Genomic DNA, 288,358 nt, shown 5'->3' with positions numbered 1-288,358 from the left:
CTACTGAAGACAACTTATAGCATTAATGGTGAACATTTAATATGCGTGAGCACATTTAACCACACATGAATATACGTTTCTAGTGGATTAGATTCACATAACATGCAACATTCAGTAAGGTCTATAAAATGTTCATGTTTAAATCAAATGTTGAAGTATTAATGCAATTGTAACCTTTTATCGTTTTAAATAAGATTACATTGTACATATGTGCTGATGGTTTCTATCCAGTTATCTAAACAGTTAATGTTGTTTAATGTATTAAGGCACACATTATGAAATTCGAATTCCATTTTTATAGTGAGTACATTATCTACTAAATGAGGATGGTTTAATTCATTAAGACTTCAATTAATAAATCAATCAATTGTGATAAACACCTAGCCCTACAGTGAATGAACTATTTAATTTAATTTCATAAGGCTTTATTCGGAACAAAAGACATGTCCATAAAAGCACACATATAATAAATGCAAAACATACAACATTTACAATACAATTACTTTTTCAGTTCAACGCTCGAGATTAAAAAAAAAAAAAAAAACATATTATACAGGCAGGGACTGAATAAATAGTTAAAAACTCCTGCTTTTCCTAAAACTAATTGCTTTAAGGAGGAAGGTAGCAGTATATAAACATACATCGGGATGGTGCAAATTAAAAAGCAATTTCATAGAATCATGAACTGTTCTAACACCAAACTTGATAAAAATAGGTTTTAAAAAAGTTTTACGAAAATTCCCATACAAATTGACACAGCAGAAGAAAGTGCATGGTGCTTTGTGCAGAAGTATTGTCACATGGACAAGGGCCAACAGGATGCAGGTTCAGCGAAGGGAAGGCAACTAGATTATGCACAGTCCCCATCCTCAACCTTGTTAAGACAAACTGATGGGAAACTCTTGTCACTAGAGTCAAATACGATTGGAAGCCCCCTATTACATTCAGACTGTTATAAAACACACAGGTGGATAACTTTTCATCATTACTTGCCCGCCTCTCTAATTTGTGATTAAAAAAGATTTTCTTCATTTCAGACTTAGAAAAGTCTGAAGCCCCATATCGATCCCCAATAATATTAAGGCCATAGATCTCCTGGAAACTGTTGATGATATATTTAATCCACGGGATCTTTAAATGGTAATCAACAGTGAGACAATCATTGATGATAGCTCTGGTTAAGGATGTCTCTTCATTCAGCCAAATTGACCGCCACAACATTAAAGGTCGCAGAAGAATCAAATCAGTTAAATGTTGAATTCCCAGTTCTCTATGGACTAGGTTGTTGGAGGTAGATTTTGGCAAGCACAAAAGTCTTTTAAGGAAAGCATTCTCCTCCACCTGAAGGCTTCCAACTGGGGCCAGACCCCAGACCCCTGCCCCATACAGGGCTACGGAGAGACATCTAGACTGGAAGATCTTGAGCATGTCTTTTATCCGTTTATTCCCTAGTTTGGTAGCAAAAGTAAACACCCCATTTGCACTTCTGATCATCTTAGTCCTGACATTCTTATGCTCATTGGCCCAGCAACAATTCTTAGAGAAGGTGATCCCTAGGTAGCAGAAATTATCGACTTTTTGGACCCTTTTGCCTTCAATGTAATAAAATTGGTGCTTACTCGCCCGTGGCCCACAGTCCATAACATAGGTTTTAGTTTTATTAATCACAAGTTTTCTACTCCTGATAAATTGTGAAAACCCATCCATCAGGCGTTGTAGTCCTATCGGGGTCCTGGACAGCAGCACGGCATCGTCCACGTAGAGCAGTACGGGGACATTGACATCACTTACTCTCGGTGCGTCTGCCACTACTGTCTGTAATATCGAGTCCACCTCATTAATAAAGAGAGTAAAAAGCAGGGGGGCTAAAACACACCCCTGCCTTATACCCCTACCGATCTTAAATTTGGTGGTGCACTCCCCACTAGAACCATATCGAATGCTAGTACGCAGTTTAACATAGAGTCGGGCCAGAAAGAAGACAATACCCTCGGGTGCCCCCATTTCAATCAGTTTGGCCCAGACGATTGCGTGGTCCACCATATCGAAGGCGCTGCTCAAATCTGCGAAGCAGAGGTAAATTGGGCCCTTCTTGGCCTGAGGGTATTTCCCAATCAAAAGTTCGAGATTTAAGCATTGCTCAACTGTCCCACGCCCTTTTCTAAATCCAAACTGGCAGTTGGCCAGGATCCCGTTAGTTTCTGCTTATTCTTCCAGTCTAACCATAAGTACCCGGCTCATAATTTTCACCGAGGAATCCAATAAAGAAATTGGACGATAGTTTTTCACATCCCCTCGGTCGCCTTTTTTAAAGATGGGAATAATAATTGATTCTTCCCAGGTTGGGGGTATCCCATGGCAAACTGCTGCGTTAAAAACTTTAACCAGCAGTGGGCCCCAGACCTCAGGGGCTGTCTTATACACATCGATGGGCACCCCATCCGGTCCTTGAGCTTTTCCTCCCTTACTTGCGCTGATACTATTCATAACCTCAGTAATGGTAATGTTCAGAGGGATGGTGGGCCAACCATCCATATTGTTACCCAAGGCTTTGTCAGAGTCAAAAATATTAGAAAAGTGGGAGATCCATGTTTCCATATTGACCATGGAGGTTAGTTCCGGTACCTTCTCATCTTTGAGGAACGGGCAATTGACAGTAGCCCAAAATAGGGTACAGTTTTTTGATTCTGCAGCCAGAGTCAATTTATCCCAGGCCTCAAGCCGTAATTCGGCCTTCCTTTGCTTTAGTATTATCTTATTGTTCTAAGCTGGGACACCTGACTACCAACTCTAGGTTTAGCTGCCAGAGCCTCTTTGAGCTCTTTAAGTGCAGTGGTACATGCACGATCAAACCATCCCCTGTGTTGGGTGGGCTTAGATCCTGCTGTTTTAGTAAATTTATTGTCAATAATGGCTTTGATTTTAGTAAAATATCCAATAAAATCAACAGTGACGTCAGCATGCTCAAGGATCGCAGTGATTTCTAATAAGCAGCTACTAATAATTAGATCAGACGTCAGTTCTGCTTTATCCCCTTTCCATCTTAACCTCGTACCGTTCGGTCTATGGGGTTCAATGTTAGCGATAATACCCGAATCCGGTACAGGTTTTCCTTTCCAGAGTGTGACTTCAAAGGAGATACAGTTATGATCGCTGAGCATAATATCCACAACCCTTGGGGCCAAACTCCAGGGGATAAGGTTAGAAGACATACATATAAAATCTATAACGGTATTTGCCCCTCTACCTGAAAAAGCCGGGATACTCTCCCATAAATCGTTCTTCTCATTCTCCAATATTTCCATATCATGTGCTGCTAACAGATTGTCCAGGGATTCCTCATACATGTTATGTGGAAAATGGAGATCAGCATCTCCTACGCGATTGGTAACCCCGCACGTACTTTGATGAGAGAGGGGGCAAACAACAGTGTTAAAATCTCCTGCCAAAATAAATTCAAAAATAACATTCGAACCATCTATAATATCAGCCAGTGCGCTCTCTAAGGAATTAACCACCAAGTGCCTGGTACTGTCGAATATATTATTATAAAAATTGATTAGGAGGATATTTCTTCCTTCATCTTGCGTCAACCATAAAATTTGAGAGTGAGCCCCCATTAAGACATGTTTTTTAACAATTATTGGAGTTTTCACAGAAATCAAGACCAAGAGCCCACCCTTGGATCTACCAGAGGTTGATGCTACAGCGGGCAATTGGTAGGAAGCAAACCCATTGTAGCCGGTAACATTTTTGCACCAAGTTTCCTGGAGACATATAATGTCGAATAAACCAACAAATTCTTTCCAGCCCAAACAGTCCTCTTTAGACAATAAGCCCGCAATGTTCCAACTGGCAATAAAACATCTTGGGTGTCCGTCGGTAACATCAGTAGTGATAGTGGGGCTAATACATTGAGAGTCCGGGATATCGTTGGAATTAGGATGAGTTATAATTAACCTATCAGCTACAAAGCGACCCTCGGTACACTCAATAGATTCACCCACCGCATTACATATCGTACGGCAATCATAATTCTCACTTATAATGTCAGGGAGTCCTGTGGCATTTCCATCTAGCTCTCCATCACAGAGAGCCTTTTTTATTTCATACATCAGGGAAACCTGATCAAAGTTCAGTCAATCGTTAGAATCTAAGCCACTCAGGGGTTGGTATTGATTGGATGTTGCCAGCTCAAAACCACTAGACATGCCAGCAACACAGCCTCCCCCCAAGGTCAAATTTGGGCTGGGCAAAAAGGTGTCTATAAAAATACCCCAGAGGTCTGAGTGAGATTCCCTGATCGTTCAGTGAACGGGAGGTAGCTCTAATCAAAGAGGTAGTGGCAAGATGTGGATTTTTTAAATTAACTATTACACAGTCGCCACTAATATCTTTACGTGATTTCCCTATCCATTTAGTTCTAGTGGTGGTTAGAATCTGATCAGACAGAGCTACTGGGAAACCACACTCTCTATTCAGCCAACCCACTGTTTTATTCTTCAGTGACTCATGTGATTCTGAGTCATCATATAGTCCTGTCTCCCTGACTGGTGGGACGTTAGTCAGAACTGCCGCATAAGGTGCACAGTCTGGGGGAAGATCAGGTTGCGAGTAATCGCCTAGTCTTTTCTTTGGGAGGCCCTGGATTATCCATAGGAGCTAAGGTGATGGAAGTCTTTGAGCACACAGGTGCTATGCTGGATACAGCTTCCATGACTGGGCGCGATCCATCCTCCAGTGTCCTTACGCTCTCCTTTATAGGACCCTTAGCCATTGAACTAACTTCAGGGCTTACATTAGACCCAGTTTGTAAACTCAAAAGGCCACCCAACCTTAATACTTCCCCCGAGATGGTATTAAGTTTCTCAATTAGGGGTTTAATAATTTTATCAATCTGGGGGGCGCTAGAGGGCGCACTGCGGGATGGCTGACTGCTAAGTCAGCTCCGCCGGACGGGTGCGTTTTCACGGACCCCTTGGCCCCAATTTCATCCTGTTCTCCGTAAAAAACAGCGGAATGGATGCTTAAGCGATCCGGCTCAGTAATGTATTGACGCCGGCCAGTAAATATGCAGCACGACGAAGAAATCGGCGAAAATCCTCCCGGCGCTGGTAGACTGATCAAGATGGCGGCGCGCGGTCGCGGCGATCACAGCTGAAACCGAGCGCTGTCGCCCTCGGAGGACCACAGGACTCTCCCCATCCCGGCGCACAGTCGGTGAGAAACGGGAGCAGGGGTAAATCAGTTGCGATATGAGTGTACACTGGACAGATCTTTTAGTATGCACTGTGCGTTCCACGGCACCCAAAATGGCGGCGGCGGTGACACGCAGGATTGGTGACTCTGCCCCAGGCACTGCCGGCCCCCCGTTCTACGGCGCCAGCAAGTGAACAGGTACCGGAAAGCTACACAGCGCGGCTAAGGGGGCGAGCAGAGGAGATAGGCGGCAGGGGGCTCGCCGGCAGAGGTGTGGTGGTGCGAGGCTTCCCAACGCTACAACGCGCCGCACCAGTAGGCGCGAACCAGAACCGCCGGCACTAACGGGACCGCCTCGCACGGTCGGGCTGCTGCATGAAGCGCACTGCAGTCCCCTAAACATATCCACCATCACGAGACACGCCTGCGTGTCACCGGACGCTGCCCTGGGCCAGTATGTGGCTAAGTGGCCATTCCAATGAATAGATCCCCAACGCAGGAGGTGGCCAGAGCGCAATTGCGACGCACACGGACAACGACCAAACCAGCAGCCCCAACGAGCCCGACAGTCGCTAGCCCAGCCGCACACGCGGGCGCCATGGGGAAGCCCGATAGACAACAAACGAAACTGCCTTTCGAGGCGAAGAAGCAAACGGCGAAAACGGGAGCTGCTCTGGACACTGACGGAGACCAGGCTCTGGGAGACGGCGCCGGCATGGAGGCAGTACTGAGGGCTATCCAGCAGAGCTTGCACGACATGAACAACAAAATGGACAGCGTTATGGCAAGGGTGGACTCGCTGTCGAACAAGCTGGAAAATCACGGCGAGCGGCTGGTGGAGGCGGAGCAGAGGATCTCCTCGGTGGAGGACCACTCCAGAGACATAGCGAAAACACACAGCGCCATTGAAAAGACCCTGGAAACCCTGAAGGCGAAGGTGGAGGACCAGGAAGCGAGGTCCCGCCGCAACAACGTACACATCTCGGGCCTGCCGGAATCCACCAACACAGGCAGGATGGAGACGTACGTGGAGATCATGCTGAAGGATATCTTCGGGGCTGAAAGCTTCTCTGACGTCTTCCTGGTCGAACGGGCTCATCGTTCCCTGGCCCCCACTCCAAAACCGGGGGCTACGCCTCGGATAATCATCGCTCGAGTGCTAAACTACAGGGACAGGGATGCCGTACTTCGAATGGCGAGGGAAAAAGGCGCCATCACCCACCAGGGCAACTCGCTGGAGTTCTACCCAGACCACACCATGGCGGTGCAGCAGGCAAGGAAGGAGTTTGCTCCAGTGAAGAAGAAACTACGGGAACTAGACATTGGTTACGCGATGCTGTACCCAGCAAAACTTAAAATCCTAACGGATGGCAAGCCGGTGGTTCTCACGACGGTCCAGGCCGCGCAGGATTACATCAAGACCCTCACCAAACGTCGGAAAAATCAGGAGACTGCGGCCAGAATGAGCGACAACGACTGAAGACAAAATAACTGCTCTGTGCGCGACATTGGAGTACTTTCTCGGAACTGGCAGCGGGCGACGGACACTTCTGACAAAGTGCACCTGCACGTCGAGATCTACAAGACTGATGTTGTCGCTGCTGATGAACTATGGAAGGGAGGCGCCATCGGCAGTATCGCAGTGAGTACACTTGGGGAGTGTTGATGCAGAACCCGGACACGTCCTCTGGGTCTCGCCAGATTAGAGGCATGCGGCCGGCTGGCTGTACTGACTGCTTTATCACCGTGCTACCCTGAGACACTAATCTTCGAGGGTCTGTGACACTGCCTGCATGGGTATTGAAACCTCGGAGGGACATGGAGGGAATGACGCTGATCATGCTATATTTGCGGGGGTTTGGAGGCGGGAGGAGGGGACTAGGGGGTGTTTATTGACGTTATCATTAACTAGAGATCGCACTCGTCCACATCCACTATGTGGGTGGAGATGTGTGCTTCGGGCGGCACCCCCAGGAGGGTGTTCCCCACAACATGTTTAATCACAGTTCTGAAGTTCGGGGGGGAATGGCTTTGGCAAAGTTTGGGCGCTAAAGTGGGAGGCGGAGGGTTGGGGAAGCTGGGTAGAGTTAATATGTTTGCACTGTGTCTGAGAAGCATTGCGACCTCTTTTATTGCCTGTATTATGTATGCTGTAAATGAGCTGTTCCACAGGTGGCCACATAGAACACACGACGCACAATTTCACCTGACTACGTACTAATGGCACGCTCTGACACACTCAATTTCATCACATGGAATGTCAGGGGGCTGGGGAATCCGAAAAAGAAACGGCAGATGTTTGCGTACTTTGACAGACTTCAGGTAGATGTGGCATTTCTACAAGAAACACACATGGCACCCAATTCCACATCCAGGCTGGGCTCAAAATGGGCGGAATCAGCCGCAGGCGCATATTACTCGACGTACTCCCGTGGCGTCAGTATCTTGATCAAGAAAGGTACACACTTCAAGATTAAAAACACGTACACTGACACAGGAGGGAGATATGTTATAGTGGCAGGCGAGACAAGACACCAGAAACTAGCCCTTGTGAATGTGTATGGTCCGAATGTGGATGATGCGGGTTTTTTTGAACGGTTGTGGCACACTATAGCGGATATACAAGCGGACAATGTCATCTGGGGAGGGGACTTTAACGTGACACTCAGGGACGGGCTCGACAGAGCGTCACACACACCTGAGCAACATACCAAGGCGAGGGAAATGCTGCTGGACGCAATGTCCAATCTACATGTAAGCGATCTGTGGCGGCTACTACACCCGGGGGAACAGGTTGCCACGCACATAAATGCTGCGAATAGAAGCTGGTCCAGGTTGGACTTTTGGCTAGCTACACAAGACGTCCTTGCATGGGTGGAGCAGATAACACATCTCCCGAGAACACTATCGGATCACGGCCCTGTACTTTTGAGGTTGCGGATCCCACACTATGTCCCGCCACCCTACACCTGGCGCTTTAACGCACAGGCCCTGCGTGATCCGCTGTATGTCGACACAGTCAAAAAAGCGATCACTGACTACTTTGAACTGAATGCCCCCACCACGGAGGACCCGTGCCTCCTATGGGAAGCATTTAAAGCAACAATACGGGGCGTGTGCATTACCACGTCCGCTGGTATATTAAAAGATATTCGTCACCAACTAAAAAGAAGGGAGGAGATGCTTCAAGACCTGGTGCAGAGATACACAAACACTGGAGACACGGCACTGCTCAGTGACATTCAGACACTACTATTAGAATATAACACATTTGCTGATGACGAACTTAAATATATCTTCAGGAGAACGACGGCTAGGAGATATGGGGAGGGAGGCAGACCGGGCAGGGCCCTAGCAGAAAAGATTTGTTCGGGGAGGGCGCCACAGCACATAGCGACTATACATACCAAACAGGGCACTCGTGCGCATGACATGCCGACCATTCTGGGTGAATTCAGAGACACCTACGGGGCACTGTATGGGGCCAGAGCTCAAATATCTCGGGAGGAAATTTTGGAATACATGGCTGACGTTGAAATCGCCTGGCTGGCTGACGGGCACAGGGAGTATTTGGCTAGGCCTCTCACGACACGAGAAATCATAGACACTATCAAACGACTCCCCAATGGCAAGGCGCCGGGCCCAGACGGCTTCGTCATAGAATTCTATAAAACATATGCAGACACGCTAGCACCCCATCTGGTGAATCTATACGAGGCCGCACACGAGGCCCAAACACTGCCACCGTCCATGAGAGAGGCGTTGATCGTCGCCCTACTGAAACCGGGCAAAGACGAAGAACACTGCGACTCTTACCGCCCCCTCTCCTTGATAAACATAGACACCAAGATACTGGCCAGCATCCTAGCAGACCGACTGAAGCCACTAATGCCGTTGTTAATAAGACCTGACCAGGCTGGTTTCATTCCGGACCGATCGACCACGCACAACACTCGCACCCTTTTCGCGCTGGCACACTACTTGGCCCCAGATATTAAAGCTGTCGCTGTCTTGTTGGATGCGGCTAAGGCATTCGATACAATTGACTGGCCGTTCCTTCACGCAGTCCTGATCCGGATGGGATTCCCCCCGCTATTCATCGGTTGGATTACGATGCTATACTCGGGCCTGTCGGCCCGCATACGGGTTAACAAGCATCTGTCGTCCCCTATACCCATCGAGCGAGGCACTAGACAAGGGTGTCCTTTATCACCAATGCTGTTCGCCCTTATACTGGAACCCTTGGCTTGTAAAATAAGACAACACCACCACTATTCAGCTATTCAGTTGCCTACGCGACCCATACACATAGCTTTATATGCAGATGACATGGTCCTGTACGTTAAAAACCCTGAGACGAATCTCAATCCACTTCTTAGGGAATACATTAAATTCGGCCAATACTCGGGACTTCACATCAATTGGGGCAAATCCCTCATACTCCCGCTGACGGACGGAACCCGGCCCTTTGTGCTGGACTACCCCCTGGAATGGCAGGAGGAACCGACGAAATATTTGGGCGTTTGGTTCCACAGAGACCCGGAGCTGGTCATTCGCACCAACTACGGGAGGACTGTCTCCACGCTAGAAGATAAGGTCAAAAGATGGATTGGGCTACCGCTCTCACTGGCAGATAGACTTGCCATTGTGAAAATGGTGCTCCTGCCCAAATTCTTATATCTCTTCAATAATATACCTATTAAGCCGCCGGCCGAGGTGTTCCGCAACATCAAATCCCTCATGCTCTCCTTGATATGGGCGGGGAAGCAGGCTAGATTGGACCTGCAAACTCTGACTCTCCCATTCGCTAAAGGGGGCTTCAAGGTGCCGGATATTTACCTGTACTACCAGTGCGCTCAGGCGCAATTCGCGCACTATTGGTTCCATGAGATTCCTTTTTTAACGCACGTAGCAGTAGAACATGGAGACGCTGATCCCATCCCACTAACAAGTATATTAACACACAAACGTCCCAGGTTACACGATCATGACATCAACCCAGTAAACACCACGATAGAGGCATGGCAGACACTGAGTAAGATGGCGCGCTGCACACCAATTTACGCACCGGCACTTCCGTTGGCACACCATCCGGCACTATCTGTCACACAAGAACAGGTGGGGATGGACCTCCTGAAACGCGCTGGCATAGACACCCTAGGTGATCTATATAAAGATGGGCTGTTTGTGCCACTGGACCAACTGACATACATTCAGAATCCAACTCTGTTATTTAGTTTCAACTATTACCGATTACAGAGGGCGGTGAGGGAGCATTATGTGACTTTCCCAGCGGAACCACAGGCACTCGCACCACTGACACTTGTGCTCAACACCCCCTCAGCGTCACACTTGGTGTCCCGACTATACCGCAGTGCGCAGGCTAGTAATGGGGGCAACACTACCAGAGCCAGGGAGAAATGGAATGCAGCACTGGGGGATGACATTACGGAAGAGGAATGGGAGGCCACCTGCATTCTAACGGGGATGCTGACACCAAACGGGAATCTTAGACTGATTCACTACAAATATTTGCACCACATGTACCACACGCCTGCTAGGCTTCACAAATATGGTCTGAGGGACAACTCTAACTGCACTAGGTGCGGACAGGAACATGCAGATTTTATTCACTTGGCGTGGCACTGCGATGCGGTGGCACACTACTGGGATCAGGTGGTGCAGACGCTCAACACTATACTGGGGGCACAATTGCCGTGTACAGCTAAGGTCTGTCTCCTGGGATTAGTGCCACAATTGAGGGCGAGACGGCGTAAACTTTGTGTGATTGCACTACTGATGGCGAAGAGGAGAATATCCATCCATTGGAACAGTAAGCGGAAACCTACAGTAAAAAATTGGTTGGAGGACTTGGCCTACTGTAGAGACACTTTAGTCACGTACGAGGAAGAGTTGCCTATGGGATCCCGCCCCAGAGACTTCTGGGAACCATTGCAACAGTACCTGGTGTCAGTGGCCACTGTCAATGACGAGTGCTGAGCGCTCAACTGCCACAAGATGTTTGCCACTCTGGGATACTATTGGCGGGGCGATGAGGGAGGGAGAATGTTGTGACACAGTGCTTTGAGTTTTGTAAGGGGTTCTTACTTTGTTGTTAGCATCATCCTCCCTAGTTTATGGAGGGTTTGGTTGAAAATACTGAAAATGTAAGACTGACCTGGCGTATATTCTATGCGGATGCATTGTTCATAAAGAACGAGACTACAATGATACCGAGTGAGCGCCGCCGGACCCATGGTTGTCGGCTGATGGGCTGTGTATGACTAAGTCTCTGATTCGATCATGCGTGCTATGCATAGCCAGCCTTCTCAGGTTGTAGGCGTAATTGATTGTATTATTATTGTGACAATGTGCAATAAATGTCTTACCCAAAAAAAAAAAAATAATAATAATAATTTTATCAATCTTTGCATCAATGATGCTAATCAAAAGCTCTAGCCGTTCAGGGTCTAATTGTACATTAGAATTATTAACTACAGCTACAGGATCACTTATAACTCTGTCCGGTGGAGGTTCCGATCTTTTTTTATCGGGTTCCCCCCTCCCCGTTTAGGAATATTTGCCCTGCTGATATTCTACCCAGATCTCAGTACCCTATGGGCTCTAGGAGCCGGGGAGTCAGATTCTATAACATCTGGTGGGGGCTCGGGCAAGACCAAATTTGGCTCTAATACAATCGGGATAGCCATAATTGGGGGTACATGGGGATTGGGGTCACAGCTAATATCAACTAAAGAAGTCGACAGGGATATAGGTGACTTGGGTGGACTCACTAGAGGCACAGAAGGGGTTCCACGACCCAATGAAAGCCTTTGTTCCTTATTAATTTTATCTACTACCTTGACAAGATAATTATCAAGAGTAGCGAGGGCTGGGCGAGTATTTGATTGGTGCTTTTAGACATGGTAAAATCCCAGTTACTCTCAGTTACACAGCTAAAAAATCCGAAAGCCTTAATGAACGTTCTACAATTAAAATATTAAACGAAGTGTACAAAGTACAACTGGGCAAGTGCATGAACAGTCTCGATAACCAAAGGCACAGACGTCTACCTTAAAAGTCCAGCGCTTGTCCCAAAACCAAGATCCGTGGCCCTGCCCTGTCTCAGCCTGCCTCTGACGGCCTCAGACGGCCCGCCCTCTGCCCGGGCTCAGCCCGGCGCCACCCGCGCGCGTCCCGTGGGCGGGAGGCGTTCGATGTACTTATGGTGCTTCCGGGCGCGTGGTCAAGCATCACGCCCTCACTAGGGCTTCTGGTAGTGGTGGTCCGCTGTCCAGGGCCGCTACGGGCGCTGGACGGTGAGCAGGTGGGCAGGAGCATTCGCCTGGAGCCGTTTCCCTCACTGCGGTGTCAGGCTCACACAAATGACCCCCAGGAGCGCTCGCCGCTCGATGTACTTATGGCGCCTCCGGGCGCGTGGTCAAACGTCACGCCCTCACTAGGGCTGCTGGTAGTGGTGGTCCGCTGTCCGGGGCCGCTACGGGCGCTGGACGGTGAGCAGGTGGGCAGGAGCAATCGCCTGTAGCCGTTTCCCTCACAAATGAACTATTTAATAATAAGGTCAAGTGCAATACTTACATTAATTTGTAAAACACCACAAGAAACGTGCTAAGTGCACGTTCATGTCATTTATCTGTTAAGTATCAGTGACGTATTAGTGACGTGTAAAAGGTGGGCAATATTGCACTGAACCAGGGGTATTGGTCTCTCCTGTGCTGCACTGGTGGAGGATTCTAGGGCCTGCTCCCTAGCGAGGAGCAATGTTCAGATCTAGGGAAGATCCCCTGTGGGACTTTGATTTACTGTGACAGTGATGGATCTCGAGGGTGGGAGTTCGGTGTACCACCTGTGCGCCACCACGCTGCGACCATGCAGTTCCATATCCACAGGAAAGAAGTGCTCCCCAGGCCAGTAGAGGAGACCACCCCTGTAAGTGAGGGTGACGTGGGCCCCTTTTGGGGTACACTGGCAGTACCACAGTACAAACTGCACTCCATACTTCTGGCCATCAGGGACAAGAACGAGACACTAAGGTATAAGATGGATACTGTGGTTTCAGATTTGGGCCTCTCCGCGCCAAGACCAACCTAAAGTGGATGAGTGGATAGCAACAACGGAGTTTATACTACAGGAGGTAGTCCTAGTGACTGGGAATTTAAAGTTCCAACTGCTGGGGTGCTGGACCCGGCCTGGGTCCTGGAGGCCTGAGCAAAGGACTCTGAGGTGCACGCGCGCAAGAATAATATCCAAGTGGTGGGACTTCCTGAGCGAGTAGAAGGGACGGACATGGTGGCATTCCTGGAGGACTGGATTAGACGAGTGGTGGCCCCAGAGGGCCTGTCCCCTTTCTATGCCCTGGAGTGGGCCCATAGAGGGCCGGCGTACCCACCGCCACCGTTTGGGGCACTCAAACCAACAGTTGCTCACCTCCTCCATTTTCAGGATCATGATCATATCCTGAAATAGGCCAGGGAGATTGGTCAGTTGAAAACAACAAAAATTATGATTTTCCCTGACTTTACCCTAGCAGCTCAGAGGCAGAGGGCCTCCTTTATGGAGGCCAAGCTTAAGCCTCCTGACTTAGACATTAGATATGCCATGTTGTACCCTGACAGACTTCGGATAACCACAGACTGAGGAGCTCAATTTTTCTAAACCCAGGGAGGTCTAGGATTGGCTTGAGTTGCAGCCGCCGGAGGGAGGAAAGTAACATCCCTGGATTCGCCCCCATGCCTAATGCCTACGAGGCAGCATACCTACGGCAGCTCAGGTGCACTGTGATTGCCAGGACACAGTGAAAGAGCTTGCCAAACCTATAATCCTAGAATCCGTGAGGCTGCCATCACCTTCGAGGAATGCTGTGGTGGACACAGACTCAGCACCAGATTCTGACTCCACCTTGGACACCGCCCATTGTGGGGACTTGCCACATTTCAACCCACAAACCACTGATAATCTTCACTGAAACTTTGGTCTGGTATTGCAGATGGGATGGGGAGAATTGGGGGGGTCACCTGTTCAGTGTAAATATGCAGCAGGTGCCTGAGGGGAACATGCATTGGGGGTGTAGTTCCTCTACTGGGTATTTGAACGGGTGGTGAGTTGCTCTGCTGGGACTCTCCCACTTGTTGGAGACCACATTTTATTCCTGTTACCCCATGCATGTGGAGTAGGTGGTTTACATGACCTACTAGTTTGCATTATTGCGTGTTGTGTATTGTGTTTCTGTTTGTATTGTGGGATATTGCCCTGCTGTTCTGGGACGGAGGAGTTGGGGTTTTTTGGGACCAACCTGTTATCTGCCTCCCTTTTACATCCTGCAGTGGGTACAACTTAGCGCTGTCATTTTTCTGCATGGAGTGTGTGGCTTTGCTGTTGGAGGACTGATGATGGGAGGTATTGCTGATAATTATAAAATAATCTCCTAGAATGTGCACAGTTTGACTAATATGACTAAGATCTACAAAGTACTGGCATATTTAAAGCGGTGTGGGGTCCATATAGAGTTATTGCAGGAAACTCACTTTAATGCACGGAAGGGGGTGGCCCTCTGCAAAAGATGGCAGTTCCATGGCATCTATACTATGTTTTTGGCCTTTGCTATGGGTACGCTCGTCTATGTGAAGCTGGGTGTTCCCTTTCAGGTCACTAATGAGAAGGCAGATTTGGAAGGGAAGCATTCTATTGTAACAAGCCAGTTGACAGGTCGAGATATTTCCATTGTCATTGTTTATGCGCCTAAAGTAGAGCAGGCCACATTCTTTGACGCTTTGTCCCATACGCTGGTGCCTCTGATGGCCCAGGCTCTTATTATAAGAGGCAAATTTAATTGTGTGGCTGATCAATCGCATTCCTCGCAACAGGATCCCCCGTGTCCGATGGGCCGGGAAATTCTCAACCTGGCAGCGCCACTGGGGACTGGTTGATGGGTGGCACCATCAGCGCAGAGATACCCCTTCTGGGGTGATTCCAGCGCTTTATAAATCCCATACATACATACATCACTACCCTAAGGAGCAAGATTACTCCTACCACTCCGCCATCCACGTGCTCCATGTTTGTCTAGATACTTTCCTGTGCTCGCCCGATATGCTGGGTGAGCTCTCATGCATGGAGTACTTGTCTGGAACCATCTCCGATCATAATCCTCTTCTTTTATCCCTGCAATGAGAAGGCACACGTGCTTGTATCGCAAGTTGGCAACTGATGGCGGACAGTTTAAAAGACCTGTTGTTGACATGCAGACCCCTCTCAGAGAGGCCTCCTTGTAACCCGCCATCTTCCTCCATGTCAACATTTGGAGTATTCCAACTACTTCTTCTACTGAAGAGCGATCTGCTGAAGCGGGACTCCGGCTTCCTTGACTATATCATCCAACCACTGGGAGCAACCAGTCCCCTTCCCTCCCCCCCTGTAGAATGGACATCCCAACTACCTCTGCCCCTCCCTTCCGCATAGTCCTCAGACCGCTGATTCCTTGGCCTTGCTAACCGGGGGAGGGATGGGTACAGCATTAGCAAAGTTGGTTCCCCTTGGATTCTATGTGTGACGTGCCTCTGCATTGCACCCCACCATCCCGCCCCTTCACACTGCATTGTATTGTTTGGTGCTCTCCTGCCTATGTACCACACTGTGCAATTGCTGTATGATTGTGTCTACAAGTCAGTGTTCTGGTAAACCACTCTGGAAGGGATCCAACATTATTTTGCCAAAAATGGGGGTCACGTGTCTCCGGCGCTCGGTGAATGGAAGGGATGCCTTTAAAGTCATCATCCGAGGCCCTTCTGACGGATTTTACTATGCATGAGCAATCGCTTCCGAGAGCTGTAGAGGCTGGCCTGAGCGACCGGACCTACAGCAGGCTTTGTTGGAGGTCAGATAGAGGGTAGCAGCACACGTGGAGTGTCTCCTCTGTTTTGACTACAGGGACTTTATGATTTGTGCACACACTGAGAGGAATAAGACTCGTTCATTATTGGCATAGCTGCCCCACCATGCCCTGTACAGGGGCTCTGTGGGAGATCAGCTCTATAGACAGGATGATATTAATCTGCCTTCGCCGATTACTATTCCAGGTTGTATGCCAGCGATGGTAGAGAAAGGGGACTCAGTATTCAGAGCTGTCTGGTGGCCCTCCCGGTGTGCCGTGTTACACCGAAGAAAGCAGAAGACCTGGCAAGGCAAATATTGGTGGAGGAAATTGGAGAGGAGATAAGGCGATTGGCTTGTGGAAAGGTACCAAGGACAGATGGGCTCCCAATGGAGTTATATATGGCTTACCTTGACCTACTTGGCCCCCACCTAGCTACCTCATTTCAGGAGGTACTGAAAGCTCAGGCTTAGTCCCCTCTTTGCGCAGGGCCCTCACTGTCCCTCTGCTTAAGCCTGGGAACACAGCCACTGATGTGACAGTGTATAGGCCGTTATCGATGTTGAATGTCAATTATAAGATCCTCAGTGTCATCCTTGCTCACTGATTGCTGCCTCATATGCCGGGACTGATCCATAATAATCAGTAGGGGTTTATCTCTGGCTTTAGTATGGCTGCCAACATCCGGAGTTTGCTGGCTATTTTGAGGAATGCCCCCCTACTCCCGAGTGGGCTGGCTGTATGCTCATTGACATCAAAAAGGCTTTTGATAGCCTGGAATGGGACTTTCTCAAGCTGTCATGAGCCGGCTGGGCTTGGGACGTCGGTTTGTGGTGTGGGTTAGCTTGCTCTATGCACCTTCTGTGGCACGGGTCCGCATGGGGAGGACTATCTTGGGCATTATAAGGTGGGGAGGCACACGAGGCAGGATTGCCAGCTGTCTCCACTGCTCTTCGCCATAGTGGTGAAGCCATTGACATGCAGAGCCCGCACTTGCTTACTTTATGCAGGTATTTCATCTTGTGCGGTTACTCATTATACTTCCCTGTACGCCGATGATATGGGTCTGTTTCCTGGGGACCTATGCACCGACCCTGAGAAAGCAGTACGACTCCTCATAGACTTCGGGGAGGTCTCCAGGCTGCGTGCAATTTGGCTCAAGACCAGCTTATCCCCGGCCCGGGCGGACCTGTGTAAGCCCCCAAATCTGTGTGGCATATACTGGGAGCAGTGAGTGATGCAATATCTAAGGGTCCACATGTATTGAACTGACCCTGAGCTCTTGGAGTGAACGACGGTGGCAGCGTTGGGGCTGGAGCAGGGTTCTGGGAGTTGCTTTCAATCTCAGTGGTTGGCCGGATAACGATAGCTAAAATGATCACCTTGGCCCCGCCGTCTGTACTCCTGGTGATTGTTCCCCGGGATGTATTTCGGGAATTGGGCACGATTCTGGTTGACCTCATTTGAACCAGGAGCCACCAACAGGTGGCATTGTCTAAGCTGCAAGGTGCCTCTGCAGATGGGGGATAGATGTCCCTGACTTCGAGTCTTAGTACCTGGCGGCCCAGGTGCAGTGGTGTATGGGTTGTTTTCTGGAGCTGGAGCACGAGGATGGTGCTGCGCTTCTTGGATGCACTTTACCAAGCCCTAATCTGGACTCTTGTTGCTTGACCATAAAAGGGCAACTAGTGCGGGCCAGCAGGACCTAGCTGTACTCTGGTACTGTTATTAAGAGTGAACCGCCAGACACAGACATGCGCTCCCTATTACCCGGCGCTGCCACTTCGGGCCCTGTTAACACGAGTCAAGGGGGGTCGAGTGAGGTTGCATCAGGACTGGGTGGCGGCAGGTTCAGACACAGTGAGTGAGCTTTATACAAATTTGGAGTTGCGCTCCTTTGAGAACCTATGGGAGGAGTTTAACCTCCTGTCATGGCAAATTCTACTGCAGGGGACTCTAACTGCGGCGGTGTGGAGACTCTGAGGGCAGCGGGATTTTGAACCCCGAAGCATCGCAGTTGTCAATTTATTTGTGATGCTGCCACCTAGTGTCCCGCGATACCCTCATCAAATGTATTCACTATTATATTCTACATCAAGCATATCTTACGCCCCAAAATCTTAACACTTACTTACCGCTTACTGTGCATGCGTGTCCTCTGTGTTACGGTGGTGGCCTACTCCACAGGTGGGGCTGTGTCCATCTGGACTCTTTTTGGTCCGAGGTGCTGCGCTTACTGGCTGAGGTCATGGAGCGCTCGCTGGACCTCTCCCCGGACTATGTTTGCTGGGGATCTTTCCCTGGCCAGCTAAATATAGAGTAACATCTAGGTTAATTGATTAGGCCCTAGGGCTGGCTAAGCGGCGGATACCAATTCAGTGGATGGACGCTGCTGGCCCTAGAGTTGAGCGCTGGAGAGCTGACCTGCTTAGATGGCCAGGTTGGGCGGGGGGCTCATTGCCATGGGAGCAGGTAAATGTGACTACAAGGGATTTGTTCAGGGATATTTAAACAATAGTTGATTAAAAAGATTTGGGTAAGTTCTATATAAGTAACTCACAATTATCTTATACAAAAAACAATTCAGTTAATTTACCAGAGAATCGATCATCAAGAAAACAATTAAATGAAGTAGAACATGGGTGTATATATTCAAAAAATGATTTAGTATTTATTCAAATTTGTTCAATTATGCAGGGTACATAAAAAACAAACAGCACAATGTAGCCGGAAGAGAGGATTACATGAAATTGACTGTCCTTCACAGTTACAATTGTCGGCACCTTTTCCCAAGATGTTTTTTAAGGCAATTTGAAGAGTTTACACAAGACAAACATTGCCTGAAGTACATTGAACTAAAGAATAGGTGCAATAGTCGATGTTTCGGTCTAATTTTGTCTCAGTCCGTTAGACCATCTTCAGGACGTTGAATATGTTGATTAAAAAGACCCTTCACATTAGGTAGAGATTCTATTTAATATTTTAGAACCATAGTTTGTTGGATGACAATAATTTGTTGATTACAGCAAGAAATGATCGTCGATATTTCACGCAGGGACCAAATTATTTATGGACTCCTGAGAGTAAAGTCAGAAAACAGATCTGTATTGCAGTGCTGAAAAGCCGGAACAGTTCACGCTCGCTTAGCAGTCAGCCGACTCCTGAAGATGGTCTAACGGACTGAGACAAAACTAGAGCGAAACGTCGACTATTACACCTATTCTTTAGTTCAATGTACTTACTACAGGCAATGTTTGGGTCCTTCCTCCGATTGCAACAATGAAAGATTCTTGTATATTCGCCTAATGTGCAGAGGCCTGAGCCTGATATCATGTTTGTCCTCTCTCAGAGGAAGGCCAAACATGGTATCAGCTCATCTGATTTGTGTCTGGTTTCTCAGAATTTGAAGGCCATGGTGATTTTCCCAAAATGTGTTACCCTAACACCATATTGGTGACACTGGGCAGTGATGCCTGAACTTACACCTGAAAAACAGCGTACGCCTGAGAACCAAATTGAATGCTCATAAATGTCCCCTTCCAAATACATTTGAAAATGCAGAAAGTTCACTATTCCGAAGAAATTTTACACTTTGTCTTTAGAAAATTCCACCTACTTTGAGCCTACACACCTGGATTGTCAATTTCTGTGTGCACAGTGACAATGCACCTGTTTTCTGAGTCAGGTCTTGAGGACTATGAGACATGTTGGTGCCGAACAGTGATATTAGTGCAACGCTGCCAGGCTGTCTGTCCAGTGCATTTTTAGGCCTAACTTGACAGCCCAGTGGTCTGCAAGATCTATTGTTACCGAGGGGCAGATTTACAATAACTGGCGCAGCTCCGCCACCCATGGTGCGCCACATTTACAATGCGGCGCACCATGGGGCAAAAACAGCACAGATGTGTGACGCATCTGTGCCGTAAAGGTGGCGCATTTCTGGAGTTGCGTCGCAAGCGCAGCGCAGCTCCAGCAATGCTCTGGGGGGCCCTATCTGTTCAATGCTGCGTCAAGCCTTACGCCTGCTTCAAGCAGGCGCAGGGTTTTGACGCAGCATTGGCCTAAAAGTGCCTGCGTGAAATCTTATAGATTTCACGCAGGCACTTTTGAGAGGCGCACCTGCCCCGGGACGCCCACTTTGCGCCGGAACGCCCACATGTGGCGCTGGGCTTTACAACGTGACGCATCTGTCTAGATGCGTCACGTTGTAAATGGGTCGCAGGGATGCGCCACGTTTACGCCGCCGTTGCGTGACACAACGGCGGCTTAAACGTGGCGCAAGTCCGACATAAATCTGCCCCCAAGTATTTAAATATCCGTTGAGTGGGGTTTGGCTCCACCCAGAGCAGTATCACTTTCTCACCTAATGCTACTGGCTAGTTGGAAGCGGATGGGGGATTATTTTACATCTGAAAAGTACACTCAATCATCACGCTGTTTGTCACTTTCAATTATGTGTCTCCTGTATGCATTCCACAGAGTGCGCGCTCTTTTTTGCAGTTTCCCCAGCATTGGGAGGCTTTAATGTGAAAAACAGCAATGCATGTAACCAGCACTTGTGAGCGCCTAGGTTTTCGTGCGTTTGCACAATAAGGCCAGCCTTATTGGCTTTCCCAGTACTTGTTTACTGCTGTGCACGGAATAGTGGCCTAACGGTCAGAGCAGCCAATTTTGGAACAGGGGAACCAGGTTGAGTCTCAGCGTTGGCTCAACATTCTGTGATTCTGAGCAAATCACGTAATCCCCCTTGCCTACCAAAAAATGAATGTATCCTTGTGTAACGTAACTGGTGCTCACGTAAAGCGCTCCCATACCTCCGGGTCGCGCTATATAAAACTGCAAAAAAAAATACAGTTTAACACCTCGGAGCACGCGAATTGCAAACGCGCATTACATAAGACACCGAAAAACCTGAAATTCCCCAAGCATTTAAAGTTCAAAAGTACAGCGCGAGAGGCTAAACACACAGCCCATAAATCTTCTTTACGGCGAGTGCTTCGGGTTTCACTCCCTGGCGGGGCTCTCGGTCCGAATACACAAGCAGCACGCGGCGGGGCTGCTGGGGGTTTACACAGAGGCGGGTCAGGTGGGGGGCTCCGTGGGACTCCGCTCCGGTTCCTTGCCGGGTCGCCGGAGCCCTGCTTCGGATCCCAACCCCGCCTGGAAAGGTCAGCAGAAAAATCTGTCTGCTTGCAGAACTGTGCCTCGCTCCAAACACTGGCGCGCGCTGCAGGGCACCGACAACACCCCCCTCCCCTCTGTCGGGGAAATGGAGCTGACCCCTAGCCTGGGTTGAGCATATATACAGCACACGCTGCAGCTTCCATTCCCAGCTGTGCGCGCCTGGTGGATTCCTTCCAGATGTGCACAGAGGGCGCAGTAGGACTGCGCTGCAGCTGGGATTGGTTGTACTGCTGGCTGTACCCACAAGTTAAGTTTTCGTATGTATTTTATAATAGGAGCATCGGCCTCATTTGCCCACACACAATAAATGAAGACACAAAATATTTTGATATAGAGAGAATGCGTATTCTACCGCTGTGAAATATGTTTGAAATGCGTAACATTTACCTAATATATGGTAAATGCAGATGGGGTGGAGGTACAGCCCTGCATTAGAAAGTACCTGTGTTCATCTGCCTCTAAGAGACCAAGTGATGGCGTCTCGGTGCCCTGCCAATGGTCTTATTGGCAATGGTCCCGAGGCCCTCTTTGGATTTCTTTCATATTGACTGAGAAGGATCTTCAGGCACTATAAACTCCTCTAACAAAATAGAAGGAGGCCCCCAACGGATAAGGATATAGGCAGGTGAGAGGGGGAGGAAGACCAAAGAGATTAGAACAAGAAAACCCTGCCGTGGAAATTAAAGTAAGGTCCTACACAGGGATCCTAAAATACCAATGGAGCCAACACTGCCCCTTAGAGCCACAATTCAGAACAATCCACCATAGATTTTTTTATACACATTTATTATTTATTTTATGATTTCGAAATCTCATATATTGATATTACAAAATACAAATAAATATAAGTTCATCATTCAAATATCGGTTAAAACATATATGGTAAAATGCCACATATACAGTCCCACATAACCCGAAAAACTCTCACACTCACACACACTTCAACATACTCAAAGACAATCATACAACCATTTTTTCACATATCAAACAAGCATACTCCCGCTAATACATAGCCACCATCACAAGAATTGATAGCGATGTAGTACAATTCATTAAACCAAGGTGTGCTGTGCAACAAACAACAAGGGAGATTGAAGATGCATTAAACAATCCTATTGCCCGCAGGAACCACGCCGACGCGCGTTTCGGTGTACAGACCCAACCAGGCCACACCTTCGTCAGGGCGACGATGCACCACGGGGGGGGGGGGGGGGCGGGACTGAGTATCTTTATCTGGTCAAGCTAGATTCAGGAAATACCATGGCCATCCTTTCCAGGTTTAGATTAGGGAGGCTCTCTTTAACAGGTGTTTTCTGCCCAGGACATTTCTCCTTGGCCGGGTGTTTCAAGGTGGCTTCTTGGGTGGAACACCACAATTAAGAGGCCCATAGGGTTCACAGGGGGGCTGGGTTCACACTTAGTAGGAACCGGTCTGTAACAAGGTAACGATCCGAGAACTTTTTTTTAAAAACCGGCAAGTCCCTCTTCAAATGCGTAGGGGGTCCACGGACGGGATTAATTCCATATAGTATGATGGTCGATAAAGTTTAGCCCGATGAATGATATGTCGTCTTCCGAGGTGGATGGACGCCACTATCCACGAGGATACGCCAGTGTAGGACCTTACTTTAATTTCCAGAGCAGGGTTTTCTTGTTCTAATCTCTTTACTATAGACTCCTCTATCCTGTTGAGACTCAAAACCAAGGGGCATATTATCAACAACTAGCAATATTTATCGCTAAATGACCTAAGCGATATTTTTTTATCGCAGCGCATTGCTGGATTTTATCGCAGAGATAACGTGCTATTAGCAACGTTTATCTCCAAAGCGATAAAATATCTGGCGATAGCGGCGAAATGCGTGAATATCGCTGGAAATCCAGCGATGTTCAGGCATTATCGCTAATAGGGTCTTAACCTGAATATCCACCTCCCATTGGATATACAGGTTAAGAAGTGGTCTGAGCAGGCGTTAGGTTTTGGCGATATTCGTGCTTAGCGTGAATTTTTTTACCGCTTCGCCTGCGTTGATAATAGGCAATAGCGATGTTAGCAACTGCTTTCAGTCGCTAACAGGTTGGGTACGCCCACTTTGCATGTCATTAGCGATATATATCGCTGACATGCAAAGCGGGCCCCAAACCGCTCGCTATCGCCTACAAGCTGTCGCTAACTGCTGTTAGCGACAGCTTGCTAATAGGGCAATAAAATTATCGCCGCTTTTTGGTCAAAAACGGCCGCAACAGCGGCAAAAATCTCATATCGATGCCTTGATAATACGCCCCAAATGCTTCATTTGAGCCGGTGGCCGCAGGAGGGGCCCACTGGCACTCATTTTTTAGCTCATCAGACATTCAATATCGAGCAAGAGAGAGAAAAAAAACACAAAAGAGGGAATGGGGAAGAATCCAAAGACGCAACAGTGAAACGGGAAGAAAGGAGGGGTAAAAAGGAACCTGCAAGAGTGAAATAAAGGGGCAGGGAGTGTGTGCTGGTGGATTAAAGAAACATAAAATGGAATCATGACAACGTAGATTTGGTGTAATTTCGACAACCGTCAGTACCAGTTTCTAAGAAAGACTTTGGGCACTAGCACTTATTTTTTACAAATTAAGCACCACTAAAACCCTTAGAAAGGCCGCTGCTCTGCCATAACTGATGACAAGTAAAGTTGGCGTAGTAATATGACCCCAGTGTAACTGGCAGAGGCCTCCTCTTGCGGGACACAACACATGTCTTAATGGATAGCTGTACCTCAATGCACTGTAATGTAATGTACTATTACTCATTCTAGTGGAACCAGAGGGTAATGTAATGTAATATTTCTCATTCTAGTGGAACCAGAGGGTAATGTAATGTAATATTTCTCATTCTAGTGGAACCAGAGGGTAATGTAATGTAATATTTCTCATTCTAGTGGAACCAGAGGGTAATGTAATGTAATATTTCTCATTCTAGTGGAACCAGAGGGTAATGTAATGTAATATTTCTCATTCTAGTGGAACCAGAGGGTAATGTAATGTAATATTTCTCATTCTAGTGGAACCAGAGGGTAATGTAATGTGCTATTACTCATTCTAGTGGAACCAGAGGGTAATGTAATGTAATATTTCTCATTCTAGTGGAACCAGAGGGTAATGTAATGTAATATTTCTCATTCTAGTGGAACCAGAGGGTAATGTAATGTACTATTACTCATTCTAGTGGAACCACAGGAATGGCTTGTGATGAAGTGTTTATGCCACTTTGTGGCAGCGATGCCTCATCTGGCGAAGTTGGTTTCACAAGTTGACTTCGCCTTTTCCCAACCTCCAGCTACCGGAGTCGAGCTATGATACACACAGTGCTCAAAATTTGAGTCGGTGGTTTCGGGTGCTCAGCACCGGCACTTGTGACCGCTGGCACATTGTGGCACTGTTTGTATAATTTAGAGAGGAGCAGAACAAAAATTGTTTATTAATCCAATATAAATTAAAAACAACTAATACCTGTGGCCCAAGCTACTCTTAAAGCTTCGAGTGCCTTGAACAGTCTGAATTGTCACACTTGTAGGAGTGTGATGGTTAGTAGTTGCTATAATTGGCAGCATGGCAAGGGCGATGGATGGTGCAAGCTGCAGTGAGCTCCTGACAAGAGCCCTGGCACTTATTTTTTTTATTTTTTTTACAAATTACGCACTGGACATGCTATGTACTGTTTCACTGCAAGCCTACTTATACACAACTGCACTTCTTGTGGCTGCACTGACAGTTTTACCCCCGGCATAGCTCATGATCCACCCACAATTCCACAAGATTTGTCATCAGATTCACACCTAGTGCAGCTCCAAGGTTTGTATTGGGTGCAAACAGTTCCCCATAGCCTCCTGAAGAATAGGATAAGGTTTTGTGGTCATACAGCAACTGCGCGGACGAACTCGCCCCTCTGAGGACCCCGCCCAGCAGACCCGGCAGCAAGAAAGCCCCATGGTTCACCGACGAACTCAAGAGCTCCAAGAAGAACTGCCGAGCCCTCGAGAAAGTCTGGAGAAGGGAACCAACACCGGACAACATGACCACCCTCAAGCTTGCCACCCGGAAGCACCACCAACTGATCCGCGCCACCAAGAAAACTGCATTCAAGGACCGGCTGGACAACAACGCACACAACTGCAAGGAACTCTTCAACATCGTGAAAGAGCTCTCCAACCCCAACGCCGGAAACAACAACATCACCCCATCGCAAGACCTCTGCAACTCCCTCGCCTCCTACTTCCACAACAAGATCGCGGACATACACAACAGCTTCAGCATTCAACCGACGCACGCCACGACCGCAGCAACACCGCCCACAACCACCCTCCGCGCCTGGACTCCGATCAGCACCGAAGACACCGTCCGCATGATGAACTCCATCCACTCCGGATCTCCGACCGACCCCTGCCCTCACCACGTCTTCAACAAGGCCGACGCTGTCATCGCACCCCACCTGCGGGACATCATCAACACCTCCTTCGACACCGCCACCTTCCCGGAGAGCTGGAAACACGCCGAACTCAGCGCTCTACTCAAGAAACCAACAGCCGACCCCACCGAACTCAAGAATTACCGCCCCATCTCGCTCCTCCCGTTTTCAGCCAAAGTCATCGAGAAGACCGTCAACAAACAGCTGGCCACCTTCCTCGAGACAAATGGATCCCTCGACCCCTCACAGTCTGGCTTCCGAGCCAACCACAGCACCGAGACCGCCCTCATCGCTGCCACCGATGACATCCGAGCCCTGATGGACAACGGAGAAACAGCGGCCCTCATCCTCCTAGACCTCTCCGCGGCATTCGACACTGTCTGCCACCGCACCCTAGTTCAGCGCCTCAGCAACGTCGGAATCCAGGAGAAGGCACTGGAATGGATCATCTCCTTCCTCGAGGGAAGAACACAGAGAGTCCGCCTACCACCGTACAAGTCAGAGGCCACCAAAGTCATCTGCGGCGTCCCTCAAGGATCCTCGCTGAGCCCCACCCTCTTCAACGTCTACATGAGCCCCCTCGCGGCCATCGCACGCCAACACAACCTCAACATCATCTCCTACGCCGACGACACCCAGCTGATCCTCTCCCTGACCAACGACCCCGCCGCCGCCAGAGCCAACCTTCACGAAGGGATGAAAGATGTAGCCGAGTGGATGACGACCAGCCGCCTGAAACTGAACTCAGACAAGACGGAGGTCCTCATCCTGGGCTCCTCGCCCTCCGCCTGGGACGACTCCTGGCGGCCCCCCGCCCTGGGCACCGCACCCAAACCGACGGACCACGCACGCAAACTGGGCTTCATCCTGGACTCCTCCCTCTCCATGACCAGACAAGTCAACGCCGTCTCCTCGTCGTGCTTCAACATCCTGCGCATGCTACGGAAGATCTTCCGGTGGATCCCCACCGAGACCAGGAAGACTGTCACCCAGGCCCTCGTCACCAGCCGACTGGACTACGGCAACGCCCTCTACGCCGGAACCACTGCCAAGCTCCAGAAGAGACTCCAGCGGATCCAGAACGCCTCAGCCAGACTCATCCTCGACATCCCACGAAACAACCACATCTCCGGACATCTGAGAGACCTGCATTGGCTCCCCATCAACAAAAGAATCACCTTCCGTCTCCTCACCCACGCACACAAAGCCCTACACGATCAAGGCCCGAGCTACCTCAACAACCGCATCAACTTCTACGCTCCCAAACGCCACCTCCGATCAGCCAGCCACGCCCTCGCCGCCGTCCCCCGCATCCGAAGAGCGACAACAGGAGGAAGGTTCTTCTCCTACCTGGCCGCCAAGACCTGGAACTCCCTCCCTCCCGACCTGCGCCTGACCCAAGACCACCTCTCCTTCAGGAAGAAGCTCAAGACCTGGCTGTTCGAGCAGTAACGGCACCCCCCCCCCCACCCCCCCCAAGCGCCTTGAGACCCTACGGGTAAGTAGTGCGCTCTATAAATGTCTTTGATTGATTGATTGATACTGCATTTGGACAGTCAACAAGTTATGCCAGAAGAGACAGAGAGGTGTCATCATTACCAGATCATTTTGGTTCCAACTGTCTTGGGATGAAGAAATCAGAGCCTTCGTATAGACGAGTATGTGAAGGACTCTCACACCTAGTATGACGTTTGGGCGTTATAATACTCCTAATATAAATAAATAAATGCAACACAAAAGATATTTAAAAAATTGATGGAGAAAAAAACATTAGACCCACTAACAAGACGGTTGACAGTTTCAGCATTGGAGGACCGCTTCCAATTTGCTACATGCCATTCCCTGCGTGGTTTGCAAGTTTAGAATTAACTGTTAAAAGCAGTCAAGGAACACTTTAAAATAGCAGAGCACAAGCAACCAGGGACCAGTTCAGCACTAGTTGGGAAAGGGACAGCAAGTTTCTAAAAACATTGCATCTTCTTCATCTCAGGGGTTAGACTGAACCAAAGGAAGGAATCAGATATTAGAGAGGCAGCCGCTACACTCAGGGGTAGAATGAGAAGCTTTCTAGGGATGGCAACATAATGCGGGAGAATCATGCCGAACTTACCAACTCGCTCAGAACCCCTGAGAGTACTAACAAAGACATCCACGCCGTGGTGGCCGGATGATCCTGAAGAGTGGACAATCTGAGCAATCAAAGAAACTATCCTGCAAGCAACACTGAGGCTACTTCGACCTCAGACAGGAATCAGAACTCTTTATTGATGTCAGCCCAAGGGGCTAGGAGCCATCCTAATGCAGGACCAAGGGAGTTGTGAATGGAAACCAATCGCATTTGTGAATAGTACTCCCTCTGGCACAGATCAAAGATGCTGACAAACTCAAAAGGAGTTGCAAGCCATTACATGGGACTACACCCATTTGTATCTGTATGAGCGCCATTTCACAATCAAAGATCACAAACCCCTTCTGACCTTGTTTGCTGGAACAACTCTGCACCCATCACCAAAGATTGAGAAATGGACTCTGCAGTTACTGAAATTCTAATTCTTGCTTCACTTTACTGACATGAATGCAACAACCCAACTAAGTATTTGAAGCAAAACCCCTGCCTTGGCACGTCTGGCCAACTTTATCACAGAAATGATGCAGATAAGTATGCTGACATGCTTGCTATGATAAAAGGAAACACAAGGAGACGATGGACGGAGCGCTGAAACTTTTCAGACAATCACCCCCAGTCACAGATCTGGGTTGAATCCATCATCCTTCTTTAGCTCACTCCACCACCTCAGTTCAGACCCAGCTATATGCAAATCAGTTTTGACCCTGTGCCTAATAGGAACAGTCCAGCCCAAACTGCCAAGCCATGTCTGCCATGGACCAGAAACAAGCATCCTGGGACCGTGTTCTGGGGAACAACCTTCATCAGCCAAGCTAGCTTCAATACAGTGGAAAAGTGAGCAAGGGACCCACGTCTGGGCATACGTTGTCAATTTAGGGCAAACAAAGAAAACACAAGGAGATGATGGACTAAAGCGCTGAAACTTTTCCAGCCCAGTCCAGCCCTGGCAGTTTGGGCTAGACTGTTGCCATTGGGTGCAGGGTCAAGACTGATTTGCATATGGTTGGGTCCAAACTGGAATGGCCTGGGGAGCAAAAAACGAAGGATTTATGCCCAGATCTCTGTACTTGGGTGAATGTATGACTTTGTTCTGCATTCTGTCCATCAATTGTTCTTTTTGCATTTGTCACCCCGAGTGGGATGGGTATGCCCAGACTTGGAACCCGTGCTCTCCATGCCACTGGAGTCAAGCTATCCTGGCTGATGAGGGGTGAAACCCTGAAACCGGTCCTAGGATGCTTGTTTCCAGTCCAGGAAGGACCTGGCCTGGCAGTTCGGGCTGGACTGTTCCCATTGGGTGCAGGGTCAGGACTGATCTTAATGTGGCTGGGTCCAAATTGGAATGGCATAGGAAGCAGAAAAACGATGGATTTAGGCCCAGATATCTGTACTGGGGTGAATGTATGACTTTGTTCTGCATTCTGTCCATCAATTGTTCTTTCTGCATTTGTCACCCCGAGTGGGATGGGTATGCCCAGACTTGGAACCCGTGCTCTCCATGCCACTGGAGTCAAGCTATCCTGGCTGATGAGGGGTGAAACCCTGCAACCGGTCCTAGGATGCTTCTTTCCAGTCCAGGGAGGACCTGGCCTGGCAGTTCCGGCTGGACTGTTCCCATTGGGTGCATGGTCAAGACTGATTTGCAAATGGCTTGGTCCAAACTGGAATGGCATGAGGGAGCAAAAAATAATGGATTTAGTCACAGATCTCTGTACTTGGTTGAATGTATGACATTGTTCTGCATTCTGTCCATCAATTGTTCTTTCTGCATTTGTCACCCCGAGTGGGACGGGTATGCTCAGACGTGAGTCCAGTGCTCTCCATGCCACTGGAGTCAAGCCATCCTGGCTGATGAGGGCAGAAAGCCCGAAACCGGTCCTAGGATGCTTGTTTCCAGTCCAGGGAGGACCTGGCCTGGCAGTTCCGGCTGGACTGGTCCCAGTGGGTCTAGGGTCAAGACTGATTTGCAAATGGCTGGGTCCAAACTGGAATGGCATGAGGGAGCCAAGACAAATGCCTACAGAAACCAAAAGAGAACACAGATACAAATACATCGAAAACAATTTCTCACAAAAGCGCACAACGAAGACAAAACAAGCCAGTTAAACATTAGGGTGTTGTAGAAAATCAGAAGTGAGCCCAGCAGCGTGGAAAGAGGCATTCTTTGCTCAGGCTTAAAGGAGAAAGTCTGGTTCCCAGTGATGGACACCTTGGTTGACTAAACAGTGAAAGAAGGTATATTGTGCAATGGAACAGGAGCCCCAGAATGACCCATTTGCATCATCACCAAAGAGGGAAGCACAGAACCCTAGCAAGTCATAAGTGTAGGTTTTGGATCAAACAAATCTTCCATCATGGAAATTTTACAGTCAGTAGCATTCAAACGCGTACACTCAAAGCTGAAAAAGATACTGGGGACCTTCGGGCTACCAAAAAACATCAAGACAGACAACGTCCCATCATTCCAAGGCATGGAATTCGATCAATATACCCATGCCCTTGGCATACACCACCACAAGCTAACCCCCCGATGTTCCAAGGCCAATTGGGAGGTGATGCGAACTTTGACTAGGATCATTAGAATATGAATAGAATGAAAAAAGAACACTGCATTAGTGATTCACCAATTTTTACAGATGTACCAGAATGCACCACATTGCACTAGGCTGCGCATGCCTGCATCCATGATGTTTGGGCAGTCACTGAAGAACACCAACACTAACAGCACATATGCGGACACCAGCACCACCGGACCATGACCTCAGTCAAGGTTGACGGAGAAGAAACAATGAAGCAGCCAGTTAAACAAGGACATCCTCACTGAGTGACATCCACACAGGAGATATGGTGCTGATTTAAAATCAACACTCTGAGGTGAAGTTCAGAATGCCTTCCAAGCATGGTCCATGGATTGTGGGATAAAGGGAGAGCATCATGATCCCAGCCTGGCGAAGGAGTGAACTGGTGACAGCAATGAGTTGTTCTTCAAGAGATGGCAACAGCCGGGTGACATGGGTGGCCAGAAGCATGCCAGCAGGCTCAAACCTGGGGCAGATGAGTGAGGAGACTTCCTTCCACCTCTAATTTTGAGGTGTGCTCCAGGTTTGGAGAAAGCATCTACAGAACAGATCTAATGGTCTTTAGTAGAATCAGCAAGGAATCAGCCAAGCACGCCCACAGGAACAGGCACCAGTCATCATCTCTGGTCAAATCTGCAGCTGCCTCAGAGACTGCGTGGTAACTGGAACTATGAACAAGGAATATTTGTTTCTATCAATGCTTGGTTCAGAACCCATGTTGGGGACGACTGTAGTGTGCTGCCTGGCACAAGCGTAAGTATGGGATCCACTCACCCTGTTGCTGAACATGGCGTTAGCTGACGAATACAAAGTCCCCTGAGTACACAGCTCCAACGGGCACTAGCAACCATCCACTTTATGGTTGTGCTATTCTTGGGTCCTGCATTACCCATGCTACAAGACTGAACTTAGCTCAAGTGTCTAGGACTTACCTAGGGGCCCAGGCCTTCCAGTTAGGAGCCAAGGCAAAGGCAGTTTTTAGAGCAAAGAAACAAAGGGGCATATTATCAAGAAAGGCAATAAAGGAGGAGCTACGCGGGCATCCAAGATGGTCGCGTGAGCAGAGAGCTCCCGAGACCCGCGCCGCCTTTATTGATTTATCCTTCTGCTATCCTGGTCACTTCGATGGGCTTTTGAAGTGCTACTCTTGCTGATGCTGCTGTACTTTTTGGGGCCGAGATCGGACTTCGGGAACCATATTTACGTCGTCTTAAGCTTTCTGGCCTAGCCCCGGACGGGACCGGGGTCTCCGCTGCTTTGATGGCCGAGCAGTAATGCAACAACAACGGCTGCCTGGCATCTGCTCAACCGATGGTGTGTCACTTTCACTTTCGGTTTCTCTTCCATCCTCGAACTAACTACCTATGACCTAATCTGCACTCCTGGCTTTGGTGGTCTAACCAGCTGCAAGCCTTCGCCACAGCGCCGGTTCAGTGGTCTGTGATTTTTGTGAAGCTGAGACTTTCGAAGTCCGGAAGGTCCCTGCCATTCTATCGCACCCGGGAGGACTCAACGGGGTGCTGATTTCAACATGGCGACAAAACCCGAGCTGGAGAAGCGCAGGAAAGTCACCAATCGTGGGGGATCGGTCCAGTCTAATGTGATCGATCGCTATACTCAGCCGAGAGGATCCCCCAGTGCTGCCAGCCGCAGTTTAGAGGACCCCAGGGCGGACATGACAGCCTCATCGGAGGTGTCACTTCAAGACTTGCTGGCCGCCATTGCAGGACTCAACGCTGATATGGGTCAGCAATACGAGGCCATCGTGTCCAAGATAGACACGGTGGCGATCGATGTTACCCTTATTCGAGCCGACTTAGCTAAGACTAATGAGAGGGTCAAGGCATTGGACCTTAAAGCTACCAGTCTGGTGACGGATATGGCGGAAGCGCAGTCTGAGATTGGGAATCTGCGGTCGTCGCAGGACCTGCTGACCAGACGTATGGAGGAGTACGATAACAGGGCCCGACGAAACAACATCCGCCTGGTCGGAGTGCCGGAAGACAGTGGCGCTGCCTCGATCGATTTGCTGGTCGAGGAATTAATTGTTGCTAAACTTGCTCCCGCAGGCCACAGTAAGTTTTTTGCGGTCGAGCGTGCATACCGTTTCCCAGGTGGACAGGTTAAGCCGGGGGGACCCCCGAGGCCTATTATTGCTAGGCTGTTTCACTTTCGGGACAGAGACGCCATTCTTCAGGCCTCTCGCAAGCACGGCCCGCTGAAGTTCGAGAACAGCTCCATCTCCATCTACCCTGACTTTACTCCTCAAGTACAGCGGCAACGATCCGGATTCCTGGGAGTGAAACACCGCCTGAGAGATTTGGGACTTAGATATGCGATGCTGTACCCCGCTCGCCTACGTATCGAATACAGAGAACGTGTTTTCTTCTTTGATCAACCGGACAGTGCCAGTGACTGGTTGGACTCCTTGCCAAAGGATGATGCCGAGAGCGGGGGCCCCGGAGCCGCGGACGGAGGCGCAACGGCGCAGGAAGGACTTTGGGTCCTGAGGTCCGATTTTGGACTGTAACTTTTACAGAGTAACTTATATTATATGCTTTCACCTTTAGGCCCGGGGTGGGGCGGGTTGGGTAGTTTCTCTCTTCCTCCTCAGGGGTTCTTTGTGTAGATTCAGATGGGGCGACAGGCACACTGCAGTTTGGGGTGGCTTCTTAGTCAGCAGGGGTGTAGGGTGGGGGGTGTTGTAACGGGTTCTTGGTTTGGGGGTGGGGAGTGGGGACTCGGTTATGTTGTGTGTTCTATGTTCTCTTTTTCACATGGTACTGTATCGCTTGTATGCATCCTTGCTCTGTGGTTCCGGGAGGGGGTGGTTTGGGGCTCTTTCTGGGATGGGGGGGGGGGTGACGTGAAATTTCTATCCTGGAACGTTAATGGTTTGGGAGACAGGATCAAACGTGGTATTGTGTTGCAATTTATAAGACGTCATTCCCCTGATGTTGTTTTACTCCAAGAAACCCATTTGATTGGCAATGCCTGTAAAGCTCTTGACCGCCGAGGTTATCGACTTGTTGCTCACGCTGGTTTTACATCCGGTTCCCGAGGGGTTGGTATAATGGTAAAATCCTCCTTAGCCCTTGAAATAGACGATGTCACCCTCGACGATTGGGGTCGCTATGTTGCTGTCTCGGGAAGATGGGAGGGGAAGCTGATTGTAATTGTTGCTGTTTATGTTCCCCCGGGTATGCAGGCTACCACTTATGCTGACCTTGGTAAGACTCTTCTAGGGCTTCCAGATGGACTCCTGATCATTGGTGGGGATTTCAATTCGGTAATGTCGGGCGAGTGTGACCGGCTGCCCCCTAGAGTTCTGCCATTGTCACAGATGTGGCTGACTTGACGGAAACCTTTGGGTTGGTAGATGTTTGGCGGCTGCTACACCCCTCACAAACTCAGTACACTTTTCACTCTGGTGCTCATGGCAGCCTCTCAAGGATTGATTATTTCTTTATGCTAACGGCTAACTTATCCTTGGTGCGTGAAATCTGTCATCTCCCCAGGGGTATTTCTGACCACTCTCCCTTGCTACTCGAGGTTTCGGTGGGGGGTCTTTCTGCAAGCAGAGTTCCCCCTGTTCTACCCTGGCACTTTAGGAACCCTCAGCTCCGCTCGGATTTGGTTAAGGCGATCGATTGTTACTTTGATGAGAATGTGGGTTTGGTTGCTTCCCCTACGGTTTTGTGGGAGGCCTTTAAAACTGTTATACGGGGTTCCGCGCTGTCCCTTATTGCAGCTGATAGGAAGGCTAGGAGGGAGGCTGTGTTGGCCCTCGAGACCGAAATAACTACGCTCGAGAGTGAGTTGGGTGGAGATGATACGCCTGCACTTTTACACTCCTTAGAACTGAAACAGACAGATTATAGAGCCCTTGTGACTGATGCTGCTAAGGCGATGCGTATGAATCAGCTGGGCCGTTTGTATGATGTGGGTGACAAGGCTAGCAAGCTCCTGGCGTGGCTGGACAAGGCTGAAAGAATGAACCGCGTGGTGCCCGTTATTACCCGTGAGACTGGTGAATGTGTGACTGATCCCGGGGAGATTGTTGAATGTTTCATGAATCATTTTCGAATGGTGTACAGTTCAGTGAGTGACCATGATGAGGCCGACTCCCGTTTACTTTTGCGCGGCATTGCACTACCCTGTGTCTCAGAGGAGGATAGATTGGCTCTGGAGGCTCCTATTACAGTGGATGAGATCGCTCTTGCCATTAGGTCCTTGCGATCGGGCAAAGCGATGGGACCTAATGGTTTGCCTATCGAGCTCTACAAACTCCGACCAGATAAAATGGCTGCCCATTTGCGCACTATGTTTCTGGATGCATTTGAGGCGGGCGTCCTTCTGTCTGAACAGCGCTTGGCTACCATAGTGGTCATTTATAAGGATGGCAAGTCTCGTGACCGTTGCACCTCTTATCGTCCCATCTCATTGCTCAATGCCGAGCCTAAAATTCTGGCCAAAGTCCTGGCAAATCGTCTGTTGTCTGTAATTTGCAACTTGATCCATCCGGATCAGTCCGGTTTCATCCCCCATCGAAACACAGCTCTTAATCTTCGTAGACTCCACAGCGTTCTCACGAGAGCTGGAACTCTTGCTGAGCCTGCAGTGGTGGCCTCCCTGAATGCTACAATGGCCTTCGACACCATAGAGTGGCCATATTTGTGGGCGGCCCTTTCCAAGTTCGGGTTTGGCCCTAGTTTCATTGCATGGGTGCGGCTCCTATATGAGCAACCGTTAGCCCGTTAGCCCAAGTCGTGGTGAACAGCAGAAGCTCTGATTCGTTTCCATTGGGACGTGGCACCCGTCAGGGGTGCCCGCTCTCACCACTTCTTTTTGCATTGGCATTGGAGCCTCTAGCAGCGTGGCTTCGATGGGAGCCCTCGATTAAAGGGATCCGCTGGGCACCGGATCTGGAGGATCGCGTCTCGCTTTACGCGGACGATATCCTTCTCTATTTCACCTCACCCCAGAAATCTTTATTTGATGTTCTCACCTCCTTTGGTAAGAACTCCGGGCTTGTTATCAATTGGACCAAGTCGTGTGTCTATGTTATAGCAGGGGTATTGCCTCCGTTGCCTACTAGGTTTCCTATCCAGGTGGCAGAGGATGGTTTTAAATATTTAGGGATTTTTATTTCCATGGACTCCTCTGTGCGATACGATCGTAATCTCTACGCTCCCCTTCGTCGCCTCAAGCAAGATGTGCGACGGTGGCGTGAATTGCCCTTGTCTCCATTGGGTCGAGCAGCACTTTTTAAAATGATGTCGCTTCCCAGGTTCCTATATGCCTTGCAGAACTTTTTCGACCCTGTCCCCGCTCGCTATTTCCGTGAGGTTGAAGGCCTACAGAGGCAATTGATCTGGGACGGACGAGCCCGTATCGCCCTGTCAAAACTTACGCTTCCCTGGTATGATGGCGGCATTGCTTTGCCAGACATCAAACGATATTACTGGGCCTCACAACTGAGTGCAATTAACCATGTGACGTACACCCCGGGACCCGCCCCGCCTACGCTCTGGATAAATTCCTGCTGCCAGGTGGCAACTTTAATAGGGCTTTATACTCGAAGTCACCACTCCGTCTCTTGACTGGTCCCACGAAATGTGCTGTGCGTGCCTGAAAGGATGCGAATGTGGCTACGGGTTGGGGCGGTAGATTGACGCGTATGACCCCGCTGTATGATTCTGAACGGTTGGGTAACCTGTGGCGGACGAAAGGGTTTGATAGATGGGATATGATCGGGATTAGCAAGGTGGAGGATCTTTGGGCCAGAGGCACAGTGAAATCCTTTGAGGCCCTAAAGGTAGAATATCAATTGGATGATAAGGAGTATTTTCGTTATCTTCAGGTGCGGCATGCCCTATTCTCTGCCTTTCCCCCCGGGACTGACATCCCCCAGTCTTCTCCGTTGGAAGATCGTATTCTTGACGGCCATGTCCCAGACAGTACGATTTCCTTATTATATAATAAACTTATTAACAACAGGGCTGACCTTCTGGAGAAGCTTCGGGCCTCCTGGGTGGCGGATGGGCTCGAACTGGATGACGAAGACTGGCAAACGGCTATTTCTTCCCCTAAGGAGGTGGCTATTCCGGCTCGGCTCCGTTTTGTGCAACTAAAGATCCTCCATCGCGTCTATGTGACTGGTATGCGTCTGGTACGAATGGGGCTCGCGGCGGATGGATTGTGTAGGCGTGGCTGTGGTATGAATGGTACTTTTCTGCATGTTTTGTGGGAATGCCCGGTTGTTTCTGCTTTCTGGTCTAGGATCCACGATGTGATGGGACGTGTTACTGGGGTCCCCCTTCTTCCCGAGGCGAGGCGCTGCCTGCTTAACGTGTGGGAGCCTACGGATTGTACGGCCGCTCAGACTTTCTGGATCACCCTGGGCAATATGGTTGCCAAAAGGGACATAGCGCAGCTTTGGGACTCCCACAGGCCTCCTGGACTCAGTGCCTGGAAAGATAACATGGATTGGTCGTCCTAAGAAGTGAAATAGAATCTGGGCGCAATGGAATGAATACCGGAGTGACATTTGTACCCCACCACTTGATTACGCCGACGCCATTCCCTCCTCCCCATAGTTGACGTTCCTTTCATTGGCTTCCATTCTTAACCCCTTTCATCGTTACCCTCCCTTAGTGGACTTGCCTCCATTCTTATATACTGTTTCCCGCCTTTCCTTCCCTCCTGTGAACTTGCCATTGCTTTACCATGTGTTTGTTTTTGTTGTTTGTTCAACTTCGACAAAATTACAAAATTAAACCTTCAGTATCCTCTAATTGTTGTTTTATGCAGTACACCATAATGAAGCATGATGCGGCCTTCTCCGCAGTATAATGTGTCGTACTCTTTGACCGATTGTCATAGCGGCCGGCCCAAAGGGGTTGTAGGCAGACGCTGTGTACTGTGCATTTGATAAATAAAGGTTTTCCAAAAAAAAAAAAAAGGCAATAAAATTATTGCCGCTTTAGCGGCAGGAAACTGCCACTAAAGTGGCGATAATGGCCTTGATAATATGTCCTTGTGAATTCCCATGGCAGCCCAGGTTCTGGTGTTAACCCCGGCTGCAATGGGAATTCACAAGGGCCATTATCGCCACTTTTGCTGCAGTTTCCTGCCGCTAATTGTATCGCCTTTCTTGATAATATGCCCCAAAATGTTTAGCATTCTGAAGTAAGGAAAAGGAGGCATGCAGCCCTATATAAATATCCCATAGAGGTTAATAAATAAGGCACTTGAGAGTTTACCCATCACAACTAAATGGAGAAAATGTAGTTTGTCTCTGCACTTTTATAAAGCCAAAAGATGAAGAAAACATGGTTTTATTGAATTGTTATTTTTATTGAACTATCATTTTAATAAAATATCTCTTTTACTGAATATATCTACCAAAGATATTTTAGCTTGTTAATGTAATTTTATAGGGAAACATTGTATGCACAGAAATATTTGACTAATATCTATACAAAAGCTACCTAATACATAATTGATTGTTACAACCTAGTAATGGCCATGCTCATGCCATTGTATAAGCGTCACTGGTATTGTGCACACTCGCTCACTGGTATGGTATTTGTCAGAACTCCTTTCAGAAGGCTGTGGGCACGCAGGGGTTACTGGGCCCAACCGTGGGAGTTGCAGCCTTTTACTCCTGATGTTCCGGGGCCCGACCGACTGTGGATCCTGAGCAACTGGGCCAAACACTCCTTCTGCACTTGAATCTCAGTGGTAGATGTGTAAGCATAATCTAAGGCTCCCTTGGGGAGGGGAGATGTGGATACAGACTAGTGAGCATGACTCATAACACAAAAAGTATGCAGCAGTAGCAATAAATCAGTGTCCATTCACATATTTATTTTTATAATGAACAGAAGTATTTTATTTCTAACTCCACTTTCTCTACTCATAGACAATAATGAATTTCCCCCCTTGAGGTCGGAGCTCTAGTGTGTTAATGGCAAATTCCTGCACCACCCACTCCTTGCAATGTGATTGGGGTTATTCCCCATTCACTAGTGGCCACATCCAGGGAATGCTCACTAGTAGGCCTTAATTCGAAAGTCAACTCCAACTTTTAGCAAATAGTCAAAAGTGTCTTGGCACCACAGCACTCTAAGCAGCGAGTCCTGTGGTGCCGGGTAGGCGTGTATTTAGTCTTACCCGATGTTGCCCTGTCAGCGGGCACTCTCCTAGCTCCAATCTTGTAAATCAGCTGCACATGGAAGATGTGGGAGCACTCAGCAAGTGCAGGCTCTGCTCTGAGCCTACACGGTCAGCACTGACAGTGATCAGAGGTGTTTCCGCACATCTCCTGCAAGGTAAGTTTCCGTGTTCCCCAGATAGGGCGTTGATTTCGATGATCCTATATCTCAATCCCAGTGATGAGGTGATGCATCCTCTGCAACCTCACTCAGGCCATGGTTCACCATGGTTAACAGTTTTCCCGATATGCAAGGCACAATTGTTTCTGGCAGTCCCTCCTGGTACATGGGGTTGCCGCACCACTGCCACCCAAGGCATCAGCCCTTATCGCACAGCACTGTCTACCACAGCGGCCCCTCCTGGCACACGGGTCACATCAACTGTTCAGGACAGGCTTTTCCCTTACCGCCTGGCCCTCATACCGCAGCTATCTTCATGGCGGCCCTCGCTCCCTCTAGCTCTTTCATCTTCCTCACTAGGCACATTGGTATTGGTAAACAGGCAGGTGCTAGTGCTCCAGAGCAGGTGATCTTGGTTTCTCTGGTTGATGTCCCCTTTCCTAGCAGGGAGACGAGCAGGCCTTCGCCTTCAGTCCTGGAAACAGGAAGAAGTCTTGCAGAGCTTCTTCTCCTCATACAGCCCACATTTATTCTTGGCAGATGACAAATGTTTGGGGTCTCAACCTCCCCTTCCTATAGTCCATTTCCAGACACCAAATGGGTCCTTGAGGTTCTATGTTGGGGCTCTACTTCTTTTGAAGTATGCACTTCTCCTCTACCTCTTGAAACGCTATCTGTCACAGCAGGAGAGACTCCAACGCTGATAGTCCCACAGCACAGGCCATGGGAGTGACCCGAGTTCACACCCGGATGTCAGCCACAGTGATATGTGCATCAAAAGCTTAATCCGGGGCTCCCAGATCCACTTTTTATGATTCCCTTATCAGTTCCATCTCCTTCTTGAGATGTGTCCCGGCCCCTTCCTTGTGATCTCTCACTTAGTCAAACAGCACCCTTTGAAGTGCACAGGGGGGAGTGTATCTCTCTCTCCCTTCTACTGTGTGTCCCACACAGCTCACAGGGATGCAGCAATACAAAAATCTGTCTGGGGGAAGCCTCTACATCCCGTGTCTTCACTAAGCAGGCATGGGCTTCCCAAAATAGGACCTTGAGTACTCCATGTAACTTATCCACACGTGTACCCAGTTTATGTAGACAGCACACACACTGTCCAGCACTGTTACCTTCATGCATTGTGCCACCCCAGGCACACATACATACAGTACACAAATTCACTCTGTGTGCACTGCTCAGTACTGTAGCCTTTCTGCATTTCTGCCAGTGTGCCACTTGCAGGCACACATACAGCCAATGCACACATTCATCATGCACATGCTGCACAACACTACACCCTACATGAATTGTACTCCTCACATATACACATAAACCCAGTGCATACACTCACCATGCACGCACTGCATAGCACTACATTTATCATGTACTGTACTCCTCGCAGTTACATATACACACAGTACATGCACTCACCCTGCCCGCACTGCACAGCACTGCTCTAACCCAAAGCACACATACAACCAGTGCCTGCACTGCGGCGCACTTCACATCTAACCGATATAGGCCAAGGGTTGAGTTAAGCACACATCAGCGGAACTTTAAAAAGGTGAGAGAACCCGTAGGTCTCACTCCAGTGACACAGGTTGTCAAGCATTTGCAATGCAATAGGTCTCGCATTCACGCAAGTTTGAGCTATTGGCATTGTAAATGACAATGCCTTTTATTTATCTTTTGGGTTTTAACCCGTTGCATGCTCATGACGGCTCCACGCCATCATGATTCACGGGCGGCATGTGCTCATGACGGCTCCACACCGTCATGCCCCTGCTGCTCCGCCCACGCTGGACTAATTCCCCGCCTGTCCGGACAATACTAACAGCCTAAACTCTCGCAAATGCGAGACCTATTGCATTGCAATAAAGCGCCCTCTCTGCAGCTTGTTAGACTGTAAATATCAAAGGAAGAGACTGGCCTGCGACATCTTCAAAGTAGTGATAAATAGTGCAGTAAAGAAGATGTGTAAGTGTTATAAATTACACAGACACAAAGTGTGAAGTGAGAGTTACATATGTTCCGAGCTATAAACACTAATAAAGTGCTCCGACACTTTTCGCTCAGTGATTAATCTGTTGCGGCTCAGGAAGAAGAGCATGAAGGTGGGAGGTATGCAGTGTGGCATTGCGTAATGTCATTGCTATCTTTGGCCTAATAAAAATCATTCCAGCTGTAGTAGGGTCCTGGCTTCACCTCCTGGTGCAGGGCGGGCTGTGTTTTATGATAGACATGGAGAGAGTGAGGGATGGTCTCGGCTGCAGCTCCGGCCTTGTACAGTGCCCCTGCTATGACTAGTGAGCGACAGGCACTGAGTTGGTGGTATTGGTGGTGATGGTATTGGTGGTGGTATTGGTACTGGTGGTGGTGGTATTGGTGGTGGTATTGGTATTGGTGGTGGTATTAGTAGTGGTGGTGGTATTAGTAGTGGTGGGATTGGTGGTGGGGTATTGGTAGTGGTATTGGCGGTGGTGGTATTGGTATTGGTGGTGGTGGTGGTGGTATTGGTAATGGTGGTGATATTGTTACTGGTACTGGTGTGGTGGTATTTGTATTGGTGGTGGTATTGGTGTTGTTTGTATTGGTGGTGGTATAGGTGCTGGTGGTATTGGTGGTGGTACTGGTGGTGGTATTGGTGATGTTGGTATTGGTGGTGGTGATATTGGTGGCAGTGATATTGGTGGTGGTATTGATGGTGGTTGTATTGGTGGTGGTAGAGGAGGTGGTATTGATGGTGGTATTGGTGGTGGTATTTGTGGTAGTGGTGGTGGTGGTAGTATTGGTGGTGGTACTGGTGGTGGTATTGGAGGTGGTGGTGGTAGTATTGGTGGTGGTGGTATTGGTGGAAGTGGTAGTGTTGGTGGTGGTGGTATTGGTGGTGGTGTTGTTAATAAAACAGGCTTTGGAAAACAACCAGTCAGGTGGGGTTAGTGCAGATGTTATGTTATATTATGTTAAGTTGTTTTGGTATAGCGCATGACTACCCCAGCAACGGGGCATCCCAGCGCTCACGGAGGGGCCCGCAGAATGACATAGCGGACACACAAGAGGAATGTGATGAATTTGGGGTGTGCGCAGCTGGGGCCAGCTAAACAGAGGAGAGCAACCAGGTTTTGATAAGTTTGCGGAAGACCTGATGGTTTGAGGTGGACCGTGCCTGAAGTGGAGTGGAATTCCAGAGTAAAGGAGCTCTATGCTTAAATGAGCGCCCTCCCGCTCTGCTCCTGCGTACCCTCGTGGTGCAGACAAGATAGAGATCTGCAGAGCGGATGGCATGCATCGGGGTGTAGAAAGTGCAGAGTCCTTGCAGTATTTGGGGGCCAAATCTGTAGAGAATCTTATGAGCTAAGCATAAGGTTTTGAATTGGATTCTCTGTTTTACAGGCAACCAATGCAACCGCACTAGAGCCTTTGAGATGGAACAATGCTTCGGTAAGGCAAGCAAGGTATGAGCAGCAGCATTCTGTGCCCTTTGGAGCCTGTTAATGACCGTCACGTTGGAACCTAGCATGAGGACATTGCAATAGTCCAAATGTTAAATCGACCATAGATTGTACTATTATTTGCCGGGTGGGGGGCTCAAAGAATCCTAGGATGGGCTTAAGGGAGCGAAGACAGCCGTAGCAGGTGCCTGCCACTCTCTTTGCATGGGAGTCGAGGGCTAGAGCGTTATCCAGTAGAACCCCCAGATTTTTGACTTCTTGTTTCGGAGTCGGTGATAGACCGAAAGAGGGAGGCCACCAGTGCTCATCCCATTCCTGGCCAATTATGAGCACCTCGGTTTTAGATGCATTGAGTTGCAGGCAGTTCTCAGACAGCCAATTGGCGACGGCCATTAGATCTTCACCAAATTTAGCTCGGTTAGACTCAGCATTGTTGGAAAAAGTAAAAATCAGCTGTGTGTCGTCAGCATATGATGTTAAATTAATTTCACGATCTCTGGCTAACATAGCAAGAGGGTGGACATACACATTAAACAGCGTGGGGCTGAGAGCTGACCCCTGAGGAACCCCACAGCTGAGGGGGTGCATGCTGGTCGAGTATGGAGGGGCGTGCACCTGGAAGGAGTGGTCCGATAGAAATGACGCAAACCAGTCCAGGGCGTTGCCCCCGACCCCGATCTCCCCAAGACGCCTGAGTAGGGTCCTGTGGGAGACCGTGTCGAAGGCCGCACTTAGATCCAGCAGAATAAGGGCAGAGGTGTAACCCAGATCTTGTGCCACCCACAGCTGCTCAGTATCTGCCAGGAGGGCCGACTCCGTACTATGATTGGTTCTGAAGCCATTTTGGGACTTGATCAGAATATCATTGGTCTACAGGTACCTGGTCAGGACGGCATTTACATGAGATTCCGTCACCTTAGCTAAATAAGGCAAAAGGGAAATTGGCCTGTAACTGTCCGGCCGTAGGGGATCCAAGGTGGATTTTTTTAGTAAGGGAACCACCTTGGCATGTTTCCAGCAACTGGGGACCGAAGCTGATTGGAGAGATCGATTAATCCGCTGCCATCCCTCCAGCAAAATGGAGTCATGATACAAATACAGATGGCATGTAACATAGAGGTGCTGTTGTCAGCTTCAGCCCATTAGATACAGGATTATGTGCTACCTGGAATTCTCAAGACTTAATTCGCTAATCATTCCTAAATGCATTTACTTGGGTGGGGGGGGGGGGGGTGAAACAGAGACAATATAATGCCGGGTTAAAGTGACTGAAAGCAGGCGCCTGTGTTCCGGGGCGGCCATGCTGCTTAAAAAAACACAAGCTGTTTTAGAGAAACTCAATAAAGTAAACAGTGCTTACAGACTAAATAACAGGTCCAGTGTAACAACCGAAGTAAATGGGCCAGTCTTCATGGGAGGGTGCAGACAAGACCATACTAAGGAGGGGCTAACAAGCCTATTAACGAATCCGTAGGCACCATTTACGAAAGAAAATGACACAAGCCAATGAAAAATATGGGAGGAGAGTGGGCGCAACTTCTCTCCCATACTCTACTACAGCATGCGTGCTGCTGCTAGGCTCGACCTAAAAAGGAGCTGATCACTCCTACTGATCCCTACATGGTGTGCTGCTACCACCGCAGCTGTACTGCTTAACTCCTGGTAAAGGCAGGAGCCTTACACCGCTATGAGGGTAGCTCTTTGGGCCCGCGCCTGGTCCATCAAGACCTCAATTTTTAAGACAGGCCTAGGTCATGGCACGGACACATGGTCTGTGTTTGCCTGACACCTAAAACCAGCATTAGGCATCCAGACAACAGCACAGTTGGGCCCTCAGGGAAGGGGTGCACTTCCATCACCATGTAGAGGACAATTCCTTCCCAGCAGCGTGGTATCAGAGCATTATTGGTAAATCTGCTGTGTTGGCGGAACCAGTTTTGGGTCCAATTCCCACGGATGTGGCGAAAAGGACGTGAGGCATCCATCAGAGGCTGGCACCTTACTGGTTGAGATTGACCGCTCCTAGGTAAGCGTGTAAGCTTTAGTGAGTTGTTGGTAAACGTTCTTGGCCTAGTGCATTAACGCACGTTGGAAGGCATGCCTATTGCCCAGTACATATCTGGATACGTGGGTGCCAGCGGCTGCCAGCGAGTACTGTTGGGTGACATAGCTGCCAGCTCATTTTATACTCGGCTTATGTTAAAGACATGTTCTGAGGTTTGCCTTAACATATTGTGTTATCCAATATGTGCGGTGTGTCGTGATACACGACTAAATGGCATAGCGGCTCTATGATGTGAGTATAGTGCACGGTAAACCTGCAATACAGGACAAATATATATCAAAAGGCTATCAAGGTTTAAACAAATTTTTATCACAACTGGCTAGGTAAATTGTGTTTCCTTTAATGCTTTTTCTCTCCCCAGTTGTGAATTTGAGAAATGAACCAGAAAGCCATCACAAACAACTGGGCGAATCGGAATATGTGCCGCACTCACCTTGTTGTAAAAATGGCGGCTTTCCTATGGGGGTGGAGTTGGAGGTGGTGGTATTTTGGGCTGCCCGTCAGCCATGTGCAGGTGTGACAGTGACTAATTGACAAAACGAGTGACCCCTTCCCAAAGGTGACCTCTAAATAAAACATGCACGTTGGAACGGAGATGCACTTTAACTGGTGACAACATGAAACACTTTTGTCTGTAAGAAGCAGTGACCTGGCACGCCACACTGGTAGCATGTTTTAACCCCTGGAAGTGTTTTTTCTTTGTTTAGTCTTCCTGTCTCTCAGCTCCCATCTGTCTCAACAAGGACTGATTTATGTATTTAAAATAACTGGAGAATTCGTTAATGGAGTGAAAAGGCTGCTGATAAGAGCTCACTCACATAGCTGTCAAAAGGACCCCTAACATGAGGGCGGCTTTCAGCCTGTTTTGATTTGTCGACCGACAGCCTTCATTGTTGTGATTTCGACATTAATATTTCCAGTTGCGATAGCAGAACTAAAATGTCCTGCATGTTAGGTGCTGCTGCTGGCTATAAATACCTGGGCCTCTTGAAAGTTATACTTGTGACATGGGGCAAATGGACAGGTATACGGATGCCAGCCCAGTCAGTTGAAATTACAGGCCCAAGTCACAAAATAAAAATAAAAACATGCATTTATTCCGTTAGGTTTACTTCGACGTTTAACGTTTTTTATATTAATCCGCTAAATAGTACAAGAAAAGACACAAAGACAATTGCAGTTTTCCTGAAGTAGATGTTAATTCTTTTGTGAACTCACTTACTTAAATGCAAACGTGCTCTGCATCTTAAATGTAGAACCTCGACATGCCGCCATCAATACTTTGCATTGTGCATCACCACATTATACCTTTTTTAAAATTGTTTTCCCTCTACCAGACAAATATTTTTTCCCTTGCAGAAATCTAACTCTTATCAGTAACTTAGGAAATGTATAAAGTACTGTGCGTCACCAAGGCCACTTCTTAATTCGGTACAGAAAGATACAAAGTCGATGAGAAAAACTGAAAATTTGATACATAGGGCCAGATTCGCAAAGGTAAGCTTATACTTTTGTGTGGGTTTAATCCTTTTTAGAATTCCCAAACTACGATTTAATAGTAACTTTACGACTGCAAAGACTCCGCAGCGGTGGCAGAAAACTCCGCACATAAACAGATAGGCCTGTCCTATGTGTTCATGTGTGGAGTTCTCCACCCCGACTATTGAGTCTCTGCAGTCATAAAGTTACCATTAAATCGTAGTTTATGAATTCCAAAAAGGAGTAAACCTACACAAAAGTGTAAGTTTACCTTTGTGAATCAGGCCCATAAAGTGCACACCAATGCATAGAAAGAACCTAGATACTTGCTACAGGACCACCTTTCCTTCAGAAAGCAGCTAAAAACCTGGCTATTCGATAAGTAATGCACACACCCTCCCCCAAGCGCCTTGAGACCCTCTGGGTGAGTAGTGCGCTATACAAATTCCTGAACTTGAACTTGCTGTTTCCAGTGCTTAATTTGAGACAGTGTTTTCCGGTGCTCGGCATCGGCACTTAATTGTCAACTTCCATTTATGACAATCTGCCACAAGGTGGTGCTGTTTGTCTAATTTAGAGACAAGCACACCACTAGTTGGAATAGTCTGTATTGTTACACTTTTACAACTGTGATGGTTATGCAGTTGGCTTTGTTCTGTTTTTTAGCATCACTGGCAGGGTCAATGGATGGTGCAAGCGAGATTGGTTCCCTGACGAGGGCCCTGGAACTTATCATTTTTCAAATCAATCACTGGCTGGTTCCCATTAAATGTCGGCCTTAAATGAATGCTTTTTAAAAAGTTCCCAAAAAGTTTTTAGGAGTTACCTGAATTGAAAGGGAGGCGAACTTTGCTAACTTGGGATTCTCCTCCATATTTTAGTTTCTTATATGTGCCTTGTGTAACCAGGTTAACTAACAAGATACACTGATTTCTTTTTTGGGGAGTAGTAGCAGTTCCAGGAGGTGGGCAGAACCTGTGCACCAGTGTGCTTTGCGCATAATTTCCAGAATTCTGAATGTGTTCCTGAATTATAGAGGAAGCCAATGGGGAGCTTTCATAGCAGATTTGATGAGTTCACGTTTCTGTAAATACAGGAGCACTCTATCTTCCTCCTTTTGCACTCTTTTCAGTCTGGTGATTGCATTTATTTTTGGGGTGAAGTTGAGTTCAAAATTGTAAATTATTCTCGGACTTGAGATCTATTGGGGATAGTTGTCAAAAGGACCCAGGTTAGAAGGTCAGATGAAAAATAAGTGACCCTAACCCAACCCTTCTTGCAATTATCAGTTCAAACTGTGTTTTTTCAAAGATAAATTCTCAAAGGTGAAGGCATTCTGCAATGCTAATCCATTCCTCTATGCTGTTCCCAAGATTGATGTGCATCTCTGCATTATTCTTGTCCATCTAGAATTTGATAAGATGATAATCAAACACTTGAGCCTAGAGAAACTTGTAGATATTGAAGTTAGTAGAACACGAGTAATTTCTGCAGGACGCAGCACTTCACTTTACAGGTGAATGAAACAGAGAGGCGTTTGCTGACTCTATTAGTAAAGAATCATGGAATTCCATTCCTAGACTGTCCCCAACACCCTCACTCATCCCTTGAGCCTGGTCAGCAGGATGGTGCGGTCAACCATATTGTGGGCATTTAAGAAGTTAAGGAGGACATGCCCTCACCTCCTTCTTGAGTGATTAAAGCTCCCAGACAAAACAATCTAAAATAAACACAAGGGACACCCTCTACAACCTCATCAATACTCTCAATGTAGTACAGCATATCTGTCACACAGCCAATACACTCCCAGAGGCCACATCCTTGACCCTGTTGTCTCAATATCACCAACAATGCAAGACAAACTAGCCATATACCTGGACTGGACAGACCGCTTTGTCATCCCTGTATGCATGCTTAGCGTCCCACCAATAGACCAAAGTCAACACACGAGAAGATCAAACCTTTAGATCCTTCAAACACTTCTCCATAGGCAACCTAATTTTGAACTCTTACTGTCCTATCAACTCCACGTCCGAAGCCAACATCCTTCTAAACAACTTCATCAATCTTTTGGAGAGCTATGTGAACATCCACGCCCCAATTAATACCTGCAGGTGCAAGCCAAACTGTAAGAACTGGGGTCACCAGTTCCCCGGGGGGTAGCCTGGCACGAGCAGGTAGGCACCCGAAAGCTCTGGTGTTAAGTGACTACACAGCACACGCATCCACTGAGACCTTAAGTGCACGCAAGGACTTAGACCACACCAGTTACGTTTGATACAAATTACTAAGCTTTTATATACGATTAGAATCAGGGCAATCAAAAATTCACAGTAGCAATAACTTAGTAGTTTCCTAAAAAATCACATGTATTTCATCACTTGGCAATAAATACTTAAATGAATAAATATTAAATATTAGATCACCATAGGCCTGACAACCACCTTGCTCCAAGTCAGCAGCTGCAGGAAAAATCATTAACAGTATATCCAATCAACAATTCATCAGGTCAGCAGTTCCTTATGCATGAATAAACATTTCACCAGGCTCAACTGTAGGTTTTCATTAGCCACAACACTAGACTGGAGTAACTCCTTAAGCCCGGATAAACCATGCATCAGGCTAAAATGAGCATTTCATTAATCTAGACTGAGCCATACCTAAGGCCAAAATGAGCATTCCATTATGGCAAAGTTAAGCCAGGCCTCAGGCAACAAGAAGTATAGAATCAGGGCCTGGCGTTGAAATGAGCATTCAGGGGTTAACTCTACTAACAGGGTATTCACTGAATCCTCTTCGAGGGTTCCTCAGTCAACACAGTGCTCCTCTCAGTTTTAGAAGCCCTGCGGCACAACGGGGGCCAACGGGGCCCAACAACAGTCTCCCACGGAGAGGAAGATCTCAGGGCCTCCCTCGGGGATTTACCTTTCTCTTTGGCCCTTTCGGGGCCCTTGCGGAGGTTACAGCCTGCCAGTCGAAGGAGGGGGGGGGGGCTCATGCTGACTCCGGAGCCCCCTCGTTGGTTTCAGGCCCTCCCTGGCCTGCTCTGGCAGGTGGGGGCTCCCGGACTCCTATTGAGCCCCGGCGCAGGTTTCTCCTCGGGTCCTGAGCCTCTGTGACCCAGCAGCACATGGGGGACCAATGAGGTGAGAGGGCGCTCCCGGAGCTGCCTATGGCAGCGCGGCCTGCATGGGCGCGACGTCGGTGGCCTATTAGAGCGCGGCGGGGGCGCAGTCTCTTCCGACGACCCCGTCACGTGATGCCGGGAGGTTGGCCTCTTTGGGCCTAGCGCGGCCCTCTTCGTACTTCGGCGGCCCTCTCTTCACACCGGGAGCCGCTGCACTATGTCTCGAAGCGGGGGGTGGGGGTCCTGAGGCAAGCGCCAGGCCGCGTCGGCGTCCGAAGGCAGAGGCGGGGGCCGCAATGCCGGGGACAGCAGCCGCGCTTCATAGGGCAATGACGTCAGCGTTCAAGGCGCTCAGGCCCGTGTCAGATGTCAGAGGCCCCACGCTTGAGGAGAGAGCACACCGCTTGCAAGGTACAATGCTTCATAGGGCAATGACAGTCTCGGGCGCCACAGCGTTTCAGGTGCAGGGGGGGAAAGCAATTCAGTGACACAGTGGCATGTGGCATTCCAGCGTCTGGGGAAACATAGCGCTTGCAAGGGCGCCGCTGCTCGGGGAAGGCCAGCGGTTCTCTAGTGGCACCCAGGGGAGCTCTTGAGGAGCAATTAGACCGGTCTGAGCCACTGCTCTAGAGAAGAGCGCTTCGCAGGCAGTTAAACAAGGCAGTTCAATCAGGACAGCGCAGGGGAGAGACACAGTCCAGGTCGGGCAGATGACAGGAGTTGGTTACCTGGTGGTTCCCCAGAAGTCCAGGTTAGTACAGGTAGGCAGGTTCTTTCGGCACCTGGTGGTTCCTGCGCCCTTGATAGGTTACAGATGCTTGGTTTCTGAAGGTGGGGGCGGGGTGAGTTGAAGGCTTGTCAGCAGGTCACTGCAGATGGTCCCTGGGTTCCTCTCTGAAGGACTGGGTTATTTAAGACCCAGCGGTGCCAGGGGACAACACCTGAAACCTTCGTGGGTTACCTGTTCTGGCGTACAAATGACAGAGACACGGGACACTTCCTTCGGCGTCAAAGATTCGAGGTTTATTTACTGCAGGGAACACAGAAGTCACGAGAAGTACAACGGGTGTAGGTTCTGAGAGACTGCTTCAATTTGCTACTGTGGATCGCTCCTTTTTATACACGTTTCTCTCATAGGTTAACATGGTACACAAAGGTTTAAGACTTGGTTCCCATAATTATCCCCGAGAGGGGTCGCTTTGATGCATTCAAGGTCCGGAACATAAGTACAGAAACATTTGGCGGTTCCCAACTGTAAAAACCCATCTTCCCACCATTAGTACATTCCAATCGGCAGTAAACAGATCGAAGAAGGAACAAGAACAGGTGTAGAGGAAGGCAGATACAGTGGGGAGATCGGAAAGGGTGTAAAAGGGGTGGTATCGGGAAACACGAGCTACAGGCATCAAAGGGACGTGCCTAATGAGATGCACGGCTGAGACAATAGTCCGGCACGGCAAGATGAGCCTCGAGCGGGGCCATCTGCCTTACAGTATCATCCCCTCATCATAAAGACACTTTCAAAGGAAACGTGTCTTCCAAAAGAGTCTTGGGAATCCCAGGGTCGCGAAGCGGACAACGTCCGTTCGCTGGCTACTTGAGGGCAAGAAACAAAATGGATGCCATATCTAAGATGGAACCCGTGGGTACAGATATATAACCCACGAAACAGACGAACGGTTTAGGTTAGCACAGCGAAACTGCGCACACCCACTAAACTCGTCATTTGCGGTTCGTAGATACCAGACTCGACCATATTCGTGCGAGTCGAAAACACCACTTACGATCGTCACGGAACCTCAGACGCTCCTTTTGCCCTCATGTAGGCAAGCACTAGTCAGAGTCATACTCGATATTCATCAGACCATCTAGATGTTGCTGTAACATAGCTCTGTCCAACCGAGCTCCTTTGGTAACAGGCGGCTGTCTTATACACGTCGTAGCACAGAGGCCACATAAGGCAGGACCACACTGCACACAAAGGCAACACGTGAACAGGAACACTACAACAACCCCGATGATCATCAGAATCTTCCAACCCCAAGTCGACATCAGGCCCCAAAACCACCCAAGCAGCGTCCAATCCCCTACGTCCACGTGTATGGACTCAGAGATCTTATGCAACCTTGAGATGGCTTGATAGACAGTCGGAGCATTATCTGGAATGAAAATGCAGCAGCTCGAATGGCCACCTCACATACCCCACCTCGATCTGCTAAGACCACGTCTAAAACCATACGGTTTTGTAACGTCATAAGCCTTTCCGCCTGAAGTTCTGTGGTGATATTACCAAGGGCACTGGCAGTGATATTAGCTGTTGATTCCACCACTCGAGTCAACTGTCTCAGGTTCCTACTATTAACCATAGGTCCCCAAAACGGGAGGAAACCCTTGAAAAAGTCTCCTGCCTCTTGACCGGCAGTGTCTTCTTCGCTAATCACGCCTCTCACAACTCTCGTCTTGTGATAGTCTGCATCTACAGTGAACGTCGGAGGCAACAGATTTGCGATAAAACATGAGCCCACAAAGTCGGAGGGCAACCATGTATACGCACGATCATAGCAGACAAAGTATGTACCCTTGGCAGCCAGGAACACAGGGGACGAGACCATCGGCAGGATATAATTCTCGGAGCAAGCACTCTCCCCAAGACGAGCTTTCGATCTTCGGCCACGACCCATTAGACAGAAATTACTAATGTGGGGTACGACCCATATCGGAGGCGAGCTTTTAAGCTGCTTTTCACTCGTGAGCGCACTATACTTCACCTTACTCAGGGCCCTATAGGCTTGTACCTCTTCCTCTGGGATTAGCGACGGCTCATAGATCTCCTTATCCAAATCTTCTATCGCTATAGACAAAGGCTTATGATACGAGCCAGGACCAGAGTAGGGAGAACGTGGCTCTCGACTGGGGTAAGAATCTAGTGCACTTCGAAACATTGTTTGGAATGCTCGAGCTGAACCCTGGGAGCTATAAGGTAGGACCAGATATGGAATTCCCTTATCTGTGGTATGTGGCATTAACCCACACACCCAACAATTTGTGGTATTTACCACTAACTGATGCTGATGAAGGAGCTGAATAAAGGAATTATTTCTGAACTCCACACGTCTAGCCTGCTCGTGTTCGGGTAAGATGTGGAAAGAATGAGGGGACACAGTGGAGGTAGGTTTAGGTTCAGAAGTAGGAGTAGGTGTGGCAGAAGGTAAGAAGTACGACATCATATAATACACCCCACCCACCAATAGCAAAGAAACAGTCAGAAACAGTAAAAACACTTGAAACATAAAACATTTGGTACGAGTAATTTGTTGCAGTTTGAATCTTTGCGCCTGAGCTTCTTCCAAGTCCATCAGCTTCGAAAACGCCATCCCCTACAACCGTCTGCAACGTTTCTTGATGCACTTCGTTCTGTGTAGCAATAGTCAATCCCTAGGAGTTCCCAGGAATCGACGGCCTTTAACCTAGTGTCAAGACCTACTAACCAGAAGGAAGTACACGCGCGGCCCTACGGTACACCTGGATGAAAGGTATCTTATTCACAATGTATGTACAGAAAATTTCTTAGCTGTGGAAGTAAAAGCAAATAGATGGAACGAAACTCAATTTTTACAAAAATAATCACAATAATACGGGTGTTCAGACTGATCGTGGCAAAATGGGAAAATGCAGTTGTCAAGGGACAGAACGGGAAGTTTATTTGTCTCTGGTATTGGATCGTAAAAAGTATCGAGTTTTCCCAGGACGCGTCTGTTCGTCAAACAATGGATCCGATGAGGGAACAGAGTTCTGCCGATCAGTTGATTGTTCTGATCTTGAGTTTTGTGATGGCAAATGTTCAACAATGTCTTTCTGCTGCACTGAGGATTCTCCGACAGGCTGTGTGTCGCTAAAGGGTACAAAAGTCTGTGGTCCTTCGGTTTCAGATGAAGCAATGCCCTTCCTCACCCACGAGTCTGCCGGTAAAGGTATAGGAACCTTCTTAGTATGGGTGGCATGCACCCAATTTTTTCGCCCTTCCAAACGGACGGCAGTTCTCGTGGCAAGGAGGACCTGGTAGGGTCCAGTAAAGCGGGGTTCCAAGTTCTTTTTTCGGGCAAAGTTGCGGGTGACCACCCAGTCCCCGGGTTGGAGCTGGTGGCCTGGACCCTCTGTCTGCGTCGGCAGTGCTTCGTAAACCTGTTGGTGAATTAACCTCAGTTTAGCAGTCAGATCATAAAGATAATCAATCAACATTGGGTACTCAAGATCAGAAAATACACCCGGTCTAGGGACCCCCCAAACATTCGCAGGACGGCCGAACACTATTTCATAGGGACTGAGCCCTACTCGGGAGTGTACTGTCGTCCTTGTTGACAACAAGGCAAGGGGCAAAGCGTCAGGCCACGAAAGACCAGTCGTAGCCTGAATCTTAGCCAGTTTGAGTTTAAGGGTGCCATTATACCCTTCAACCAAACCTGCTGACTGGGGATGATTGGCGCTATGGAATTTTTGATTAATTCCAAGGCCCTTACATACACTCTTCATCACGCTTCCTACAAACTCACTTCCGTTATCAGACCATACAATTCGAGGCATTCCATACAGAGGAAAGTATTCCTTCAGCAGGATTTTTGCAGTAGACAGGGCCGTATTGTCTTTAAGAGGGTAGGCTTCAATCCATCGGGAGAATGCGCAAACCACAACTAGAACGTATTTCAGATTATTGCATCTCTCCATATGGATAAAGTCTAGCTGAATTACTTCAAAGGGATATGAAGGGGGAGCAAAATGGCCAGGAGGTGTAGGGGTCCCCTTTCCAGGATTGTATAACATGCATATCATGCAGTTCTTCACCAATCTCTCAGCACATTTCGTAATACCGTCATTCTTCCACACAGGAGACAACAACTTACAAATACCTTTCGCACTAATATGTGCTAACCCTCGTGCCATTGCCACAACAGCCAGCACATACGCATCCGGCAACATCCACCTCTTGTGTTCCGACAAATCGACCCAGCAACCATTCGCATCCAACTTTCCCGTACTCTCTTTCCACTTCGTCTTTTCAGTCTCGGTGGCCTCATTCTGAATTGTTTTCACGCTCTCGATAGTGTCCTCACACATGCTAGTCTCTGTAGGCCACCTAACCGAACTCGTCACATACATTCTAGTGCTAAGGTTCCGGGCAGTCTCCTTAGCATTCTCGTCCGCAAATGCATTGCCACGACCAACATCATCCGTCACCTTACGGTGCGCCCTACATTTAACAATCGCTACCTGCTTAGGCAACGTAAGTGCATCCAAAAGATCATTCACAAGTTGTCCATGCTGAATCTTCGTACCATGCGACGTCAGAAAACCTCTCTCTCTCCACAATCGTCCAAAGCTATGAGCGACGCCAAAGGCATATTGGCTGTCGGTAAACACATTCACTCGTTTCCCTTTCGCCAACACACACGCTCTAGTTAGAGCGATCAGCTCTGCAGCTTGGGCAGAGTTCTGATTCAATCTTGCAGTTTCCACAACAGTATTCAACGTTACAACAGCATACGCAGTAGTCACATCACCATTCGGCAATTTAAAACATGAACCATCCACATACAAAGTCCCATCGGGATCTTCCAAAGGAGTGTTTTTAAGGTCCACTCGACCTTTTGTTTCCTCTTCTGTCCTTAAGTAACAGTCATGGGCTGCTACTTCATCTGACTCTGCACTAATTGGCAACAAAGTCGCCGGGTTCAGCACATTGCAACGTTTTATCTGAATGTGACTTGCCAAAAGCGTCAACTCGTACCCTGACAACCTCGCACTCGTCAAGTGCTGAGTTTTCGTACGATTCAAAAGAGTGTCAACTGCATGCGGAACCATCACCGTAAGCATATTATCCATGACCAATCCTGCTGATTGTCAGATGGAGACCGCGGCTGCCGCCGTTGCTCTCAAACAACTCGGCAATGCTCTAGCTACCGGGTCCAAGGTCGAGGAAAAATATGCGCATGGACGCTGCTTATCACCGAAAGGTTGCGTTAAAACACTCAACGCACAACCTTCCCTCTCGTGAACGTATAGTGTAAACGGCTTACTATAGTCAGGAGTACCTAACACAGGAGCCGAACACAATGCGTCACGCAATTCAGAAAAACTTTTCTGACATTCATCCGTCCATGGTAAAGGAGTTGAAACATCCTTGCACGTAAGAGCCACCAATGGTTTCGCTAACAATGAAAAATTTGGAATCCACTGTCTGCAGTATGACGTGATACCTAGAAAGGCACGCACATCTCTTTGGGTAGTTGGCACGGATATGCGCGCAATGGCCGCAATTCTTTCTGGGGCCAACCTTCTTCCCTCCTTTGACAATAAGTGACCTAGATAGGTTACTTCTTGACAACAATATTGAAGTTTAGAAGGAGACACCTTGTGATGTAAGTCACAGAGATGCTGCAACAACGAGACAGTGGCAAGTTTGCAAATGTCCTGAGTATCTGCAGCCACCAATAAGTCGTCAACATATTGGATCAAGGCCGCACCAGCCGGCAACACAAACGCATCCAGTTGACCCTTCAAGGCTTGACTGTAAATAGATGGACTTTCACAGTAGCCCTGAGGAGCGCGTTTAAACCGGAAGCTGCGACCACCAAGAGAGAAACCGAAAAGGTCTCTGCTTTCCTCGGCAATCGGAATGCTAAAGAAAGCATTCTTCAGATCGATCACCGAGAACCATGATGCAGAAGCTGGAATCAGAGTCAGGAGCGCCGTGATGTCAGGCACAACAGGGAACTGAGGAATCACAATTTTATTTACCTCCCGTAGATCGATAACAAAACGATAAACAGGTGGTTGAGAAGGATCGGTACGTTTCAGAATAGGCAGTACAGGGCTATTGCACACGTTTCCCCGAGTCTCCTCAATGACATCTTTCTCGATCAAATCATAGATGATCGCCAACAATGCTCGTTCACCATCAAGGGAGATAAGATACTGGGGAATACGTGGCAATCGCACATTAGATTTCAAATGGACAACATAAGGGGAGATGTCGAGTAGGCCCACGTCATTGGGACCTGTTGCCCACAAAGATGCAGGAAGAGAACTCAATTCCGGTGGAAGCTTATCGAGAGACAAGTACATAGGAGAGACAACTCTCTCGCCCAACGTAAGCTTAACTCCCGCAGGAGAACAATACAAAGTCGCATACAGACGTTTTAGCAAATCCAGGCCCAAAAGATTTTCACCACACCCAGTAGTCAAAATCAGCGGAGCTTCAAGCTCACGTGGCCCAATTGTGAGTGGCAATGGGCACGAGACCGGATTGCTAACAGGGGCGCCAGAGAATCCAACGGAAACATTTGTTAAGCCAGACAAAGGTGCGCCAGGGAGTTTTGAATGCATGATGGAACTTTTCGCTGCACCAGTGTCCAACAGAAAAGGCTCAACGACGCCCGAGGTGGCAACTGCGACGTAAGGCCCTCTCTGATCAATCGGAACTGATACCACTCCCTCTCCTTGTCTACGGCTATCCTAGTAATTACCGTCGTCAGTTCCCTGATCAACGTAATAATCATCTACATTGTACTGCGCAGATCGTTTCGATGATCCACGTTGATCAAAACAATTGTTGGAATTTGACGAATTGTCTGAACGATCATTGGGAGCACCTCGACCCCTACCACGTGATGTCTGCTGAGCACCACCACGACCTCCTCTAGATGTGTTACCACTATTACGCTCATTTAGAACTGGACAATCAAATTTTAAGTGACCCTCCTGTCTACAATAGGCACATTAGTTGTACCCTAACGATGATCTCTGCGAAGAGGAGTCATTTCGCGATTGAGACCTATTAGATTGCGGCTGCGATCGATTACGTTGTTGCGAATCATTCTGATTCGAGCGCGGAGGATACGCTTGCTGCAACAACACTTTAGTTTTAAGTTCTTTCGTCTTTCTATCAGCACGATCGTTCTCTTCTTTCTCCCTATTCTCATAATATTGAGCCGTAGCCAATATTTGAGCAGACGTAGAAACAGCCCACGCACTCTCAGAATTTTTTAATTTATTGCTCAAGTCGGGCAATAAGTTTGAAACAAATTTATCCACAAACAACCGCTGACCACCCTCAGTACTCATATCCTGACCACTATGGTCAATGAATGCCTCCTCAAATCTCGTAAAGAAATCGGAGACACTCTCATCTTTCTTCTGTCTACAAGCTGACAACTTGTCCCAGTTCACCCTCATAGCTGGCATAAGCGTTTTCATTAGGGTAATGATTCTCTGAGGGAGAGCAGTAATGAGCTGTTCAGGCTTAGCCCCACCAGTTTGTAGTGCGTCTGCCGCAACAAGAGCAGCCCAATCTTCACCTAATTCGTTTGCATGATTTTCCTGACGAATCTTAGCCCATACCGGTTGCGGTACAACATTGCCAAACAACATATCGATATCGGCCAGATTCATTATCGTAGCATCTACGAGCTGCGACAATTCCTTGTAATACCCTGCGGGATTTTTGCGAGGGTCAGGCAAAGATTGCTTCACCTGTAAAACTTCTGATCGTTTCCATGGGAGATGTATCCATACTCTCTGGAAATGTGCCAATACCGGAGGTTGAGCCTGAGGATTAGCTGGCATCCATACTGGAGGAACTTCACGCATGGGAAACTGACCAGACGCATCTAACTGTCTCTCAACATCCTCAACAAACAATGCTTGAGGTATCGGAGAAGGACGGAGAGATAACAATTGCTCGACAGCACGTCGAACATTAGTATCCACTATCATTCCGCTCGAGAACTGAAGCTGTAGATTAGTCAGAGCGGCCAATACATCTTCCGATGCATCAGCCGATATTTGGTCACGCAGAACTTTACACATTTCTTCGAAGACATATCTTTGTGTCGGTATATTGAATTGACAAAACGTCTCAAGCACAGTACGTGGAGGATTTCTAAAAGGGTGCGTCATCCACCCCATCGCCATATTATACAATGCAGCACGTTCCCTATTACCGGGAAGTTGGCTACGTCTTTGGGGACCGTCCGAACCAGCGGACTCAAGAATAGGTCCAAGAGAATTAAAGAAGCTAGCAGCAACAGAAGGAGTACGGCGTCGAGTAGTTGGAGAAGTATATGATAGAGTAGAAACAAGAGAAGGAGTAGGAACAGAAGAAGCAGTAGGAGTAAGTAGAACCGGAGCAGTAGCGGGAGCAGGAGTATGTGGAAGCACAAGCGAAGGAGCAGTAGGAACAGCAACAGGCAAGGGAGCAGGAACAGCCGGAAGAACAGGTAGAGGAGCAGGTACAGGAGCAGGGACAGGGGGAACCACAGGAGCTGCGGTACCCTGTGCGTACGGAGGTGGTGACTTCATAAGATAGGACATTAAGGGATCCTCAACTAATTCCTCCTTCTTATCCGACTCTGTTGGCAAAGCGGGATAACATTTATCTATAGACATACGCTGGAGCCTGTCAAAAACTTCCTTTTCCTTTTCCTCCTTATCACGCTGAAACTGCTCTGCTTTCTTTACAATAGTAGCAACACCATCTCTCTGATTACGTTTAGTCTGTCTGATCTCTTTCTGTCGGGCTTCTTTACGCCACAACCGAAAGGCATCAAACATGGCCGGCCTTGACTTTTTCTTAAACAATTTTGCCTCGAGGTTATCTAGAATGGGGGTCTCGAAACTACCGTGAGGTGGCCAACTAAGGACACCGTCTTTTTTAGTATAACGAATCCAATATTCATTAAAGGTAATCGGACCTAACCCGTGCTTACTGTAAAGCTCATAAGTTGGAGTTCCAACCGGAGGTATCGGACACGAGTCCTCCAGTCGGGAATCCGCACCACAACGTCTGAAACAACTAAACAAAGTACTACGACCAGGCATCTTGCACACTAGCCGAGTTTCACAAACTTCAAGGGTTACGGGATTTACCAAGTCCCAGCAAAGTGCGAAAACCCTCGGTTTTTGGTGACTGCAGACGTCAAATAACACAACAAAGAACCAAGTACTAAGAACCACAAATGCAATGGAACGATGCAACAACTAAGCAACCACAACCAAGGACTCTGGGAGCGACCCACTAATACTTAACTCAAAGATCGATGGCGTCACCAGGAACGCCCGTCAATCGTCTCGCTGTACCAAGGTCTACGCCAGGCGCCAAAACAGGTCTGCAGTCAGGGCAGCAGTCCGTCGCAGCCGTCAGGAGGCGGGAATCTTCGAGGGAAAAGTCGTCGGGCCACTTATTTCGACAACAGGATCGATGAAGCGGGGTGCACCTTCCCTCGGAGATTTCACACGAAGTTCCTCACGATCGTCGGGCTTGGACCGGTACCACTGATGCAGCCCCACGTTGGGCGCCAACTGAAGGACTGGGTTATTTAAGACCCAGCGGTGCCAGGGGACAACACCTGAAACCTTCGTGGGTTACCTGTTCCGGCGTACAAATGACAGAGACACGGGACACTTCCTTCGGCGTCAAAGATTCGAGGTTTATTTACTGCAGGGAACACAGAAGTCACGAGAAGTACAACGGGTGTAGGTTCTGAGAGACTGCTTCAATTTGCTACTGTGGATCGCTCCTTTTTATACACGTTTCTCTCATAGGTTAACATGGTACACAAAGGTTTACAACTTGGTTCCCATAATTATCCCCGAGAGGGGTCGCTTTGATGCATTCAAGGTCCGGAACATAAGTACAGAAACATTTGGCGGTTCCCAACTGTAAAAACCCATCTTCCCACCATTAGTACATTCCAATCGGCAGTAAACAGATCGAAGAAGGAACAAGAACAGGTGTAGAGGAAGGCAGATACAGTGGGGAGATCGGAAAGGGTGTAAAAGGGGTAGTATCGGGAAACACGAGCTACAGGCATCAAAGGGACGTGCCTAATGAGATGCACGGCTGAGACAATAGTCCGGCACGGCAAGATGAGCCTCGAGCGGGGCCATCTGCCTTACACTATCATCCCCCTCATCATAAAGACACTTTCAAAGGAAACGTGTCTTCCGCAAGAGTCTTGGGAATCCCAGGGTCGCGAAGCGGACAACGTCCGTTCGCTGGCTACTTGAGGGCAAGAAACAAAATGGATGCCATATCTAAGATGGAACCCGTGGGTACAGATATATAACCCACGAAACAGACGAACGGTTTAGGTTAGCACAGCGAAACTGCGCACACCCACTAAACTCGTCATTTGCGGTTCGTAGATACCAGACTCGACCATATTCGTGCGAGTCGAAAACACCACTTACGATCGTCACGGAACCTCATCTCCCGCCGGGCAAGATCAGTGGGCTAGTTCAGGGTTCCTCACTCTACTTGGAAGGAAGCACCTAAGCCCTGTCACTCCCAGTGGCATAGGTCCCTGACTAGGCCCTATTGCCTAAATCTCTTGCGTGGGTCCCCAAGGTCAGTGATGCCCCAACTGACTGGAAAGTTTCCCTCCCTTTCCTTATATAGTGACAGTTGGCAGTTGGCAGTGGCAGTTGGTGTCACCTCCCCTGTTCTAGAAGGTACCAGGAGCTTCCCTAATTCTAGCTATAGGAAGGCTGGCTGGCTGGCATCGCAACATTGTTTAAGGGTTCCAGCCAGCTCCTAGCTACTAGAGTGCATCCACAAAGACAGCGCTGCAGTAGCAGGGGTCTGTGGCAGCCATGTTAGGGGAAGAGAGCACCTGCACCTTAACATTGGGAAACAATGGGAAGGTGCCCAAAAACCTAAGGCCAACAAAAAGAAGGTGGTAAATATGAGGCAAGGGCGAAAAAAATAGGGAAAGACCACCCTAGGGCTGACAGGTCTAACACAAACCCTTCAGCATCTCGCATTTGAATGACCTTGCTGAAAATAAATGATACATCCACAGACAGGAAAGACAATAGAAGAAAAGCAGAGCTCTTGAGTACCTCTTGATATTGAAGTTGATTTGCTAAACCCGCACGGAGCTTATCAAATCAGCCAAAGCAAAGTATTACAACAACACCATGAATGAAGTCACCAACAGAAGCAGAATGTCATTCAAGACAATCATGCACTGCATTACCCCCAATTCAGACCCACCTATTCCTTGCTCCATGGAAAAGTGCAATGTCATCAACCTCTTCTTCTGAAGACCTTCCCAGAAGGTCTGAAGACAAGCTCCCACTCCTCAAGAAACTCCCCCTAATGATCTCACCAACTAGTGGCCCATCACTCATCTATAATTCATAAGCAAGTTCCTTAATTGAAAAGGTTGTCTATATTCAACTCCGACACCACATCAATGCTACCCATCTCCTACACAACTACCAATTTGGTTTAAGATCATGCTGCAGTATGGAAAGTGCTACCTTAGGCATAATAGACAAGGCACTCTTGACCACAGATGAAGATGACCCCTTCTGATATTGCTGGACCTCTCAGCTGTATTCTACACAGTCAACCATCCCTACCTCATACGCATCCTGGAGTCTCGATTGGGATTCACTGGTAAAACCTTTCACTGGTTCTCCTGTACCATGTCCAATCAACACTAGTTTGTTCACTTGGGCACAACAAGTCACAAGAGATCCCTGTCATCTGTGGAGTTCTCCGGGTCTCCATACTGTCTCCTATCATCTTCAGTCTATACAGTCTATACAGGGATACAGTTAACATCAAGATTCAACAATATAGCAATGATACACAACCCCACTTTAAACTCAGATATTCCAAAGCCTCAAACACTGCTAGCACATGATCCAGTCCTGTCCCTGCTTGAAGCGCAACCCAACCAAAACAGAACTTCTGGTATTTATCCAAAAAAATAAACAAAATATAGTACAAACCTGGCTCAATGAAATGAACTTTGACAAGTTTGATCCACAACTTTCACTGAATGCCAAGTCACTTTGATGGACCCTGGACACCACCTCACCCTCAATGTACACATTGTCAAAAAACAAAATTGGCCTGCTACTAGCTCTCTTCTCTAAAGAAAGTCAACCCATTTCTTCCAGAAAGCGACTTCAGAACTGCTGTTCAAACCCTTGTACTCTCTACCACCTAGATGGTGGTAATACTCTTCTCCATGTCCTCCAAGAGACTACACTGGCACCCGTTAGGAGCATTCTACGTACTGCAGCATGTCTTAAAACCAGGGGCAATGTTTACAAAATTATCACAGCCAGCATCCTTACCTTGCCGGGAGGTTCACCAACTCTTTTGGATTTCAGCACACTTGCAGACAGGACACCATTGACTGCAGACTAAGAAGTGTGAAGAAAAAAAAACAAGACACAGGCCTTTTCCTTCAAAGCTACCAAGATCGACTAAAACAGCAGCCCCACATTCATCAGGAATGCCCCAACGCTGCTGTAATCTGCCAACCCCAGACAGCACACAGCAAAGGGGCATTACTTCTCTTTCAGCTTTCCCAGCTCTTTTCCTTGGCAGAGGTTTCTTTTGAGCCCATAATTATTTAAAAGTTCTGGGGTCTGGGCAACATAATTTATATTCCATTTCTCTTTGTTCTCGTGTGGCAGTGAGGCTCTGTGCTCAGTCAAAACCAGTTCTGTCCTCTCTGGTCCAGCTTGCGGGCAGGAGGTGGAGACATTATTGTGTAAGGCAGACCAGGTAGGTTCATTCAGGTGAAAGGAAATCTCCTCCCCCTACTCTAAATGCAGCCCAGGTCTAGTCAGCCCAGCACTGACTCATCCACGAGAGAACCAGGACACACCTCAACCCCTCAAGACCTGGCCTTTCGAGCAGTAGTAGCATTCCCCACCCCAACGCCTTGAGACCCTCACAGGTGAGTAGGGCACTTTACAAATGATATGATTGATAGTTTGCCCCCCACCCCCCAGTGTCAGTCTACCGTGAATGTACATCTCCAGCCCGTTACTCCAAAGCCAGTCAATCCACAAACCAGCAGAGACACACAGGATGGCTAAGCAAGAAAATCCACACTTTCTAAAAGTAGTATTTCCAAACACACAATATAAAAATCGTCTTTGCTAAAAGATTCATTATTATATTCTGAGCTCAGGCATACTAAACTCCATCTTTCTACCTTGTCCCTATAGGAAGTTATACTTATGAGACGTTATAAATAAACTCCCATTCCATCCTATGGGGCAGATAGCCTTTCAATAGCGAAATACGATACACTGCATTTCACTACCAGGACATGTCACACACATCAGTACATGTCCTACCTTTCACATACACTGCACCTTGCCCACAGGGGTTATACTTATGAGACTTAGGGGTGACTTAAATGTCATAAAAGGGAAGATTAGGCCTGGCAGGTGGGCCCACTTGCCAGGTCGACATTATTATTATTAGCGGATTTGTACAGCGCATAGCTGCCCCAGCGACGGGGCGTCCCAGTGCTACCCAAAACACCAGTAAGTAGTGGCAGCCCAGGAAAAAGAAAAAAAGTTACGCCGGGAAGAGTCAGGTCTTTCCAAAAAGCTAGGTGAACTTGGAGACCTTTAATAGCAATCGCAAGGGAGTTCCAAGGTTTGGCGCTAAAACTTTAAAAGAACGACCACCAGCTCTGGCTCTTAAAACTCTGTGGGTACATGCCAACCCTTGGTCAGCAGACCGCAGGAGACGGCTCGAAACGTAAGGTGTTAGCAGGTCTGCTAGAACCGGAGGAGCTTGTTGAGTCAAGATTTTGTGAGCAACGCGTAGTGTCTTGAACTGGATTCTTTTTTTCTACCGGTAGCCTGTGTAGCTTAGGTAAAAGCTTAGACACTGAACATGATTTCAGAAGCGCCAGTAGAGTGTATACTGCTGAGTTTTGTATTCCCTGAAGGAGCTGAATACAGGATTTGTTGGCACCCAAAATAACATGGCAGTAGAGACCGCACAAACACTGCAGTGGCAGGTCTGAGACCTCTTTGAGAGGCTGCTTGTGTGGTCAGTGCTCAGTGGCAGCATGTGCTCCAAAACTGAGGAGCATCGCCCCACGGCCTGAAAGCAGCAAAGGAAAGGAAAAAATAAAATGATAATAACAGAATGGTATTATCATTTTATTTTGTCCTCCCACTGTGGCAGTGCGTGAGGGGGCGGGGCGGAGCTGCAGGGGAGGAGTGGTAGAACACTCAGGTGCACAATGACTGTTTGGTCGGCCCTCTATGGCCGCCCAAAACAGTCATGCGCACACAAACTTTTCTCCATGTGGGCTGCATTGCAACCTGCATGGAGAACATGCACTCCCCACCTGCCCCTGACTGGGCGCTGTGTCACAGGCTCAGACCAATCACAAAGCTGCATTGCATCCTTGTGATTTGTTTAGGGGTGGGAGCCTGGCTGTCTGCTTCCTGTTCCAATTTGGAGTAGGACACAGGGGAGCAGGAGAGAAGAAGCAGGACCTGGGGGCGGCAAGGTAAGTGCTATTATATATATTTTTTTAATGCAGCCTGTGCCCTTACACCCCCCTGCCACCTGCAAGCTGTAACGGACGCCCCTGCCAGTGCTGCAGGCCCACTAGCAGCATTTGACTTACAGGACCTCTGCAACCACAGTGCACTGTAGTACGGACTTAGTAGTAAGTGAAACAACCCAATCATGGAAACAACAATCCATATGCACAATTTACAGAGGGAGTACTTGCACTTTGGCACCGATTAGCAGTGGCAAAGTGCCCAAAGCATCTTAGCCAGCAAAAACGAACTCCAGCACACAGCAAAAATACAGGAGGAAGAGGCAAAAGGACTGAAGAAAACCACGCCAAGGATGCCAGGTCTAACACCGGTCCATTTCCTTGGGCCTAATAGTGATGCCTGCTACGGCCTGAGAATGAATGAATTCTCTAACGCAAGAACAGCATGGTGTCTTGGTTCTTTCTTAATGGAAGGTTACAATGAGTGTATTGAATACTGAATGTATGTGCTGGTTTTGCTTGTGAAGGGTGGGGGTGGGCAATGATGCTGGTCTTAATCCGATCCCCGACCTATGGCTGCAAGGCCCATGGGAGAGAGGCCAGGCCTATCAGTATTTTACCATCATGGTTATTATTTTCACTGCAAAAAATAGGGACATGGACTAGCAGATATAACAGGCATTGGCAAAGCCAATAGGTCTGCATTGGCCTCCAGCCTTTTGACTTTGACCATTCTTGCTTTGTTCTGCCATGGTTTTTGCAAAACAATATTGTTTGGGAAGCTGCCATGCCCTCGTCAATCTAAAAACATTGAGTAAAGGAAAAAAATATTTGTTTGGTCCAAAAATGCTCACATAACTATAGTGGTCCCTAGCACTAAAGGGAACTACTTTTGTGTGTGGATGTGGTCCTTGTGAAAGGGATGGTTGCATCAAACAGGGGCAGCCCTCTTACCCAAACCTGGGGTAAATGGCAACTATAATACTAACAAATGTTCAAGCACATAATTATACAAAACATAAAATAGCGAATATAAAGGATGATCCAATTAAAAAAATAAACTATACTAAAACAAAAATGAAAAAAATCACAAAAAACAAATCATAGAAAATTGAAAAAAGAAATTGCTGATACCAGTACAAAATCAAACACTATATATAACTTTTCGTAAGAGCATAATGTAAAAGGAGGAAAAGACAATACACTCTTTAAATAATAGTGCTCACAAAGTTACACAAAAAACAATGTCAAAAAACAATTAACAGTGTAAAGGAAAGAACAGTGATAAGAAAAAACACAAAACCAGGAGAGGCAATGAATGCCTCCTCTTGAATATGTGCCAAAGCTAGGCGTTCGTTTACAATGTTAAATGTTTTTTGTGTAACTTTGTGAGCACCATTATTTGAAAAGTGCATTTTATTTAGTCCTTTTATATTATGCTCTTAGTAAAAGTCATATATTGTTGCCTTGTGAAAGGGAAGCATGTTGTAAGTCACAGTGATGTCAGACAATGGTTGAAGTGGGCTGTGGGTGGAAGAAAAACGTGAATGACACAACCGACTTATGGAAGAAGTCTGGTTGAAACCCCCTAAAAGTAACTAAGTTATACACATCATTTTCATAACAACAAAAGGTCAAACTAATTCCCGACCTAAAAAAGCAAATCATTCTGGTGTTGGCTGTCCGCCTTTTGCCTTCACTAATACGTTTTTTCAATGTTTTTGTAAATCTTTATGGAAATAGTTAGAGAAGGTTGAAAGGATAGATAATAGAGAGGCTTGTAAAATGGATAGAGAGGCTCACAAAGACAGACAGAGAGGGATAAATAGATAGATAGGGAGACAGACTTATAGATACACAGGCAAACAGGTAGTGGGGTAGTTAGGAACACAGAGAGCCAGACAGACATATAGAATTAGTAATATAATAGTTAAATATACACATTAGCCCCACATACAAGAGCAATGAAAGCAAACTAGGAAGACATACTAGCAGGACATACAGACTACATTGATTTACAAGTATAGCTTAGGTCACCATTAACATACCTACAGGAGTGCAGTTATAAATGCATTTAATGTGCTGCATTCTAAAAAGAATAGCTTCAAATGGACACAATCTGATATACACTGAAATAGAAGAAATCAGATAAAAAAAGGCAGCTTCAAAAAATGTTTACAATATCATCAGCAGGTGACTGATAACGCTGGAATGTCTCCAGTGCTGTGATGTGAAGAACTGGTAGAAACCACCATGCTATCACACTGCGCTCTAAACTCAAAGACAGAACTAGAGTAAACATTAAGTACAAACAAAAATATTGCACTGAAGGGAACTACCTTTCACGTAGATGTGCTCCTTGTGAAAGCGCAAAATGCTGTCACTCAAAGCGAAGTCAGCAACTGGCTGCAGGAGGCCGACCCAGTGCCCCTTGCTGTAGTGGGTATAATCATAATGTGAACGACACAGCAGATGAAGAGAGCTGGCAGAAAGCCCCTCAAGGAAGATGTTGATTTTACAAAAAAATTATGGATAATAATATATATAATTTTTGTAAAATGAACAAGTCTTGGTTAACGCCAGGAGTAGTAATGCAAAAACTGTGATAAAAAATGTTTTTCTTTCCCAAATCTACCTGTTCTTGACAGCTGGGAAGATGGTGGTCTTGGCATAGAAAGCCTTTTGTTAATGCCATTTTTAGGGGAAAAAAAACATCCTTTGTTGCACAGCACTTGTTTTCCATTTTTTCAACAAATACCAACATGTTATATTTAGGTTATTTTCTCCGTTTCCTGCAGGGAAATACACAAAAGGCTGGGTAAAATAGGATGACAATTTGGCCTGGATAACTTTAGTGGGAAAAATGGATGGGTGAGGGTCAACTTTAGCAGTCAAGTGGAGAAGTGTGGCTCAATGATTAGAGCGGTAGACCCTGATGCAAAGGTCTAGCCCGGGACCAGGGTTCAATTCCCTGCCTCGGCGGGTCTTGGGCTCAAAAATTCCACAGACCTGATAATTCTCGTCTCGGTGCCTATTCCAATCATGGAGTCCCACTCTGCAACTCTGGGCAATAGCTTGCTTAATCTCCACAACAGCCCCCACAACGCTAAGGATGCCTGGCCTCCAACTTGGAGGTGCCCAGGAGTGGACGCCTCACAGGGAAAGCCAGGATGGGTTCCACAGTGTTATTTGTACAAGTGCCTTGAGACCCTTGTGGGCGAGTAGTGCGCTATACAAGTATCAATTTACATTTTTTTTTACAAGTGGTTAAAGCTTTGCACATACTCATGTCCAACAATTCTCAACCACAATCAAGACTAACCGCTGCTGTTGTCAAATACCCTGTTCACTGTGTGACCCTGGCCTCCAGTTTATCTGTGCTGCCCGCGAGTCGCGAACTGCTGTGAATGTGTGAAACCCTATGAATGTGTAGACCATACACATGCACTTCTTTATGGTCGAATCAAGATGTCCCACTCTGCTATTACCGCCTTGGGTGAATTTCTGAGGCGCCATTGAACACTCCTAGGGTTTTGACAAGCAGAATGTGCATTCTGGGACATGTAGTTTAGATTACTACCCCCCCAACCACCCCCCAAAAAAGGTGCATACAAATTTCAGCAAGAAAACACAACTAGGCAACAAAAAGAAGGGCCTGTGTCCTACTGTCAGACATGTATGGGCACTTGAAAAAACAAGGGGAAGTTTGCTTATTTTCGAACTAGAAATGAAGCACAGACGCTGATTCCTTCAGAATAAGAGGGTAGAAGACTCAATAAACTTCTTGCTGCAAACGACTTCTGTCTTTTTTGAGCTCACACCCAGGGTTTTGCTGAAACACGTCCCATCTGCGGATCTTAAGTGCCCTCTTCATCCACTCGAGAAGGCTTTTGTGCGGCTGTCATGGATCAAGAGCCGCAGAGAGCCTCTCAGGCTGTGAGAGACGAGGTGTTTTAGGATGCATTTCTGTCACCAGAGGGCCTTCCTGGCGGCCTTTCGGTAAACAAGATCACGCGCCCACTAGAGCACGCGCACGTCTAGCCGGAAGGGCTTGCTTCTGATTGGCTGGAGATAGATTAGCAGCATTTACAAGTCTCTTAGGCTGCTTAATATAGTAGGTGAGAGACATTTTCAATTGAATGTAGTATTTTGTTCTCCAAGCACAAACCTTGTGTATATAGAATTTATTTTAAAAAATACAAACCTACAATTGATATAAAAGTTACTCAATTTCTCTTAATCTAAATCATACAGTGCACACACGAGCAGCACATTTTGCTCGAAATCTTGCTTATAATGTTAATAATTTGTAAAGAGAAATGCGCTAACATCGCGTCACAGGAACACATTGCATCCAGTGGTGGCTGTTGGTATTAAAAAACGGTAGGGTGCTACATATATTTACATTACATATATTACAAAATTACATCGAAGGACATTACTATAAACAATTAGAAAAAAGAAAAAGAAAGTTTCACTTACCTTATCCTGCAACACAAACTCGATGCTCTTCAGTACCGGGCTCCAGACTCTTCCAAGCACGTGGTCATGTCACAAAACCAACTACCTTATCCAATCCAGATGCTGCTCTCAAGCAGCATGAGTGAAGCATCTGGATTGGCTCGATCAGGCTGCCTCAGTGCTCCAAAAGGCATTGGAGTCCTCTATCTGCTCTCAAACTCAGTTGCTGGGTTGGAAAGTTTGAATTGTGCATGTCCGTTTGGCCGTAGCAAGGTAGCCGGCCAAACCGCCATGCGCAATTCATACTGAAGGGGCCACTTGTCCCTGCTGCCAATCAGCAGCAGCAATGACGCACTGCCCCACCCTCTCCGTTTGGAAGAAAGCTGGAAAAAAATGGTAATAAAATCCTTTGGATCTGCACAACAGTGGGGGGCGGGGGGCGCTCCTCCGCTCATACGGAGAAATCACTGCTGATTGTATCCATCCCTGGTGGTGTTTCATTTAATTAGTCGGTGACTTCTGGGAGTTGTAGTCTTGAATATGTTCAATTGAAATAACCTCTGAATCTAATAATCCCTGAAAGCAGTGCTTTAAATGGACAGGTACTGTCTGGGACTATGCACCTGCACTTCTTTAATTTGAAAGGAAGATAACCTGCACTTCTCAGCACTTTTGCAATACATTTAATTGAGAGAATTACCCACACTCCTTACTTCTAAGAGATACTGTTGATAATGACCACAGTTACCCACTTTGGAACTGAGGAACCAGGATCGAGTCAGGGCGTTGTCTCAACATTCTATCATTTAGGGCAAATCACTTAGGGACATATTTATAAAAATAGTGGCGTAGGGCAGTGCAGGAAGTCACCTTGCTGCGCTGCCCTACATCACTGGGAAAGGGCAGGAAAGCTCCATATTCAAGCAATACAAGGCATTTCTGTCCTTTTCCCTTGCACTGACCCTGTTTCAGCAGCCCAGCCCCAACGGAGACAACCTTGCACTGCTATTCAAGGGTGCCTTTGTTGTAGGCAGGATGGGTTTTCTGCAGGAAGTGGCACCTTCCTGCACAAAAGCAATCCATAGTGGCGTTTTCCTCTTTCTATGTGGATGCAAATTGCAGAGCACAGTGAAAACGGAAAAAGAGGAGAAATAAACAATTTCTCCTCATTACACCTCACCTAGGGAGGCGTATCTTTTAAATGCATCCAAAGGTTTACCAGGTTTGGGAAATCAGGGAATGCATAAAAACCATGGGATTTGCGTGGGAACACCCACCGCAATGCCCTTGAAATACCTCCCTTGCGCAGAGTAAGGCAATGCAGCCATTTTGACTGCGTTGCCTTACTCCAGATATATGAAGCCATTCAGAGTCACACAATGTGGCTTTGTGCGGCTTCATAAATCTAACGTAGTCAAGTTGTATTTGTATAGTATGGCTCATCATCCCGGGGGGTATCCAGGCACTTTGCTGCAGGTCTTGAGTCCTTTCTTGAAGTTGTTCAGTGAGGGCTATGAGCGGTGGTGGAGGGGGAGGGGGGCGAGAGACAGAGCGTCCTCCGTTGCGGCTGCAGCAGATCCATGGTATCTCAGTGAGGGAGAGGTGTGCAGAGCTGAGGTTTCTGGTTGGTTGATGGAAGGTCAGGCAGTGGTTCATAGAGTGTGGTCCTTGGTTGTGGAGGGATTTCTAGGAGTGGTTCAAAAGCTTGAACTGGCATCTCTTCTGGACAGGGAGCCAGTGGAGGTCTTTAAGGTGCTGGGAGATGTGTCTCCTCTTGGGCAGGTTGAGGATCAGTCTGGCTGCTGCGTTCTGGAATGTCTGGAGTTTTTGCATGAGTTCGTAGGTGCTGACCGTATGGAGTGCTTTGCTGTAGTCGAGCCAGCTGGTGATAAGGGCCTGCGCCATGGTTTTTCCGGTGCTGATGTGGAGTCATCTGAAGATTTTGCAGAGCATGCGGATTATATGGAAGAAGGCTGAGGCGATGGCGCTGACCTGACGTTCCATGGAGAGTTCACTAGTGGTAGTTCCTCTGCTAAAATGGAGGAGCGTTGCCCCACTGCTCACGGAGCAGTGTAAATGAAAAAATAAAATGAGAATAACCTCAGTTATTCTCATTTTATTTTTCGTATGGTCAGGCTAGGGCAGGGCTTGGCTCCCCTGACGTCGGGGAGGAGAAGTGGTTGTGCGCTCTGTAAAGTGCGCATTAATTTTTTTCCAGCTCTCTCGGGCTGTCCAAACAGTCATGTGAACTTCTCATGTTCTCCATGCAGGCAGCGTTACAGCCTGCATGGAGAACATGCCCAGGCCCCCATTCTCTGGCTGAACCCCGAACCACAGCGCTCAGACCAATCACAACACTGCATTGCAATATTGGTATTGGCTCTGGAGAGCTTGGGTGCTTTCCTGTCCCCGGAAGACTCACTCGACGTGGGAGAGAAGCGATGATGGAGAGGCACGGTAAGATCCGGAAAGTGATTATTTTATTTGATTCAGCCCCCTGTCCTGCCACCCTCGTACTTTACCGGCCACCACTGGAGTTCATTGTCCTGTATGATGCGGACCGAAGTTGCGGATGTGGTCTTTCATATCTGGGTCCAGGTTTAGCCTGCCACCAGGAGTAGTTCCAAAGGTAGGTGTGTCTGACAAAGATAAGGACTTCCGTTTTGTCAGTATTGAGTTTAAGGCAGTTGTCTCACATTCGTGTTGCAACGTTCTTCAAGCAGTTCTGGAAGTTTGTCTTCGTCAGGGTGGGGTTCGCGGAGAAATAGACAGTGTGCTGAGTACTGTCAGCATAGGTGAGGATGTTAATGTTGTGTGATCTGAAAATGTCTGCGAGTGGTGTCATGTAGATGTTGAAGAGGGTAGGGCTAAGGAACGAGCCTTGGCATACTCTGCAGATGGTGTGCTTAGGTTGCAAGATAAAGGGAAGGAGGCAGACTCTCAGAGTGCACCCGTGAGGAAGGATGCCATCCGTTTGGGTGCGTCATCTGTGATTCCAATCTGGGAAAGTTGATCATTGAGTGTGTGGTGGGAGACGGTGTTGAAAGCTGTGGAGAGGTCCAGGAGGATGGCTGATTCTCCTCTGTCAAGCAGGGTTTGGATGTTGTTTGTTGCTGAGATCAGGGCTGTCTCGGTGGTGTGGTTGGCTCTGAAACCTGATTGGGATGGATCCAGCAGTTTCTTTCTTTCTTTCCGGATGATAAGTGAGCTCAAGGTTAATGGTCTTCTCCAGGACTTTGATGGGGAATGTGTTCCTCTAGTTATGGTTATGGGGTCAAAGATGCAGTGTCGTCTAGTATGTAAAAGTCGTACATGGTGCAAACGTCAGCCTGTGATGTCCATCGCAAACATGAACTCCCAGGCCACCATGTCACATGCTTTCTCAAGATCCAACACCAGACACGCTGAATAGGGCCATTGGAGCAGTGCCAGCTCCATCACTCTGTGGAGCATTCTTATATTCAGGATGGTCGATCTGCTGAGGATGAATCCATTTCGGTCTTTATGGACCAGTGAGGCGAGGCATTCGTGGAGGTGGCCTGCAATGATCTTACTGAGTATTTTATATTCAGTTCCGAGAATGGATAGCGGATGGTAGGACGACATTTCAAGAGTTTTTTAGGGCTCGGCCTCCGTCACCACGAAGTGGGGCGGAGCTTCGAGCTCTATTGTTATAAAAAAAAAAAAAGGTTTCTTTAGGGCTCTGGCCAGAAACATTCCAAACATTCCTTAGTGCGCGTGTCTGTTTTATGGCATCTGCATAGTGATTTGTCTTCGCTGTGCTGTCTTTGTAGTAGCCTTGACGCAATAGGCTTTATGTGATTTGCGTCCGCCATTGTGGGCATTTTCTCTGCGGTTTCGCGCACAGGCGTCCATAAATAAAAATTAGGAGCTGTCAGGGTGCCTCGTTAAGTGAATGCAGACGGCCATGGCGCGTTCACCATTCAGCAGCGCTCCGTGCGCTGGCTCGCTCTGCACTGCAGCCTCAGCCTCACCTCTGCTCTGCTGCCAGACACTCAGTGCTGCTAGCTCAGTGGGTTAGGCGCTGGTAGCAGAGGTCTATCACTTAACTTTCCATTCTTCTTTTGAGTTTGAATTGGAATACGGCAATACAATTTGTGTGTTTGCATGTTTCTGCTTTAAAAATTGTACTAATAATTACGTTTTGTCACCTGTAAAATCAATATAGAATATTAGTAAACTTTTTGGTTTTTCCAGGCTATGCCTCCAGGCTCATCAGCACAAGGCTGCATTCATACATCCTTTCCATTGCTTGTTACCTCATTAAGAATGCGGAAGTCGTCTGCTGTGAGTGTGTTTACGTCTGTCTTTGTTGCTCGTGGGACATGAGGTGTGCAGAGTGGCGGTGACTGCAGAGTGGCGGTGACTGCAGAGTGGCGGTGACTGCAGAGTGGCGGTGACTGCAGACTGGCGGTGATTGCAGAGTGGTGGTGAGTGCAGAGTGGCGGTGACTGCAGAGTGGCGGTGACTGCAGAGTGGCGGTGAGTGCACAGTGGTGGTGAGTGCAGAGTGGCGGTGAGTGCAGAGTGGCGGTGAGTGCAGAGTGGCGGTGAGTGCAGAGTGGCGGTGACTGCAGAGTGGCGGTAAGTGCAGAGTGGCGGTGACTGCAGAGTGGCGGTGAGTGCAGAGTGGCGGTGTGTGCAGAGTGGCGGTGTGTGCAGAGTGGCGGTGACTGCAGAGTGGCGGTGACTGCAGAGTGGCAGTGTGTGCAGAGTGGCGGAGTGTGCAGAGTGGCGGTGAGTGCAGAGTGGCGGTGAGTGCAGAGTGGCGGTGAGTGCAGAGTGGCGGTGACTGCAGAGTGGCGGTGATTGCAGAGTGGTGGTGAGTGCAGAGTGGCGGTGACTGCAGAGTGGCGGTGACTGCAGAGCGGCGGTGAGTGCACAGTGGTGGTGAGTGCAGAGTGGCGGTGAGTGCAGAGTGGCGGTGAGTGCAGAGTGGCGGTGACTGCAGAGTGGCGGTGACTGCAGAGTGGCGGTAAGTGCAGAGTGGCGGTGACTGCAGAGTGGCGGTGAGTGCAGAGTGGCGGTGTGTGCAAAGTGGCGGTGTGTGCAGAGTGGCGGTGTGTGCAGAGTGGCGGTGAGTGCAGAGTGGCGGTGACTGCAGAGTGGCGGTGACTGCAGAGTGGCAGTGTGTGCAGAGTGGCGGAGTGTGCAGAGTGGCGGTGAGTGCAGAGTGGCGGTGAGTGCAGAGTGGCGGTGACTGCAGAGTGGCGGTGAGTGCAGAGTGGCGGTGAGTGCAGAGTGGCGGTGAGTGCAGAGTGGCGGTGACTGCAGAGTGGCGGTGTGTGCAGAGTGGCAGTGAGTGCAGAGTGGCGGTGAGTGCAGAGTGGCGGTGAGTACAGATTGGCGGTGAGTGCAGATTGGCGGTGAGTGCAGATTGGCGGTGAGTGCAGAGTGGCGGTGAGTGCAGAGTGGCGGTGTGTGCAGAGTGGCGGTGAGTGCAGAGTGGCGGTGTGTGCAAAGTGGCGGGGTGTGCAGAGTGGCGGTGTGTGCAGAGTGGCGGTGAGCGCAGAGTGGTGGTGAGTGCAAAGTGGCGGTGTGTGCAGAGTGGCGGTGAGTGCAGAGTGGCGGTGTGTGCAGAGTGGCGGTGAGTGCAGAGTGGTGGTGAGTGGAGATTGGCGGTGAGTGGAGAGTGGCGGTGAGTGCAGAGTGGCGGTGAGTGCAGAGTGGCGGTATGTGCAAAGTGGCGGTGTGTGCAGAGTGGCGGTGTGTGCAGAGTGGCGGTGAGCGCAGAGTGGCGGTGAGCGCAAAGTGGCGGTGTGTGCAGAGTGGCGGTGAGTGCAGAGTGGCGGTGTGTGCAGAGTGGCGGTGTGTGTCAGGATTTACGATCATCAGCGCGCCTGCCTAGCGTTTTAGACTACATCTCCCAGAATTCCCGGTGTTAGAGGGGAATAAAAGAGGGGGCGTGGCATAGAGACGTTGCACGTAATTTGTTATTATTGCCAGAGTGTTCCTGGAAGAAGGCTGTGTCGCGGTATTCCGAAGCGACTTCTGAGGACCTTGGTAACTTAGAAATAGGAAGATTCCCTCAACTGTGTGAACGCTGTTCATACAGCGACGTCAGGTATCTAAGGGCGGACTGTGCCAAAAACAGTTACTCTCCTTGCCGGTGTCTTGTGTTTTCCGGAGCTGGAAGACGGAGGGGACACTATTGGAAATCTCAGCGGGCTCGCTGTGTTTGTGCTCGATCTCTTCATTACTAGAGCGGCGTGCCTAGGTAAGAAGATAACCGTGTTGTGGTGATCCGGGGTTACAGGAAGGAGTTATCAACTGTTTCCCCTAGAGCGGAGGATAGTGGGGTAGCGCCCTACATTCTACCGTTTCTTAGCGTACTTGGAACTTTGTCGGATAGTAAACGGAGGTGGAGTGAACTTCCTGTTTGACTGTCTCGCGGATGATGGTAGTAGGAAGCTACATCATACCGTGTGCTGGATTTGGCAGCTTGTATTGAATACTTTACTTTGGAGCACGTTTTTTGGGAACTAAACACTTATGATTTGCGATTGAATCTAATTCTGAAGGAGTGAAAAAATACTAATTGGGAATATTTCACGATATCACCTATCTAACAAACCAGGAGGGTAGGTGTGTGCTGTGGTGTGATCTCCATCATGCTTAGTATGAATATTGTTGGCCAGAACATTAACCTGTGTCTTTGTTTCATGTAGGGGCTGTGTTACACGAGATAGTGCGAGGTGCTACTCACAGAGTGGAGTTGTGGGATTCTGTTATTCAGGTGAATATAGGATCAAGGGCGGGTAGCGAGAATGAAATGAGAGTAGGATTAAGATTGGTGTATTAACCTGTGGCTTTTTCTCATTTCAGCTATCCCTTCCCCCGCTGACCCCTTCCTTCCCTTCCTGGTTCCTGTTTTGTTCTTTTATAATCCCTCGCTTGATCACTCGAACACCCTGTATATAAAAAGGGGTGTTGGTGAGGTCAGGAGGTGGACCCATATTGCCACAATCGTTTCCTGCGGAGTCCGGCCCTGACAGAATTACGTGCCCACGAATTATACTCCGCAGGGTTCGATTGTGGTAGATATGGCCACCTTAGATGATGTACTGCGTGCGTTAGTATTGGTGCAACAGGAATTGGTAGCATCTAAGGCTGAGGCAGTAGCATTGAAGGATAGGGTGGAACAACTATCTAAAAATCCTTTTTCTTCTGGTCCAGCTCAAGTCCAGGTTACGGTTCCTCCTCCTATTCCTTTGGCCAACCCAGAGCGTTTTTCAGGGGATCCTCGCAAGATTCAGGTGTTCCTCACCCAGGTGCTGCTTCATTTCTCCTGCAAACCAGCAGCTTTTCCCAATAACCATTCCAGGGTGGCGTTTGCCATTTCTTATTTTGTGGGGGAGGCAGCAAATTGGGCCGTTCCTCTGGTTAGAAATGACGATGCTATACTCTCGGATTGGAATGAGTTCAGGAAGGCGTTTGAGAAAGTGTTTGATAGAAGGGCTAATACCTTAAGTGCTGATAAAGAATTGATGGAGTTGAAACAGGGAAGAGGCGAGTTGATCACGTATTTGACCTCCTTTAATCGCCTAGTGGCAGAATCTGAGTGGCCTGAAGGGAAGAGAATGTCTCTTTTCTATCAAGGTCTCAGGGATGAGATTAAGGATGTAATAGCTCAAATAGATCCCCAGCCCACAACTTGTATTGACATGATCAACTTGGCTCTGAGACTGGACAGCAGAATGTCAGAAAGAGGTGGGGATAGGAAAAGATGGGAAAAAGGGAGTTACCGGTATGATAGATTCCCGCGCAAAACAGTGAGTGTAGCAGAACCAGGAGCCGAACCCATGGAAATAGGAGCGATAAGAGCACCCCTGTCTAGAGAAGAAAGAGAGAGTAGAAGGGTCCAAGGGTTGTGTATGTACTGTGGCCGGAAAGGTCATTATGTCCGGGAGTGCCCAGTAAAAAACAAGGGAGCTAACAGTTGGGATAAAAACAAGAAGGCTGTGGCATCTTCCACAGTAAAGGCAGTGGAGGGTAGGGAAATCCCGCAGATGGGGGAGGACGGAAACCTTCAGTGGAAGCTGACATCTTTATCTACGAATGTAATAACAGAGACTGAAGCCCATTTGGTACTAACTATGCTGGTCGAGAGTGATAACAGGACCCATAAGGTTTTAGTGATGTTAGACTCTGGAGCCACCGGCAATTTTATAGATAATGGTCTGGTCTCTCGGTTGGAGCTATCAAGAGTCCCAAGGGATAGCCCAGAGGAGGTGTTGGCGGTTGATGGGCAACCGATTAAATCAGGTCTCATTACTGAAAAAACAGCTGAAATGTTGGTGTCTATAGAGGTGGAGGAAGGGAGGCACTCAGAAATGTTGGAATTGAACATCATAGAAGCCCCACAGTACGAAATTATCTTGGGCATGCCCTGGTTGACATACCATAATCCCAGGATAGACTGGAAATCCAGAACCATTCATTTTCTGCCGGAGTTTTGTCAAGAGCATTTGATAGCTAGTGAAGTCTCTCATGTAGCAGTGTTGGCCAGTCCGTTTCTTGTAGCTACTGCTGCTGAAAAGGACGTGAAACTTCCGGTGGAATATACAGCCTACGAGGACGTTTTCAGTGAAAGTCAAGCTGAGGTGTTACCCCCACATAGGGAATACGACTGTCGCATTGACCTAATAGACGGGGCTACTATACCGTCCTGCCGAGTCTATGCACTGTCGGTTCCGGAGACTAACCATTTGAAAGAGTACCTGGACCATTATGTGCAATTGGGTTTCATTAGACCATCTAGATCTCCTGCAGCCTCCCCCCTTTTTTTTATAGCGAAGGCCAATGGGGATCTCAGGGCATGTGTGGACTACCGCGTCCTGAATAAAAACACAATACGCAACCGATACCCTCTCCCCCTCATTACTGTATTGATCGACCAAGTGAGGGAAGCAAGTATTTATACCCGATTGGACTTGCGGGGTGCTTACCACTTGGTCAGAGTGCGTGAGGGGGATGAGTGGAAAACGGCCTTCAAGACGCGGTATGGGTTGTATGAGTATTTGGTCATGCCGTTTGGTTTATGCAATGCCCCCGCGGCTTTCCAATTTTTTATTAATGATGTGCTGAAAGAGTATATTGATTTGTTCGTGGTGGTATACATTGATGACATCCTGGTGTACTCCATGGAAACATCCAGTCATTCTGAACATGTGTGTTTGGTGTTGGAAAAGTTAAGAGAACACTGTCTATATGTTAAACTAAGCAAATGCGAGTTTAGCGTGTACAATGTGGAGTTCTTAGGGGTGATGCTTAGCCCTAGAGGGCTGCAGATGTCAGAGCGTAAGGTACAAGCAGTCCAGGATTGGCCTATTCCTAAGAATGTCAGGGAAGTCCAGAGTTTCTTGGGCTTCGCCAACTACTATCGTAGATTCATTGTACAGTTCTCGCAGGTGGCGGTTCCCATTACCAGACTACTAAGAAAAGGGGTTACCTTTTCCTGGACAAGTGAGGCGGGGGAGGCTTTTGAGAAATTAAAAACTGCATTCATTACTGCACCAGTCTTAGCCCATCCGGATTTGGAACATCCATTCGTGGTAGAAGCGGATGCTTCTGATGAGGCCATCGGTGCGGTGTTGTCCCAGAGAGACAAACAAACGGGACAGTTGCACCCGGTGGCGTACCTGTCCAAGAAGTTGAGTTCGGCTGAACTCAACTATACAATAGCCGAAAAAGAACTTCTGTCTATTAAAAGGGCATTTCAGGAGTGGAGACAGTATTTGTGGGGAGCCCGTCATGTCATCACGGTATACTCCGATCATAGGAACCTACAATATATGTCCTCCGCGAGACATCTGACGCAGAGACAAATGCGTTGGATGCTCTTCTTCGCGGAATACAATTTTGTGGTGACCTTCAGGCCGGGTTCTGAAAACCGCAAAGCTGATGCTTTATCAAGACAGACCTTACCAGTGGTGGCTAAGGAAGAGGAAAGACAGGCAATAATCCCAGCAGAGAAGGTGGTGTGTGTGGTGAGAGCTGAGACCTTTTTGGAGGAGATAAAAACACATAAACATCCGGGGGGATGGCCAGCATGGGCAGATGGTAATCCAGCACGGAAGGTGAAACAGGGATTACCGTTTCAACATGATCGCTTGTATGTACCTGAAATCCTTTTGCAGAAAAAGGCATTTCGATGGTGTCATGAAGTGCCTATGGCTGGACATCCGGGCATACGGAAAACGATTGTCACCGTCCAACGACATTTCTGGTGGGACTCCCTGGTTAAAGACGTTACCTTGTGGGTAGTGCAGTGTGATGTATGTGCCCGAGCCAAAGGGGTTACTACAGGGAAGGCGGGTAAACTGATCCCTATGCCCACTCCTAGACGCCCTTGGCTGAACATCAGCTTAGATTATGTGACGGGTCTGCCTATGGATCAAGGATGTAATGCCATTCTGGTGGTAGTGGACAGCCTTACCAAGATGGGACATTTCATCCCTTGTAAGAACTTGCCTACAGCTGGTCAAACGGTGCAATTGTTGGCCAGTCATGTAATCAGATTGCATGGCCTACCTAAGGTGATAGTCAGCGACAGAGGGCCTCAGTTTATAGCACGCTTCTGGCGCATGTGGTGTCATGCGTTAAACATTGATGTGTCTCTTTCTACCAGCTTTCATCCCCAAACTGATGGGCAAACGGAGAGGCTCAATCAAACTTTAAAAAAATATCTGAGATGCTATTCTAAGGAAGCCCATGAATCCTGGGTAGACCTGCTGTGGATGGCTGAGCTGGCGTATAATAATGCATGGCATAGCTCGACGGGTATGTCTCCCTTTAGAGCTAATTATGGGTTTGATGCACACACTCTGCCTGTGGACATTCCAGACGAGGTTCAAAATCAGCCTGCTGTGAGAGAGCAGGTGAGACTATTGAGGAGGGTGCATAAGGGGGTGCAAGCTCATTTGATCAAGGCTAAAGAAACCTATAAGAAATGGGAGGACAAACACAGGGTGGAAGGTCATCAGTATGCTGTGGGCGATAGAGTCTGGCTGTCAACAAAAAACATTCGATTTAAGTTACGTAGTGTTTTCCACCCCCGCTACATTGGCCCCTATCAAATTGTAAAACGAATCAACCCTGTGGCTTATAAGCTCAAGTTGCCCGGTTCGCTGCGGATACACCCCGTGTTCCATGTTCAATTGTTGAAACCAGCTTTGGCATCTAAAAGGGCGGTTCCTCCGCCTGTGATGAGCAAGGGGAGTGTGGAGTATGAGGTCAGGAGTATCAGAGATTCGAAGATACGCCGAGGAGTTCTGTGGTACCTGGTTTCCTGGAAGGGGTACACTGCAGAGGATGACTCCTGGGAGCCCTGGTCGAATGTTCACGCCCCCAGGGCGGTGAGATCATTTCATCAGCGTTGTCCGGATAAGCCTGGGCCTAGGAGGCGCTAGGGACGGGGACATACTGTCAGGATTTACGATCATCAGCGCGCCTGCCTAGCGTTTTAGACTACATCTCCCAGAATTCCCGGTGTTAGAGGGGAATAAAAGAGGGGGCGTGGCATAGAGACGTTGCACGTAATTTGTTATTATTGCCAGAGTGTTCCTGGAAGAAGGCTGTGTCGCGGTATTCCGAAGCGACTTCTGAGGACCTTGGTAACTTAGAAATAGGAAGATTCCCTCAACTGTGTGAACGCTGTTCATACAGCGACGTCAGGTATCTAAGGGCGGACTGTGCCAAAAACAGTTACTCTCCTTGCCGGTGTCTTGTGTTTTCCGGAGCTGGAAGACGGAGGGGACACTATTGGAAATCTCAGCGGGCTCGCTGTGTTTGTGCTCGATCTCTTCATTACTAGAGCGGCGTGCCTAGGTAAGAAGATAACCGTGTTGTGGTGATCCGGGGTTACAGGAAGGAGTTATCAACTGTTTCCCCTAGAGCGGAGGATAGTGGGGTAGCGCCCTACATTCTACCGTTTCTTAGCGTACTTGGAACTTTGTCGGATAGTAAACGGAGGTGGAGTGAACTTCCTGTTTGACTGTCTCGCGGATGATGGTAGTAGGAAGCTACATCATACCGTGTGCTGGATTTGGCAGCTTGTATTGAATACTTTACTTTGGAGCACGTTTTTTGGGAACTAAACACTTATGATTTGCGATTGAATCTAATTCTGAAGGAGTGAAAAAATACTAATTGGGAATATTTCACGATATCACCTATCTAACAAACCAGGAGGGTAGGTGTGTGCTGTGGTGTGATCTCCATCATGCTTAGTATGAATATTGTTGGCCAGAACATTAACCTGTGTCTTTGTTTCATGTAGGGGCTGTGTTACACGAGATAGTGCGAGGTGCTACTCACAGAGTGGAGTTGTGGGATTCTGTTATTCAGGTGAATATAGGATCAAGGGCGGGTAGCGAGAATGAAATGAGAGTAGGATTAAGATTGGTGTATTAACCTGTGGCTTTTTCTCATTTCAGCTATCCCTTCCCCCGCTGACCCCTTCCTTCCCTTCCTGGTTCCTGTTTTGTTCTTTTATAATCCCTCGCTTGATCACTCGAACACCCTGTATATAAAAAGGGGTGTTGGTGAGGTCAGGAGGTGGACCCATATTGCCACAATCGTTTCCTGCGGAGTCCGGCCCTGACAGTGTGTGCAGAGTGGCGGTGTGTGCAGAGTGGCGGTGAGTGCAGAGTGGCGGTGAGTGCAGAGTGGCGGTGAGTGGCGGTGACTGCAGAGTGGCGGTGACGGCAGAGTGGCAGTGACTGCAGAGTGGCGGTGACTGCAGAGTGGCGGTGAGTGCAGAGTGGCAGTGAGTGCAGAGTGACTGCAGAGTGCAGAGTGACTGCAGAGTGGCGGTGACTGCAGAGTGGCGGTGAGTGCAGAGTGGCGGTGAGTGCAGAGTGGCAGTGTGTGCAGAGTGGCGGTGAGTGCAGAGTGACGGTGAGTGCAGAGTAACGGTGAGTGCAGAGTGGCGGTGACTGCAGAGTGGCGGTGACTGCAGAGTGGCGGTGACTGCAGAGTGGCGGTGAGTGCAGAGTGGCGGTGTGTGCAGAGTGGCGGTGTGTGCAGAATGGCGGTGACTGCAGAGTGGCGGTGAGTGCAGAGTGGCAGTGACTGCAGAGTGGCGGTGACTGCAGAGTGGCGGTGACTGCAGAGTAGCGGTGACTGCAGAGTGGCGGTGTGTGCAGAGTGGCAGTGAGTGCAGAGTGGCGGTGAGTGCAGAGTGGCGGTGAGTGCAGAGTGGCGGTGACTGCAGAGTGGCGGTGAGTGCAGAGTGGCGGTGAGTGCAGAGTGGCGGTGAGTGCAGAGTGGCGGTGTGTGCAGAGTGGCGGTGAGTGCAGAGTGGCGGTGAGTGCAGAGTGGCGGTGAGTGCAGAGTGGCGGTGTGTGCAGAGTGGCGGTGTGTGCAGAGTGGCGGTGAGTGCAGAGTGGCGGTGAGTGCAGAGTGGCGGTGTGTGCAGAGTGGCGGTGAGTGCAGAGTGGCGGTGTGTGCAGAGTGGCGGTGTGTGCAGAGTGGCGGTGAGTGCAGAGTGGCAGTGAGTGCAGAGTGGCGGTGAGTGCAGAGTGGCGGTGAGTGCAGAGTGGTGGTGTGTGCAGAGTGGCGGTGAGTGGAGAGTGGCGGTGAGTGGAGAGTGGCGGTGAGTGGAGAGTGGTGGTTAGTGGAGAGTGGCGGTGAGTGGAGAGTGGCGTTGAGTGCAGAGTGGCGGTGAGTGCAGAGTGGCGGTGAGTGCAGAGTGGCGGTGTGTGCAGAGTGGTGGTGTGTGCAGAGTGCCGGTGTGTGCAGAGTGCCGGTGTGTGCAGAGTGGCAGTGTGTGCAGAGTGGCGGTGAGTGCAGAGTGGCGGTGAGTGCAGAGTGGCGGTGAGTGCAGAGTGGCGGTGTGTGCAGAGTGGCGGTGTGTGCAGATGGGCGGTGAGTGCAGAGTGGCGGTGTGTGCAGAGTGGCGGTGTGTGCAGAGTGGCGGTGTGTGCAGAGTGGCGGTGACTGCAGAGTGGCGGTGACTGCAGTGTGGCGGTGAGTGCAGAGTGACTGCAGAGTGCAGAGTGACTGCAGAGTGGCAGTGACTGCAGAGTGGCGGTGACTGCTGAGTGGCGGTGAGTGCAGAGTGGCGGTGAGTGCAGAGTGGTGGTGTGTGCAGAGTGGCGGTGAGTGGAGAGTGGCGGTGAGTGGAGAGTGGCGGTGAGTGGAGAGTGGTGGTTAGTGGAGAGTGGCGGTGAGTGGAGAGTGGCGTTGAGTGCAGAGTGGCGGTGAGTGGAGAGTGGCGGTGAGTGCAGAGTGGCGGTGTGTGCAGAGTGGTGGTGTGTGCAGAGTGCCGGTGTGTGCAGAGTGCCGGTGTGTGCAGAGTGGCGGTGAGTGCAGAGTGGCGGTGAGTGCAGAGTGGCGGTGAGTGCAGAGTGGCGGTGTGTGCAGAGTGGCGGTGTGTGCAGAGTGGCGGTGAGTGCAGAGTGGCGGTGTGTGCAGAGTGCCGGTGTGTGCAGAGTGCCGGTGTGTGCAGAGTGGCGGTGTGTGCAGAGTGGCGGTGACTGCAGAGTGGCGGTGACTGCAGAGTGGTGGTGAGTGCAGAGTGACTGCAGAGTGCAGAGTGACTGCAGAGTGGCAGTGACTGCAGAGTGGCAGTGACTGCAGAGTGGCGGTGACTGCTGAGTGGCGGTGAGTGCAGAGTGGCGGTGAGTGCAGAGTGGCAGTGAGTGCAGAGTGGCGGTGAGTGCAGAGTGGCGGTGAGTGGAGAGTGGTGGTTAGTGGAGAGTGGCGGTGAGTGGAGAGTGGCGTTGAGTGCAGAGTGGCGGTGAGTGCAGAGTGGCGGTGTGTGCAGAGTGACGGTTAGTGCAGAGTGATGGTGAGTGCAAAGTGACGGTGAGGGCAGAGTGGCGGTGTGTGCAGAGTGGCGGTGAGTGCAGAGTGGCGGTGTGTGCAGAGTGGCGGTGACTGCAGAGTGGCGGTGACTGCAGAGTGGCGGTGACTGCAGAGTGGCGGTGACTGCAGAGTGGCGGTGACTGCAGAGTGGCGGTGACTGCAGAGTGGCGGTGACTGCGGAGTGGCAGTGACTGCAGAGTGGCAGTGTGTGCAGAGTGGCAGTGTGTGCAGAGTGGTAGTGAGTGCAGAGTGGTGGTGAGTGCAGAGTGGCGGTGAGTGCAGATTGGCGGTGAGTGCGAATTGGCGGTGAGTGCAGATTGGCGGTGAGTGCAGAGTGGCGGTGAGTGCAGAGTGGCGGTGACTGCAGAGTGGCGGTGAGTGCAGAGTGGCGGTGAGTGCAGAGTGGTGGTGAGTGGAGATTGGCGGTGAGTGGAGAGTGGCGGTGAGTGCAGAGTGGCGGTGAGTGCAGAGTGGCGGTGTGCGCAGAGTGGCGGTGTGTGCAGAGTGGCGGTGTGTGCAGAGTGGCGGTGAGTGCAGAGTGGCGGTGAGTGCAAAGTGGCAGTGTGTGCAGAGTGGCGGTGAGTGCAGTGTGGCGGTGTGTGCAGAGTGGCGGTGTGTGCAGAGTGGCGGTGTGTGCAGAGTGGCGGTGAGTGCAGATTGGCGGTGAGTGCAGAGTGGCGGTAAGTGCAGAGTGGCGGTGAGTGGCGGTGACTGCAGAGTGGCGGTGACTGCAGAGTGGCGGTGACTGCAGAGTGGCGGTGACTGCAGAGTGGCGGTGAGTGCAGAGTGGCAGTGAGTGCAGATGACTGCAGAGTGCAGAGTGACTGCAGAGTGGCGGTGACTGCAGAGTGGCGGTGAGTGCAGAGTGGCGATGAGTGCAGAGTGGCAGTGTGTGCAGAGTGGCGGTGAGTGCAGAGTGACGGTGAGTGCAGAGTGACGGTGAGTGCAGAGTGGCGGTGACTGCAGAGTGGCAGTGACTGCAGAGTGGCGGTGACTGCAGAGTGGCGGTGAGTGCAGAGTGGCGGTGTGTGCAGAGTGGCGGTGTGTGCAGAATGGCAGTGACTGCAGAGTGGCGGTGAGTGCAGAGTGGCGGTGACTGCAGAGTGGCGGTGACTGCAGAGTGGCGGTGACTGCAGAGTAGCGGTGACTGCAGAGTGGCGGTGTGTGCAGAGTGGCAGTGAGTGCTGAGTGGCGGTGAGTGCAGAGTGGCGGTGAGTGCAGAGTGGCGGTGACTGCAGAGTGGCGGTGAGTGCAGAGTGGCGGTGAGTGCAGAGTGGCGGTGAGTGTGGAGTGGCGGTGTGTGCAGAGTGGCGGTGAGTGCAGAGTGGCGGTGAGTGCAGAGTGGCGGTGAGTGCAGAGTGGCGGTGTGTGCAGAGTGGCGGTGTGTGCAGAGTGGCGGTGTGTGCAGAGTGGCGGTGAGTGCAGAGTGGCGGTGAGTGCAGAGTGGCGGTGTGTGTAGAGTGGCGGTGAGTGCAGAGTGGCGGTGTGTGCAGAGTGGCGGTGTGTGCAGAGTGGCGGTGAGTGCAGAGTGGCGGTGAGTGGAGAGTGGCGGTGAGTGGAGAGTGGCGGTGAGTGGAGAGTGGTGGTTAGTGGAGAGTGGCGGTGAGTGGAGAGTGGCATTGAGTGCAGAGTGGCGGTGAGTGCAGAGTGGCGATGAGTGCAGAGTGGCGGTGTGTGCAGAGTGGTGGTGTGTGCAGAGTGCCGGTGTGTGCAGAGTGCCGGTGTGTGCAGAGTGCCGGTGAGTGCAGAGTGGCGGAGAGTGCAGAGTGGCGGTGTGTGCAGAGTAGAGTGCCGGTGTGTGCAGAGTGCCGGTGAGTGCAGAGTGGCGGTGAGTGCAGAGTGGCGGTGTGTGCAGAGTGGCGGTGTGTGCAGAGTAGCGGTGACTGCAGAGTGGCGGTGAGTGCAGAGTGACCGCAGAGTGCAGAGTGACTGCAGAGTGGCGGTGACTGCAGAGTGGCGGTGACTGCTGAGTGGCGGTGAGTGCAGAGTGGCGGTGAGTGCAGAGTCGCGGTGAGTGCAGAGTGGCGGTGAGTGCAGAGTGGCGGTGTGTGCAGAGTGGCGGTGAGTACAGAGTGACGGTTAGTGCAGAGTAATGGTGAGTGCAGAGTGACGGTGAGGGCAGAGTGGCGGTGTGTGCAGAGTGGCGGTGAGTGCAGAGTGGCGGTGTGTGCAGAGTGGCAGTGACTGTAGAGTGGCGGTGAGTGCAGAGTGGCGGTGACTGCAGAGTGGAGGTGAGTGCAGAGTGGCGGTGACTGCAGAGTGGCGGTGACTGCAGAGTGGCGGTGACTGCGGAGTGGCAGCGACTGCAGAGTGGCGGTGTGTGCAGAGTGGCAGCGTGTGCAGAGTGGTGGTGAATGCAGAGTGGCGGTGAGTGCAGAGTGGCGGTGAGTGCAGATTGGCGGTGAGTGCGAATTGGCGGTGAGTGCAGATTGGCGGTGAGTTCAGAGTGGTAGTGAGTGCAGAGTGGCGGTGAGTGCAGAGTGGCGGTGAGTGCAGAGTGATGGTGAGTGCAGAGTGGCGTTGACTGCAGAGTGGCGGTGAGTGCAGAGTGGCGGTGAGTGCAGAGTGGCGGTGTGTGCAGAGTGGTGGTGTGTGCAGAGTGGCGGTGTGTGCAGAGTGGCGGTGAGTGCAGAGTGGTGGTGAGTGCAGAGTGGCAGTGTGTGCAGAGTGGCGGTGTGTGCAGAGTGGCAGTGAGTGCTGAGTGGCGGTGAGTGCAGAGTGGCGGTGAGTGCAGAGTGGCGGTGACTGCAGAGTGGCGGTGAGTGCAGAGTGGCGGTGAGTGCAGAGTGGCGATGTGTGCAGAGTGGCGGTGAGTGCAGAGTGGCGGTGAGTGCAGAGTGGCGGTGAGTGCAGAGTGGCGGTGTGTGCAGAGTGGCGGTGTGTGCAGAGTGGCGGTGAGTGCAGAGTGGCGGTGAGTGCAGAGTGGCGGTGTGTGTAGAGTGGCGGTGAGTGCAGAGTGGCGGTGTGTGCAGAGTGGCAGTGTGTGCAGAGTGGCGGTGAGTGCAGAGTGGCGGTGAGTGGAGAGTGGCGGTGAGTGGAGAGTGGCGGTGAGTGGAGAGTGGTGGTTAGTGGAGAGTGGCGGTGAGTGGAGAGTGGCATTGAGTGCAGAGTGGCGGTGAGTGCAGAGTGGCGGTGAGTGCAGAGTGGCGGTGTGTGCAGAGTGGTGGTGTGTGCAGAGTGGTGGTGTGTGCAGAGTGCCGGTGTGTGCAGAGTGCCCGTGAGTGCAGAGTGGCGGTGAGTGCAGAGTGGCGGTGTGTGCAGAGTAGAGTGCCGGTGTGTGCAGAGTGCCGGTGAGTGCAGAGTGGCGGTGAGTGCAGAGTGGCGGTGTGTGCAGAGTGGCGGTGTGTGCAGAGTAGCGGTGACTGCAGAGTGGCGGTGAGTGCAGAGTGACCGCAGAGTGCAGAGTGACTGCAGAGTGGCGGTGACTGCAGAGTGGCGGTGACTGCTGAGTGGCGGTGAGTGCAGAGTGGCGGTGAGTGCAGAGTGGCAGTGAGTGCAGAGTGGCGGTGTGTGCAGAGTGGCGGTGAGTACAGAGTGACGGTTAGTGCAGAGTAATGGTGAGTGCAGAGTGACGGTGAGGGCAGAGTGGCGGTGTGTGCAGAGTGGCGGTGAGTGCAGAGTGGCGGTGTGTGCAGAGTGGCAGTGACTGCAGAGTGGCGGTGAGTGCAGAGTGGCGGTGACTGCAGAGTGGAGGTGAGTGCAGAGTGGCGGTGACTGCAGAGTGGCGGTGACTGCAGAGTGGCGGTGACTGCAGAGTGGCGGTGACTGCGGAGTGGCAGCGACTGCAGAGTGGCGGTGTGTGCAGAGTGGCAGCGTGTGCAGAGTGGTGGTGAGTGCAGAGTGGCGGTGAGTGCAGAGTGGCGGTGAGTGCAGATTGGCGGTGAGTGCAAATTGGCGGTGAGTGCAGATTGGCGGTGAGTTCAGAGTGGTGGTGAGTGCAGAGTGGCGGTGAGTGCAGAGTGGCGGTGAGTGCAGAGTGGTGGTGAGTGCAGAGTGGCGTTGACTGCAGAGTGGCGGTGAGTGCAGAGTGGCAGTGAGTGCAGAGTGGCGGTGTGTGCAGAGTGGTGGTGTGTGCAGAGTGGCGGTGTGTGCAGAGTGGCGGTGAGTGCAGAGTGGTGGTGAGTGCAGAGTGGCAGTGTGTGCAGAGTGGCGGTGAGTGCAGAGTGGTGGTGAGTGCAGAGTGGCGGTGAGTGCAGAGTGGTGGTGAGTGCAGAGTGGCAGTGTGTGCAGAGTGGCGGTGAGTGCAGAGTGGCAGTGACTGCAGAGTGGCAGTGACTGCAGAGTGGCGGTGAGTGCAAAGTGGCGGTGAGTGCAGAGTGACTGCAGAGTGCAGAGTGACTGCAGAGTGGTGGTGACTGCAGAGTGGCGGTGAGTGCAGAGTGGCGGTGAGTGCAGAGTGGCGGTGAGTGCAGAGTGGCGGTGTGTGCAGAGTGGCGGTGAGTGCAGAGTGATGAGTGCAGAGTGACGGTGAGTTCAGAGTGGCTGTGACTGCAGAGTGGCGGTGACTGCAGAGTGGCGGTGACTGCAGAGTGGCGGTGTGTATAGAGTGGCGGTGTGTGCAGAGTGGCGGTGACTGCAGAGTGGCGGTGACTGCAGAGTGGCGGTGACTGCAGAGTGGCGGTGAGTGCAGAGTGGCGGTGAGTGCAGAGTGGCGGTGTGTGCAGAGTGGTGGTGTGTGCAAAGTGCCGGTGTGTGCAGAGTGCCGGTGTTTGCAGAGTGGCGGTGAGTGCAGAGTGGCGGTGAGTGCAGAGTGGCGGTGAGTGCAGAGTGGCGGTGTGTGCAGAGTGGCGGTGAGTGCAGAGTGGCGGTGTGTGCAGAGTGGCGGTGTGTGCAGAGTGGCGGTGTGTGCAGAGTGGCGGTGTGTGCAGAGTGGCGGTGACTGCAGAGTGGCGGTGACTGCAGAGTGGTGGTGAGTGCAGAGTGACTGCAGAGTGCAGAGTGACTGCAGAGTGGCAGTGACTGCAGAGTGGCGGGGACTGCTGAGTGGCGGTGAGTGCAGAGTGGCGGTGAGTGCAGAGTGGCAGTGAGTGCAGAGTGGCGGTGAGTGCAGATTGGCAGTGAGTGCAAATTGGCGGTGAGTGCAGATTGGCGGTGATTGCAGAGTGGCGGTGAGTGCAGAGTGGCGGTGACTGCAGAGTGGCGGTGAGTGCAGAGTGGCGGTGAGTGCAGAGTGGCGGTGAGTGCAGAGTGGTGGTGAGTGCAGAGTGGCGGTGACTGCAGAGTGGCGGTGAGTGCAGAGTGGCGGTGTGTGCAGAGTGGTGGTGTGTGCAGAGTGGCGGTGTGTGCAGAGTGGCGGTGAGTGCAGAGTGGCGGTGAGTGCAGAGTGGGGGTGTGTGCAGAGTGGCGGTGAGTGCAGAGTGGCGGTGTGTGCAGAGTGGCGGTGAGTGCAGAGTGGCGGTGTGTGCAGAGTGGCAGTGTGTGCAGAGTGGCGGTGACTGCAGAGTGGCGGTGACTGCAGAGTGGCGGTGAATGCAAAGTGGCGTTGAGTGCAGAGTGACTGCAGAGTGCAGAGTGACTGCAGAGTGGTGGTGACTGCAGAGTGGCGGTGAATGCAGAGTGGCGGTGAGTGCAGAGTGGTGGTGAGTGCAGAGTGGCAGTGAGTGCAGATTGGTTGTGTGTGCAGAGTGGCGGTGAGTGCAGAGTGACGAGTGCAGAGTGACGGTGAGTTCAGAGTGGCTGTGACTGCAGAGTGGCGGTGACTGCAGAGAGCCGGTGACTGCAGAGTGGTGGTGTGTGCAGAGTGGCGGTGTGTGCAGAGTGGCGGTGACTGCAGAGTGGCGGTGACTGCAGAGTGGCGGTGACTGCAGAGTGTCGGTGAGTGCAGAGTGGCGGTGAGTGCAGAGTGGCGGTGACTGCAGAGTGGCGGTGAGTGCAGAGTGGCGGTGAGTGCAGAGTGGCGGTGACTGCAGAGTGGCGGTGACTGCAGAGTGGCAGTGTGTGCAGAGTGGCGGTGAGTGCAGAGTGGCGGTGAGTGCAGATTGGCGGTGAGTGCAGAGTGGCGGTGAGTGCAGAGTGTGAGTGAGTGCAGAGTGGCGGTGACTGCAGAGTGGCGGTGAGTGCAGAGTGGTGGTGAGTGCAGAGTGGCGGTGAGTGCAGATTGGCGGTGAGTGCAGAGTGGCGGTGACTGCAGAGTGGCGGTGACTGCAGAGTGGCGGTGAGTGCAGAGTGACTGCAGAGTGCAGAGTGACTGCAGAGTGGCGGTGACTGCAGAGTGGCGGTGAGTGCAGAGTGCCGGTGAGTGCAGAGTGGTGGTGAGTGCAGAGTGGCGGTGTGTGCAGAGTGGCGGTGAGTGCAGAGTGGCGGTGACTGCAGAGTGGCGGTGTGTGCAGAGTGGCGGTGAGTGCAGAGTGGCGGTGAGTGCAGATTGGCGGTGAGTGCAGAGTGGCGGTGAGTACAGAGTGGCGGTGAGTGCAGAGTGGCGGTGACTGCAGAGTGGCGGTGAGTGCAGAGTGGCGGTGAGTGCAGAGTGGTGGTGAGTGCAGATTGGCGGTGAGTGCAGAGTGGCGGTGAGTGCAGAGTGGCGGTGTGTGCAGAGTGGCGGTGAGTGGAGAGTGGCGGTGAGTGGAGAGTGGCGGTGAGTGGAGAGTGGCGGTGAGTGCAGAGTTGCGGTGAGTGCAGAGTGGCGGTGTGTGCAAATTGGCGGTGAGTGGAGAGTGGCGGTGAGTGGAGAGTGGCGGTGAGTGCAGAGTGGCGGTGAGTGCAGAGTGGCGGTGAGTGCAGAGTGGCGGTGTGTGCAGAGTGGCGGTGTGTGCAGAGTGGCGGTGAGTGCAGATTGGCGGTGAGTGCAGAGTGGCGGTGAGTACAGAGTGGCGGTGAGTGCAGAGTGGTGGTGACTGCAGAGTGGCGGTGAGTGCAGAGTGGCGGTGAGTGCAGAGTGGTGGTGAGTGCAGATTGGCGGTGAGTGCAGAGTGGCGGTTAGTGCAGAGTGGCGGTGTGTGCAGAGTGGCGGTGAGTGGAGAGTGGCGGTGAGTGGAGAGTGGCGGTGAGTGGAGAGTGGCGGTGAGTGCAGAGTGGCGGTGAGTGCAGAGTGGCGGTGTGTGCAGAGTGGCGGTGTGTGCAGAATGGCGGTGAGTGCACAGTGGCGGTGACTGCAGAGTGGCAGTGAGTGCAGAGTGGCGGTGTGTGCAGAGTGGCAGTGTGTGCAGAGTGGCGGTGAGTGCAGAGTGGCGGTGAGTGGAGAGTGGCGGTGTGTGCAGAGTGGCGGTGTGTGCAGAGTGGCAGTGTGTGCAGAGTGGCGGTGACTGCAGAGTGGCGGTGACTGCAGAGTGGCGGTGACTGCAGAGTGGCGGTGACTGCAGAGTGACTGCAGAGTGCAGAGTGACTGCAGAGTGGCGGTGACTGCAGAGTGGCGGTGACTGCAGAGTGGCGGTGAGTGCAGAGTGGCGGTGACTGCAGAGTGGCGGTGACTGCAGAGTGGCGGTGAGTGCAGAGTGGCGGTGAGTGCAGAGTGGCGGTGTGTGCAGAGTGGCGGTGAGTGCAGAGTGGCGGTGAGTGCAGAGTGGCGGTGTGTGCAGAGTGGCGGTGAGTGCAGAGTGGCGCTGAGTGCAGAGTGGCGGTGAGTGCAGAGTGGCGGTGAGTGCAGAGTGGCGGTGAGTGCAGAGTGGCGGTGAGTGGAGAGTGGCGGTGAGTGCAGAGTGGCGGTGAGTGCAGAGTGGCGGTGAGTGCAGAGTGGCGGTGAGTGCAGAGTGGCGGTGTGTGCAGAGTGGCAGTGAGTGCCGAGTGGCGGTGAATGCAGAGTGGCGGTGTGAGCAGAGTGGCGGTGAGTGCAGAGTGGCGGTGTGTGCAGAGTGGCGGTGAGTGCAGAGTGGCGGTGTGTGCAGAGTGGCGGTGTGTGCAGATTGGCGGTGAGTGCAGAGTGGCGGAGAGTGCAGAGTGGCGGTTTGTACAGAGTGGCGGTGTTTGCAGAGTGGTGGTGAGTGCCGAGTGGCGGTGAGTGCTGAGTGGCGGTGAGTGCAGGTGCAGAATAAACAGTGTGTGACTATGCAGGGTGACATTGGGAGTGTGCGGGTGAGCAGTGTGTGAATGTGTAGGGGCAGTGTGTGATTGTGCAGAAAACACCACACACACATACACCACACACACATAGCACACACACACACCATAGACCCATACACCACACACACACCACACACACATAAGGCACACAGAAACCACACACCTCAGTCTCTCAACACCACACACTCGTCACCACTCAACACAACACACTCTCCACCACACTCACTCCCCAGGCTCACCCCCACAGACTCACCGCCACAGACTCACCGCCACCAAACTCACCAGTACACAGAATATAACACACAGAACAACACACCCCCAGCCGTCAATGAATGCTTTCACCATGCACAAACACCAACAACCATCAGCCATCTGTGCACGCTTTTACCAAGCACACACCCACCAGCCGTCAGTGCACCCTTCCACCAGGCACACATACCTCTAGCCGGCAGTGCACTTTTCCACCAAGCAATCGCAGTATGGTACACTTTACTTTTAAACATATTCATATGAAATGAAATGAAATGAAATGAAAGCGGGATTTATATAGCGCATGGCTGCCCGAGAGCGTCCCAGCGCTGAGATTGCATATACAACTGAGGGGAAGGGGGGGGGGCAAAAGGACCACAGAAAGGAAGGGGGAACATTATTGTGGGAAGAGATGCGTTTTGAGTAGTTTCCTAAATTTCATGTAGTTGGGTTCGGCTCGAAGATGGATTGGTAGGGCGTTCCATAGAGTGGCAGCTGTGACCGAGAAACGGCGTCCTCCAGTGCGGGCTTTTTTTACTCTGTGGACTGTGGCCAGGTTCTTATGAGAGGAGCGGAGGGACCTGTTGGATTTGTAAGGGTAAAGCATGGTCTTCAGCATAGGTGGGCCTAGATTTTGCAAGGCTCTGTGGGTGGTACATAGAGCCTTGAATATGACTCTTTCTCGAATCGGCAGCCAATGAAGTGCCTTTAGTGCTGGTCTTGCCGATGATCTCCGGGGTGTTCCTGTCAGCATCCGAGCAGCGGCATTCTGTGTTCTTTGGAGAACATTAACGGTAGCTTCTGGAGCCGCCAGGAAGAGGGCATTGCCATAGTCTAACCTAGACAGTATCAAGCCCTGAATAAGCAGTTTTTGTGAGAGTGCAGGGAGTAGTGGGAGAATCTTCCTGGCTGAGCGGAGTAGGCCAACACAGGTTCCGGCAGTTTTTTTAGCCTGTGTTTTCATGGATAGATCATGTTCTAGCCAGAAGCCTAAACTTTTGAGTTCCGTCTTGGGCTGAGGGAGGGGACCTAGGCAAGAGGGCCACATGGCGGAAGGAAGAGGCGACATTTGATGTCCCAGCAGCATAAGCTCTGTTTTAGAGCCATTAAGTTTAAGCCTTGAGGTAGACATCCAATCATAGATTCCCTCAAGACAATCATGAAGGTTTTTTATCTTTTCACCTTCAAGGGAAAAGGACACAACCATTTGGGTGTCGTCAGCATATGTGACGGCTTTTATCCCAAAGGGGATGACCACATCCTCCAGGGGGGCCATGTAGGTGTTGAATAGTGTGGGGCTCAATGAAGAGCCCTGTGGAACCCCACACTGGAGGTGGAACGGGTCTGATCGTATGTTCCCTTCACAGACCTGGAAGGTTCTGTCCTTCAGGAAAGATGAAAGCCAACTGAGTGCCTTGTCCCTCACTCCCAGGTATAAAACACAGCATGCCACCATTGGTAAAATTACAATCCAACCCACATAATTCTACTACACACCACATGCACACACTCCATAACACATGGCGAAAAGACATTGGCATTTACAATGCCATTAGCTCAAACTCAAATAAATCAGAGCCCGATTGCATTTCTAATGCTTGTTTTATCTGGTTTGAATACAAAAAAAACCAATCAGGTACTCTCTGAATGTCGGGGGCAGTGGCCCTCAGCCAGAGTGCTTTGTTGAAGATCGAGCAGCTTGGGAGTCAGGAGGACTGAAGAACTCAGCTGGAAGTCCGTCCAAGCCCAGAGTCTTACTTGTGGCGGACCCCCGAATTCCCGCCCACCACTGCATTGATCGAGTGCCCGTGCCGTGGAGTAAAACCTCTATGGGCCTAGTCAACGCTGTTTCCCAGTTCTCTTTCAAGTTGCGGGACAGCTCCTCTCTAGTCATATTGCGGAATGCAGCATCTTCTAACTGGGCCTCAACGCTGTTTCCCAGTTCTCTTTCAGGTAGCGGGACAGCTCCTCTCTAGTCATATTGCGGAGTGCAGCATCTTCTAACTGGGCCGTCAGTCCGAATGAGTCACTTGGGAATGCATGGTCAGATGGCATAGAATCCAGTCAAGACACACATGTATCTCATGTGGGGGTAAGTAGTAAGAGTAATCTTGTGTGTCAGGGTATATGGCTCGCCAACTATCTAACAGAGACCAGTGTGTGAGCCATTGAGTGAGGCCGTTTTCAGCTGCTATCACTAGAGAGGTGGGGGGAAGGAGTGGTCCAGGTCGGGCTGAGAATGCTATTAAAATCCCCTCCAAAGATCCATGGGATGTGAGCCCAACGAGTGAGTATAACAGAGAGGTGGGCTAGGAACGGCTGTTGCGCTGTGGTTGGTACATGCATGCTGCCTAACAGCAGGGGCCGGCTGTCAACTTGCATCTCTACTAGGACCTAATGCCCTTCAGGGTCTATTATGGTTTTAAGGCAGCAAAAGGGGATGGCAGGGCGGTCCCGTATTAGGGCTCCATGCTCAATCCCTGAATAAGTCCTCGCCAGCGCTTCTGTAACCAGGCATCCTGCCCACCAGCTATGTGAGTTTCTTGGAGGAATGCGATCTGTACATTGCGCCGCCTAATGTATTGCTATATAGTGTTGCGCTTGCGGGCTGCCCCCATGCCAAGGACATTCCATGGGGTTATCTGCAGTCTATCCATGACTATGTGCATTTAGAAAATGAAGCAGGGGAGGAGAGAGAAGCCAGGTGGTATATTAGGCCAAGGATCAGTGCGTATCACACTGCATGATCTGTCAAACTGATGTAACAGAACCCTCAAACACCCTTCCAGGGCATCCGAAGAGACGGTGAGTGCCCAAACACAGAACAAACAGGCCCAATGACGGGGCACTCCGGGATATGAGGCTTCACTAGAGGCTCCAACCAGGGAGAAAGTCTGGGGGGAGACAGGTGAATCCAGAGCTAGTGTCGGAAAGCTACCTGGCCATAATGCATGGGTAGCCCTTGGGTACAGTCATTGTGGCTCTGTGAAGCACAGGAGCAAAGTTTGGTGACAGTAGAACACCAGGGGCGGGACCACAGGAACCTTCTATCTCAGTTGTGGATACGATCACGTGCAAGTGGTCCGTAATCCTTCAAACCAGTGGGTCTGTGATATGCAGGTTGACGATGGTCAAGACTACTGAGGGGGCACTGCTTGAGGAGACATTGGAGCCTCACTCTGTAAGGGAGACCTTAGTATACTGCGGTGGGGGGAGTGTCGCTCGATTCCAGAATGGTGGCTGTTGATAGTAGCTGAATCTGTTCCACCTATGCCTGGGCTGGTGAGGGAGCACCCCCCACTCGGACTCCACCTACCCTCAGATCTCTACGTTTGTTTCGGCAGCCAAGGGGAGCTGGTACAGGGTTCGAAGTCGGGTTGGCTGGTCACGAAGACTCATAGCGGCACTGCTCCACCCAATCCCAAGTGTCTGCGGGCTCCGTAAAGAAATAACTAGTCTGGCTAGTCAGTACATTTAGTTTAGTGGGGGACAGCAGTGAGTTCCACTTGTTGCAGTCTCTTCTTGACACCCAGAAAGGATGCTCTGCAGCACTGCACCGCCAAAGTGTAATCAGGAAAGAGGGAGATCCTTGCATTGTCACGCATTAGTGGTACTGCGGTGCATGCCGTCCGGAGTATAGCTTTCTTGTCTCTGCGGTTCATGAGTCCAGGAGGCGACCCGGGAGGCAGTCAGCGGGCAGGTACTTGGTAGGCATGCTCCACGATGTAGTGAGTCAACAGCTTTTTGGGTGCAACCGTTTGTGCCAACCATGCCTCAAAGACGGGCACTGGATCCGGGCCCTCTGCCCCCTCAGGGAATCCAACGATTTGGAGATTGTTTCGGCAGGAGCATCCCTCAGCATCCTCCACCCTAGTCTCCAGCTCCTGAACCTTTGCAGCGAGGGACTGAACCTGAGCCTCAATATCCAACATGGTATGTCATATTTCATGTAATGTGCATTTTTAATGTGACACTGCCTGAAAGTTGCCTATGATCCTCGCGAAGCAGTCTCACCTCCAGTGCCACCACGTCCACCCGGTTCCGCAGATCCTACTGGATGTTGGCTATGGCCTCAATGATCCTGTCCAGTTCTGCGTCCACTGGGGAGGTGGGCGGGCCCACCCCCGATGGCTACTGCTCAATGCGGTCATCCATCGTAGGCTCTTGACGTCCCAGTAAGTGTGCTCTCCCTCCACCCCATCTACTGCAGGAGATGGACTGTCAAGCATGGTGCGTATGTCCCGTCAGTGAAGTGGAGGACCTCCAGGGGAATAGGACAGGAGGTGAGATGCTGCTGGGAACCGGGTTGTCCGTTGCCAAGGACCTGCCTGACCCCTAGCCCACATCTTGGAGCCACATGCCAAGGCGGCATGAGCAGTCTCAGCGCCCCCCATGTCCGGCAGTCTCTCAGGTCACAAATGGGCAGTTTAAGCAAGAGACGAATGGAGAGGGCCTTCCATGTAGTCTGAAAGGTGATTGTTAATAAAGAAGCTTGGGTTTCTTGACTACATAAGTAGGATTGGATTCATAGAGAGGGCAGGCTCAAGAACTCGCCTATGGCTGCATGGGCTCTGAAGGGGAAGAAGTTCCATATGTGTTTCACATCAACATGTTATGTTGCTGGTTGCCATGGATTGTCAGATGTTAGCACCCTTACTGGTATATTCGCGTAAGCACTTCCACTCATGGTGGCCCGGAGGGGTCTCTAGCGGGCTCCGTGTAGCTAAGACCGCGAGTGGCAGTCGCAGAGGCTCCAGAATGCTGCGTAATGTGTTTGATGATAAAAGATGACGTCTTCATGTCACACTCCATGAATTAAGAATAGTGGTGGACCTCAGCCCTTTAAATTTCCCTTTCAAATATGGTGGTCAGTCAATCTGAAGTTTACAGTAGTATCCCAAGCCAAGATGTTTCAGGGTGTCTTTCCGTAATATCTGGTCCTCCTTCAAGTATATCTCAGGCATTGCTTGGAAAGGCAAGATGCAACCCTACGCTTTTGTTTCCTGACTTTCCATTCGGCTCTTCACCCATCATTCTTCATTTTTGTCCCCTAACTTTGTTTCCTCATTCAGATTGGCTGTTTCTAACTTTACTTTCCTTAGCTCCACTTTGGAGCTGCTCAGCTCTTTCCTTCTTTCTGGCATCAGGAGGAGTTTGGTGCTCTGCTGTTATCACCACTGCCACTTTCATTCAAGGATCACAAAGCTAGCCAAAGGAGGTTTCTTTTCCCCTCAGCCTCCTTGCTGTGACTCCCTAAAGTAGATATCTGTAACCTATACGTATAATATTGTGCTCAGAGTGACACTGAGGCTACTGGGATAAGTAGTTCTTTCCTTGCTTTCTAAAGTTTATCAGCCCAAATTAACTGGGGATTTTTAAAGAAAATAATAAACCAGTATTGCCCCCCTGAACGCCATAACACCTTTTATTTATCCTCCCGCGGTTATGAGCCTGAGTCGTAGGGGGTAATTTCCCAGTAGGTAAGTGCAATAAGTCTATTAACACCCCTCAGTCTCCACTGAAATTAGGGAACACTGTGGTAATAGGGGGCGTCTCGCACCCAAATCATTGGGCAAAAAAAATTGCCACTTTTCTTCTTTGGCTCAGCCTCTTTGAAGTAGCAGGCTCCCACACTTCTGTGATGGCTTCTGACCTCTGCTTTTGGTGAGCCAGGAAAAGTAGAACTACATAAACAAACTGAGTTTTTTCCTACTTTGATGAGAGGCGGTCTAAAATTCCACAACCTCAACTCAGGTATATTGGGGTCTCCAATGTGGCTCGGTTTTAATACCAGATGTTCAGTATATTCAGATAAAATACACTTACATAAACAGAATGTGTATCTGTAAAGTGCATGTTCACTCAGAAGGGCATCTTGGTGCTGAATAACAGGCATTTATTGTTACCCAACTCAATGGTACTCATTTTATCAATCTCAGAAGGGTGAAAGGCTCAGCAGACCCACCAGGATCTGAACCTGTGACCATGAGGTCAAATACAGTCCTCTACAGTGGGCACATTAGTCCACTAAGCCACCAGACCCACCCCCATGCAATGAATCTAAATTGAGCTAATTCATATTGCTCCTGGTACACATTCAAATCTGCACTAACACCAAACCCTCTTGATGTCAGTCATTTTTAAATTTGATGCAGATTAGACCGATTGGGCAATTCTTCAGTTTCACCAGCAGGCTTACGATTCCTTGATTTGATCTCATTTCAGGGCATCCCTTGTACAACCTTTGATTCCTGGGCAAATACTAGGATCAGGGTTAAGGCCGATCACTTCTAAGTTACTTATTTCAGCTTAATATACCGACCATTAAAGGCCTGCTTCAGCGTTCAAGGCCCAAGCCAAAGATCTTTAACAAGGGAGTGGGGCTTTAATGCCTGAATAGCCCAGCTATGGAGGGCTATAAGGCTATTAGAACATTTCTCCGCTAGAGGGCATTATGTTCTCACAAATAAAACAAAGGCCCCAGTGAGCCTTAGGGGATTTATATTACCTCAGGCTTCATGAGACTTTTGTTCACAGCAACAGGTGTGAACAGAAAACACTGGAATGTGGGAGCTCTGGGTATTTACCAGCCATTAGAAGCCTGGGGCACTCCATTGTTTTCAATAGCGCTCTCAACCTTCCAATGTTTTACTGTGGGCCTATGTTTCTTTAGAATGGGCCTAGGAGAGGATGAGCTTGGATCAATTTAACAGCAAGCACCTTCCATCTGTATCATTGACACACTAGTTTGTGTTATTTTGCACATCTGCCTTAGCATGGTTCCCAGACTAACTGCACTGGTTGCAACGAAGGACCCAATTCCGATTTTGTTAGGAAACCCCCGCGGCCGATTCGGTCCCATGGGGCTCTCCCACCAACTCGTGCTCCTGGGCTCCGACCGCCCTAGTACAATGAAATTATACGCTGAAGGTCTTGGGTCGCTCGGTGCCCATTGAAGTCAATAGGTGCATGTTCAACGTTGCGTACATAGGCTTCCATTGAGAAAATAGGACATTGTGGAAAAGGGCGCCCCCTGTCGTGGGGATGTGTTGGTGAACCCGCACCATACATGCATGTGTAGGGGGGACCATTGGGTCCCCCCTGTGACTGAGTCATAGGGTCACAGGGGAAATAGGGCCCGCTACAGCGACCAAAGTCTGATTGCCGGAGCTTTTTCGAGTCGGAGGTTTCGAGTCGATCCGGCTGCTCGACGCGCGCATCGTACTTGGTCACTCGGAAATCGGACCTAATGCGCTGCACGAGTCGGCAATGTTGTAGTCATCCTGAGGGCTTCGCTGATGGGTACGAGTCGCTTGGAGCGGGAGTTGCTGTTCACATCGTACTCGCTTGCTCGTACAGCGGGACGAGTCGGTCGGAAATCGCACCCGCGACTCAGACTCGCTCATGACGGATGCCTGAGAATGATCGGAATCAGGCCCTAAGTATTTCTATCTGAGAGGGCTTCAGATTGGCACTGATTTGTTTTTCATTGCACAGTGACCTGGAGCCCTTTTAGTCTCTGCTAAGAATTCATCAGGTTTTCTAGCTCCACCCCAGCCTGTGACCAGAAGGAAAGGGGCCGGATGGTTAGAAAGTCCACCTCTGACTCCACAATGCCCATTATGTTTACAGTCTGGGGTGGATCTAGGGATCTTCCTCGGACAGTGATTAGATAAGAACAGGTCGGGCCAAAGGTAGTGCAATTAGCATGGCCTCTCCCACTTCCTTAGGCATGGATGGAGAGACAGGTTCACAAAGGGGTTTAAAATTTACAACCCTGATTTAGCTCCTCCTAAGGGCTGATTGGAGGGCTGTACATGGGTGAGGCCCTACCTGATCTCCAGCCAAACACAGAGATGACTGTGTGAGGCAACTGGGGGAGGCGTGGGGGGCGTCAACAGCCATGTTCCTCAGTGGCTTATAAAGACGTCTTGTATTAGCTACTGCTTTATGCATCTCAGTTCCAACAATTCTGGATGTTACTGTCATTGACTCTCTTCTTCAGCATGTTTTCATGTTAATTGCATCATGTCCCTTTTCTTGCTTTTTCTGTTTAAAAAGGTCCTAATTCTGTATGTCTGTCAACCTTACCCAGGGCAACTCCTGCCAATGGTGCTGGAACAATATTCATAGTGGAGGCGCTGCCATCAATGTTCCATCACTGAACTCATAGGGAGTGTGAAAACTCCAAGCGTCAGACAAAGAACAAGTGTTGCAAATGAGATAAACCCATTCCGCAGGAGAGTGGTGAGGTGCAGGATGTCGCTGCTGCTGCATTTAGGTGCATGCGTCATAAATAATTACTAAAGAATGATGTGGTAACACACTGTTATTTACATTTTTAGGACCCGTCGGCCTCTGGGCTCTGGATCACTCTACTTGGATCACTCTACTGACTGTCCCCCAACATTCCTTCTCTCCTTTTGGAGCTACATGAGAATTTGTTAAGGGAAGTGTAAGCTCCTGTTAGTTTAGAAGGTGTTTCTACTATCCAAGTATCAAGTTTACAACCTCTATGTCCTCTCAGGTATGTATTAACACACATCCATAATTAATGTCAGTGATTAAAAACTAGAATTTAAACTAGGATTTAATCTGTAAGGATGCTTAGGGGGTTATGCTCACTCTTGTCGCCCTCACAGCTGGAATCATTCACCCCTTCAAGGGTGCCAACATGACTGAACTCAAGAAGACCTTCTAGACTGAACTTCCACCAACCCTCCAGACACCTGCGCTCCTCTTCACTTGCCCTCGCACACACCCCTCCATCCGTTGCAGCTACATCGGTGGCCGCTCCTTCTCCTACATCGCTGCCAAGACCTGGAATGACCTTCCCCACCAGCTCCATACAGCCCCCTCGCTGGCAGACTTCAGAAAGCGACTAAAGACCTGGCTCTCCGATGGAGACACAGCGCCCAGATGTCCCTAGGGGTGACAGTGTTGCGCTTTGCAAATGCTGTCTGATTGAGTGAATGATTGATGAAAGGCCAATCAATGGATGCTACGGAGACTGTAGCTACCGCCGAATAGCAGTGCCTCAGATTCTGAGACAAATGTCTTTCTTCAAGCACAGAAACCCATCAATATCTGTCTCAGGTGCCTTTGTCGTCTATGTCCATTTCAAGGTGAATCTAATGGACTTTAACGCTTTGCAGGTATCCGCGGCCCCCCTGGAGTGCCACAAGGGGTGGGGTCCTGCAGAAAAAGGTCCTCAGAAAGTTTACAAAATGTCTGACCATAGACACCGGCCATTCTCAACTGGGGGAACGGGAATTCACCCTGGGCTGAGGAATTGCTCCTGTTGACTGGACAGACACAGAGCCCCCCTCTTCTGGTCTATCATCTATACCTCCTAGTTTGCAGCAGTGAATTGGGCAGTTGTGGGCTGGTAGTGCACAGCCTTTCCCAGGTTTTCAAACTTGACAGCAGCAGAATTGGCATGATTTCAATTCCTCGTTTTTTTCACGAACTTTGATGGTGGATTTGTATAATTCCCACTGACATTTATTTGACGGGTGCTGTATTTGTTTATGCAAAATCGCTGTCACTGACTTACCTTCATCTGCGATAACCTGACACTTTACTCACCTTAAATGGATCAGCACTTGCTGAGGAGGGCGTGCCCTGATCTCTGCCATGGGCCAAGATTGTGGAAAGAGGGTCCTCGAGGCGTTTATGGACTGCCAACACCCTGTATCAATCCGCCCCTCTCTCGGCCCATCACTCAGCGGGGGAATTGATTCACACTGCTGTCCCTGCCATGTTGGCGTGTATTGAGCTGCCCTGTGTGATTGATGGCTTTCCTCCTCCACAGCCTCTGCCTTTGCTGTTGACTAACCGCGGTCTGAAGAAATGCGTGTGCTCCTCACGTGCACGGCCATGTGTGCATCATGCCCTATAAATCACTGCGCTCTGCAGACAGCTGGAGTTACAGCCGCTCTTTGCACACCGTATAATTTATAGCACTCAATTTGTCAGCGTTCAGCCCCAGCTCAGGTTTCTGCCAAGAGATATTGTTAGCTTCTTCCTGCATTGTTAGTGCTTGTTTAGTCACTCCTTGCTCGAGTGTGTCAGTATCTGACAGCAGAGGCCAAGGGCTGCAAGCGAGAACAGCGTGTACCTGGCGGAGGTGGGACACCTTGGGGCTTCTGTCCTGACTTCTGTCTGATGAAAACACTCGTCACGGATGCAACCCAGGGTGAGCGCTAAGCAGGGCCAAGGGTGGCCCTGGGGCAGCGTCATCTCACCTTAGAACCCACTGCCAGGGCTTTGTGGCACTCCCGTGTCAGCCTCTGCCCTCAAGCTCTCATAACCTGTTTTGCGTAATTTTATCCTAACTTATGACCCGGATGTAGAATTTGGATACTCTCCTGATGTATCACTATCATGATCCTTCCCAGATGCACCTCATTCACCAACACCTGGATACTTAATTATTCATCTGAAGGCATCCCTTGAGCCTCCAGGCTATGACCTTGGTTGACATCCTCAGCATTGGTGCTTGCAACAATACAGCTCCTTTAAGGCAGCTGAAGAGGACCTCTCTGGTAGCATATGTAGAGCCTCTATATAATCGTCCACTTATTGCCAACAGCAGAGCAACACAAAGGTATTCAGAAAAAAAGCCATAAGGGGGACAATCCAGACACACATATTTTGCTTTGACTTGTGGAAGGCAATCCCAAGAAATTGGGATGTCAACACAGTATCATACGGCAAACACCCCCCCAAGACTTGACGTTCATCTCCATTGGGATAAGAGATAATATTTCACAGTGATATAGAGGCATCAATAAATGATATAACAGAGAGTTTGTAACCAACAATTACAAAAATATATACGATTTAATTTATATCTGATACATAATGGGTAACCATGCGGGTAACCATGTAATATGGTCAAACATAGCTATTGACAGGCTCTGGTAACATAAACCACAAGGCTGAAGGCCGAATAGTTAGGTATAGCATTAGTCAAGCGGACTTTTTTCCACGCTCGTGCTCACCAACGGCACGTTGGCATGCATGAACGAGGAAAATCCACCTCCCTGTGAGATTTCTCAACGCGGGCGGTCATATTGCTCAACTCAGGTGGTCGCGGATGATCGGAACCCCTCGCGTTGAGAAACCTTCCATTCACGTTGAGAAAGCTGCTGCTCGAGTAGAAAATCTACTCTAGCGGCAGAAAAGAAGCAGCGCCCTCCTGCACTGCCCACGGTGCAGTTCGTGTGGATTTTACAGCATGGGACAAACACCCAGCACTGAAAATCAACACGAACGGTGTGAACAAACATACTCCACAGCTTGCGGTACTCGGCGTAGCGCAGTGGAGTTTTTGGTCACTTCGCTGAGTTCCATGAACTCTGCCCAGGCCTACTTCTGCCCCCTTCCCGCCCTGACTGATGGATGTCCCGAAGAGGACGAACACTCGCCGGTCTACTTCTGCCACTGTTGTTGGTTGTTGATTTAGTGTTTTAGGTTTCCTTAGCTCTTGCATTGATTGCTTTTTATCCTCACTGCCAACATATTCTCGCATTACTTCACGCTTGCGATTCGCAGGCTGCACTTTTAACACACATGGTTGGGAATTTTCCAGAGTGGCCTGATGTGGAGAGGCTTGGCCTCGAATGTTGGCCTATTATATGTATGTTCCTTTGCACTGATGGCTGTACTGGGTTGTATTGCATTGTCTTATGTGATGCTAACATGTGAGCCTCTCTGTTGTATCATATACTGTGCGATTACGGAATATAAACAAGTTTAAAAAAACTAAAAAACCCTCTTTATCCATTGGTCTATTGGTCTGTTGTTGTGTAATTCCCATTTTCTTCCACCCAGTACAGCAGACAGCTTGGGGCATTGGGTGAGTCCACATTAGCCACTGACAAGCTTTATTGTGAGTGATGCCATTCTCCTCATGCCCAGTGTGGATATCTGCAGATAAAGTAGTCCTTTTCAGTGCCATGGGTTATTTTTCCAATGTGTTTTTTTAGTTGTATTCTTGTTTTTGCATTATTTTAAAAAGATTCATTATATGAGGGCCTTGCCACAGCCCAGACACTCTTACAAGACCCTCACCGTTGCATGCGGCGTGCCTCACTCCACACACACAATGTTTGCAGAGTTGCCACCTTTGAGAAGGGTTTCACAGTCATTTCAAGATGGCTGCAAGTCTGTGCACACGGGCCAGCTTCTTAAGTATTTTTGTTAAACTCTTTACAAAAATACCTCTAAGATGACAGCCAGTGCATGCACATGCACGCGCACAGGCGGCCATCTTGGAAGTATTAATGTAAAACTGCAATACAAAAAGAATTGCAGAATCTCAGCCCATGCAAGCACCTCCACACACACACCTCTGCTTGCATGGGTGACTACAAGTAAATGGTTTTGTAATAAAGTTTTACAAAAAACTGCATAGAAAAAAAGTACTGGCAAAGTTAACACGCCGGCAGGTAAGGCCAGAACTAAACGATTTGCCAATGCTTGTTTTTATATGGCAACACAACCCTGACATGGTAATATAGGGTCATATTACAATTGTCCACCATAATGTATTTTTTATACATGTTTATTTTGGGATAGTTATCTTGAAAAATATACATTTGCAACAGGTGAGAGTAGACTATTCTGTAAAAAGAGAAGAACACTACATAATTATGTAATTTTTAGTTGGTATTAAGTTAAAAAAGTAGAATGTTAGAGAATGAATCTCCTCTTGTGTTGTTCAAGACACATTCTTTCTCTGGGAGTTAGATATTGTTGAGGTTCCTCTACACCAGGTACAGCCTCTAGTGGGCACTGATTGGAATTAGAATGTTTAGGTTTTATTTACCTTTCACAAATAGATTTTGATGAAAAAAAGGTCCGTGCCATTCGTATTAGGAGAAGCGGGGGTGTTTACCCAATAGGCATTGATTTACTGCACTTGACAATTTTCTGCATACAGTTCATAATGTTCTTAGCTCAGATGTATAAAAATGGTTCTGTTGCATCTTGTGCAGCAAAATGCAGCGTTGTTGCCTCTTTTTACAGCATAAATTTGATGTGCAATAATTTGGCCTTCCAGTATCACATAATCCTAGAGCCCTGTCAATGGTAAGGCTCTGCTGAGTAGTTTAAGGGCTGATGAAACTCATATTTGACAGTAACCCATGAAATATTTTCCATATTTCATAGGTCTCTGTGAAATATGGATGTATATTCTCCTACATTCTGTGCACTTAGGGTGTGGAACCCGTTTGACTAATAAAAGACATGAGCTTACCTCATGGCATGTCCTCTTGGGGAGTTTGAGCACTTACTATTAAGAACACGTTCAGAAATCCTTCTACCACTAAATAGTCCTTTCAGACATTGTTTATATGGCAACCATCATCCCCTCTACTCTCCCTTCCCACTCTGCATCGGCTGTTCCAAAAACACGAGCCCATTTGAAATGCAAAATAAATCAAATTATAATAAAAAGTGTTTAGCCCAATGTCGATTCTTACATTTGTCTCAACCTTGGAGTAATCTCGCAGGAGCACAATGTCTGGGGCTATATACAACAGATGTGGTCAACGTATAGGTTCCTGACTGGTGTGACATACCTGTTCATATTTGGTCTTGTTAAGCTTGATCTGGATTATCAAGGAAAAAGGGACAAAAGAATGGTCAGTCCAGGTTAGTGGATGGGGGCTTTTTATTGTTAGAAATCAGATGTTAGAAAAATACGGTCTAACTGATGTTCCTGTGTATGGGTAGAGCACTGCCTTTTTATACGACATTTAGCCACTGCTTTTTAACACCAAGGGGCTAATTAGGATGTCGGTCAGAAAGCTTTCAACCGCGGAAGGGCTGCATAATCCTGTGAGGAAGGCGTTTCCGCCTTTGGGATTATGATGACACTTTACAAGAGCAAATCCATGTCAACCTTTCCAACATGGATTTGCTGTCTGAAAGTGCCTTTGGCAGGGCTCTCTTCCCCCTGGCACTCCGGCTGTGGGATTGGGGGGCCTATGGTGCCCCCTGTAAATCCCTGCACCGTGTGGCAGACTCCGTAACGGTGCAGAGATTTACACAGGCTCCCATTTTTCTAGGGAAGCTTGTGCTACAGCTGCAGCACAAGCTCCCATAGAGAAATGGGAGTATGCTACAGCACCATGTTCGGTCGCATTGTAATTGAGGTGACCAACTGGAGGTCGGTCAGTCCAGAGACCGCAACGGTGTCGCTCGGATATGAGTCCACTTGACATTGTAATCATGCCCCAAATGTAGTCCAGCCATCTCATCCACTAGTCTTTCCCCTTCCTTACGATCAGAGACGCCTATATCCAAATTGCAATCTCCAAGTACTACAAACTTAGAATATTGCATATAATGCGGTGCTACTATCTTAGCTAGGAAGTCTCCAAAGGAGGGAGAGTGCTTAGAATTTCGCTAAATCAAGGCCTTCGAAAAAAACATTGTTAGAACATAAACCCCTCAGCCTGTCCCAATAGAGCCAATTTTTGCAAGAGCTGTGAAAGAAAGTGTGATAAATCACCACTACTCCAACACCCATTCTCAATTCTTGATCGATGTGCAGAATCGAGTGTCCACCTGGAATGGCTACCACCAAATTAGGACATGAGCTTTCCTTCAGCCAGGTTTCTGTTAAAACTTCAGATCCCAAGAGTTCTTGCTTAAGAGTGACGAGATTTGATATTGACAAGACAGGCTCTTAGCGCCTTATAATCCCTAGACTTGGTCACTTTATCTAGTATAGACAAGTGAGCCTTATCATCTTTGCTAGTAGGATGAGGTAGATAGTCATATCCTGGTTGGAGTGTAAATTGGCAAAGTAGGGCAGCTTAAAGAGGTTAACCTTGTTCGCTAAATCAAAGGGAGAGTTATAAGAAGAACTCCACTGTCAAGTCATTAGCTCCTCTTTTGATGGAAAAGTTTAATCTTTCCATTTTGGGAGAGAGTGGCTGGGGCTGGACACAGACTGGAACATACAAGCTTGACTTTGGCGCACCTTAGGCATGCCTACAATGTGTCCGCTGCATGTCTGTATTGCTGCAGGCATTAAACGGACCTAGGAGTTTTCAAGTCCTGCCCAGAGAGCCTTTACACTAGACTGCTCACTCCCAAAAACGGTGACTGGCGTGGAACAATCTAAGCAAGTAAAACTGGCTATAATTCACTGATGTGGTATTATGTCCCCATAGAGCCCAAAAGAATGAATCAAAAAAGCAGTACTTCAATTATAAGCAGCCTTCCAACCAAATTCCCCCAACATTAAAAAAAATTCAAATTCAAATCCACACCAAAGTATGACTTAGATGCATATCCGGGCCACTACAGGCATTAAATGGGCCAGGGATTTGTCAAGTCCCACCCAAAGAGCCTGCACGCTAAATTGCTCAGCAGCAAAAATGGCGCCTGCTATGGAACCTTCTAAGTGAATAGAAATGTCTGAATTCCCTGATGCAGAATTATGCCACACAGTGCCTAACAAATTAACCACAAAAGCAGTTATTGTTGCAGTTGGCACTCTAAGTGTGCAGCGTACGCCCTGACGTGGATCCCATGCTCATTGTGCTACTTGAATCAAGCTATACCTAGCTTACGAGACCTTATCAGTACAAAACCAGTCCTAGGTTGCTTGTATTCCGCTTCAAGGAGAACCTGGCTTAGCAGTTCAGGCTGGCCTGGTGTCTGGCACTAGTCACTTTACAAAATGGAATACTCAATTTTAGAGTGTTAGCATGGCTACTATCTGTGTGAAGCAGACAGTTGCCCACCCTTTACTTACGGTATAGAGAGTTTGGATTGTGCCATCCTGGAAATTGATTCTAATATCCAAATATTTAATGGATTGTTTGCTTTTGGTGCTGGTGAAGTGAAGGTTAAGGGTGTTACTATTCAGTAAGTGGATGAACTCCAAAGCTGTTGTTTCGTGGCCTTTCCAAATAATGAAAAGGTTGTTGATAAACCTTAACCACAGAATGATGTGTTCCTGATAATCGGAGACTTTAGATGACCACACCACCAGCTCCTCACAGAAGCCAATCAGTAGATTGGCATAGCCGGGGTAAATGAGGTGCCCATAATAGTTCTTTGGGTTTGACTGTACATCTTATTGTGAAAAAAATAAAAAAATATTGTTTTAAAAGAAAAATCTGATTATGTGCAAAGGCATATCCGTGTTTGTGACAAATGTTGCAAACTGAAATTCCATTGTTATGTTTAATGCTAGTGTATACTGCAGTAACATTGAGGGTTATACAAAGGAAATCTTTTTTGCAAGGTAGCCCATCTAGTTTGGTGAGCGAGTCTCCACTGTACCTAACGTACAGTGGGAGGCTTCCATAAATTGTCTTAAATGATGATCTATGTATCTTAATGCATTTGTTAATACACTGTCTCTTGGCAAGACAATGGGTGTCCCTGGTGGATTAGTGGGACGTTGTAATGGCTGCCCTTTTCTGGCTCCTTTAAGAGGGAGAATGATGGAGAGTGACTCCAGCCTATCACCCCCATAGCATAGGGATTAGGACTATAGACAGGATCCCTGCCGGTTGATGGGAAAATCCGAGTTCCGCGTTCCGCGTGGACTACGTCATCTAATTTCTGGATAACACTCGCAAAGAGAGTGACAAACTCTCCACATTTCTGTCTTACTCCGATGAGGTCTGTGACTGACATTTTGGCGACCTGCTTGGTTGCCGTCCCTGCATCTACCGAGACTTTACGACATATTTTTAATATCTCGAATGCCCGACCAAATGTTATTCTGGGCGATTTTGCGGCCCACGAATTTTGTCCCTTATGTACTGCTCTTCCAGACCTCGATATCCCTATTCATTCCCGGATTACTACTTTTAATATTACCCCTGGAGATCTGTGTTTTATGATGACATGTGATCCTAAAGCTATCACCGAATGTATTAGGCTGAAGATACAAGCTGCAACTTCTTTTTCAGCTCATCAACGATTGCTGTGTTTGAAGAGACTTCCGAATTCGTGTCTCTCTGTTAAGAATAATATGACATGTAAACGTTTATTAGTTGCCCCTAGTTATTATCGTTCCATGTTATTGCCATCTGGCTGGCTCTTTTCTTGCGGGAATTCATCCTGGCCTTATATTCCTGCAAATATTTCTGGTGGTCCATGTGCCATCACTAGATTGAGTTTATTAATGTTTTCCTCACATCCTAATTCACATTCCCGTATGGTACGTGATTCAATGTCATTGCATGAGGACTGTGATTCCTCTGTCCATCTTTACTCTAAATCGGAATATCTTGGTTTAGCTTTTTCTATTATTGGAGTCCCTGAGTTGGCCGTTTACAATGCCAAAACAATCGGCAAGATGGCCTGCTGGATGGTTAAGTCCATCAATAAAACCTCTACTGTTTTATCTGATCTGTTATTAGATGCCCAAGGCGAACGTAGAGCTATTTTACAGAATCGCGCTGCTATTGATTATCTTTTGTTAAAACATGGACATGAATGTTCTGATTTTGAAGGCCTATGCTGTTTTAATTTGTCCGACCATTCTAAATCAATCCAAGCCCATATTGACAAACTCCACGACTTGACTGCTGAAATTAGACAGCACATAGATCAGGGTTTCTTTGACTGGCTCTTTAATTGGTTACCTGACTTGCACTCTTTACGACAGATTTTAGGGGGGGTTATCGTTGCCATTTGTGTTTTAATAGCTATTTGTTGCTTTATTCAGTGCATTCCTTCCCTGCTCCAATTTTGTAGACTTAGCAAGAGACATAGGTCAGTTAATTTTGTTTCCTACTATTCTTCTACTGATGTGAGTTCTATTTAGTTTATGGTTAATAGACTGGAGTCAAGGGGTGTAATGTAATGGCTGCCCTTTTCTGGCTCCTTTAAGAGGGAGAATGATGGAGAGTGACTCCAGCCTATCACCCCCATAGCATAGGGATTAGGACTATAGACAGGATCCCTGCCTTTTATATAGTAGAGTATTTTCGTGTCCCTTTCCTTAGAGTAGGGCTTATGAATTTAAGTTAGGGGATAGATACATAAGTATTAATCATGATTTGTCCATTTGCTAACGTGTTAGGATATTTTACGCATATTGTGGGCCCTGTAGGCCTTAAACGAGACAGACTCCATCTTGCTCTCTGCTTGGTAGCTCGAGAGGCCTTCTAGGTCAAGTGTAATGTTTTAGTTTCAAGCTGTTGTTCGCTTGGAGAGAACCGGCTCGGGCTGGCCCTTATCGAAGGAATGTATTTTTCTCCACTCCGAAGACACAACTTCAGGCCGGCCGGCTGGGAACGTGTCCTTGGTACGGGGAGGTACAAGAATTTGGTGGGCGGCAGGTTGCTGGCCGTAGCTTTCCATGAAGGAACAGGCTTTGATATTAGCGAAGGTGTTAGTTAGTCGTCAGTCAGTTCGTAGGCGGCATCTAGCCGTTAGCATCTCTGCCATTAATTATTCCATGGCGGACAGTCGCCATCTTTGAAGTCCGAGAAAGATTTAAGACCGAAACTCTCTGAGAAAGACTGAAGGAGAATTAGCGCGGAAACAGAGAGAGAGAGAGACGGTAGTTAATAACCAGCAAGGTTCCGGTGGCCTGGAGGGAAGCAGACGAGGTTGAGCCTAGCGGTGCAGACGTGTACTTGTGACGGCTGGGGTGTGACTGCGAGGCGAGCCAGGACACAGAGACGAGAAGGGAACCTAGATGATTGCCGAGTCCCGACTTCACGTTAATCACCATAAGCGCGCATTCTAACCCTTACCTTTTTCTTTTCTTTGCATAATTCGTGTTGCATAGTATTGTGTTATACATATATTGATGATAATAAATACCATAGTTTCTAGTGAACTAATATGTGCCGTTTATTCTTGTTCAATCTTGGTAAACAGTATTTCTAGGTGATTTCCATTTATATGAATGGACGAGTAATCCCAATCAGGTAAGAGGTGATGATATAACTAGGGAGTAACGTGGACCTTCGATGCCAAGGATAGTAGGCACATTGAACTATTTGGAAACCGTACCAAATTCTATTATTATAGTTTTATCCCAAGTAGACAAAGGAGACATTGTTCCGATAAGTGCTCATAGGAATGTGGTCGTCGTTGATATGCGGCGTTAGTGAGAACGTTGGGTTGGATTACCAGCGTGGATACCCACAGGATTGTGGCTTGTGTAAGTGAGAGCGTCAGGGGGGATGACTGGCGTGTAGGTTTGCCGGATTGTAAACCGTTTGGAAAGGAGAGCATTGGGTTCTGCAGGCCCATGTGTAGACGCACCGGATTGTGTGTCATATCTGCCCTGGGGTAGATCAGTCTGGGTCAGAGTGGCCGCGAGACTAACCGATGTGAATAAGATATAGTAGAAAATCTATGCATGTGTATTGCTATTTCCCCATCCTTAGGTACGACCTATATGTATATATATATATATATATATCGATATCCATTGTGAATACGTTCCAAGGAGGGAGGTGAGTACGTTTTGGCTGGGTTATAGGGGCCCCTAGGGGCTGATCCCATCTAAGCGGAAAATCCGGCCATTACATCTGGCGTCACGAACTGTTTACGAAGCCTGTGTGCGCTGTATTGTTTTGTCCTTGTTGGTTTGCGCTCGGCTCGTATTTATAATATTTTGTGTATAATTGTGTATATAATTTTTGCGTGTCAATATGTTTGCGAAAAAATCACCGTCGGTTTTCAAGTTACTGATTCAGATTCCCGGCTGGGAGTGTACGCCTTATGAGGCTTTGGCTCGTGAATGGGCTGATTCTACTGGTTTGAGTGAAAATTGGTCTTCTTGTTTGGAGCAGGCGGAGCCTGCCGATGTGGTATCGTGCTTACAGAAAGCGCCAGTAGTGAAGGGTGATGAGCTTCCTATTTTAGGACGCAGAGGTTGGATTGTTCTTAATGCATACAGGATACTTCATGAGAGATTTGTTCTGCTACAAAGACAGTTTAAGGACATGGAAGGACAGTGTGTTGAGTTGCAAAATGCGCATACTCTTTTGCGTTGTCAAAATAAATTGCTTGCCGACAAACTTGAAACATATCAGACCATAGCCGAAAGAGCTGCGGCCCGCATTGCACGATATAAGTACAAACATCGTCGTGGTCGGGTATCGACACGGAAAGTGCGTCTGGTTGTAGCAAAAGCCGGAATGGATTGGAACCCTGATGAGTGGGATGGTAATATCTGGGATTCAAATGCTTCGGACTCCTCGGCTGAGGAGGGTGGTAAGCGCGAATCTTCTCGCTCCGGACGTGATTGTAAATCTGCTTCTTCTGACGATACGGTTCCTCACAGCGACCGTGCTCGTTCTTCCCATTTGGATGACGTATCTTGCCCCGATTGCTCTTCTAAATCTAAGATGCGGGCTTCCTCGGAAGCTCTTCCTGAGGTTTCTGCTCACCCTGTGTTTCGACGCAAATTACAACAAGCCCCTGGTAATCCAGCTGGTATTGCTTTGGATTGTATTGAAGACTTTACTCAACAGGAGGTTAGTGACATTTTACAACGATTTCGACAACGGCCTGGTGAGGCCTTGCTTACCTGGATGGTGCGCCTTTATGAACTCGGCGCTGCCGGTATTATGCTTGATGCTGTTGATTGCTTGCGGTTTTGCTCTTTGAGTTCTGATTCCACTATTCAAGATCATTTTCGGAACTATAATGGTGCTGGTCAAATTACCTTGCTCCAGCTTGCGTCTGACGGCTGTAACCACAAATATCCTACTGAATCTGATTGGCCTATTGATGACAAGCCATGGTACACTTTGCGCGATGCGTCGCAACGTTTGAAGGAGGAAGTCATGAAAACTGCTATTTTTCTTAGTACTTCTGACAGATTGCTGGATGGGCTTTTAACATCTTCTGTGCGTAATCGCATTATCCGTTCTTCGCCTGTTGCTTACAAGCAGGTTATGATGACTTTGTTGATTAATCAAACTGGCAATCCTTTGTCTGCTGTGCTTGAGTCCGTTCGTCAGCTTGGTGAGCTGGGTGAGTGGTTTAAACCTGAAAGACAATCTCGACCTGAGGGTCGTACTGGTGGGGACTACAAGTTCTCTAGACGTGACATGTTTCTTGCTCTTATTGCTGATGGTGTCAAGAGGGAGGACATTGACGGAGAGCCTAATAATCGCTTATGGGATATGTTTCGTAAGCGTGGTTTGGATCGGAAAGAGGGTGCCCGTCGTGTGCGAAAGAATGAGTATGATCGTGGTTCTGATGACAGTGGTGATGAGAGACGACGTGTGAATTCTGATCGCCGTGATGATCGGCGTTATGCACGTGACGTATCCCCTCATCGTAATGTCGAGAGGGGGAGAGAGGGTGAACATGAAAGAGGGAGAGATGATCGTGGTTCCAACCGACATAGAGATGAGAGGAGTTGTTCCCCTGAAATGAAAAGACGGGAGGATCGTAACAGACTTTCTGACCGTCATTCACAATTTTTTGAAAATGACAATAATCCGTTTCGTACTGGAGACGGATATGAACAAGACATTCTGATACCGAAGAAAACTGAGAGCATTTACCCTGATTTGTCTTGGTTGACAGAACGCAGGAAAAATGACTAGGAAATAGGTCAAGCTCCGGTACACAAGTGGGCTCACAGAGACAACAGACCCTATGTAGATATTGAGATTTTTTGGAAACATCATAATATCCAAAGGGCCCGAGCATTAGTTGATACTGAGGCGGAGGCCACTTTAATTCATGGTAAATCAAAGAAATTTAAAGGACAGTTTTTCACAATTACTGGTTTAGGTGGAAAAGAAACCCCCGCAGTACAAACTGCACTTGAAATTAAAATTGGTAGGATTCCTCGTAGAGAATACTCTGTGTTGGTTGTACCACTTTTGGAATATATAATTGGAATTGACATTTTAAAAGGAATGACTTTGCATTTGGATGATGGTTGTTATCAATTTGGAACTAGACAGTACATTTCGACCAGACCCGTACGGGTTGGCCGTTTGCGAATGCCCCCTATTAAAATTCCTTTAGCCACGAAAGTGGTTTCTCAGAAGCAATATCGTATCCCAGGTGGTCATGAAGAAATTACTGCTACAATTCAGGATTTGGTTGACGCGGGAGTTATAACTCCGGTCACGTCTGCTTGGAATAACCCTGTCTGGCCCGTGCGCAAAAGTGATAATTCTTGGCGCATGACTGTTGATTATCGAGAATTGAATAAACACACACCTAAATTGACTGTTGCAGTACCAGACATTGTCACTTTGATTCAGAGAATTCAAAAGCATCCAGGTACATGGTATGCTTCTATTGATATTGCTAATGCTTTCTTTTCAATTCCGATTGCCCCCGAGTGTCAGGAACAATTCAGTTTTACGTGGAATGGACGTCAAATGACGTTCCGGAGTCTTCCTCAAGGCTATGTGCACAGTCCTACGATCTGTCACCGGCTGGTGGCAGAGCATTTGTCTGAAGTGCCCACGAATCCGCAAGTTCAGCTGTGTCATTATATTGACGACATTTTGATTCAAGGTGAATCGCAAGACCAGGTACAGTCCCATTTAGATCAGATCCTTGACTGTTTGCGAGCAAAAGGTTGGGAAATTAATCCTGATAAATTACAAGGTCCATCCCAAAATGTGAAATTTTTAGGAATTAATTGGCATGAAGGTCACAGAGAGGTGATCCCACAGGTAAAGCGAAAAATCCTTGATTTTGCAGTCCCAAGGAACAGGAAAGAGGCTCAATGTTTCATTGGTTTGTTTGGCTTTTGGCGTCAGCATATTCCCCATCTAAGTCAGATTTTGGCTCCATTATATCGAGTCACTCGTAAGAAGAATGCGTTTGAATGGGGTGAGTCTCAACAGAATGCTTTTAATTTGGCAAAAGAAGCTATTCAATATGCTTTGGATTTGTGGCCGGTGGGTGAAGGTGATGTGGACTTGAATGTGTCCGTGGAAGGTCTGTATGCCAATTGGAGTCTGTGGCAAAAGCAGGGCAGACTAAAAGTGCCATTAGGTTTTTGGGCTAAAAAGTTACCTGAGGCTGGTGAGCGTTACTCACCCTTTGAGAAACAATTACTTGCTTGTTATTGGGCTCTGGTGGATACAGAGCAATTGACCCTAGGCCATGCTGTGATTTTGAGGCCTGAAATTCCCATTATGCAGTGGGTTTTGAGTTCACCGAAATCTCATCGAATTGGACATGCTCAAGAGGCGAGCGTGATTAAATGGAAATGGTACATTCAGGACAGGGCACGTGTGGGTCCGAAAGGTGTGGCGGTTTTACATGAGCGAGTGGCGCAGGCGCCCTCCAATGAGACTGAGAGCGATTGTCCCGTACCTGTAGTGCAGGAGTCTCCCGTTAAGTGGGGTAAATCATTTGATGATCTGTCCGCGGAGGATAGAAAACATGTGTGGTTTACGGATGGTTCAGCGAAGTTCATCGGTGAGAAAAGACATTGGAAAGCTGTTTCCTATAATCCAATCACGCAGAAATTATTGAGTACAACTGGTGATGGTAAGAGTAGTCAATATGCTGAACTCTATGCAGTTTACCAAGTTTTGAAACAAGAGTTGCCTGGCACATGTCATATTTTCACTGATTCCTGGTCCACTGCGAATGGGCTGGCGGTATGGTTACCGACATGGCATTCTCATAATTGGAATTGCATTCAAAAGAATTGTGGGGAAAAGAATTATGGCAAGAAATTTGGGAGTTGCTCCCGCAGAGTACTGTAACAATCTTTCACGTGGATGCTCACACTCCAATTGACTCTCTTGATAAATTCTTTCATAACATTGCAGATGAGAAATCTAAAATTGCTGAGGCTGTGGTGGACATGCAAGATTCTGATTTGGCGGGATTGGCGAAATGGGCCCACCAAAAAGCGGGACATTTTGGAGAAAAGGCCACTAGCAGGTGGGCTGCCGATAGGGGTATTCATATTCCTTTTTCTTTAATTAAAGATGTCATTCTACATTGTCCCATTTGTCAGCATTCTAGGAAAAAGGAGGTGCCTCAAATTGTTCGAGGCCACTTACATCGAGGAAAATTGCCCGCTCAAATTTGGCAGATTGACTATATTGGTCCGCTCCCTATGAGCAGGAATTGTCAGTATATTTGTACAGTTGTTGACACTTATAGTGGCCTTCTGGTCGCTTTCCCTTGCAAGAACGCTACCCAAGTGAATACCATTAAAACCCTGGAGCTGCTTATTCTGTACTATGGTGTCCCATTCCAAATTCAATCAGACAATGCATCCCACTTTCGTGGAAGATTAGTACAGGAATTCTGTGTGGAAAATAACATTGATTGGGTGTTTCACATTCCATATTATCCACAAGCTTCGGGATTGATTGAGAGAATGAACGGTTTGCTAAAAGAACAATTACGTAAATTGACAGATGATCGATATAAGAACTGGAAAGATGTTTTGTTTCAAGCATTATTGATTTTAAATAATCGCCCTTTGTTACATGCGGAATCCCCTTTGATGCGTTTGTTTCCTCCAAATGTGGATGTAAAGCCTAATTCTCTGTCCAACACTGTCATGTATTGGGAAATTACCCCCGGTGCTTTGGTGCCATGTAGAGCGACCCCAGGTTCCGCAGGCCTAGACCTGCATGCCTTAAATGATGCAAAATTACTAGGAAAAGACCGAATCATTGTTGAAACTGGCATTGGTGTCTGTATACCTGCCGGTAGTTTTGGATTAATTGCCCCCAGATCAGGCCTTGCCCTGAAAGGTATTCAAGTGCTCGGAGGAGTAATTGACAGTGACTATCAGGGAGAGATCAAGGTTCTCTTGCTTAATAGCAGTGAGACTGATTTATTGATCAAAAAGTCTGACCGTGTTGCTCAGTTATTGATTATGCCTGTCTTCAGTGGTGAGATCAAGAAAGGCTCTGCCCCAACGTTGCTAACTGTGCGAGGACAAAAAGGCTTCGGATCATCTGATCTTCCTGGAGCTAAAATATGGGTGCAATCGCCTAGAAATCCTCCTGAACAGGCTGATATTATTGCGACCGGTCATGACAACACCGTTTTGGTGATGAAGCCAGGGAAAGATGGCTGGGAAGCTGTCCCAGCTGATAAATGTTACTTACGAGAATGATTAAGGCCTGTATTTGTATTTTTTCAGATCATTCTCTGGACTGCTGCTGCAGGATGTGTCGGCGTTGGACTCCTTTTGGCCTGCTACGCCGGGAGAGGAGAGGATCCACCGACGTCGGTTGATGGGAAAATCCGAGTTCCGCGTTCCGCGTGGACTACGTCATCTAATTTCTGGATAACACTCGCAAAGAGAGTGACAAACTCTCCACATTTCTGTCTTACTCCGATGAGGTCTGTGACTGACATTTTGGCGACCTGCTTGGTTGCCGTCCCTGCATCTACCGAGACTTTACGACATATTTTTAATATCTCGAATGCCCGACCAAATGTTATTCTGGGCGATTTTGCGGCCCACGAATTTTGTCCCTTATGTACTGCTCTTCCAGACCTCGATATCCCTATTCATTCCCGGATTACTACTTTTAATATTACCCCTGGAGATCTGTGTTTTGTGATGACATGTGATCCTAAAGCTATCACCGAATGTATTAGGCTGAAGATACAAGCTGCAACTTCTTTTTCAGCTCATCAACGATTGCTGTGTTTGAAGAGACTTCCGAATTCGTGTCTCTCTGTTAAGAATAATATGACATGTAAACGTTTATTAGTTGCCCCTAGTTATTATCGTTCCATGTTATTGCCATCTGGCTGGCTCTTTTCTTGCGGGAATTCATCCTGGCCTTATATTCCTGCAAATATTTCTGGTGGTCCATGTGCCATCACTAGATTGAGTTTATTAATGTTTTCCTCACATCCTAATTCACATTCCCGTATGGTACGTGATTCAATGTCATTGCATGAGGACTGTGATTCCTCTGTCCATCTTTACTCTAAATCGGAATATCTTGGTTTAGCTTTTTCTATTATTGGAGTCCCTGCGTTGGCCGTTTACAATGCCAAAACAATCGGCAAGATGGCCTGCTGGATGGTTAAGTCCATCAATAAAACCTCTACTGTTTTATCTGATCTGTTATTAGATGCCCAAGGCGAACGTAGAGCTATTTTACAGAATCGCGCAGCTATTGATTATCTTTTGTTAAAACATGGACATGAATGTTCTGATTTTGAAGGCCTATGCTGTTTTAATTTGTCCGACCATTCTAAATCAATCCAAGCCCATATTGACAAACTCCACGACTTTACTGCTGAAATTAGACAGCACATAGATCAGGGTTTCTTTGACTGGCTCTTTAATTGGTTACCTGACTTGCACTCTTTACGACAGATTTTAGGGGGGGTTATCGTTGCCATTTGTGTTTTAATAGCTATTTGTTGCTTTATTCAGTGCATTCCTTCCCTGCTCCAATTTTGTAGACTTAGCAAGAGACATAGGTCAGTTAATTTTGTTTCCTACTATTCTTCTACTGATGTGAGTTCTATTTAGTTTATGGTTAATAGACTGGAGTCAAGGGGTGTAATGTAATGGCTGCCCTTTTCTGGCTCCTTTAAGAGGGAGAATGATGGAGAGTGACTCCAGCCTATCACCCCCATAGCATAGGGATTAGGACTATAGACAGGATCCCTGCCTTTTATATAGTAGAGTATTTTCGTGTCCCTTTCCTTAGAGTAGGGCTTATGAATTTAAGTTAGGGGATAGATACATAAGTATTAATCATGATTTGTCCATTTGCTAACGTGTTAGGATATTTTACGCATATTGTGGGCCCTGTAGGCCTTAAACGAGACAGACTCCATCTTGCTCTCTGCTTGGTAGCTCGAGAGGCCTTCTAGGTCAAGTGTAATGTTTTAGTTTCAAGCTGTTGTTCGCTTGGAGAGAACCGGCTCGGGCTGGCCCTTATCGAAGGAATGTATTTTTCTCCACTCCGAAGACACAACTTCAGGCCGGCCGGCTGGGAACGTGTCCTTGGTACAGGGAGGTACAAGAATTTGGTGGGCGGCAGGTTGCTGGCCGTAGCTTTCCATGAAGGAACAGGCTTTGATATTAGCGAAGGTGTTAGTTAGTCGTCAGTCAGTTCGTAGGCGGCATCTAGCCGTTAGCATCTCTGCCATTAATTATTCCATGGCGGACAGTCGCCATCTTTGAAGTCCGAGAAAGATTTAAGACCGAAACTCTCTGAGAAAGACTGAAGGAGAATTAGCGCGGAGCGCACTGAAACAGAGAGAGAGAGAGACGGTAGTTAATAACCAGCAAGGTTCCGGTGGCCTGGAGGGAAGCAGACGAGGTTGAGCCTAGCGGTGCAGACGTGTACTTGTGACGGCTGGGGTGTGACTGCGAGGCGAGCCAGGACACAGAGACGAGAAGGGAACCTAGATGACTGCCGAGTCCCGACTTCACGTTAATAAGGTGACATCTGCTCTTTTCACCATAAGCGCGCATTCTAACCCTTACCTTTTTCTTTTCTTTGCATAATTCGTGTTGCATAGTATTGTGTTATACATATATTGATGATAATAAATACCATAGTTTCTAGTGAACTAATATGTGCCGTGTATTCTTGTTCAATCTTGGTAAACAGTATTTCTAGGTGATTTCCATTTATATGAATGGACGAGTAATCCCAATCAGGTAAGAGGTGATCATATAACTAGGGAGTAACGTGGACCTTCGATGCCAAGGATAGTAGGCACATTGAACTATTTGGAAACCGTACCAAATTCTATTATTATAGTTTTATCCCAAGTAGACAAAGGAGACATTGTTCCGATAAGTGCTCATAGGAATGTGGTCGTCGTTGATATGCGGCGTTAGTGAGAACGTTGGGTTGGATTACCAGCGTGGATACCCACAGGATTGTGGCTTGTGTAAGTGAGAGCGTCAGGGGGGATGACTGGCGTGTAGGTTTGCCGGATTGTAAACCGTTTGGAAAGGAGAGCATTGGGTTCTGCAGGCCCATGTGTAGACGCACCGGATTGTGTGTCATATCTGCCCTGGGGTAGATCAGTCTGGGTCAGAGTGGCCGCGAGACTAACCGATGTGAATAAGATATAGTAGAAAATCTATGCATGTGTATTGCTATTTCCCCATCCTTAGATACGACCTATATGTATATATATATATATATCTATCCATATCCATTGTGAATATGTTCCAAGGAGGGAGGTGAGTACGTTCTGGCTGGGTTATAGGGGCCCCTAGGGGCTGATCCCATCTAAGCGGAAAATCCGGCCATTACAGGCGTGTGTGTACCAAGGGCAGAATATACAGGGTTGGAAGTCTGAGATAGCCATGCCTTAATAATTGATGTTCCTCTTGTTCAATTAACCCTTAATCCCTTCAGTCGATGAGTAGGTCCCTGTAGTCTATGATTGTGCTGGTGTCTTCTCTCTTAGTGATCTCATGTTGCATTGGATAATAGTCTTGTAGTTTCTCTCTTGTAGTTTCTCTCATAACGCAGCTCTCTCAGAACATTTCTTTGACACTATGTAAGAGTATTAATTGCATTTATTATTTTAAATCGCATTCTCTTGAGTTCTTTAACTACAGTGTCATGAAAGGTGTCTATGCAATCATATGGAGGTTGTGGTATAGAGTTTGATTTAAGTTTCATGCCACTGGGTTCATTGTAATCCACATTCACCCCCAAGGAATGTATAAGTGAATTATTTTCCTCTTGCCCTTTCCAAATCAGGTTACCTTCTAGTTCAGAAAGAACCATTAATATCTCCAGTTGTCAACTTGAATGTTGGGCCTCTTGACTCATTGTTGAAAGTTTTCTTTGATTTAGAAGTTAATTTAAGGAATTTCTTAAATTTAAATTTATGGTAAAAGAAAGCACATCAATCCTGGTTTAGGCATAGTTTGAACTCATTGAAGGACTGAATGATACTTCCAACCCCAAAACTTGGGTTTCAATGTCACTCAAGAATTTCTCAGTAAAACTGATTACTGTTTGGAGTCTTTCCCCATTATTTCTTGTAGGTAGGTCCTCCCTGGTTTGTTTTGCCTTTGGGGTTGTGTCTCCTAACTTGTTTGTTTTTATTTCTACGTCTTGCGTTTCCTTCGGTTTGTCTTCCTCAACCTCTGGGCCAACCTCTATCACTCCTACCTCTCCTACTGTGTCATCTCCTGTATTTAAACCCACCCACACACACACACACATATATATGCATTGCAATGTTTAAAGGGGTAAAGCAACCATACCATTTATTTAAAAAAAAAATATGAAGACTATTACATAGACAATGAATATTTCATTGGTCTTTGCGCAGGTCAATCCTTTCAAATTCCACAGCTTCGCATTCTCCCTTTTGGCACTGGTTTTATTTATTGTGCACATTTCTCACTTTGATCAGGACCACATTATCCATAATGCATTGCTCTGGGTTTCTTTTAGTTTCTCCGAATGCAAAGCTGTTGGAATTTGAAAGGATTGTGCAAAGAACAATGAAATCTTCACTGTCTCTGTGTAATAGTCTTTATAAAAACTTTTTTTATAAATGGTTGCTCTACCCCTTTAAACATTGCAATGCATGGGCACCTTGGTCCTTCTTCACTGTTTAGAATCATGTTTTTAAGAACAAACAAGCCTCTATCTTACCTGCATATGATTAAGGCTCGTGGAAGCTGTAACGCGTTATGATGCTAAAGCACGTTTGGCAGCCCTGTTTACACAGTACTAAAGCAGTCTGTGTTTTTCATTTGGAATATATATATATATATATATATATATATATATATATATAAATGTGTGTGTGTGTACATGTACAGACACACAATTAAACCAGTACACAAAGCTTTTGGTTCAACTGAATAATACTTTGTGAATAAACCTAAATCATGTAAAGAAACGTGCTATATAAAAATAATGATATAATACATGGAAAGGCCGTATTACACTTGTAAATGCAGGTCCTTTATTGTCTTATAAAAGTGGTACAGACAAGTCAGTGTTCTCTGTTTATATGTTTGTAAATAGGGCAAGAAATACCCACACCTCACTTTCCTCTTCCATCTCCAAGACAGCTATACAGGAACTTGAAATGTGTTTCACAGTTTGATAGACAATACTTAGTATCATATTCTTGCACAAACTTGAGTTATTTGAGATGTGATTGGATCTGTCCCTCTGCAGGTGGACCTAAAATGTTTTCTGGATTTTCTTTCCAGATCACAGCCCAAGAAAGGGTTCTGTAGGCTCTCTGGCACTCGGTATCAGTAACCCAATGGACTGCAACCCCTCCTCCCTGCAACCCACCGTGCAATACGTGAGTCGGATGTGTATTAGGTAACAATCAAACACATAAATTATTTGTTGAACCCAAACTCTCTTTCACCATGAACAGGAACAATCAAGAACACATGGAAACTAAGAACATATTTTCAAGATGTATTAAAACTAAAGTCCCATTCTAGTGCATACAATATGAATAGTAACTATTAAAAAACTAAATAAGATCGGGGCAATGATAATTGTCAATAGGTAGAACAAGAGGAAATAAAATTACTGTACTTAGGGTTTCTCTAGATTGATAGCTCTAACATCTCTCTTTACTTACTATCTAAGCTGATTTTAGACCAAAAGGGACCAGCTGAAATCTCATAGATGGTTTACTTCTGTATACCTTTTCTGAGCTTTAGTAGCAGCGTTCAATAACAAGATATCAGCTGCTGTCCTTGTCTCCACATCTTGGTGACTATATTGTCCTTGAACAGTTAAATACACTTGTTGGGGTAATCAATGTGCCTTTTCTGTGGCCTTGAGTAAGGACAGGTGTTTACAGCTATTGCACGACCCTCTGCCTGAAGTCCCTGGATCGAAGTCCCTCTCTATCTCATAATGCTTTGCTCCAGATCATATATTCTTTCTGCGCATTGTTAAAAATCAAAATAAAGAATGAAGCCCATGTGGTCTTTCACCTACATATACTCTGTGAAACATTGCTTACTTTTTCAAATCAATAATTTAGTCAGGATTTTAATTTCTATAAAGCCTTGTTCATTATTTAAAAATATTAACTAGAATAGTGTAATGTTCTGCTTGTATCTCTGTTTTCTATTTCTATCTGCTCTTCTCTCGCTCTTCCATTCTAGAATCCAGCTTGGATTAATTCTGTCTTTCTCTGAGTAACAGACAGCGCCTCAGTTGTGGGTCCGTTAACTTACTCGCTTAAAACTCAATAAAGTCTTATTCATAATTGAGACACCTGCTTCCTGGCATTCATTCCTCGGTACATAATTTGGTACCAGGAATGAATGCCAGTGCTTCCTGGACTGGCCCAAGCCATTGGTTTCATGCTTAAGTATATCACTGATTTCTCAATAAATCAGTGCCTTAATTATGCAGTCTTACTTACTGGATAATGAAGTTAATTCCACTGTTATACCTAGCATCCCTATTTAACAAGTCCCACGTCAAAACATAACATAACAATTACAAATCTCAATTTTACTGCATTGACTTGTTTCATCACAATTTATATCTGGGATAAAGCAGCACCTTGACCAGACTTTTGATTGAAAAGCTCCAGGTTGATTGATTTGCAGCCTACCAATAGATTGTTTTCATAAACAGAGCATTGACTGTCTCCTTAGGTAGACATTCTTTATTGTGCTGGACTTTTCATCTTGCTTTAACATTACCACTTTTGTATCCAGTGTTTCTTAAACTTACTGTTTTCCATGTGTTAGTTTTTTAATGTTATGTTGGTGTATAGAGTGCACTATCACCCAGAAGTGTATCCTGGCACATTGCAGGAGTAGGTCTAGCCCACCTGGGGCCCGGTAGGACTACTCGAAAAGCCAGGTCTTTAGCTTCTTGTGGAATTCAGGAAGTGAGGCGAGGTGGCTCTGATATGTAGTAGCAGGGCTGCTCCATGCTTTAGGAGCGATGTAGAAGAAGGCTCATCCACCAGCTCTGGTTCTCTGTTTGCTTGAGATGTGTGCCTCAGGAGTCCAGCTGAGCACAGGGGCTTGGATGGTTTGTAGAAGCAAATGCGGTTATAGAGTATGCTGAGCCAGTGTTATGTAGTGTCTTGAAAGTGTAGGTGAGGAATTTAAATTGTGCTTGGTTGTATATGGGGAGCCCGTGGAGTTCCTTGAGGTGTTGTGTGATGTTGAAGCAGCTGGGGAGGTTGAAGGTAATTCTAGCTGTGAAGTTCTAAGTGGTTTGCAGCCTTCTGATGAGTTGCTTGTTGATTGCCGCATGGAGGCTGTTTCAGTATTCCAGTTTGCTATTGATGAGGGTGTATATGATGGTTTTCTGGTGCTAATTGTGAGCAATTTGAAAATCTTCTTCTGCATATTCAAGGTCTGGAAGCAGGAGGCAGTGGCGGCGTTGACTTGGGCGATCATGTCGATTTTCCTGTCAATGACGATCCTGGTTTTTCACGTGAGCGGTGGTGGTGTGTTGAGGTCCTAGCTCTGTTAGACACCAGGTGGAGTTTCACAGTGAGGTGCTCAGCTTTAGACTGCTACTCTCCATCCATTTGGCTACTTTGTTCATGCAGGCCATAAACTTGCCATCTTCTGCATCCTTCCAGGAGTCTTCATCCTTTTCTGAATGTCTATGGAGGATATTTCAGGTTTAGAAGCTGTCTTGTTAGACTAAAGGCCTGATTTAGATCCTGGCGGGGCTCCCGTGGTCCCCCCGTGGCAGTGTTCACAAGTACTCCATTGAGCTGATGGATTTCAGCCTGTCGTATTTAGATGTGGGCAGGATGATCTTCCATCCGCCTTGACAGACTGTTGTCCGTCATGTAAACGCCTCACAGATGTTGACCCTGTGGACTCCTCTGCTGGCTAACATTACCCCGTCGCTGTCAGGGTGGCATGATTGTGCCTAGCATATTTAGATTTCACACTTGTGCTGGTGTTATACTAGCTTTTAATTGTCGATGGAGGGATTATATTGCAGGATGTGTTTAACATACAATTCCTTTGGCTTTTGGATGGATGCTAGCACCACAATATACACACACAATTTTGACAACACCCACAGGCCCCACAAGCACAAGACCCTCTACCACCACAACCACCACCATATCCACAACCACCACCATGCACACAACAACCACCACCCCACCCACAAACGCCACAACCACCAGCATACCCCCAACCACCCCCACAAGCACCAACACACCCAAAAGCATGGCAACAATCACCACACCCACAACAACCACCACACCCACAAGTAACACACAACACACTCATCAAAACAAACACACAAGAGCACATAAAACCAAACGCACACACTCACCAGAATATCAAACACCAGCCAAACCACCCACATCCAAACGTACACAACATACACCAGACCCATATGCAGCTGTCAAACATACAGACAGGACTTCTTGCTTTTATCGCATTCTTTCTAGAGGCCTGGATTGGCACAGCATGAATGTAAGAAATTTGAAAACTGGCACCTGAACCCGATTTGTGGATTGATGATTACCATACAATGAAGACAAGTTTAAAACTATGAATAAAAACAAGGATAAAGGTTGAAGAATTATAAGTATTGATAAAAAAGTGTGAATTCATGTGCACGCAAAAAAGCGGCACAGAGCTGTGCATTTGGCATAGTTGCTGCATAGTCCCTCTCCTTAAATGTTTCTTAACGTGTGGCAGCAGGGCAAGCCTCAAAACTCCGATCTGCACGCAATTATGACGAAGGATGATAAATTTGATGAAGAAAAAACATGGGATTATAAATTGGTGTGCATCCCTTTCTATACATAGAAAACTAGTAACTTTAGCCCTACCAAGGGTTGCACCCGGACAAAGGAACAAATCGATTACAGAGAAAGGAAAGAACTTTATGATTTGCATAATCGGAGTAAACATCGGAGTCCCTCACAAGACAATAAAATGCATGCACTGATTTGGACTAAGTCGCTAGCACACAGAACTGAGCAGACGTATATATGACACTAATATTAATGCATTACCGTTAGCTTTTGAACAGCATTAACTCTGTAATGATGCACGCTGGTCATTGAGGATTCTCTTTGAGTTTGAAAGCATGACGCACCAGGAGGTCTTCCGGTTCAGGGCCAATTGGGAGGGAGAACGCGAGGGTGGAGTGTTTTAAGAACCAGGTGGGCGGAAAGGTTGTGCTTTTCAGTTTTGTTCTACTAAGACGAAGGCAGCAGACGCCATGAAAGTTTGCAAGCAGGTAAATGGCAAGGCAATGGAGGAATGCGTTTATGTATACTTGGCGAGTTACAAGGGAGGAAAGTTATGTTTTGTCATTTTTAAACACGATACCGCAGGTGAGCTTAAAGCATGTTGAACAGTTTAGACATTAGGAAGAAGTAGTGTTTCAAACCAATTAGGACAGCGCTTTGATTAAAAGAGGTCAAGTGAAGGACAACGTTTAGTAATGAATGGAGGGAGAAGTACAGAAATGACAAATGTAAGAACTGATGATGTTGGGAATTGGCGCTTTAATTCTGAACACGGCTGTTTAGATGCAACAATGATTTAGGTAGAAACGGGGAGTCAGGTTGGGGTAGTGCATCAAGGGGTAATGTTTCTGGATAGTAAGATTGCAGTTTTTAAAGAAATATGTTTGTGTGATACTGTGCGCTTATGTAATGAAGTGCTAACAATCTGTTTACATTATGTTTAATTTATAGTGACCCCCGAAGAAGGGCACACTGAGGCCCGAAATGCATTGGGTTTTTTAGACGTAAAATAAAGGACTGCTTGTGAAGGACTTCTTGCTTTTATCGCATTCTTTCTAGAGGCCTGGATTGGCACAGCATGAATGTAAGAAATTTGAAAACTGGCACCTGAACCCGATTTGTGGATTGATGATTACCATACAATGAAGACAAGTTTAAAACTATGAATAAAAACAAGGATAAAGGTTGAAGAATTATAAGTATTGATAAAAAAGTGTGAATTCATGTGCACGCAAAAAAGCGGCACAGAGCTGTGCATTTGGCATAGGGGCTGCATAGTCCCTCTCCTTAAACATACAGACACACACACCACAACCACAACAACCACCTCGACAGCAGAATCATCAAAACCAACACACTCACACAGAAACACACCTACACACAAAACAACACCAACCAAAACCCAACACACACACACTCGCCAGAATACAAAACACCACCCAAAAACACACATTCTAACATAAACAACAAACATCAGACCAATGCCTGCAACTGTCAAACATACAGACACACACATCACCCTTTCCAGCTCCCTCTAGCTCATAATCAGAATCCTCTACCATGCCACCTACACATACTCCTCCTTCAATATTCATCTCTTACCTATCTTTAACCCCTGTCAAACCCAAAAGCCACCTCTTTCAGAAAGATCCTTGAGGTGCCTGCTCTCTGCCCAATAGATGCCCCTTCCTGAGGATGTTACGCTTTGGCAGTATGTATAGGAGTCAAGTTATGGGCTACAAAAACACAGCATGTTGTACTTGGAAACACTTTTGTTGCCCTATTATGTTTGTTTTTAATAAAACATTGAGGGGAGTATCCCATTTATGAATAAAAATATTTTCATTTAAAAGGTTTTCCTAACTATATTATTCATTTAAAAGTCTTTGATTATAAAAAATGTTAATGATGACAATTTGAAATACATATTTTTACTTACATTTATGACCAAAAATACTAAAGGGTATATTAAATGACATATGTGTACAGTCCAAACATTAGTGATAAAAAAAATTGTAATGGACATTAACGTTTTGGGGCAAGCATTCATCATGATAATGAAAACTTACACCCAAAAAATCTACATATATTTATTTAAATATTAATACAGGTGTGTTTAATTTAATTTGATAAGTGATCAAAATAAACACATATGCATTACACCTTCAATAAAGAGAAAAACTCAATGTAATAAAATACAGAAAATGCACTTAACAAGGGGAGTCATACATTAAAAAAATGTATAAAATGATTTAAGTTTAGAACTAACATTGATTTTACAATTATTATTTTTTTCAAATGCTTTACCTTGTCTAGTGCAATTTCTACATTATATTAAATGCAAAGTATTCCAATAATTTGTAAAGCATTTGTTTATAATTTGATAGTTTACAAAAAATCATTAAAAACACCTTTCTGGACATATTTTCAATTTTTGATTAATGTCATTTTTTGTGTAAGTGTCCATTGTCATCAAGGCAGATTGCATCACATTTGAAAAGAAAAAATATATTTATACAGATGCGTTTCTTTACATTTCTTAAACGACAACATTACACACATATGCATTACACATTAGTAAAATATTGCTTGTAGGAGAGATTTAAATATGCACGAGTCCAGAGCTAATGTAAACAAACAATTCAAAAGGAAATAAGTAACTAAGAGGCTTACAATTGATTCCGGCAACAAAGGAGTTGATTTGCTTTGTGGTCAAGTAGCAGCAGCAAAGGAAGTGCCAGAAACCGGTCCCCGGAAGCTTGTCTCCTTTCTGGTGAAGAATTGGCTTGGTAGTTTAGTCTGCCCTGTTCCCATGATGCACTGGGCCAGGGACAGACTGATTTGCATATAGCCAGGTTCTGAACTGGGATGGTGCAGTGAGATAAATAACGGTGATGGATCAAGCCCTGATCTTTGGACTGGGTAAGAGTGGTCTGCTTAATTCAGACACTCTGTTCATCACCACCCCCTTTTCTGAAGCAGCAAAGGAAGGACATGGACAATTAGGTTTGTGACGGAAAAGGAATTGGAAAAAAAAAAGTAAGTTACTCCCTTATATCCCTTTGAGACCGTCAACTCAGATGTAGAGGTTTACCCATTACAGTTACGTCAGCGGAAGGGCACATAGGGATTGGCCCGGCGGAAATACTGGCTGTACTCCCTCCAACAGCCACTTGTGTCTATAGTGCCGTCAATGGCGGAGGAAAATTTTGATGGAGACGGATGCACTCGGACGGACTATCATATATAGGCCTGCCAGCATCTAAATTGAGCAGGGAGACCACCTGGTAGACATGTGCAGAAACCAATGGAAAAAAGATGGCGGGATCAGATCCGCCAAGATCTAAACCAGGTCCTAAGTTTTTCTGGCTATTTTTTATTCTCTATTATTACCCCTCCCATTCTTACTTTCAAAATTAATTCTAACTTTTCAATCAGGTCTGTGCACTGATAGGGATTTAAATATTATGAAAATTATTTTATAGGGTTTCTTTAGAGTTAACTAATTTGGAGTTCTTATCAACAGCACCTCGTTTCATATTTATTTTCATTTAAATAGTTAACTTCCGTCTCTTATGCCCAGAGAAAAAAAGGGGGGTAATGGGTCCAGATCCTTAGCAATCCTGCGTCAATCACTTGTCCATGGCAATGGAAGAACCCTTTCCCATTAATCATGCAGAGCCGAGGAAGTTCATAGATCCCCGAGACAAAAAGAAAGAACATATAACAGCCAACACGTGTTTCGCCCCTCACATTGGCCTTTGGGACTGGGGCTTCCTCAGGCCATGGTCTGTACTTTGATGCTGAATCCTAGAACAATCCTGTCTCTGTAACTGGATGCGGTAAAACACTTTGGTGCCAATTGTGCGAAGTCTCTATTGGTCAGCGAGGGCCTGCATGACTCTGAATCTTCCAAGGAGTCAAGCATCGTAACATTATTAAGGAAGTAAATAAATTGGAATATTTTCCACAAAAAAGAATGATTTCTCTCACTTGTTCTGGTACATCTTGAAGTTGCGTCTCTTATGTGCCTTCCCTTCACTCGCCCCTGATGTTGCAATTTTGTTACACAAAACTACTCTCTGCATGTAGTTCCCATAATTCCTCTTCCGTGTCACGGAATGCAGATACATTTATTTTTACAGGTAGAGTTTATACAATACGTTGTTTAATTTTGAATAAATGGAAGGGAAATTCTGAATTTCGTCTGCTTTTAGAAGTCTACTAACAGAAATATGTACGCTGTGTCTATATGTTAACTTTCCCTTTTCACCAACACTGGCTGGTAAAATGATTTATGATATGAATGTGAAAAGAAAGATGTTTTAGTTTAACACACCTGTTTGAGCTATAGAGAGCAGACTTTGGGAATGTATGTGTTTTGTTCGTTGTATAGAAAACATGACTTGTCATAACAAATCTACCGTTGCTGTCATAGTTTGGAATTGTATAGGAAATATTGTAAATTAGACTAGCATTTAAAACCAAGTGAACCGTTGCCATGATCATCTTTTTACAGACGTAAAGACTGCAATTTATTTTCAAAAATAAGGTGTGATAAATGGATGCTTGTTTGCACAAACAGGAAGTGAAGCAGACAACTGGGTGAGAAAAGTAATGATGAGCTGTTGCAGAAAAGGGGGTGGTGATGAACAGAGTGTCTGAATTAAGCAGACCACTCTTACCCAGTCCAAAGATCAGGGCTTCATCCATCACCGTTTTTTAGCTCACTGCACCATCCCAGCTCAGAACCTGGCTACATGCAAATCGCTGTTGCAGGCCACACCTCACAGACTGAAGTGTCCCCGTGTGTATGAAGAAAGATGGTTTTAGTGGCCATCATTAAATCCAAGGAGCTTCATTGCTCCTGCAACCAGTATGGTTCTTGCAGCACAAGTTGCCTCACACAGGGAGCTACCCACAATCTGTGTCTAATGGCCTCTCTACTGCCAACGGGCAATGGGTATTGTGACTAGGAGTTAGACCCTAGCTGGTTGAATAATCCTGTCCTCCCTACCCCTACTTGGATATCAGGGAGCCCTAAACATAAGGATTGAGGAATGGACAGATATACATTGTCACATGCAAGGCAGGGATGGTCTGAGGAAGCCTACCCCTTCTCCTTCTCTATAGGGTCCTGACTGTAGGGATGGATGGGCCACCACGCCTGGATCTGTCCAGGTCCACAACTGTAATGTCAACAGGGCTAAGTGGCCATCGCCCCCAGAGACCAGACAGAAATCTGCCCAGATCAATCCTCATGGTTCATGGCCTCAAGGTGGTGACATTGTTGGCCAGGCATTCTTTGCTAATCATCAGTCATCTGAGGTGTCATGGCGCCGTGGGTCCAACCCACTTTATCCTTCGGAATGGTGTAGGACAAGTATTTATATTATGTTACATTAAGTCAAGTTGTGTTTAGTTGTATTATGTTGTGTTGTGTTCTGTTATGATGATTTGTATAGTGCATTTATAACCCGAGAGGGTATCCAGGTGCTTGAGCAGGTGTGCAGATTTGTGGTCTCCATGGTCTTATTCGAAGAGCAAGGTGTTGAGCTAGTTGTGGAACTCAAGAAGTGAGGAGGAGTCTCGGATGTGTTGAGGGAGGTCGTTCCATGTCTTGGGCTCAATGTAGGAGTGACCTCAAGTTTTGTTTTTGCAGATGCAGGGAATGTTGTGAATTTCTCACACAATTTTGCTCAATCACATACAAAGGCCATTTGTATAGTCCATCTCTCGAGTATTTTGATGATGCATGATTGACATCTGACCCAATTGAATTCATTGGAGCGTATTCACAAAGGCAGTTTGGATTACGTATATTAGTACTCCTATAATACTTTTTTATGGACTTCTGTATCCAGGCATCAAAAATGGGAATATCCATACACAATAAGTACAAGGAGAAAGGATAGAGTCCACTGTCACTTTTACTTTGCTATTTTGGGATGTAAGAGTATGTAAAAGAGTACTCCTGGGGTGCCACTGTCCATGCACATCAATGCATTTGTGAATCAGCCCTATTGCGTTCAAGTTGACAAGTGAAGTTAACCTATATAAATGGTTCTTAGATGATGCCAGCATAAGATTTCAGCTTTCCTTGGTGAAATTACACTTTTCCTACTCATCTGGCAATGAAGCCACAATTGTTGCATGTGAGTAAATCTGGCTTCTGAGGTATACTATCAAAACGTCGTATTTTGTGACAATGTATATCTTCAATCTACATAGCTATGAAGTTAAAAATACTTAATCTATACGTACCTATATATAATTTCCTCTATGTTACTCTGGAAGTAGATCAATTTGCTACAATAATTTAGGATAATATTTTTCAACATGATATTCTGATTTATACCAATCTTCCCCTGCTTGTGGAATTAAAGACAGCTGTCTAGTGTCTCCTTGTGCCGGGCCTGACTCAATCATAAAAGTTACACACACTGCACACTGCGTGGTGGACCAGGACCAGTGAGCTGAAAAATTGACATAGGGTTGCCATCTTCATCTTGTTCTCTTATCTAGGCTGAAACTTGCCTTTCGAAGCCTTTCAGAGCCATGATTAAAACAAGCATGTACAATGCAATAGGTCTCGCATTTGCACGAGTTTGAGCTATTGGCATTGTAAATGACATTTAATTTTATTTGCTTTCAAAACCTGCAAGCAGTATGTAAACACGCACTTTGTACTTTTAGTAGTTGCTTATGAGAAGCAAAACTGCACCTCTTTTACTGTTAACCTTGATTCTCGTAAGCAAGCACTATAAGTACAAAGTGTGTGTTAACGCACACTTGCAGGTTTTCAAACACAAATAAAAGGCATTGCATTTTACAATGCCATAGCTCAAACTCTCGCAACTGAGAGTTTGAGCTATTAGGAGTCTTTGAATGCACAGCAAATGTGGCAAGATAAGAGCAAGATTTAAAGCCCTGTTTACTGTTTACAAAAGAGCTCTGTAACCCACAAGCACTGGTCTTGAGTGCTCCATCTTAAAGAAAGAAATAATTTTCACAAGCTCTGAGTAACAATACATATAACAGGGGCAGTCCTTGAAAATGGGCGGATCTTTTAAATCCCATATCCTGAATACCCAAAAAACGAAGGAGGGTTGTGACTCTCGACCAGCACGGGTGAGCCTGATTCTAACAAAAAACGACAGAGATGCCAATACTGGTACGCAATTCCTACCTTGCAACCCGGAGCATAGAAATAAAACAATGCTACCAAAAACCTCTTTTTCCATTTGACTTAGTCAAAATTTATTATAAATTTTACATGAATAAATCACCAACAAACTACATAATATTTAAAAATTCTGAAACTAACAATCTCCCCTTACCCGCACAGTCTGTTATAATACATCTTTTCGCCAATTCAAACTTTTCTTCATGTACCCCTCTCTGCCAATCACACCTATTCAGTCATACATTCATTCCAAATCCCTCACATACCAGCACACCCATACCCATATCTCGATATAACAAATACAAAGAAGTTCTAATAAACAACGATGGCCAACCAGAAAAAATTCTCAAAATACAAAGCTTTCGATTTTTAACAACAATTTGTATACTTGATTAGCCCCAGTGGGGCCAATCAAGTATACAAATTGTTGTTAAAAACAGAGGTTTTTGGTAGCATTGTTTTATTTCAATGCTCCGGGTTGCAAGGTACGACTTGCGTACCAATTCAATTCAAGTCAATTTATTGATATATGATTTGGAACTCGGTTGAGGTCTATATAAAAAACAAAACATAGAATAAAAAGAAAAAACAGCAGTAACAGATACATACAATCCAATGAAATACACTTTATTAACTCAAAACATTAAGTAAAGGAATCATATCCATTACTACAGTTCTGAAAAACATTTAAAAAAGTTAAAAATTCTGTAGCAAAACAATTCATTGGGGGGGTTAAGAATAGCATCTACTAAAGAGTTGGCAGACAAAATACTTAATTGTAAACAAATTGGTCTTACCCATTTTCGGCGATGAACCATTAGGGCAGGGCATACGAAAAGAACATGGGCAGTGTCCTGGATCAAATTATTACACAAATTACATTTGTCGGAGGAAACATACCATCTAGCTAATAATTTGTTTAAAGGGAGGAGATCCTGCCTCAAGAGGAACCAAAAGCGTCGTTAGCCATGGGGAAGGTTCCAAGAGGCATAATGTTGCATGTGTTTAAATAAACAAGAATCAATAACTGGAGAAGCACCTTTCTTTAAAATGAGGGAATCTCTGTCCCTCCTAAAACTTAAATTCCATGTTGCCAGTTTTAGTGTGGACTTTAGCTGATGTGTAGAAAGCAAGAAAAGGGTTGATTTTTCCAATTCAAGTAGTGTAATGGCCCTTCTTAAGTTCTTTATAAGTAGTTCTTTTAGGGGGCCCAATAACTCTTTTTGGATGAGGTGTCTTAAAGTGGCCTGTTTCCCCTTTGCCAGACAAGAGACCCAACGTATTACTCCCGCCAGGCCCTGAACCCAACTGCTTCGTATGCCAAATTCAAGCCTAAGAGATGCCACCGTACAAGCATTGTTAACCGTAGTTAGGTATCGCAGAAGTCTACCCTCGACAGTATCCAAAAAACCCCATTGTCCCAGATCAAGAAGTTCAATGCCGTAAAGTAGAGAGGCTGGAATTTTTGCCCGAAAGGCCTCTATCAGGTGAACAAAATGTCTTTTGCCTGTGGCTTTATAAAGTGCACTTAGTCCTTTACCTTGAGTCATGGCCTTCCGAGTATTATTATCTATGTGGCCTTATCGCTCAAGTTACCACATACTATTTTCCCTAGGAAGACATAGGATTTTACGATTTCCAGCTTATGACCACCTAGACGCCAACTAAAATTCCCAGATTTCGGTTTTTTCTTTCCCATCATACACATTACTCTGCTTTTAGAGATATTAATCTTCAGATGGTGGGACTCAGCAAATATATGCAATGCCTGCAGACGGTTATTTAATCCTTTTGGGGTAAGATCTAATAGTAGTATATCATCTGCGTACATCAAGCATATAATTTGTTTGTCCCCCAGGAGGGGGGCAATACCTTCGCTTGAAGATAAGGTCTGGGGGAGATCACAAACATAAAGGGAAAACAATAGAGGAGCCAATAAACAACCCTGTTTGAGACCATTGGCCGAGGGGATCCTTTGGGATAAGCCTCTCTCTCCTCCCAGTAAATCTCTGCACCAGGTATCAGAGTGGAGGTCCTGAACTAAGTCTAACAGCCGGGCTGGCATACCTAACACCGATAGTTTCTTCCACAGCAAGGGGCGGTCAACTTTATCAAAAGCTGTGGAGAAATCTATAAAGGCTGCATAGACTCTCCCCCCTCTGACCCTGATGTATTTATCGGAAATTACTTGCAGAGCTGTTAAGTTATCCATGGTGCCATGGTTCTTTCGAAATCCCGTCTGCTCTAAGGGGAGTATATTGGTCTGGTCCACCCAATCATTAATTAATTTCAAGAGGCATTTTGCAAAAACTTTGCCAATTGCGTCCAGGAGAGCAATTTGACGATAGTTTTGGGGAGACAACCGGTCACCCTTTTTAAAAAGGGGAACCAAAATACTCCCCTTCCAAGATGGAAGAACCTTTCCGCTCAAAAAGCAGATGTTAAACACCGGGCAAAGCAGTTTGCTCCATTTTACACTATTTTGCTTTAGAACAGAGATTGGAAGTTTGTCCGATCCATTGCCCCGGAAGAGCGCATTTCCCTAATAGCTAATTCAATAGCTTTTTCCGAGAGTGGGACCAAAGGCTGACTGTCCTCATTAAAACTTATGCGGGGGACCACTGTTCAATTACTTGCATAAAGGGCTGTAACATAGTCCACCCATGTTTGCTCTTCGATGGGGATTGGAAGCGGACTTGTTCTGGCACAGCAACCCTCGCCTATGAGGGATCAGAACAGTTTCATTTGTCCATTAAAGGCATCCTCTCTTAGTTTTATCCAAATAGTATCCTCCCCCTCTTTTCTTAATTTGGCCTGTAACCTTCTCCTCCTTCTTTTTAATAGGGCTATTCTGCACGCTCCTTCAGCCGATTTACTCAAATATTGTTCCCTTACTAACTTATTTATTTCTATATTGAGCAGCCGGAGGGGACTGAAGGGTTTCATAGTATATCTTTTCTTATTTGGATTTTTAGCGACAGAGATCACCACCTTCATAAAGTCAAAAAAACGCGCAATTTCCGAGCCATGCCAATTAGCAAGGTCATTTATTGCTGCATCAAGAATGCTCTCTAAGCCTCTTAGAGCCTTTGTATTCCAGTAGCATCTCCCAGATTTAACACCAAAACTTACCAGGTCACTGCTAAGTGACCACTGGTCAGGTTTGGGGTGATTTATTTTCACTAAGGTAGATAGTATTTTATGATCGCTAAAAAGAGTTTCTATAACCCTAAGATTCTTCAGTAGGGCAAAGGCAGAATTCTCCACTATTACGTAATCTAGGATGGATTCACCCTGATTAGATCTATGGGTATAATTTGCAGGGGAGTCAGAGGGGAGCCTTCCATTCGCGATGATCCCATCCATCTCGGAGAGTTCTTCAAGAAGTATCTTCCCTCGCTTATTTGTTTTAATGTTCTCAGGGAAGAGAGCTTGGGGGATCTGTTGTGATTCTTCTTTGTATTTGTCTCGAAACAGGCTCATACTCAGATTAGAGATTTTACAGTTCAAGTCCCCTACCAGAATTATATGAGGAGAGGGAGTTTTCTCCCTAATACTCTGTACATAGGCAAAGACCCTTTTTAGGATTGGATTAAAACAAGCTTCCGGGGGAATATAGGCATTAATCAGTACTAAAGGTTTAGAAACTTCAACATTGTCAAAACTAAACAACGTTACAGCCTGAAAGAGATTACAAGGATGCAAATAATGAGAGAAATTCCATTTTATCTGGTTAGACAATAAACAGGCAATACCCCCGCTAGCGTGGCCTCTCCTGGAAGGGGAAGCACAGCCCTCTAATACAAAATAGTCCCTTCCTACCAGAATTTTCTCCGAGCACCACGTCTCTTGGAGACAGATCACACTGGCTTCTAAGGACAGGAGGAATTTTTTTTATTTCGGGACTATTCTTCAACCCAGCGGCATTCCAAGATAATATTGATATGTTGCCGCTAAAGATGAGAATGAGACGCAGACTTATTTATCAATTTCCTCGAGAGAACACCAGGTAACCAGTTCCATCAGAGGCTTTCATTCACCGCATTATCGTGGGGAGGGGGCATAGGAGGGTTAGTATATGACACAAGGCGGAGATCTTAAGATATGCAGATTTTTAGATCATCAAAACCGCCAGACCGTTCTGTATTGCCAGAGGCTGCCTGCAGAAGTGAAAAAGCAGAACCTAGGGATTTAGAGGTTTTAAAAAGTCTACCAGAGAGAACATTCCCCCAGAAGGGCATAACATCGATCCCTCTACTCTGAAAATCTTCTGACCGTTGCAGGATTAGATTTACTACTAATTTAGAGTAAAATTTTACCCTCGTCTGAGTTCCAGCCTCTGTTTTCAGAATCAATACTTTATCTATATCTGCAGATTGTATTAATTTCAAATTTGCAGATTCCTGAAAACATTTAAGGAGTAGTGATCTATTTAGGGTGCAGTCAGCGTCAAATAGAGGAAAGAAATCGAGAATAAAGGTGTCAATACTTTCCTCTTTAGGCATTTCCGGAGGTATCTTAAAGACCGCTACTCCTTCCCCCTTGTCAGAATAAGGTCTGGCTAGAGGATTAAGAACTGTTGAATAAGGGCCAGTAAATTTAATCTCATTCCCCTGAGATGCTGAACTAGAGGGACCACCTTTTTCAGTATTGCGCTCACCAAATGGGCAAAGCGAATTAGTAAGGGAATAGAAGGTGAGGAGACCGGCCTTTGTGCTAAGGAGATTGAAATGTCTACAGCTCCTTTTACATCCTCACTTTCATCTTTTACTACCAACAGGGAAACCTGATGTGGCTCTTTTTTAGTGGTCATATCCAATTGATCTCCAAAGAGGATTTTTCTCCGCCTATTTTTTTCAATTCTTCTAATTAATTTCCTCTTTTTTCTCCCGTTCTTTTTGACTTTCCCTGATTTACCCTTTTTTCTATTGTCTTCTGGTTCTAGTACCTCTTTATCTCCCTCACCCCGCTGCATATTAAAAATTGGTAAAAGTTCCTTATCTACCTTTGAAGCGGTTTCATGCAGCACCTCTACTACTGGGTCAAAAACAACTATACAGTTGGAGGTCAGAGCTCTCAATGGAGGGACTAATTTTTCCCTATCACAAAATGGTTGAGATATATTAAGAGCCCCATTCTCCATTTTAGGATCTTTCTGCGCTACAGGATCTTGCCCACTTGCCTTTAAAATAGGTCTGATTTCCTTCTCCTGGCGGTTGCTCAATAGGACTTTCAATATTTGAGTTACTGTTTCCAGTACACAATCAGAGCCCACGACAATTTTTTCCAATAATAACAAAATGGAAGAAAGTAAGTGTTCAAGAGAGGAAAGGGAGTCAGAAACAGGTTTATCTAACCTAAGCGGGTGAATAGCATTGATGCCTGTTATATTACGGTTGGGACTCATCGAGGTATTTGACTGGGAGATATTTGAGGGGGTACAACTATAAAGATGGAGGCCAGGGGGAGCAAATACTGCTGGGGTCTTTGTAGGATCGCAAGCCTTGCCAGTATCGTCCTCAATATATCTCCTGCAGAGCTCTATATCTAAATCAGAAGAGACTAAATCATTATTTCGCACTCCTCTTGGAAGAGAAGAGCTAAATGAATGTTTAGGTGGAGACTCGCTGGGATTAGGACTGGGGACATGTTCTATAACCCCCACTACTTTTGGGATGGCTTCTGACGGGGTTTGAAACGGAAGAAGGGATTGTATATTTTTATCCCCTGAAGTAAACAAAGGGGGAGACACACAATTGTCTAAGGAGGGGGGACCTTCCGCAACTTCAACTAATGGGGTAGCTCCCTTTTTCTTATTGTTCTGATCCACCAAACCCTCGGTACTTAACCCCATCGAAGCAATGTGATCTTTTACCGAGAGGCCTTTTTCATCCATGTCATCGGGCGTGGCTCTATTCTTTCCCCTTTCCCAAAGGTTAAATAACTGGCAGGTGCCCTTTAATTGTGTAACATGGCTATCCTTATTTCGGAGGGGATTTGATTTGGTTTTGGAACACGACCTTCCCACTAATAATTTCCCAGACCTTAACTTTTTGGCCGTCATTTCAAAACCAGAAGGGAACACAAGGGATCACTGAAGACTATAACGGATCACTATAATATGCACAAATACAACCACAAAGAAACTAAAATTAGTGTTCAAACATGCAAAAGAAAATTTTTGAAAAGGGATGGGCACAGCACAGCCTGCTTCAGCCTCTGAGGGCCTCAGAGGGCCCGCCCTTTGCCCGGGCTTAGCCCGGCGCACTCCTGCGCGCTCCCGCGCAGCGGGATTAGTGGCCGTCTAAAATAGGGAGGGAAATGTCCGGGGGGCGTGTCCAGCAGGGAGAGCGGCCCAGGTGTAAGAGATTGGGCGCACAGGGACTCCTGGGAGATGGAATCCCTGCTTCAACACTCGCAGCCCTGCTCCGCCGCCACACAGCCCACAAAGATCCTCTATAGTTGTGCAGCCCCTTTAACTGCTCCCGCTGATGGCAGGGCGCTGCGGGACCTGCGCAGCGGGTCCGGCGAGCGGCAGGCGTTGACGGTGGCGAATGAAAAGGTAGCAATCAGGGTCCAGCCACGACGACCAAGGTAACAAAGTCAGTATCAAAGTCAGTATCCCACTGGGACAATGCAGGTAACCACTTATACCTCGGTAGGCGGGGGGCGTGTCCAGCAGGGAGAGCGGCCCAGGTGTAAGAGATTGGGCGCACAGGGACTCCTGGGAGATGGAGTCCCTGCTTCAACACTCGCAGCCCTGCTCCGCCGCCACACAGCCCTCAAAGATCCTCTATAGTTGTGCAGCCCCTTTAACTGCTCCCGCTGATGGCAGAGCGCTGCGGGACCCGCGCAGCGGGTCCGGCGAGCGGCAGGCGTTGACGGTGGCGAATGAAAAGGCAGCCAAGACGACCAAGGTAACAAAAACAGTATCAAAGTCAGTATCCCCGCGTACCAGTATTGGCATATCCTGAATACAGCATGTCTCGCAGGGCCAGTGCAAGCACTGCCTAGGCGAGACCTAAAACAGAGAACTGTGTTCACCTTCAAGGTGAATTCACAATTCAGCTGTATGGTGAAAAGAAGATCTTTTCACTTTATGACTCCATCAATCTTGTGTATGTTTGTTACTTGTATAGTGCTAACCTAGCTACAAAGAAAAGTAGGACTATACACAATGGGGGGGGGGTTATAGAAAAGGTGATCCGACATGGTGCTTGGATGAGGTTTATGGGATGATGGCTGAATCTAGGAAAGTGGCAGAGCTGTTGCTGGGAAGGGGAGGGGTGAGAATGGGATCTCAGGTTTGAGCTACGGTGACCAGAAATCCCAGATTTGCTAGGTCCGCCCTATTTTTTCTTTGTCTTAGCAAATTTGAATAAACATAACACCTCCTGTGTTAAGGATCAACTGAGCATAGAGTGAGCCCTGTTTTTATGTTTACCAGTTGCTGTTTAATTTGTGCTGGGCACTGGCACTTAATTGTAAATACTGGAACTTACTTATGACAGTCTACCACATGGTGGTGCTGTTTACTTCTGTATTAAGTACATCAGCTAACCAATTAACTGCTCATTCACCAAGCATTTGCAATGCAATAGGTCTCGCAATTGCGAGATTTTGAGCTATTGGCATTGTAAATGATAATGCCTTTTATTTATGTGTTTAAAAAACTGCCATAATAAAAGGCATTATCATTTACAATACCAATAGGTCAGAGTTTCTAAAATGCGAGACCTATTGCATTGCTAATGCTTGTTTTTATTGCTTTCGTCAGCGCTTGAGAGCGAGCTTCAAACTTATTGACATTGTCAATGCATGTTTACGTGCCGACCTCTCTCTCTTTACCGGGCTGCTAAGACAGGCTAAGAGCTAAAGATTTTATTTTGATTTAAAAGAGCTTTGCCAAAGGCATCTGCTTTAGTTTTTGACAGATTAACAGGCACTGCGGACTCCTGGGCTCCTCGAGCTGTCACTGGTCCTCACCTGACATGAGCGGAAGGGGCGCGCACATTCTTCCTGAGAGAAACAATACGTAAACGGGACGATCGGTGCAGTGCGCCTCAGGTGAAGACCGGGGAGCGGCCGCAATAGGTGGGGGCGAGAAAGGAAGAAAACAAATAACATGTGCCGGACTTGTTTCATTTTTACGAGATTCTGGAAGAATAACCAGGGTTATAATTTTACCCGACCCGTTCTGAGTCACACATTCCTGCGTGTTATACTCAAATAGTGTTATTTATTCAAGTCAGCTTAAACCGGCTCTCCAGTTATGAGTAAACTTCAGCTGGGCTCTAAGGGCAAGTAATAGCTTCAGGCTGGCTCCGTCCCTAGCGCACGCACGCCCTTTGCAGATTACTGTTGAAGGGAAATCATTAAGTGACAACGTGCCACCAAAAGTGGTGTTGGGCCTCTTTAATTCAGACATCATCAAAAAAGGGTCACAGTGGTTTATCTAGGCGGAGTAGAGGTGTGCATTGCAAGACAGCAAATTCATAAAAGGAACCAAGCCAGAGCACAACCAAAGCACAAACCAACATGCGAGCTGCGTGGTGCGTGCGCGCTCGTGTGACAGCAGCTGTTTTGAAGCCTATTCATGTTTGTGGCGGCATCCGCCTTGCGGGACAAGCAGCGGCCAATTAGCATGCACAGCGCTGCTCGCTCCCGCAAGGTGGATGCCTCCACAAGCACTAGTGTGTGCTTGAAAATGAGCAGAGCGACGGCTAAAGGTCCTCCTAAGCAGCACATGCACACTGCGTAGGCGAGACCTAAAAAGTAATTCTGGAGTGTCAGGCCATTCTTACTGCTTTGGGTGGGCTGGAACTGTCCAAACTGTCACATTTATAGGAGTATGATGTTTAGTAGGGAGCGTTTATACTGGCATGTGGCAGTGATGGCGGTTCCAGTCAGCAGTGCAACCTGCAGAGGTCTCCTGAGCAGAATCTGCACCCTGGCGCTTCTTTATTCACAAATTAAGCACTGGTACCAGTGGATGGTTAAGTAGCAGCCCTTCTCAGAAATCAATGTAATTAACACAAATGATGCTGCGAGTCAGGCGTTGCATGTATTTGCTCTCTGTGTCTTTTGATCTGTGTTTTGTACCCTAGTGATCGCGGTCATTTAGGTCAATCTGTGATCCTTCGTGACGAATTGCCGTCATACATCTTTATTTATGGAATCACCGGGTTTTTGGTTTTCAAAATCTGGTCACCGTACTCGAAGTCACATGCTGCCCCAATCCGGACAAAGGTCACCAAATGGCGTTGGTCTGGTGGCTTAGTGGACTAATGGATTCGCTGTAGGGGCCTATGTGTGGCCTCTTGGTCACAGCTTCAAATCCCGGTGGGTCCACTCAGCCTTTCATCCTTCTGAGGTCGATGAGATGAGTACCACTGAGTTGGGTAACAATAAACATCCAGCTGCGGCCCATGCAGGTAAGAGCGGTAGGGCGTTGGGGCCAGGTTGGGGGCATTTCGACAGAGGATGACGTGGAAAAATTAAATAAATAATTCATTTTCCCTCGTCCTCGTCTGTCGAAAACACCAGGGCTTTAAGTGGGCCAGGTCTCAAGGGTCTGAGCACCGGCAGTTTTTTAAAGGGGGCCTCGAAACCGGTCTCTATCGGGCTCTGTTTTGAGCCTTGGCACAGGCGCTCCGTTTTTTTTCTGGACTGCAGTGACAGCAGTTTGCTGTCAGTGCAATCCAGAAAAAAGTGCAAGGGGGCACAGAGCCTGATAGAGACCCATTTCAACACAACAGGCACATCGGTGTGTACATGCTCACATTGCTCACTTCTCACTAGGGGAGAAGTTACGGCATGACGTCATGCCATGTGAGCGGAGTAGGGGAAGGGAAATCCTTTAAAGAGTCATTTTCTTCTGGATATCCCTTCTATTTCTGAAACGCAAGAACAGCAGCATTGCGGTAGGGTCACCAGAGCTTCAATTGGAAGCTTTTCCAATGTTATATGTAACCAGCCATAGTTGCAGCTTATTTATCTTATGCAACTAATAACCATTGACAAAGCCAATAGTCCTTACTTGTTGTAGATGTAATTGTGGTGTTAGCGTTCTAGACGCTACCGGCAGTGTGTGACGTAACACGCGCCGGTGGAAAGCGTAGCTGCTGCGCATGCACGAACGGCGGTTCGCGCTAGTGAGAGCCCGGCTCAGCGCGAACCACTCCTGTTGCCCGGCGCTCCTCCCAAACACTGTAATTTAAGGAAATAAATGAAACTCTCCCCTACACCTGCCTCAGTGTGATTATTAGGAGGAAACCTACACCTCTACAGTGGCGACGAGGAGTGGGATCTGTCCACTCATTGAAGGAGACAAGGTGCAACACGTGGCAGGACCAAGCAGGCAGAGACACAGGAGGTCCAGAGCCAGATCATCTGCGCCATCCACCAGCAGAAGGAGGAAGGAAGCGTGGGGGGGCGCTACAAAACCGAAGGGAAGAGCGTGGCAGAGGCGCAGAGTCAAGGCCAAGTGCACTTGCAGTCAGAGAGCCAAGGAGAGAGGCGACCGGCGCACAAGCACAATAGGAGCACGCTACCACCCCACCAAGGGCCCTGGCTGAGAAGGGTGTCCACGAGGGAGCAGGAGTAAGCAAGTCCAGCCGCACCACGTCGCAGGCAGAAGGCACCAACGCACCTGGCAGCCCCAGAAGCCAGGGAGGAAGCAATAGCGCGCCTAGCAGCCCCAGGAATCAGGAAGAAGGGCCAGACAGACAGGTCAAGATGAGCAATCAAGCGTCATCCCTCACAGCGCCGATCCCGTTTTTGCCCAGGCCAGGGGAACAACAAATGAAGTGGGAGGACTGGAGGGAGTACTTCAAGAATTACTTAGAAGCCCTGGAGGATAAATCTACTGACAAATTCACCCCCGCAAGATGGAGATGGATATTGCTGCACAACCTGGGCCCGGAAGGAATAAGGGTGTTCACAAACATTGCGACGACGCCACCACAAGCAGCAGACGCAGATGTCTTCAAACACGCCCTAGATGACCTAGACGCTCATTACCGGCCAGCAGTTTGCGTTTCTATAGATAGATTCAACTTTCAGCAGAGGAAACAAGGCGATGGAGAGTCAGTTGACGATTACGTGGCAGCTCTGAGGAGACTAGCAGTCACGTGCAAGTACGGAGCGCTGGAAGAGGAATTTATCAAAGACCAGATAGTAATGCACACCACCAACAAGAACGTGCAGGACAAGCTATGGGCTCATGGTGAAGCAACGCTGAAAGAAGTGATCGCCATGGTGAAAAAAGCTGAGCTTTCCAAAAGGTGTGCAGAAGCGGCGAAGAAAGAGAGTGTGCAAAGAGTCATGGTTAACAAGATTGACGACGCGGAACCACCGAGTAGATACAAAATGTCGCCGGGAGACAACCGCGGAACCAGCAAATGGGCGGGAAAACCAGGTCAAGCGGGAAGGCAGTCCTCCTTCACCAAATCGACGTGCTACAGGTGCGGAAGTGCAAACCATGCAGCCCAAGACAAACGCTGCCCCGCCTTTCGTGTGAAGTGCATGTTCTGCGGCCTGATAGGCCACTATGAGAAGGTGTTTCAAAAGAAAGAAAAGAGAACGATGGTGAAATACATAGCGCAACAGCAGCAGGATGAAGGTGCCGAGGAAGAGTCTGACGAGGACGACAGAGTGTTGTGCATCGAGGAGCAAGTACTAGGCATCGACACCCAGCGATCTGACAAACCGAGAGCAGACATGTTAATAGGAGGTGTGAAAATCAGGGTTGCAATTGACTCTGGATCCCTGTACACCATTGTGCAGAGATCGGTGTGGGAAGGAGAATTCAGACCGAGCCTAGGTCCACAGCTAAACCCGCCAGGCATCAGGCCGGTGTCGTACACAAGCAACCCGATCCCCATTGTGGGATACCGGAGCCTGAAATTCGAGTTCAGAGGGAGAACGGCCACATGCAAGCTATACTTAGCTGAGAAAGGACCCTCTCTGCTAGGATGGAGGGACCAAGGAGACTTGGGGATCAAGCTGGATCCAGGAGGCAAGGAGCAGGTGCTGCTAACAGATATTGAGCAATGGCCAGACCTAGAGAGAGTGAGAAGAGAATTTCCCAACGTCTTCGGTAGCAAGGTGGGCAAACTGGAGAAGTTCATGCATAAAATCGTGCTCAGAGAAAACTCCCAACCGGTGTCTCACAAGGTCCGCAATGTGCCCATTGCGGTGAGGGAAGCGGTCCAGCAGGAACTGTCTCGTCTGGAAGAGAAAGGGATCATTGAACCGATCAACAGCTCAGAGTGGTTGGCTCCATTGGTTGTCGCCAGAAAGCCCAATGGCAAGGTTTGTCTCTGTGTGGACCTGCGCGAACTGAATAAATGCTTAGTGGTAGAAAAGTTTCCCCTTCCCAGGATAGAAGAAATGTTGGCGGGAACCAGGGGAGTGAAGAGGTTCTCCACAGTCGACCTCACGTCGGCATACCACCAGATCGACCTACACCCGTCCAGCAGGAAGCTTACATCTTTCATCACCCCCTACGGCTGTTATCAGTTCCGCAGGATGCCCTTCGGCCTGGCATCGGCACCAGCAGTATTCCAAAAGCTCATGCATCGCCTGGTCAAAGATGTTAAAGGCATCCAGTACTTCCAGGACGACTTCCTGGTAATGGGGATGGATCGTAAGGACCACGACTCCAAACTGGACAAAGTGCTGAGCGTTCTACAGGAAAGGGGTCTCACGGCAGAATGGGAGAAGTTCAGATTTGGAATGACATCTGTGACCTACCTGGGGCATGAAATAAGCGGACAAGGGATCACGCCCAAGAAAGACAATGTCAGAGCAATCTGCGAAGCCAGAGCCCCCAACAACAAAGATGAAGTACGGTCATTCTTGGGGATGGCCGAGTACTACAGCAAATTCGTCCAACACTTTGCTACGAAAACGCACAGGTTACGACAACTTATAAGAGACAAAACAACTTTCCAGTGGGACGACGAGGCACAGAAGGAGTTTGAGGAGCTGAAAGGGAACATCAGCCAGGCCGTGCCATTGCAAGGACATGACCCGGCAGGAGCCACCATCCTCACCACCGGCGCCAGCGAAAAAGGACTGGGCGCAGTCCTTGCCCAGCAGAGAGACAACAACACGGTTGAGACACTCAGCTTTGCATCAAGAGCGCTGTCGCAAACTGAACAGAAGTTTAGCGTAACAGAGAAAGAGATGCTAGCTGGCGTGTGGGCAATGGGAACATTCCGGCAGTTCCTGTGGGGCACGAGGTTTCGCCTACAAACTGACCACAAGCCTCTAGTCAAGGTACTGACCTCAAGTGGGCATGCCACGGCCACCCCGCGGATTGCCAAGATGACTCTCAAACTATTAGAGTGCACGTACGATGTGGAGTACTTCCCGGGGACACGCAACAAGGTGGCGGACTACCTCAGCAGGGCCTCAGCCATGGAGATGCACCCACACCTGCAGATGAGAGTGAGGAAATGGTTGCAGTACTGGAAGACATGGTGAAAGCGATCAGCAAGCAGGAATGGGCCCATGCATACAGGCAAGATGAGACGCTGGAGGAGATCAAGAGGTATCTAGTTGATGGGTGGCCGGAAAAGAGGAGGCTGAAGGAAGCAACCAGGAAACTATATGAAGTGAGAGAGGAGTTATCAATGAGTGACTCGGGGACATTCCTGTATCGCGGGGATAAGGTAGTGCCTCCAGAAGAGCTTATCCCTACATTACTGAACCAGCTGCATGAAGGTCACCTCGGCATTGTAAAGACCAAGTCGAGGGTGAAGCAGATGTATTGGTGGCCTGGTATGGACAACATGGTGGAGAGACACGTTAGAGACTGCAGCCAATGCCAGGAGTCCGACAAGGTACTAAAACCGTTGTGGTCCCAAGATCGCATGGCTAAGGTAAACAAGATTGTGAAATGGCCGGAGGAGAAAGACAACTGCACTATAGATAGTAGTGAGGAAAGAGAATCAGAGCATGGAAGTCTGGGAGGTGGAGATGAGTGCATAGAAAGTGAAGACCGAGTAGAGACAAGTGTGAAAGTAACCCCAGCAAAAGAAGAGTCGATATCTGGGAGATTGGGGCATAGCCAAGAGAGAGAAAGGGTGGAAAGCTCCGCTCCTGAGGTTATCCAAGAAACCACCACCCCGGAAAGGTGCACGCGGGCTGGGAGAATGGTGATCAGACCATCGCACCTCAAAGACTATGAGTGAGACATCCACGAACACTGAACTGTAAAAATGCATTGTGTAAAAAGGGGATATATGTGGTGTTAGCGTTCTAGACGCTACCGGCAGCGTGTGACGTAACACGCGCCGGTGGAAAACGTAGCTGCTGCGCATGCGCGAACGGCGGTTCACGCTAGTGAGAGCCCGGCTCAGCTCGAACCACTCCTGTTGCCCGGTGCTTTTCCCAAACCCTGTAATTTAAGGAAATAAATGAAACTCTCCCCTACACCTGCCTCAGTGTGATTATTAGGAGGAAACCTACACCTCTACAGTAATGTGACTTGTTGTCTCACATATTTGGATGCAATGACAGGAACAGCAAAATACAAGTCGGGCGGCACACTATGCTAAACACAGATTTTTAGCGTAAGTGTGTTAAAGCCACGCCCCTAATTACATTGACCACGCCCCTGTGAGAGACCCCCCCCAGTTTTTTCAACCCACTTAAAGCCCTGGAAAACACCCCCCACCCGGCCCACTACTTTTACCTACACGGGCCGCGGCTGTAAACATCTGTTATTCTGCGCTAAGATACACTTGGGTGAATGTGCGCTTTACAAATACACATTATGTTATTTCTGCTCCACTGATGTGTGACAACCTTTACCCCAAAAAGTATGGGTTTAGGGACTCCCACAGCCGAGTCCTATTATTATGAAACTTCACCAGTTCCCATCTATCCGCTCGGTCCCTTTAATTTTGCATTTCATTTTATTGTGCATTTTCAGCTGTAGTTTGATTGAAGGATTTCGTCCGCCAACGCGATTATTGGTTTCCTTTGTATTGCCACGAGTTTTCGGGGACGTGTCCTGGAGCGTGACTTTCAGCACAGGTCAAATATTGCCGCAAAGGGGAAAAAAAGGCTCTATAAAAAAAAAAAAAAGTATCCCGCCGAGCCAAAATCACAGCCTTATTTTATGGTGGAAATTGTATCTGAGCAATAAGCCTCATGGGCCCGTCTAAAAGAAGGTTTCAAAGTAGAAGTGAGCGCGAGGGCCCGCGCGAGAGTGCACTTGGCAGGGGCGGCAGTCTGTAACCAGGAAGGACAGAGCGCCTATTGTAATCGCGCGCACACTGACGGCCCCGGCAGCCAAAGGCAACAAACACATTTGTCATGAAATAAAAGCAGAAAGGAAGCAATCAAAACACAAGGTTTGCTTTTGTTCGGGAAGCAGTTAATATAACTTTTGGACTCCGTTGGACCCTCTTGAGTTGTTTAAAGAAAGCAGAGAAAGCTGCCGAACGGGCCAAAGATATTTGGTCTGTCTTTTAATGGAAAGGGACAAACGAGTTTAGTTCGCAGGCCTCCAGCAGGGTGTTTTGTGTCTCTCTATACTATAGTGACTGGTGATTGGTTAGTGTGCGAAGGCCTGGATAGGATGGGCTACAGATGCGGGTGATGCTCACCAGGTGGCGCCAAAGGGCAGATCTGGTACTAGATATGGTCTTTCTGTAGGTTGCACCTGTAGGCAGAGCTTTAAGTGGGATGAAAAAACTGGGGGGGGGTCTCTCACAGGGGCGTGGCCAGTGTAATTGAGGGCGTGGCTTAAAAACACGTGAGCTAAAAGTCTGTGCTACGCATAGTGTGCCGCCCGACTTGTATTTTGCTGTTTCTCTCATTGCATTTAGATATATGATACAAGTAACATCATACCTACAAGAAGTCGGGACTATCGGTTTTGTCAATGATTGTTAGTTACACAAGATAAATAAGCAGCAACTATGGCTTGTATGAAAAAACTTCCACGACAATGCTGCTGCTCCTGAGTTTCCAAAAGAAAAGGGAAATTCAGAGAGAAAAGGACTCTCTTGAAAGATTTCCCTTCCCCTACAAAGCTCACCTGGCATGACGTCATGCCTTAGCTTCGCCACTAGTGAGCAGTGTGAGCACACGCTCATGGATGTACCTGCTGTCACTGCAGTCCAGGAAAAAACACAGACCTCCTGCCAGGACACAAAACACTGCAGAGCCCGATAAAGACCCGTTTCGCGGCCTCCTTTAAAAAACTGCTGGTGCTCAGCACCAGTGAGACCCGGCCCACTTAAAGCCCTGCATGTAGGCATCAAGTAATCAATCAATCAATCAATCAATCATCGAATTTATATAGCGCACTACTTACCCAGAGGGTCTCAAGGCGCTGGGGGGGGGGGGGGGGGGGGGGATCTGCTACTGCTCGAACAACCAGGTCTTGAGTTGCTTCCTGAAGGCGAGGTGGTCCTGGGTCAGGCGGAGGTGGGTGGGGAGGGAGTTCCATGTCTTGGCGGCGAGGTAAGAGAAGGACCGTCCCCCTGTGGTGGCTCTACGGATGCGGGGGACGGCGGCGAGGGCGTGGCTGGTCGAACGAAGCTGGCGTTTGGGAGCGTAGAAGTTGAGGCAGTTGTTGAGGTATCCTGGGCCTTGGTTGTGTAGGGCTTTGTGTGCGTGGGTGAGGAGACGGAAGGTGATTCACTTGTTGACCGGGAGCCAGTGCAGGTCTCTCAGGTTTCCGGAGATGTGGTTGCGACGGGGGATGTCCAGGATGAGTCGTGCTGAGGCGTTCTGGATTCGCTGGAGTCTCTTCTGGAGTTTGGCAGTGGTTCAGGCGCAGAGGGTGTTGCCGTAGTCCAGACGGCTGGTGACGAGGGCCTGGGTGAACGTCTTCCTGGTCTTGGTGGGGATCCACCTGAAGATCTTACGTAGCATGCGCAGGATGTTGAAGCACGACGAGGAGACGGCGTTGACTTGTCTGGTCATGGAGAGGGAGGAGTCCAGGATGAAGCCCAGGTTGCGTGCGTGGTCTGTTGGTTTGGGTGCGTTGCCTAGGGCGGGGGGCCACCAGGAGTCGTCCCAAGCGGCGGGTGAGGATCCCAGGATGAGGACTTCCGTCTTATCTGAGTTCAGTTTCAGGCGGCTGTTCTTCATCCATTCGGCTACCTCTTTCATCCCCTCGTGAAGGTTGGCTCTGGCGGTGGCGGGGTCGTTGGTAAGGGAGAGGATCAGCTGGGTGTCGTCGGCATAGGAGATGATGTTGAGGTTGTGCTGGCGTGCGATGTCTGCGAGGGGTCTCATGTAGATGTTGAAGAGGGTTGGACTGAGCGAGGAGCCTTGAGGGACGCCGCAGATGACTTCGGTGGCTTCAGATCTGAACGGGGGGAGGCGGACTCTCTGTGTTCTTCCGGCGAGGAAGGAGATGATCCACTCCAGTGCCTTCTCCCGGACTCCGACGTTGCTGAGGCGTTGTACAAGGGTACGATGGCAGACAGTGTCGAAGGCTGTGGAGAGGTCGAGGAGGATGAGGGCCGCTGTTTCTCCGTTGTCAAGCAGTGCTCGGATGTCATCGGTGGCTGCGATCAGGGCGGTCTCGGTGCTGTGGTTGGCCCGGAAGCCAGACTGCGAGAGGTCGAGGGATCCGTTCGTCTCAAGGAAGGCGGCCAGCTGCTTGTTGACGGTCTTCTCGATGACTTTTGCAGGAAACGGGAGCAGCGAGATGGGGTGGTAGTTCTTGAGGTCGGTGGGGTCAGCCGATGGCTTCTTGAGTAGAGCGCTGAGTTCGGCGTGCTTCCAGCTCTCCGGGAAGGTAGCGGTGTCGAAGGAGGTGTTGATGATGTCACGCAGGTGGGGTGCGATGATAGCGTCGGCCTTGTTGAAGACGTGGTGAGGGCAGGGGTCGGTCGGAGATCCGGAGTTGATGGAGTTCATCGTGCGGACGGTGTAATAGGGCTGGATATGGGTTATTCCGCGGGAGCAACAAAGTGCACATGCAGGAAGCAGCAAATATGTACAAATGGTGAGCTGTCGTACGCCGTTTTCTGTTCAGGTACTGGTAAGTACAGGCAGGGCACAAGTTTTAAATAAAGAAGTGGGGGGACGCTCAGAGACAGGATGTGACGTCACGACAGGATGTGACGTCACGAAAGGTAAAAAACAGAAATACAGTAATAATCACGTTTCAGTGGGCCCGGCCCCGGTGCCACTGCACCAGTAGCAGCTCGCCCCTGGGTATATGGGGGGGGGGGGGGTGAATGAAGTCACAGGAAGAGAGGAGTGAGGGGACGAGAAATGGGGAAAGGATGCGCGCCTCGTAGTTAAGAAAGTGTGAAGGCTCAAAGGGGGTGGGGTCGTGAGCAGGTCACGAACACAGCGCGGGGGGGAGCATCTGTGAGAGGGGAGAGCGGGGCACAGACTTCAGGAGAGGGAGCATGAGATGGGTAGCGAGTGAGTGGGCAGGGGAGGGTGATGGGAGGGGTGGAGAGAGGAGAAAGCAGGATGCGAGGAGTACGTCAAGGTTCGGAGATCGGCGGTGCGCCGGTCCGGTAAGTAACACCATCATTGTCCAGTCCAGCTTTTGGTCAGGGGGGACGGCGTCCACCCTGTAAGATACGTTAAAATAAGTGTTGGGACGCCGTCCACCCGCGTGGTACCCCGACTCGAGCCCTGAGTATAGGTGTAAGGGGTGATTGGGTGAACGCAGAAAGCATTGGCTTGTAGAAAGGGTGGAGGGCACTGGATCTGAGGTGGAGGGTGCAGTCAGAGGGAGGAGAGTGGGCTCCTGGTTTGAGAGGTGTAGGGGGTGACCTAGGGAGTTGGTGGCAGAAGGACTGAGCGACTGTGATAGGAAAGTTTCCATGTTGTACGCCCATGGAATGGAGTAATTCATCATTACCATTTTATTTTGCATCCTGACATCGCCCCGTCCTGAACGAGCGTCTGCACAGGGGCGGGCCATCGCTGAATGACAGCAGCAGGGACTGGGAGAAGAGTGGGTTGTATGTGCACTTTTCAAATTGCACATGTCTTTTTGGCTGGCCATCTTGCAACTTAAGACAGCTGGGTTAGAGTAACTGCATGCCTCCATAGTGTTGGAGAGTGCTGAGACAGGCCATTCCCTCCAATCAGGATGATGCTCTCAGCTGGTGAGAGCAGCGGGCTGATTGGTCAAGAGAGTTTCCTGGTGGCTGGTCTGCAGCGCGATGAGGTCGGGAGCAGGAGGTCCTGTTGTCAGGTAAGTGTTTCTTATGATATATTTAAGTTTATAATTGGCCACACCCGAATATTTTGATATTTTTAATTATATTTAAGCACGCACGTGCCCGGACACCCCTTCTTCCTGTTGGTGCCATCCATTACTGAGGAAAGATAATGAAAGGTGCAGAGTGAATGGTGCGGAGACGAATCAAACAAGAGGGTAGACTTTGAGGATATTGCAGGGGTGGGTCCAGTGCTTAATTTGTAAAAAAATAAAATAAGAGCCAGGGCCCCTATTATGAGGCAACTGCAGCTTGCACCACCCATTACCACTGCAAGGGCCGCTGGTGACAGACCCGACACAATCACTAATAATCACAAACTACTAGTGTAACAATTTATGCTACTCCAGGCCCCCATAGCTATAAGAATAACTTAGGCGGTAGGTATTAGTCATTTTTATTGTATATGTTGTTGTGTTTATTTTTAATTCAGACAAACAGCGCCACCGTGTGACAGACTTTTAAAAGTGACAGTGTTGACAACTAAGTACTGGTGCTAAGTACTGGTGCTGAGCACTGTAAACCTCCGGCTCAAATTAAGCACTGGGTGGGTCCACACCAGCCCCATTTTTTTGCAATGAGCACCAGAGGAGATTGTCAGGCACCGGCCTTCAGGGTAGTGTGGAAACCTGGTAAAGCAGCATGAAAGGAAATGGACATTAAGAGGGTGGTTTGTACTGCAACACCAATAAAAAGGGACGGGTACTCAATTTTTTTTCAGCTCAATGCAGCTTGCCCGTCAGTGCTTAACTTGAGCAGGGGTTTGCTAGTGCTCAGCACCGGAATTCATTTCATAGCCCCAACTCTTAGCTGCATGGATTCACACTGTATTGGCTGCGCGGTGGCAATACATTATGCATGAAAGAACAGCTGGAGCTAAAGCACCATAACTAATTTCTAGTGAGAAATACAGTTTTTAAAAACCACTACGGCTGTCTCGTCAATGGGGCAGTGGTGCCAGTGTTACACAAGGCCCGCTACACACTCAAAGCAGGGAAAGGCAATGGCCCACATCCCCTTGGTCTATTATGATTCCGTGTGGGGCATTTCTTTATTTATCCCGCATCAGGCATTTAACCTCTCCAGTTGTTTTTTATATTTCATTTTTACATTTGTTGTCCGTTATCTTTTAAATTGTCAGCATGGCAAACTCCAAATGCAAAGAAAAATCAACACTGGATAAGCTAGGCATGCCAGGAATGGAACCACATGAAATGATTCTTTTTTTTTTAAATGAGTAATGCTATTTATTTGAAAATAAATGGCAAAATCTATTGTATTTGTTTTAAATGTATTTATTATTATTTCTATGGCACTGCACAAACCAGACTTGGGGTCAATGGATTGCTGCACATAACAATATGAATAACCTAGGCCAAAGGAATGCGCCGGATCTATAGGGGCAGTACTGGCAGTGACATCGGGCGGCACTGTACTGGCGGTGGCATCAGGCGGTACTGTACTGGCGGTGTCATCAGTCGGCACTGTACTGGCGGTGGCATCAGGCGGCACTGTACTGGCAGTGGCATTATGCCGCACTGTACTGGGGGTGGCATTAGGGCGCACTGTACTGGTGGTGGCATTAGGTGGCGCTGTACTGGCATTGGCATCAGGCAGCACTGTACTAGCGATGGCATCAGGCAGCACTGTACTAGTGATGGCATTAGGCCGCACTCTACTGGCAGTGGCATTATGCCGCACTGTACTGGCGGTGGCATTAGGCCGCACTCTACTGGCAGTGGCATTAGGCCGCACTGTACTGGGGGTGGTAGCAGGTGGCACTGTACTGGGGTGGCATTAGGCTGCACTGTACTGGTGGTGGCATTAGGAAGCAGTGTACTGGTGGTGGCATTAGGCAGCACTGTACTGGTGGCGGCATTAGGTGGCACTGTAATGGTGGTGGCATTAGGCAGCACTGTACTGGCAGTGGCATCGGGCGGCACTGTACTGGCGGTGGCATTAGGCGGCACTCTACTGGTGGTGGCATCAGGCAGCACTGTACTGGTGGTGGCATCAGGTGGCACTGTACTGGTGGTGGCATTAAGCCACACTGTACTGGCGGTGGCATCAGGCAGCACTCTACTGGTGGCGGCATTAGCCCGCACTGTACTGGCGGTGGCATCAGGCAGCACTCTACTGGCGGTAGCATTAGGCCACCCTCTACTGGCGGTGGCATTAGGCCACACTGTATTGGTGGTGGCATTTGGCAGCAAAATTAGAATTACCGTTGTACTGTTGACTTTTAGAGAAACCAATAGAAAACATTGCAAGCATGAGACCAACTTGAGAAAGTGAAGATGGTGAGCCGCAGCTGAGGGAGTATGGTTCAACAGATGCAAAAGCGAGGCATACCTGGTACAGGTGAGGTATGCAGCATACACTGCCCGGAAGAGCGGACGATGGGTTTGCCAATTCCCTGCATCATTCTACGAGCCTGGTTGAACCTCTGACACAACAATGTCCCTCTCAGGCTGACCAGAGGAGAGGCTTATAAGGAGTTCACTGCAGGGAAAGGGATTCCTTGGTCACTCAACTATGGACCAAGGATGTTGGCTTGGTCTTATGGCAGCGATGTCAGTCGCTTACCGGTGTGCATTAAGAGAATGGTTGCCTAACCTTCTGCAGTGAGCACAGGTCTGGTCTCAACTCATCACTTGCTTCTTATAGGAAAACAGATTGTTAAACTAAGTGGGATGGAGCTGTGGCTGAGGTACCACAGTTAGAACATCCTGTTCCTATTAGGTGTAAATGTTTGTTAAATTGGGTCCCCAGTGTCCCCGGTATGTGCAAACATTAACTTCATTTATTTTATTTGTATTTTTTATTTATAAAGTTTTATATAGCGCAAACTTGATCCCGAAGGATATCAGAGCGCTTTACAATTAGAGGAAAAGGTAACAAATTAAAATGTGAGTCTTACATGGGGAATATAATAGGCATTGAATCAAATAGTACACACATAACAGCTCATTTACAAAACCTGAGTGAACGAGGAATGGGCTATACGATGGAGCATAGTGATATAAGGGGAGTAAGTAAAATAATCATACACCGGAATAATAACTAATACCTAAATAATAGTCTAAACATGAGTCAAGTGGGGCGTCTAATAGGCATAAAATCAAGCGGTGAACAACTAACAGATCATTTATACACCTGGGTGAACGGAGTATGGGCGAGACGTTGTAGAATGACTTAGGGGGAGTAAATACAATAATCATGCACAGGAATAATAACCAAAAACCAAATAATAATCATATACTGGAATAATGACCGATACTATAGTATGTCCGATGCGCTTAGAGCTAGAAATTGCCCCTCCTTTTAATGTAAGAACTTATCCATGAGGAATCTTTTTGCTTCCAATTTGAAAGCAGCCTTGGAAGAGATCCTCCGAATTTCCAGTGGAAGGGAGTTCGAAATTTTCAAAGCAGAGCCAGAGAAGGCTTGTAGGCATGTTCTCTTTTTGCGGAAGATCTGTGGTTTCAAGAGGAGGGAATTGGCACTCCTTGACAGTCTACGTCCTCCGGATAGTTCTAGTTTTTGTGCAAGGTAGATGGGGGTTTTGAAGTGGAGGGCTTTGTGTGAAAGGCAGGCAATCTTCAGTTGAATTCTAGGTTTGTAGGGTAGCAAATTTAGCGATTTTAAAACCAGGGAGATGTGTGCATTTCGCTTGGTGCCCGTGATCAATCTGGCCGCTGCGTTCAGAGAAGACTTTAGGAGGGCCAAAAAGTATTTGGGGAGGCTACATAGCGTGGCACTGCCATAGTCAAGTCTCGGCAAAACAAGCGCTTGGACCACTTGCTTGAAATCTGCTTTTGGTAGGAAAGGTTTGAGATACCTGAGTGTTCTGGGAAGGTGGTTAGCTCCCTTGCACATGTCACTAATGTGAGACTTCATATTCAGATGCTAGTCCAGGGTAATTCCTAGAGATTTAGCTGAGTTGATAATGGGGGGGGGGGGGCAACTGAAGGCGGGGAGTTGGTTCATCCATAGGTCAATTTTAGGAGTATGTTTCGGGGTAGAAATGAGGAGGAATTCTGTTTTTGATGTGTTTAGCAGGAGGTGGTTCGCAGTTAACCAATTTTGGGTAGTCAGTAGGGTAGAGTTAAGTGAAGTGATGTCATCCGGAGAGGAGATTTTCAGATAGAGTTAGGTGTCGTCTGCATACATATGGAAGCGAATGTCCAAGGATTTTAGAACATTAGCTAATGGTTCCAGGAACAAATTGAATAGAATGGGAGATAAGGAGGATCCTTGGCGAACACCCAAGTTGACTGGGAATGGCTGGGAGAGTGAGTGGTTTGCTTTAACTCTTTGGGTTCTGTGCTGCGGGAAGGACGAGAATCAATGCAGCACCTGACCCGAAAGGCCCATTCTATGCTCCAGAATGAATAGGAGGTTGTCATGATTGACAGTGTCAAATGCGGAGGAACGGTCAAGTAGGATAAGGAGGCAGGATTTGTTTCGATCAAGCATTATTAATATGTCATCTAACACTTGAGTGAGAGCCGATTAGTGCTGTGCCCACTACGAAAGCCAGATTGGTGTTGGTCCAGGAGGTGGAAATTTTCGATGTGCGCACCTAGTTGTGACTAGACACATTTTTCCAGGAGTTTGGCTAGAGTGGGTATGCTGGAGATAGGTCGTAAGTTGTTAAGATCTGTACTATCAGCTTTGTTTTTTTTAAATATAGGTGTTACCTGAGCTTCTTTTAGGCATTCTGGGATTGTGCCTTGTGACAGAGACGCATTGACGATCTTTGTCCAGAATGGGGCAATTTCGTCCTTAATTAATCTGAAGATGTTAGGTGGTAACGGGTCATTGCCTTTCAATTATTTCCTTTGCATGACGCCCATTTTTCCAGTACCACCATTCTTACCTAGGAGTTTGGTTAAAGGACCTCAATGTGATATGTTTGGGCAGGCTGAGCAGGGGAATGGAAAACGCAGAAAATCTTAGGGGCGATTTAAGGAGAAATCAGGTCTGCCAACTAGAAAAATGGAATGGGCCTATGATGCTGGAAGATCTCTGTGGTCTATGATCACATTATCAGATGTTACTGCTTTAGTATGTAGATGTGAAGCTAAATGACTGACAATAGATGCACTTGTCTAGTCTCATTAGAGGCATCAGCCCGAGGCTGTCCATTACTCACTAGAATTGTGGCAGACACAACACGTTTCGATCTAAAACAGTAACACTGATAGATTTATTTTGTATCTACTTTAGATGGGCAACCATACTGGGTCATTCACAGCGGCATTTATCCGATTGGCATCCATTGTCAGAGAGCCTCCAGAAGGTTGTCTTGCAGCAGACACATCCCTTCTCTAAGCCACAGCTCTCCCACACTTCTTGCTCTTGTTTTTGAACCATACTGAATAATTCAAGTTTAACACTTCATCCTTAACAGTGAGCACTTCCATCTCTGTTCTGTACTGATAGATGAAAATTAACCAATTTATCCTTCTAGGACAAAGACTCAAGCAGCATAGCATTATACTAAGATCAACCAAGGTATATCCACTGGGGATTTGGACACACATCACAGTGCAGTGCTTAATTTGTGCTGGTGTTTCCTTTTCTAAACACTGGCACTTATTCATGAGAGTTCACCAAATGGTGGTGCTGTTGGTTTTATTTTCAATAGAGTACATCAGTAGAGCCTTTAACTATTCAGGGACCTACTCACAAACTTCAATTTGCAGTAAGTTCAGTAGTACTAGAGTAGTGCTACTCACATATTACAAAATGCTATTCACAAACCTGCATGCGGGCACCTCCACATCTCCTATTTTTTCAGTTGCAGAGATGTTCACACAACAAGGCTCATGTTTTTGTACAAGTGTGAGAGGGTTGGGGGAGTGGTTGGAATATGGGTTATGCTTAGATCAAAGTGGAAGGGGTTAAGCAAGGAACCACTCCGTCATCAGCCGCGGTCGCGCTGTGCTGATGACGGAGCGGTTCCGTCACGGCCCGCTCGGCACGCCTGCGTGGCGCGGATTCCGCGCCTGCGATGAGCGTTCCATTGAGCGGGCGGGGCCGTGACGGAGCCGCTCCGTCATGAGCACAGCGCGACCGCGGCTGGTGACGGAGCGGTTCCGTCACCAGCATGGGCGCGCCGCGCGGCTCCCCCGCCCCCTTAGCACGGCGGCGGAATAGCCGCCGCAGTGAAGGGGTTAAGGAGGGGTTTTGGAGGGACAAACACACACCCACAAAACTGCAAGCCCATTGTTAGTGTGGCGATGACCAGCAATAAATGCGCACTTTAGACAGCTGAGTTGAGAGCAAGCACAGGCCTCCAATGTCCCCGGGAGTGCTGAAAGAGGCCACTCCCTCCAATCCTGGCGCTTATCTCATGCTGGTTAAGAGCATGAGAGAAGAGCTATGATTGGTCAAGGCAGTTGGCTGGGGCCACGCTGAATACCAGACTGGAGCGTGGAGGAGGACATGTCATGCCAGCATGTAAGGAAAGTGAACTTTTTTATTAATTTAATTGTGCCTTACTATTGGCCTACATTGTTTGCAACGGGAATCATGCAGGCAAAAAGCACTGCAGGGCACAAGCTGTGGTCAATCTGAGACCCCCTTGCATGTGCAAACCCCAGTCAGGTACAGTTGCATTGGACAGACATGAAATCCTTACAGGTTGTAACAGCCATATACTTGTGATGTTTGATGCACACCACGGAGGCTGTTAATGTCATTGTATCAAGAACTGGTGACAGACTTGACTTTTTTGCAGCATATTTCCACTTCCCCAGAAATATTTTATATATATAGTTTTACTTTTTACAGTTTCCTTTTTTGTTCCTTTTCCATAATTGTTTCTGTTTTTATTTGTTCTGTTTTCTTTCTGGACAATGGTATACAATATGCAAGGCAGGACTGCAGCGGAGCATATCATCAGTTTCCCACCGTCGGCCCTTTCATGGCGGTGACCCCGCCATGAAAAGGCTGGCGGTGGGGAAACAAAGGGGGCCCTACAGAGCCCCATTCCATGCCGCCATGGGGGAGCATTCAGGGGGGCATAGCATGAGTCCCATTAGCATGCGCCCCCCTGTTTTCATGCACCCCAAGTTCCAGCACAGCATGGACAGCACATCTATGTCGTGCTGAAACTGTTTTTGCCTTCCTATTGGGGAGCCCAATTTCAGGGCACTACCGTGGGAACGGCAAAGGAAAAGCCTGCCAGACACAAGTTGAACTCGTAATCTGGCAGGCGAACCATGCATGGCGTTGGCGGTGCTGTGCCGGCGTAGCACCACCAAAGCCATAATCAGGCCCTAAGTGATTTGCCAAAAATCACAGGATGTTGCGAAGCCAAGACTCGAACCAGGATCCCCAGCTCTCGAGTTAGAAGCTCTGGCCTCTGCTCCACATCCTCTCCACTCCTGGGATACTTGTTTACATGTATTTTCTTTTATAGCTCTATTCATCCCAAAGTAGTGCCTGTGCGCTTTACATCACACGCACATTATACAGATAATGAATCATACAAGTGCATAAATCAATGTATAGGATAAGTCACATAAGGCAAAGAAGGCTTCTGGGTGCAGGAGTTACATATCATCCATGCTTGTAGGCATCATATGCTAAGAGTGCTTAGTCTGAAGAAACACAAAAACAGGCTTTAAAATGTAGCGCAGTGGTTGGGGTTGTCTGCACTAGTAAGAATACAAATTTACTGCTAGCCAACGGAACCATTGCTATCAACCTTAGAATAATGAAAGCTTGAAAAAAATAATAATAGGGTTCTAAACCTATGCCATGCACGTTATAAGCAGCTCTGCCATGCTGGTTCATAGCTCACTGTGCTATATTGAAAGGAATGTCATTTATGTGCTGCAAGTGACAAAAGCAACACCTGAGGCAAAAGTAACTCACTCCTCTAGCTACATAAAAGACAAATCCGAGGTCTGCAGCTTACTTTGCACTTTGCAGCAGGAACACTATCCCTCTGTGCTACTTTGCAATGAATCATAACTGCGACTAAACTAAGCTCACATCTCTCCAGCTAAGTACATTAATCACCAGCGTTATTAACATGTTTACTGTCGCCTGTCAAGGAGCTCTGCAGAGCAGGCATCTTTAACCCCAAAAGATATTTTCAAATGCAGCGCCCGCCCGAGCTTGGCGCCCTGTGCGCTGGCACCGGCCACAGCGCCTTAAAGCCGGCACTGATTGCAGACCAATGGCAGGTAAAGTCCAGAGGTGATATGTAAATCACTATGAGCACGAGTCACAACGAAGGCATGCTTTCCACAATCTAAATATTGTGTTTGATACTTAGGAGCCGAGAAAATGACCTCAGAATATTCAAAATAGTGAGTGATGCCAGAATATTTTTGTAAAAATAATGTGTTATATAATATCAGTGTTCCAAGTATTGCATATTAAAAATGGGTTTCCCCTAATGGGATTAATAGTAGAAAATCTACACCCAATGGGATGAAAATGTTGTAAAAAAATATTTAGAACACAATATTTACATCAGATGATATTTCTGCATAAGATATTAGGCCAAACAAGAGAGTACCGGCACTTATTAATTTTATCCTTTCAAGTACCGGCACTTCTCTCCACGCCAAGGAGAGTGCCGGTACTATTGTCATATATATATTGTTCATTGCTAATTGTGCGGAGACAGGGTGGCGCCTGCCTCCATGATGATACTCCAACAAGCAAAGTGCCCCTGTAGCCTGTGCTGAGTGTGCGTCTATGTGTAAGGGAAAGAGGAAGATAAAGAATCTGGATAGACTAAGAAGGTGTTTTAAAGAAAGTGTGCGTACATACTGCTTTGTACGTGTATGTGTGCTCGGGCCTGTGTGAGTGTGTGCGCACACGTGAATTTGAGTATTTAAGCCCAATGCAAATAAATAATAATAATCGGAGCCACTGTAATTATGCATTAGAGTTGATTAAATTAAGCAGCCAGAAAAGGCAATTTATGCTGCACAATGCAGCATAGTTCCTGATTGTATTACTTTATTACTTTGTATACTTGTTAACACTGTCTGGGCATAGGTTGCCCTTCAGTTTAAACATAATAAGCAACAGGAAGGTGAGAAGTCAACCGTTCGAAAGGGCATTCCAGTGCTCAGCAGCACGGGTTGGTACAATTTTACTAACTTTTTAACTGTTTGAGGTAGAAACTATTTTGTTAAAATATGAAGATTATGCATTAGATGATGTGGCAAATGCAGCAGATCCATGATTTATGTGAAAAGGGATCGCATAATTCCACTTTCCTGACAATAACATTGTTGTATCAAGAAGCTGCACTAGATAAAAAAGTATTGGCAAAGCCATTAGGTGTGGTCTTGGTAACGCTAGTGCAATTGTTAATTCAAAAAAGATTATTGCACTAATATGCCACAAAAAAAGAAAACATGCCTCCTATATGTGGTGAGCTGAAGCATCCAAACATTAATTTAAATAAAAAAGGATTTACCACTGCATATAAATTAACAGTATCAGTGCGACCTATCGGGCATGTGAATTAGAATTGTTTTTTGGTTGGAGGGTGGGGGGCTGTTTAATACAGTGCAAACTAGACTCCAAGGTATTAGAGCACTTTACATGAGCACCAGTTGTACAGATGGGACACACTAATTTTTTTGCGAGGCACAGGGAGAATCATTGATGTTGAGCATCACTGTTGAGACTAAAACCCTGTTCTCCAGCTTCAAGTTCAGCTGAAGTTACAGTAAGTTCAGCAAATTGCCTATTAATTACTAAGCATGTGTTATGTCACATGTGCAGAGGGACATATGGGGAATTTGAGATTACCAACAAGGACAATGCAAATACAAAATGAATACACATCAGATGGAAGGAGTGCCATTTTATCATATCCCACCCCTAGCCCCGCCCCTAGCCCCGCCCACTAGCCACACCCCTCATTCAATTTGATGAGTACCTGCACTTATTTTTTTCCATTTAAAGCACTGCATATGACATTTTCGTTTGTCGAGTACATGACCTCTGGCATGACGTGGCTTGTAAGTGGCATTCTCTGCAATAGGGAAAGGGTTTTAATTTCACTTAAGATGTAAGGAACATATGTTAATTTAATGCACATATCCGATCAGAGATTCTGATGACATCATTGAGATATATAACCTGGTCGAAACGCAGGAATATGAAATCATAAAACCAGAGAAATGCTTCTTGGTTAATCAGGTGAAAAACAAACTCTCAGCTACCAGGGGACAAAAAATGTAAGACAGTTTTTGGTGAATCTTTAGTTAACGAATATTGTTATCCTCTGAAGGTTCACTACTAGAATCCATCCGGATCCTCAGTTAGAGTAAACTCTGTAGTCCAAAAATATGCTCCTTAATCGAAAAAGTTAATTTCTTATTCTTTGACGCCGTCATGTTTGTCCAGTAGTGGAAGAAGGGCAGTAATTGACCTCAACATTTTAAATGGAGAGTGTTCACTTGTCGATTTTTTCTGTTCATATATATAGTAAATGTTATCGTAGTTCAATTGAAAGCACTTTATTAGTTTCTCTGTAATTAGTCTTCAAGTCTCACCGCGCAGTGTCCTGCTATAATGATCATTATATTTTTTGGTGCTGATGCCAGTTTTAGGGCAGGGCTTGGCTGTCATCACAGCCAGCGGGGGAGTAGTAGTTGGTGCACTTAAGTGCACACGATGGATTGGCTGTCCGTCTTGAGCTGGCCAAACAGTCATGCGCACTTAGCATGTTCTCCACCGGGCTGTAATACACAGCCTGGGTGGAGATTATACACCGGCTTGCAGTCCCCGTCTCAGCATCGAACCACGATGTGCAGACCAATCACAACGCTGCTGGCATGCTGGTGACAGCAGTGTTGTGATTGGCTTAGGACCTGTGTGCTTCCCGGAAGAGAAGCAAGCACAGATGACAGAGGAATCCCTCTCTCCCTCTTTCAAAGGCTCCAGTAGCCCTGTGAGCCACAGGAGGAGTGAAAAGCGATGCTTACTGTGTGCCCGCCTCCACAACCTCTGCCCTCATTACCCTGCACAATCCACACAACTTGTGATGAGGCAGGAGAAGGAGAGAGTCAGAGGATGCAGATTAGGACGGCGGTTCTTAACTTATGGTCCAGGAACCACAGGGGTCCATGGTGCTTACTCAGGGGCACGTGACTACTCAGCAAATTACATACTATTAAAATATTGTGTTAATAAATAAAGAAGCAATATGTAAAACTGAAAATATTAAAGCATTCTGCAAATGTGAATGATTGATTTGTGGAGCAGCGCAAGGGCATCAGACAGAATATAGTATGTACAAAGGGTGATTTCAATGGAATTTAGAAAAGCTACAACCTTTCCATTAAAATTCAAATGTTGATCTTTTTAATGTGTTTGCAAATTAAATAAAATAATTGATCATTTGTGTATTTATTTGATCAGTGCTTGTTTCTCTGTTTTTGTATATTGATTTTCAGTTGAAATCACTGTAATTGCGTAGACGGGGGTCCCCGGCTTCCAGTAATGACTCAGTTGGGGTGCTGTGTTTCAATATTTATTCAGGCCGGGTCCCCAGATTTCAGTAATGATGAAGTGGGAGTCCACAGTAGTCAAAAGGCTAAGAACCACTGGATTAGGAGATTGAGAAGCTGAGAACAGCTGAACTATACCAATGTATAGCACATGTATGTATAGCACACTGCTGCTCAGTTGGCTTCAATGGAGCGCTCCAAATGTCAATGTAAAGGTATGCATAATACTTCAATTTTAAGACATTCTCAGTAGACAATAACGCAGTGACAGTGGTATGATTTTTTCCCCCAGGGACAGGGTGTGGAGTAGGGTTACTTAATTTGTGCGAAAGTAAATTTCTAGATTATTTTGTAAGTATTACTCCAAAAATGTTTTGATATTTTGTGAATAGTGACATTAATAAAAAAAAATCTGGGCCTCTCTAAATGATTTTTACACTTGAGTAAGAGGAGAGAAGTTGCTTTGTTAAAATAATTTAAATTGTAAATTTGGAAAATTCACTTTTGATTCAAAATGTCATAACCATTCATCATTTAATGGTATATTATTACTTTGTTAAAATTTTAAACCCAAATGATTTCTCTTTGCAGGATGAGGAATGGCTCAGGGCAGTAATATGTTTCTAATAATTCCTAAGTGCTGTTAAAAACCACAGCAACATGAGTTGCACTACTGTATACAGTATTCTTGTCTTATTTGTAATAATCATCGCGTGACCCAGAAGAGACAGAAGGAAGCTGCATGTGCCTGTTCCAGACTCCAAGCAAATAAATGTGCAGGTGATGAAGGGTGGAGCAGCAGAAAAGAGCTACAAATTCCCACAAGAATTTCAAGGTCAACTTCTGAGTGCTTCTTCTCATCCAGGTGAGGGGCGGGGCATGAAAAGAGGCCACTCAGCATGTGAACTGCAGCTGCCTAATGGTTTTATGAAATTGCTTGTTTTGCAAATGTAGCAGATTATTGACTTCCTCATGTGATTAATTGTTTGTTTTGGGTTTCTGACTGACAGCCCAGCGTGCTATATCTTGCCAATGGTAAATTACATGTCAAGCTAAAAAGAAAATTGAAGACATTCGTAGATGGCTACAATTCACTATGTAAAAAACTATGGAGCTTGGGTGAATCAGACCAGACAATAGGGGTGGAGTCGATGCCTCAAAGAGATCCTCAGCACACCGACAGAACATTCCGCTCCCTCTGATTCAAAGCGAAGAGTTCACCAATTTACTGGATTCTTGTTACTAGTTGTATCATTGACCCAAAAGTAGGTTCACCTTCTGTGCACAGCGTCAGCCTCGGGACAGCTAACCAAGCCATGGATCTGAAAAGTGTTACAAAGACTCCGCTGTTTTATTCAAATATACGGTGTGCTCCAGTGTGGGAGATGGGTCTTCGCTTCGATGCGGAGCAGAAATATAATTTTCTAATATTTATTAGAGTCTGGTGGGTGGGGGAGTCAATGGTTAGGGGTTTAGATGCTCAATGTGTGGTTCCGATACGCCGACATCTTAGCACCACTGAAAAAACGACAAATCAAACTAGGCAACAAGAAGGCCTCCTGGTTCAACGATGATCTTAAGAAATCCAAGAAACTCTGCCGCTCCCTTGAGAAGGCCTGGAAAAAAGACCCAACCACCAGCACCAAGGAGTCCTTCAAAAACGCCACCCGCATACACCACCAACTGATTCGAACTGCCAAGAGAGCCGCTTTCAAGGACCGACTAGTCTAGATAACAACGCCCACAACAGCAAGGAATTATTCAACATCGTCAAGGAATTTACCAACCCCGCGGCCAACTCCAACGACATCACCCCCTCTCAAGCCCTCTGCGACTCCCTAGCCTCATTCTTCCACAACAAAATTGCAGACATCCACAACAGCTTCGACAACCGACCCGAAATTCAACCCTCCCAACCCCCTGCAGGACCCCCACCCCCACTGAACATCCTCAATGACTGGAAGCCAATCTCCACTGAGGACACCATCCGTCTGATGAACTCTATCCACTCAGGATCCCCCACAGACCCATGCCCTCACCACATCTTCAACAAAGCAGACTCCATCATAGCACCGCACCTCCGAGACGTCATCAACTGCTCCCTCAACTCCGCAACCTTCCCGGAAAGCTGGAAACATGCCGAACTCAGCGCCCTCCTGAAGAAACCCACAGCTGACCCCACCGAACTCAAAAACTACCGCCCTATCTCACTCCTTCCATTCCCGGCCAAAGTCATCGAGAAAGCGGTCAACAACCAGCTCGCCGCATTCCTCGAAACCAACAAATCCCTCGACTCCTCACAATCCGGCTTTCGAGCCAAGCACAGCACGGAAACCGCCCTCATCGCAGCAACAGACGACATTCGAACTCTACTGGATAATGGAGACACAGTCGCCCTCATCCTCCTCGACCTCTCCGCAGCCTTCGACACGGTCTGTCATAGCACCCTTTTACAACGCCTCAGAAACGTCGGAATCCATGGAAAAGCACTGGAATGGATCACCTCGTTCCTCACCGGAAGAACCCAGAGAGTCCGCCTCCCACCATTCAAGTCAGAGGCCACTAAAGTCATCTGCGGCGTACCCCAAGGGTCCTCACTCAGCCCCACCCTCTTTAACGTATACATGAGCCCCCTCGCGGCCATCGCACGCCAACACAACCTCAACATCATATCCTACGCCGACGACACTCAACTGATCCTATCACTCACCAAAGACCCGAACACGGCCAAAACCAACCTGCATGAAGGAATGAAAGAAGTAGCCGAATGGATGAAGCACAGCCGTCTAAAACTGAACTCAGACAAAACAGAAGTCCTCATCCTAGGCACCTCCCCCTCCGCCTGGGATAACTCCTGGTGGCCAGAGGCCCTTGGAACAGCACCTATCCCGACGGACCATGCACGCAACCTGGGCGTCATCCTGGACTCCTCATTATCGATGAACAGACAAGTCAACGCCGTTTCTTCATCTTGCTTCAACATTCTTCGCATACTCAAGAAAACATTCCGCTGGATCCCCACCGAAACTAGAAAAACTGTCACTCACGCTCTGGTCACGAGCCGACTGGACTACGGAAACACCCTCTACGCCGGTACCACCGCAAAAATCCAGAAAAAACTCCAACGCATCCAGAACGCTTCAGCCAGGCTCATATTAGACATACCGCGTAAAGAACACATCTCTGGCCACCTGAAAAACCTTCACTGGCTCCCCGTCAATAAGAGGATTACTTTCCGGCTCCTAACCCACGCACACAAAGCACTCTACGAAATCGGACCCGAATGCCTCAACACACGACTGTCCTTCTACACCCCCTCCCGCCAGCTACGATCCTCCAACCAAGCCCTTGCCACTGTACCTCGCATCAACAAAACCACCATGGGAGGTAGATCCTTCTCCTACCTGGCAGCTAAAACCTGGAACTCACTTCCCACTCATCTTCGCCTTACTCAGAACCACCTAGCATTCAGAAAGCAACTTAAAACGTGGTTATTCGACAAGTAATTCCCCTCCCTTCTTCAAGCGCCTTGAGACCCTCTGGGTATGTAGCGCGCTATATCAATTTATTGACTTGACTTGACTTGACTTGGTTCCAGTACATGCAGTCATAAATGTCAATGAAGTCGACCCAATCGTCATTGTCCAAGCGACCCCTTAACCCTGCTATGTTCCAGGAAACCACCTTAAGCGATCCCACTGGACAACTAGTCGAAATTACCTCTGGTATGCTTAAATCTTTCGCCCTGGTCTCAATGTGCCTTGTTACAGACCTAGAAAATAATCGTGAACCTTCAATGGGATCAACACAGTTAACACGTGCTTCTAAAGGGGTAGAGACAGGTGTTACGGGGATAGAAATGAGTTCGGGGTTGTGAGCTGAATCGTCGACCCCCCGAAGTCAATCAACCTCATCCAAGCATCCGAACATATTGGAGGTAGGAGCCCCTTCCCACCAACCGTTTTGACCTTGCCAACCATCCCTACGTCCACCCCACATAGTTTTTTGGACTGTCAACTAATTCACCCCTGTATTTACATTCTGCCGTGGGGGGTAAAAAAAAGTAAGGGGTCTAACGACTATAGTTGAATTATCACCTCGTGCATCCCATGAGCATAGATGTTGGGCTGTACAAGGATCTGCAAAGGAGACGACAATGCAGTCACCAAGTCACCAGCAATGGACTTAGATGTGGGGCCTACCCACGGTACCCTACGTACCATTAGGATGTTACTTCTTAGGTGATTCGGTAGCTGTCTATAAGCATTAAGCCAGTGAATAACCTTTATTTTTAGTGACCAATGATTCTCTTGAGATTGTGGCTCCAAAACAGGCACACCAGCTAGCACTACAACATATGGCCTAGCATCTGGTGGTAGATCTATAAAACCCCCACGAAAGTTAAGTCGATTTCCATTTCTAGGACCCTGGAAGTTTGGACGAGGGTTCCCAGGCTTATTAGGTTGTTGGACTATAACCTGAGACCTCGGTTTTGTGGGTACTGTGCCTTGTGGGGGACGAGAAATTGGGACAGTAGTTTGCGGGATGTAAACTAACGTGGGACAGACCTTTGTGCGGGTTTGGGTATAGGTTTAGGATTTGGGGGGGGGGGGGCAGGGCCGATGTAGCTAGCGCCGGGGCCTGGGTGGTACTCTCATCACCCTGTACGATGTTTACTTCCATTTGTTTAAGGCTAAGACTAACAAGAGTAACTATTGTCTTATCCATTTCTAGCAGATTATTTTCAATGCGAGAAAGTCTAAGTTCCAAAGGGGATAAAAGCTTTTTCAGTGTATCCCATACAATAGTGAGGAATTCTTCATCATCCTCCTGTTGTTTCCCTGACTCACCTGACGGTCCCACAATACCCCCCTCAACAGTGTTTAGAAGGATTTCCCCCGCTGTTATATCTAGTACAACACTATCTATATTAGCACCGGTTTCCACACCATTTAAGCTGGTATTAGCCTGGGGGACATCAGTTCCTACCCTATTTGTAACCAGGGATCGACGATTATTATTAAAGAAATGAGTTCTCGCTAGTTTGGCCTTTTTCCGGGCGTAAGCTGATCTAGCAAGACATTTCCTTTTTTGGACAGCGTCTCTATTGTTAACACTTACTACTTGCTTTAACATCTCAGATTTTTTGGGAATACCCAGGTCTAAACCCGGGGTTTTTAACAACAAAATCGGAGTGGGCTTTAGAGGTGACGACAATACAATGGGCGGTTGCTCCGGGGGTAGGATTGATGGAAGATGATGAATATCCACCTTTATTAGCAATGGCCGAGGACCAGACTGACGCTCAGGAGTTGTTGCAGGGGCAATATTACCTAAAGAAGATTTTTTGGAAAAGGCTAAATCCTGGGATAATCTTCGTGCTGCTTCTAACTCTATTGACACTCTGTGTTGCATTTTACTGATTTCAAAGTCAATGGCCGTATTGGTCTTGAGGAGGAAATCATCAAGTGTCCCGTTGGGCTTAAGCCCTCCCTTAGCGGTTTTGCTACGACTACCCCGTGTGCACATGATGGATAAAAAACAGTACTAAATGACAAAATATAAATGTGTGGCAGGATTTAAACAGGGGGGCCCAGACCAGGCCTCTCAGTCCTCGAACGGCCTCAAACTGCCCGCTCTTAGCCCGGTCTTCGCCCCGAGCTGCGTCCCGCGCTGCGGGAGATTAGGCCTTAGATGTAGGGGGCGTTGAGGGCGGTGGGCGGGACAACAGGGAGAGCGGACCAGAAGCTGGCTATCGGTCACGCAGGGACTCCTGGGTAATGGAGTCCCCGCAACGCTCGCAGCCCCGCTGTTTGCCTCAACCCAGTTCCGACGTTCCTCTCCTCCCTCTAAGTCCGACGTGCAGCCCCTCGCAGAAACAGGCGATGCGGCACCCGCGAAGCGGGTGCGGCGAGGTCCGGTGGCAGAAACAGGCAAGTTCTCCTGCTAACGATTGCTCCTGGCAGTTAGGGTCTTGGTTGTGAGATGGTCCCACAGAAGCAGGGAGGAAAGGGATTTAAAAAGCCCTCCAGTGGGCGGTGGGCAGGACAACAGGGAGAGCGGACCGGAAGCTGGCTATCGGTCACGCAGGGACTCCTGGGTAATGGAGTCCCCGCAACGCTCGCAGCCCCGCTGTTTGCCTCAACCCAGTTCCGATGTTCCTCTCCCCCCTCTAAGTCCGACGTGCAGCCCCTCGCAGAAACAGGTGATGCGGCACCCGCGAAGCGGGTGCGGCGAGGTCTGGTGGCAGAAACAGGCAAGTTCTCCTGCTAACGATTGCTCCTGACAGTTAGGGTCTTGGTTGTGAGACAGTCACAAACTGCCCGTGTCGGTCCAGGAGGAGCAGAGTAAACAGGGGAGTGACAGGATTACAGATTGGGAATTGGCAGAGATCGAGAGACCACCAAGATGTAGTGGAGCTGAACGATGACATGGAGGTAAGCCAAGACGGGGGATCAAAATGTGGAACAAAACGAATTGGGCCATTCATTAGAAGCTGCTCATGGTAACGAGAGGGAGGGGGTGAGGAATTAAAAGTTACATCCACCAGGGATTGCCCTGTGTCTTTATGAGAAGTGACTAGATTCAGTTATTTGGTAGCGTCTGAAATGACTTGCTGAACTGGCTTTGGCCAAGTCACTGACTACAAGGCAATTTGAACAGATTGCGATTTGCACAGAATGTAAAGATACCAAAATAAAGAAGTGAAAAAATGTAACAATTGGTAAGCAATTGATAAAGAGTAAGTTTAATGAGATTAGAGGCAGAATGTCAACATCAAATTAATTATTGAGTAAAGTACCAGTATAAGGAGGGCAACAGTGGAGCACCAAACCCTACAGAGGACCCAGAAACCCAGAAATTGACTAAAAACTTAAGGGCATGTTTAGTAAAGAGTTTTGTCGCTTGGGAGCCAAGCAACCTGCGCAAGAGTGACTTTTTGAAATCTGGAATAACGCAACACAGTGCAAATCACTGCATTGTGTTACTCCACCCCTCGGGGGTGTTCCATAGGTGGAGTGTGGGTGTTCCCAATCATTCACCCATGAATTTTGATGCATTTCTAGATTTACCATCACTCGTAGACCTGGGAATGCGTCAGAAATGCTACTCCTCCCCAAGTGAGGTGTAACAGGGAGAAATATCATTATTTCTCCTTGTTACTTACTCTTTCTGTGTGTGCTACATTCTGCAGCACACATATGAAAAGGAAAATGCCTTAGAGAAAGATTTTGTACAAGAAGCTTGGCACAAAACCAAACCTCAATGCTGGTCCCCTTGCACCATGGTACAAGGGTGTCTGCATTGGCGATATGCAGCACATTGTGCGCCAACGCAGGGAAAATACAGGAATGTGGCGTATTACAGTAAATACGTCACATTCCAGTCATCTTCTTTATCTCACAGTGCAGCAAGATGATACACTGCACTGATAATAAGATGGATTTTCCAGTTTGCCTATATATTTGGTGAGGTTTGACGAATCTTCATGAAACGTAAAAAAGCTTCATCCACCTCAGATCCTTCCTTGAAAGTTTTGTGATGATCTGTTCAACGGGGGCAGACAAAAAGGGATCCCAAAATAGGCATTTCTTAAGAATTTTCCCATAGGAATTTTCAACGGAGCTGCAGTCAAAGTGGCAGAACGGAATTCAACCAAATGTTGAAGAATTCTAGATCCCAGAAAGCTTGTTTTTTGTGATTTGGTGTGAATCAGTTCAGTTGGAGAAATTAAGATGACATATTTACAGATATTTCAGGCTGCTGTAGTACCGCTGACCAGCAGATCAAAAGATTAAATCGGATAGGCTGCCGTCAACATTCACAACATTGTTTGGCAGCCATTTTAGGACTCACAGACTCGGTCCCGTGTCATAGTAAGAAAAAAGAAATAACATATAGGGGGAAGGGTAGGGTTACACTAGCCTCTAGGGCCCTAGGCCCAATGGGGGAGGTGGCAGTCACCGAGGGACAGTCCTAGGGCCAAAAACAGGATTTGGTTTGTGGTAGCACAACATTACCAAAGTACTGCACCGAAAACCTATTTTAAAAACCAGGGCAGGCCCGGCGTTTGCAATCATAATCTCCTTACTGTGGGCCAGAGATTGGAGAGTCGGCACAGTTTTATTTACTTTTTCTTAATTTAATGGAGGCAGGGCATATGTAGGACACCCTCCATAAGTTAGATGAAGCCCCCACAATACCCATCTATCCAGGGGCAGTGTGCGTTTAAAGGGACCCCGGGACCCCATTGCACTTGTATGTTTGGGTGTGCCGCTGTGCACCTCCACATTGTGGTGTGCCTTCCTGCTTCTCATGACCAGGGGAGCAGGAGTGTACCACACTTGCATGAGGCAAGAAGGTGCCAGCTCCTGCATCAGCACAGACTGACCAGTCCAGGCAGGGAGCCGACTTGACACTGCAGGAGTGGGCTCCCTGAACTGCCATTCAATTAAAAAAAAGAAAGCACTGGGTGCTCTGGGTACCCCGGGTAAGACTGCTTCACCCAGAATTAAAAAAAAACTTATTTGCGATCTCACCACTTCAGTATTGAAGCAGCAAGTACGCTCATTTAATATTCACTGCTCCCCTATGGAAGCCTCCCATAAGGCCCTGCGAGGGCTTTGTTTAGAATTTTCTAGTTCTAGTGGTGTCCCAAGGAGGCACCAACAACGATTTGTGTAAGGATTTTGGTGTGCCTCAGGGAGTACACCCACTCCCCAACCAGGATTGTTCAAAACAAAAACACTGTAAGTCTCCTGTGTCATTGAATAAATACATAACCCCAGGAGAGCTTACTATTATTTTTAAACCATTCCAAACTGGAGCTGTGAGCTCATCAGCTGGGGTGCCCCCTCGCCTCGTGGTTTGTCCTCTAATGATTTGATTTAATTGTGTTTGATCAATTGGTATCATTGAGCAGCATTCTTATGTATGTATTATTAAGGAATACATTGGGTTATGTTTTTTTTTTATAAAGCCAATAGGTCTGTTTTATATATGTTGGGGTGCTGACTCCCATCATAAAGACAATAGGCCTGCTTTATATTTTGGTGTTCTGACCCTTTGACAAAGCCAACAGGACTGCCTGATCTATAATGACACCCCTTTATATTGTTACTTTTTGTACAAACATGCTCAGAAATTCACTGAATTAAAGTGACGTCATAGTTAGGTATGGTAATAATATTTTTCTTTACTTAAAAAAAACCTTCAATAATTCACTGAAAAAAATGAAAGCTATTACACTTGTCATCTCGCATGTGACAACACTCATGACATGTTCCATGACATCATTGATAACATCACTGATGACCACTGAAATTACAACATTGATGACATCCTTGTGCATGGCGAGGGTGCACGTTGTAATTACTTGAGTAGAACTTGTGAATTTCAGTGTTTTATTTAGTTTAAAATGTTACATTTTAACTGATATTTTCACCTAACTCTAACATGACTTCAACCTTTAGTTTTTTCAGTGTGTAATATAGTCCAATATTGCCTTTAAGGATGTCTGGTGCCATCATAAGACAAATAGTTTGTAAATGTCCCCAAAACTCCAACATAGGCTCAAGTACACATGTAACCATTATGCATGCTTTATATTGCATGTTTATTTTAGGGTAGTTAGCTTGAAAATATATGTTTTCTTCAAAGTGCAGCTTGCAATGGGCACACACAAAGTTTAGTTTTTCTCTACTTTAGGTGCATAAGTTGTTGATAAACAATGGGAAATGGTGCCAATATATTTAGGTGAGTCTGTGACTACTTGTACAGCCTAATTATGCATTTACCATATACAACATAATTTTCCAAATGTGCATATTTCATCAAAAACGTTCTTTCCAGCTCCAATGGATACCATATAATTTGCACTTTTCGCTGTATAATTTATATATCTTTGGCGAATAATTTGGTACTTCATGCTTTATAATTCTGGTAACCCTGAGAATGTTAAAGCTGCGCATGGCGAGGGTGCGAGCTATAATTACCTTTGAACATGTGTTACAGTCACTAGAAATAACTATAACTTGTGAATTTTTGTTACAAATGTTATGTTGTCACTGACACTGGCACCTAACTATAACGTCATTTTAACCTTTTTTCAGCCGATAGAGGCCCCGGGGATCCCATCCTCCAGGGTCAAAAGATATTGTAAAGGGAAGTGGGGATCACAGTGCCCTCTCCAACTCACAAGGACCCCAGGAACACACCCCCTGGGCCTTTAAGGGGAGGGAGGCAAGTCCATAGTGGCCCCAGTGACCCTATTTCTGTGGCCAAAGCATATATTTTTAGTGGAGGGGCTGTGCAGTCCCCCTCCCTCAGCCACTATGTGCCCTGGGGATGCCGGACCCTGGGGACCGCTTTTTAATAAAGAGGAGGGGTTGCACAGCCCACCTCCACGACCCTATATTGGCCCGGAGACCCTATCCTCCGGGGCCTCAGGTGCTCCTGTGAGGGTGACCTGTGACTACCTGAAGCCCCCTGAAGGGAGCCGCAGGTCCCCAGGGCGCTGCCAGCTCCCTGCATGCACTCACCTTGAGTTCTGAGAGAGCTGGTTTTGTTCCCATCAAGCTGTTTTTGTTGGAACAATCTGAGGCCCCATGCCCACAGAAGCACAGGCAGGGAAACACAAGTCTGCACTCACCTAGTGGTTGTCCGCTGAGTGGGAGCAGACATGCCTTCTGTGCCCACGTTCCGGCAAGAAGGGAAGGCATGTCTGCTCCAACCTGCTGGGAGTTTTAAAAACGATACCCACCGGGTGGCATAAGATATATATTTCCCGGCCTGTGCTCTTTTAAGCAAGTAAACGAAAGTGTCCTGAGGTGGGCTCCCTATGACACCGTTTTTGAGCCGCCCATGGGCCTTTACAGTCTTGGGGCAGGAGCCAGGCACCCTCTTTCCCTATAGTTATATGTTAGCCTGGGGGATAGGATCCCCAGGGCCTTTACAAGCTCAGGGAGGGAGGCTGCGCACCCTCTACCCTTTAATTTGAAATTGGTCCCAGGGATTAGGGTCGTGAGGGCTCATTAGTCGCGCAAAGAGGAAGATCCACCTGCCCTCTTTTCTCTTTCAAGAAATTTAGCCCTGGGGTCCTCGGGGTCAGTCCTGGCTCAGGGAGGGAGACCCCACTCACACTCCCTCATCAAATACTTTGAATAAAGGCTCCTGCGCCCTGGAACACCCTGGAGGGCCAAATATTAAAATATTTAATGCTAGTGGACGTTTCCTTACTTCCTTTTTAAAAGCTGTGATTGCGCGGGGCAACTTTAAAAAAAAACATATTTTTCCTCCAGGGGTACCCTTCCCCTCCCCACAAGGCCCTACCCTGCTCCTTATATTATTTTTCACAATTAAATTCCGGACAGGGAACTAAGACCATGAGCCCGGTATTGGCAACCTGCTAAATTTTTCTTCATGTTGCAGGCAGCCAATCAGAGTGCTTGCTCCCACAGCAGTGAGTCTCCTGTGTGGTGCGTATTGTCACAATGGAAAAAGTGATGTCATCAATGATGTCATTTTAAATGTCATGGGTGATGTCATAAATTATGTCATAGAACATGTCATAAGGCCCCCATTTTCAATATTTTTTGCCCCGGGTTTGGCTCCACGGGCCTGAAAAGGCTCAGGGAGGGGGCCACATGGCTCCCCTTCCTTTATTAAAGTAAACATCCCCAAGGGGTGCCCGAAGCCTCCAGAGGCTCGGGAAGGGTGGCCCTTACATTTTTACCAGATTTTGGCCCTAAGGGTGGTCTCCCCGGTGCCTTTAATGGCTCAGGGGGGGCGGGGGGGGGGGGGGGAGATGGGTTTCCCTGGGCTTCTGAAAGTTCGGGAAGTGGGGTCACATGGCATGGGGATTATGCATTTTGGGACCCACCTTTTTTTCTCAGCCCCTGCTTGACCGATCACCACAAAGCTTTTAATGCACAAACTAGTCAATAGGTAGGAACTTTCTAGAACGTTTCATGAATATTAGTCAAATGATGGAAAAGTTATTAGCAACACAAAACATGCCTTTCCTATGGAACAGCTGACCTAACTATAACTACCTGGTGACAACTGTCACCATGTTTTATATATATATAACATATTGGTATCTATATATGATTACCTATTGGCGGTCGCCAGTAGGTAGTTATATTTAGAACCTCGTTTCCATAGGAAAAGTATTTTTTGACTTGGCTATAACTCTGGCATCATCTGACCAATCTTCATTACATTTTCCCAAAAAGTGTAGAGGTAGGTACTGTGTGTCATGGAAAGGTGGGGGTGATCTGTGCAGTATGGACATAGACATTGGGGCGCAAAATAAGGGGGCATTTGTTATGTTCATTCCCACGGGAACCTTTAGCCACAGCAACAACTCATGTAACGGACTTGAAGCAAATTTGGCATGGAGGTAGATGTTGGTTCAAAGAAGTGCATTTTGCGTATTTGGCGTAGTTGTTGGGAAATTTCAGCTGAAAATTATAGTGATATCTCTGGTTGCGAAGCCTTTGTTAAAAAAGACGAGCCCGTGTAGGGAAAGGGAAATGCACTGCTCAGATTGGCTGCCAACACTTCAGTCCTATAAAAAAGTGAAAATAAAATAAAGGGGGAGGGTAGAAATACCCAGACCCCCAATCCATGGTCTTGTGGTCCACCTGGCACCCCGCCATGGCATAAAAGCATTTTTTGTAAAATAAATATTGCCGCGATATTTGCCGCAACATTTTACAAAAAAGGCGAAGCCCAAGTTAATGTGTTTGCTTTTAAATAACCCCTGGGAGGTCTACGTCCCGGGGGCATATAATAAATATAGGATGGGGCGCAGGGGCTCCCCCTCCTAGGGCTTATCAAAGCCCCAGGGACTGCCACCTCCCCAGGGCTATTTACAATTATGTAGGGGGGGCCTCGTGGACCACCCCTTCCCCTGGGGACAACCACCTCATCGGGGCACACTTTTTTAAAGTAATGCAGGGGAGGCCATAGGGCACTCATACAATAATTAAGGGGGTCCGTTGCGGACTCCAGGCCCCGGGGACCAAAACCTTCCCGGGGTAAATGTGAACAAAGGAGCCCTACATGGCACTGGGGGCTGCCACCCCCATGGCTGGCTCCAGCAATGTCCCGCGGTCCCCACCCTCTGGACATTGCAGTTTGCCATAGCAAACACTACTCCGCTTTGTGAAAGTTAGACCATTAAATGCACTCACTTCCACGAAGCGCAGAAAAATTGCTTTTGGACAATGGGAGCTGCATGTTAGCAGCTCCCTCTGTCCAAAAGCAATGCCACTTACCACAAGAGGCGGGGAGCCAGCAGGGCCTGCGGAGGCCTTGAGGCTTCCCTGCAGTCCACAACAGAGAGGCCAGGCCCTGGGGAATGGGGTCTACAGCTGAAGTTGGCCAGGGGGAGCAACTGCGCAGGCCCCCTTGCCCATTAAAAAACAAAACTTTAAAATTAATGAGTATGAAGGCCTTGCCCTGAGGATGGGGTCCCCGGGGCCGAAATGTTCTTCAGTGATGTAATTTGAAATGTCATCAGTAATGTCACTGACCATGTCATGAGTATTGTAACATGTGAGGTCATAAGCAGTGCATTGCGGGGGTGCCAATTTTAGTTAGCTCAGATAACTATAACTGCTGAATTTCTTTGGTTTTGTACAAGTGAAATGTCAGCCTAACCATAACGTCCCACAGTGAAACAATCTCACCTGCACTGGTGTAGTCGGCGATATTCAGCGGGCTGCGAGCCCTGACAACAACATGAAAAAACAAACATAATACGCACTCTACTGCAGCTCCATTGTGCCTTTATTGAGTGCTCGTTCGATGTGCTTAGGCTAACAAGTCTTTCTCAATATTGAGAAATTACATCTAAAATGGCATAATTGATAACAATACTGTGCATGGCGGGATGTGAGTTATAGTCTCTTCCGCTCCCCCGCCATGCACACTGTTGCCATTAATGTCATTTCAGATGTCATCAGCGATGTTATCAATGATGTCATAGAGCATGGATAGGACATGAGTTATAGGAATTTTTCATATAAATGTCACTATTTAGTTGCATATTAGGGCCTAATGTAGAGTTCAGATAACATAGTTTTATGTGGAAAATATATGGTACACCCATGATACTTGTTTTTATCCTATTTGCTCATCTCTGGCAATGAAAAATGAGTCCTGGTCTAGAAAAGTGAATTCCAGTTGGCCCCACCAGCTCAAATTAAGCACTGATAATATGTGTTTTCAGAGAATATATTTTGGCCAGCATAGCCTGGTACAATATCTATGCAGACGATGACGTGGAATTGGGAAAAACATATGCCAATCTACATGAACCACTGATTCTCACAGTTATTTCTCATCGGCAATGCTTAAACCTATAGTAGAACAGTACTATCTCACTCAGTTTACAGCATAATAATTCCATTGGGAATTGTCATGGGATCAGTAGTCCCATAACTCTCATAATGTGGACCTGAGAGTTGGGTGGAAATGGATAATTATTTTTGCAGATTTTGTTATGTTATCTTATAGCTATCTTCTCTGCTCGGGTTATTGACAGTCTGAACAACCAGGTTTTCAGCAACTTCCTGAAGCCCATATAGTTTGCTGCTAGTCTAATTTCAATTGGGAGTGAGTTCCAGATATGGGGTCCTAACACTGAGAGTCTTGCTCCTCCGAGTCTTTTTCGCTTGAATCTCGGAACCGTTAGAAGGTTCAAAAGGGCTGATCTGATATCCGCGTCTGTGTGGCTCTGGATTCTTGAAGAGATAAACTTTGGGCTTTTGTTATGGAGTGCTTTATAGCTAACACAGCCTGTTTTGAAGATTGCTAGAACGCCAATGTAGTTTCCTCATTATATGTTTGATATGGCAGTGCCTAGGTTGTTGAAAGACCAGTGTAGCTGCCTGATTTTGCATCATTTGAAGTCTATGGTTGAGGCCTATTGGAAGTCCTACGTAGAGGGCTGTTGCATAATCAATTCTTGATAAGCCTAGTGCAATGATGATTTTAATAATTGCTTCCATAGAGAAGACTTTCCTAATTTTTCTAATTTTCCTAATTTGAAGGAAGCCTGAGGACGTTACTGCTCCTATCTGTGAATTCATTGATCGATTCTCATCAATTTGGACACCCAGACATTTTAACGCTTTGTTAGGTATAGGGTGAGATCCCATTTACCTCGGCCAATAAGATGGATTCCGCTGGTTGAACTTGTTATTGATGACAATGATCTCTGTCTTATCAGAGTTGAGCTTCAGTTGATTATCGTTCATATGGTCTCTGATGTATACCATGGTATTTTGGAATACTCCATTGATTCCAGCGTATCGTCGATGGTAAAAATCAACTGCATATATCGTCAGCGTAGTTATAGATTTAGCATGGAACTCGAAATGATCCATTTTCTGCTGAAGACCAATTACCCACCAAAAGCCTGCTTGTCTAGCCAACACCATTGTCATTACTTTCTTGTTTCTCACACACAGTTACAAGAAATGAGATGTGAGTCAATTTGCTATTTTTAGGTATCCCCGCAGGTATTGCACCGACCCCGGTCCCTGAAATGCCAACAGATCCGCAACCTGCCTATGCACCAGGCCCTGTTCATAAAGTTGCCTCTTTGACGACTGCTGCTCTGTCACAGTCGCTCTATGAGCCCAGCATGAGCTTCCATCACTTCCTCTGAAAAGATCACTCTTTTATGAATTCCAGAAAAGTTCACTTCACTCTTACTCTGGTACTTGGTTGAAATACCTTCTTCAGGAGTCATTCACTTTTTTTATTAGAAAATATTTCTTTGGTTTTAAGGGTACAGAAAGAAAAGCATTAATGTTGTATGCAATGCTTACAACACATGTAACATGGGGTGGCACAATGTAAGACTCATGAGTGTGAAATAAGAACTGTTGTCTAGAGCACAGCAGTGTTGGTTATAGCCACATTATGGATCAATGAAGTGAGGTATGGGAAATGAGGGAGGGGAGAAGGCAAGGGAAGAAATAAAGACCCAATGAAAGTAAAACGAAGCAATAAGTGGGGTAGGAGAAGAGTGAAGCCAGTAGGCTGAGCGATGCGTAACTGGAGGACAGGATTGGTACTAATCTGAATATTTTATGTATGTGCATTCAGGGTGGCTTTAGCACTGGTGGCGCCCGGTGCGACAAGCACTTTTGGCGCCCCCACGTCCCATGACCGCCTCCTCGGATTCTCTCCCTACCACCTGCAAAACTGCCCCTCATCTCTCCTATGAAAAGATATTGCTAAACACAGCTGCCCCCTCCACAGGGCAGCGCCTAGTGCAGCTGCACCAGTCACACTGGCCTAAAGCCGGCCCTGTGTGCATTATTGTGCTCATAGGTAGTTTGTGTACCTCAGTGCTGATTTTGTGGTAGAATTGAAGAGAAATGTAAAATGTGTGTTTAGGGTGAATCACTGACAGAATTTCGACTTCAAAAATATCGACCTACAAGAATATCGAGTCAACAATATCGAGGGCAAAAATATCGACATCCTATCTACAACATGGTAAGTACAAAAATATCGAAAAAAAAATATCGATGTTAAAAATATCGATGTTAAATATATCGTTTTTTTTTTTTTAAATATATCAATGTAAAATTAAGTCTATAAGACTAATAAATAAAAGAAACATATTTAAAAGTATCTAATAATATTTAAAAGTAATAAATAAAACATATATTAAGAATACATTAATTAAATATATACAGTAAATATGTAATATATATACATTGAACAATAAGTATTAATAATTATTTTACGAATTTATAAATTAATGAAATATATTGTAATTTACTAACACATTTACAAACATAAAAAAGTAACATAAATAAAATGTAAGTAATATAAAAAATAAAATAAATATTTGATATATTAACAATTAATTAAATAAAACGTTGCATAGCGTAAGGGTAAACATTTCTATTCCTACTCCAGAGAGTACAACAGTAGGGAAAACTGACCCTGAACTCAAAACACACCCCTTTACCCAAGAACTGAAACTGACCCTGAACCCTAAAAATACCCCTTTACCCAAAAACTGAAAACTGACCCTGAACTCAAAAAATACCCCTTTACCCAAGAACTGAAAACTGACCCTGAACCCAAAAAATACCCCCTTACCCAAAAACTGAAAACTGACCCTGAACCCTAAAAATACCCATTTACCCACAAACTGAAAACTGACACTGAACCAAAAAATACCCCCATACCCAAAAACTGAAAACTGACCCTGAACCCTAAAAATACCCCTTTACCCAAGAACTGAAAACTGACCCTGTAATGGCCGGATTTTCCGCTTAGATGGGATCAGCCCCTAGGGGCCCCGATAACCCAGCCAAAACGTACTCACCTCCCTCCTTAGAACGTATTCACAATGGATATGGATAGATATATATATATATATATAGGTCGTACCTAAGGATGGGGAAATAGCAATACACATGCATGGATCTTTACAATATCTTATTCACATTAGTTAGTCTCGCGGCCGCTCCGACCCAGACTGATCTACCCAGGGCAGATATGACACACAATCCGGTGCGTCTACACATGGGCCTGCAGAACCCAATGCTCTCCTTCCAAACGGTTCGCAATCCGGCAAACCTACACGCCAGTCATCCCCCTGACGCTCTCACTTATGCAAGCCACAATCCTGTGGGTATCCACGCTGGTATCCTACCCAACGTTCTCACTAACGCCGCATATCAACGACGACCACATTCCTATGAGCACTTATCGGAACAATTTCTCCTTTGTCTACTTGGGATAAAACTATAATAATGAGATTTGGTATGGTTTCCAAATAGTTTAATGTGCCTACTATCCTTGGCATCAAAGGTCCACGTTATTCCCCATTTATGTGATCACCTCTTACCTGAGTGGGATTACTCGTCCATTCATATAAATGGAAACCTCCTAGGAATACTGTTTACCAGGATTGAACAAGAATACCAGGCACGCATTAGTTCATTAAGAACTAGGGTATTTATTGACAAGGAACATACATCACATTACTATGCAACATAACTTCTGCAAAGAAAAGGTAAAGGTTAGAATGCGCGCTTATTAAAGAAAGGGCGGAGGTCACCTTGTTAACGTGAAGTCGGGACTCAGCAGTCATCTAGGTTCCCTTCTCGTCTCTGTGTCCTGGCTCGCCTCGCAGTCACACCCCAGCCGTCACAAGTACACGTCTGCACCGCTAGGCTCAACCTCGTCTGCTTCCCTCCAGGCCACCGGAACCTTGCTGGTTATTAACTACCGTCTCTCTCTCTCTCTCTCTGTTTCAGTGCGCTCCGCGCTAATTCTCCTTCAGTCTTTCTCAGAGAGTTTCGATCTTAAATCTTTCTCGGACTTCAAAGATGGCGACTGTCCGCCATGGAATAATTATTGGCAGAGATGCTAACGGCTAGATGCCGCCTAAGGACTGACTGACGATTGACTAACACCTTCGCTAATATCAAAGCCCGTTCCTTCATGGAAAGTTACGGTCAGCCACCTGCCGCCCACCAAATTCTTGTACCTCCCCGTACCAAGGACACGTTCCCAGCCGGCCGGCCTGAAGTTGTGTCTTCGGAGTGGAGAAAAATACATTCCTTCGATAAGGGCCAGCCTGAGCCGGTTCTCTCCAGGCGAACAACAGCTTGAAGCTAAAACACTACACTTGACCTAGAAGGCCTCTCAAGCTACCAGGCAGAGAGCAAGATGGAGTCTGTCTCGTTTAAGGCCTACAGGGCCCGCAATATGCGCGATCTATGTGTTGTCTAATTACTGCAGTCAAGTCGTGTAGTTTGTCAATATGGGCTTGGATTGATTTAGAATGGTCGGACAAATTAAAACAGCATAAACCTTCGAAATCAGAACATTCATGTCCATGTTTTAACAAAAGATAATCAATAGCAGCGCGATTCTGTAAAATAGCTCTACGTTCGCCCTGGGCATCTAATAACAGATCAGATAAAACAGTAGAGGTTTGATTGATGGACTTAACCATCCAGCAGGCCATCTTGCCGATTGTTTTGGCATTGTAAACGGCCAACTCAGGGACTCCAATAATAGAAAAAGCTAAACCAAGATATTCCGATTTAGAATAAAGATGGACAGAGGAATCACAGTCCTCATGCAATGACATTGAATCACGTACCATACGGGAATGTGAATTAGGATGTGAGGAAAACATTAATAAACTCAAGCTAGTGATGGCACATGGGCCACCAGAAATATTTGCAGGAATGTAAGGCCAGGATGAATTCCCGCAAGAAAAGAGCCATCCAGATGGCAATAACATGGAACGATAATAACTAGGGGCAACTAATAAACGTTTACAAGTCATATTATTCTTAACAGAGAGACACGAATTCGGAAGTCTCTTCAAACAAAGCAATCGTTGATGAGCTGAAAAAGAAGTTGCAGCTTGTATCTTTAACCTAATACATTCGGTGATAGCTTTAGGATCACATGTCATTATAAAACATAGGTATCCAGGGGTAATGTTAAAAGTAGTAATCCGGGAATGAATAGGGATATCGAGGTCCGGAAGAGCAATACATAAGGGACAAAATTCGTGAGCCGCAAAATCACCCAGGATAACATTTGGTCGGGCATTCGAGATATTAAAAATATGTCGCAAAGTCTCGGTAGATGCTGGGACAGCGACTAGACATGTCGCTAGAATGTCAGTCACAGACCTCATTGGTGTAAGACAGAAATGTGGAGAGTTCGTCACTCTCTTTGCGAGTGTTATCCAAAAATTAGAGGACGTCGTCCACGCAGAGCGCGGAACTCGGATTCTTCCATCAACCGACGTCGGTGGATCCTCTCCTCTCCCGGCGTAACAGGCCAAAAGGAGTCCAACGCCGACACATCCTGCAGCAGCAGTCCAGAGAATGATCTGCAAAAAATACAAATACAGGCCTTAATCATTCTCGTAAATAACATTTATCAGCTGGGACAGCTTCCCAGCCATCTTTCCCTGGCTTCATCACCAAAACGGTGTTGTCATGACCGGTCGCAATAATATCAGCCTGTTCAGGGGGATTTTTAGGCGATTGCACCCATATTTTAGCTCCAGGAAGATCAGATGATCCGAAGCCTTTTTGTCCTCGCACAGTTAGCAACGTTGGGGCAGAGCCTTTCTTGATCTCACCACAGAAGACAGGCATAATCAATAACTGAGCAACACGGTCAGACTTTTTGATCAATAACTCAGTCTCACTGCTATTAAGCAGGAGAACCTTGATCTCTCCCTGATAGTCACTGTCAATTACTCCTCCGAGCACTTGGATACCTTTCAGGGCAAGGCCTGATCTGGGGGCAATTAATCCAAAACTACCGGCAGGTATACAGACACCAATGCCAGTTTCAACAATGATTCGGTCTTTTTCTGGTAAGTTTGCATCCTTTAAAGCATGCAGGTCTAGGCCTGCGGAACCTGGGGTCGCTCTACATGGAGCCAAAGCTCCGGGGGTAATTTCCCAATACATGACAGTGTTGGATAGAGAATTAGGCTTTACATCCACATTTGGAGGAAACAAACGCATCAACGGGGATTCAGCATGTAACAAAGGACGATTATTTAAAATCAATAGAGTTTGAAACAAAACATCCTTCCAATTCTTGTATCGGTCATCAGTCAATTTACGTAATTGTTCTTTTAGCAAACCATTCATTCTCTCAATCAAACCCGAAGCTTGTGGATAATATGGAATGTGAAATACCCAATCAATGTTATTACTCACACAAAATTCCTGTACCAATCTTCCACGAAAGTGGGATGCATTGTCTGATTGAATTTGGAATGGGACACCATAGTACAAAATAAGCAGCTCCAGGGTTTTAATGGTATTCACTTGGGTAGCATTCTTGCAAGGGAAAGCGACCAGAAGGCCACTATAAGTGTCAACAACTGTACAAATATACTGACAATTCCTGCTCATAGGGAGCGGACCAATGTAGTCAATCTGCCAAATGTGAGCGGGTAATTTTCCTCGATGTAAGTGGCCTCGAACAATTTGAGGCACCTCCTTTTTTCTAGAATGCTGACAAATGGGACAATGTAGAATGACATCTTTAATTAAAGAAAAAGGAATATGAATACCCCTATCGGCAGCCCACCTGCTAGTGGCCTTTTCTCCAAAATGTCCCGCTTTCTGGTGGGCCCACTTCGCCAATCCCGCCAAATCAGAATCTTGCATGTCCACCACTGCCTCAGCAATTTTAGATTTCTCATCTGCAATGTTATGAAAGAATTTATCAAGGGAATCAATTGGAGTGTGAGCATCCACGTGAAAGATTGTTACAGTACTCTGCGGGAGCAACTCCCAAATTTCTTGCCATAATTCTTTTCCCCACAATTCTTTAGAATGCAATTTCCAATTATGAGAATGCCATGTTGGTAACCATACCGCCAGTCCATTCGCAGTGGACCAGGAATCAGTGAAAATATGACACGTGCCAGGCAATTCCTGTTTCAAAACCTGGTAAACTGCATAGAGTTCAGCATACTGACTACTCTTACCATCCCCAGTTGTACTCAATAATTTCTACGTGATTGGGTTATAAGAAACAGCCTTCCAATGTTTTTTCTCACCGATGAACTTCGCTGAACCATCCGTAAACCACACATGTTTTCTATCCTCCACGGACAGATCATCAAATGATTTACCCCACTTAACAGGAGACTCCTGCACTACGGGTACGGAACAATCGCTTCCAGTCTCACTGGAGGGCGCCTGCGCCACTCGCTCATGTAAAACCGCCACACCTTTCGGACCCACACGTGCTCTGTCCTGAATGTACCATTTCCATTTAATCACACTTGCCTCTTGAGCATGTCCAATTCGATGGGATTTCGGTGAACTCAAAACCCACTGCATAATGGGAATTTCAGGCCTCAAAATCACAGCATGGCCTAGGGTCAGTTGCTCGGTATCCACCAGAGCCCAATAACAAGCAAGTAATTGTTTCTCAAAGGGTGAGTAACGCTCACCAGCCTCAGGTAACTTCTTAGTCCAAAAACCCAATGGCACTTTTTGTCTGCCCTGCTTTTGCCACAGGCTCCAATTGGCATACAGACCTTCCACGGACACATTCAAGTCCACATCACCTTCACCCACCGGCCACAAATCCAAAGCATATTGAATAGCTTCCTTTGCCAAATGAAAAGCATTCTGTTGAGGCTCACCCCTTTCAAACGCATTCTTCTTACGAGCGACTCGATATAATGGAGCCAAAATCTGACTTAGATGGGGAATATGCTGACGCCAAAAGCCAAACAAACCAATGAAACATTGAGCCTCTTTCCTGTTCCTTGGGACTGCAAAATCAAGGATTTTTCGCTTCACCTGTGGAATCACTTCTCTGTGACCTTCATGCCAATTAATTCCTAAAAATTTCACATTTTGAGATGGACTCTGTAATTTATCAGGATTAATTTCCCAACCTTTTGCTCGCAAACAGTCAAGGATTTGATCTAAATGTGACTGTACCTGGTCTTGCGTTTCACCTTGGATCAAAATGTCGTCAATATAATGACACACCTGAACTTGTGGAGTCATGGGCACTTCAGACAAATGCTCAGCCACCAGCCGGTGACAGATCGTAGGACTGTGCACATAGCCTTGAGGAAGACTCCGGAACGTCATTTGACGTCCATTCCACGTAAAACTGAATTGTTCCTGACACTCGGGGGCAATCGGAATTGAAAAGAAAGCATTAGCAATATCAATAGAAGCATACCATGTACCTGGATGCTTTTGAATTCTCTGAATCAAAGTGACAATGTCTGGCACTGCAACAGTCAATTTAGGTGTATGTTTATTCAATTCTCGATAATCAACAGTCATGCGCCAAGAATTATCACTTTTGCGCACGGGCCAGACAGGGTTATTCCAAGCAGACGTGACTGGAGTTATAACTCCCGCGTCAACCAAATCCTGAACTGTAGCAGTAATTTCTTCATGACCACCTGGGATACGATATTGCTTCTGAGAAACCACTTTCGTGGCTAAAGGAATTTTAATAGGTGGCATTCGCAAACGGCCAACCCGTACGGGTCTGGTCGAAATGTACTGTCTAGTTCCAAATCGATAACAACCATCATCCAAATGCAAAGTCATTCCTTTCAAAATGTCAATTCCAATTATATATTCCAAAAGTGGCACAACTAACACAGAGTATTCTCTACGAGGAATCCTACCAATTTTAATTTCAAGTGCAGTTTGAACTGCGGGTGTTTCTTTACCAACCAAACCAGTAATCGTGAAAAACTGTCCTTTAAATTTCTTTGATTTACCGTGAATTAAAGTGGCCTCCGCCCCAGTATCGACTAATGCTCGGGCCCTTTGGATATTACGATGTTTCCAAAAAATCTCAATATCTACATAGGGTCTATTGTCTCTGTGAGCCCACTTGTGTACTGGAGCTTGACCTATTTCCTAGTCAGTGTTCCTGCATTCTGACAACCAAGACAAATCAGGATAAATGCCCTCAGTTTTCTTCGGTATCAAAATGTCTTGTTCATATCCGTCTCCAGTACGAAACGGATTATTGTCATGTTCAAAAAATTGTGAATTACGGTCAGAAAGTCTGTTACGATCCTCCCTTCTTCTCACTTCAGGGGAATAACTCCTCTCCTCTCTATGTCGGTTGGAAACACGATCATCTCTCCCCCTTTCACGTTCATCCTCTCTCCCCCTCTCGCCATTACGATGAGGGGATACATCACGTTCACAGCGCCGACCGTCACGGCGATCAGAATTCACACGTCGTCTCTCATCACCACTGTCATCTGAACCACGGTCATACTCAGTCTTTCGCACACGACGGGCACCCTCCTTCCGATCCAAACCACGCTTACGAAACATGTCCCATAAGCGATTATTAGGCTCACCGTCAATGTCCTCCCTTTTGACACCATCAGCAATAAGAGCAAGAAACATATCACGTCTAGAGAACTTATAGTCCCCACCAGTACGACCCTCAGGTCGAGATTGTCTTTCAGGTTTAAACCACTCACCCAGCTCACCAAGCTGACGAACAGACTCAAGCACAGCAGACAAAGGATTGCCAGTTTGATTAATCAACAAAGTCATCATAACCTGCTTGTAAGCAACAGGCGAAGAACGAATAATTCGATTGCGCACAGAAGATGTTAAAAGACCATCCAACAATCTGTCAGAGGTGCTAAGAGCCGTTTTCATGACCTCCTCCTTCAAACGTTGCGACGCATCGCGCAAAGTGTACCATGGTTTATCATTAATCGGCCAGTCAGATTCAGTAGGATATTTGTTGTTACAGCCTTCGGACGCAAGCTGGAGCAAAGTAATTTGACCAGCACCATTATAGTTCCGAAAATGATCTTGAATAGTGGAATCAGAACTCAAAGAACAAAAACGTAAGCAATCAACAGCATCAAGCATAATACCGGCAGCGCCGAGTTCATAAAGGCGCACCATCCAGGAAAGCAAGGCCTCACCAGGCCGTTGTCGAAATCATTGTAAAATGTCACTAACCTCCTGTTGTGTAAAATCCTCAATACAATCCAAAGCAATACCAGCTGGATTACCAGGGGCTTGTTGTAATTTGCGTCGAAATACAGGGTGAGCAGAAACCTCAGGAAGAGCTTCCGAGGAAGCCCGCATCTTAGATTTAGCAGAACAATCGGGGCAAGATACGTCATCCAAATGGGAAGAACGTGCACGGTCGCTATGAGGAACCGTATCAGTATAAGAAGCAGATTTACAATCACGTTCGGAGTGAGAAGATTCGCGCTTATCACCCTCCTCAGCCGAGGAGTCCGAAGCATTTGAATACCAGATATTACCATCCCACTCATCAGGGTTCCAATCCATTCCGGCTTTTGCTACAACCAGACGCACTTTCCGTGACGATACACGACCACGACGATGTTTGTACTTATATCGTGCAATGCGGACCGCAGCTCTTTCAGCTATGGTCTGATATGTTTCAAGTTTGTCGGCAAGCAATTTATTTTGACAACGCAAAAGAGTATGCGCATTTTGCAACTCAACACACTGTCCTTCCATGTCCTTAAATTGTCTTTGTAACAGAACAAATCTCTCATGAAGTATCCTGTATGCATTAAGAACAATCCAACCTCTGCGTCCTAAAATAGGAAGCTCATCACCCTTCACTACTGGCGCCTTCTGTAAGCACGATACCACATCGGCAGGCTCCGCCTGCTCTAAACAAGAAGACCAATTTTCACTCAAACCAGTAGAATCAGCCCATTCACGGGCCAAAGCCTCGTAGGGCGTACACTCCCAGCCGGGAATCTGAATCGGTAACTTGAAAACCGACGGCGATTTTTTCGCAAACATATTGGCACGCAAAAATTATATATACAATTATACACAAAATATTATACGTACGAGCCGAGCGCAAACCAACAAGATCAAAACAATACAGCGCACACAGGCTTCGTAAACAGTTCGTGACGCCAGATGTAATGGCCGGATTTTCCGCTTAGATGGGATCAGCCCCTAGGGGCCCCGATAACCCAGCCAAAACGTACTCACCTCCCTCCTTAGAACGTATTCACAATGGATATGGATAGATATATATATATATTTATAGGTCGTACCTAAGGATGGGGAAATAGCAATACACATGCATGGATCTTTACAATATCTTATTCACATTAGTTAGTCTCGCGGCCGCTCCGACCCAGACTGATCTACCCCAGGGCAGATATGACACACAATCCGGTGCGTCTACACATGGGCCTGCAGAACCCAATGCTCTCCTTTCCAAACGGTTCGCAATCCGGCAAACCTACACGCCAGTCATCCCCCCTGACGCTCTCACTTATGCAAGCCACAATCCTGTGGGTATCCACGCTGGTATCCTACGCAACGTTCTCACTAACGCCGCATATCAACGACGACCACATTCCTATGAGCACTTATCGGAACAATTTCTCCTTTGTCTACTTGGGATAAAACTATAATAATGAGATTTGGTATGGTTTCCAAATAGTTTAATGTGCCTACTATCCTTGGCATCAAAGGTCCACGTTATTCCCCATTTATGTGATCACCTCTTACCTGAGTGGGATTACTCGTCCATTCATATAAATGGAAACCTCCTAGGAATACTGTTTACCAGGATTGAACAAGAATACCAGGCACGCATTAGTTCATTAAGAACTAGGGTATTTATTGACAAGGAACATACATCACATTACTATGCAACATAACTTCTGCAAAGAAAAGGTAAAGGTTAGAATGCGCGCTTATTAAAGAAAGGGCGGAGGTCACCTTGTTAACGTGAAGTCGGGACTCAGCAGTCATCTAGGTTCCCTTCTCGTCTCTGTGTCCTGGCTCGCCTCGCAGTCACACCCCAGCCGTCACAAGTACACGTCTGCACCGCTAGGCTCAACCTCGTCTGCTTCCCTCCAGGCCACCGGAACCTTGCTGGTTATTAACTACCGTCTCTCTCTCTCTCTCTCTCTCTGTTTCAGTGCGCTCCGCGCTAATTCTCCTTCAGTCTTTCTCAGAGAGTTTCGATCTTAAATCTTTCTCGGACTTCAAAGATGGCGACTGTCCGCCATGGAATAATTAATGGCAGAGATGCTAACGGCTAGATGCCGCCTACGGACTGACTGACGATTGACTAACACCTTCGCTAATATCAAAGCCCGTTCCTTCATGGAAAGTTACGGTCAGCCACCTGCTGCCCACCAAATTCTTGTACCTCCCCGTACCAAGGACACGTTCCCAGCCGGCCGGCCTGAAGTTGTGTCTTCGGAGTGGAGAAAAATACATTCCTTCGATAAGGGCCAGCCTGAGCCGGTTCTCTCCAGGCGAACAGCAGCTTGAAACTAAAACACTACACTTGACCTAGAAGGCCTCTCAAGCTACCAGGCAGAGAGCAAGATGGAGTCTGTCTCGTTTAAGGCCTACAGGGCCCGCAATATGCGCAACTCCATGGAAAATATCCTAACACTTTAGCAAATGGGCAAATCATGGTTAATACTTGTGTATCTATCCCCTAACTTAAATTCACAAGCCCTACACTAAGAAAAGGGACACGAAAATACTCTACTATATAAGAGGCAGGGATCCTATCTATAGTCCTAATCCCTATTCTATGGGGGTGATAGACTGGAGTCACTCTCCATCATTCTCCCTCTTAAAGGAGCCAGAAAAGGGCAGCCATTACAGACCCTGAACCCAAAAAATACCCCTTTACCCACGAACTGAAAACTGACACTGAACCCAAAAATACCCCCTTACCCATAAACTGAAAACTGACCCTGAACCCTAAAAATACCCCTTTACCCATAAACTGAAAACTGACCCTGAACCCTAAAAATACCCCTTTACCCAAGAACTGAAAACTGACCCTGAACCCAAAAAATACCCCCTTACCCACGAACTGAAAACTGACACTGAACCAAAAAATACCCCCTTACCCATAAACTGAAAACTGACCCTGAACACTAAAAATACCCCTTTACCCATAAACAGAAAACTGACCCTGAAACCAAAAAATACCCCTTTACCCAAGAACTGAAAACTGACCCTGAACCAAAAAATACCCCCTTACCCAAAAACTGAAAACTGACCCTAAACACTAAAAATACTCCTTTACCCAAAATTAATGATTATTATTTAATTAGCAATTAATTAATAGTGAACAATAACATATAAAGTAAATATATTATCACATTAGCTGTAATTATTATAATTTAATAATTAATATTTTTTTCCCAATTAATTAATTAACAGTAATTAAAAATTATATATCAATAAATAACTCTAATTAATGTAACTTATTAATATTATTTAATTACCAATTAATTAATAATGTTAAATATGTACAAAATAATAATAATTAATTAACTAATTAATAATAATTATTTTCCAATAAATTTATAAAAACATATATTAATTAATTAATTATTATTAATATACTCCCCACCCCATTCCCCTATAAACCCACATCCCGCTACAGAAAATATATATCAATTAATCAATTAATTGTTTTCCCAATTAATCAATATTAATTAGCAATTAATTATAATTATTAATTAATCCTACTAATTATTAATCAACTTACCATAATTAAATTACTTCCCACCCTATTCCCCTATAAACCCACAACCCGCTACAGAACATATATATCAATTAATACATTAATTAAAATTATTTTCCTATTATTTTCACATAATTACCAATTAATTATAATTTATTAATAAATCCTACTAATTACTAAACAATTTACCATAATTAAATTACTTCCCACCCTATTCCCCTATAAACCCACAACCCGCTCCGGTTACAAAAACATAAAAGTTACTTATAAAATTATTTATTATTAAATAAAATTTATACACATATAATAGTAATTATTTTAAATAGTTAAATTAAACATATAACACATACATAATAAAAAACTATACAATAATACAAATATCGATATTAGTGTCATCGAAATTAGTAACATCGATATATATGCTATCGATATTACTTACTTCGATATTACTTACATCGATATTAAGTATTTCGATATTACTTACCTTGGGTCGATATTCTGTCCTACGATATTCTTGCCTTCGATATTATGCACCTTCGATATTTCAGACTCGATATTATGGTAGGTCGATATTTACAACTCGATATTTTGACTGTGTACCGTTTAGGGTGGCCTACGTTTTTGGATGTGTAGGTCCAGTTTATTCCATAGCTTGTGTGGGATCTGGTATTTGAAGGTGTCAGGGCTATATAAATGCAATACATTACAGTACAATATTAAGTTGTGTGCACTTCTTGCAAAACAAACCCACTCCCACCAGGTATGATGGGTTAGATTTTGGAACCATTCCCACTCACAGAGAATGCTTTTGACTCCCATTGTTAGTAAGAGGTCTGGGAGTTTAGCTTCGGAACAGGGGTGTGAGACCACCGTCCAAGTGTCTCTTAAGGGAAGTTAAGAGTGATTTCAGTGTCAAAAATGTCATTTATTATGTTTGGAATCTTTTTCCAAATTGGATTTAGCAAACCTTAAGTGAAATAGCATGAAAATGAAGGCTACGGAAGATTCGTGGCAGTTCGAGCATTGGTTTGAGTCTAGAAGACCCATCTTAGATCTTTTTTCTGGTGTCCAATGAGCATTGTTTAACGTCCAGAATTGGCATTGTGAGAGAAAGGGGATATTTTATTTTTAGGTAAGAAGGTCCAGATTTTCTACCATGTAAAATCATTCATAGTTGTGTATATTACACTTATTTATGGCGACCTTGAGGAAATTACAGAAGTCAGTCTAAGTAGTGAGATGTCTGTTACTGTCTGAGTGATTTGGGTTTGGCCTATAGAATGCTTTTCGTTGAGAAGGACGTCCATAGGGGTCATTTCCCTTCGATTCTGATGTTGCTGTTGTTCCAGAGGGATACTGATTGCTGTGTTGTTGTCGGGGCAATTCCTGAAGCACCAGCGTGCTTTAACTTTTCATGTTGCTGTATGTGCTTTAAATGCTCGACATGTGTCGATATATACTGCATACGGTGTTGTAGTGTCCTGGGTTTAGGCCTAGATACAGAATACACAGGACACGTGTTGTATGGTTGGTGGCGGCAAACTACCTGACCACGCCCGGAGCCCCGGGCTTTTTATTGCATAACTTGCGTACGTACGTACACGCTAAGACCAAACCAAACCTCCTTACGCTCCAGGGGTAAAACCGTTAGACACAGTGGGAGGGGGCGTGTGCGGCAGTGGAACGCTCCACCAGCCTGCGACACTACATTCCTCCTTTACCTAGGGATGACACAAAATGGCAGAAATAAAAATGCACACGTCTCTGAAGGTATACACCTGTTACAACGCAACTTTTACAACTACCTACTATTACAACGCAACTTTTACAACTACCTACTATTACAACGCAACTTTTACAACGCATACCATTACAACGCATTGCGCTGGGGGGCGCTCTAGGATAGGGAATAAGTATAATTTACTATCCAACACCTTCCCTAGTGTCCACGGGGACTGGAGTTGGAATAGTAAATTATACTTATCACTATCCAGCACCTCTAAGCGCTATGCGTTGTAATGGTATGCGTTGTAATGGTTGCGTTGTAATGGTAGGTAGTTGTAATGGTATGCGTTGTAACATGGTACATCCGTCTCTGAAAGGTGGAGCAATGATCTCCGCTGGTTAGAACATTCGCCCCAAGTAACTCGACAGTCTCAAGTGCAGTCTCTGAACATCCATTTGACAAAACACAGAATATCAAGCGTAAAATTTAACAGTCTTACTTCGGTCTCGGCGGGGTTTGTCGTCTCGATCAGTTCAGCGCCAGCACTGGGCCACAAAGTCTCGGTATCTCTGGGAAGGCCTGGGGCAGGGACGTAGACTGTACCTCGATTGGCTGCGGCCTTCCGCTGTGACTTGGGAAGGCTCTTCCGCTTCACTAGCGTCAGCGCTGCTGGGATTTTCCGCTGGTCTCGCCGGGTCCCCGTTTCTCGGGGTGGTGCCCTCGGGCTGCTGTGCTGGGGTGCTTGTTTCGGGCGGTTCCATCAGCCTGTGTGGTGGGCTTTGGTGTCCAGCCTCTGGATTCGGGTGGTTTGTGTGCCAGTCGTCCGGTTCTAGGTCTTCTCCTTCTTCACGTACACGTTTGAAGAACGAGACGTTTCTTGTGACTACCTCTCCACTCCTTACGGCGGTGACCATCGTTCCTTGCACTTCGGTGACCCTCCAGGGGTCCAGTTCGAACGGTAGGCGGAATTTCCCGCCGGGATGGCGGTCTTTCACCAACACTGTGTCACCCACTTGAATGGGGCTGTCTGCGGCCCTCCGCCTCCGGGATGCTTCTTGGTTGTTTTTCGCGCGTTGTCCCATGGATCGGTTGCTGGGAGTCGGAGCCGTCTCCCACTTGGGATGGTGCGGGAGGGTATCCACCACGGCCCGGTTGAAAGACAGGCGGTTAGGAGCAACTCCGGTGGTGCAGTGTGGAGTCTGGCGATACTCCCGTAGGAACTGGTAGATGGCTAGCTCTATGCAGTGGCCGTCGGCGACAGCGATTTGAATGACTTTGTTTAAAGTTCTCATCAACCTTTCGACTTCCCCGTTCGCCTTTGGCCATCTTGGTGTGATCCGTTTGTGTCTAACATTGTGGCTCTGCAGGTACTCTGTGAACTCACTGCCATTGAACGGGGGCCCATTGTCTGTGCGGACTTCTTTCATGATCCCGTGTGTCGCGATGATCTTTTCGAATTTCGGGATCACCTCCGCGGCTGCAGTTGATGTCACAATTTCCACTTCGGGGTAGCGGGAAAAGTCGTCCACCACGACAAGCATGTGCTTGCCCCCAGGGAGGCTCCCAAAGTCTGCGCTTACTTGGGTCCACGGGGAGGTTGGTCCCTCTTCGGTGATGACTGGTGCCGGGGGATTCGGCAGGCTGGTGGCCAGGCACACCGGACAGCTGTGTACAACCTCCTCGACGGCCCTGTCGAGTTGGGAACCATAGTTTGCTTCGGAGTCTGCTTTTTGATTTAACGATCCCTTGGTGTGATCCGTGTGCTAGCCGGGCGGCTTGCTGGGTGAGGCTGCTGGGCAACACGAGGCGTGGGCCTCTCAGGAGGCACCCTTCGGTGGACACGGACAGTTCGTCCTTGACTTGATATAGGGCTTTAAGGACCGCTTGGGCGGCTTGGGTTCGGAAAGACGCCGGGCTTTGCAGGGCCTTCCAGTCGCCGGACTTCAGGGCTTGGATCGCGATCTGGAGGCAGTCGTCTTCTTCGGTGGCTCTCGCCACCTCCTCCAGAGACATGGGGCGTGGTTTTGATCGCTCGACAATGAGCCTGACGTACTCTTCGGTGGCGGCCGCTTCTGCTGCTTCTGCGTCGGTGACCGGGCGGGCGTGCCTCGAAAGATAGTCCGCTGGGTTTCGGGTGCCCGGCCGGTACTCCACTGTGAATCGGAACTCCTGCAGCTGAAGTACCCACTTCTCGATTCTTGGTGGTGGTCGAGATGATGATCCTTGAAAAAGGGGTACCAGGGGCTTGTGATCAGTGATCACGGAAAAAGGGTGTCTGTAGAGGTAGATGTGGAAGTGGCGGCACCCCCATAGGATGGCGATTGCCTAACGTTCAATTTGTGAGTAGCGCTGTTCGGTGGGGGTCAGCGTGCGGCTGGCGTATGCTACTGGGGCCCACTCCCCGCACGGCTGACGCTGCGACAGTACTGCTCCAAGACCGGTGGGGCTGGCATCCACTATCAGCTGGGACTCGTGTTGTTGATCGAAGTAGGCCAACGTCGTGTCAGCCGACAGGGCCGCTTTGGTATTGACGAACGACTCTTGCTGCTCCGGGCCCCACCTCCAGGTGGTATTAGACTTGGTGAGGTCGCGGAGGGGCCCTGTGAGGTCGGAGAGGTTTTTGATGAAGCGTCCTCAGTAGGTTACCATACCTAGGAAGCTGCAGACGGCAGTTACCAACGAGGGTGCTGGAGCATTGTGTATGTCTTTAACTTTCTCGGGGTCGGGGCCCACTCCTTGGTCGGAGAATCTATATCCAAAAAAACTGATATCTCTGCGCAGGAACTCACACTTGTCTTTGTGGAGCGTTAGCCCCTTTTCTTGTAGCCGGCTGAACACCGCTTGGACTCTTCGGATGTGCTCTTCGAGGGTTGTGGCATGCACGAGGATATCGTCACTCACGTTGAGCACGCCATCTAGGCCTTGGAGGACGTTGTGTACGATATTTTGAAAGACTTCTGCCGCGCTTGAGATGCCGAAGTTCAGCCTGGTATATCTCCACAGGCCTGCGTGGGTGGAGAAAGTTGTGATAGCGCGCGAGTCCGGGTGGAGAGGGATCTGATGGTATCCTGACCGCAGGTCCATTTTGGAGAACCACTTGGACCCTGCGAGCTCCCTGATGATGTCATCAATGGTCGGTGTCAGATGGCATTCCCTTTTGATGGCTAGGTTGGGGATGCGCATATCTACGCATATTCTCACTGCGTCGGGTTGCTTCGGCTTCTTGGCCACTACTATGGGTGATACCCATGGTGTGGGTCCTGTGACCCGTTCGATGATGCCTGCTTGTTCTAGCATCTTTAACTCAGCTTCGACTTTGGGCCGGAGGTGGAAAGTGATTCGCCTGTGCCGAAGTGCCACTGGGGCGACCGACCGGTCGATGTGAAGCCGGACAGGGGGTCCGCGTAAGCACCCGATGCCTTCGAACAGTGAGGAATGTTCTGCCACAAGATGGTCCAGTCCTTGGGCTTGCACTGTTAGGGCAAAATGTATGAGTCCCAGCTCCCTCGCGGTCTTGCAGCCAAGGAGGAATCCCGACCCCTCTTGGGACACGTAGATTTTCGTTTCTAGACTGGTCGAGTCGTGGGACACTGTTGTCCGGAACACTCCGCACAGGCGTAGGGGCCGCCGGGTTCCATAGGCGAACACTTGCACTCTGGTGGGGTGGAGCGCGGGGGCGTCCTCGAGGCTTTGATACACGCTGGCGGCCATGAGGTTTATCGTGGCACCTGTGTCGATGAGGGCCTGGATCGCCTGGCCTTGGACGTGGACGGAGCACATGGGCACGGTCGAGGACGCTGCTGCTAGGGTGTTGAGCATGCGCACCACGTGGACGGATGCTGCATCATCTCCGTCGTCGTCCATGTCGCTGCTGGTCGACGTGTCTTGCTGCGGCGCCACCTGTCGCACTCTCCTGGGTGGGCCACTCTGTTTTTTCCTTTGAGATGTTAGACAGACGCTTGCAAAGTGGTTTGCTTTTCCACACGCGCTGCAGATCTTGCCTTGAGCTGGGCAGGCACCTTTGTGGGGGGTGGGGCCTCCACACCAGATGCAGGACTGGTTAAGTTTAAGTTTAAGAAGCTTATAAAGCGCGCAGCTACCCCCGTCGGGGGTGTCCCGGCACTGAGAGAGCAAGAATATCACCAGAGGAGGCATCCTGGGTCCTACCCTCCAGCCCAGTGTAGCAGAAGCCTTCCTACTCAAGGTTGGGTGAACAGCCAAGTTTTTAATTTGCGTCTAAAGATCTGCTCAGACTCGAAAAACCTAAGGTCCAGAGGGAGGTCGTTCCAGAATTTAGGCGCCGTCACACCGAACGTTCTGCCACCGCTCCGGGCTAGCCTGAATCTGGGAACAACCAGTAGACGTAGGTTATTGGACCTTAGGTTTCTATCAGACTTCGATAGTTTGAGTCTTTGGCTCAGGTAGGATGGGCCAATTCCGTGAATGGCTCGAAAGGCAAGGGTAAGGATTTTAAACTGAACTCTACGAGCGATAGGGAGCCAGTGTAAATCTTTCCGATATGCTTTGACTGAGTTGCGGGCAGGGATGTTTCCAATAAGCCTGGCAGCCGCATTTTGAACGATTTGTAATCGGTCAATGAGATAGAGGGGGGCTCCAGCATATAGGCTGTTGGCGTAGTCCAGATGTGCCGTAATGAGAGCATGGACAATTGTTTTACGGGAAGTCTGGGGAAGGTAAGGGAAGATCTTCCTAATCATGCGCAATTTGCCAAAGCAAGCTGCTGTGACTTTGTTAACCTGGGCTTTGCAGGACAAGGTGTTATCGAAAAGGAAGCCGAGATTACGGGCTGACTCTACTGGATAGGGAGGGGGGTTCAGCACCGTAGGCCACTACAGGTTGGCTGGGGGGGCTGGTTTCTGACTAAAGAAAAGCACCTCGGTTTTGTCTGTATTAAGGGCCAGATGATTGGAAGCCATGCAGGTGCAGATGTTGCCAAGGCAGTTTCGAAAGTTGAAAAAATGCGAGTCAGAATGGTCTCTGAAAGAAAAAATGAGCTGGGTATCATCAGCATAAGAGACCACCCTGACTCCCCACGATTCGACTACCCTGGCAAGAGGGCCCACATACGCGTTAAACAAAAGAGGGCTCAAGGCAGAGCCCTGAGGCACCCCGCAAAGAAGGGGTTTGCCTCTGACTCAAAAGGACGGAGAAGTACCCTTTGAGATCTCCCTGTGAGAAATGATTTGATCCAGGCCAGGGCTGTGCCTCCGATCCCCAACTGCTGCAACCTAGTCACCAGGATATCATGAGACACAGTATCGAATGCGGCGGACAGGTCCAGGAGGACTAGCATGGCCTCCTCGCCTCTGTCCACCGATTCCCTAATCGTCTCCGATACCTCTAGCAAAGCAGTCTCAGTACTGTATCCCGTTCTAAAACCGGACTGTGAATCATGCAGCAGTTGGTTAGTTTGTAGATAAAGGGCCAGTTGTTTCTGGACCACTTTCTCCAGAATTTTGGCAGGTTTAGGTAGAAGGGAGATGGGGCGGTAATTGCTAAATTGGGAAGGATCTGCATCTGGTTTCTTTAGAATAGGAAGCAGCCTGGCTTGTTTCCAAACTGAAGGGAAATGGCCATGATTCAAAGAAGAGTTCCATATAGCGAGGAGAGGGTTGATTAAAACAGGGGCTAGATTGACCATCACTTTCGCCGGAACTGGGTCCAAAGGAGATCCAGTCTTCACCTGGTTTAAAAGTGACAGGGCTGAATCTGAGGTCAGCTCAGCAAAGGAATTAAAAGAGCAGAGCTGGGTGTCTGATGGATCCAGCTGGGGGCTGGAAGGTACGGGCTCAAAGGAAGACGATAGTTTGATGATTTTTTCCTGGAAAAAATCGGATAGTCCGTTGCAGAGACCCTGTGTGGGAGTAGATTGGGCTTTCAGGGCAGGCGGATTCACAAAATCCTTAACGATAGTGAAGAGGGTTTTTGAGGAATTCTCCGCCTGTTGGATAAGTTTAGAAAAGTAAGCTCTCATTGTGGACCTCTTAAGTTTTTGAAATTTATTTAATGCCGTTTTATAGGCTGATTTGCTGATAGGGTCGTAGGACTTGCGCCATTTTCGTTCCAACTGTTTGCATCTGCTCTTTTCCTCTCTCAGTGTGGAGGAGAACCAGGGAGCAGATGGGCGAGATCTGAAGGAAGTCAAAGGGACCAGGAGGGAAATACTATCTAATGCAGAAGAGAGGGCAGAGTTAAATCTCGCTGTTTCCTTGTCCAGGTCTTCCAATGGATTAAAATGATAGTCCAAACAGGTCTTAATGGCCTCACTGGTAACTTTGGACCATTTGCATCCTATTTGGTCCTGGGTGGATTGTCCTTGTTTTGTACGCCCTTTTCTGGGTGTCTTCGCCTTTTTGTCTATCGGGTGAGACTTGATGGCCCACACGGGCTCTGTCTTGACCGGGACTGGTGACTTCGGTTCCATATGGGCGGCACGGGCCTTTGAGAGTTCTTTGGACCGCCCTAACGCTAGGATGTCGCGCATGGACATGGCGTCTGTTTCGAGCACTCTCTCCCGTAGCTTTAGTGAGGCGCACCCCTGAATGAATTGGGCGCGAATTTCATCTTCCGCGTCGGGGAGGGTGCACGTGCTGGCCAGTTTCTTGAGCCGCGTGTAGAAAACATCGACTGACTCCTCGGGTAGCTGGCGCGCTTGGCGCAACAGGAAGCGTTCATAGTCGGCACTGGCAAACGGTTCAAAGTACCTGGTAATGGCATCGCGGAGGGTGGCGTAGGTGTGTGGTGGATCGCCCTCCGTGATGTCTTTGGAGATGTCGTGGATGGCCTCTCCGCCGAGATGTAGCAGCATGGCGCGGCGTCGCCCTACCGCAATGTCCGCTGCTTTGAAGTAGTTCTCTAGCCGCTCCACCCATTTCTTCCAACGGGTGGCCTGGGATGGGGGAGGGCCCGAGACCTCAAACGGCTCGAGGTGCAGCACGGTGGCCATGAGGGTTGAGGCGCCGCCGGCCGGGAGGCAGTAGGCAGGCTGTGGGCTTCACGGGGGGGGCACCGGGAGGCGGTGTGAGGCAGGCCCGGCGGGCCGATGGTGCTCAGGAGCGCTGGGCAGAGCGCCGCGGATGGGACGCTGAGACGTGGCGTCGCAGAGCACGAGGGGAGGTGGGACGTTGACCACCTCGTCGCCAGTGTAGTGTCCTGGGTTTAGGCCTAGATACAGAATACACAGGACACGTGTTGTATGGTTGGTGGCGGCAAACTACCTGACCACGCCCGGAGCCCCGGGCTTTTTATTGCATAACTTGCGTACGTACGTACATGCTAAGACCAAACCAAACCTCCTTACGCTCCAGGGGTAAAACCGTTAGACACAGTGGGAGGGGGCGTGTGCGGCAGTGGAACGCTCCACCAGCCTGCGACACTACAGGTGTTACGCTGCTGTGCAACACGGCTAAAACACACATTGATAACACAAATTGCTTTCCTTAAAGCCATTCCAGCCATGTTGTACAGCAGAGGGGCTGCTCTGCAGCATGGCTGGAAGTTTTTTTTAAAAAGTGCTATGACACGGAGCGCTGCCATGTCATAGCACTTTTTTTTTATTTGTCATGCTCTGTCCAAGCAATAGACCTCTGAAAAAATTTCTACCACACCGTCAACATTCTCTAATTTCACGTTACATGGAATTCATCACCGTCTACCAATTTCGCACCCAGGAACCTCCGCCCAGTTTTTTTCCGTGGTAGAATGATTTGTAAACAGAAAATCTTTAATAGAAGACAGGATCTCGACAGATCGGTCCTCTTCCTAATATGTTGCATGACTTTCAAACGCGTATGCCGTCACATTACATTTTCACATGAGATACCACAAAGTGTATTTCATGTAACTTGGCGTAATTTTTACCAAAAACTTTACAAAAACAAAAACTATTACATTTTGCACACTCCTACCAAGCAACCGGTCCAGACTTCCATTTCTTCTTACTGCCTTTATCTTCTATAACTTAGTTGGCGTGAGTCAACTGTAGTTTTTCACAACAGGGGTTCCACTTCGTTCGGCTCAAAACATTTATTTATTTTATTTATTTAATGCATTTTTATATAGCGCGGACTTTGCCCGAAGGTGTCAGAGCGCTGCACAATAGAACCAGTTACCTTACATGAGAGAAATGTTACAAAAATAGAACATTACACAAATAAACAGGAGACTAGAAGAGGTAGGATAGTACCATAGAAGGCAAGAATACAATATCGAACACAGCAAGCAAGGGTAAGGAATGTACAAGAAAATATTACAAATTTACATTGGAGAACGAACATCCCAGAGGGGTCTGAGAATGAAGGTATTAGTTCTGAAAGTGTCTTTGGAAGAGAAGAGATTTGAGGTCATCTTTGAAGATCCGGATAGAGGTGGTGGCACTTATTTCTCCAACCAGCACGGTGGAGGTGAACAGATGATTCGGTTAAATGTTCCTTAGAAAGATGTCCCAAGGATGTCAGACGTCAGCACCAGCCACTCCTACTTCCGGTTACATGGATGTAATTGATCGTAGGGAAGATAGGGCTCAGATGAGCCCAGTGTTCATGGTGATTCGGGGGGGAAGAGGGGCACCTTCGAGGAGGGGCATGATGGAGACCAGCTGCCCTGCTGGAACAATAGGCATAACTGCAGTTGGCCGACACTGCTGCATTTTGTATCAGCGCGCGCAGCCCAGATGACCTGCAAATGGTATTTTCTTCCAGAATCCTCGGCTTTGGAAGCTGAAAGCATTCTTTGGAAATGCGATTCGATGTTCAAGATATTTCTTCTGAAGATGCATTTGGGGAAAGGAATGCCTGGCACCGGGAACTGTTCCATTCGCCCTTTGACCCTTGTACATGTGTGTTGAGTGTATGTAATATATGATATAAATTGCAGTGGCTCGCTGGCTCCTTCAAGCATGGTCCCCTGGAGAGATTCACTGCAAGGGGGCTGCTACAGGCTCTGGAAAGTTACAATGAAGAGAGTCTGGAGACGGGGTAACCAATGTGGGTGCTGTAGTTTGAGGTGCGCTCCCCTACTACTAGCCTGTGGGGACCGCTTGGCGATGAGCATTTCTGCCTCCCGTGGCCTCCATACTGAATCTCTCCTTCTCATCGGCTAGTGTCCTGACAGCCTGGAAACAAGCCTGGGTTTCCCCTATCATCAAGAAACCCACCCTGTACCCCTCCAAACCGGAAAATTTCCGACCTATCTCCCTGCTCCCATGGCTGTCCAAACTTGCTGAGGCCCATGCCAATAACGTCCTGTCTCTACACATGGACCAAAAAAGCATCCTAGACCCATCCCAAAATGGGTTCAGACCGGGCCACAGCACTGAGTCTGCCCTTTTAGCTACGACGGAACACCTTCGGACGATCCTTGATGCCGGTCAAAGTGCCGCGCTGAATCTTCTAGACCTCAGCGCGGCCTTTGACACGGTGTCCCACAACATCCTTCTCAAAAGTCTGGAGGCAATAGGGATCTCCGGCTTGGCCCTGGATTGGTTCCGTTCTTTTGGTTCCGTCCTGACTTCGTCAGAAGCGGTCGCTCCCTACATCCCCTGCTCTCTCTCCCCTGCCTACTCTGCCTGGGTATCGTTAGCGCTGCTCTGTTGCTCATAATAGCGCTTGACTGTGCCTGCGCTTGACTGTGCCTGCATTATTTAATTAATTTTAAGTACCTGTACTGTTTGCTTGCATTACCGGATCGTAGTGCCTGTATTGTTTGCTCGCATTACCGGATCGTTTATTTATTTATTATTTTGGCCCATTCCTTCTGTGCTCCACTCCTCAAGCGCCTCGCTGCCCACCGCGTAAATAATTATTCAGTTTCCCCCAACCCGGTTTGCGCTTCCGTTTTTGCCGCCATTATTGTTGTTGTTGTGCCCGGAGCTCGCCCCCTCCACCACGCACCCGCCTCCCAGCTGCTCCTCCCTCCCACTAAGACACTAAGAAGCAAGGCTTCTCCCTGACGACCGAAGCGCTGTGACCGTCCTGACTTCGTCAGAAGTGGTCGCTCCCTACATCCCCTGCTCTCCCCTGCCTACTCTGCCTGGGTATCGTTAGCGCTGCTCTGTTGCTCATAATAGCGCTTGACTGTGCCTGCGCTTGACTGTGCCTGCATTATTTAATTTATTTTAAGTACCTGTATTGTTTGCTTGCATTACCGGATCGTAGTGCCTGTATTGTTTGCTCGCATTACCGGATCGTTTATTTATTTATTATTGTGGCCCATTCCTTCTGTGCTCCACTCCTCAAGCGCCTCGCTGCCCACCGCATAAATAATTATTCAGTTTCCCTCAACCCGGTTTGCGCTTCCGATTTTGCCGCCATTATTGTTGTTGTTGTGCCCGGAGCCCGCCCCCTCCACCACTCACCCGCCTCCCAGCTGCTCCTCCCTCGCCCCTCCCCTTCCACTATCCACATATGACAGAAGCTTTTGCGCGCAGCGTTCACGCGCAGCGGTCGCGCCCCTTGCGCGCCGAAGGTGCGCCAAAGGTAAGCCCGTCTACGCCCCTCCGCTCCTGGACAGTGCCCAGCGCCAGACCCCCTGGCCCTCGCAAAACCCACTCCTTCTGCATAACGTACGACGCCGCCTCCCTCCTAGTCCTTACCCCGGACGCACTCCTCCATGCTGCGTAGCTGCCCCAGGTCACACCTATGAACCCTTCGCCTGCCACTCCTGCAAATTTACCAGCATCAAGACCCACACCAAATCCACTAACTCCAAACACAGCTCCAACTCTAACCACCTGAAGTGCATCCTGCTGAACACCCGCTCGGTCCACAGACACGCCACCGAACTCTGGGACCTACTCGACACTACATCACCGGACGTCGCCTTCCTTACTGAAACATGGATGAACGCATCATCAACACCTGATATCGCCATAGCCATCCCGGACAATTACAAGATCATCCGAAAAGACCGCACCAACCAAACAGGAGGAGGCATCGCCATCGTCCATAAGAACACCATTAAAATCACGACCAGCTCCGATGATAACCTTACAACCGCCGAACACCTCCACTTCCAGGTCCACACCGACCCTAGAACCACACTCAGAGGCACCCTCATCTACAGGCCTCCAGGAACCCGTAAACAATTCAGCGAAGACATCACCGACTTCATCAGTCCACATGCCCTCGCCTCCGAGAACTACAATCTATTAGGAGACCTCAACTTCCACCTGGACAAGAAAAACGACAACACCACCACCACCCTTCTTGACAGCCTGGCCAATCTCGGCCTCAAACAACTTGTTGACACCCCCACCCATGTTGCCGGACATACGCTCGACCCAATTTTCACCTCCAGCAAACACATCTCCTTCAATCGCACCACAGTTCTCCACTGGACGGACCATAGTTGTGTTCACTTCAGCAACAAAACCACCTCGACCCACAACCCCCCACAACCTATCCCCCGAAGAAAATGGAACAAAATCACCACCGACAAACTCCTCACATCACTCAACCATAACCCACCCGCCCTCTCATCGAACCCAAACCAAGCTGCCATCAAATTCAAACAATGGATCACTCACAGCGCTGAAGAATTAGCACCCTTGAAAAACCATCACACCAAACAGGACAGTAAAAAGGCCCCCTGGTTCAACGATGACCTTAAGAAATCCAAAAATCTATGCCGAACACTCGAGAAAACATGGAGAAAGAACCCAACTACCGACAACATGACCACCTTCAAGGCAGCCACCAGCACACAACACCAGCTGATCCGAGCCACCAAGAAATCAGCACTCAAGATTCGACTCGACAACAACGCCCATAACAGCAGTGAACTATTCAACATCGTCAAAGAATTCACCAACCCCACCGCAGCCTCAAACGACATCACTCCCACCCAAGACCTCTGCGACTCGTTATCCTCCTTCTACAACAAAATTGCCGACATACATAACAGCTTCGAAAACAGCTCCAACAAACAATCATCTCCACCCCCCTCAGAACCTAAACCGCCCTCTAACAACCTCAGCGCCTGGAACCCAATCACCACCGAAGACACCACCCGTCTAATGAACTCCATCCACTCTGGCTCGCCAACCGACCCCTGTCCCCACCACATCTTCAACAAAGCAGACTCCATCATCGCACCCCATCTCTGTGATGTCATCAACTGCTCCTTCATCTCTGCCACCTTCCCAGACAGCTGGAAACATGCCGAAGTCAGCGCCCTCCTGAAGAAACCCACAGCAGACCCCTCCGAACTTAAAAACTACCGCCCCATATGCCTCCTCCCATTCCCGGCCAAAGTCATTGAGAAAGCCGTCAATTGCCAACTCGCTGCCTTCCTCGAATCCAACAACTCCCTCGACCCCTCACAGTCCGGCTTTCGAGCCAAACACAGCACTGAAACCGCCCTCATCGCAGCAACAGACGACATTCAAACACTACTGGACAACGGAGAAACAGTGGCCCTCATTCTACTCGACCTCTCCACCGCCTTCGACACTGTTTGTCACAGCACACTCATACAACGCCTCAGCAACATCGGCATTAAAGGAAAAGCCTTGGACTGGATCATCTCCTTCCTAGCTGGGAGAACTCAGAGAGTCCAACTTCCCCCGTTCAAATCAGAGGCCACCGAAGTCATCTGCGGAGTACCACAAGGATCATCACTCAGTCCCACCCTTTTCAACTTTTACATGAGTCCACTTGCTTCCATCGCGCGTCAACACAACCTCAACATCATCTCCTACGCAGACGACACCCAGTTGATCCTCTCCCTCACCAAAGACCCCAACACCTCCAAAACCAATCTTCACGAAGGCATGAAAGAAGTAGCCGTATGGATGAAAGACAGCCGCCTTAAACTTAACTCAGACAAAACGGAAGTGCTCATCCTAGGATCAACCCCCTCTGCCTGGGACGACTCATGGTGGCCTTCGGATCTGGGCTTAGCACCCATACCCACGGACCACACACGTAACCGTGGCTTCATCCTAGACTCTTCACTCTCGATGACCAATCAAGTAAACGCCGTCTCCTCCTCCTGCTTCAACGAACTTCGTATGCTCAAAAAAATCTTCCACTGGATCCCCGCCGAGACAAGAAAGACTGTCACCCACGCACTGGTTACGAGTCGACTAGACTACAGAAACACCCTCTACGCCGGAATTACAGCCAAATTACAGAAAAACATCCAACGCATCCAAAACGCATCAGCGAGACTCATTTTGGACATCCCTCGCCAAGATCACATTACCGGCCACCTGAAAGACCTCCACTGGCTTCCCGTCAACAAGAGAATAACATTCCGTCTCCTCACCCACGCACACAAGGCCCTCTACAAACTAGGTCCCGAATGCCTCAACACTCGTCTATCCTTCTACACACCCACCCGACAACTGAGATCCTCCAATCAAGGCCTCGCCGCAGTTCCGCGTATCCAAAGATCCTCCATGGGAGGTAGGTCCTTCTCCTACTTGGGGGCCAAGACCTGGAACTCACTCCCCACTCACCTCCGCCTTACACAGAACCACATCTCCTTCAGAAAAAAACTTAAAACCTGGCTATTCGACAAATAATGAACCCCCTCCCCAAGCGCCTTGAGACCCTCTGGGTGAGTAGTGTGCTATATAAATTCTTGAACTTGAACTTGAACTTGAACTTCTGAAAGACAGATCCTTCCGGGTATCAGCTCCCCCATTTCTATCAAAACCCCATCCCATCGGACAGGAAGTCCTGCAAGGCTCTGCACTGAGCCCATCCCTTTTTAATCTTTATGTGCAGCCACTTGCGGCAGTGGCTAAAAAGTGGGACCTTTCGCTGGTGTCTTACGCTGATGACACGCAGCTGGTCATTACTCTCACGGAAGGCCCGTCTATCCCGGCCTCAAAATTTAGGGATGGCCTTGCCGCAGTGGCCCAATGGATGACGGACAATTGCCTGCAGCTTAATGCAGGCAAGACGGAGGTGCTGCTCCTTGGAAAAAACACCAGTCACTGGAATGAGCACTGGTGGCCCTCGTCATTAGGTACAATCCCACCCCCCAAATCCCTGGTCAAAAACCTAGGAGTCTGGATGGACTCCTCACTCAGCTTTCAGACCCACACAAAAAAAGTGGCAGCCACCTGTGTCGGTCTGTTGAGGAGTCTCAGCCCTATACTTGGCTTCTTTGACGCCAAGGCTCGTCAACTCATTGTCCAAGCTACGATCCTCTCCCGCCTGGACTACGCTAATGTTCTTCTTCTTGGCGCCAACAAAGGAAAGATAGCAAGACTTCAGCACGTGCAGAACTCTGCGGCAAGAGCCTTGGTTGGTCTTCCTCGCAGTTGCTCCGCTAGAGCCACGATCCGTAAGCTACACTGGCTACCTATTGACTCCAGAATCCAGTTCAAAAGTCTCATTATGACATTCAAAATCATTAAACTCGGACGCCCAGAACTGCTCCGACCTCTCCTCACACCCTATGTACCGCGGCGTAACCTACGCTCCTCTGGCCAACTCCTACTGAGTGTACCCCGTACAAAACTCTGCCGCACTGGCGGTCGCTCCTTTAGGGTTCTAAGAGCCAAGCTCTGGAACACTCTGCCACTGAACATCTGCACCTTGGATAACATATCTACCTTCCGGAAGGCCATTAAGACCCACCTGTTCCCCTCCCCCTAGGCCACCTCGTCCCCTCTCTTCCCTTCCTCAGTAGAGTTTTTGTAGTTCTTAGCGCCGGGACGCCTCTTTGCTGGGGCAGCTGTCGCGCTTTACCAAAACTATAACATAACATAACATGAAGGTCTAACTGGGTCTGAGGTATCTGCATGCGGTGCTACTAAAGATGCAGTGGTACGCCACCTCACCCTCCTACACTTGGGCTATCATGCCTCAAGCAGGGGTTTGTGGCAGCGCAGAACCTTAGAGGATCAATCAATCACTCACTCATTTACAGAACGAGGCAATTCACCCGTGAGCGTCTCGAGGCGCTGTTCGCTGCTGCATGGAGGTGGATTATTCAAACAACCAGGTCTTTAGATCTCGTCTGAATTGCCGGAGTGACGGTGCGGTCCTGAGGTGCGGGGGGAGGTTGGAGAGGAAGAAGATGTTGGAGAATTTGCCCCAACCGTTGACAGGGCCTCAAAGGAGTCTTTGTGGGGGGTGCAGTGTCAGTGTACCAACATGTCCTACTTCCTGTTAAAACCTGCCTCCTCCATAGTAGCTGAAAGCAAATTAAAAAACAATGGGCTTACTGTACAAAAGTCCTCCACTGTTGGTACCTCTTATCTAAGCCTGCCATTTATTCTTGGTATATAACCTAAACTTGGAAGGTCTAGTGGTCCTTGACCTAAGGAACCTACCAAATAATTACAGGGGTCCCAAGCTGAACCTTACACTGTTGCTGCTAGGAGAAGGGGAACCCCTAAACTGCATCCCCACTGTATCTTCTCTTTAGGGGGTTATTACGTTTAACCCTCTGTTGAGGGGGCTACCAATCAATGGCAGTGGATTATAAAGGAGTATAGGGGGTACATAACAGGGCTGGATGCCAAATATATAAAAATGTGGCTTACTATACATTGGGAGTAGTATGGCCCTACAGTGAACAAATATGTGAAACCTCTTGTAACAGTGTTTGTAAACCACATTTTTTAAGAACATGCCTACATAAGAATAAAATCACTTTTTAGTATCTAAGTGCAGAAAATGTTAGAGAGATGTTTACAAGTTATTTTTCATGTAGTTTCACAAATCTAATTGGTTAAAGTAGCTTTCTGATAACATTAGTGGGTGTGGTCTACAATCCATCACTCTAAAATCCAATAACCTTGTTGTAACGGCACCATCTTTTCCCCTCTCTCGGGTGTGCTGGCTGAACAAGTGTTACACATATGCGCCTTTTCAAACATGGGTGAGTGAATGTTATGGTGTCATGTGCTGGACAGCACAACAACATGGACATCCCCGTCTTCACCCAAGCATCTCCTGCAGGCCTGCACACTGGCTGTGTGAGGGTGATCCACACAAACCAAAGTGCAGATGGCCCTCTGAAAAGTGTGGAATTTGTTTCAGCTGAGATTATTTCGCCTTTGAATAGATTTGTCACTTTGTCCCAGTCCTAGGTTTCATCTTCCGACACAATCACTTTTTAGGTTCTTAAACTCTACCAGAGCTCCCAGGCTGCAATTTGTATTGAGACAGGTTCCATGAGTCCAGACACCTGGTCCAGTTTTCAGCCCCACAGAAAACTTGAAGCAGGACACACCAAGGGTTTTCTTCCCCACCGAGGGTGCATCCTCAAGCATATTATTTTGGTTCTCCAGTGGTGGAAAAATGACTAAGTCCCAGTGTTAGATTTGGGGGTCTCTAGTTGGCAGAGGTAGGTACCATTGACCAAATAAGTACCCTTGCATCTAGTCCGTGTAGGGGGTACCTCTGCTCACCCCTTTGGTAGCTTGGCACTAGCAGACAGGCTAATCTCAGAGGCAGTGTGAAAAGCATTTCAGAACACATACAGTTAAAAAAACATACAGTAACCCAGTGACAGCACTACAGATGGACACCGAACAAGTTGTAGTATAAAAATAAGTATTTTTTATATAGACTTAACAAAAGACCACAAATGACAAAAATCCACAATACAGCACTTTAAAACTGGTAGAATTAGCTTAGTTATCTTTAGATGTAAAATGCGACACTTTAAGTTCAATTTACCTTTAGTTGCGTAACGCTATACAACGAAAGTGTTGCAGGGAAGGTGATGCGTCGGTTCGTAACACGCAAGAACGGTGATGCGTCGGGTTCCTACTGCTGTGTAGGGGATGCGTCGGTTCTTCTCTGCGTGGGGAGGTGATGCGTGGTTTCTTACTGCACTTCCTTGGCGATGTGGCCCACAATGCAGTGATGAGATGAAGATCTGGTGCAATGAAACAAAATGGCGTCTTCTTGATGTGACAACAATGCCTGCACGCCCGACAGCCATGCGGCAACTCAAGGATTCTTCTGAGCCACGACAGGCCCTGTGACACGCTTCTGCGGCGATGCAAAAGTGTCTGCTGCGACGGCGACACTCTGCTCCATTGATGTGAGGCGCTGTGGGTGAAGCGATGGCGACAGCGGCAGCGGCGGCACGCTTCTCCGTTGATTTGACAGCATCTGCTGCGACGGCTACACTCTTCTCCAGTGATGCAAAGACAACGGCTGTTGCGGCGACACGCTTCCTCGTCTTGAGTCGCGCTTCCAGCTCTCAGCGACACGCAGTCTCTCAGAAGGTCCAGCTCAACAGCAGGCACTTCAATTCCCAGCAAGGGAAGGCAGGGGAGCTGGTTGGTGAAGCCTGTGGTCCCTGAGACTTCAGCAGGAGGCAAGCTCTATCTCAAGCCCTTGGAGATCCTTTACAAGTTGATTTCACCTTCCTTTGGCAGTCAGGCAACCCCTGCAGGCCAATCCCCCAAACAGCACTCAGCTTGGGGATAGTCGCCTCCTCAGTTTCTCTGGTTCCTTCCCTCAGAAAAGGTTCTTCTTTTTTCCCAAAAGTGATTTAATGTTTGGGGTCTGGGTCCCCATATATATACTAGCAAATCCTTTGTCCTCTGGAGGCAGAGAGTGTCTGTGCCTAGTCCAAACCAGTTCTGCGCAGTTCTGGAGTACTTTGTTGACAAGACTCCTTCTTTCCTTTGTCAGTGTGGGCCAGTCAGGGACATCAGACGCACCACAGGAGGTGGAGCCAGCATTGTGGAATGCAGGCTCAGCCCTATTCAGGTCACAGGTGCAACTCCCCCCACTCATCTACATGCAGATAGCTCTATTCAGCCCTTGTCTGACTCACCCTGTCTCCTGGAATCCCCCAGCCCCCTTCACTCAAACTCCAGACAAGGAATACACAACCTAGCAGAGGCAGGCTTGGCTAGTTAGGCAAGAAAGTACCTACTTTCTAAAAGTGGTATTTTCAAACCCAGAATGTTAAAACCAACTTCACTAAAAGATGTATTTGGTCATTCTGAGTTCAGGCATACTAAACTCGAATTTCGAATTAGTTCCCTGAGCCAGTTAGGATTATAAGATGTTATTATCAAACTGCCCATTTTTGCCTATGGGGAACAGGTAGCCTTGCAATAGTGAAAAACGAAAATGGCTGCAATTTACTATTAGGACATGCCACACACATCAGGGCATGTCCTACCTTTTACCTATAATGCACCGTGCCCTTGGGCCTACCATAGGGGCGACTGATATGCAGAAAAGGGAAGGTTTAGGGACTTTTAAGTGGTAGCACTTGCCAAGTCAACATGGCAGTAAGAGACTGCATACAGGCTCTGCAATGGCAGACCTGAGACACACTTTACAGGCTGCTTTTGTGGGTGGCACAACCAGTGCTGCAAGCCCACCAGCAGCATTTGGTTTACAAGCACTGGTCACACTCAGTGTCCTGTACTAGGGTCTGACAAGTACACCAAACCAGTCAATCATGGAGTCACTAATCCATACATCAATTTACCATAGGGAGCACTTGCACTGTGGCACTGAATAGCAGTGGCACAGTGCCCAAAGCATCTATAACCAGCAAAAACACATGAGGCAACAGCAAAAATGGAAGGGAGACCCACGCCAATGGTGCCAGGTCTAACATGTGTCCCCTCCAGCTGAAATGTGGGTAGGACTACTCTAACTCCTGGGAGTTCTCATCACTAAGGCGGAAAAATCTAGACAGGTCATCAGCATTGGCGTGTTCTGTACCAGGGCAGTGTTCCACCGTGAAATCCATACCCTGTAGGGAAATGGACTACCTCAACAGCTTTGGATTATCACCCTTCATCTGCATCAACCATCTGAGGGGCCTGTGGTCTGTCTGAATCCGGAAGTGAGTCCCAAACAAGTATGGTCTCAACTTCTTCAGTGCCCAGGCCACAGCAAATGCCTCACACTCAATTGCACTCCACCTCTGTTCCCGTGGAATTAACCCCCTACTGATGAAGGCTACGGATTGATCTAGGCCCTCCTCATTTATCTGTGACAAAACAGCCCCCACACCATGCTCTGAAGCATCTGTTTGAATGATAAACTTTTTTAAGAAGTTGGGTGCCAGGAGCATGGTCAGTTTTCAGGTGCTCAAAAGCTTTCTGACAGGTGTCAGTCCAAATCACTTTCTTGGGCTGCTTCCTGGAAGTCAGATCTGTCAAGGGGGCAACAATGCTCCCATACCCCTTGACAAATCCCCTGTAATACCCAGTGAGTCCTAAAAAGACCTCTGTATGGGTCTTGGGGGGTTCCCAAGCCAGGATGGTCTCAATCTTGGGTTGCAGGGGCACCACCTGGCCGCTCCCAACCTGGTGTCCCAAGTACACCAAGGAACCCTGGCACTTGCCTTGATCGTGAGGTCTGCTCTCCGCAGCACCATCAACAGTTCTTAGAGGTGGCGCAGGTGTTCTTCCCAACTGGCGCTGAACACTGCAATGTCATCCAGGTAGGTGGCACTGAACTCTTCCAGTCCAGCCAACACCTGGTTGACCAACCTCTGAAAGGTGGCAGGGCCATTCTTCATCCCAAAGGGCATAACCCGGTACTGGTAGTGCCCATCCGATGTGGAGAATGCTGATCTCTCTCTTGCCCCATCAGTCAGGGCGATCTGCCAGTACCCAGAGTGAAAGACTGAATCTGGTTCCGGTTCATGTCGCACAGCAGCAGCACAGCACAGCAGCAGCAGCTGAGCAGCGGGGAGCAGCGCTACAGAGTAGCGCGGCTCACATTGCACAGAGGTACTGACCAAGGATCCAAGTAGTTTAGAGCAAGATAGTTTGTAGTGTAGCTCACAGCAGGTGTCTGGTATCTTGCAGGCTGTTCCTACTGCCACTCCTGTGCAGCAATGTCAATCAGATAAGCCCCCAGCTCTTAGCAGGATCGAGATCATCTAGGTCTAATTTGCCCTGACTCTGCACTCTGCACGGTGACCGCAACCACTGTGACTGGGCAGAGTGGCAGCTGTAGTAAAACAGGCGGCAACCAGGCTCAAGGTAAAAAAAGAAAAGAAAATGCAGGAGACCACCCGAAGTACTCCCAGAAAGCACTATCTGAGGAGGAGAGGTGGGGGTGTTGCAGGGCACTGTGGCAGGGATCTTCGTAGAGGAGCAGGCACAACAGCACAAACATTAGCAGCTGCAAAAAAACCAGCGATAGGGAGCTCTCTCCCACCTGCTGAAGTGGCCTACCAGAGTGCGGTTTTCTGGTTTGTAAGTAAGAGGGGGTCCTATTAGCCCTCACACGAAGAACTCTCCGGGTTCCATCTAGCCTCCACTCACCCTCCCAACCCACCTATTCTGCCCATTTAACCCCAACCCAACATTCTATAAGGCATCGACCCATACAGTCACAAAGCAAGCATTACCCTCGCTAACCATACTACCCCATGTTAAGGTGTGGTGGGCATTAAGAGCTGGGGGCTTATCTGATTGGCATTGCTGCACAGGAGTGGCAGTAGGAACAGCCTGCAAGATACCAGACACCTGCTGTGAGCTACACTACAAACTATCTTGCTCTAAACTACTTGGAACCGCCACAAACAAGACAAACAAGACAAGGAATTCAAATACCCCCTCCCCCCGCGGAAGCAGCTATGTGGACCGGGTGCGGCTTTTTGGGTACGGTTAGTGGGGCCACGGCCAGCGGAGGCAGTTTAAGTGGTGTAACTGCAGACAGTGGAGCTCGCCGAAAACAGGGAATCCCTTCAAGGTCTCCAACAGGTACTGTTGTGTGTCTTATTGACGACTGGAGGTTGCACTATGAGATCTGGGTGTGTGAGGGGCCAAGCACAACCGTCCTTTCAAGAACAGCTACAAAAAAGGCGAAGAATTGCTAGGAAAAAGCTAACTCACTCTAAAAAGAATACCCAAGAGGTGAATGAGGCAGGCAACAAGAGTGTACCGGAAAGAACTGGGTCAAGGTCAAACTCAAGCCTGGGGGCTCGTTTGAAGGGTATGAGGCAAATTAGCAACCCATTCTCTATAGGAGGAGGGAACAACTTTTCCCAGCTTAGTATTAAGGATTTCTTTATACAGAAGGGTGTCGTCAAAAATGAGTGTAACGGTGATGTCAATACAGCCCTCGTATCGGAAATTGTGAATAAAGACCTAGCAGAATTTGAGGACTCTACACTTCTCGAGGAGTTGATAGTGGAAATCAAGTACTCAGTCCTATACAATCAACACAACTAGTTCAATCAAATCAAGATGTATCTGTTGCAAAAAAATCACTGCATAAAATGGTAGTCAATGCCCAAGTTCATGTTGCCCCAACTAATGAGCACATAAAGGTGGGGTCTCAAATGAAGCCGCAGCTTGGTGCAAGTGTTGATCAGTCAGCTGCACTATGCTCTCGAACATTAGTGATGCATACGTTTTTTGTATGGGGGATGTGCAGGTTAACAAAGTGTCCCAAGGACTTTTGATATCTGGGATGCCCATGTTTGGGGATGACAAAAAAAGTGGGAATTTAGGAATGCCGATTTTAGAGATAACAAATGATAAGAATATGTTAAGTATATTTGGTTCAGGGAAATGTGGTGATAATCAGGTACTGGATCATTTACTGGATGATCAGGCAATCTTAATTCCTGTAAAAATGGATAATATAAATAATCTTCAGGGTCCCCAGATTCAAGGACAAGTTGATATTTCATCGAATTCTGCTGGTCCTATTTTAGGTCAGCCTGATGACTCATTGAGCCCTGTGGATCTTTCATTCTTGGACAAATATGACGTTTTACCCAATGTTCCTGGTCACTTACAAAAAATCAAAATACGGATGATATCAGTGTATGGTAAAGTTTGCTAAATACTATGAATGTTATAACAGGTGCACTTGACTTCCATTCAAATAAACTTGAAATTCAGGTGGATCTATTAAATACTTTAGCAGTCTATGTGGCCGGTATTGATTCAAAATTACAAAACCTGAAAGGATTGGTGGTTAGTGACCAATTGATAAGAAATACATGTTCTCCTAACCGATCGATGAGCTCATCAGCTCTGGGGATGGGGTACGAGTCAGTCCTCGTGAATGAATTGAGCCCTCGGTAGTCCGCACAGAACTGGAGTTCTGGCGTGGCACCCAGTGCAGCAGCCTTTGGGACCAAGACCACTGGGCTGGCCTAAGGACTGTAAGAGGACTCAATCACCCCTAATGCAAGCATCTTGGAGACCTCCTCCTTGGTGCAAGCTCTCACCCTGTCAGTCACCCTGTAAGTTGTGTGCTTCACAGGAGGGATGTCTCCAGTGAAAGCATCATGGATGCATCAATCTGTGACACTGGGAATGAGGGAAAACAAATCAGAAAACTGTCCCAGCAACTGGTGGCAGTCATTGTGTTGCTCAGAGGTCAGGGTGGAAGAGAGGTTCACACCATCCACTGACCCCTCTTGCTCCATTGCAGACAGGCAGTCAGGAAGAGGCTCAGTCTCCTCCTCCATTCCAGCATCTGTTGCTAAGAGCATGCCCACTTCGGACCTCTCCATGTGGGGCTTCAGGCGGTTGACATGCAGGACCCGCAAGGGGTGCCTGGGAGACTGCAAGTCCACCAAGTAGGTAACAGGACTTTGGTGCTCCACCACCTCAAATGGTCCGGTCCACTTATCCTGGAGCGCACAAGGCTCCAATGGGGCCATGACCCACACTTTCTGACCAGGCTGAAGCTCCACCAGAGAGGCATTCTGGTCATACCACTACTTCATTTCCTCCTGGTTGGCTTCCAGATTCGCCTCAGCGAGTTGTCTGAAATGCCTAGTCTGGTTCCTGAAGGCCAGCATGTAGCTATATACATCCTGGGGAGGTTGCCTTGGAGATTGCTCCCAGCCTTCTTTGACCAGACTCAGTGGTCCTCTCACTGGGTGACCATAGAGAAGCTCAAAGGGGCTGAACCCTAGAGATTTATGTGGCACCTCACGGTATGCAAAGAGAAGGCATGGTAAGAGGATGTCCCACTTACACTTCATGGGTTCTTCCAGACCCATAATCATGCCCCTGATGGTCCGATTGAACCTTTCAACCAGCCCATTACCTTGGGGGTGGTAAGGAGTGGTGAACTTGTATGTTACACCGCGCTCCTGCCACAGGGACTTCATATACTTGGAAATGAAGTTTGTACCTCGGTTAGACACCACCTCTCTAGGGAACCCCACACAGGAGAAAATTCCCATCAGTGCCCATCCCACCACGGGTGAGGTTCCGTGACGATCGTAAGTGGTGTTTTCGACTCGTACGAATATGGTCGAGTCTGGTATCTATGAACCGCAAATGACGAGTTTAGTGGGTGTACGCATTTTCGCTGTGCTAACCTAAACCGTTCGTTTGTTTCGTGGGTTTCTACATCCGAGCCCACGGGTTCCATCTTAGATGCAGCATCCATTTTGTCTCTTGCCCTCAAGTAGCCAGCGAACGGACGCTGTCTGCTTCGCGACCCTGGGATTCCCAAACTCTTGCGGAAGACACGTTTCCTTTGAAGGTGTCTTTATGATAAGGGGGACGGCACTGTAAGGCAGATGGCCCCGCTCGAGGCTCATCTTGCCGTGCCGGTCTATTGTCTTAGTTGTGCATTCATTAGGCACGTCCCCTTTGATGCCTGCAGCTCGTGTTTCCCGATACCACCCCTTTTACCCCCTTTCCGATCTCCCCACTGTTTCTGTCTTCCTCTGCACCTGTTTATGTCCCTTCCTCGATCTGTTTATTGTTGATTGGAATGTACCAATGGTGGGAAGATGGGTTTTTACAGTTGGGAACCACCAAACGTTTCTGTACTTATGTTCCGGGTCTTGAATACATGAAAGTAACCCCTTATGGTTTTACGATGGGAACCGAGTTGTAATCTTTTGTGTACCATGATGTTTAATACGTTAGAACTGTATAAAAAGGAGCGACCCACAGAGGCAAGTTGAATCAGACTCCTCGAACATACACATGCTGTACTTCCTGTGACTTCTGTGTTCCCTGCAGTAATAAACCTCGAATCTTTGACGTCGAAGGAAGTGTCCCGTGTCTCTGTCATTTGTACGCCGGAACAGGTTACCCACGAAGGTTTTAGGTGTTATCCCTGGCACCGCTGGGTCTTAAGAAAACCCAGTCCTTCAGTTGGCGCCCAACATGGGGCTGCATCAGTGGTACCGGTCCAAGCCCGACGATCGTGAGGAACTTTGTGTGAAATCTCCGAGGGAAGGTGCACCCCGCCTCCTGACGACTGCGACGGACTGCTGCCCTGACTGTAGACCTGTTTTGGCGCCTGGCGTAGACCTTGGTACAGCGAGACGATTGACATCGATCTTTGAGTTAAGTATTTGTGGGTCGCTCCCAGAGTCCTTAGTTGTGGGTGCTTAGTTGTTGCATGGTTCCATTGCATTTGTGGTTCTTAGTACTTGGTTCTTTGTTGTGATATTTGACGTCTGCAGTCGCCAAAAACCGAGGGTTTTTGCTCTTTGCAGGGACATTGTTAATCCTATAACCCTTGAAGTTTGTGAAACTCGGCTAGTGTGCAAGATGCCTGGCCGTAGTACTTTGTTCAGTTGTTTTAGACGTTGTGGTGCGGATTCCCGGCTGGAGGATTCGTGTCCGATACCTCCGGTTGGAACTCCAACTTATGAGCTATATAGCAAACACGGGTTAGGTCCGATTACCTTTAATGAATATTGGATTCGCTATACTAAAAAGGATGGTGTCCTTAGTTGGCCACCTCATGGTAGTTTTGAGACCCCGATTTTAGATAATCTTGAGGCTAAATTGTTTCAGAAAAAATCAAGGCCGGCCATGTTTGATGCCTTTCGGTTGTGGCTAAAAGAAGCCAAACAGAGAGAGATCAGACAGATTAAACGCAATAAGAGAGAAGGAGTTGTTACTACGGTAAGAAATGCAGAGCAGTTTCAGCGAGATAAGGAGGAAAAGGAAGTCTTCGATAGATTGCAACGTATGTCTGTAGACAAGTGTTATCCCGCTTTACCGACGGGTACGGATAAGAAGGAGGAATCTGCAGATGACCCTTTAATGTCCTATCTTTTGAAGTCGCCACCTCCGTACGCACAGGGCACTGTAACTCCTGTGGTTCCTCCTGCCCCTGTTCCTCCTGCTCCAGTTCCACAACCTGTCCCTCAAAATGTCCCTGCTCCTCTACCTGCTTCCGTCCCTACTGCTCCTCCACTTGTACTTCCCCATACTCCTGCTCCCGCTGCTCCTGCTGCTCCTGCTGTTCTGGTTACTCCTGCTGCTACTTCTGCTCCTGACTCTTCTCTTGTTACCCCGTTGTGTTACTCTTCTTCTCCATCTGTTCGACGTCGTACCCCCTCTGTTGCTGCTAACTTCTTTAATTCTCTTGGACCTATTCTTGAGTCCGCTGGTTCGGACGGTCCTCAAAGACAAAGTCAGCTTCCTGGTGGTAGGGAGCGTGACTCATTGTATAATATGGCTATGGGTTGGATGAAATACCCCTTTAGAAATCCTCCTCGTGTAGTGTTAGATACGTTTTGCCAATTCAACATACCGACACAAAGGTTCGTGTTTGAAGAAATGTGCAAGGCTTTACGTGACCTAATATCGGCTGATGCATCTGATGAGGTATTGACTGCTCTGACTAACCTTCAGCTCCAGTTTGCGAGCGGAATGTTGGTGGGCACCAATGTTCGACGTGCTGTCGAGCAATTATTGTCTTTTCGTCCTTCTACGATGCCTCAGGCATTGTTTGTAGAGGACATTGAGGGACCGCTTGCAGCGCCTGGTCAGTACCCCATGCGCGAAGTTCCGCCAGTGTGGATGCCTGGCGATCCTAATGCTAACCCCATTATTCCGCCATACTTCCAGAGAGTGTGGATACATCTTCCATGGAAACGATCGGAAGTTTTGCAGGTAAAGCAATCTTTGCCTGACCCTCGCAAAAATCCTGCAGGGTATTACAAGGAATTGTCCCAGTTAGTGGATGCGACGGTGATGAATCTCGCCGATATCGATATGTTGTTCGGCAATGTTGTACCGCAACCGGTATGGGCGAAGATTCGGCATGAAGACCATGCGGCAGAATTAGGCGGTGACTGGGCTGCACTTCTTGCTGCAGATGGCCTGCAAGTTGGTGGGGCCAAGCCCGAACAATTGATTGCTAATCTCCCTCAGAGAATAATAACTCTTATGAAAACGCTTATGCCCGCCATGAAGGTAAATTGGGACAAACTGTCCGCTTGCAAGCAGAAGAAGGATGAGAGCGTCTCTGATTTCTTTACGAGATTTGAGGAGGCTTTCATCGACCATAGTGGTCAAGATATGGGTACTGAAGGAGGTCAGCGATTGTTTGTGGATAAGTTTGTCTCAAATTTGCTGCCTGATTTAAGCAACAAATTGCGTAATTCAGAAAGTGCGTGGGCTGTTTCTACTTCTGCTCAAATATTGGCCACGGCCCAATATTATGAGAATAGGGAGAAAGAGGAGAATGATCGTGCTGACAAGAAAACGAAAGAGCTCAAAACTAAAGTATTGTTGCAACAGGCGTATCCTCCGCGTTCGAATCAGAATGATTCGCAACAGCGGAACAGATCACAATCTCAGTCGAATAGGTCACAATCACGAAATGATTCCTCTTCGCAGAGATCCTCGTTAGGGTACAATCAGTGTGCCTATTGTAGAGGAGAGGGTCATTTAAAATTCGATTGTCCAGTTCTCAATGAGCGTAATAGTGGTAATTCGTCTAGAGGAGGTCGTGGTGGTTCTCAACAGACATCACGTGGTAGAGGTCGCGGTGCTCAAAACGACCGTTCCACTAATACTTCTGACTCTAATAATTGTTTTGATCAGCGCGGATCGTCGCAAGGGCGATCTGCTCAGTACAATGTGGACGATTATTACGTCGATCAGGATGCTGACGACGGTAATTACTAGGACAGCCATAGACAAGGAGAGGGAGTAGTATCAGTTCCGGTTGATCAAAGAGGGCCTTACGTCGCAGTTGCCACCTCGGGCGTCGTTGAGCCTTTTCTGTTGGACACTGGTGCAGCGAAAAGTTCCATAATGCATTCGAAACTCCCTGGCGCACCTTTGTCTGGCTTAACAAATGTTTCCGTTGGATTCTCTGGCGCCCCTATTAGCAATCCGGTTTCGTGCCCTTTGCCTCTTACGATTGGGCCTCGTGAGCTGAAAGCTCCGCTGATTTTGACCACTGGTTGTGGCGAAAATCTTTTGGGCCTGGATTTGCTAAAACGTTTGTATGCGACTTTGTATTGTTCTCCTGCGGGACTAAAGCTTACGTTAGGTGAGAGAGTTGTCTCTCCTATGTACTTATCCATCGATAAGCTTCCACCGGAATTGAGTTCTCTTCCTGCATCTTTGTGGGCAACAGGTCCCAATGATGTGGGCCTGCTTGACATCTCCCCCTATGTTGTTCACTTGAAATCTAACGTGCGACTGCCACGTATTCCCCAGTATCGTATCTCCCTTGATGGTGAGCGAGCATTGTTAGCTATTATCTACGATTTGATTGAAAAATATGTTATCGAGGAGACTCGGGGAAACGTGTGCAATAGCCCTGTACTGCCCATTTTGAAGCTCACGGATCAATCCAAACCACCTGTTTATCGTTTTGTTATCGATTTACGGGAGGTGAATAAAATTGTGATTCCTCAGTTCCCTGTTGTGCCTGACATCACGGCGCTACTGACTCTGATTCCAGCCTCTGCATCTTGGTTCTCTGTGATCGATCTGAAGAATGCCTTCTTCAGTATTCCGATTGCTGAGGAAAGTAGAGACCTTTTCGGTTTCTCTCTTGGTGGCCGCAGCTTCCGGTTTAAACGTGCTCCTCAGGACTACTGTGAGAGTCCATCGATATACAGTCAAGCCTTGAAGGGCCAACTTGATGCGTTTGTGTTGCCGGCTGGTGTGGCCTTGATCCAATACGTTGACGACTTATTGGTGGCTGCAGATACTCAGGACATTTGCAAACTTGCAACGGTATCGTTGCTGCAGCATCTCTGTGACTTACATCACAAGGTGTCGCCTTCTAAACTTCAATATTGTTGTCAAGAAGTAACCTATCTAGGTCACTTATTGTCAAAGGAGGGAAGAAGGTTGACCCCAGAGAGAATTGCAGCGATTGCTCGAATGACTGTGCCAACAACTCAGAGAGATGTGCGTGCCTTTTTAGGTATCATGTCATACTGCAGACAGTGGATTCCAAATTTTTCATTGCTAGCGAAACCATTGGTAGCTCTTACGTGCAAGGATGTTCCAACTTCTTTACCATGGACGGAAGAATGTCAGAAAAGTTTTTCTGAACTGCGTGACGCATTGTGTTCGGCTCCTGTGTTAGGGACCCCTGACTACAGTAAGCCGTTTACACTATACGTTCACGAGAGAGAAGGTTGTGCGTTGAGTGTTTTGACACAACAATTCGGCGGTAAGCAACGTCCATGTGCATATTTTTCCTCGACCTTGGACCCGGTAGCCAGAGCATTGCCGAGTTGTTTGAGAGCAACAGCGGCAGCTGCGGTGTCCATCCGACAATCTGCAGGATTGGCCATGGATAATATGCTTACGGTGATGGTTCCGCATGCAGTTGACACTCTCTTGAATCGTACGAAAACTCAGCACTTGACGAGTGCAAGGTTGTCTGGTTATGAGTTGACGCTTTTGGCAAGTCACATTCAAATAAAACGTTGCAACGTCCTGAACCCGGCGACTTTGTTGCCAATCAGTATGGAGTCAGATGAAGTAGCACCTCATGATTGCTACTTGCGAACTGAAGAGGAAACAAAAGGTCGTGCAGACCTGAAAAATACTCCATTGGAAGATCCTGATGGGACCCTGTATGTGGATGGTTCATGTTTTAAGTTGCCGAATGGCGATGTAACGACTGCTTATGCTGTGGTGACATTGAATACTGTTGTGAAGACTGCGAGATTGAATCAGAATTCTGCTCAGGCGGCAGAGCTGATTGCCTTGACTAGAGCGTGTGTCTTGTCGAAAGGGAAACGGGTGAATGTGTTTACCGACACTCAGTATGCATTTGGCGTAGCGCATAGCTTTGGACGTTTGTGGCGAGAGAGAGGTTTTATGACATCGCATGGTACGAAGATCCAACACGAACAGCTCGTGAATGATCTTTTGGATGCACTTACATTGCCCAAGCAGGTGGCGATTATTAAATGTAGTGCACACCGTAAGGTGACGGATGATGTTGGTCGTGGCAATGCGTTCGCTGATGAAACTGCTAAGGAGACTGCTCGGAATCTTAGTACCAGAATGTATGTGACGAGTTCGGTTATGTGGCCTACAGAGACTAGTATGTGTGAGGATTAAGTCGAGAGTGTGAAAATGATTCAGAACGAGGCCACCGCCACTGAAAAGACGAAGTGGAAAGAGAGTACGGGAAAGTTGGATGCGAATGGTTGTTGGATTGATCTGTCGGAGAATAAGAGGTGGATGTTGCCAGATGCGTATGTACTAGCTGTTGTGACGATGGCCCACGGCTTGGCACATATTAGCGCGAAAGGTATTTGTAAGTTGTTGTCCCCTGTATGGAAGAATGATGGTATCACGAAGTGTGCTGAGAGACTGGTGAAGAATTGTATGATATGCATGATGTACAATCCTGGAAAAGGAACCCCTACACCTCCTGGCCATTTTGCTCCCCCTTCATGTCCCTTTGAGGTGATTCAGCTAGACTTCATCCATATGGAGCGATGCAATAACCTGAAATACGTTTTAGTTGTGGTTTGCGCGTTCTCCCGATGGATCGAAGCCTACCCTCTCAAAGATAATATCGCTTTGTCCACTGCGAAAATCCTGCTGAAGGAATACTTTCCTCGGTATGGAATGCCACGAATTGTAATGTCTGATAACGGAAGTGAGTTTGTGGGGAGTGTGATGAAGAGTGTGTGTAAGGGCCTTGGAATTACCCAGAAATTCCACAGCGCCAATCATCCCCAGTCAGCAGGTTTGGTTGAAGGGTATAATGGCACCCTCAAATTGAAGCTGGTGAAGGTTCAGGCTACGACTGGTCTCTCGTGGCCTGACGCCTTACCTCTAGCCCTTCTGTCTACTAGGGCGACTGTACACTCCCGAGTAGGGCTTAGTCCCTACGAGATTGTGTTCGGCCGCCCTGCGAATGTTTGGGGGGTTCCTAGACCGAGTGTGTTCTCTGATCTTGAGTACCCAATGTTGATCGATTATCTGCATGATCTGACTGCTAAACTGAGGTTAATTCACCAACAGGTCTTTGAAGCACTGCCGACGCAGACGGAGGGTCCAGGCCACCAGCTCCAGCCTGGAGACTGGGTGGTGACGCGGAACTTCGGACGTAAAAGAAACCTTGAGCCCCGCTTTACTGGACCCTACCAAGTTCTTCTCGCCACGAGGACTGCTGTTCGTTTGGAAGGTCGTAAACACTGGGTGCACGCCACCCATACTAAAAAGGTACCTCTACCTTTGCCGGCAGACTCGTGGGTGAGGAAGGGCATTGCTTCGTCTGAAACGGAAACTGCACAGACCTTCGTTCCTTTTAGCGACGCTCAGCTTGTTGGAGAACCCTCAGCACAGCAGGACGACATTGTTGAACAATTGCCACCTAAAAACTCAAGATCTGAACAATTGACTGACCAGCAGAACTCTGTCCCACCATCGGATCAGTTGTTTGATGAACAGACACGTCCTGGGAGAAGCCGATACTTCCTGAGATCTAATACTAAGGACAAATAAAAAAGTTTTTGCTTTCTCCCTTGACATCCACATTACCCCATTGACACCATTCAGTCTGAACACACTCGTATAATTTTGGTTTTTGTAAATATTGTGAGTTTGTTTCCACATATGTTTTTGCTTCCACAGCTTGGAGATATTGTGTATATTTGTAAATAAGTACCTCACATCCGGGTGTACCGTAGGGCCGCGCGTGTACTTCCTTCTGGTTAGTAGGTCTTGACACTAGGTCGAAGGCCGTTGGTTCCTGGGAACTCCTGGGGATTGACTACTGCTACACAGAACGAAGTGCGACAAGAAACGTTGCGGACGGTTTTAGAGGATGCCGTTCTCTAAGCTGGTGGATTTGGAAAAAGCTCAGGCTCAAAGATTCAAGTTGCAGCAAATTACTCGCACAAAATGCTTCATGATTCAAGTGTTCCTCTTGTTCTTAACTGTTTCTTCGCTATTGGCGGGTGGGGTGTATTACTTGATATTGACGTTCTTGCCTTCTGCCTCACCTACCCCTTCTCCTGAACCTAAAACTACCTCCACTGTTTCTCCTCATTCCTTCCACATCTTACCCCAACACGAGCAGGCCAGACGTGCGGAATTTATGAATAATTCCTTTATTCAGCTCCTTCATCAACATCAGTTGATGGTTAACACTACCAATTGTTGGGTGTGTGGGTTGATGCCACATACCACTGATAAGGGAATTCCGTACTTGGTCCTTCCTTATAGTTCCCAGGGTTCAGCTCGAGCATTCCAAACAATGTTTCGAAGTGCACTAGATTCCTACCCCAATCGAGAGCCACGTCCTTCCCACTTTGGTCCTGGTCCGTACCACAAGCCTTTGGCTATAGCGATCGCTGATTTAGATAGGGATATCTATGAGCCGTCGCTCATCCCAGAGGAAGAGGTGCGAGCCTATAGGGATCTGAGTGAGGCTGAGTACAGTGCGCTCGTGGGTGAAAGACAGCTTAGAAGCTCGTCTCCAATATGGATCGTACCCCACCTTGGTAATTTCTGTCTAAAAGGTCGTGGCCGAAGACCGAGAGCTCATCTTGGAGAGAGTGCTTGCTCCGAGACGTATGTTTTGCCGATGCTCTTTTCCCCTGTGTTTCTGACTGCCAAGGGTACGTACTTTGTCTGTCATGATCGTGCATATACGTGGTTGCCCTCTGACTTTGCGGGCACATGTTACATTGCAAATTTGTTGCCTCCGACTTTTACAGTCGCCTCCGATTACCACAAGACTCGAATTGTGAGGGGCGTGATTAGCGAAGAGGACACTGCCGGTCAAGAGGCAGGAGACTTTTTCAAAGGTTTCTTTCCGTTTTGGGGACCCATGGTTAATAGTAGGAACCTGAGACAATTGACCCGAGTGGTGGAATCGACAGCTAATATCACTGCCAGTGCCCTTGGTAATCACGGGCATTGCAAGTTGAGCCCTAACTACTAATCATAATAATCGCGGGGGGATCTCCAGGTCCTCCCGAGCTAATGGCAGAGAAAGACACCTTGTCCTTCTCAGAAGCACATATTCAGAACTTATGTGCCTCATCCGCTTTTGACAACATCATTTTGAGCAACTCCGCACAACAACAGAACGAGTCAGATAAACTTATTAGACTCAAGAAAAAACATATTCTAACAGAACTTCACGGACATTTTCTCCTGAAACACCTCAGGGGTGGCACCTCAGGGGTGGCACCATACCATGGGGTCTTCAGGTTAAAAATGTCCCTGTGATATTTACGGAGGATAGCGAATACAAAAAAGGATTCAGCTGCATAAACACTAAATGTAGCCGGGACCTGATGGTCCACACCATCGAAACAGCCCAAAGACTATGCGCAAAGGAGCTGGAAGAAATTGATGTTCTAACAAAGAGTCTTCAGGAAAGCCCGGCGGTCACTGACGCAAAGACACTGCTTGAAAAGATTGAAAAAGATATCCAAACGTTCAGAGACATTACTATTAATTCTAAATCTGCACAATACGAGAGGGACTCTAAATCTTTCACACTAGAGAGGGCCTACCCATTCCTCAAGGAGGACTATTACACCCAGACAGAGTCCCGTGGAGCCCTATACAACTTTCAGGGACGATCAAGAAATCGATTTAAAACTTTCTCTGATACACCGTCCTCCTCAAACTCATCCGGTCCTGAGGAGAGAGGGAATAATCCAAACAAGAAGGGGCCTTTTTTAGAGAAAGGCCAACAGGCAAAAACTCGGTTCAAACCCCAATGGAAAATGCGCACGCGCAGAAATTTTTACAAATCCTAGAACCCACACCGTCGACAATAGTGAATCTCTCCACCAAAACATTAACCAGGGATGAGGAATCTGTCCTCAACCTAGGTTTAAAATTTGTTCCAAGCCAGCGAACTGATTTCACTAGACTCAAAATGGAAACCATTGCATTCTGCAGAAAAATTCGCCTACGAGCCTTTTTCGCAAACAAACCACCTGTTCGTGACGCGGAAGTAACAGGGCTAAGGAATAAATCAACCTTTATTCCGTACCAAAATATCCCCAAGCAGGTTGTGGCGTTTGAACAGATCATGTTATCATCAATTAACAAATTAGAAAAGAGCAAAAAATACGTCAAACCAAACATCACCAAAGGCCAACGTTTAGCAATTAAAAATCTGACAGATGACCCGTCGGTCGTGATTAAACCCGCGGATAAAGGCGGAGCAGTGGTGATCTGGTCTAAGGAAAAATACGTGAGAGAAGGGTTGACACAGGTTAATAACACAGAATGGTACAGAGAACTCCCCGAAGACCCGGTTCGGGCCATTCAGGGACAAATTTGTGAAATAATAAAGAGTGGTGTGGATGAGGGATTTGTGGGACAGAAAGAAAGTGAGTTCTTGATAAAGAAATTTCCAAGAACTCCCATTCTATATTTTTTACCCAAAATCCACAAGAATCCGGAGGAGCCCCCAGGACGACCAATCGTCTCCGGGTGTGAATTTTGTTTGGAATCACTTTCGAAATTTATTGACTTCTTTCTGAAGCCCTTTGTCAGTGGTGTAAAATCATACCTGAAGGACACGACTGACTTCTTGTTAAAAATTGAGGGAATGCAATTTGACCCAATGACAGAACTGATGGTGACAATGGACGTAACGTCCTTGTACACCCAAATTCCCCAAGATGAGGCAGTAGAAGTGCTGGAACTATACCTCGAAAAGAGGGATAGGCCCCACCAGGTCCCCACCTCGTTTATCTTGAAATTAGCAGAAATCACGCTTAAAAAGAACTATTTCAGGTTTAATGATCAATTCTTCATGCAGATCAAAGGCACGGCCATGGGCTGTCCATATGCGCCGGAGATGGCCATACTCTACATGGCGGAGTATGAGAATAGATTCATCTACTCCGATAATCCCTTCAACAAATATATCAAACAATGGTGGAGATACATCGACGACGTGTGGCTCCTGTGACAGGGGAGCCGCACGGAGTTGGTGGCCTTCCACTCGTGGATCAATGCGAGACACCGTGACATCAAGTTTTCATTGGAGTCCAGCAATGAAAAGATGACATTTCTAGACCTTGAAATAACGTGCACAGATGGGCATTTGAAATCTTCCCTTTTTCGAAAAAAGACGGATAAAAATACTATCCTTCACCATCGAAGTGCACATCCAAGAAGCCTGAGAGATAACCTGCCCTACGGGCAATTGCTTCGGATTCGAAGAAATTGCTCGGATGTGGCGGAATATGAGAAACACGCAACCAGGTTTTGCGAAGAGATGAAGAATCGAGGGTACCCCAAAAAACTGCTAAGCAATTCCAAGAAGAGGGCACACCATACCCCTAGGGAGTGCTTACTTGAGCGAACAGTGAAATCAGAACTGGACAGGCTGGTATGTGTGACAACCTTCGGGCCAGACACACACAGAGTAAGGCAAATGGTACTGAAAAATTGGCATCTGTTAGAGGAACTTGAATGTCCTTTCCCGCGACCGTTGTTCGCCTATAAGAAAAACAAGAGCATTGGCCAAAGTGTAATCAGAGCGGATGTACTAACCCCCAAGCCAAAAAGCGAGCTACTCTCGATATGGGGCCTGAAGCCAATTGTAGGGCACCACGGATGTGGAAATTGCATATCTTGCGAATCCACAATTGAAGGGTCTGAATTTGAACACAGGGGAGTTAAATGTAAAAACAACGGTTTCTCCAATTGCAAGACACGAAACGTGGTATACGCAATTATCTGTGCCTGCCAAAAGCTGTACATAGGGAAAACGACACAACAGGTCAATAGTCGGATTACCCAACACAGGTCACGAATTAAAAAGAAGGTTGTGAGCGCTCCCATGGTCCAACACTTCCTTGATTTAAATCACAGTGAAATGGACTTTAAGTGGACTGTACTGTGTACAATAGTGCCAACAGGAAATAAAGGTCTCATTGACATTGAGGATACATTGCTCAGAAAAGAGGCATACCTGATTCTAAAATTTAATAGTGCGCAAAACGGACTAAATTCCCTCTCCGAGGTGTCTAGACTATGATGTAAAGTTGTGTGGGACTCCACGGGGGCTTGACAGTCCCCCTTGACTGAAGGGCGTGAAATTGGGGAGAGCCTGTGGCACAATAACGCCCCGACACGTGTGGGCCAATTGACAGGTACGCGCGTACTCCCAACTAACTACAAATCCCAGAATACCTACGGTCATGTGACTGTATTTAGTAACTAGGCAACCCGGCCGCCGCCCTCCACAGTGAAGCATTGGTGAAAGCTAGCCGAACAGAGCAAGGTGAGCGGAGGGTTTAAGTGATCGTACGATAACTGGTTTATGTAAGGGGAGACTAAAACACACTCCGGTCCATTTTTTAACAGTGCAGGAGATCGGAGGTTCAAATGAGAGTCACTACGCGGTACTCCCAATTAGAATTGAAGAACCGGGTGAAAATTGTTTGTCATGGAGTGAGCCGCTCCCGAAGCCCGCGGTGCACCAAACGAGGTAGGGGCGGCACAATAATCTACTGAATGGGGTATGAAAGGACATAAGCCCACTGGTATTGATTTCCTCCTCGCCCTCCCCCAGGTTACTAAAGCTTCACCGTGCCATAGGGAGACGCCCATACGAACCCCAAACGAAAGTCAAAGGTACGTCCTGCAGTGTTTTTGCATGAAGTGACTGTAGGGCCATTACTGAACTTGACTCTAAATTGAATTTTTAACGTCTTGTAGACTGCAGCTCTAATGATCCAGAACAAGACATAGGATAAACACGGCTACCATTCAGGTAACATGGATTGTAAATGTAGAAGATCAAAAGCGGTCCTAAAAGATGAGGCTACAGAATTGACACTTATATAGTGTTCTTCTTTTCCTTTACACACATGCAGATAGTAATGACAAGGCCCTGAAGAGAACCCATAACTGATGTATGGAGTTCGAAACGCGTCGGCAAGAAAGGAGATAAAAACTAGCAGCACCAATAATAAAATTAACACGACCAATAACTCTTGACTCGTAGTGACTGGTACAATTTATGTGTCGTGATATCTCCCTTCACTTGTGATTTTGTCCACCACTGTTCCCATGATTATCATTGATGGTCACTGAGATTAGTAATTGTGATTCCCCTCGTGGAACAGTCTGAAATAGACGTAAATGCTTTGTTGTGTATAGTGAATGCACTTTTTTGATGTAATGATTTTCTCTTTTTTTTGCTAAATGTTGTGTTTAAGTTGATACATGTATATGTCTTATTTGTTGTGTTCTTTCTCTGACATGTAAATTTAAGATTTTTTCAAAAAACCTGTGAAAGTAAGGTACAAATAAATATACCTAACATATCTAACTAAAGTTGATGTGTTGCTTATAACTAAGAGCTTTTTCTAAAAAAGAAGTGGGTGGGCATTCTTCTCATGTTTAAACTTGGTAATATCACAGCAGAACTTCAGGCTCATGACGTTACAAAACCGTATGGTTTTAGACGTTGTTTTAGCAGATCGAGGTGGAGTATGTAAGGTGATCCATTCGAGCTGCTGTATTTTCATTCCAGATAACGCTCCGACTGTCTATCAAGCCATCTCAAAGTTGCATAAGATCTCTGAGTCCATACACGTGGACGTAGGGGATTGGACGCTACTTGGGTGGTTTTGGGGCCTGATGTCGACTTGGGGTTGGAAGATTCTGATGATCATCGGGGTTGTTGCAGCGTTTCTGTTCACGTGTTGCCTTTGCGTGCAGTGTGGTCCTGCCTTATGTGGCCTCTGTGCTACGACGTGTATAAGACAGCCGCCTGTTACCAAAGGAGCTCAGATGGATAGAATTATGTTGCAGCAACATCTAGATGGTTTGATGAATATCGAATATGATTCTGATTAGTGCTTGCCTACATGAGGGCAAAAGGAGCGTCTGAGGTTCCGTGACGATCGTAAGTGGTGTTTTCGACTCGTACGAATATGGTCTAGTCTGGTATCTATGAACCGCAAATGACAAGTTTAGTGGGTGTACGCATTTTTGCTGTGCTAACCTAAACCGTTCGTTTGTTTTGTGGGTTTCTACATCCGAGCCCACGGGTTCCATCTTAGATGCGGCATCCATTTTGTCTCTTGCCCTCAAGTAGCCAGCGAACGGACGCTGTCCGCTTCGCGACCCTGGGATTCCCAAACTGTTGCAGAAGACACGTTTCCTTTGAAGGTGTCTTTATGATAAGGGGGACGGCACTGTAAGGCAGATGGCCCCGCTCGAGGCTCATCTTGCCGTGCCGGTCTATTGTCTTAGTTGTGCATTCATTATGCACGTCCCCTTTGATGCCTGCAGCTCGTGTTTCCCGATACCACCCCTTTTACACCCTTTCCGATCTCCCCACTGTTTCTGTCTTCCTCTGCACCTGTTTCTGTCCCTTCCTCGATCTGTTTATTGTTGATTGGAATGTACCAATGGTGGGAAGATGGGTTTTTACAGTTGGGAACCACCAAACGTTTCTGTACTTATGTTCCGGGTCTTGAATACATGAAAGTAACCCCTTATGGTTTTACGATGGGAACCGAGTTGTAATCTTTTGTGTACCATGATGTTCAATACGTTAGAACTGTATAAAAAGGAGCGACCCACAGAGGCAAGTTGAATCAGACTCCTCGAACATACACATGCTGTACTTCCTGTGACTTCTGTGTTCCCTGCAGTAATAAAGCTCGAATCTTTGACGCCGAAGGAAGTGTTCCGTGTCTCTGTCATTTGTACGCCGGAACAGGTTACCCACGAAGGTTTTAGGTGTTATCCCTGGCACCGCTGGGTCTTAAGAAAACCCAGTCCTTCACGGGGGCAATCACTGTCCTAAGAAGGATGGCTTATGGGTACCGGGTGGCATGGCCCACCAAGACCAGGATGAACCTGTTGCCCATGGCTGTCTTGGGGTCCAGTGGCCCTACAATGTCAATACCCACCCGTTCAAAGGGGTTTTTGACACAGGGAATGGTTGGAGAGGGGCCTTTTGCTTTCTCCCACTCTTTCCACTTGCCAGGCCAGTCGGACAGGTCCTGCAATGAGTGTCTAAACTCTTGCGCATTTGGGGCCAATAAAAGTAGGTGACAAGCCTCTCAAAGGTCTTGTCCTACTCCAAATGTCCTGCTTAAGTTACATCAAGAGCAAGCCCCAGTAGGAAGGCTCTAAAGTGCTGGGGTACCACCAGCACACGGGCTGACCCAGGCTCAGAACCTTAGGCTCACTATACAGGAGACCATTCTCCCAGTAGATTCAGTGTGATCCAGACTGATCACCTGCTGCCTCAAACCCACAAAAGAAGGGCACTCTTTCTGCACCTTTCAGAACTCTTCCCTGGAGAGTCGTCCTTCCTGCTGCCAATGGGTCAGCTCAGGCAGGTCTCCCAGTTCAGCCACCTGTTCCCCTGTAGGCTCCAGGGCATCCCCCTTAGGATCTGCCTCCTCCTGGACCGTGGGAACTTCAGGGGTCCGTCCCCCCCCCGCCTCTTCTCTTTAAGGCAGGCACCTGCGCCTCCCTCTCAGGCTCCAGGTCATCTTGAACACCCTTACTGGCTGCCATGGACCATGTGGTCACACATGCCCACCCAGGCAGACCGAACATCTACAAATGAGCACTTCTCTCCCCCTTAGCCCAAGGGGAGCTCTCCAAATCATTCCCCAATAAAGTCAACAGGCATGGCTGGCCTCACAACTACTTGAAGGGTACCAGAGGACCCCCCCCCCCCACTCAAAGGGAACCTGAGCCACCTTGCAGTGGCTCTCTGTGTTGTCTGCGGCAACAACTGGGTAAAATGCATTGGGGACCACCTGCTCTTCAGACACCAGATGACACTTGACAGCTGTCACACTGGCTCCTGTGTTTCGAAGACCCTCCACTCTATGGCCATTGATGGTCACCCACTGCCTGTATGTTTAGTGTTTCAGGTAGTTGGGTCCTGGGGACCATCTCACAGTTTCCTAAAGAGACAAGGGACATCTCGTCAGGACCCCATCCACCTTGGGCACCCATCTCCTTCCCCAGGGCTACACTCGCCATCTGCCGGGGTGGAGCACCAGTGGGTGCTGTCTTTCCAAACTGTGCACACTTGGGATCAACAGACTTATGTCCCACTTCACCACACTTGAAGCACCTCAGGGGTCCCCTATGAACAGGTCTACCTGTCGGGCCCCCGGGCTTCTTCTCAGGGGGAGGTTGGGAAGCTTTCCCTTGGTTCTCGTGGGGATTACTTTGGGGCCCTTTCTGGAACTACCTCTGTTTATCCTTGTCACCATCACTCTCCTGCTTGGAACCCTGCCCATTCTTGGCGAAGTCTCCCACGTGAGGGGGGGCGCTAGAGGGCGCACTGCAGAGTGGCCTTTTTGAGGCTCCTGCTGCCCGGAGCTATTATCCGCCTAGGGATCCTGATTACCATCGCTGCGCCCTGATCTGACCCTATAGATCTACTGGGATACCGACTGGCCACCCACGGTCCAACTCCTGGTCCATTCGGAGGTCGCTGGCCGAAGTTACGAGGGCTCCAAGTTTCCCCGACTTGCGCTCTGGAGGTCGGGTGTTCCGTAGCCCGGCGTCATCCTTCACGCTAGCCTGCGGCTCTGCACGTGGGGTGTAGGCCCTGCTCTGCCTCTCTCCACTGGGCCTGCCTGCCGGTCGGGCATGCTGCTGGATGCTCCCCTGTCCTTGAACTGATTTCTCGGCTCCTACATCTGCCTGCCCAGGAACTATTGCTTACGGAGACACAGCGGTTCATCGTCTGGTCGCCTGGGGGACAACCCTTTGGCCTGGAAGCGGGGACGGCCATTTTTCTTCGCTGGGAGTGGCGGGCGTACATGCCTGCTCGTGCCCCCGTTTTTCGGTGTTTGGCCTAGAACTTGGGCCGGCCTGCAGCCTACCTCTTCTGGACTTTGGTGCCCCGCTGTGCTACTAGCGCTTTATTATGGGGAAGCCGGACACTAAACAATCTAAGTTGTCCTTTGACTCTGGAGGGGCTAGGAGGGGGACGCGACTGCTCCAGGATGCTGGGACTTCGCGGTCCCCCCCCCCCGCCTGTCGCTGATACTGTGCCGCAGCCACCAACTCCGGACTTTCACCAGATGATGCAGGAGATGAGGCAGGGGTTTGCCACGATAGTGGACAAAGTGGACAAGATATTGTCGCGCATGGATGCGGTGGTCCAGAAGCTAGACGTGCACGAGGAACGCCTGACAACGGCGGAACAGCGCATCTCGGACCACGATGACACGGCTGCCACTCATACCACCCAGCTGGCGAGAATGGATAATATATTGCGGGTAATTGCCGCTAAGAATGAGGAGTTGGAGGCGAGGAGTAGGCGCAATAACGTTCGTATTGTAGGTGTGCCGGAGTCAACGAATGTTGGAAAGATGGAAACTTATGTGGAGAGACTTCTGGTGGGCGCCATTGGTGCGGATGCTTTCTCGTCCCAGTTCATCGTCGAGAGAGCGCACCGGTCACTGGGGCCTCGGCCGGCCTCTGGAGCCGCACCGCGCCCCATCATTGCGCGTCTTTTAAACTATTGTGACCGGGACGCTGCCCTCCAGGCTGCCCACACCAATCGGGCCCTCTCCTTTGATGGGGTGTCTTTCACCATGTACCCCGACTTCACGCTGATGGTGCAGGACCAGCGTCGTAAGTTCCTGGGGGTGAAAAAGAAACTTCGGGAACTGCAAGTAGACTACGCTTTGCTTTACCCTGCCAAGCTTAGAGTGACGCACCAGGCTAAGCAACACTTTTTCACTAACCCACAGCATGCTGAGGATTTTGCAAAGCGCCACAAGCGCGATCGAGCGGCTGCAGATCGAGGAGGTGATCGAGACCCTGAGGGTGAACATTCGGCGGCTGAGGAGGAGGCCGCCTGATTGGGGTGACTTTGTCCCTTTTTTTTCTGTATTGAGACATTTTAGACGTATGTCTTTTGCATTGACTTCCTTAACCGCATTGGAGGCCTAACTGCCATCCGTTTTTTTGAGGCGGGGGCCTTATCTTGCCAGTTTGCAATTGTATGTATGGGTGGCGTTTATGGGGGTCGGTATGGAACCGCAGGATGGTGCTATTTGGTTTCGCGCTCTGGGCACCCACCCCCCCGCGCTGCGCCTGGGGCCATTTGGGACTTGTTGGCTCGGACACTGGCGTGGTGTGTGGGAGTGGTGTCGTGCACCTCTAGAGGGTTCCCAGGAGGGTGCACCCCACTTGTACCTTTGGTTTGGATTCTAGTCCTTTGTTGGTTGACTGGATGTGTGTTGGGGAATGGGGGGGGTGGGGTTGTGCATGGCCTGATAGTTGGGGTGTCATCAGGTGGGTGGGTGGGGTGGGGATGATGCTGACGACACGTGCTCGCCCAGGCCTCATGGGTCCTTGCGGGGATTGCTATTGCTTTCTGTGTGTACAGGTGCGGCTCCGAGCCCGCTGCTTCGTCTGGTCCATTTTTATTTTGGGCGGCACTGGTCCTAGGGCCCTTGCCTTCGTCCGTTGTGGGCCTGAGAGGAACGGCCGCCATCTTTGGCGACCGCGTGGTGGTGAGCGCGCTACACGAGGAACGCGTGTGCGGGTTGTGGGCCGGACGAGCTGTGTTTGCTGCGTGCTGCGCGATGTGTTTCCTTGGTGCCTGTTGCACGGATGGTGCTGCTGGGGGGGGGGTTGTTATGGTTCTGGTTGCTTGGTTTGGAGATGGCTGGGATGTGTGTGGAGTGTATGTGGTGGGACGACTGCGTCCTGGATTGGTGTCCTGCTGCTGGCTGTTGCTGGGAGTCGGACGTTCCGCCCTTGCTCATCGGGTCCTGTGGGGCCCTGAAAATGGCTAATGTCGACTGTCATTATAGACCAGATATCAATTGTGTCCTGGAATGTACGGGGTCTTAATGATGCCAGAAAATGTCGTAATGTGATCCAGTATTTGGATAGGCATGCTATTCATGTTGCCCTCCTCCAGGAGACGCATCTGCGACCCGGACCTTCCCCCAGCTTTGGTGGGAGGTGGGCTGCGGCCAGGATGTTTGCTTTATACTCCTCCTATGCTCGCGGGGTTGTTATCCTTGTTAAAAGATCGCTCGCATTTCAAGAACTGGGATCTGTGGGGGACCCTGAGGGGCGCTATGTGCTACTGTGGGGGCGGCTTGGGCAGGTTACTGTGCTGTTTGTTAATTGTTATGCTCCCAATGTTGATACGCAACCTTTTTTGTTACATTGTGGGGTCATGTGCTTGCTGTAGATGCCACTTACATTGTGTGGGGGGGGGGATTTCAACTTTGCACTTCATGCTCAGTTGGATAGATCGGACGGGAGTCCTCAGTATAATGTGCAAGCTAGAGAAGTTCTGCGTGGGGTTGTAGAGGAGGCTGGACTGATTGACAGCTGGAGGTACTCTCACCCTGCCACTACAGAGGGCACTCATTACACTGTACATGCGCGCTCATGGGCGAGGCTGGACTATGTGTTTCTCTCTAGGGGGTTGGCGGCTGGCCTACGGGAGGCTGTGCATCTTGCTCGTACGTATTCTGATCACTGCCCGGTGAAGGTTGTTCTATCTGTTCCCGGGCTGCAAAGGCCGCACCCGCCTTGGCGCCTTTTTCCGACTGCCTTGCTTGACCCTGTGTTCAGGGAGGAGCTTGGCGAGGAGGTGGAGGCGTTCTTCCCCAGAAACAAGGGTTCTGTCGACAGTGTCGAGGTTATATGGGAGGCGTTCAAGGTTACGATCCGAGCAGTCACTATCTCTAAAAGTTGTGGAATGCTTAAACTGATTGTTCGGACCCTCGGGGGCTTGGAGGGTGTCTTGCGAGACTTAGAACGCAGGATGCAGGCTGACTCGGATCCCGATCTTTTGAGCCAGTTCCGTACCAAGCTCTCCGAGTATGAAGAGGAGGCCGCCAGGGAGGCTAAACATAGGGGAAAGTATTGGACGGCGAGGAGGTACTGTGAGGGGGAGCGGCCCGGTAAAGTCCTTGCTGCCCTTACTAGACATCCAAGGCATGGGTCGGACGTGCTGGAATTGGTTTTGCCGGATGGCACTCGCTGTCGGGACACTGCGGAGATTCAGCGTACCTTCATTGACCATTACGCACACCTTTACACGACACAGCAGACTGGTGAGACACGATATGGCGGATTTCTTGATGAGTTGGCACTTTGTTGGTTGTCGGATGATCATCGGGCGTTCTTAGGTAGGCCCCTGGAGGTGGAGGAGGTCAGGAATGCCATCATGTCTTTGAATAATGGGAAGGCCGCTGGTCTGGATGGCCTTCCTGCTGAATTCTATAAGTGTTACGTGGACATTATGGCCCCCGTCCTCCGCGAGGTTTTTGAGGAGTCCCTGGAGGAGGGGCGACTGCCGTGTTCTATGCGGGAGGTCGCTATTACGTAGCTGCTCAAGCCGGGAAAGGATCCGTTGGATGTGGGGTCCTATAGGCCCCTCTCATTGCTCAACTGCAATGTCAAAATACTCGCGAAGGTCCTGGCGGTGAGGCTCGCTGAGCTCATGCCTGTTATTGTTCTGCCCGATCAGTCGGGGTTTGTGCCCGGCCGTGCTACCTCCCACAATCTTCGCACCTTGTTTTCCCTTATTTCGACCATCGCTCCAGATATCCCGGTCGCCGCCATCTTCCTTGATGCCACTAAGGCGTTTGACTCCGTTGAGTGGGGCTATCTTATTGATGTACTTTGTCGGATGGGCTTTCCTCGGATCTTTATTTCATGGGTTAAGCTCTTATATACTGATCCGATGGCGAGGGTGGTGGTGAATGGGGTGCTGTCCCCCCCGTTCCCTCTCACAAGGGGTACTCGTCAGGGATGCCCCCTCTCGCCCCTCCTATTTGCCATTGCCATTGAGCCTCTGGCCTGCAGGATTCGTCAGCTACACCAGCAGAGCGCCTTTAATTGTCTTCAGCGTCAGGTCGGGATCTCTTTGTACGCTGACGATGTCACGCTTTATGTGAAAGATCCTGAAAGCAACCTTAATGCTCTCTTACGAGAGCTGGTTGCTTTTGGGGGTGTCTCCGGTGTCCATATCAACTGGCGGAAATCCCAACTCTTCCCCCTTACTGCGGCTGTGGCTAGGTTTCCTCTTGATTACCCTTTGGAATGGTGCGATTCGGAGCTGCGGTACCTCGGCATTGTTGTGTCATTGGACAGAGAAGAAACGATCTGGCTTAATTATGGTGTGGCTATTACTAAACTGGCAGACGACGTCACTAGATGGATGTCCTTGCCTCTCTCCATGGCCGGTCGGGCGTCACTTATCAAGATGGTAGTTTTGCCCCGCTTCCTGTACCTCTTTCAAAACCTTCCATATCATCCTGGTGCTTATTTCTTTCGCAGACTTCGCTCTGAGCTCATACGATTGTTTTGGGGGGGCAAACAGCCGCGGGTGGCTTGGGCTACCCTTACACTACCCTATTCTGATGGAGGATTCGACGTCCCTGACTTTGAGCTTTACTATCTTAGCGCTCAGACGCATTACGCTTATCACTGGATGCGCCCCACGCCGTTTATGCCCCAAATAGCGGCTGAACATTGGGTTGCCCATCCGCTCCCATTGGAGGGGTTAGTATTGGGCAAGGTGTCAGATGTGGATACGCCTCGAACGACGGTGACATGCACGGTGGATGCTTGGAAACGGGTGGCACGACTGCTGGGTGTCTCCTTTCTTTATTCGCCGGCCCTGCCTCTATCCTATCATCCTGATTTGTCTCTGTTGCTGGAAACGGGGTTTCAACGAATGTGTAGGCGGCTCGGTATTCTTACGTGGGGTGACGTGTTTCACGAAGGTGCCTTCTGTACCCAGGCTCATTTCTTTGGAGGTGCTGCCTGCTCCCCTTTGGAGCTGTTTTACTATGTTCTTCTGAGGCAGGGCATGCGTGCCTTGTTACCGGATTTACCTTCGGAGCCGGAGGTCACCCTCCCCCTCCATGTGCTGTTGGTTTCAGATGGGCGTCACCTGGTGTCGAAATTATACGGTGCTATTCGCCGACAGCGCTCTGTCCCGGCCAATCGGGTGCGTGAGCAGTGGGTTGCTGAGCTGGGAGCCCCTATTACTGACGAGCAATGGAAGTATTGCTGTGGACTCACGGCCAATGTTTCTTCCAGTTGTCGCCTGAAAATCATCCATTACAAATTTGTCCAGAGGTACTATTACACCCCGACGAGGAAACTTCGGTTTCATTTATCGGAGGATGACAGATGCGCTAGGTGTCGAGCAGAAGGTGCTGACTTTCTGCATTTGGCTTGGAGTTGTGCGGGGGTTCTGGAATACTGGACTCAGGTCCATGTGGCCCTGCAGGTTATGGCGGAGGATGGGGTGGCGTTTGACCCCTTGGTGATGTTGCTGGGTTATTCTAAGGACGTGCCTGCCTCTCATCGTAGATTTGTTGATGTGGCCCTGCTTCTGGCTAAGCGTAGGGTTGCTTGCTGCTGGGGTCGGGGCAGGGTACCGCGCTTCCAGGATTGGTTGAATGACCTCATATACTGTCAGGACCAATATAATGTCTATTCTGAATTGATGCCTGTGAGGTGCAGGCCCAAGGACTTTTGGAGCCCGCTTCAGGTGTACCTCCTAACTAGAGCTGTGCAGGACTCTGATTCTGAACATGAGGACCGAGTAGGTGTTGGTTAACTGCAGCACGGTGGGCTGGGATATCATTCTACAGTTGCTGATCCTCAGGTATCGGGGAGGGGGTTGAACTGCATCCTCTGTCTGCGAGCTCAAGGGGCTGTATTTCCTTGTATGTCACTCAGATGGTAGAAATAGAGATCGAACTCCTGTCGGGTCTTAGCCCTTCTTTCTGTTTCTCCTTTGTTTTATTTTTGCGCTAACAGAACATGCCCATACTGTATCATCTCATCAGCTTACCTGTGCGTCCTGGATCATCATTCTCCTACATGCTGTGTGAATTTAATTATTGCTATATATATTGATTGCTTTGCCACCCTGTACTCGGGACTTTTTTGAGTATGTCGTACTATTGTAATGGCCATTTATGACTGTATGTATCATGTATGCACTTCCTTTTTCCTTGCTTATCTCCAAATAAAGGTTTAAAAAAAAAAAAAAAAAAAAGTCTCCCACGTGACTCTTGTAGACCCAGGTACTCACCCAGGGGTTCGCCTCCTCAGCAAGCTTCCTAGTGTTAGTCAGCCTCCTATCAATAAGGTGCTGGTATAGCTCTGGAAAACAATTACTTGGCAAGTGCTCCCATGCAATTAAATCAAAGAGCCCCTCAAAATCATTCACTTTGCTATCCTTCACCCAACCATCGAATGCTCTGCAAAAGAAGGTTACATATTCTACCAATGTGCTTGACTCCATCTTCTTGCAATTTCTAAACCTCTGTCTATACAATTCAGGAGGAGTCCACCCATAACTGGACATCAATGCTTCTTTCATTTGGCTATAAGAATTATGGACTTCAGAGGGCAAGTCTAACAATGTATTCTGCTACTCTCTTAGGAACCGCCCCCAAAACCCTGCTCTCCAATCCTTCTCAGGGAACTGGTGGGAGGACATGGCTACCTCATAGGCCTTGAACCATTGCCCAATGTCATCATTCTTATAAAACTCTCTAACCACATCCTTAGGAATTTACACCCTAGCTTCCACAGACATGGATGGTGTGCTGCCACCAGAGGAAGACATTTCTAAGCTCCTTGCTTTCAACTCCATCTCCCTCAAACTTTGTTCATGATCCAGTTGCATCCTCTTTGCCTCTAGGGCAAATTTCCTAGTTTGCAACTCTAATTATAACTGCCCACTCAACTTGAGCTTGGTCAGCTCCATCTCATGCATCCTACTCTTCTCCCTGTCCTTCAGCTCTTCTGGGGACAGGCCCTTGGCAGAAACACTGCTACCTGCTGGGGTAGGTGCTCTCCTCCCCCCTGGACTCAATGGCCCTTCCAGCTGCTCCTCTACATTTTCAGGCCTTTCCTCATTCTCAGGGATATTCCTTGCTTCGACCAAGGCCCTTAGCACCTTTTGGAATTCCTCCTTCTTGGAGAGACCGGTCATAGCAACTTTAAATCTCCTGCAGACGTGCTTCAGCTGTTTCACATTGTAGCATTTTAGTTTCTCCTCTTCCCAATCAAAATCAATAGATGCTATGGATGCTGCTTTATCCATGGTGGTTAAATTTGGCAGTTCTTGACAAAAAAAAGAAAATCTCAGGAAAAACAATCTACCAAAATGTATGTGGTTGCGTTTGGTCTGCACTCACTAGTAGTGTTCACCACTCACTGTATGTGAGTCACAAATGCAAGTCCATAATCCTGACCGCTGCCCCCAAGGTTAGATTGTGGGGTCTCTAGTTGGCAGAGGTAGGTACCTTTGACCAAATATTTACCCGTGCGTCTAGTCCGGGTAAGGGGGTACACTCCTAAAATAACCCCTGCTCACCCGCCTTGGGAGCTTGGCACGAATAGACAGGCTTGTCTCAGAGGCAGTGTGTAAAGCATTTGTGAACACATACAGTAACTCAGTGACAGCACTACAGATGGACACCACACAAGTTGTAGTTTAAAAACAAGTATTTTTTATATAGACTTAACACAAGACCACAAATGACAAAAATCCACAATCCCCTACTTTAAAATTATAGAATTAGCTTAGTTCTCTTTAGATGTAAAATGCAACACTTTAGGTTCAATGTACCTTTAGATGCGTAAAGCTATACAACTAAAGTGTTGCAGGGAAGGTAATGCGTCAGTTCTTTACACGCAAGAACCGTTATGCGTTGGGTCCCTACTGCTGCGCAGGGGATGTGTTGGTTCTTCTCCGCACGGGGAGATGGTGCGTCAGTTTCCTACTGCCCTTCCATGGCGATGCGGCCCGCAACGCCATGAAGCAATGAAGATCCGGTGCAATGAAACAATATGGCATTATCTTCTTGATGCAGCAACAATGCATGCCCGCCCGATGGCCGTGCGGCGACTCAACGATTCTTCTGAGCCCAACAGGCCCTGCGACACACTTCGCCAGCGATGCAATGGCGTCTGCTTTGACACTTTGCTCCGGTGATGCGAGGCGCTTCAGGTGATGCGATGGCGACAGCGGCAGCGAGGGCATGCTTCTCCGGTGATGCGACAGCGACGGTGACAATCTTCTCCAGTGATGCGACGTCAATGGCTGCAGCAGAGTCACGCTTCCAGTTCCCAGTGACACGTAGTCTCTCAGAAGGCCAAGCTCAACAGCATGCACTTCAATTCCCAGCAAGGCAAGGCAGGGGAGCTGGTTGGTGAAGTGTGTTGTCCCTGACACTTCAGCAGGAGGCAAGCTCTATCTCAAGCACTTGGAGATCCTTTACAAGTTGATTTGAAAGTAGCACAAAGTCCTTTCTCCTTTCGTTGGCAGTCAGGAAACCACTGCAGGCCAATCACCCAACCAGCACTCAGCTTAGGGATAGTCTCCTCCTCAGTTTCTCTGGATCCTCTCCTCAGCAAACGTTCTTCTTTATTGCCAAAAGTGATCTAAAGTTCTGGGGTTTGGGTCCCCATATTTATGCTTGCAAATCCTTTGTCCTCTGGAGGCAGAGAGTGCCTGTGCCTAGTCCAAAATAGTTCTGTGCAGTCCTGGAGCACTTTGTTAACAAGACTCCTTATTTCCTATGACAGTGTGGGCCAGGGACATCAGACGCACCACAGGAGGTGGAGCCAGCATTGTGGAAGGCAGGCACAGCCCCATTCAGGTCCCAGATGCAACTCCTCCTACTCATCTATATGCAGATACCTCTGTGCAGCCCTGTGCTGACTCACCCTGTCTCCTCGAATCCCCCAGCCCCTGTCACTCACACTCCAGACAAGGAATACACAACCTAGCAGAGGCTGGCTTGGATAGTTAGGCAAAAAAATGCCTACTTTCTAAAAGTGGTATTTTCAAACCCAGAATGTTAAAACCAACTTCACTAAAAGATGTATTTGATCATTCTGAGTTCAGGCATATTAAACACAAATTTCTACCTAGTTCCCTGAGTCAGCTAGGATTATAAAATTTTATAATCAAACTGCCCATTCTGGCCTATGGGAAACAGGTAGCCTTGCAATAGTGAAAAACGAAAAAGGCTGTAATTCACTATTAGGACATGCCACACACATCAGGGCATGTCCTACCTATTACCTACAATGCACCCTGCCCTATAGCCTACCATAGGGGTGACTAATATGCAGAAAAGGGAAGGTTTAGGAACTGGCAAGTGGGTGCACTTGCCCAGTCAACATGGCAGTACCAGACTGCACACAGGCTCTGCAATGGCAGACCTGAGACACACTTTACAGGCTGCTTTTGTGGGTAGCACAACCAGTGCTGCAAGCCCACCAGCAGCATTTGGTTTACAAGCCATGGGCACACCCAGTGCACTGTACTAGGGTCTGACATGTAAACCAAACCAGCCAATCATGGAGTCACTAATCCATACATCAATTTACTATAGGGAGCATTTGCATTGTGGCACTGAATAGCAGTGGCACAGTGCCCAAAGCATATATAACCAGCAAACACATATGAGGCAACAGGAAAAATGGAAGGGAGACCCGCACCAATGGTGCCAGGTCTAACAGCCACTTTTCTGTGATTACTAGAAAAGGGTCTCTTGTTTACTTCCTCAGCTCAAAGGTCATCAGGGAAGGCCTCGAGGCACAAGGCTTCTCCCCAGGCATGATTCCTACAGGGTGTATAGTTAGCCGATTCAGGCATCTTTCTGGTTCTTTGAGTAGGCAAGTAAGAGCTCACCACTTGGCCATTGAATGATAATTTCCTTCCCAGGGATTAGGCAGAGTCTACTTCTTTAAAGATGCTTTCTTCATAGCATGTTCTGAGGAAGTGGTGATGATGTGCCAGTCTTGTCCTGTGCACTAGACAGCAAATAGAGAATTCAGTACACACAATCCTTACTGTTTTCTCACGTTATTTCCAACTCCCTTTTCTGCACTTCTAGTCTTGGCAGCCAATCTTCCCATGAGTCCAAAAAACAAAATGGCTTCCATCATCCTCCTACTGACAGAGTTCTGGCCTTCCCTTAGTCAATCCCCCACAGAGATGAGGTGTCCGCCTCTCTTTTAGTGCAAGAACATTTCCCCCCCCCCCTGTCGAGGTCAGAGCCAGAAAATGCTGGGCTGGTCTTGCAAGTGAATGGTAGTAACTACTGCCAGCCCCATTTAGCATCACCTTGTCAAAGGAAGAACTGTGAAAGCTGGCCTTTGTCTTGTTCCCTACACCAAGAGCTAATTTCTGCTAAGTGAATTCTTGTTGACAATACTTCTGCCTTCTTGAACCCTGAGGCCAACTCATTGTCCTCCATGAGCAGTCAAATTGTGTATTGGACCTCTGGAGTAGGTCTCAGAAGCACACATGTTCTAAGCTAGTTTTCTTTTAGGCAGCACAGAGTATACTTTCTTAAAGTTACATTCCACTAATGTTATCAGAAAGCTACTTGAACCAATGAATTAGATGGGTAAAACTATGTGAAAAATAACTTGTAATCATCTCTCCAAAATTTATCTACACTAAGATACTGTAAAGTGATTTTATTCTGATCTAGGCCAAATGCTCCTTTCCCTGCCTTATCTCCCTGCGGTGCTTTTTAACTGTTGCCCAGTGAGAGCATTTTAGACATATATGTGGGTGGTGTAAATGCTCACTCCAGCACACATATTTAACATCCACACCATACGTGAATTTCCTATGCCATTCATAATGGCCTTTAGAGCAAAAATAAATAAACGAATTAGGTGAAACTAATGCACAGTAGAACATTAAAATGTTGAGAGTACCATTGAAGACAATGGAGCAACAGGGGCCTATATGAACTGGTCTCAACATTTCATTATCCTAATACACAGCATCTGAATTTATCTTTACCCTGCTTCTTGAAAATATATTTTATTTAGGCAGAGAGGAAAGTGAAAGGCAGAGGCTGTGCAGGAAGACAGACACACCCTACACCCTTCCCTCCTCCTGAAGCTCAGTGTCACTAGAGCTGCTCAGCTCCTGGATCTTCCTGCCTTGGCTGAACTACAAAAAGCAGTTCAACCAAGCTGGGGAGATCCTGGGGCTGACCCCAGCACCCTTTCACAGTTCTTGCTGTGAAAGTTCAACAGTTAACAGCCGTGGCCCTGCCTATGCTGTTAGCTGTAGAGCATTCGCAGCAAGCACTGTGAAACAAAAGACTTTGGAGCCCAAGGGATATTTCAATCTCTTCGGCTTCCTAGCGGTCTTTGTGTTTTTTAATTAGAATATTTTGCGGTCATGGGGCAGAATGTTCTAATAGCTTTATAGCCTATTATAGCCATTATAGCCATTAAAGGCCAGCTCTGTTGTTGAAGGCCCTTGTCTTTGACTTTGGCCTTAACGCTGGAGCGGGCCTTTAATGTCCGGTATAGCCCGCAATGTTCTTCATTGTTTTAGGTGGCAGCATGCATGCTATACCACTGTTTTGGAGTGGCCTAGAGTCCAAAAGTCAGCAAAAAACAGACATGAATTCATCCAGCTTCAGGAGGACGGCATTCCATTTATGGCATTATTTATCTCTTAAGAGGATGGATTTAGCGCACGGCCTAGGTTTCTCAATGTTCAAAAGTTTGAATGGTTAACCAAAAAGTGTATTTAAGTTAGATGGGTGCACCCTGGGGTGACGTTTCCGTCCTGAGACGTCTATGAAATCAATGATACATTTGTGCTTCCATACAACCTGGTCGCATCACCCTTTGGGGCACTCCTCGGAATGAATACTGTTATAGTTTTCAATTGGTGTTTCAGAAATAATGTTCATACAAAAAGGTGCATAAAGTTCTTTGTTTTAAATTTTATTCATTCATATAGATTTTTCATTTTGATTGAAGCAGTAAAATCAAATCAGTTTTTCGTTTTCAAAATGTCTTTAACTTTGTCTCCAATGCATTTCGAGCACAAATTGCTCTTCATACGGGAGAAGTTCCTATAACAAAGAATGTACGCTGACTTACTGATACATTACAGAAAAATTAAAAGTGAACAAACGAAACAGATATAGATTCCAAAGGTAAATAAAGTGTTTTGGTGAGTCATGCTTGTGTTACATGCTTAAGTGCGAGCTTGTGCAATTTGTAAACGTGTGTTTGGTACTCACGAGTGTAGAAATGGGGCTGATGTCTCTCCGTCAAAATTCTGCGAAGTAAAGTTCAAAGCAAGCTTATTCATGGCGTTCTCCAGTTAACATTTAGTACGCTAAGCGTTAATAAAACGCTAAGCGTCAAAATAACCTTGAGGTTTGGAAACGCTCCCCCCTAATCTCATCTCATCAATCCACTTCAACTGAGTCTTTTTTAGAGAAAGGCCAAGGACGCGTGGAAGACCCAGGAGGGGAAAAAGAAAAAGAGCACCCAAATTCTCAGAACTCTGTTCAATCCAAAACGTAAAAGAAGAAGAAAACGAAAGAAACCTAGTGGTCAATATTTCCAACTATGCCTTAAAACCAGAAGAACTCAGACTACTCCAACACGGTACATCATATGTACCTAACTCTGACAGCAATAGACTGGAAACAGAAGTAAGTGTTTTTAAATTCATGAGGAAAATAAGATTGAGGTTTTTTTTTTTAATCTTTATTGAAATTTAAGGCATAAGTTGTATTCACAAGGTTACATTTGAACTTTCATCTCTTAATCATATATCCAAGTAGCTTATAATCATAGTATCTACTGCTCAGTCTTACATACAGCTAGCCGGTTTCAAACAATAATAAGTATTAACGTAACCGTGTATGCATAAATCACTTCTTGTAGCACATTTTAAAGGCCTTCCCAGTTGTACAGTATATTATATTAACCATCAGAACATTAATTCTTAAAACTAAACAGAGTCATCATAATTAGGTAGTCATTTCACGTTTACACCGACTTTTCAGCCACTCCACCTGCTCCATGTTATGCAGCTCGGTAAATCCGTATTTGAACGACACCCTGTCTGGTTCAGTAATGTTAGCAAACCATCACCCAGCTATCTACTCATCCTCCCCTTCAGAGTCTAAGTCTTCTTCTTCCGGTAAGGGTTCACAAATTTCTCCTCGATAAATATTCCATGCCGTCCATACCTTGTTCCATTTGCGGGGGCATGCTCTGAGCATATACACCGCCCTTTCTGTAATCATCAGCATGTTTACTCCACCTATTAGCTGTAGGCAGTTCCGGTGCCCCCCATTTTTGCTCAATGTCTCGTTTAGCTACCATCATGGCCAGGGTAGCCCATATCAGGCCATATCTATCCAGATCATTGGGGTCCCAGATGTTCAATAAGCATTTGCGAGGTTCTGGCAGAACGGAGATCTTAAGCGTTTGCGAGACAGTGCGCATAACCTGTCTCCAGAATTCCTGTACGTGCGGGCAATCCCAGAGTGTATGGTACAGTGTTCCTTCCTCCCTGCATCCTCGAAGACAAAAGGGATGTGGTGCCCTATGTATTTTGTGAAGCAAAGTCCTAGTGTAGTAAATGGGATGTAAAATTTTAAGTTGCACTAATCTGAATTTTGCTGAAATACCTACTTCTCTCGGTGATGCTAGTGCTTCGTTCCATTCTGACTCAGTGACCTCACCTATTTCTCCCACCCATTTTTCTCGTAGTTTTATGAGGAATTTTTTTGACAACATTATACAAGACCAAAAAACAACTGGAACGCAAGATGAACTCAAAGGCTTAAAAACACTAGTACCTACATGGCACCAATGAGCCACAAAACCATAGATCTTTTTGAAAACCTTATCAAACAAGATATGGCTCATATTAACTACAAAAAAAAGACACACAAGAATTTCACCCAGAAGGATTGGTCTATTCTGAAAAAACTGGCGAACAATCCACAAATAATATTTCAAAAATTAGACAAAGGGGGAGCCCTAGTTGTATTAAATACAGAACATTATGAGAGACGTGTGAAGGAACATGTAATGGATACTACTACATACATGAAACTAGAATACAACCCCACCAAAGAATTCTGGAAAATTCTCAAAGTCATCGTCGACAAAGCATTCAATATGGGTACTATAAAACAAAAAACCAAGGAGTTCCTTTTGAAAGATTACCCAAAAAGCCCAGTTCTGTATGTGGTACCGAAAATACATAAGAACATAGCAGATCCACCATTCAGATTGTCTCAACATGTGGCAGCATCCATGAACCAGTGGGCCAATTTATTGACAAGTATCTTCAACCCTGCGTTAAAAACATGGGGTCATATATAAAAGACACTACGGATTTCCTCAAGAAACTACAAGAAATCACTTGGAGAGAAGATGACAATATTACACTATGCACAGCTGACGTAAAAGCATTATATACCTCTATTCCCCACAACATGGGATGTTAGATCACGCCCCACGGAATGGCAAGGAACCACAAAACCCTCCCAGTGTGCGGAGTATCACCGAACAATAACAAAACCTTCGAAGCTCGGAATCGCAACTACAATTCCCGGCATGCCGAGGATCGCGTCACGCAAGAGACGCTGGGTCCGCTGTAAACCCGGAAATAAATATCGCAATTGAAACCAGCAGCGGCGCCGATAATTCAGCTTGGTCCGGAGGTGTTTATGTGGGGAGCGGAGGTTGTGGTAGCCTTCGGATCTTTAATCACTAGTGTCCCAAGGACTCTCAGACGGCTCTCCTTGAGCTTCAAACTCGGACACGCAGATAGAGCGTGTAATGGACGTCCCGTGATTCTCTCGGCTGAGAGAGTTGATATCTGAACAGAGAATTACTTCTTGTTTTCTTAATTAACAACGCAGTCGTGCAACGACGCCCAAAGACTATATCCATATCCGGATTTACTGAACTGGTAAACACAAGAGTAGAGGCACACAAGCTTCGATTATGCAAGCAACGTTAAGGATGAATTAACCCTGTTTGCTGTATTTTGTTTTCTCCACAACACTGTTTATTTGTCTTCCAAGCAGGAGAAACGAGTGAGGGGTATCAAGTTCAAGGGGTCCTGTGCTGCTGAGTGTGCATCCCTGAGATGGTATGTGTGGAGCGTTATGAGTGAATAGCGTAGTTATTGTTAGTATCAGGGTTTCATGCAAGTTCTTTTGTCTCTTATACAGTTAAACAGAATCCCTGGTACCACCTCGAGTCTCTTCTCCTCGCGCTAGTCCTCGTTACTTTCCTTTACAGGTATGAGGGAAAGTATGTGGTACAAGCTTTGTGTTTAAGTAGGAGGAGAGCTAGAACACAGTGGGTACGGGGGGATTTATTCTCATAGCTTGTTCTTTTGTCATTACAGATCTCCCTCCCAGCTGTCCCCTTCCTTTCCCTCCCCGGTGAAACTACCTTAATGGTCTGTGTTCTCACCCGGACATTGGGGTAGTTCTTCGGGGGAAAGTGTGGGTCTTTCAGCACAGTTCCGAAGAGACATAACGGAGCCTGACATTGGATTAGAAGCTATTGAACAAACCCTTCTCAACTCGGATCTAGACAACCAGATGCAAATATTCCTAATGGAGTTGGTACACTTCACTTTGTACCAGAGCTACTTTCAATGGAAGGAGGACTGGTTCCTCCAACTTAGCGGAACGTCTATGGGAAACTGTATGGCGCCGGCGTACGCAAATTTGGTGATGGAAAATTTGAGAACACATACATTTATTCATATCAAGACTGGAAACATCGAATTATTGCATATCATCGCTTTATAGATGATATCTTCATGCTGTGGAATGGCCCTAAAGAGGAAGCCAAAAAGGTGCTAGAATCATGGAATACATTCAATGAACACCTACAATTCACTAGTGCAACATCGGACACAAACATCACTTTCTTGGATGTACTAATTTGGAAAACTGATACCACTTTGCAAACGGATATCTACTGAAAACATACAGATAAAAATAATGTCTTGCAATTCTCAAGTCACCACCAACCCTCACTTAAGGAACATCTTCCAACATCTCAAATGTTGGGAATTAAACGCATAGTATCAGACCCAGTATTATCGAACATCAGAGTCAATGAGATGGCTGAAAGATAGATGGGGGAAAGAAGCTTGCAGCACATGACGAGAGCCAGAGAGGAGGATGCTTGGTTCTATTCTTTGAAGGTGAGATCAAATCCCCTCTAGGCTCCTCCCTTGCGCTGTGGGAGCCTGTACAAGCAGTAACTGGGAATAGAGGCCAGTGAAGCAGGCCCCCACCTTTGTGATCTCTGAGGGTATCAGTGATGTAAATAATTAATTTACTCTCTTAATTTCTATGCAGATAAGTACTTAATCAATAATAACTCAATCGAAATGAAGGAAAACAGAGTCCGTGGTGTAAGAGTTTCTAAGGGTTTTATTCCTCCTAAAGGAATCAGGATATCATGTTCTGACCACCACACAGGATGTCAGAAGGGATAGATGAGCGCGCTGTCGTTTATTGACAATACATAGCTTATATACTTGATTTACATCATAATGTTCAATGTAAGAGGCGTAACAGCTGAGAGAAGACAAGATAACAGTATACACGTGGTGCTAGTACATCATCAAGAGGCGTAAACTAGGCGTGAACTAGGGTGTGTGCTAGAAACGTCACTGATAGGTGACGCAAGTGGGTGGCACCAAGGGGTGGTGCTAACAGAATGTTGCAATGTCAGCAGAAATCGGAAGCTTGGATGCGCGCGCAGCTGCATGACGTGTGATAGACGGGGTGCAGGGGACTTGACATTTACACTGGCGGAAAGAGACAGAAGTCTGGCATGTCAGATCAACTTGTGCTTCTATCATATCTGATATCTGATGTTTAGGAACTAAGCTATCTGGGCAGAAAGGTCTCTAGAGCAGAAGCTATTCTATACTTGCTGTGAGTGCGTGTATAAGCGCCTGAGTGTCTGTATGAGAAGCGTGGGGGCATGGGGCCTTCCATGGAAGCATGGCAACAGAGGCTATGAATTACTTGCATAGAGACAGGTCGGCCCTTTAGCCCTGCAGCTGAGGAAGGATGTTTACTGAAGCTAGCAGGCTGGAATGTATCTTCGGAGAGGAAAACAGATAACTCGAAGGTTATGGTCAATCTTGGCAGGCAGCAGGCTGAGCTGAGCACGGAGGGCCGCGCTAGAAGTAAGTCAGAGTTCACGGGTACGGGGGCTGCTTGGGCAGAGGCCCTCGCAGTCAGAAGCCAGAAAAGAGGCTCGGTGGCAGAGATTCAGGGCCTACTTTCAGCCAGGCTGAAAAACGTAGGAGTACACTTCAAAAAGACGTTGGCATAGCATACTTAGGAACGGACCATCAAACCCATTCATGGTGGGTCTGAAAGAGGACAAGTTAACGTTGGACGCAAATGTATTTGCGTCTTCATAGCTGGTACAGGAGGGAAGTTACATGCACTTTTAACTCGTACATGGAGTCGGTGGGGTACTCGCTAGGGAACACAACATGACCATAAAATTTATATTACCTCATTCCCTCCTTGTTCCCTACGGACCCTTCATGATATATCGATCCTCATAAATCGATCAGTTTGTTCTTGTAACATTATATGTTCGTCTTTCTTTCTTTGACTGTTTGAGAGGCAACTGGAATGCTCAATGCAGGATGTGGCACACAGTCCACATATCGCTGGCCCACACTGCAGGCACAGGCAACAACTGAATACTATAACAAGGCCAATGCCTAGGAAGGATAAGATCTTCCATCCCCAAGCTGTTAACGTAGTCCAGAACCAACCGGACCAAGTCCAGGTGCCTGGATTCTGATGTATCTGATTTGCAATTTTATGTAAACGGGTGATAGCTTGATAGACAGATGGTGCGTTTTGTGGAATGAAAACACAGCAACTTGACCCGATGACCTTACAGGCTCCACCTCTATCTGCCAAGATGACGTCAATCACAAGGCGATTTTGAAGGACAACAGTCCGTATAGCAGACTGCTCCTCTGTTAAGTTACCTAGAGCGGAGGCAGTTTCGTTCACTACTGCTTCGAGTGTTCTCGTTAATCTGCGTATTAATTTACTGTTTTGGACAGGCCCTAGGAAGAAAAAGAATCCTTTATTGAAATCAGTGTACTGTTCCCATGCCGTTTCTGTGTAGTCGACAAGTGGAATATCTCTTTTGGGTCTATTCGGTGCTAGATTCGTATTTCTATGGTAATCAGGGGGAGCTAGAAAAACAGGTGGCAGGAGGAAGGCAATGTAACAGGTACCATCCCAATCTGGAGGCAAACGTATGTATGCGGTATGACCACAAACAAAGTAGGAATGACTGATAGCTTTAAAGGACGATTTACCATGGTCACTGAACTCGACCACAGTAGTGCATTTACTATGACCTACGTGTACTGAACCTTTCTTGCTAACACATAATTCACCTGTGACTGGTAGTACTAACATATGGGGCAGAACTGGAGCAGTTTCAGATTCAACAGTGAGGATCATAAGGCTAATTGTGTAATTACCTAATCCATATACTTCATTTTCTAGATCAGTTCCTATTCGAGTGGGAAGTCCCTCTTTATCAGGATAACAGACGTTGAGCAGGACTAAGTTCAAGTTTCCCCAAACCCAGCCCCCATCGAAAACAGCAATATCAGGATCTAAAGAATTAATTATTTTAAACCATGCTCCACAGGAGCCATTGTGAGTGAATGGGTACGGAAAGAGAGGCAGAGCTCCCTTGTAATTCTGGTAGGGAGGGAGTCGGCCACATATCCAACAGTCTGTAGCATTATTTGTCTGATGGGAATGGTGTAACATACTAATGAATGTATTGTTGCGCAGCGCAAGTCTGTAAGAGAGTTCATGTGCGGGAAGTTCACTAAAAGTGTGTTCAGCAGAGACATTGTAAGCAGATTGTTCACGCCTGAAAATAGGCCAGTACATAGGAAGCAGAATGCTGGCAATAATAATTAGAATACTCAGAATAAACATGATTATTAGTGTCACTATGCAGTGACTACGAAGTGATTTGCAATATGTTCTTCTCTTTTCCTCTCTCTCTCTAACTCGATCTAGGGGATACATGTCAGAAACTATTTAACCGATTCACCTAGGGGAGGACTTAAACAATTAAACTGTCTGACTTGCTAGATCGAAGCTTCATACGGTAAAGTTCTTGAGGAGTCTTTTCTCTTTTAGGCACAGTAACGTCTTGTGCTTCAACACAGTCTTTGGTGGGGGTGGACGAGTCAGAGTCCTGTTTCAGTCCGTTTTTTAGTTCATTGCATAGTTTGATGTGACTCGTGTGGACCCACCCCTTTCTCCCCTCGATTTTCACGGCGGTCCTGGTGGTAAGCAGAACGGTCTTTGGAGACTTCCAGCGGGGCTCCAGCGGACTTTTCCGGTCGAAATTCCGGACGAGTACCAGGTCCCCTGGACGGACCTCATGCGCCTTTACATCGGTGTTGTCAGGGAAGGCTGCGGCAACCTGTGAACGACATGATTGGAGTGCAGACATCAAGGAGGCAAGGTAATCTGTCAACATGTTACAATCAATATCAGTGATCTTTTTCGGAACGGGCGTCCCCCACATATTCGGCGGTCTGCCAAAGACCACTTCGTACGGGGATAGCCCTGATCTCGAGTGGGCGACCATTCTCATGTAGAATAGTGCCACGGGCAGGGCGACTATCCAGTCGACCCCTTTTTCCTGACAGATCTTGGCAAGACGGATTTTTAGTGTCTGATTATGCCTTTCTACAAGGCCAGCTGCTTCGGGATGTCGGACACAGTGGAACCTCCACTGATATCCTAGCAAGAGGGAAACTTGTCTCATCAGCTCGGACGAGAACGGCTGTCCGTTATCTGAATACACGACACGGGGCAAACCGTACCGTGGGAAGAATTCACGAACCAACTGTCTGGCAGTGGTCGGAGCAGTGTAGTCTGGGACTGGGTATGCTTCGGTCCAGCGGGACAGAGCACAAACAATTACAAGGACATACTTAAATCCTCTACAGCTATTCATCTGGATATAATCCATCTGGAGGACTTCAAAAGGGTGATCGGGAGGATGAAATCCACCTTGCTCAACAGGGACACTTTTACCTGGATTGAACTGACAACAGATCATGCAAGTACGCACTTTCTGTTTTGCTGCTGCTCGTAAGTGTTTGTTGTACCAGAGATTCTGTAAACTGTCTAACATGGCTTTCTCTCCAAGATGGGCAGGACTATGTGCTGTATTTATCATGACTTGAACCATTGAGTCGGGGAGAAACCATATAGATTTTCCCTTCGTCACCCAACCTTGATCTGTCTGAATCCCTCCTAGTTCAGTCCATTTCTTTATCTCCTCTGGAGTAGCATGTGTCTGGATATCAATTACATCTAGGGCGGGATCTCTAACTGCCATACACTGGGTCTGGACTATTGTCTTTGTCACATCAGTAGTCTGGGTGTGAGTCAGTGCTGTATGTTTTGCTGTCTGGTCTGCCAGGTCGTTACCCTGGGAAACAGAATCTGTGACTTTAGTATGTGCCTTACACTTCATGACTGATATGCCCGAGGGCAAATGTATTGCTTCTAACAGTGCTTGAATGAGGGGGCCATGTTGGATCTTGGCCCCATGGGAAGTCAGAAAACCTCGTTCTTGCCAGAGGACTCCGAAGTCGTGTACAACTCCGAAGGCATAGCGGGAATCTGTGTATATGTTAACATTTCTGTTCTTGGCTAGAATACAGGCTCGAGTCAGAGCGATGAGCTCTGCCGCTTGAGCAGACAGTGTGTCAATACGATGTGTTTCTTTAATTTCAGTTTCAGTGGTCACGGCGTACGCGGCCACTAATTCTCCTGTACTTGTTCTCATGCATGAACCATCCACATAAAGTGTCAGGTCTGGATTTGTCAATGGGACATCTGTTAAGTCTCGTCTAGGCTTAGTTACTGCATTAATTATTTCTATACAATCATGCGGAGCTGGATCTGTCATAACTGTAGGTAACAGTGTTGCTGGGTTCAGGATGCTGCAACGTCTGATTTCTATGTGTGGCTGGAATAGTGTTAATTCATAACCTGTCAGTCGTGCTATAGTTAAGTGTTGAGTCTGGGTTCTGTTTAACAAAACCTCTACAGAATGTGGTACTTGAACTGTTAACTGATGACCTAAAACAATTGAATCACTTTGTCTTATTGCTAACGCTGTTGCTGCTACTGACTTTAAGCACGCAGGGAGTGCTTGAGCTACTGAATCCAATGTACTAGAAAAATAAGCACAAGGCTTATGTGAACCTGCTTGGTCTTGAGTGAGGACAGACAACGCTGTGCCATCACGTTCTGTAACAAAAAGTGTAAACGGTTTGCTGTAACATGGTGTCGCTAAAACTGGTGCTTGGCATAAAACTTTCTTTAATTCTTCAAAAGCTTGTGTGTGTTCCTGAGTCCAAGGGAGGACAGTCGAAGTCGCTGCCTCCTGTGTCGTTAACTGGATGAGTGGTTTAGCTAGAAATGCATACTGGGGAATCCATTGTCTGCAGTACGAGGTGAGGCCTATGAAGGCCCGCACTTCCTTTTGTGTCTTGGGTTGCGGCATGTTCACAATTAACTGAATGCGATCGGGAGTGAGCTGTCTCCCCACTTTGGACAGCAAGTGACCCAAGTACACAACTTGCTGAACACAGAATTGTAGCTTCGAAGGAGACACCTTGTGTCCCTTGTCGGCCAGGAAATGTAAAACTGTCAGTGATGCTTTTTCACATTCGGGCTCACTTCGTGCGGTGATCAGCAGATCATCGACGTATTGTAGTAAAGCGGTGTTAACTGGCATTTGAATACAATCTAGTTGTCTTTTCAGTGCTTGACTATAGATGCTGGGGCTTTCTGTGAATCCTTGAGGTGCGCGCGAAAATTTGAAACTGCGTCCATTTAAACAGAATCCGAAGAGATATTGGCTCTCTGGATCAATAGGCACGCTGAAGAAGGCGTTCTTGAGATCAATTACAGTAAAGAACGTTGCTTCTGAATCAATAGCAGTCAAGAGAGATGATATATCGGGGACCACAGGATACTGTGGGATAATGCATTTATTCAATTCTCGAAGATCAATCACCAGCCGATATACTGGCGGTGCATTGGGATCAGTACGTTTAAGAATCGGAATGATGGGTGAGTTACAGATATTGGAGTCGGTCTCGACGACCACTCCTTGGGCAATGAGCTCTTCAATGATTTCCAGTAAAGCCGCTACAGCATCGGGTGGTAACTTGTATTGTCTGATTCTGGGTAATACAACACCTGCCTTGAGGGTAACGCGGTATGGTGTAATGTGCATACATCCTACATCAGTTGGGCCTTTTGCCCACAAGTAATCAGGTACATTTTTCAATCTGACGTCAAACTCACGAAGGACGTAATGACCCTTGAAATCCCGCAGAAAGAGTCTAACCCCCTCCGGGGAGCAGCATATTATAGCTCCTAGAGCCTTCAGTGTTTTAATTCCTAACAGATTTTCCGGACATGATTTTGTTAGTAACAGGTCTGTAACGCGTGATAATGGACCCACAGCCAGGGGAACTGGTTCTGATACTTCATTTACAATAGGTTGTCCTGAAAAACCAAGGGAAACATTTTGTGAGCCTGAGAGGGGTGCCCCTGGAACTTCGTCATGACTTATTGTAGTGCGACTTGCCCCTGTGTCAATTAAAAACTTTCTATCTTTCCCCAATACTTGACTGTGTACATAAGGACCTTCTTGATCTACAGGAATCTCGATAAGAGGCAAGCCACCTTCCCTCTCTAGGCTGTTTCATGTATATCGGGAATATTCGGGGTAAGCAGACTGGGCATACTGGTACATCTGTTGTGAGACTTGCTGAGTTGCAGCAATGGGCTGTGGCTGTGGTACTGCTACGGTCTGTGCTGTCTGTGCAGATGCATGCATGGGCTGTGTATTCTGTGTAGACTGATGCTGGTTATGGTCTTGTCTAGGCGGATGCGGTCTCTCTTTAGTTTTACCTGTCGCTATGTTATGTTTCAGAACTGCACATTCGTGTACGTAGTGACCTGGCTGCTTGCAATAATTGCACGTCCCTTTAACAGGAGCTGCAGCGTGACTTGTCTGGGTCGTACCTTTCCTGTGACTGTCGGATGGGACCGTCTGGGCTACTAACATTTTCATTTTCGTGTCTTTCATGCGCTTCTGTTCCTGATCTTGTTCTTCCCTAATTCTATTCTGGTGATATTGTAACATTTGTAACATCTGGGATGGCGTATTTGCTTGCCATGTACTCTCGACTCTATACACTCTATTTTTAACTAACGGTAGGGAATTCTCGACTAACTTTGATACAAAAAGATGTGGGTACGACTCGCTACTTGGCTGGAGGCCACTATTGATAATAAAACATTTCTCGAATCTTGAATAAAAGTCGCTAGTATCTTCATCATGTTTCTGTTTACAGGACGAGATTGCATCCCAATCCTCCTTTCTAGTTGTCAATAATCTGGGCAGGACCTGTACTATCAAACCTGGTAATGCTTTAGTTTTGTCCCCAAGGCCTAACCCTGGAACCCGTTTTTTCTCTTCGTCTTCTATTTCTGCCCAGGCAATCTTTGTGTCTCCCACCTCCCATTCCTTTTCCTTTAATTTCTCGAATATACCCGTAGGCAATAATACTTTCAACATTTTCATGATATCATCATATGTGTAGTCCCCCATTAATAACATGTCTTTAAGCTCTCTATGGAAACCTGCAGGGTCTTTATCATGGCATGGTACTAATTTCTTCATTTCTAACAGTTCTAATTTAGTCAGAGGCGTGTGCACATACACGCGTTTCAAAACCTTGTCCTCACCCATAACAGGGTGTACTTCTCGTAAGGGGTTCTGACTTTCAATACCACCCCCGCACTGCATATGGTACATTTTCCTTTCTGGAGGTGGGGCGGGGACATATTCAGGACTTACAAAGGTATCATATCTGCGTCGTTGTTCTAGAATTATTTGAACTAATTTAGTGCTTAGGCCTCTCCATCTATCCATCAGTAGTGCTTCTAGTGTCTCATGTAAGGGACCTGGATCGGAATAATGTTTTCTGTACTTAATGAGAAGGTGCTGAATCATATATACCCCTGCTAATTTCTGTTCGTCGGGGGAGAGGTTCAGAAATGTCTGTGCTACGGTGTCATCATTATATATGTCTGCATTTTCGGCCCATGATACCGCTGATCGGGCTAATTCTTGTTCATCCATAGAATTGAGTACATGGTACCCCACTCGATCTCGAAGCCGTTTATCAGTTTCCTGGAACTGATGCTCAGCAGAATTCGGATTCGTTAAGGCAGAGAAGAAAACTCTCTTGCTTTCTGGACGGATACCCTTCCTAAGATAAGTTCCCTTACCTACATATGCTATAGTGCTTGTAGTCGGTTCTAGTTCTTCAGATTCTTCTTCCTCCTCGGAGGGAACCTTTTCTTTCTCTTTCTCGTGTACTGCTATCACTGCTTTCTTAATCTTTTTATACATGGCCTCTATGCAATTTTGTCTGTCATGTTTTCCATCAGCTATATTTTGACCCCACTTGTTCAATGCATCTAATTCACTCTGATCTGTTCCGGGCCTGTCTCGTTCTCTTATTAGACAATTTATGAAAAATCGTAGTATCAGTGCTTGCATGTTAACTTTCTGTTTCTCCAGGGCATCCTTAATACTGTCGGGGTCCTTTCCCGTTTGAACGAACTCATATATTCTATCTAGGCGCTCCTTCATTCCTGCATAACATAACAAACTATCAGTAGCAGATCTTAACCGTAAAGACGCTAATATCATTAAGTCGTCCTGTCCAGGTTCTGGATCATATCTACAAACTGACATATTTTCTTTTAGTGCATCAAGACGGGATGAATTAGAAGAACGGGGGGATCTGTGCGTAAGAGGACTCTGCATACCTCTGAGATTTAATCTGTGAGTCGGTGGCGGGGTCTGGAGACCCGCGGTCGCACCTCCTGAAGCGGAAACTTGGGCATTATCTCTGTGTGTAGTCAGTATCTGAATTTGTCTTTTAGTAGGATCTGATTGAAGTGGTTTCGGCAGATCAGTTTTAGGTGAGGGAAGTGGCGGAGCTGGCGGAACGGAACTAGTCTTTTTCGGTGTCGGCTGAGAGTGATCTTGGGGGGCAGTACCACCCCCGGCCCTGTCAGTAGGCAGGGCACGAACAGGCAGATTGGTGTAAGCTGGCGCTACATCTTCGAGATATGAATTTAGGAATATGTCTTTAGTAGTCTTATGCATTACTTTAGTTGGAACTAATGGTGACGGCAAATTTTTCGGTAATTCTGAAATGGCGTCAGGGGTACCATCGGCCAAAAGATACATGTTGTTCACTTTGCCATTTTGGATACGATCTATTTGTTCTACTTTTACTCGAATTCCCTCAGTAACTAATTCGTTTTCTTGGGCCTTTTCTGATTCTTTAAGCCTGTCTTCTCTACGGAGTGCTCTATCAGCACGCTTACGTGATTCCTTACGCCAAAATTCTATGGCGTCTTTCTGAGATTGTCTAGCTTTCTTTTTCCGTAATATTTCTTCTACCTTTATGATGCACTCGGCATCCCATGTTCCGTTAACTGGCCATCGGTATCTTTCCTCTAGGTGCTTGGTATAATCTGTCCATAACTCTAGATACAAGATGGCGTCTATGCCATGCTTATTATACATGAAATTACCTGGAGTGTCCCTAGGGGGGATTGGAATCTCTTCCTCTAACATCCCTTTCCTAGTTCCTATCTGCTTTAATTTGTTAAAAAACGGCATTGTGCCTACTTGATACTGAAATGCTTGATCCTTAATACTTAATTTCGCCTGTAACTATTTAAACAAAAAAAACACAATAATGCACAAAAACAATCACATTCATACCACGACATTAATCACATGAAACATTTAAAGACATAGCTAACTTCCCCCTACTCTGAATGTACCGCTCAACGATACAGATACACTGCTGTAACAGTGCAGAAATTCGGAATACTTTATATACTGCTAAACAGTACAGATACACTGCCTAAAAACAGTGCAGACCGGACTTGCGTACCCAAACCCGTCTAGATACGACCCAGCAATGGTACTCACCGGGAAGCACGGAAAACAGAAGGCCTTGGAAAACTCGACTGGACTCGACTCGGAACTTCGGAAAACTTCGGAAAACTTCGGAAAACTTCGGAAAACTTCGGAAAACTTCGGAAAACTGGTGGGCCTCTTCACACCTCGGACCTTGCTTCCTTCGGCTGGGCTCTGGTCGGGATCCTCCGCACTCCTCACCGCCTCGTCTGGGCACTGATCGCAGTCTTCGTCACCTCCGTGTGTCAGAGGGGGATGCAGGAAATCCTGCCAGTACACGTGTGGTCCGTCTAACTGATGGCAGGGGACACGGATTGCAACGCACCTTCCGGCGCGTGAGGTGGGGGAGGGGTCCCTATTCGGGCGCCAAAATGATGTAAATAATTAATTTACTCTCTTAATTTCTATGCAGATAAGTACTTAATCAATAATAACTCAATCGAAATGAAGGAAAACAGAGTCCGTGGTGTAAGAGTTTCTAAGGGTTTTATTCCTCCTAAAGGAATCAGGATATCATGTTCTGACCACCACACAGGATGTCAGAAGGGATAGATGAGCGCGCTGTCGTTTATTGACAATACATAGCTTATATACTTGATTTACATCATAATGTTCAATGTAAGAGGCGTAACAGCTGAGAGAAGACAAGATAACAGTATACACGTGGTGCTAGTACATCATCAAGAGGCGTAAACTAGGCGTGAACTAGGGTGTGTGCTAGAAACGTCACTGATAGGTGACGCAAGTGGGTGGCACCAAGGGGTGGTGCTAACAGAATGTTGCAATGTCAGCAGAAATCGGAAGCTTGGATGCGCGCGCAGCTGCATGACGTGTGATAGACGGGGTGCAGGGGACTTGACATTTACACTGGCGGAAAGAGACAGAAGTCTGGCATGTCAGATCAACTTGTGCTTCTATCATATCTGATATCTGATGTTTAGGAACTAAGCTATCTGGGCAGAAAGGTCTCTAGAGCAGAAGCTATTCTATACTTGCTGTGAGTGCGTGTATAAGCGCCTGAGTGTCTGTATGAGAAGCGTGGGGGCATGGGGCCTTCCATGGAAGCATGGCAACAGAGGCTATGAATTACTTGCATAGAGACAGGTCGGCCCTTTAGCCCTGCAGCTGAGGAAGGATGTTTACTGAAGCTAGCAGGCTGGAATGTATCTTCGGAGAGGAAAACAGATAACTCGAAGGTTATGGTCAATCTTGGCAGGCAGCAGGCTGAGCTGAGCACGGAGGGCCGCGCTAGAAGTAAGTCAGAGTTCACGGGTACGGGGGCTGCTTGGGCAGAGGCCCTCGCAGTCAGAAGCCAGAAAAGAGGCTCGGTGGCAGAGATTCAGGGCCTACTTTCAGCCAGGCTGAAAAACGTAGGAGTACACTTCAAAAAGACGTTGGCATAGCATACTTAGGAACGGACCATCAAACCCATTCATGGTGGGTCTGAAAGAGGACAAGTTAACGTTGGACGCAAATGTATTTGCGTCTTCATAGCTGGTACAGGAGGGAAGTTACATGCACTTTTAACTCGTACATGGAGTCGGTGGGGTACTCGCTAGGGAACACAACATGACCATAAAATTTATATTACCTCATCAGGGTGAACTGGCACTCTGTCCAGCCACTACCCTCCTACAGCTAGCCAGTGGCTACTGGACTAGTGGGACTCCAGTAAACTGTGCCAAGACATCAGGCACCTATGATCAGATCCCTGACACCACTCGAGCGGTGTCCTCACTCACAACGGGAGGGCACTTCTGTTGCTTTGGGTGGGGGGTTATGGGGCTGATCAAGAACATTTGACTTCACATCATATGCTGAAACTATATCCTTTCAATACAAAGTTTGGTATCAAGGCTCTAGTGAATGAAAACAGCCCTGTGTAACATGATCTGTAATGTGCAATGCTTACTGTGTGTTTTCATGTTAACTGTGTTTTTATAGTGCTTGGCGTCTAGGCGCTATAATACTGTTTGGGGTCAGAACTCTGTCTCAAAGGGTTGTAGAGACTTCTGGTTTACACTGTTTATCCTAGTTTTATGTGTAGTATAATTATCTTATGTGTATTAAAGTACTTTTCTTTTATAAAGAGTAAAGCACTGACTGGACATTAAGTTTATCAGCTGGTGGTACGGTTTACACTGTATTCTGAATGTCTAACCCCACTTCACCTCCTTGAGTAAGCCTTGGACTGCTCTGTCTCGCTACCCTGAGAGAGTCAAGTGCTGGAGAGGAGTACTTGGTTATCCAGTTTTGGGTCCCTTAGTACTGAGGCCCCAGGACACCAGTGAGGGAACACTCCAGTTGATGCGATTGGAGCGCAGTTACCCCTGAGTGCCCTGGTGCCCAGGAAGCCGGGTCTAACATTGGTGGCAAGTGGTGAGGGATCACTAGACTTCAGGCTCAGTGGACACTGAGGCTAGATGATAATTCCAGCAGATATCCATAAGCTATATGTAAAATTGCAGATAACATTGGAGAGGAATTAGAATTGCATAACTTGACTGTGGAGCAATTAAAGCAAATGTGTGCTGAAAGGGGGTGGAAGGTCCCAAGGTCTAAGGACAGGGAGCACTTGATTAGCCACATGACAAAATGCTATGAGCAAGAGGTCACTGTTGTGCAAGAGTTGGAGAGCACTGTTACCACAAGCTTGCCAAGTCAGTCAGTGCAGGCTTCTACTGTACCAGCCCCAAGGCATTCCCCAAGGCTTTCCCCTATGCTTTCCCCTAGGTATTCTCCTAGACCTGCCCCTAGACTTTCACCTCCCCCTATCTCCAGGGCTACCTTTTTCCCTGTCCCAGGATTCGCATCCTTAGGAGGGACTGAGCTAGCAGAGACCCTTAAACTTCAGCTGAAACTCCAGGAAGCTAAGGATTTAGCAAAGGAGAAAGCAAGGGAGTTTGAAAGGGAGAAGCTAAGGATGGCCCGCCAGGCAGAAGAGGAGCAGCGGAGGGTCAGACAGGAAGAGTGGGCTTGAAAGGAGAAGGAGAAAGAAAGGGAGAGACAGGAGAAAGAGAAGGAGAGGAAAATGGAGATGCTGGAAAAAGAAAGGGAAAGACAGGAGAAAGAGAAGGATAGGGAATTGGAGAAAGAGCGGATAACCCTGGAGAAAGAGAAGCTCAAGTTAGCAGCTGATAGAGGGCTTAGCTCTGTGGATGGTGTATCCACTTCAAAGTCCCAGGGAAAGGAAAATACCACCAAGGTACCAAAAGAATTGATACACATGTATGTCCCTGGCACTGATATTCTCAGTTGGATGCGTGCCTTTCTCTAGCATGTAAGGCTCAAGGTCTTAATGGTCAGTCCAAAGCAGCGACTTTAGTGAGTCGCCTCCCTCGGGAAGGGGCTGAAGTGATTGAAAGGATGCCTGAGAAAGACAGTCTGACATATGAGTGCATGAAGGATGCTTTGATTAGGCGGTTTGGGGTGAAACCAGCCCAGTACTTGCAGAGGTTCCGTGAGAACAAGAAGGCAGAGGGGGTTCCTTTTGAGAATTGGGTCCATGACATAGCGAGAGACTGGTATGAGTGGGTGAGAGGGATGGAAGCAAATGATTTCCAGTCCCTAAATCAGGTGATGATTGCAGAACGTCTCCGGGAGGAGTGCTCTGTTCCACTCAGACAGTATTTGTCTGACCTTCCTGAGAGGGATCCTGAGAAACTTGCAGTGATGGCAGATAAGTGGCTTGCCAACAGAGTGAACAGGGTGCAGGGTCAACCCTTTCCAAGCCCAAGGGGGAGAAGAACTCCCAGCAGGCTGGCCCTAAACCAGAGGGGAAGGGCCAGAACGGTTCCCAAGGCTCTCAGTCAGGACAAGAGTCTAAGAAGAACGGGGCCTCTAGTCAGCACCAGGAGGGGAAAGGAGGTAAGGGTCCTTTCACTCCAACTGTGATTACATGCTATAAGTGCCACCGAGAGGGACACTTAAAGCCAGACTGCCCAGTGAAGGATGTGATGCCAGTGGCACCCCTGATAGCAAGTGTGCTTTCAGTGGGGGCAGACATGAAGGGAGGCCCAAGTGAGTTTAACTTAGTCACCAGGGACATCTGGGAACTTGACCCAGAAGCCCTTAAGCATATTCACCCTAACTCAACGGGGTATATGAGTGTGGCAAGTATCAATGGAAGGAAGGCTCCTGCCATGAGGGATACTGGTGCCCACAGGACTATGGTTGAACGCAAATATCTCAAACCTGAAGAGATCATTCCTGGTTCCAAGGGGTATGGACTTGTAGCTAGTGCTGATGACATGGAGTGCCCTCTTGCTAGAGTGCAGGTAGGGGTGAATGGCAAGAAGGCCATGGTCAATGTTGGGGTACGAGAAAAGCAGGGTGCTGGGTGCTTTCTGGGGAATGATCTTGTTGAACCTGGGTTAGTACCAGGCCCTGAGGCCTATATGGCCTGGATTTCATCAGCTGTGCTCACTAGGGCACAGACTGAAACACTGCTTCCTAGTGAAGTGGGGACCACTCTAGTGGAAGAGACACTAGAGGGGAACAGGCCAGAACAAGAACTAAGGGCAGATTCTGAGAAGGCCCCTGTCCTGGTGTCTGCACCGCCTGCTCCAGTTGGAGAGGAGGGTGAGCATCCAGAGGCGGATAAGGTGTTGGAGTCTGGGTCCCCGCCAGAGCTGCAGGAGCTGCTTGTGGCAGGAGGACCGTCCCATTAGGAGTTTTGTAAGGCACAGGTTGAGTTTCCTACACTTGTTGGCCTGCGGACGACTGCTCAGGAGCAGCTCTCCACTGGAGTAGTCGGAAAGCACAAAGAGGCTTGGGAAGATGGACTCCTTTACAGTGAGCCTCCTGACCCAGAGCCAGGAGCTAGCAAAAGGTACGTGGTTGCTCAGCTGCACAGGAATTTCCTGCCGCAGCTAGCCCATGATGTACCCCTAGCTGGTCACTTGGGCATTAAAAAGACAAAGGACAGGTTAGCACCTCTGTTTTACTGCCCAGGAGTTGGTCAGGATGTGGAGAAGTTTTGCCATACCTGTCTGGTCTGTCAGGCCAGCAGCATATCTGGTGGCCCGATGAAGGCACCCTCGGTTCCCCTACCAGTCGTGGAGGTACACTTAGAGAGGGTGGTGTGTCTTCCCAGGAATGACACAGTTTCTTTACTAGCAATGGCTGAAGAGTTGGAAGAGGAGAGTAAGTCCCTCCCTGACTTATTGCAAGGTAATGAGAAGGATGGTTCAGTGAGGGAGTTAAACTGACACCTGAACAGCAGGTGGAGTGTAAAGAGCTGCTGGGGAGATTTTCCCATCTCTTTTCACTTACCCCTAGGCTGACACTTGTGTGTGTGCATGACATAGACACAGGGGACACCCTGCCTGTTAAGAGCAAGACATATAGGATGTCAGACCGGGTTCAAGAGTGTCAGAAGGCATTTGATGAATTGAAGACTGCACTATGCAATGCACCTGTATTGAAGGTCCCTGATAACAGTCAGACCTTCATTGTGCAGACAGATGCTTCAGACAAGGGAGTTGGGGCAGTTCTTGCCCAGCTTAATGAAAAGGGAAGGGAGCATCCGGTGGCCTTTATCAGCCGCCGACTACTCCCCAGGGAGCAGAACTGGTCTGCAGTTGAAAAAGAATGCTTTGCCATAGTGTGGGCCCTTCGAAGATTCAGGCCTTACTTGTTTGGTGCAAGATTTGTGGTTCAGACAGATCACAAGCCCCTCAAGTGGCTTATAGCAATGGAGGGGGAGAACCCAAAGTTGCTCAGGTGTTCCATATCTCTGCAGGGACTAGATTTTACTGTGGAACATAAAGCAGGCTTACAGCACGGTAATGCAGATGGAATTTCCGGTCGGTTTATCCAATCAGATGATCGGTCTTCTCCCGCTGCGAAGTAAGTACCAGCTATTCTGATCTGGGGAGGGCATATGTTGGGACGGGAAGTCTCCTGCATGTCTCTGGAGAGAGTGCTTCCCCTGCCTTATGCTAATCTCCAGGCAATGCACTCAAAAGCTACTGTATAGTTTCTGGATCCCTACCTCAGTGAGCATGACAATCATACATGTCCACTGAGGTTCTCCCTGTTTACATCGATTAAGACCCTAGATCTTGGCTCTGAGGTCGAGGGGGCATACCTAGTGCACCCCTATTTTTCAGAGAGTGGTGACTGCCCTCTCTATTAAGGCTGTAGTAGACTGACAGTGGTGGCAGCAATAAATCTATAGTCAGGAGGGGTGAGCCCCTAGGCACCCTCCTGACCAAGTCTGTGCAGTTTGCCATGCCTGTGGGCCTGTTGCCTTTGTCTGACTGATGTGTGTTTGAGAGCCCGTGGGTGCACAGGGGATGAATGGGGATATGAGCCAGTGTGAGGAATGCGAGCTGTTCTGCTGGACAGCCCAGCTCCCCCGCGCCCCTCCCTATTTCCTTGGAAAGGCCTGGTGGGCTGGTGGAGACACTCAGCTCTTATCTGGGTTTAGCTGCACTAACTGAGTGGAGAGGACCCTCCCACACTGGCCAGGGCCTCCTGGGCTGGGGTTAATTAAAATTCATCTCTAGGCAGTTGCACAGCCTGATACAGAGAGGGACCTGGTACATGCTTGACCCATGCATTGAACACGCGGTGAATGGTTTGTGATTGGAGGTGTATTCAGGATGCAAGAGTAGCAGACCCCCTGATTGGATAAGCCTATCAATCAGGGGTGATAAAAGTCTTGCCTGGCTGGTCAGCTGTTGTTCAAGACTGGTCTATGACTGACGAGCGGCCACACCAGAGCCCTCTGACGCTAGGCAGCCAGCCGTGACCCCGCGGTGTGAAGACAGGAGATAAGACTCTGTTCACTGCGGTCTGGAAGGAAGGCATCAGCAACATTAAAAGACCAGCTGTTTTGTGAGGCTTGGCGGAGCCTGCGCTTTGGACCAAGGAAATTACAGACAGCTGCCCAAGGTGTGGAAAGGAAGCTCGCGGCACATCACCCAAGGTGTGGAAAGAAGCTTGCGGCACATCAAGAAAAGCTGGTGGAAAGAAGCTTGCAGCACGTGACGAGAGCCAGAGAGGAGGATGCTTGATTCTATTCTTTGAAGGTGAGATCAAATCCCCTCTAGGCTCCTCCCTTGCGCTGTGGGAGCCTGTACAAGCAGTAACTGGGAATAGAGGCCAGTGAAGCAGGCCCCCACCTTTCTTTTTTGTGATCTCTGAGAGTATCAGGGTGAACTGGCACTCTGTCCAGCCACTACCCTCCCAGCCACTACCCTCCTACAGCTAGCCAGTGGCTACTGGACTAGTGGGACTGCAGTAAACTGTGCCAAGATATCAGGCACCTATGATCAGATCCCTGACACCACTCGAGCGGTGTCCTCACTCACAACGGGAGGGCACTTCTGTTGCTTTGGGTGGGGGGTTATGGGGCTGATCAAGAACATTTGACTTCACATCATATGCTGAAACTATATCCTTTCAATACAAAGTTTGGTATCAAGGCTCTAGTGAATGAGAACAGCCCTGTGTAACATGATCTGTAATGTGCAATGCTTACTGTGTGTTTTCATGTTAACTGTGTTTTATAGTGCTTGGCGTCTAGGCGCTGTAATACTGTTTGGGGTCAGAACTCTGTCCCAGAGGGTTGTAGAGACTTCTGGTTTTCACTGTTTATCCTAGATTTATGTGTAGTATAATTATCTTATGTATTAAAGTACTTTTATTTTATAAAAAGTAAAGCACTGACTGGACATTGAGTTTTTCAGCTGGTGGTACGGTTTACACTGTATTCTGAATGTCTAACCTCACTTCACCTCCTTGAGTAAGCCTTGGATTGCTCTGTCTCGCTACCCTGAGAGAGTCAAGTGCTGGAGAGGAGTACTTTGTTATCCAGTTTTGGGTCCCTTAGTACTGAGGCCCCAGGACACCAGTGAGGGAACACTCCAGTGGATGCGATTGGAGCGCAGTTACCCCTGAGTGCCCTGGTGCCCAGGAAGCCGGGTCTAACACCATCTTTTCTGTTTACCCCACATGTCACGTGACATGTTACATCTTCACAAACAAACGAACAAGCGTGTAAATGTTAACTGGTGACCGCCATGAAAAAGCTTGCTTTGAACTTTACTTCGCAGAATTTTGACAGCGAGACATCAGCCCCGTTTCTACACTCGTGAGTACCAAACACACGTTTACAAATTGTACAAGCTTGCACTTAAGCATGTAACATAAGCATGACTCACCAAAACACTTTATTTACCTTTGGAATCTATATCTGTTTCGTTTGTTCACTTTTAATTTTTCTGTAATGTATCAGTAAGTCAGCGTACATTTTTTGTTATATGAACTTCTCCCTGATGAAGAGCAATTTGTGCTCGAAATGCATTGGAGACAAAGTTAAAGACATTTTGAAATCGAAAAAATGATTTGATTTTACTGCTTCAATCAAAATGAAAAATCTATATGAATGAATAAAATTCAAAACAAAGAACTTTATGCAACTTTTTGTATGAACATTATTTCTGAAACACCAATTGAAAACTATAACACTATTCATTCCGAGGAGTGCCCCAAAGGGGGATGCGACCAGGTTGTATGGAAGTACAAATGTATCATTATTTATCTCTTCTCTTGCTTGATTTCATAAATCAAATATGATACAGTAAGCACCAGCTTCTGAAATTTCAGAGTGGGATAAGTCTCTTGAAGATGACACTTAGTTACATTGTCTGGTGCACAAAATGTGACCGCAAAGAGCTTCTCTGATTAGCACCTCCTATATGTCAAGCAGCGTAAACTGTCAATTAAATCAGGAGCCTTACTCCAGCAGGCTAAAGCGGGATACCTTACTAGGCATGTGAGGACCTGCTGGCCCTTCCAGGATACCTGAATCCACATACTGCTCCTCATTCCAAGACAGAGACTAAGCCATAAAGTTGCTCGGTGTGCCAGTTGTCCTGCTTCTCCAAGGATCCATCTCAGAGGACCATCATTAAGGTAACAAAGACTTGAGGAATACACCCAGGATATTCAGAGACCATCTCATAAGAGAAAGCACGTACCTATCAGAGCAGGTAAGCTGATCCTGGGAGTTGCCTCACAGCATAGGAAGCACACTCCCCAGGACCTCTATTGATACTTTTAAAGTAGATCCTAACTATATCAGGGAGGTCATGTGGAGATCCTTGGGTAAGATTTATCAAGAGGAGTTACAAGAAGCCCTCAGGAAGATAACCAGGGGGAAGAGACCAGACGGACTTCTGGTCGAATACTTTCAATCCTATTCCGCTTCTCAGTTCTCTGTGCTACTAGACCGCCTGGATTCCCTCCTGAACGTTCGCTCCCCCACGCTCCCTTGCTCGAATTATTTGCAGCACCTACAGCCCGCAGCTGAAGCCCCTTGCACCCGCGACCTCCTGACTGCGCCTGGTATTGTAACTTCACACAGAATAATCGCGCTTTGAAGCTCTTGTTCATGCAGCGCTTTGGAAACTTTATTTTGCTCATTTGCATCGCGCTCTGTGCTTCATTCACTGTGCAATTAACAGCGTGTATCATAGCTTCTCCTACTTTAATTGCGCTTTGAAGCTCATTATCGTGTAACGCTTTGGAAGCCTTATTGTGCTTATTTGCTTCGTGCTCTGTATTTATCGCTTTGACATCATTGTTGTGTAATGCTTTCAAGGTTGGCTGTTATGTGAATAGCGCTTTAGGTGTAAACATTTTGTTGGATTTAGGAGCCTTTGATTGCTTGCTGGCGAGCATTGTGCTGTGCCCTCGCTGTTTTCACTTTCATTTCTGCCCTCCATTTTGTTGTTGTGCTATCCCCTGGCCCGCCTCCCCGATCCCGCCTCCCAGCTGACCCTCCCACACACGAATAGTAGGCTCTCCTCAGCCCAAGCCAAGCTGTGACCGCCTGGATTCCCTCCTGAACGGTCGCTCCCCCACGCTCCCTTGCTCGAATTATTTGCAGCACCTACAGCCCGCAGCTGAAGCCCCTTGCACCTGCGACCTCCTGACTGCGCCTGCTATTGTAGCTTCACACAGAATAATCGCGCTTTGAAGCTCTTGTTCGTGCAGCGCTTTGGAAACTTTATTTTGCTCATTTGCATCGCGCTCTCTGCTTCATTCACTGTGCAATTAACAGCGTGTATCGTAGCTTCTCCTACTTTAATTGCGCTTTGAAGCTCATTATCGTGTAGCGCTTTGGAAGCCTTATTGTGCTTATTTGCTTCGTGCTCTGTATTTATCGCTTTGACATCATTGTTGTGTAACGCTTTCAAGGTTGGCTGTTATGTGAATAGCGCTTTAGGTGTAAACATTTTGTTGGATTTAGGAGCCTTTGATTGCTTGCTGGCGAGTATTGTGCTGTGCCCTCGCTGTTTTCACTTTCATTTCTGCCCTCCATTTTGTTGTTGTGCTATCCCCTGGCCCGCCTCCCCGATCCCGCCTCCCAGCTGACCCTCCCACGCTCTGCCCCCTCCACCATCCATTTAAGTCAGATGGTCCCACGCGCAGCGTCCACGCGCTACGGCCGCGCCAAAGGTGTGCCAAAGGTAAGCCCGTCTACGCCCATCCGCGCCAAGCCCGCGCCCAGCGCCAGAACCCCTGGTCCCCGTCCCACCCACCCCTCCCGCATTACATACTACGCCACCACCCTCTTAGCCCTAAACCCCGGCCGACTCCCCAACTGCGCCCAAGCCGCTCCTGGACACACCCATGGACCCTTCTCTTGCAACTCCTGCAAGTTCGACGGCACCAAGACCAACTCCTCATCCACGAACACAAAACAGATATCTGACACCAACCACCTACAATGCATCCTGCTCAACACCCGCTCGGTCCACAGACACGCCATCGACCTTTGGAATCTACTCGACACCATCTCTCCGGACGTCGCCTTCCTAACAGAAACATGGATGAACGCCTCATCAGCCCCAGACATCTCCATTGCCATCCCGGAAGGCTATAAGATCATCCGAAAAGACCGCATCAAGCAAACAGGAGGAGGCATCGCCATTGTTCATAAGAATTCCATCCGCATCTCAACCAGCTCAGACGTTAACCTCGCCAGCGCCGAACACCTTCACTTCCAGATCCACACCGACCCCAAGACCACACTCAGAGGCACCCTCCTCTACTGGCCTCCAGGACCCCATGCACAATTCAGTGATGACATCACTGACTTTATCACCCCTCATGCCCTCCCCTCCGAGGACTACATTCTTTTAGGAGACCTCAATTTTCACCTGGAAAAGAGCAATGATAGTAATGCCACCACCCTGCTGGACAATCTCGCCAACCTCGGACTCAAACAACTCGTCAATACCCCCACCCACAATGCAGGTCACACACTCGACCCTATCTTCACCTCCAGCAAACATGTCTCCTTCAGTCACACCACAGTTCTCCATTGGACGGACCCCAGCTGCGTTCACTTCATCTACAATAAGACCACAACCCACAACCATCCTCAACCTACTCTGCGAAGAAACTGGAACAAAATCACCACCGACCAGATCTCCTCATCGCTTCTTCAAAACCCTCCTGCCCACTCATCGAACGCCAACCAAGCAGCCATTAACCTCACTCAATGGCTAACCAATAGCGCCGACACCCTAGCACCGTTGAAAAAATGCCAAATCAAACTAGGCAGAAAAAACGCCTCCTGGTTCAACGATGATCTTAAGAAATCTAAGAAATTCTGCCGCTCCCTCGAGAAGGCCTGGAAAAAAGACCCAAACACCAGCACTAAGGATGCCTTCAAAAACGCTGCCCGCATTCATCGCCAACTAATCCGGTCCGCCAAGAAAGCCGCACTCAAAGACCGACTAGATAACAACGCCCACAACAGCAAGGAATTATTCAACATCGTCAAGAATTTACCAACCCCTCAGCCAACTCCAACGACATCACCCCCTCTCAAGCTCTTTGCGACTCCCTAGCTTCATTCTTCCACAACAAAATCGCAGACATCCACAACAGCTTCGACAACCAACCCGGAGACCAACCCACCCAACCTCCTGCCATACCTTCACCCCCCTCGAACATCCTCAACGACTGGAACCCAATCTCCACTGAGGACACCATCCGCCTGATGAACTCCATCCACTCAGGATCCCCCACAGACCCTTGCCCTCACCACATCTTCAACAAAGCAGACTCCATCATAGCACCACACCTCCGAGACGTCATCAACTGCTCCCTCAACTCCGCCACCTTCCCGGAAAGCTGGAAACACGCAGAACTCAGCGCCCTTCTGAAAAAAACCACAGCTGACCCCACCGAACTCAAAAACTACCGCCCCATCTCGCTCCTTCCATTCCCGGCCAAAGTCATCGAGAAAGCTATCAACAACCAGCTCGCCGCCTTTCGAGAAACCAACAAATCCCTCGACTCCTCACAGTCCGGCTTCTGAGCCAAACACAGCACTGAGACCGCCCTCATCGTAGCAACAGACGACATCCTAACTCTACTGGACAATGGAGACACAGTCGCCCTCATCCTTCTTGACATCTCTGCAGCCTTCGACACAGTCTGCCATAGCACCCTATTAAAACGCCTCAGAAACATCGGAATCCAAGGAAATGCACTGGAATGGATCACCTCGTTCCTCACCGGAAGAACTCAGAGAGTCCACCTCCCACCATTCAAATCAGAGGCCACTGAAGTCATTTGCGGCGTGCCACAAGGATCTTCACTTAGCCCCACCCTCTTCAACGTATACATGATCCCCCTCGCGACCATCGCACGCCAACACAACCTCAACATCATCTCCTATGCTGATGACACCCAACTGATCCTCTCACTCACCAATGACCCGAACACCGCCAAAACCAACCTACATGAAGGAATGAAAAAAGTAGCCGAGTGGATGAAGCACAGCTGTCTGAAATTGAACTCAGATAAAACAGAAGTCCTTATCTTAGGTACTCCCCCTCCGCCTGGGACGACTCTTGATGGCCAGAGGCCCTTGGAAAAGCACCCATCCCGACGGACCACGCACGGAACCTGGGCGTCATCCTGGACTCCTCACTCTCAATGAACAGACAAGTCAACGCCGTTTCATCATCTTGCTTCAATATTCTTCGCATGCTCAAAAAAAAATTTCGTTGGATCCCAACCGAAACTAGAAAAATGGTCACCCACGCACTGGTCACGAGCCGCCTGGACTACGGAAACACCCTATACGCCGGTACCACCGCAAAACTCCAGAAAAAACTCCAACGCATCCAGAACGCTTCAGCCAGACTCATACTAGACATCCCGCGTAAAGACCACATTTCCGGTCACCTGAAAAACCTCCACTGGCTACCCGTCAATAAGAGGATTACATTCCGCCTCCTAACCCACGCACACAAAGCACTTTACGAACTTGGACCCGAATGCCTCAACACACGACTTTCCTTCTACACCCCCTCCCGCCATCTACGATCCTCCAACCAAGCCTTTGCTACTGTACCTCGCATCAACAAAACCACCATGGGAGGAAGATCCTTCTCCTACCTAGCAGCTAAAACCTGGAACTCACTTCCCACTCACCTTCGACTCACTCAGAACCACCTAGCATTCAGAAAGCAACTTAAAACTTGGATATTCGACAAATAATTCCGTTCCCTTCTTCAAGCGCCTTGAGACCCTATGGGTATGTAGCGCGCTATATAAATTATTTGACTTGACTTGACTTGACTAGAAGTGCTCTGCAAGGCACGTGGGACTGGTACCCTGCCGGACCAGATGCACAAAGCACTTATCATTATGCTCCCTAATCTGGGAAAAGATCCCACAGATCCCGGCCCCGCTCCATGCTCAACTTTGATGTCAAGTTGTTAGCTAAAAAACTGACAATGCGACTTAGTCGTATGGGCCTAGGCGAGTGATTTCTGACATGGGTGAATCTCTTGTATACAAACCCTACTGATCGGGTGCATACAGGGATTGTGGTCTCTGAGTCATTCTGCATTGAAAGGGGTACCCAACAGGGATGCCTGCTGTTGCTGCTCCTATTTGCACTCCTTATGCAGCTGCTTGCATCGAACCTAAGGACTGAAATGCATGACTAGGGCGTTCGCCTGGGAGATATGGTTCATGTCATGGCCCTATATGTAGGGTTGTGTTAAATTATGCAGCGAACCTAGAGCAATTGGTGTCTCACCTCCTTTGGAAATGTTTCAGGGGATCTGTGTCAATCAACAGGAAACAGTGTTATTTCCTCTTGTTGCGTTGGCCGATGTTGGTGCGCTCAAGCTCCCCCCAGTGGGACTGCAGTGGGAGACGATGAGCTTTCACTATTTTGGAATGCAGGAATCCGCACAGAACTGTAGATATTTAGCAGCAAGATCTTCCCCAAAGTGCTGATATAACCTGGCTTTTATTGCCGCAATATGCTGGAGAAGCGGGTAAGAATTTTGACCCTCCCTCATCATCCACATAAGCTCTACCTCAGCCATCCGGAGTTGTTCCACCCAGCTTTTAACTTTTTCCTGTGCCAATCTCTGCCGATTTATAGAATAGCTTAAGGTCTCTACCAGAACAGCAGCTTTGAACGCATCCCACACAATGACTGCAGAAGCAGAGCGATTATTTATTTTTAAAAATTCTGTGATCCATTTTGCCATGTGCACACAATATGTCTGATCTAATAATAACGCTCTTTCGAACATCTATGTGGTCTGAGATCACGGGGAGCGACTAACCGGAACTTCAGCAACTAATGGGTTATGGTCAGAGATTAGCCTGGGGTACAACTCAATAGTGACATTCTCAGCAATTTGACTAGAAATAAAAAAGTAGTCCAGACAGACAAATTTATTGTGAGGAGCCCAATAAAAAGTGCACCCTGGATTTTCCTCTCTATGCTTGTGCCAAACATCGGTCAATCAGTGTTCTCTGACAAGGCCCTTTAATGCCTCAAATGTCTTGCCCTTTCTACCCATATACAGAGAATTACTAAATAAATCAAAACTACTTTCAAGGTGAATATTAAAGTCACTGCACAGGAGTAAAGAAGATGGCTATAAAGTTAATTCAACACTTAAGAAGTCCAACACCGCTGAGTCATCTAAATTTGATCCATACAAGAAACAAAGTAAAATCCTAGTGTCATTAATTCCAGCCTCTAAAATCACCCATCGTCCTAATGTGTCCTCCTTAATGTGATGAGTTGTTACCAACCCTTGTTTGCTAAAATGGCCACCCCCAAGTAGTAGTGCCTTGCCGTGTACTAGCCAGAAGATCAAGGCCCAAATCCTTAAGCCAACCGCGATTATTCGAAGAAACCTGAGTTTCTTGTAAGCATAACACATCTATCTGCATAATTTAGCTAATAAACCCTTTTTTTCAGGTCATTAAGACCACATATGTTTAGGGAGCAGATTCTGATTTTGCCCTCTTTATCCATCATCTTTATAAGTTAAACATCCATTTACGAGATTCACAAAATAGTACCAAAGATTCCCAGTAAAAATTCTTATATGCATTCATTTTAGCATATTGTTTATTGCCATGACAACATAAATAAAGCAGCATTGATGTCCACCAATCCATAGCATTCACCCCCATGTCCAGCCCCACTACCCCCTCCCCTCCAACCTGGAACCCTTCTTTCCCCCACCCCCTACCCCCCACCTCATAAGGCATAAGGACCGACGGTCCCTGGTGATGAGGAGCTGAACCTCCGTCCCCTCCACAAAGCTAACCCCCCTTCCGATGAGTGACTTGCATTCTTTCTGCATATCAAGCTAAGGCCTACATAATCGACCCCTGTGGGACAACCAAGTTAGGAATAAAGAAGAACAGAAGAAGAGCACTGAAAAAGAAGGAATGCCACCTCAAAATCAGATAGTTGTAAGTGGTCAGTCTTGCCCGTCTTACCCTAGAAAACCAAGATGCTAAAACCATACAAATCCAAGATCATTGCATCTTCTACAGTGACAGCATAAACTCTTTTGCCTGTACTTCAGAATGGAAAAAATTCATTTGACCATGAACTACCACCTTCAATTTAGCCTGGATTGAGTAAAAAAACCCGAGCACTCTTAGCCTGGAATGAAGGGATTAATTGACGCAATAAACATCTTTTCTCGACAGTTGTCTGGCAAAAGCCAGGTCGCACTAAAAAATAACAGCCCTTGCCCATTCTTTTCTGATCCGGTCTGGCCAAATCATATAGGGCCTCTCGAGTCAAGAAATTGTTAAGACAAATAAGAATTGCCCGTGGCCGATTGTCACTTTGACCCCCTTTTCTGCGTTGACTGAATGGGAATCGATGCTCCCTTTGTACTTCAGTTTTCCAGTCCCAGTGCTTGAGTTCTGGGAAAGCTTCCTCAAAAAGCTTGATAACAAACTGCCGGGCATCCGCCCCCTCCTTGCTCTCAGGGATGCCCAGGATTCATAAATTGTTTCTTCTTGTCCTATTTTTGAGGTCGGTCAATTTCCACAATGTATCCCTTTTCTGGGATTTTAAAGACTCAGTCAGAGATTTCTGTGTGGCCAGCTCATCTTCAAGTAGGGAGATTCTGATCTCCGTTTCCCCTTCTCTTACTGCAAAGTATGAGCAGGCCTTTGGGACCCTCCGTATGGCATTTTGGAGTTTGCGGCACGCACCTTGCGTACGAGAACTCTCCGCTCTGGTCTCCTCCCGATGAGCCTGGATAGTCTAGTATATTGTGGAGAGGGTGATTTCTTCAGATCCACATATATTCACACTAGGCGATCCAGAGGTTCCGGTTGTATCCGGAGCTGACAGTCCATCCAGTTTAGGGGAACAGGAGTAGTCCCAAGTCATTGCTCCACCAGCACCTAACAACTGCTCAGAGAGAGCGGATTGAACTTTTGTCTTTCGAACTGTCCACAGATTGTAAAAAGATTTTTCATCTAATTCTTCCCCATGCTGACTGTTGATGTCACTCTCATCCTCCGTCCAGTCTTTGCCACAACTCTCATCCCCAGAGGAGTTCGAATGATCCGACATAGTAAAAAAACGTATCCACTACATCCTCATCTCTTGTTGTTCCTGAGATGGTAGTTCCAGAATGAGCAGTCTGTTGATTTAATCCCAGGATACCAGCGGCAGAGTTGATATTTTTACAGTCTGCTAGCACAATTGCCAACACAGAGCCCAAGGAGCCTCCATCTCCCATAATGCACAATGGATGCAGATCCAATACTGGAGCTTCAGTAATAACCGGGGGTGCTATTGGGGAGCAAGACTGCTGGATTACCCGTTTCCCTACTAACCCCAGTGAGGAAGTCTTCACGTTTGCCATTTTCCTCAGCGCCAGATACCCACCCTCATCGTTTCTACCATGGATTCGGGAGCAGATACCTCCCTACTGAAGGACCGGGTTTTAGAACCCAGCGGGGTCAGGGAAAATGCACGATGCCTTCGAGTTCCCCTGCCTTGGCAAACAGAGACACGGGATTAGACATGGGCGAATTTTGCGGATCTCGCGTTCGCGAATTTTGCGGATTTGCGAACTCGCAATCCGCAAAATCCGCGAATATCCGCGAATTTGCGGATTTTTTTTTTTTGTGTGTTCGCAATTGTTTCTGCCAGTTCGCGAGGATTTGGTACTAGTTCGCAATTGCGAACTTACTTGTCGGCTCGCAACGGTCGCGACTATGTTGTTTCTACGTCTGGTTCATCATCACAGCCTCCCAGCACCCTCTGTTTTACCACTGGCACCCTCTCTTTGACCCATGCCACCCTCTGTTACATCAATGCCACCCTCTGGTTCATCATCACTGTAGAAGATGGGGGGGAAAAGCAAGCCCACCTGCCCTGCTTGAACTGACATGAATTAATTTGGGGTTAGTTTATTAACAACACCTGCCCTGCCCCAACTGACAATAATGAATTAGGGGCTAATTAATGTGTCACTGAAAGAATTTAAAGTTCCAGCCTGGCACCTGCTTGTCTGCTCCTTTAGCTGTAAATCAGGACCTTTGTGGCATACAGTTAAGGTCAGAGCAGGGTCACACAATAGTTACAAGCAGGCAACCGAATTCTGGAGGGCCCCCTCAGGAAGCACTACAAAGAATCGTTACAAATCATGAGGTTGACCTTTTGCACCTGCTCATTGCTTTTGCTTTTGCTGAAATCGTTTTTCGTTTTTTTTCGCGCTATTCGCGGGGCGCGGCGTCGTGCGAAACCGACCGCGGAAGCCGCCAATTCGTGCGAATGAGCATTTTATTTTTTTGCGGCTTGTTGTTTCGCGAGTTTTTTTGCAGTATTTGCGAGCCGCTTGCAGCGCAACACGCGAATTTACCCCAAGGTCGAGTACGGGCGCGGCCATTTTGTTTGCGTGACGTATTTCCGTTTCCGCCCGCTATGTATAATCTCGCGCAGTAAGCGCATTGCGAGTAGAGGTTCGCACGAGATCGCGCGGGAAATCTAGAGGTTCGCACGAGATCGCGAGGAAAATCTCGCGCGATCTTACTTTCGCGCTCGTGAACGGGCGCCGGCCATCTTGTTTTTCATTCATTTCCTGTGTCTGGGCATGGTGTTTAATCCTCTTGGTATCTTTGCCATCCTTTGCTTGTTTTCAGTTTTTTTTTACGATTTTGCTTCTTATCTATCCCTCTCTTTTCCTAGCTGTATATTTTTGTCTTTTCTGCTATTTTTCTTTACTTTTAAACTACTTATTTAAACTCTTTTCTTTTCTTCTTCCCTATCCTATTCTTTCTTAATTTTCTACTTCTTCCTACCTTACCTGCCCAGACCATGGTCAAGCCAGGCGCCGTGAAGCTGCCCAGGCACTTGAGGGCCGCAGCGGCGGCGGGGAGTAGTGCTGGACCCAGTGGCAGGACAGCATGCGGGAGATTGAGGGGGGAGCAGGTGACGCGACGGGAGATATTCAGCCCGGAGGAAGTGGGCGCGCTGGCCTACTTCGTCCAGCGCCGCCTGCCAGGACCATCGCGGGAGGCGGCAGGATCGCGGCCGGCGGCTACAACATGCGGGAGCGCCGGAAGCGGTGGGAGAAGGTGTGCTGGGCCATATCCCACCTCTACGGGGTCCAGCGCACCTACAGCCAGGTCACCCATCGCTGGACAGACCTCCTGGACCGCGAGCGCGACCTGCTGGACCAGCTCGGCTTGGAGATCCCCGGGCTTGGTGAGTAGTAGTAGCCATTTAATCACTCACTACTATGATGTTTTCTCCTGCTCTGTGTTGTTGTATTGCAAATATTTGTTTTTTACATGGAGCAAGGCAATAATGCCGCTGATGACGATTACATTGTAGTTAAATTATATTTCAAAATCTTCTGTGCATTTCAGGTGCACTGCTCTCCTTCTCAGTGGCGTTGCTACTATGCTTATTTGTTTTCTATTTCGTGGTCTCATTGGCCTGAGTAACTATTATGTATGAGTGTACTTTACAGAACTGCGTAATGCTAGACACTAGGGGGCAGATTACATTTACAAGCCCCTTGCGCCACGTTTACGTTGCCTTGCGTGACGCAACAGCGGCGTAAACGTGCCGCATCCCTGCGAGTCATTTACAGCATGACGCATCTAGGGAGATGCGTCACGTTATAAAGCCATGGGCCTGCACCACAATGGGTGCGTTCCTAGTACGCAGGGTGGGCGGTCCAGCGGCTGTGCGCCTCGCAAAATTGCCTGCGTGAAATGTACAAGATTTAACGCAGGCACTTCTGCGACGCTGCTACGTCAATTCAATTCCTTATGTCTGCTCGAAGCAGGCGAATGGACTGACACAGCATGTTAAGTATTGGGTGGCCCTGAGCATTACTGGAGTTGCATTGCGTTGGCGACGTGACTCCAGCGATGCGCCGCTCTTACGTGACGAGATGCGTCACGCAAGTGCCTACCCTTGCGCCAGGGCGCGCCGCTTTGTAAATGAGGCACATCTGCCGTGTCAAAAGGGTAGTTTTGCGTGACGCATTTGATCTGGCGCATCTCTGGAGATGCGCCAGAACGCGTAAGTAAGTATGCCCCTAAGGGGCAGAATTGCAATTACCGTCGCATCCCTGCAAAGTAGCAGGGATGCGCCATTAATTGTGCGGCCCGCTACCACCACCAAACATGGTGCGCCGTATTTGCAATGCGGCGCACCATGGGCCCAAAACGTCACCGAAGCTTTACTGCTGGAGTTGCGTCGCAACGATGGCGCAGCTCCATCAATGCTCTGGGGTACCCTATCTCCCCAATGCTGGGTCAAGCCGTACGTCTGCTTCAAGCAGGTGCAGGGTTTGTGTGACGCATCATTGTCCTAAAGGTGACTGATTGATATTTTGTAGATTTCCCTCAGCCACTATTAGGATGTGTTCCAGCGCAGGAATGCCCTCCCTTGCGCCGGAACGCCCCCTGATGGCGCAGGGCTTTATAACGGGATGCATCTCCCAAATGCGTCACGTTGTTATAATATTATACGCCGCACCATGGCGCCCTTTTTTGTTTAGCTGCTGCGTCACAAAAGTCACGCAAGAACGGCGCAAAAGAGCCGCAAGGGCTTAAATCTGCCCCTTCCTTTGTACCCCTGACAATAAGAAAAATAGTGGCGGTGGATTGATAGTTTGACTATTTAAATGACTGGTAATGTAGCAGGCAACTGTTAGTGTTGTCACTGATCTGACTGAAATCACAATGGAGTTTGTCTGTCACTTTGCGTCTTGCCTGCGGACTGCTGCCTGCCAGTCCTAGGTGAACGTTTCAGTACTTTGTTTAGTGAGTTACGTGACTTTCGAAGTCACAGGTCCGCAAATAAATGAAAAGTAACCATAATCAATATAATTTCGCGGAAATATTTTGTTATTGTTCTTTTGAAATGTTTGATTTGGTTGACATTGACAAGCAACAATCATCCATGTTTTCTGTTCTTTCTTTCATGTTGTATGTCAGCTCCCCCCAGGGGCGAGAGGAGGACACAGGAGCAGCAGGCGGCGGATGCTGTTCAACAGGGCCAGGATCGGGCAGGCGAGGGCTCCTCTGCTGGCCCCAGTAAGTTTTCATTTTAGACTAGTACCTATTTTTCCTAGCGTTCCTCATTTGACTTTTTTCAAAATTGTCTTTGCTCTTCTTGTAGACTGTATCTAAATTCTTATCCTGCCTCTACTATGACTCCCTGTGGTATTACTAGATTATTCTTATTAGTCTGTCTGTGTAGCTAACTAAGATTGCACGGTTGGCGAAACTCCCATGATTCTAGTCAGCAATAGCTCTATCAACTTAGTGCAGTCCTCTGGGATTGTCCATAATGTCTTTTGAAGTGTTCTATCTGGACTCATGCTTGCAAAAATTGCAAAACCTTTCGCTCAGTCACTCTAGTCTGGACCAAAAAACACAGATTGTATTTAAGTTTAAAAGCTTTATTAAAAGTAAACACATTTATTAAAATGAAGTCATAATAAAACTAAACGTTTAACTGATAATGGAAAAGTGGTTAGTGCTGACGATTAATTGAAGACATTTCTTGTGGTCGAGCCGAGCTCTCACCTGGTTTCAACTTGATCTTGTTGTTAGAAGTCCATCTTCTGTCTGTGTGGAGAAAAATGGTGCGTGTTAAAAAAACAGCCTTCATCAGTTGTGCCAAAAAGTGCAGCAAGACAACCTTCCCTGGAAAAAGGGACATTTGTTTTAACTTTAACGTAGACAGTCACAAATTACATTGTTTTCACATGTCTTCATTCCTAGACCAAAGACTAGTGAGTGCTTTATTCTAACATTCTTAAATGTACTTTGTAGGTGGAACATCTGGTGGCGGGGCCAGTGTGGAGGTGGTGGTGCTCGACACGGAGGCGGAGGGCGATTCTTCAGGGGAGGAGGCGGCGGCTGTGAGAGTTGAGACGGTGGTGGTGGCGGCCAGAGGTAAGCTCTTATATATTCCTTACTTATTGAGATTGAAGACTAGCTGGGAAGGCAAGAATATGAGATGCATGGCTGGGTGAATGATGAAGCAATGATGGGTGGAAGGACAACAGCCTGGGTGGGTGACACAGAAACTGTATGTGTCCATATACCTGGATCATGCTACTATCTGACTCTTAGATAGCATATGTGTATCTAGAGCAGGGGTACTCCTAGTATGGCCCGCGGGCCGGTGGTGGCCCGGCAAGCCTTCCTTGGCGGTGCGCAGACCTTGCAGACAATCACTGCTCCCCCGGCCCCCACAGAGCAGAGGCTTTTTTGTATTTCACCTGTTAGCGCCCCTGCATCTCCACTCTGACAATCACTGCTCCCCCGGCCCCCACAGAGCAGAGTGGAGATGCAAGGCCACAAAGAGGTGAAATAGAACAAAGCCTCTGCTCTGTGGGGCCGGGCAAGCAGTGATTGTCAGGGTGGAGAAGCAGGGGCGCTACAACAAACAAAGCCTCAATAATATGTTCATGGTCTTTTAAAGACCTGTTAAGTACTTTGGTGTTGTTGTCTGTGTGTGCGCGTTGAGGAAGCGGTCTCAACCCGGGCTGAAGGCTGACACAGATAGACACACACACAGTGAGATGACAGAGGGGGAGGGAGAGGGAGGGCAGGAGGGAGAGAGAGATGGAGGGAGGGCAGGAGGGAGAGCAGGAGGGAGAGAGATGTATGTAAATGCTGGGTCTGGTGGCTCAGTGGATGAGGGCATCTGCTGCAGGGACCTGTGTGCAACCTCATGGTCACAAGTTATCGTTTTGCTTTAGCCCCGCCCCCTCTGACTCCGCCCCCACCAGTGCGGCCCTCGGCCCCAAACTACACTGTAAATGTAGCCCCTGAGAGAAAGTTTGTGAGTACCCATGATCTAGAGAGAGTAGACGGTCAGTGGATGAACTAAGTGTAACTTTGAAGAGCATGTAACACTGCACCCGCACGTCCGTTCCAGTGTAGGAAAGGCAAGGAAAAGAACTTTTAATTTTGTCCAAATACTACCATAAATAGTAGCAGTAGTTTGTATTGCAAGCACTGCATAGATCCGGTTATTATGGTGGCCACTCCCTACCTCTCTTAATAAGTTTAGTAGTACTCAGTCATTCATGTGTGGATGTATCACTGGTCACTCAATAAAAAGCAAAGCACCTAAAGTCATCCCATATATAAGCAAAAACATCCCATGTGAAGTGATAGATAATCAGATTATTTATCTTCTTCAATTTTCCATTTCTAGTACTCATTTCCACTGTAGGGTGAAAGTTAAATTAATTAAGCAGTAGCCCTTGAGTTGTAACAGAGTATTCTCAGTGCCACCCGTACTAGAAAAGTAAGAGCTTCACCACCTGCATGTACTGGACGGGTACAGTAACGCAACGGCAACGCAAGTCTAGGTCACTCCTCATGGCGTGCGTCTCTTTTTCTCGGGTGCAAGTTTACTGCGCTGGCATTATGCCGGCTTGCAGAAAATAACGTACCAATTTTCCAAAACAAGAGATAAGAAGAAGAATAAGACTGGTGTACTTTCATAGTCGACTCCAATGGAAGTCCACAGTGCTCGTAGAATTTGTCCCTTAAACTCCCACTAATGTTAGAGCAAGGATGAAGAAGTGTGAGGTTAGATAGATACTGGCCTCAATAGTTATGTAATGCGCTTGCAAGTTGCTAGTTGTACTGCAACACAAATTTCTGCTGAATGATTGAGTTAATCTTAAAGAGCATTGGTTACAGACTATGTCTTTCTTTCTTCATATAGGTTCTCCTTCCAAACGAACAAGGAGGAAGGAGCTGGCTAGAGCGGCCCGGCAACGGAGGATCGAGGCCACTGTTGCGGAATATCGGCGGCTGGTGGCCCTGGAGGACGAGGAAAGTGTGCAGTCGACAACAACAACAACGTCGTCTGCATCGGCCTCCGTGGCCCCACGGGCTGCCACCCAGCACAGTGGTCCACCCAGACTGAGCCGGGCTGCCAAAGGCAAACGCCACCGCCGAGCAGCAAGGCCAACAGCTGCCTCTCACAGGCATTGCACCTGCAAGGCAGTGAAGGCACGCCTGCGCCGCACTACCCTGATGGTGTCCCGCCTTCAGCAGGAGCTCGCCTTGCTCCGCGAGGAGCATGATGCCCTGGCCCAAAAAGTTAACAGCATCCACCCATAGTGTCCCTTGCCCCTTTTTTAGAGACTTTTGGGGGGTGGGAATTGGGAGTTGGGTTTTTGGGGACTTTTGAAGGACAATCGTTGGGGTTAGGGAGGGTCTTGCGGGAGATTATTTTGTTAGGGATATAAATATACTTTTTCAAACTTTATCTGAGCATACCTGTTTTTTACTGCTTGCCTGGTGGGTGGGGGTTTAACGTTGACTGTTTTCCTGAAAGTTTAGTTCCATTTTCTTCCTTTAAGTGTAAATGCCCAAATGTTTTCAACACTAAGTGCCTCTCACAGACTAAGTGAAGTGAATCCAAGAGTCCTAGGACTTTAGTAGTACTACCTTCCACGGGAAACACCGAATAAGGTTGGCAATCTTGGTCGGATAAAATTTCCTCATAGCGGTGGTACTAGTGGTGTGACACAGTGGCAGTTGCATGCCTATGAAAAAAAAGAAAATGAAATCTGGTTTGTCCTCCTGAGCAATTCAACGGTACAACTGAGAATATAGCAGGTGACAGAAGTACAATAGAGCAGTGCCACATTGTAGCCCTTACAAATGGTAAAGTATAACTACTAATTCGGTTGAAGTTCTTTCACATTAGCAATGGTTCTTTGTGAAGCAGAGTAAGAATATATCCTCGGATTTCTTCACCAGCCTGTTGCTATCACCTTATCCTCCCCAGCAAGTGTGTGGATTTATTGCTGTAATAATAATTTAGTCACACATCAATCAAAACCACACAGCCCGGGGGAAGAGGGTTAGGGTTTGAAAAATGGATGGGTACGGGGGTTTTTGGGAAAGGTTTTGGGAGACAAGAAAAAATAGCACAGCATAGACAAACTATTGTGAACATAAACAAATCTTTGGGTACAAACCTATCCATCAATCTTTGAAAGTGCATGCACTACTGCATGCATGTCAGTGAAAAGTAAGTAGTACATTCGACAACTGTGGAAAGAAAGAATGCGACAGTACAGGGCCTGTGTGGAATTATTGATAACGATATTCAACATAAGGTCTCTGTAGCCAGATACCCGAGAGCCTTGCTGGTCACTATAAATCCATTCACAACAACACTCAATGGGGTTGGTCTGGAAGGTGTCAGGTTTACTCCCCGTGATCCAGTCGATGCAAATATGGTTCCACCTCCAAATGTCACCAACACCCAGAAGTGTAAACACAGGGTGTTCGAGCCATTAGGCGGGGGAGAAAAATAACAAACTAAAATAAAAAATGTGGGATGGGTAAAGGTAGGGTCAGCAGGGAAAGGATACCTGTAACAGAAGACAAGACAGGCATCAGTGAAGTGCTGTCCTAACATACAAGGGTACTCTCATATAGTCTCACTAAATAACCAAGGAAGTAGACAAGTACCTGAGCACCAAGAAAACATGACCTTGGATAGGAAATACTATAGCCCTTCTGCCACAATCTGTGAGGAAGCCCTAAGAAACACATAAACATATAGTTAACGAACACACTCCTGTCGCACCAAACACACTCGCGTTATACTAAGACATCAAACCCACTACTCACAACATACCACAAACTTGGTAGAGGACTCAATGTACAAAGGGGGTTCCAAATAGTCAAAGCAAAGATGTTTGGTCCAACAAAAAGGAAGAGGGAAACGGTAGTGTGTAGGAAGCAAGAACTACAACACTGCGCTCTCTAAGTAATGACCCAGTAGAGAATCTTTGGTGAAGGTCAAACAGAAAAACGTAGTTGCGACCACCACTGAATTCTGCCAACAACACACCCCACGGTGCACTACACAAAGAGAACTGGGGTAGCCTGTAGTTACCTCACTACATGCCCAGTTATGGAGGTCCTTTGAAATACACAGTTATACAACGGAGACGCGTAGTTGTCCTTACTACCGCGCTCCGTTTTAATAGTACAAAAACGATCCCCGATGTGAACGCTAACACGTGGTATAGACCGCCACTGTGCTCCGCCACACACAATTCAACCAAACAGGAATTCATCAAAGGTAGAATTCTGTTAGAAAACAGTCACAGAACCTCCCTTAACAATCCGTTCAGGCAGTAATCAGCTGACCGCACGGGCGGCCGAAGAGTTTAGAGCGGCTTTACCTGAAGACGCGTGAAGTCCGTCTACCGCCAAGGACAGAACACGGAAGCGCTCCCCACTGAGCCTCAGGGGGGGGGGGGGGGGGGGGGGGAAGGTGATAGTCCACAGGAGACACGATAGAAAAGCATGCAGAGCGTCCGCTCTCATGCCGGTGCAGAACAGAAACCAGAATAACGCGCAACAGGAAGCGCGTCTGTTCCCCAGATAAACTTCCTGCAAGTCTCCCGCCTACTCATGGGAAATGTAGTTTCATAGTACGGTAGGCGCTTAGGGGCTGCGTAACCTGACAGAAGGTATAGTAGATAGAAAAGGAGAAATTGCTTTTTTTCTAGGTGTCCCCTCACTCACCAGGGTTGCCCCTTGGTGACATGCTTCATCATTGGGGCCATCCCAGTCCTCTACGGCCTGGGGCGTGCTGCGACTTGCGAATTACGTAGGAGCACTTACAAATGACTATGTGTGGTGCAGATGTGATAGTGGAGTGGACTAAGTGATGTGTTAAGGGATCAATTTAGAAGCCTAGAGAGAGCCAAGAAATGCAGTCACAGTCAGAGAAAAAGGCAAGGGATACTGTATCTATGTGGTTGTAGTGGTCCTGTTGGAAGTGGTAAGTAAGTTGCCTGCAGAAAAAAAATCCTCCTATTAGCGGCACTCCTCCATTGCAGCCGACGCTTCGTCCATCGATGTTGGTCACCAGAAGACACCCTGTCCACTGCCTGCCTGATGCTGAATTGTGGCTCGCTACTGTGAAGCCTGACTCCATCCTTTTTTCCCCATTGCAGAGACTGAAACCCGGCCTGTAATTATTCAACGAAAAACAGGAAGTGATATAATATTACAACACCACTGATAAATAAATATAAGGTATGTAGGCTGTGGAGTGCAAAAAGTCACAATTTGATTTTCCTAGTAGACAGTACAATATTTTTGAAAGTGCGTACTCTGAGTCACCTTTTGAAGGATAAATAAGTATGGGCAAATTAATGTAGCGGATCTTGCCCCTCAAGCTAGGTGTACTGTAAACTGTGTTTTAGAACAAAATTAGATCTTCCTAGCAGTGCTCCCACCCAGACCCTTACTAAAGCCAGTCGCAAAAATGTAGAAGACCCCCAATCAAATCTCAAAAAACGAGGCCTAGCAGAAAACTGGTGACAAAACTTACTTTGAAAGTAAAAGTAGGCCGAAGTACCCCCTTCCTAATTACCCATTACCCACCGTGGATTGCATTCAAACCACTTGCAAGCAACCAAGCAAAAGTAGCCATAGCCAGCATCGCTCCAAGACTCGAAATCCCCCCCACTCAAACACATGCAATAGAAATACTGCTAACCCTAACGAACCCTAAGTTAAGAATAGTGGCAAAGGCTTTCTTTAACTATGCCAAATCCCCCCTTTCCCACCATGGATTTTCTTCAAATGACTTGCAACCAAAATTACACATTCTCACGAGTGCTCTAAGACCCCAGAACTCAGTTGGAAAAATCTAGAACACCCCGAAACACATGCAATCCTGCTGCTAGGGCTAACCCTAACGAACCCTAAGTTACAAAAAGTGCCAAAACTAAAGGCTTTTCCGCGCGGATTTTGTCCCAACCACTTCTACCCGGTATTAGACCTTCCCAGGAATGCCCCAAGACCCGGCAACCCACCCGCCAAGAAGCGTAACACCCCCAAACAGGCCAAAAGCAAAATCTCATACTTGCAATATTTCTGGGCCTTCGGTCCAAACGCGCTGCGTAGCTAGGCCATAAGTTGGGGTTGGCACGACGGATTTCCTGAAAAGCAAATGCAATCAAGATTAGAGTGTCCCAGCAGTGCTCCCAGACCACGAAACTCACCCACAAACACCAGGAAGCCCCCCAAACAGGCCCCCGAAAACGCTACATAGAGCAAAATGTCAGAAATAGCCCAAAAAAAAATCGGCCTGGATTTTGTCCCAACCACTTCTAGCCAGTATTAGACCTTCCCAGGAATGCCCCAAGACCCGTCAACCCACCCGCCAAGAAGCATAACACCCCCAAACAGGCCAAAAGCAAAATCTCATACTTGCAATATTTCTGGGCCTTCGGTCCAAACGCGCTGCGTAGCTAGGCCATAAGTCGGGGTTGGCACGACGGATTTCCTGAAAAGCAAATGCAATCAAGATTAGAGTGTCCCAGCAATGCTCCCAGACCACGAAACTCACCCACAAACAGACGGAACCCCCCCTAAGAGCACCTCAAAGGCAAGCAAGTCATCAAAAACACAAAAAAAATTCCGCCTGGGATTTGGTCCAAAACACTTTTATCCGGTATTAGAGCTTCCCAGCAATGGCCCCAGAGCCGTCAACCCAGGAGAAAACGAGTAGAAGACCCCCAAACAGCCAAAGAGCAAAAGTACAAAAATGGGGACTTAGTCAATTTTTCACAAATTTCCCAAATCACTCCGCGCGCGCTCTGCAGCTAGGCCCTAAGTCCCCTCTGCCACCATGGATTTGTTTCAAACCTCTTGCAAAGTAAAGTATATATAGCCAGCAGTGCTCCCAGACCACGAAACTCACCCACAAACACCAGGAAGCCCCCCAAACAGGCCCCCGAAAACGCTACATAGAGCAAAATGTCAGAAATAGCCAAAAAAAAAATCGGCCTGGATTTTGTCCCAACCACTTCTACCCGGTATTAGACCTTCCCAGGAATGCCCCAAGACCCGTCAACCCACCCGCCAAGAAGCATAACACCCCCAAACAGGCCAAAAGCAAAATCTCATACTTGCAATATTTCTGGGCCTTCGGTCCAAACGCACTGCGTAGCTAGGCCATAAGTCGGGGTTGGCACGACGGATTTCCTGAAAAGCAAATGCAATCAAGATTAGAGTGTCCCAGCAGTGCTCCCAGACCACGAAACTCACCCACAAACACCAGGAAGCCCCCCAAACAGGCCCCCGAAAACGCTACATAGAGCAAAATGTCAGAAATAGCAAAAAAAAATATCGGCCTGGATTTTGTCCCAACCACTTCTACCCGGTAATAGACCTTCCCAGGAATGCCCCAAGACCCGTCAACCCACCCGCCAAGAAGCATAACACCCCCAAACAGGCCAAAAGCAAAATCTC

The sequence above is a fragment of the Lissotriton vulgaris genome, chromosome 3_1 (genome assembly GCF_964263255.1).
Source record: "Lissotriton vulgaris chromosome 3_1, aLisVul1.2, whole genome shotgun sequence".
NCBI lineage: Eukaryota > Metazoa > Chordata > Amphibia > Caudata > Salamandridae > Lissotriton > Lissotriton vulgaris.
The sequence above is the reverse complement of the archived record's forward strand: the minus strand, read 5'-3'. Positions refer to the sequence as shown.